This window comes from Acomys minous, assembly GCF_964271855.1.
Source record: "Acomys minous genome assembly, chromosome: 10".
Lineage (NCBI taxonomy): Eukaryota > Metazoa > Chordata > Mammalia > Rodentia > Muridae > Acomys > Acomys minous.
The window spans coordinates 120,253,581-120,541,938 of NC_140491.1; the positions used below are offsets into that span (position 1 = coordinate 120,253,581).

The following is a 288,358-nucleotide window of genomic DNA, read 5'->3' on the forward strand; positions in this document are numbered from 1 at the left end:
ATTATGTCCCGGCCCATGGGGCAAATCAAACCAGGGTTCACCTGAAAGAGGGGGTGTGGAATGAAGATGGGGACAGAGACGTGGGAAACAAAAAGTCAAGTCTGGAAATTTCTGATCAAGATTCTCTTTAATGCAGCTGGTTAAGACTTTAAACAGCAAGGTCAACATGATCTGTTCTAATCCCACTTCCCCAGCCCCCAGGCAAGAATACAATCACCTGAATGGCTCCCTGTAAGAACTCCATTAATCCTCTGGATAGTTCCCTATAAGAACTTCCTGGGTAACTCCTTGTAAGAACTTCCCTATTTCTCTGAGTAGGTATTCCAAAGATAGCTAAGAATCAAGATCTCCTTCAGCAAGAGTCAACAACTCGAAGGTCACAGTGGTCAACCTAAGCACTGGATTTCTAACATGGCTGAATTTAGCATGGCTCCCCACAGTATTTGAGCCATCTAATACATTACCGTGAAAAGCTGCCCTCAGCTCTAGAAATCATTTGATATTACCATACACTTCTCAGTGTCTCTTGCTCTTAAGTTTCATGTTTCATTTCATGGAAATAGGAAATCAATTTGTAGAAAGCCTGTAGATATTATGCATAAATACTATTTGATATACCTGAGATTAGGACTAGTGTCAATATGCTAGAATTAATATGAGTTGTTTTTTAGCTAGTAGTTTAAAGTTGAGCAAGTTATTTATTCTTTGTGTGGATAAGACTGATAAGTTAAAAAAAAAAAGCCCACTACATACAATTATTGAGATGCTGTAAGACCTGGGGTGCTAGGTCTTACTTCCCGGAGCCCATGAGACAGGAGAGTCCAGCAAAGGATGCTTTATTGATCCATCATGATGGGTCTATCAAGCTCTACTGAGCTGGAGACCCCAAATAAGCAAAGTTTGGGTCTGTTATACTCTTACAGAAACAGAACTTAGTACAAACATGATGGGTTATTTGACCTTTAAAATGATTGGTTACTAGTTATTTTATCCTTGAGAGGGCAAGGGATCAGCTTGGGACATCATGTGCTGTCAGGTACTCCAGACAGGTATGAGGGTGAGGTTTTAGAACAGCCCTGAGGCAATCTTGGAAGGTACCGAGTAGCCAGGGTTGAAAAACAACTTTTCTATCTTTTCATTCCCCCATCTCTTATGTTAGTCTTTTAATCTTAAAGGCTGAGTCCATCACAGTTCATGTTCTTGGTGGGCTGCTCCATCACTGAGCCTTGAGGATTGTTGTCTAAGCATCATGACCTGGATCGTGTTTATACGTTCCCTAAGAAAGGATAACAAACGGTTGAGAATGCAGGGGCCAGGTACTATGGCCTCATGATTATTAGCTGGATGGCACCCAACCTTTGTTTGGTATAAGGTAGGACACAAAGCATGGCTAGTTTAAACAGAACAAAGAGTCTAATTTTTGTACCCATTTGTCCCTCATGCCAGAGTTGTCCTTGACTTAGCATTTCAGCCTATAAAGTGGGAAAATGGATGGAATCACTCTTTTCTTATGTATCTTCTTCCTGCTGACATTAGGGGAGCTGTTATTAGTGACCCCAAAGAGGCTGAAAAGCTAGTCAAAGGCTAGGCAATGGGGCACTCATCAAAAGCATCTGTTTAGCTGATCCAGTTGAAGAAACAGGGAGTAGTCATATCTGCAGGACTGGTTTACATCAGCAGGTCCAGATTTTAGCAGCTCTGGATGGAGTCTGTTAGCCAGGTAAAAATCTGCTGAGTCAACTATAGGCTGGGGACAGAAGTTAAAATTGTGTTTATAAGACAGCTAGAGTGGGCTTATGCCTTTGAAACCCAGTAAACACATGAACATTTTTTCCCAGTCCAGAAAACTTGATATACAGATAAGAAAGACTCATTTTTAGCATGATGAGAAGCAACCCTAAGTCTATAGTCAGAATACAACCAAAGGGAAATCAAATCTTGAGGTTGGGACTGATTAATAAGCCACCTGTACTCTGCCAGCTTATTGATCTCATTTTAAATCTATAACTTGTACTTATGTACCTTAAAACCTTTTTAAGATCCTTTAACTTTTATAACTTGTGCTTACCAACATACATTTAAACACTTTCTTAGACTCTCAAATAATGAACACTTTCTCAGGCTCTCAAACCCTTGTATTTCAACTTGAAATACTTTCTTGTTAACATTCTTATCTTGTACGTATCTACCTTTAAATGCTTTTTCAAACCCTCAAATGCTTTTCTTGTCCAACTTAAACTTTCAGATCCTCAGACCTTACATAAACCACACCTTTTTCTATCTAGTTACTCATTAAGAGACATAGGCAGTTGAGATACACTAAAAACTATTTTCCATTTAACATGAAGCCTGTGAGTAAGACAAGCCTGTTTGTCTTTTTAAATGAGAGTGGAGACGTAGTACGTAGGTGGTTTTGACTAGCTAATGAATTGACTATTGTACTAACAGTGGATCTAATTGTCCTCTAGTTGTCAATCTACCATTAGCTTAGCCATCAGTGTAATCAGATACCTGAGAAGGATAAGCTGTAACCTAGACAATATTATGTGCCAATCAAAAATGACAGAGGTGACTAGCTATATCCTGGTATCTAAAAGCTGTCCTAGTCATCTCCTGTAGTAACATGGCACCACCACGGGCAGAGACAGTCTGGCCATCACGCACAGAGGCACAGAAGATGAGAGGCTGTTTCTGTGGAAGGAGAACACAGAAGACATTGGCCTCACCTCATATTCAGCAATGTGAGACAATGATGCTCCATGTGTCTAGTTTGTCCAAAGTACATGCTGGGCCTAGCAGCAGGTGAAGCATTGGGGCAAGTTTTCCCAGTGGTTCAAAACCACAATCCAGAGATGGAGTCATCTGCCATGCCTAAACTTCTCAACAACCTTGAAGATACTGCTAGCAAGTAGGATTCTCTGTCATAATTAGTTTAAATATGTTCAATGCCACATTCAGCAGATCTCTGATAAGCTTGAGGACCAGCATATCTGTGCTCAATCCTTGTCTGTCTTTACCTGTCTGCTTTAAACTACATCTTACAAACATAAAAGAGAATTGTGGCACCCGCACCACCGAGGTACCGAGTCAAGGGCGAGGGACTGCGGATTTAACTCACACACCATACACACACAATAACAAAGCCGGTCCTTTGCTGAGAGCAGCAGCAGCAGTGGCAGCAGCAGAAGTGGCAGCAGCAGCAGCAGCAGCAGCAGCAGCAGCGGTTTTTTTCAGTGTTCAAAGAGCCTTCTTATAGGCAGCAAAACAGGAATGCCACCCACAGGTGAAATCTCTCAAGAGGTGATTGTGCACATGAAGAAAAGGCTTGAGAAGGGGAGGAATGCATTCTCCAAGCAGTAAACATGACTAGCTAACCAGCATAAACACAGACACAGAAGCTGCTAGAAATAGGACATGAAACAGCAAGACAGGCACGCAGCCCAGTCAGGCCTGGTTCCCACAAGAATGTTATCTATAATCTGCAGATAAAGCTAGTGGACCATCTGCATAATTTTAGTATATCTGAATTCCTTGTTTTTAGCTATATATTGGCTTATTATTCTATAAAATACCTGTTATTAAATGAACTAATACCTAACAAAACCATAAGCTTTAATTACCTTAAACTGCTTGCGATAGTAGCTTTTCTAAAAGGAATGAAACTACACACAGCATTCTGAGAATTACATCGGCACAATACCTTAAAAGAGTTGATATGTAGAATGCTGTAATTAAAATACAACCCTAATTTTGTATCAATATACAAAGATTTGAACACCCAAAACCATCTACCCCACCTAGGGAATGAGGCATCAATCTTTTGGAATTGTTTCATTAACTATCAGGCAACTGATTCACTGATATAGCTGACCATAAATTGTATCAGTTATTAGTACAACTTTAAATATTTTTCTGAAGTAATATCAAAGCAAACTCTTAATCATAGATACAGTTCATTGATGGTCAGGCGATCTTGTTGATTCTGTCACATTTTGTCATTAAGACAGAATAGCAAAAGCTAGCTTAAAGGACAGAAGTTGCTCTTGGTGCTGAGCAAGGTAACTGAATGCTGTTGGTAGCCTAATTAGAGAGGCTTGAGTCTCCACAATCAAACTGGCTGTCGGCCCTGTGAGACTACCCTTAGCCAAGATGGCAGAGAGGCTACAGCAAGGCAGATCCCAGCCATGTGACTACCCTTAGCCATATACAGAAAATAAAGCCAAACATATCCCTTTTTGAGAGTGAAGGTAGAACAATACCATAAATTTAGAAGACAAAACCCAAATTTTAACAGTGTAAACAATTCAGTTGAATATCTCTAAAATTAGTTTTTTTTTTAACTTAAAAGTATCTTCTAGAATTACCCATTTCCAAAGTCTGCAATACAATAAATAGTCTGTTAACCTGAAAAGACCTTCATAAAAAGCAGGGAGCTCATTAGGACCAAGAGGCTCTAAAATTATTGCCGTATACCATGTGGCTATCTCAAGATAGTGGAATCACAGGGAAGGCTACAGAATCACATGGTTGTTATTTAAAAACATTGTGTTACAAACACATACACACACATATGTTCTAAACAAGCATTTGAACTTAAATTTTAAACATCACACCGAATAAGCAAATTACAAATCTTTGGATAAGAGTTCACAGTATATAGCCTGGATATGCAGCTTTAATATCTTATTAAAGGAACATTGTTTTAAATCTTACCTTTTATAAGTCTTTCTAAATCCAGGAATACAGGAAAATAATTATATAAGAACCTTAATTTAAAAGTACCTCTAGAGATCTGTTGGCTTATGCCATTTGCTGCTTAGGATGGCTCATAACATAATAAATATATATATATTTAAAATCAAATATATAGTGGCCACATACATTAATACATTTTAAGTTAGGCAGACCAACCACATCCAGTCTTTTCTCTATAAATATGACCAATAATAACTTATAACTAACTGCCATTGAAAATAACCACATATAGCCTAAGAAAGCAACCAAAATGGGGCATCATTCTCTTAAGGTTTCTTCCTGCTGACAAATAATACCTTTGTAAGGACCCAAATAAAATTGGAGAAATAGTTAAACAAGCTAGGACTAGCATTTGTAGTCCAGTTTCTAAATGTTGAGAAATTACAAGCTTAATTAGAGTCTTGTGTGGAACAGTTTAAAATTCTGGACCAATTGGAATTGGAAGCTTCCTTAAAGGGGTCCTGGGAACTGTCTTGTACAAGATTTACTATCAATATTTTGAGAGTACTATTGCAGGATGTTTAGAATAAATAAGTCATACAAGTTGTTCAAATCATGGTCATATCAATTACTAGTCTATTTTTATCACAAGCATATACATCTTAGCTGCAACAGAAAGACATGATATGTAGAAAGATAAGGTAAAATAGATAAGGTCTTCAAAAACCTCAGAAACATACAGAATGTAGCTTTTAAAGTTTTGTTTTAATTATTTTAAAGATTCACTGACAATGACACAGGTTAACCTGTGGCAATACCCAGCCTACATCAAAGAGGATGATGAGCATCACAGAACCTCGTTATGGAGATGGCTTCAAATGTGGCAAACAAAACACTGGGTGAAATGTCCTCATTTCTAACACAGAGTTCTGTCTAAAATGGGCAATCTTTGATGCAGGCAGAGGCAACAGCCAAATTCTGCTAGACAGGGTAAGCAAGTCCTCAATAGTTCCTACTTCACACATATGTCTATCAGATATATTGGGCCAGAAGGCTGAAGCTGCTGCTGCAATGTTATAGACAGTTTTGGGTGACTATTCAGGCAGCAAACTGTCTCTGTCATTTTCTCATTTAGAAAGCTGCTTACCTGCATTCCTGGTATACTGAGGTAATCAATTTTATTCCTTAAGTCTCTGATGGGGTTGAAAACCAGGTAGTTTAGTTTTATAATGAGGCTTAGTAGTTTAGAGGTTAACATGTTTTTAAGACTAAAAAAATGTTTTAAGTTAATAATGATGAGATAGGGTAGACATTGATTTAAAGTCAGAATTTTAGAGGCACTAAGATAGGAAAGATGTTTTCTTTAAGGCTGTCAATACAAATAGTCAAAACACTATGAATGTAACATTTATATAATTACTGATTATGTCATGGTTCTTCTTGTTATAGGTAGTTTATTGTATATATGTGTGATAATATAAATGTATATGTAAAATATTTAATAAAAATGTCAAAAAAAGAAAATTAAATAAATCTACTATTACACATGGGGACTACCCTCATGGAATATGATAGATCCACTCAGTGACATTCCACTCAAGGAAATTGACCTTTTGTCTCTCAGCATGGCATTATTTTACAGTTGTTTTGTTTGTTTTGAAAGAAACCAAGAACATCAAGCTGAGTGTGTAAAAAAAGAAACACCCTGGAATATTTTGGAGGAAAAAGAATATAAGAATCTATATGTAGGTGTATGTGTATATATATATATATATATATATATATGTACATATATGTATATGTATATGTATATATAAGTACATGTATATATCTATGTGTATGTATATGTATACATATATGTGAGCATGCATATAGTACCATATATGTGATATTATTTAGAGCATAGTTAAGTAGGAAACAAAATATACTATATTTTACATATGCATTTATATTATTATACATATATAAAATAAACTAAAAAGAGCAAGAAGAACCGTGAAACAATCAGGAATTATATTAATGTTACATTCATAGTGTTTTGGCTATTTGTATTTGGCAACCTTGAAGAAAACATCTTTCCTATTTTGGTGAGTCTAAAATTCTGAATGTAAATCAATATCTATCCTATCACATCTTTATCAATTTAAAACATCTATCTAGACCTAAAAACATCTTAACCCATAAATAACTAAGCTTAATTGTGAAACTAAACTATTTTGTCTCAATCACATCAGAGACTTGAGAAGGAATAAAATTAATGACCTGAGTAAACAGGAAGTACAGGTTAGCAGCTTCCAAGTTTAAAAAAAAATGTGGTTTTTTTTTTGTGTGTGTGTGTGTGCCTCATCCATATTTTGAGACAGGGTATTTTTATGTAGCCTACTCTTGCCAGATACCCAACATGTAGCCCCAAATACTCCTAATGTGTGCTAATTGTCCTGTCAGCCTCCTTCAGGATAGCGTTATAGGTATGCACCGTCATACCCAAACAGTTAAAAAATTATTATGAAACAAAGATTTCTGCTTTTGTGTTTCACATATATTCTATAGCATTTTGAACTGATATCATGAACTAAAGTACTACATTTTGAAATAATTCAAGCAACAGCCTATTTGAAATATATATAATATATGCATATAAATATGTAATAACATATGCATACAATTTCATTATTTTGTCCATCACTCTATACAAATGAGGTCTTGTCATATGACTTTCTTAGAAAACCTATAATGAAGGGTTTCTGTAATTTTAGATACATTTGGTACATGAATATAATATATCAGTAAAATAATAACATTTATAGAACTATACAGATACATTTAATGAATAAAGGTGTAATTATATAATAATATTCCAAAACAGGAGTTTGCCATACATTTTAGAGACAATAAGGTAGTGTCACTTTAAAAAAAATTTAGTACTTTCTCAATTTAGATCTCACTTTATCAGAATTTATTGCCCTTCATTTATAACTCAAGAAAATAATGGAAATAAACCCTAGAAACAGATATAGATAAAAGCAAGATAAAAACTCATGGTAAAAAGGAGTAGAAAAGAGAATAAAACATAATAAATAATAATTAACCCTAAGTCATTAACTAATTAAATAAAGCTGAAATGCATTAAGGCATATTACTTATATATAGTATATTTTATATATGCCACAAAACATATGGTACAGTAATATATATGTGCATATATGTGTGCATGTATAATAATATATGTGTTTAAGATAAAACAGGATATCAGAGAACTATAAACACTTATTATGCTCATATTCTAACTAAAACACAAACAAATTGGAATACCAATAGTTGCAGATTACAGACAATTCCAGTAGCAGAGCCAAAATCAATTGCAATAACTTTCTCTAATATTTATATAAGACATCTCCAGTAGGTTATAAAAATGGGGGAATACAATAGAGATATTAAAGATTTTGGTAATAGAGTTGGCAATTTTGAATTTTAATTATCTACTAAAAATTTAGTTTGCATTTGTTATTATGAATTCAGGAAGTTTAAGAAAATAACTGAATACTGTTTTTAGAATATGGTTTATATATTTCAACAAAGAAATAATTTTTGAAACATCTGATCATTTAAAATAGTATCATTACTAATTGTTACAGAAATTTAGCAACACAACTTAGCTAAAGACACCACAGAGGAAATCATAGATTTGTACCATTTCTTTGGAATACTTTCTGGCCTGAATCAGGTGGTAAAATGCCATTTCTGAAGTCAGTTTGCATTTTAAATGCAGAATAAAGACAAATCAAGATAAATCTTTGACAGCAGCTTATGCCTTGCTGCTGGTTAGTGTACACGGAATTTGAAGGAACTGTTCAGGCTGCTGGGGATAGAAATTTCTTCAGTGATCTCACCCAATTGTAGACCTGTATTTTGTAATACCCAACTGTCAGGAAAGATATATCTGCTGTTAGCATAGCAGCATGCATATTTAGGAAGGCTTATCTTTCAAGAAAGCCAACTTTCTCAACTCAGAACAAGAAGAGTGCCTCCCTTCTGCTCGTGGCACACTACAAAGACATTGGGCCTCCAAAATGTATAAATTGACTTAAGACAGTTTACTGCCTGACCAGGGTTCACTCAGGAATTTAAGTTTTATTCTTTCTCAAGTCTCTGAGGGGCATTGAAGACAAGATAGTATAGTTTTACAACCATGCTTAGTTGGTAGGGGACAAGATCGTTTTAGATCAAGATAAAGAAGTTAAGCTATTAGAGTTAAGATAGGATGAATATTGAATCTCATTAGAAAATTTAGACCCAACAAGACAGGAAAGATGTTTACTTCAAACAAGACGAATGCAGATGGCCAAGTCACTATTAATGTAACATGTATAGAACTCATTACTGTCATATGGTTCTCCCTGCTGTATGTAGTTTGTCTTATACATGTGTAATAAAATAAAGTGAGAGAGAGAGAGAGAGAGAGAGAGAGAGAGAGAGAGAGAGAGAGAGAGAGAGAGACACAGAGAGAGAGAGACAGAGACAGAGAGAGACAGAGAGACAGAGAGAGACAGAGAGAGAGAGAGAAAACCACAGACATTGGGCCAAAAGATGTCAAAAAGCTGGCACCTTTCATAGAACATTTCAAAAGTACCCTGAATCCATCCTTAGGAACTTCCTTAGACTTTTCAACTTTGCCCGGAGTGTGTGCCTGGTGTCTCTAAAGTCCCATTTCTCCATGAGTATGATCAGTTAATGACTGCCAGGATCAGGTTGTCAGTTTGTTTTCACTGACGTAGCCATTTCTGTCTTATTTATGCTCCAGAAAATTATCTTTTACTTATGTTCACATAGTCATCCTAACGAATCCAACCAGTGCAAAGAAAAAATATAGAATATCACACTAGTTTGGATAAAGGGATAAGTGAATTAAATTGGGTAATGGAGTCGAATAATACATCATATATATGCAGGACTTGTTAAAAAAAAAAAAGAACAAGTTTGAAAACAAATTATTCAATTGTAAAGTGGACTATATGTTTAAAATAGAAGGAAGACAATTCAAGCTGCAAGTACAGAACATGGTCACAAAAATACTTAAAATTTTATTGTAATCAACTCTGAGATGCACAAAACACCTGTGTATCTATTACTTGCTTTTAAATATTTCTTTTGTAAAATGTAAACCTAAAAAGCATTTCATTTTTTATTAAGATTTAATTTTACACTATTTAAAAATGCTAAACAAACAAATTAAAATACAGTGAAGTAGTGTACCAAAGGTGTTTGAAACGTCTCAGAATTAAATGACTTCCAAAATTACTGTGTGTTTTGCAAAAAAAAAAAAAAAAGATACACATACAATATCTCAGTGCAGGAACAATGATTTTTTCCTCATACACTTAGAAGACTTTGATCTCAGAGACTGTAACGGGCACATAATGATTTTAAATGAAGGAAGAATGTATAAAGAGAATGACATGAATCTTGTTTTGTGTCTTACAGACGTGTGTTTACCGTCATTGATTTAGAGCAGCTTGTACATGGTCGTCTGTAATTGTTACAGTGCTTCTACTGCATAAAAACTTTAAGTGCTTTCCAAATTGTCACAAAACTAGCGCATATAGAGTGTTGTTAATTTAATGCCCTTTAAAGGTTTCATCTAGATTTGTGCTGCATATTGCAGAGAATGTTCTATGATAGACATATTTTTCATTTGGAATGAGTGAATTTAATTAGTATATAGCAAGTCTCAGTAAAACAACAAATAGCAGGATAGGTAGACATATTATTTATAGATAACGATGATAATGATAGTTACATAAATTTACATTGATAGATAGATAGATGATTGATAGATAAATCAGATAGATGATAGATAAGGAGAACACATATTTACTCTCAAAATAGCCAGCCAGAAGGACTTAGACTAATATTTGTATGGAAGGTATATGAAGGCACCAATAGGCATAAAAAGTGTCCCATTAGTGAGGCTTCCAATAAAAACTAGAGATATCAACAGATGAAGCTAATATCCTCAGCTTGTGTTCTCATACCACAAATTAGAAAGTGGGGATGTCATCTGCCGTGCCCAATAGAGCTTTCTCTCCATTGATGACATTTCTGCTTCTTTTTCCAGTGACACTCAGTCTTATTTAACAGTATACACAGCAGTAATGACTGTTGGAAATTGTCAACCTTCTAGTGGTCCCCAAAGGCACAATGTGACTATTTACTATGCTCTTTTATTTCTGTCACCATGTTCAGAAAACAAGGTTACAGTTTGAGGCCTCGATGGATACTGAGACAAACATCCTAGTTCTTTAAGGAGCCAGGGTAATACCACATAAAAAGTCAAATTCAGCCGGGCATGGTGGCGCACGCCTTTAATCCCCACACTCGGGAGGCAGAGGCAGGCGGATCGCTGTGAGTTCGAGGCCAGCCTGGTCTACAAAGAGAGTCCAGGACAGCCAAGGCTACACAGAGAAACCCTGTCTCACAAAACCAAAAAAAAAAAAAAAAAAAAAGTCAAATTCAGTGAACAGAAAGGACACATAACAATTTGCTAATATAATGTACATTACAAAATAAGAAAATTATTGATTGTTTTCCTGAACTAACAAAATGGATGTGTATTTGCAACACACAGCATCATGAATATAAATTATTTCAATATTTTTGTTTTTTGAGCCAGGATATATCTGTGTAGCCCTGGCTGCCTGGACTCACTTTGTTGATCTGGCTGTCCTTGAATTCACAGAGATGCCCCTCCCTCTGCTCCCTGAGTGCTGGGATTACAAGCATGCACCACTCTACAAATTAAATATTAACAATAATATAATTGTGTTTACTATGCTTATATTTGAACATATTTCATTTATTGATTCATCACCTTCACCTAGAGTTACTATTTATATTCTGAAACTGGAAAATGAGGTTTAAATATTTATTAATCATTTCATAACTAACTCATCAATTCATATATTATAAAAATGATTCTGAAAATATTGATACTGTGTCAAAGTTACCTTTCCTTTGGTATAAATAATCAAATTTAATATGTTGAGTTTCTGTTTAAGATAGGCTTAAAATTACATATTTAATTTATTATTTTTTACAATAGAAGTTTTCAAATCATATATTTACTTAAACCGTGACTAATATGTTTCCTGAATTCCAAATATAATAAATCTTAGAAACCACATTCTATAATGGCAAAAAAAAAAAAAAGCATTAGTGTAAGGAAAGGCATACACACATTGAAATCAGACTGCCAAGTGCATTTAGAGAGACAAAACAAAGGAGATTTCCACATTAAAAGTAAGAAATGAATAGTTCAATCAGCGCCACTGTGAACTTAACTTTCTTAAGCTGTCCCGTTTCTTGATAACTCTACTGACAGCATTTTTCACTTCTTTGTTTCTGAGACTATAAATGAGTGGGTTCAGCATGGGGATCACAATAGTATAAAAAACAGAAGCCACTTGATCTTTTCCCAAGGAGTAAGACTTGCTTGGTTTCAAATAAGTAAAGATCAAAGCTCCATAGAAGACAGTGACTCCCAGGAGATGAGAGGCACAAGTGGAGAAGGCTTTTTGCTTTCCTGAACTGGAATTGATCTTAAGAATAGTAGAAAGAATAGACATATAGGACACAGATATTGTAAGAAGAGAAACCATTAGGGTGGAACCAGCAAAGAGGAACATAATGATTTCAATGTCATGTGTGTCAGTGCAGGACAGGGCTAAAATTGGGGACGTATCACAAAAAAAGTGATGTATTACCTTGGATCTGCAGAAATGTAAGGTGTTCATGCAAATCATATTAACAGTGGAGTCCACAGTTCCAATCATGTAGGAACCTGTGAGAAGGGCACTGCAGACCTTTGTGGACATGATAACAGGGTAATGGAGAGGGTTGCAGATAGCTACATATCTATCATAGGCCATTGAAGCAAGAAGGAAACATTCCGCAGCAGCCAAGAGGACAAAAACATACATCTGAGTGAGACATCCAGTAAAGGAAATAATCTTGTTGGAAGCCAGCAGGTTCTCTAAGGTTTTAGGTGTGATGACAGTTGAGTAACTGAGGTCAAGGAATGACAGGTGCATTAGGAAGAAATACATCGGAGTATGAAGCTGAGTATCTAGGCGGATGATCAGCACCATTCCTGTGTTCCCCAGCACAGTGATCAGGTATATCAGGAGAAACAGCAGAGCAAGGACCAGCTGCATCTCTTTGGAATCTGTCAGCCCCATGAGGATGAAGAAGTCAGGCTCATTTGTATAATTCCAAGTGCTCATAGTGAACGGCCCTAAAGCTGATGAGAATTCAAAGGTGATGCTCAGCTGGAATAACATTTAAAAGAGTTTTTTGTTTTTGTTTTTTAATGTACACGTTGTTGTGTTCCTAGTTTTGATTGGCTCGACATTTATATTTCTTTTAGAGCATAAGGACAAACAAATACTGAGGGCAGACAAAGATAAAAGCTCATATTTGTCTAGGACACTATAAAAACTGGCCTACTTCAGGTTTTTAATTATCACAATAGTGTTCTAAATTATTTCCTTTAAAGCACAGGTATAGATTGTTTGTCTGTAGCTACTACTGACATCCATTAATCTTAAATGACACACCTAGAAAGGTCAAATAATGTGTCAGAGCTGAGTTCAAATGAATGCTGCCTTTGGTGTTTTCTCTGTAGTTGAGCACAAAGGAGCATGACTACCATACTGTATCCTTTATATGGTTACTCATCTCTCCAGAATTAATTACTTATTGCATATAATCAGAAGAGAAAACAACTTTAAAGATAATCCATTGTTCAATCATTTTTTATGTCAATGAAAATTAACAACAAATAGAGATTACTGTTTATAGAGTTTAGTAGGCTACTTGAAACCATATAAACATTAATGAAGATTGTATGCTTTCTCTTCCTGTCATTGCAATGTCAAGTATGTTCTAAAATTGCCCTCTCCATCCACGGACTCTGATTCCATCCATTCTGCATGCCTGTTTGCACAGATCTTGATATTTACTTAGATAAGGCAGGAATGCTAAGTACTTATTTATTTCCTAAGTAAATCCCTTGTTTCATCCTAACAGATCTAAGCTTTCTGAATTTTAACAATACTTACCATAATCCAAAGTTAATGAATATAAAACAACACCAATAAAATTAAATGAATAAACCTTTAAATGTCATCTGTCTAAAATGATGCTAATTCCCAATTTTTCTCATAAATAAAATATGAAATCCAATTACTGGCATAAACATTTCTCTACTGCAGCACATGTTTTCCATGTGATCAAAACTTTTGCATACTTTTTCATTCATTGTTTTTTTTTTTTAATTTCGGAGTTAAATTAAGTCACCCTAGATATTATTCTTGGATCTCAATGAAATGAAAACTCTCTTAGGCAGATATGATTCAAAAGCATGTCAGGGAGTGACTGTGAACATAAGCTGAGCAGTACAGAACTTTTATCTCTACCAGGGCCTCAGGGTGATGAACACCACCAACATGTGGTTTTCCTCAGGGACAAGTTTTCCAGCAAGATTATTTGGCATGCTTTCAAAAACCAAACTTCAATAAGTAATTCAGCAAAGGTTTGGGTTTCTCCCAAGGAGCCTGATAAAAACAGTGGCTAACTATGAAAGAGAAAAATATTAATCACTATATATATATATATATATATATATATATATATATATATATATATATATATATCTTTATTAGTGACAGTATCAAAGATAAAGTGAGAAACTTTTCCATAAGAGATAGCTTAAACTGAAAAGCATGACTCTTTCCTGTATAAAATGTATTAAATAAAAGCAGTAGATTATAAAAAATTTGACAGGAGTCAATGAAGGCAAACCCCAGTTCTTGTTAACAAATTTTTTAAAATAAAAAATTCAACTTTTCTTAAACATTTTCTTTTGTGTACAGTTACAGGTTTTGCACATTTTCATATTTATTATGATATATATTAAGTATTTTATGATATTTGTCCATAAGCAATTTAGGTACTATGGCCTGTCTTGTGCTAATATTTTCCAATGACTTCAGTTTTGTGTATTTTTTCTTGGGTGGGTGTCAGTCCTCCAAAGCTGATAATCACATACTAGCTTCACAAGGATGGATGATGCTCTATTTTGATGTGGAATTTTATCTTCCTCAGCAACTTATAAAACTTCCACAATTTGCTTCATTTTCTCAGAGAATTTTAACTTTATTTTTATTTTTAAAAATATGAAAATGTAGACAAAGTCTGTTCTGAATCTAATTATAATTCTACAATTAATTAAGAGAACTAAAGGTCATTTCATATATTCATAATAGATCCAAATGGGCTCTTTCTTAAGAATAAAATGGTGTAAATATAATTTTAAAGTAGCTAAATACTTTATTTAAATTTTTTCTGGAAAAGAAATCATTACAGGGATAACCAGTGTGAAAGATTCTCATGAGTTTTTCCTTAAATCACATTGAATTAATATTCCTGAACAAGTTGAGATGACTCCTTCCTGGCTTGGATCACAAGGAATGGTGGCATGTACAAGTTGTCTGATGTCAAAATAAAATCGAACCTAAGGCTAAATGGTGAGTGGGATCCAGGCTTTGGGGAATTTTCTAAAGATAGAAGGAGGCTCCATCTTAGAAGGAGCTGTAACTTCCAGCCAGCCGCATGTGGTGGTTAGACCTGTCCTTGTATGGCTCTGTATTTGTGTGTTTGTGTGTGCATGCATGCGTGTGTGTGTGTGTGTGTGTGTGTGTGTGTGTGTGTGTGATTTTCAAACAAACATTTGTAAATATCACTATTTTGTGAGCATAATTTAAGAAATGTATCTTATTTATTGTTATAAAATGGGTCTCACCATGTAGAACAAACAGGCCTCATACTAAGCATTCTCTTGACTCAGCCTCCTAAAGGATGAGATGCAAGCATGTGCCACTGTCTACTGAGCAATGTTTCTCATGTCAGTGCAAAGGATAATGAAATAAATGTGAACAAATACATCTTCCAAAATTAGCATAGTGATAACAAAACTCAAAGATTTGAGCACTTAATCTGAGGTGTCAGAATCTTTATCTACACTTAGCCTATTCAAATTCATAGATTGGAAGAAGCAGGAGATACTTTTCCACTGAAATTGAATAACATTGATTAGGAAAAATATATGATTGGGTTCTTATCTATTTTCCCATTATGTTCATGATATTTGATTAGTATTGTAGGACATATTTATGATGCTTAATATGGACTATAACAATGTGTTTTATACAACTTAGTTATATGTTTTCAGATTATACATTTTAAAATTTTGAATAAATGTGTGTATTTCTGTGTGCACATGCATGCATGCAAATTATACTCATATATTAATATTTGCACAATCACTCTGGTTTACCTCAAAATGTGACTATATTCAGAATCATATTATTTAAAAAACAATGAGATAAAATGATAATGTCTAGGTAAGACTTTAATCATTTTCTTTGTATCTATATAAGGTGAGATTAGGATATAGCCATTTATAGAGAAAAGAATATGAGGAAATCATGGAAATAATTTGGTATTTCAAATCACAGAGAAAATCCTCAACTCACAACCACATACTTTGGCATATCTAGCATGCATAAGACTAGAAAAATATTTCTATTGTTTAAGTCATTGGTTATATTGTATTAGTTTATTTTAAGCCAAATAAATATATACAATTACTATCACTATGCACAGAAATATTTGTATATGGACGTATGTGAGGCCATGAACTGAATAAGACAAAAGCAGTGGATGATCTTTTTTCCATTTGTAAAAAGACTAAGTAGGTAGATTGATAATTATGGTCTTTACTTATTTTTTATTGAAAATAGATTTTTTTTCTCCTATACAAGACACCCCAATCACTCCTTCCAGTCCATTTGAGCCCTGGTTAGTAGATTCAGTGGGCCATGTTCTCCTGCAGTCCTTTATTCCCCCGTCTCCTGCAATCTTCTTTGCTCCTATTCCATGGAGTTCTCCAATCTCCAAGGAGAGGGACCCAATGGAGATATCCAATTTAGACTCTCTTCACATAGTGCCTGGCTGTGGGCTTCTCTGCCCAAAGCCACCTGCTGTGGAGGAAGTCTCTTTAATTATGAGCAGTAAGACCTCACTTTTTGAGTACAGCAGAATATCATTGAATTTTTTCATCATTGGTTATTCTATTTTTTTCTTTCGAGTCATGGTACTACTCTAGGTCTCTGGGCTATATGGTCTCCTGTTCCTGGACATCCAGGAAGGGCTAGGCTTGGGCTTTCTCCTAGGCCTCCACCATTGGCCCAGCACATCTTCTAGACAGAACAGATTCTAGGTTGAGAGTTATGTAGTAGGATTTGTGGCCAGGCTTCTCTTTCTATACATTCAGAGTACCAAAGAGACTGGAAAGTGTGGGTGAATGCTTTATACAGGCTGCAGTTTTACCTCTAGAGAGTGCGTAAGCTGTATCGATGTTGTACTAGGCGATGAGACCAAGCTGTCAGGTTTTGGAGAGTGACTCCGTGTCTCAAAGATTTTCAGATATCTCAGATTTGACCCCCATTGGCCAACCACCTAGTTAAATGCAACCCAGTCTTACCACTGGAAGCTTTGCCTTGCTATAAAAGATGCCCAGTTAAGAGTTCTTATCCTTCATTACTAGGAGATCTTACATAGATTCCAGGTTCCAGTAACCTCTCTTGTAAGAATATATATATATATTAGAGAGAGAGAGAGAGAGAGAGAGTAAGAGAGAGAGAGAGAATTACTATATTTCCTTCATTCACTTATTGGTTGATAGAGATGTAAGTTTTTTCCATCTTCTGGCTATCATAAATAAATCTGTAATCAAAACAGATGGTCAAGTGTCCTTGTGGCTGTATGGGGATAACCAAATGATTTTTTGGGTATGTTCTCCTGAGTGGTATAACTGAGTCATGACGTAAAGAGATTCCCAATTTTCTGAGGAACATAGAGATTTTTATAATGGCTTTACAAGTTTGCATCCCACAAGCAATGAAGAAATGTTTCTCCTTGCTCCACAATCTCGCCAACATGAGCTGCCACTTTGGTTACTGATCATGCTTCATAAAATGGCGTCTCAAAGTAGTTTTGGTTTGAATGTTCCTGATGGCCAAGGACATTGAACATTTCTTTAAGTGTTTCTCAGCCATTTGAGTTTCCTCTAGTGAAAATTCTCTGTTCAGACATGTACCCATTTTAATTGGCTTATTTGGTTTCTTGATATATACTTTCTTGAGGTCTTCAAACATTTTAGATATTAGTCCTCTATTAAATGTGGGTTTAGTCAGATTTCTATTTGGGAGGATGCTGCTTTGTCCAATTCATGGTGACCTTTGCCTTACAGAGATTTTTTGTTTCATGCTGTCCCATTTATTGTTGGTTTTAATACCTGCATTATTGATGTTTGTTTCAGAATTTTGTCTCCTGTGTCAATGGGCTCATCAATGTTCCCCGCTTTCTCTTCTATCAGGTTTAGTGTATCTGGTTTTATGTTGAGGTCTTTCGTTCACTTAGACTTGAGTTTTGATCTTTACTTTAAAATGTTACTGAGAATAAAAAACACAATAGAAATTCAATAAGAAATGTCTAACAGAATTGGTCATAAGAAGACACCAAAAATAAATCTTCGTTTTATTCACGGTTTAAAGTAAAAGAGAAATCATTTCATGGCCATACACATTTTTCCTAAAATCCTTCCCATTGCCTCTTTTACATCTTTGTTCCTGAGACTGTAGATGATGGGATTCAACATGGGAATCACAATAGCATAAAATGTAGACACTATCATGTCATGCTCCAATGCATAGCTGGTACTTGGCCTCATATACATGAAGAAGATTGTCCCATAATATATAGACACTCCAGTAAGGTGAGATCCACATGTAGAGAACACTTTTTGTCTCCCCTCAGCAGAATGCATCTTCAGAATGGCAAACAGGATGAAAGTGTATGAGATGATGATAATAGAGATAGTGACTACCTCAATGGAGCTCACAAAGATGAAGAGTAGAAGCTCGTTCACTTTGGTGTCTGAGCAAGAGATAGCCAGCAGAGGAGGAATGTCACAGAAAAAATGCTTAATTTCCTTGGAGCCACAAAAAGATAGGCTGGCAGTGGCCGCTGTATGGATAGATGCATGGATAATCCCACCAGCAACTGATGCAGTAATGAGTGACATGTAGACTCTCGGTGACATGCTAACTGCATATAGAAGTGGGTTGTAGATAGCTACATAGCGGTCATAAGCCATTGCAGCCAAAAGGAAACACTCTGTGGTCCCACAACTGATGGCAAGAAACATCTGTGCAGCACATCCAAGGAATGAAATGACTTTCCTTTTTGACATAAAATCTATTAACATTTTGGGAGTGACAATGGTTGAAAAGCAAGCATCTATGAATGATAAAACAGCCAGAAAATAGTACATTGGGTTGTGGAGCTGGGAATTCCCAATGACCACTGCGATCAGCCCTGTATTTCCCATTAGTGTGAAAAGATAAATGACTAGAAATAGGAAAAAAAGAATGATCTGAAGGTCAGCGTTGTCTGTGAGACCCCTCAGGATAAAGAGAGACAAGTCAGTGACATTCTCCATGCTGAAATCTCAGACAGCCATCTTGAAGTCATCCAGAAGATAACCATTCATAGTACTAAGATAGTCAAGAGTCTTACAGGATATGCAGCCTTTCATTCATCAGCTGGTGGTGTTAAATGCCAAAGCTTGGACTCATGTTGTGCTTAAAATCATCAGCTAGGCATTTAACACCTGTATTCAATTATTAATTTTCATTTCAAATTCCATTTAAATCTTAAGTTGAGAACCAAGAGAGCGGTAGCACAGGCTTCAGAGATGGAGGTATGTAGACTGTTGGAAACTGAAAGTTATCTTCACCAAGTCAAAACAAACAAGGAAACAAATTGAGGAAGTAAATTGAATGACATGGTCCACCACTCAGATATTTTTTTTTTTTTGAACCTCCAGATAAGAGGATTTTGTAGCCCTTTGTGAGCATGTGTTTCAGACTGAGGTTGATTGAGGTGACAGTCAGGTTCTTTATTTCAGCTCTCACACCTGTAAACATGTGTCCCTTTTGCAGTTTATTAAAGATCACAGGTTTTTGAAAAAAAAATTTTTCTCTGACATTACAATCAAACTTCCTATTAGAATCAGCACACAGAATGCCAGTGTAGATTTCTAGATCTTTCAGCAGCTGCGAAAAATGACTTGCTATAATCCTCTCTTCTGTAGAAGAATGTGAACTTGGTTTCAGAACATTAAGTATGACCATTGAGGGGGAAACATGTTAAGAGCACTGTTCAACCAAGCTGTTCTTGTTATACTACCTGCTAAAATAAGTCAACACTACAGAGTAAAAGAACATACATCATAATATCTTACACGATATTTTGAAAGAATCTTATCTTTCTTTGATATATTTAATGTGCTAATAAAATTGGTGGCTGGTAAGATGGCTTACAGAGTAAAGTTCTTACTGCCAAACTCACAGCTTTAGTGTAATTCCTGAAAACTCACATGGTGGTAGGAGAGAAAACCGCTTCAAGTTTTCCCCTGATCGCCACATGCGTGCTCTGTCACATTCATGACGAAGCCCTCTAAAGGCAACAAAATATCTGTATTTCATATAAGTTAATGGATTAATAAATTTGTAAGTAATCAAAGAAGAAAAAGGGGCATGATGACTACATGGCAATATATTAGATCTTTTAAATTTTTTGTGTATTTTCTTTTACCAATGATAATCAATAAATTAGATCTACCAAAGGCAAATTAGAATTACAAAGTCCAGAAAAGTCTTTGGACTTCAACTAGTGAAAACAGAAGAATGAAGACACATATCAATAAGCCGTGGGATAGAGTTCCAGGTTGTACAAAAGAACTGTTAGTATTATGGAAAACGTTGTGGTAGCATTTTTAGAAATAATGATGCCAAGGTAACTACGAATTCTACTTATGTCTTTTCCCTCTCTCCCTCCTTTACACCTCTTCCCCTCTGTCTCTCCTTCCTTTCATCTCTTGCTCCTTTTCTTCCCTTTTCCTCCAAGTTGTCCTTCCCTTAGTCACTCCTTTTAACTTTCTTTTTATTATCTCTTACCACAATGTATCCCAACTTCAGTACTTCAGTGTGGGTGGCTGTTTGTTAAGAGTTCCTTTCGGTATTCACACAGTTTATTTTTTCAAGTCATAAGCTGTTATGGGGCTTGAAAATGTCAATTGTGAGTACTCATGCTTCCAAATTAAAAGTGTGGGGGTTATTGCTTATTAAACAAAAAATCACAGACATCAATAAAATAAATGAATTGGCATCATAAAAATATGTTTGAAATCCACAGAGGAAAAGTGAAATAATGAGCCAGGGTCTAGAAAAAATAGATGCTGGATACCTTGAGAAAATAACAAACTAAAACTCTGCATGAATATACCAAATATATAAGTACTGAGAACTACCAATAAAAGAAGCTTTTTATAACTGGTACATATACATTACATATTACTTTAGTAGTGATATGAAAAAGATAAAATAAATATTATGTAAAATTATAATTAATGTCCAAAAAGTAATGAAATATAAAAAGACAACTCATTTATTATGACTAAAGGAAGCAAACATTCCTACAATGGTGTTGAGCTGTATAAATGAATGGACCCTGAGAAAAAGTGTCTTAAGACTTAATAATCTTAATTGTAAAACTAAAGTTACAATTAAGCTTAGTTGTTTAGAGGTTAAGATGTTTTTAAGTCTAGATAAATGTTTTAAGTTTATAATGATGAGATATGATAGATGTTGATTTACATTCAGAATTTTAAACACCCCAAAATAGGAAAGATGTTCAAGGCAGCCAAATAAAAAATTGCCAAAACACTAAGAATGTAACATTTATACAATTCCTGATTGTTTCATGGTTCTTCTTACTGTAGGTAGTTTATTGTATACATGTGTAATAATACAAATGTATATGTAAAAAAATAAAAAAACTAAAAATTATACCAATTCAAAAAACTTAACAATCTACAGATACATAGAATGAAATATAACACAATGAATTATCATATATGAGTCCAAAAACCAACTAAGTAAAAAATACGTGGTAGTAATTAATTTAAAACAGTTGAATAATTATAATTTACTTGGTACATATATGTGTAATTAAATGACAATTTTCATATAAGTAGCAAAATGAAGACAGGATAACATCTTAAAAATAGAAATTGACTTAGTCATGACTTCGTTTAATAAGAGCAACAAGGCTTGTACATGTTTCAATTTCATAAAATATGAATTTCTGTGGCAAACATAAATTAAATGTGAAACAATGCAAAGAGGGAAAATCAATTATATTTTATGTAATATATGTGTAAAAACAAAATTAAAAGAAAGAAATCATTATTGAATAAGATGAAGCAGACTCAATTTTAAAGTGGTTATTATTTATATAGAGATCATAGAATAAAAATAAATCATGCCTCAGAAACAGGGCATGGAATTTCAAGTTCTAGATATGAAACTGATTTTTGTGTCTGAGACTTTCTGAGCATCACACAATTTTTTCCATTAAAAATCCTGTTTCCTGTTAGGATTTTTGCCCAAAGATTTTCCTCATTAGAATAAGACTTCATCTGATGAATGAGAAGCATCATTACGAATGTGTCCATGTAGAATGATCAAATGTTCAAAGAAAAATACATAATATATTTTATTTTAACATGTAACTTTGTGATTGCTAGTTAATCAAAATTATTTTCATAAAAATATGAAAATATTGGGCCACAAATTTGTATAATGTCAAAACAATTAGAAGAATATATGACCCTAATTTTTTTTAACACATGTACTTTTGCAATTTTTACTTTTATCACAGTGCATACCTTTGCACATACTAGGTAAGTGCTTTGCAATTTAGTTGCTATTCTAGCCAAATTTTCTTTTCATCTTTATCCACATGGAAAATACTTGTATTGTAGTAGATTAAAAATTTTTCATAATTTAATTCAGCAGGTTATGTAGTAACTTGATTGTATTTATTTTAATTACATCTATTTATTTTGTGTATGTGTGTTTGTAATGAGTCAAAAATGACAATAATCAACAAAGAAAATATTAATGTAGAATAAAATTTTAAATAAATATAAAATTCCATGCAATCATAATTTTGTGTAAGACTGAAGTGTGAAAATATTTTCATCACAATGACTTCGGTTTGTGTTGTTAGAGCATGTTAGAGCAGATCCCTCCAGAAAGACTATGTTTGATGTTAACTCACTAAGTTTGCTAAACAGTGGAGAAATTATAGCAATCTTTAAGCACTTTGGACAAGAATGGGCTTTTGTATTGACTTTGCATATAGCACAGAGCCTGAGGCTAGGTTCAATCTCACGTACCACTACATTACATTACATTTTGACAATTATGCATTACCTGACCTGAGCCCATACTTTTCCTTCTGTATGGAACGCTTCCAACACCATCTGTCCGGGGAAAGAAAAAACATGAAATCAGTATCACTACGAGTGAATTAAAAATTGTTTAAAGTTTTTGCATTATATCAAATATAGTCTCCCCAAAACATTTTAAGGTGATTCCGTTCTCTCTTCCCTTGGCAAGTTCCTCACTCCTTATGCTTCAAAGTGGCCATGTTGCTCCATCATAAAAATGAAGTACACATTCTATTTACCATTGCAAGAATAAAGTATACATTTAATACATTCTCTCTTGGTTTCTCACATGTGCTCATGTTGACTTAGGCAGAGCTCTGCCCAAACAAGATTTCAGAAAACATAGGTAGATCACATTTTCTAAAGCTGTTAATTAACATTTATCCTCTGTGCTTAATAATGACATTTTAGTACAAAATTACATATTTTATATTGAATTTTAGTTCTGCTAAAAATGTTCTAAGTCCAGGCCTAAAAATGTATCTTACCTGTGAAAGTTGAAATACAAGCTTAATTACATGACAAATATGGCTCACTGAGATTGTTTATATCTTCTGACATCACCATGAAGCGCGAAGGAAATTCTCCTGGGTAGGGATGGTTCTAATTATCTCCTGTTTCAGGAAGCAATGCAATAACGTCAATAGAAAAAGTAAATGGGTGGGGAAAAAAAATGAAATACGTGCAGGCAAGATAAAGATGGTAAAAGGAAAAAAGTTTTATCATAATGATGAATTAGGAAAATAAATATTTTAATATGAAATAAGTAATCTTAAAATACCAGGGGGAAAAAACCGTATAGGTTTGATACTGAATTACAATTTACTTTTCAAGGAGCATGGCCATGGTCTAATATGTTTATCCTGCAATAAGTGAGTGATTATGATGAGCCACAGTAACATGTAGCCTCAACATGCCTTGCAAAGGCCAGCAGAGATGAATAGTCTTTCAGATCCATTACCTTCTACCCAATTTAAATTCTTACTTTGACATGAACAAAAAATAAAATTTGAAACTATCATACACTTATTATTTACATGTTAAAGGTAAATAAAAATGCTAATTACTCAGCGGTAATGACACATGCCTTTAATCCTAGCACTTAGAATTCAGAGGGAGGCATATCTTGATGCATTCAAGACCAGCCTGGTTTACAGAGCAAGTTCCAGGAAAGCCAAAGCGACACAGAGAAACCCTGTCTTGAAAAACAAACAAACGAACACAAATGTTAGAAATATTGAGGAGACAAAAGAAATCTGATACTCATTAAGACATTGTAAAGTTTGTTGTGTTGTGGACCATGATCTTAAACTATAGATTACTCTATGGGAAGTATTATTCATAATTGCAGACATATATACATATGTGTATATGTATATACATATATATATGCTTCTTCATACACACATATGTGTGTTCCCATGAATAAACACACAGACATACAATGGGAATATCCTGCTGCTGGAGCTGTGATAGAAGAATTTGACACTGGTAAATTAGGAAGACACATGCATTTTTTCCAAAGCTAGGCACGGTGGTACACATCTACAATCTTAGCACTTCTGAGGTAGAAGCAGGCAGGTCATATCTACATGTGTGTTTCACATGGTTGCATATACAGGAGGATAAACACAGCTGTCTTCCTCAGTGGTCATTGTGGGTTTTTAATGTTTTGTTACCAATAAATCAAAAGCATAGGTAATATATATAGCCATCAGACTATATATCTATCAGGTCAACAAGGGCATGGAGAAAAACAAAACACAAGGACGGGTGCATAGACAATGGCCAGAAATCTAAAACTCATATCTACATAAAAAACATATACTTGACTTGTAAACAGAATGACATTTTCACCTAAGTATTTCAAATACGTGTTTGTAATTTATTTGAAAGTGGATGTAATGGAAAACAAGTTCCATTACAGCTCTGGGCTGTTTCTGTATTATCTAGAGGTATACAAGACCTAGTACTGCCTTAGGAATAAATGTCCTTTGTGTATACCCAAGAGACCTTATACTCAGACAGCTAAAAGGTATTGAATCCTCAAGAGGTTGTCTCTCCATGGGTTTTCATACATAAAATATTTTCTCAAAGAAGTATCTATATAGTTAATTATGTCATAATAAGTGAACTGAGAATGTATCTAGCAGCTCTCTTTAAAACTACAGTAATGTGGCCAGAGAGAAGGCTTAGCAGTTAACAGCACTTGCTCTTGCTAAAGACCCACATTTAGCTCCTAGCACCCACATGGTGTCTCACAAACACCTGTAATAGACTTTAGCAAAGTGGAAGTAACTGATCATGTCTATGGGGACAACACCTCTCCTGGCCTCCTCAGGTCCCAAGCACACCTGTGGACCACACACATACATGCCAACAAACACCCATATAACAAAATAAAAACAAATATTTAAAATGATATCATGCTGTCTGGAGACAGAGCCCAGGGACAGCAGCTTTGCCTAGTATGCAGAAGGTGCTGGATCAAAGCTCCAGTGCTGAAGAAGGAAAAAGAACTAACTTTCAGTTGTAGATAGCTAAAAGCTGTGAGTCTAACCCTCTACAAAGCCCTTCTGACTTACGTACATTATGCCTCTAAAAAGTGTCAGAGATCTATAGTGTTTAGTCTTCAAGAGACATTGGCTTCCAGTGAGTTCTTTGAGCTTTTGGAATCCAGCCTGCTTACAGTCCTTTGCTCTTTAAACTTGTTTAACTGGCATAATTCAAAGTTACTGTTCCAAGATACTTTTTTAGAGTATAAATTTTATGTATGTTACCTTGAACAGAAATGTTAAGATCAAATATGGCATTATTGTCATCGTGGAATAAAGTTTTAGAAAAATATGTATATTATCTTTTAAATTAAGAAAACCTGGATATAATATTGTAGCCATTAAAAAAATCTCTAGATAGGCTGGCTGCCAAGAAGCCTCCAGGATTTGCCAGAGTCCACTTCACCAATGCTAGAATTAAAAGCACAGGCCACCATTGCGCCCTTTTTCATAGAGGTTCTTGGAATCTGTCAGGTCATCAAGCTTACTCAGCAGGTGTTTATTCACTTAGCCATGTTCCCATCCCAGCTTTTAGTAAATGCAAATAAAGATACTATCGTACCCGTGCCCATGACTTACATGGATATAAATTGTATGGGCTAGTTTTGTGCATGCTATAGTCGACTGAGAGGAGGGCTTCTCAATTTAGAATTTGCTTCCATAAGATTGGGTTGTAATGTGTCTGTAAGGCATTTTCTTAATTAGACATTGAAGGGGAGGGCTTGGCCCTTGGTGAGTGCCGCCATGGCTAGGCCTTTGGTTCTATAAGAAAGCAATCTGAGCTGGTCATGAGGAACAAACAATTAAGCAGCACTTCACCTTGGCCTCTGTGTCAGTTCCTCCCACCATGTTCCTGATCACTCTCAGCATATGTAAACCAAGTAAAGCCTTTCCATCAAGTTGCTTTTGGTCATGGTGTTTTATCACAACAATAGAAACAACTGGTATATAAACTTCTGTTGGGGAAAAAGCGAATCAGGGTTCACCTGAAAGAGGGAGTGGGGATTGAAAGTAGGATACAGAGATGCAAGAAATAACGAAGCAATTCAGGAAATTTCTGATCAAGATTCACTTTATTGCCGACTAGCAGGAACATATAAAGGGCAAGGTCAATAGGATCTATTCTTATCTCACTCACCCTAGCCCCCGGGCAAGAATGCAATAGCCTAAATCACTCCCTGTAGAACTTCCTAGTTCTCTGAGTAGTTCCTTGTAAGAACTTCCTAGATCCTCTGGGTGGTTCCAAGTTGAGACTTCTCTGCTTCTTTCAAAGGTAAATAGTCCAAGGATAGCCTAGAACACAAGACCTCATGGTGAGGTAAAGGTCAGCAACTTGAAGGTCACAGCATACAGCCTAAGAACAGGATTTCTGACATGACAGAATTTGGCACAGGTCCCCACAAACTTCTCAGTCATTTATGTAAACGTTAAGCACTATTATTACCTAACCACAGGGAAAATTGTAGTCATCTTGGTAAGACACTAACTTTTTCCAAATCTTTTCACAATTTTCCGTTCTCATGAGCTATATATGGATGTTCCTACAGTTTTACAAGATCAACAGCAGCACAGTGCAGGTAGCGTAAACTTGCTCATTCAATTATTTTACAGTGGTGTCTGTTACTTTAATTTGCATTTCTATGATATCTGAAGACCATTTTCGTATATGTCTCCTTGTTTATGTGCTGTTTTGCTTGTTTGTAACAGGGTCTCTCTATGAGGAAGGCCCATCATATCTCTGAACTCTGAGTTCTCCTTTTTAATTTCTCAAGTGCTGTAGTCATAGCTGCAGGTCACATGTCTGGCCTCATGTGTCTTTGGTTCTTCTACACATGTACTCTTTTAACATCTTCGTGGTTAGGTATTTTCATTCGTATTTCACTTATGAAGTTTGTTTTGCTACTGGGGAGTTTCAAATGTTCATTCTATGTTTGGAAATCTATCGTTTAACTAATATGTCTTTTGCTAGTATTAATTTTACCCTGTCTGTAGTTTGGTAGTTTTAGGTGGTTCATTTAGAACTTATTTTTAGTGCAGTAGGTTTGGATGCCATTCACAATGGCTATGAGCTGTACATTGAGACAATCTTAAAAAATGTTATTTTCTCCTGGTCAAAGAATAAAATCCACCTGTAGTCCTGGGTGGAGACATATTTTGAACTGGTTCCAAGATTAGCATATTATCTACTATTTTTCCCTACCAAGCACCTGTCCAAGAGCTATCATCAGAATGGCTGACTTAGCCAAAACCGTGCTAGGACACAGGAGGTAGAATATCCTATTAAGGGATAATGTGCTTCTTTCTCTAGCAACATTTTCCTCTGTGCAGTTGCTTATAGAGCCACCATCATGTAATTGCTAAGCGTGGCTACGTCTTGGGTTATTCACAAAAGCCTAACTTCACCTATTTTATTATGTTTTTCTTTTTATCTCCCTCTTTTTTTTTTTAACCTTCACGTTCTTTTTCCTGTTACTCTTGGCTTGTTTACCTTTTTTTCTGAATCTATCCTTTAAGCACATACCATACCAGTGCTGACAAATGATGTGGCTTTCTCTCTTTATTGTCACCTCCCTCCAGATAGCTGCCAAAATTTATAACTTTCCTGTTCTATTCAGTCTCTCTGAATCTTTATTAACATTGCCTTTGAGCTTCCTTACTGATCTGTTCTTTTATTCACGGAGTTACCCCAAAGGAATTAGCCTCAATTTCTGCAGCAATATCTTTAAAAGTCCTTGTCATACATTATTGTGCACAAATGGAAAGATTAGCATTCGGAAAACTGAAAATGTATATAGGTTCCCCAAACCTTAAAATGTTGACATTGGACTGCAAATGCTCTAATATTATATTGTCCCATTCGCAGAATTTTATAGTTATTTATATATTTACATTGTACTCCTTTTAATATTTCTTTTTCACATAAAAGCTTTAGTATGTATATTATATAACCCATTACATGTTATACAAGTGTAAATCTATCTCTCATATGAATTAGAAGTATGACATTTTAAAATTTATAAATCTAGTTAGTAATCTTTATTGAAAGGTAATACATTCTCTCATATTCTGTGCTTACATAATATCTTTGTAGGTTTTGACAGGATAATGAGATATAAATATTATACTTCAAGAGAGGAAGCTGGAATTTTAAATATTTCTTAGGTCTGTGACACAGAATCAGAGCTAGAATTATGATTTAAATCATTGAATTTGTTTTTTAGTCCCCAGCATATGCTTTTTGTATTGAGAGTTAATTGTTATCAAGATCTAATTTCCACTCTTAAAATCATTTGTATTATTTTATTATGAAATTTCATCTTTGAAAGGTATTTACTTGCTTATTGTGGTGAAAACAATGGCACCTGAGTACTGTTCTGTCCCTAATGAGTACGTTCTTCCTTGGGGAGTCCCTGAGGACTTCAGAGGTGCTTAAGGGCCTGGTATAAGAAGGAATGTGTAATGTTTACACATTGCCTACCTTCACTTAGAAATTGTTCTCTAAAGGTAAGAAGGAAAGGTCCCTATTACATACAATATATTTAGAAGACATGACCTTTCATTTAAACATTGTTTGTTTGCTACTTTAAAACATAGACAGATAGACAGACAGACAGAAACATAGCAAAGCAAAGAGGCAGAATGTCTGATGTACACTGCTAGCAGAGATCTGAGTTAAGAGTTTCCTTTAACACACTTGAGAAAATATAGCACATATGAGGAATGCATTCAAGGATATATGTATAATTTAGAAAAACTACAAATCAGTGTTTGGTTACTTGTTATTTAGGTATAACTATTATTTTTCTTTTGAGGATTTAAATCGTTTGGAATTATTGTCCAGTTAGAAAGTTAATACAAATAAAAGACTAATTTGTAAATTAATGTGAATTTGTGGAAAACTGATTTTATGTTGTTTCTAGAAAAATAATATTCCTTTGTTATGGTATGTCTTAGTGTGCTCACAGAAAAAAGTGCACATGGAACTTGACTTTGGTATGAAATATGTGACCACCTCATGTTCTGTGACTAGACTAATCAAGCTTTTTCCATAATTAAAGAATATTCAATCATTTTAGCATATTTTACAGAAATATAAAGTAAATATAAGAAATGTACATTCCACACTGTGTCCATAGTAACAGCTAATTATTCAGTAGTTGCTGTCATAACTTTTCCCCTCTTGTATAAAAATGCTGTTCTTACTTATGTACAGTGTTTTGTGTTTTCTAAGTAATTAATTTTTTAAAAAAATCTCTAAAATCTTCATCATCCTATGACATGTCACCTATGTTAAATATGCACACACGCACGCACACACATACACACACACACACACACACACACACACACACACAGAATTGGTTCTGGTTCTACCTTTCTAAATTATTTGGTGAAAATATTTGTGTTTGTCTTTGGAGGTCCTAGTCTTTGGAGAAAGTATTTGATCCCAATTATTTTCAGTCATGCCTTCCTCCAGTGTCTCACAGTGAATTACATAATTGCCACAATGAGACCCTTTACACAATAGTGATTGTTCTAGAAGGTAAAGAAATTAAAAGTATTTCTCTGTATATCAATCAACATGTCCAAGAGTATTTTATAAAGATTTCCACCCAGTTAGACACCTGTCGACTGAAGGACAATTTTAAAAAATGCCTCAGAGCTCGCTAAACGCCGCTTGAGCACTGTCACTCCTTTGGAAATCTTGTTAGAAATAATACAACATCTAATATTTTCTATTTTTCTTCCTTTCCACTTAATTTATTTTTTAGATATTTTTCTTTTTTACATATTCATTTATGTTATTACACATACCTACAGCAAGAAGAACCAAGAAACAATTAAGAATTATATAAATGTTACATTCATAGTGTTTTGGCTTTTTGTATTTGGCAACCTTGAGGAATACATCTTTCCTATCTTGGTACATTTAATATTATGAATGTAAGCCAGTATCTATAGTTCATTTCAACAACTGAAGTACTCTTCCAGAGGATGAACAGTGTGCTTGGATCAAGTGTGTACCATATATTGTGTTTTTCTTACTTCAGCTACACATTACTAAATAAATCTCCTTTTTTTTTCTGAAAATCCATGAGAACCATATAATCTTTGTGATGTAGCTGTGAATTAATTTTTACACAAATTATTCCAAGGAATTTTAATTAATAATTAGCTTATACACTAATAAATTGGACACTACTATTAACTTGAAATCTAGAAAAATACAAGAAAACAGAAAGTCAACAGTGCCCATAAGTTAAAAATTGGTGATAGTTACATTAAGAATTAAAAAGTGATAAACCATAGCAAAAAATCATAGCAATTAAAAACTTTTTTCTCTTTTAATTTTCAAAGAATGTTCAATGTCTCCAGAAATATCTCTCTATACATCACTGAGAATTGCATGCTTGTGGGAAGGGATGTCTGAAAAAACAGGACTGCATCTTTTTTAGTGAGAAAGCATGACTCAAGCTACTTATGGAAATATGAACATGTTTTACCTCACTCTTATTTAACTGAGAACAGTTAGTCAATACTTCTCATTTGTTTTTTTCGGCTTAACTAAACTCATTGTTATGATATTAATGTAATTACCTTTCAACAACTTAGAATATTAAGGAAATTCTCTGTGTTTGCCATATATGATTTTTCTCAGGCTCTCTGAATGCTAATATAAATAAAATGAAATGTAATGAAAGTGTTTGAGTGGTGGAGGGAACTAGACTTAACATAACTGCATTCACTATTTTTTAACCTGATAAATTATTGAACAATTGAAAAATAATCTTTCTTTAATTTACTTAAACAAGGTAATGGATCTACTCAGACTCATTTTACTGGCAAGCTCATCAATGACAATAACTTTTCAAAATATGACCATGAACGTATGAATATGTTGGTTTTAAATCTACAGGCTGTTGCTTTTAGAACTTGTAAGCAAAACAAGAAATGTCAAGGACTCCATCAGGTATGAAAGCAGAAAACCCCCAGGTGAACAATCTGACGGGAATCACTGTGTTTATACTGCTGGGATTCACAGATGATTTTGAAATGAACATATTCTTATTTATATTATTCCTTGCAATATATGTTGTAACTCTGATCGGAAATCTGGGATTGGTTATATTGGTCATTGAGGACTCACGGCTCCACAACCCCATGTACTATTTTCTTACCGTTTTATCACTGTTGGATGCTTGCTTTTCTACAGTACTGACTCCAAATATGTTGGCCAATTTTCTTTCAAAAAATAAATCCATTTCACTTGTTGGATGTGCCACCCAGATGCTTCTCTTTGTCACGTTTGGAACCACAGAATGCTTCCTTTTGGCGGCAATGGCTTATGACCGTTATTTGGCAATCTACCACCCACTTCTGTATGCAGTAAGGATGTCACCCAGGATCTATGTGCCACTCATTCTTGCTTCATATACTGGTGGAATTTTACATGCTACTATACACACAGTGGCTACGTTCAGCCTCTCTTTCTGTGGATCCAATGAAATTAAGCATGTTTTTTGTGATATTCCCCCATTGCTTGCACTCTCTTGTTCTGACACTCACTTAAATCAACTTCTTCTCTTCTACTGTGCAGGCTCGATTGAGCTGGTCACCATCATCATCGTCCTGGTCTCATATGGTTTTATCTTGTTGGCCATCCTGAAGATTAATTCAGCTGAAGGGAGGAGGAAAATATTTTCTACATGTGGAGCTCACTTGACAGGAGTGTCCATTTTTCATGGGACTATCCTCTTCATGTATGTGAGACCAAGTTCTAACTATACCCTCGAGCGTGACATGGTAGTGTCAACATTTTACACCATTGTGATTCCTATGTTGAACCCTATCATCTACAGTTTGAGAAACAAAGATGTAAAAGAGGCAATGAGAAAGTTACTCAAGAGAAAATTACTTCATGAATAAAAAACATTTTTAAAAATGAGTAAACCTAAACCTCACATTAGCTTATAAATACATCACATATGAATAGCATGTACCTTATATGCCTAACATTTTTCCAGAAAAAAATCTATTAATTAGTTTTGAATATAAGAATGCTAGTATATTATTAACATATCTATATCATGTTTAAATTGAAATATACCAAATAATTATTGATGTACATATTCTCCAATTAATAGTGTTCAAATAATTCCATCTTTGCTGGATATGTCAGAAATTATTTACATTAGGGACACTTGGCTTGCAATTTCTCATATGGATTATGTTTTGAAAACACAATATGAACTTAATTACTCCTTGTTTTCTTGTCAAATTTTGCTGCAATTGCACAGTTTTCTTACATATAAATATTAAACTCGTTACTGGTACCTTATTTGGAGCTGTTGACTTTAAATTGTAGGTTTGTTTCTTTTAAAGTCTTTCCTTTCAACACTTGGAGATTGAATAGAAATGCAAAAACACAAGGTGACACATTTTGTGATATAAGAGGGAAGATTTTTACATATTGGCCATGCCTTTGAAAGTATAGACTAAAGGAGTAATCTTTTTTGTTTGTTGGTTTTGTTTTGTTTTTTGATGGTTTTTTTAGACAGGGATTCTCTTTGTAACCTTGGCTGTCTTGATCTCATTTTACAGACTAGCCTGGCCTTAAACTGCCTCTAAATCCCGAATGCTGCAGTTAAAGGCATGCAACACCACCCCCAACTCCATAAAGCTATTTTAATCTGTAAAGATGGCCTGATATAATGAAATAATATTGCCTCTTATGGTTAAAGTCCTTGCTTGGTTCTCAAATCTATCTTCTGCTATATGTATAAGAAATAATCTTGCTTTGTTATAATTCCACAAAACACAGTAATATCTTCCCCAAAAATGGAGAAAACATTTTCTTAAACAAAAGAATACACCAGTAATATTCATTTTGCTGTATTTATTTGTCTTTCAAAATTTGTTTACATAATGAAGTATAAAGAATGAAATCTATTTTTATTTAGAAGAAATTAAGTTTGTTTCTAAAGAGATTCATACATGAAAATTACATAAATTTTAACAAAACATTGTTTTGAATCTGTTGAAAAAGTACACATGCCACATATGAAAACTGTTGATGTGATAAAGATTAATAGTAGCATACAAAATCAGCAGCAGTAAAAACATAATTCAGTATTGGTACTGCTTTTTTTTTTTTTTTTTTTTTTTTTTTTTTTTTTGAGACAGGGTTTCTCTGTAACAGCCCTGGCTGTCCTGAAACTCACCCTTAGTCAATGATCCCCCTGCCTCTGGCTCCCCAGTGCTGGGATAAAAGGCATGTGCCACCATGCCTGGCTTGGTATTGTATTTTAATGACAAATTTGCTCAAGATTAAATAAAGAAAACTACCACTTTAACATTTTTAACATGACGAGGACTACCAAGCTGATCATAGAATGAAAATGATAGTGTTTTAATAGCTACAGACAATGGTGGAACTCTAGACTCAGAGGGTAGTATACTCTTGAGCATTAAAAAGCGCTGTTTCTATAACTAATGTGGTAACCTGGAATGAGGAGTTTAATTTCTTTTTTAAGACTTATTTATTTATTTATTTATTTATTTATTTATTTATTTAATCCCTTTATATCCTGGTCATAGGCTCAACCTTCCTCACATTGCAGTCCCTGCCTCTCCCTCTCCCCTCTCTCCTATGCCTCAGAAAAAGGGAGCCTACCTTCCCATCCAGCCAGCTCATCACGTCATATCAGGATTTAATATGTCCTCTTCCCCTGTGGCTTGTCACCAGAGGGAAGTAATCGAAATGCTGGAAAGAGATTCTATGCCAGACACAGCCACCACTATCCTTACTAGAGGACCCACATGGGCCCTGAGCTGTCCATTGGCTACGTCTTTGTAGATGGCCTAGGTCCAGTCCATGCAAGGTCCTTGGTTGGTGCTTCAGTCTCAGAAGGCTCCTCCGCTCCCTGATTAATTGACTAATTGGTCTTCTTGTGAAGCTCCGGTCACCTCCAAGCCCTTTTCTCTGTCTCCCTGCTTTTCCACAGGACTCCCTGTATATGACCCAATGTTTGGCTGTGAGTCTCAGTGTCTTTAATCTCTATGGCCCTGCTACTAGGATTCTCTGTCAGAGTCCCTCTCATGTCCTCCAAAGAGCCTCCCCTGACTTATGTTCTCAGCTTGTCACAGATGTCTCTAACAACAGTTTCTCCCTTGTCTACAGGCCTTCTGTCTCCCTGTCCCCCTGTTCTCCACAGGTCTTACCACCACCCTCATTTCCTTCTGCACTCTCTTTCCATCCTTGTTCCCACTCTTCTACCACTGTATCTGTCTGTTCTATCTCCATTTCTGAGTGATATCTAAGCATCCTTCTTGGGTCCTCCTTGTTGCTTGTCCTTTTTGGGTCTGTGCATTGTTGAATGTACTATGTTATGTGGCTAAAATCCACTTTATAAGTAAGTACAGATCATGTGATATGTCTGGGATACCTGACTCTGGATCTTTTCTAGAGCTACCAATTTAGCTGTAAATTTCATGATTTCCTTCTTTTTAATAGTTGAGTGGTTTCCATTGTGTAAATGTACAAAGGTTTTTTTATTCATTATTGATTGAGGGAATATAGGTTGTTGCCAGATTCTGGCAATTAAGAGTAAAGCTGCTATGAATGCAGTTTAGCAAGTGGTCTTGTTGAGTAGTGGAGTATCTTTTGGTTATAAACCCAGGATTTATATACCTGGGTTTTGAGGTAGAGCTATTCACAAATTTCTGAGAAACTGCCAGATTGATTTCTAAAGTGGTTGTACAAGTTTCCACTCCCATAAGCAATGGAGGAGTGTTCCTCTTTCTCCACATCCTAGTTAACCTATGCTGTCACTTGAGTTTTAAATGTTAGCTGTTTTAACAGGTGTAAGATGGAATCCCAAAGTCATTTTTATTTTCATTTCACTGATGACCAAGGACACTGAGGATATTTTTCTGTGCTTCTAGACTGTTCAATATTCCTCTATTGAGAATTTTCTTTAGCTCTCTGCCTCACTTTATTAATTGGCTATTTTATTTGTTGATGTTTGAAAGTGCAATATATATATTCCAAAGTTGTTGAAGCCTGCTGTGAAACAATGTTTCAAGAGATGCAGTTATAAAAATGGTTCAGAATTAAACTTTTAATTGATTAAAAAATAGTGGAAGACTTCAACACCTCACTCTCCTGAATGGACAGGTCATTGAAACAGAGACTAAACAGAGAAATATTTAGACTAATGGATATCATGAACGAAATAGACCCAGCAGATATCCATACATTTCACCCAAACACAAAAGAATATACCTTCTTCTCAGTACCTCTGGAAACCTTCTCCAAAATTGACTATATATTCAGTCACAAAGCAAGCCTCAACAGGTATAAGAAAATTGACATTGCATTGTATCTTATCTGCCACCATGGATTAAAACTGGAACTGAACAACAGAAACAATCGAAAATCTACAAAATCTGGAAACTGATCAACTCCTAACTCAATGACCAGGGTTTTTCTTTCAGTTTTCTTTATGCTCCAAGTTCACCACTCATAACTGTTAGTCTCCAAGAATATTAATTGCTAGTATAAATCTAGTGGTCATAGAGTAACACTATCAACATATTGACAAAATGTAGAGAATTTGAGAGAATAATAAATTCCATAGAATAAAAATTAAGTAGAAGGATGAGGCGGGGGAATACAATTCTAACTAGAATAGTGAGGAAGAACCTTATTAAAAATGAGCAAACAAAAATATATATCACAAAATTGCAGTAGTCTTCAAGGAAAAAAATCAAAATTGAGAAAAAATAGAAATATTCATAACAGCTAGGCAATGATGTTGGAACATTTAATCCCTGCACTTGAGAGGCAGAAGGTACTTTGTGAGTTTGGAGACAACGTGGTCTACAGCAAGAGTTCCAGGACAGCCAAGGCTACACAGATAAACAAAACAAAACAAAAGAATATTCGTACCAATACATGGACAGTGTTCATGGGAAAGAGTAATGGGTTAGCATTTGAAAGGACTAGAGTCAATGTCATTTTCTACCATGAAATACTTCGAAAGTTTTTTCCTTTTATTATTTATGTAATAAAAGTTTTAATGAGTCCAGTGGCTTCTGCCAAGACAGGATAAGTCCTCAATAGTTCCTGCTTCACAAATATGTCTGTCAGATGTATTGGGCCAGAAGGCTGAAGAAGATGCTCCAACATAATAGAGAGTTTTGTGTGACTGTTCAGGTAGCAAACTGTCTCTGTCATCTTCTCATTCTACTAAGCTGCACTCCCGGTATACTGAGGTAATCAATTTTATTCCTTCTGAAGTCTCTCGTGGGGTTGAAGACCAGATAGTTTAGTTTTACAATTAAGCTTGGCTGTTTAGGGGTTAAAATGTTTTTAGGTCTAGATAGATGTCTTAAGTTGATAATGAGGAAATATGATAGATATTGTTTTACATTCAGAATTTTAGATGCATCAAGATAGGAAAGATGCTTTCTTCCAGAATGTCAAATGCAAATAAGCAAAACACTAAGAATGTAACATTTATGTAATTCCTGATTTCTTCTTGCTATAGGTAGTTTATTGTATATATGTGTAATATTATAAATATATATGTAAAAATGAAAAATGTTTAATTATAAAAACGTCTTAATGAGTCTGTGAGAGAAAGTAAAATGTAGAACTTAACAGTATGAGTTTGCTAAATAGTAGAAATCTGGAGTAATTCTGTCTAGGATAAATCCACTAGCACTGCCATTTGAGGAGACACCTTTGGACCTTACAGACAAGTCCCAATAAACCCAGCCTGGTGTGAAACATGTGTGGTCATGGATGACTGAAATGTCGATACGTACACATATAACTTCTTAGTGCTAAGAGTCAAAGCATTAATGAAGACTGTGTTAAATATGTTTTAAAGTTTTTACTCTTTTTAAATATTGACAAAGTAAATAAACACCAAAAACTCTAGACAACAGTTATCAAGAAAACAAAATTTATTCATAGTATTTACATATATCATTTATATAAAACAAAGAATCAAATTAGATTATGAAGTAGAAGTGTACAAAATATTTTAAAAACTCAAAATATTTTACTATAACTGTAGAAAACACTTAACTTCATCATTCAATGACAGAGAAAATTTAAACTATATTTTTAATCTGTAAGTTTATACAAATAATAAGCTGAAATAATTTTACAGCATTCTTTCAGGTCAACATTGCTCAGATTCATAAAATATAATCACTTGCACTTTTTTGTTGTTTTGTTTCGCTTTGCATCATATTTTTCCTCTAGTAAACCATTTGAGTCAAGCATTTCCATCAATAATCATATTTGAATAAAACTGAAAATCTAAAATAAACAGATGAATGAGAGTAGGGCAGGGCAGTTTGGCATGGCTTTTTATAAGTCACAGGAAAACACATTTTAAAAAATGATTCCACAGAACACTTACTGGAGTTGTCTTGTATGAAGGTTTTACTTTGTATATGTCTGCCCATGGTTTTGTGTGTGTGTGTGTGTGTGTGTGATGTGTATGTGTGCATGTGTGTGCATGAACAAAACATATGCATGGCCATGTGGAGGCCTGAAATCCACTAAATCATCTTCTCAACACTTTATGAAAAATGTTTATAATAACATTTCAACATTTTATATCAAAGGAGTTATAATTAAGAATTTTGATTCTTACCCAAGTATTAATAACTCAGAGACATCAGCTTTCAATGACAAAGTAAATCTCAAATGTTAAACTTTTCTATGAAGAAAGAATGCTGTACAACAGCTTAGGGCAAATGAAAGAAGTTTGTTCCTAAATGTCATATATAGACATATAATTATAAGTGACATAGTGGAACATACAAAAATTGCCAAAGTTATAAAACAATTTCTCTTTTCTTTAATAATTTTAATATTTTCCACATTTGTCCCAAAATTAAGATACACAATTTTATACAATTTAATTGTACTTGGCCATTTAATTTAAATTCAAAATATAAACTGAAAGTATGTTTTTTTATTTTTGATTATTTAAGAATTTTTCTATTAAAATATTTGAAATAAATTTGTAAGACCTAAAAGTTATTCCTTAACAAATGCAATGAACATTGAAAATATTGCAGAATTGTAACTCTGTGATCACAACATGATGCTTCATGATTTTTATCTTGAATACCTTCAGCTATCACCCTAAACAGATGAACTTAAAATTACTCTTTGTCCTGCATAACAGAGAAAATAGCCCTTTTAAAATTTAATTCATTCTGAAGTGTGTGTGTGTGTGTGTGTGTGTGTGTGTGTGTGTGTGTCTGTCTGTCTGTCTGTCTGTCTGTCTGTCAGTCTGTCACTGTATAGCTTAATACATGCGAGGTCAGGAGCCCATGAGAGGGCATTGGCTCCATGGAGCTGGAGTTACAGGAAGTTAAATTGTAAGTCACCTGATATGGGTGACAGAAACTGATTTCGGGTCCTTTACAACGTCAGTATGTCTTCCTAACTGCTGAACCTCTTGACCCAGAGGAAATAGCCTTAAACTGTTGTATCCTAATAACCAAAAGCTAAAGCATATTGAATCTAGAGTCCAAAAGTCATGATCGGATTAAAGACCTCAACATAAAACCAGAGACACTAAATCACTTAGAAGAAAAAGTGGGGAAGAGCCTGGAACATATTGGCACAGGAGACAACTTCCTGAACAGAACACCAACAGCCCAGGCATTAATGTCAACAATTAATAAATGGGACCTCATGAGGCTGAGAAGCTTCTGTAAGGCAGGTGACACGGTAAAGAGAACAAAGCTACAGCCTACAGACTGGGAAAAGATCTTCACCAACCCCACATCTGACAAAGGTCTAATATCCAAAATATATAAAGAACTCAAGAAATTAAATACCACCAAACCAAATAACCCAATCGCGAAATGGGGCATGGAACTAAACAGAGAATTCTCAACAGAGGAATATCAAATGGCTGAGAAACACTTAAAGAAATGCTCAACCTCCTTAATCATCAGGGAAATGCAAATCAAAACAACGCTGAGATTCCATCTTACACCCATCAGGATGGCTAAGATCAAAAATTCAAGCGACACCACATGCTGGCGAGGATGTGGGGAGAGAGGAACACTCCTTCATTGCTGGTGGGAATGCAAACTAGTACAACCACTTTGGAAATCTATCTGGTGCTATCTCAGAAAAATGGGAATAGGGCTTCCTCAAGACCCAGCTATTCCACTCCTTGGAATATACCCAGAAGATGCTCCAGCACACAGCAAAAAAATTTGCTCAGCCATGTTCATAGCAGCCTTATTCATAATAGCCAGAACATGGAAACAGCCTAAGTGTCCCTCAATAGAAGAATGGATAAAGAAACTGTGGTACATATACACTATGGAATACTATTCAGCTATTAAAAACAAGGAATTCCTGAAATTTGTGGATAAATGGATTGAGCTAGAAATGATCATAATGAGTGAGTTAACCCAGAAGCAGAAAGACTCAAATGGTATATACTCACTTATATCTACATATTAGCCCAAGGGGCATGTCCCACGAAAGCCTTCACTTACCAGGAAACTGAGACAGAGAAGAGGACATTCTAGTGGGACTCTAGATGAGAGAATCATGGGAGAAAGGCAAAGTAGAAGGACCCAGAGGGTCCTAGAAGCCTACAAGTAGAACATTATGATAGGCAGATTTGGGCACAGGGGTCCCGCTCAAACTAAGGCACCAGCCAAGGACAATACAGGCGGTAAACCTTAAGCCCCTACCCAGATCTAGCCAATGGACAGAACACTCCCCACAGTAGAGTGGAGAGTGGGATATGACTTTCTCACATACTCTGGTGCCTCACCTTTGACCATGTCCCCTGGAGGAGGAGACCTGGTGGCACTCAGAGGAAGGACAGCAGGTTACCAAGAAGAGACTTGATACCCTATGAGCATATACAGGGGGAGGTAATCCCCCTCAGGAGCAGTCATAGGGGAGGGGAATAAGGGGAAATTGGGAGGGAGGGAAGAATGGGAGGATACAAGGGATGGGATAACCATTGAGATGTAACAAGAATAAATTAATAAAGGAGGAAAAAAAAAAGTCATGATCACTAAAAAACAACCATTCTGTGGATTCCTTCTGGAGATTAAAAACTAAATTTTCTTGTTTTCATTACATAAGAGTTAATGCTTCATAATTACCTAAAGTTACCGGATAGATAGATTATCACACAATATACTTTTAATAATGAAAAAAAGTTTCTAATTTTCCAAACAATTTTTTATAACAAACATATTTAGACCACAGTTTTAATATACATTACTATTTCAAATTAATATATATTTATAAAATGATTTCTTAGTAATATCTGAGATTACTATGTACTATGCAAAGATAAGCTCCACACAACCTTATATAAAGCATACAATAGGTTTTTGATGGAGGCCAAGGAAAGAGCTAGCTGAAAAAATAGAGAGAGAGAAATTCTGAGCACCACCATTATTTTAACTGCTTGGAGTCCGCCCTTTTCTTTATAACTCTGCTGATGGCGCTTTTCACTTCTTTGTTTCTGAGACTATAAATGAGTGGGTTCAGCATGGGAATGACAATGGTGTAGAAAACAGAAGCCACTTGGTCCTTTCCCAAAGAGTAGGACTTCTTTGGTTTTAAATAAGTGAAGATCATAGTGCTATAAAATATAGTAACTGCAAGGACGTGAGAGGCACAAGTGGAGAAGGCCTTTCGCTTTCCGGAAGTAGAATTGATTTTCAAGATGGCAGACAGAATGGATGCATAAGACATTGATATGGTGAGAAGGGACACCATTAGAGTTGAGCCAGAGACTACAATTATTATCATTTCAATGACATATGTGTCACTGCAGGACAGGGCTAAAATTGCAGGTGTGTCACAGAAAAAGTGATTGATTACATGAGAGCTGCAGAAATTTATCCTGCTTAGACAAAGCATATTGACAGAGGAGTCTATGGCTCCCATCATGTAAGAGCCAGTGAGGAGGGCATGGCATCGTCTTGTGGACATAACAACTGGGTAGTGTAGAGGGTTGCATATAGCTACGTAGCGGTCATAGGCCATAGAGGAGAGAAGAAAACATTCAGCTCCACCAAACAGGACAAAAAAGTACAGCTGCGTGAAGCAGCCCAGGAAGGAAATGTTCTTGGTGGATGTCAGAAGGTTCTCTAATGTTTTAGGTGTGATGACCGTTGAGTAACTGAGGTCAAGTAATGACAAGTGGGTGATGAAGAAGTACATTGGGCTTTGAAGCTGAACATCTAGACGGATGACCAACATCATGCCCATGTTCCCCAGCACAGTGACCAGGTATATTAGGAGGAACAGCACAGAGAGGACCAGCTGGATCTCCTCGGAATCTGTCAGTCCCATGAGGATGAAGTCTGGTTTATTTGTATGATTCCAGGTGTTCATAGTGAATGGCCTCAAACTAATAAGAAATCAAAAGTGGTTTTAGTAATAGTTGTATTTGGATCAAGAATGCCAAATGACTATATATTATATTTAGATTTGTATTGTCAAAATTTAATAATTTATAAAAATAAAGGATAAATTGTCATATATTGTTGCAGATGTAAATTATTTTTTGGGAATGCTAGGAAAATATCCAGGGTCACAAAGAAAGAGAGTTTATTGCAAATGAAGTTTCTGAACACAGTAGACCTTTACTCTTAATCAAAATGCTGTGCTTGAAAACACAAAACACCCCAAGGCGTAATGTGCCCTTGTTTAAGGTAAGTGATATCTTCTCTTTTCCTCATTGCCATAGGTCTAGCCTCAGAGTCTTTCAAGACTCTCTAGCTTTAAAAGAAACTATTCCAAGAAAATGAAGGAAAACAAGGAAAGATTGACTACTTAAAATTTCTAGACTATACTGGGTTCTTTGTGTACACAAAGGTTTCACAGTGTGCATACTGAGATTAGCGTGGAATATTTGCATTATAGTCTTACAACTTTCAAAATGAGGAGGGTAAAAAGATTTTTATTCCTTACCAAAAGCACAAATTATATTTTATAACATTTGATAGAAAACCCCAATATATAATATTCATTTCAGGCATATTATAAAAGATGATATTTCACTTTTTCATTCCTATTCTAGTCTCTTTCAATAAATATTAGAATTTAAGTTGGAATAAATCTTAAAGTGTTACAACATATAACTGTCTACCTAGTGAATTTATAACTCATATAACCTGTTATTTATTGTTATTACTATTATTATTATTATTAATTTCTTTTTCATGACTATGAGAAGAAAGTTTATTTTTCAATTATAAAGCCGAGAAAGATGATGTTACAGGCGGTAAACCTTAAACCCCTACCCAGATCTAGACAATGGACAGAACACTCTCCACAGTAGAGTGGAGAGTGAGATATTACTTTCTCACATACTCTGGTGCCTCACCTTTGACCATGTCCCCTGGAGGGGGAGACCTGGTGGCACTCAGAGGAAGGACAGCAGGTTACCAAGAAGAGACTTGATACCCTATGAACATATACAGGGGGAGGTAATCCCCCTCAGGAACAGTCATAGGGGAGGGGAATAAGGGAAAAATGGGAGGGAGGGAAGAATGGGAGGATACAAGGGATGGGATAACCATTAAGATGTAACAAGAATAAATTAATAAAGGAGAAAAAAAAGAAAATCTATCCTAAAAGGACTCTATCAATCTGTAAACATTTATCATAAGCCACATTCTTCTTTGTCAATGTGGCAAATGAATTAAACCCTTTGTTGTTGCTTTAGGTTTATGAGTGTTTTGCTTGCTTATATATGTTTGTGTACCATGTGTTTGAAGTGTGTGTGTAAAACAGAAATGAGAGTCAGATCTACAGGAACTGTGATTATAGTCAATTGTGAGCTGCAAGCTGGGTGCTCAGAATTGAATACAGATAATCTAGAAGAACAGCCATTACTCTTAACCACTTAGCCATAAGTAAAATCTTATTATGTACTTGTATGGAGCTAAAGCTATAAGTTGGAATTAAGCATTTTGGAATGAAAATAAGATCTAGCTCAAGATTAAATGAAGAAAGTGGTTTTGGCTATACTGTTTTCCCCCCTGAACACCTTTAATATATATGAATATGTATGACTGCAAGCATGTAGGGATGCAGTTGCTTACATGTTTAATTTTAAAAAATAAAAGGAGCCATGGGAAGCTAAGGAAAGCTGTTTGCAGAGAGAACAATTAAAGCACTGTGATTCATCCCAGATTCTTGATTCCAGAATTTATACCATTATAAATAAATGAAAGCAAGCTTATATAGTTAATCAACAATAGTTGGAAACATTTACTACATATTGTTAATTGCTTTTTAATCTCAAAATCATTTAACACATTATTTCTATTTTAAGTGACGTTATGTGGTATATTTATATTATAGATACAATAATACTTGATCAATCTAAGCCTAATGCAAACATACTTCAGTAGACTTACATTGAATGTAGACCCTGACGTTTTCAATACTTCATATGTGTTCCTGCAAATACTGGTCATGTTAAGATCCAAACAAAATGGCCTAAAACCATCAAGAAATAACTTGAAGATACTTACTGTGAGGTAAGTGTTATGAGGACACTTCTTCTAGGACTATAGCCTATAAATATTTTAACACTAAATTTTTCTGGTGTATAAAGTATGAAAGCTTTTACATTGCTTGTACATTGCTATAGCATAATGTTTGCTTTCCTTGAGTCTAAGTTAAATGAAAATTTAAATAAGAAATTCTGTCTCCAAAGTATGTCAAACACCTAAAACTCCTCAAAGTAGTATAGTACGTTGCCTCTCATCCTGATGAGGCAGGATGCCTCATATAACCAACACTGAAGATCATGCCACATGAAACTGTCCCTAGGGAACAATTTCCAGGAGAGTGTGCTTGGCACATTTTCAAGGTTGAAAGTTCAAGGGTAAATTTATCTACTTATAGAGTTTTTCTATTGCATAGTGATTGTATCCAGTCATTTCCAACGGAAAACTTAAATGTTCAGAGAAATAGTTATTTTTAGCTTGATATCATTAAGACTAAAAAATAATTTCTTTATTGTCAGCATTTGAAAGCAGTTTTTCCTCATATGGGTAGACATATTAATAAAAAATTTTAAAGTGAGACAGATTTTAAAAAGTAAATAAAAATTCAAACTCATTCTTGACATTTTGCTAACATAATTTTAATTTTTCTCAATTATCTTTTCTTTGTAGTTTCAGAACACTTGAGAACATTTATATAGTTGCCTAATTTTACTTAATACAATCAATATTATATCCTCAGTTACATTTAAATTTTAAAAAGGAATTAATAAATATAATGTTTTTGTGTAGTACAGAGTATCTGTGGATATAGATGATATCTAGGGAGACATTATTTTATATTAGGGAGCAATCAACTAAGGCAACTAGAATAACCTTATAATTTTACCATTTCAATGTGGTTTCAAATTACATTAAAAATTTAAATATAGTTAAGTTTTTGGATAGAAATGTAAAGTACAAGGTTGAATCCAAATATATGTAATGAGGATTTTTTCACTCACTTTTTCCTTTTCATTGACACATTTGTTTCCTTTGCAATGCCTGAAATATTTTCTTGAATTAAAGTAAATTTAAAAGCTATTACCTTGTATTTTATATAAAATATATTTTAAAAATGGTGAAAAAGAATGCAAACTCCAAGAATACCTTTAACTAAGAGGAACATTATTACAATTTATTCAACATCTAGCACACTGAGTGTAAAAAGCGGCATTATTTTAAAAGTTGATTAAACCCACTTTACATTGAGTCGCTTTTTTCACTTTTCTGACCTCCTCCTGCTGCAGCACACAGGATAACAATTCTGGCCTTAGTCATCTACTATGGAAAAACTAAGAGAGCTGAAATGGTGAAGCAAAACAATGGAAAAATAGAAACAGACACACTTGTGAGTGTTCACCACTACTGGGTATGGAGGTAAAAGAAGAAGAAGAAAAAAAAAAGACAGATGGGAATAAGATGTCAAAATAAGGTAAATATCTTAAAATAGCACATGTGGATATGTAAATATAATTTTGCAAATAAAACATATTATTCTCAGAAAAAGGAATAAAAGCACTATTGCTTTCACTTCTAGGTACGGACAGGTGATGTATCAATCACAGGAAGCTGGATAATTAGCCATAAAATTTTATTAATATTAATTAACATTGCTTGAAATTATTGGTGGAACAATGCATGAATACACATGTGAATGCCAGAATCTATTTTTATAAGAATGAAGATGGCTTATCCTTATAAGATGCTAATTTAAAATGAAACCATGTGACAACTCCAAACTAGCTGATTGTAATTAGGTAAGGTCGTAAACAAAATATATAATTCTTAAGAACTCATTTGTCATATTAAACATTCACAAAGAAAAAACAATAAAATAAGTAATATATTTACATATAGTTATGCCAAATTTAATGTATCAATAAAATATTTCAAGAATAGTATATAAATGCAATTTTGACGTACAAAAACAATGTTATAGAACTCTATAATCATGACTTTTCTAACACCAAATAAATATAAAAAATAAATATAGGTAGAATTTTAGTGAATGTTTATCACTGTAGACTGTAAAGATGGTAAAAATGTTGTAAGTGAACTGAACATAAGTTTGTGAACCTAGGATACAAATCATGTATTACAGGTGAAAGGGAAAAACTGTTACGGTGAAATGGCTCAATTTCCTGCTCCTGAAAGACCCAGGTTTGTTCCTAGCACTCAAAAGAAAGCCAACAACCATCTGTAACACCAGTGCATGGAGATGGGATGTCCTCTTCTGACCTCTAGGTACACTAGGTGCAATTGTGATGTTCATATACACATATAGGAAAAACATTCACATATAAAAAAATCTATAAAAATTAAAATACTTATACATTAGTGCTAAGATGTGTTTATTGCAATGTATGCACATGTATTGTAATAGCTTTATATATTTTTATTACAACAATAATTTATGAACTGAAATGACCTCCTAATGGATTCAGTATACCCCATAGATAAATAAGTAAAATAAAAACTCATACCTCAAATTCTAAAATGCTATGTTTTCAAAAGATTTTTGTTATATAAATTTTGAAATTACTCTAGTGTTTCCTAACCATTGAAGTACCTACGTGAAATTACCCAGGTCTTTTTAAGTTGTAATTGGCATGGTTTGTCACAGAAAAAATTTTCTGTGTATGACTCTCAGAAGAGCATGTTTTACGTCTTTGTTCCTCAAGCTGTAGATCAGTGGGTTCAACATGGGGATGACAATGGTGTAGAACACAGATGCTACCTGGGCTTCTGTGAGGGATGACGTGTTATCAGGTTGCAAATAGGTGAAAATCAAGGAACCGTAGAAGACAGTGACTCCTGTGAGGTGAGAGGCACAGGTAGAAAAAGCCTTCCACCTGCCAGCTGCCGACTGGATCTTCAGGATTGCTGAGATGATGGTCAGATAAGTGACAGTGATGATCAGGAGAGAACTGAGAAGTGTGAACCCAGCTAGAATAAAGATGACCAGTTCTGTGCTGAAGGCATCTACACAGGACAGGGCTAAAAGAGCAGTGGTGTCACAAAAGAAATGATTGACAGAGCAATCACAGAAGGTCAAACTGCTTATCACACAGATGGATATCAGAGAATTTGTGAATCCAATCACGTATGGTATTACTCCCAGCCAGGTGCACACCTTCTGGGACATAATAACAGAGTACAGCAAAGGATTGCAGATTGCTACGTAGCGGTCATAAGCCATGGATCCCAGAAGGAAACACTCACTGCACACCAAACCAACAAAGAAGTACATTTGAACAAAACAGCCTACAAAGGATATTGATTTCTGTGTGGACTGGAAATTAGCTAGTGCCTTGGGTGTTACAGAGGAGGAATAAAATATGTCAATGAATGCTAAATTGCTTAGGAAAAAGTACATAGGTGTGTGAAGCTGAGAGTCAATTCTGATTAATATAATTAGCCCAAAGTTTCCCAACACAGTGAATAGATAGATGAAAAGGAAGAGTAAGAACAGACTGACATGTAATTCTGGGTGATCGGAAAACCCACTGAGTATGAAGAGTGTCACTTCTGTGAAATTATTCTTTGCCATTTTTCATAACTCAATCATTGTCTTAATCTTGAATAAACAGTGAGAAAAGGTAAAGAAACAATTTAGACAAAAGTCACAACAATCAGTATCTGTTTGGCTTCCAGCCTTGACAAAAAAATGAATCGGTAATATATGTTGAAAGACAATGTGGTTATTAGTATTTTCACTTAATTTATTTTTATTTGTGAGTGTATGTGTGTATATCTGAATGTGGGTCTCTGTAGAGGACAGAAAACGCATTTGACAATCTGGGAGATGAAATTATCTACTGTGAAGAGCTTTCTAGTGTGGGTGATATTCATCAAACTCCAGTATGCTGAAGGAACAGGCAGTGCCCTTGACTTCTGGGCCACATCTCCAACTGTGACAGGTGGCAATGGATTTCCAAATGGTTAAGTGAAATGTTTAATGCTTTAAGACATCATGTCTGTAAGAGTTACAACACACTTATTCTGAGTTACACTATCTTTTGCTCAACTTTATCCTTGGGGAAAAATTTTACCTCTACTATTTTATTTAATGGAGTAAACTATATTGTAGTCTTAGGAAATATAAAGGCTCTAGAAAAAAAATTAAAAGAAACTAAAAGTCATACATTAAATTATAATATCATATTGTAATCTTAAATTTTTAACATCGAACTTGTAAGTTGTGGACAAGATGAAAATATCTAATATTGCCTCAGACTCAGTAAATTTTGGTTAGTTTTTATGTTAGAAAACTTTGAACATCTAACTCAAGTTTTATTTACATAAATAATTCTTCATGTTTCTCTATTTTCCATCAATTGTCCATTTTTCCACTGATGATTTCAGACTTGCTGCAGATTTAGTTTATAACAAAGTTCCAATTCTTTTACCTGTGAATGTACAGAACATGACTCTATCCAATTTAAGCACGCATGACATCAGGAAGTAAAATCCTCATTCAGTAGTTCTAAAGCAATGATGAAAAGGCTGAAAACATATTTAAACCAAAGAGTTATAAGGTGATCTTATGAAATTGGGAGAAGTTACTTTTTAAATGCACTAATAAATACATAAGAAAAAGTGAAAGTAGCAAGCACAGTAAAAGTAAATTTATTTTTAGCACATCATATGAAAGAGATTTTGCTTACATAATCACTTAATGTGCCTCATGTGCACAAGTGTTCCTACGTATTTATTTATTGAATATAAATATGTTCAATGACAGCATATTCATTTGTCTGTAATTAATCTAACTTTCCTAAGAACCTACTGGAACGTACATAGTTGTAAAAGGAAAAAGTAATCTAGTATGAAAACCATAGAAATAATTATTTAGCCAGATCCACAGACATACTTGCCATAGATTATGATGCGTAAATAGACTTGCATAGAAAGTCGATTTCTCTTTCTGCCACCATCAGTATATATACATATATATATATACACATATACTTTACCTCCTTTGAAGATCTGAGTTCCATGTCTCACTGACACAGTGCTTTGGATCCATTATTAGCAGTTTTGCTGTTGATGGTGTTATTTAGCACAGAGTTATTTTCCTCTATATTAAGCCCATAGATAGATAGATGATAGATAGATAGATAGATAGATAGATAGAAAGATAGATAGACAGACAGACAGATAGATATTGATAACTGTTAGTGCCTTCGATAATATGATAGTTCTTGGTGTGATGTTTATTTGTCTATCCCTGATAAACTAGAAACAAAAGGGAAATTAAAACAAGTATTTTATGTCTTCCTGCAAATTCAAACTCCGTAATTTCCTTCAAGTCTGTGTTAATTCATTTTTAAAATTATTCATTGGCAGCATATTTCTAAAAAGGCAGCACAACAAAGTGTTATCTACAGCAATCTGTGCTATGCAGGGTTTTATATGTGAACCTCTCCAAACTCTTAAACTCACCTCATAAAGGAGCTTGCTAGTTGCACATCTGATCTCTTGAGGTTTGTGTTTTAATTGTGCTCTAAGGTCTCTACCTAAATTGCAAGAAAATATCTCCAATGGAGACACTATTACTGCAAGAGATTTTGATATCACTGGTCTGCCTGTGACAGTTAAAGCCAGGACTGAGCAACATTATAATATCACCAATGTAGGGTTTTGTATTTTATCTTTAGAATATGTTCTGATGTTCACAAATAAACAATTTTTGTTAATTTAAATATTTTATATGAAAAGTAGGCTGTTATGGGTAATGTAAATATTTATAAAACATGTTGGGCCTTAATGTCTATGACTGTCCAGTAGCTATACAGACACTTGCTCTGTATTTTTGAAAATTGTATTTGATGATGAGGCATCTAGCACAATGTTAAATACAGATATTCAATGACTTTACAGTTCTAGTCTTTATCTAAATGGTTTACAAATGTTTTATATCTATGCGTATTTATTATACTGCCCCAATATGGGACAGTATATTATATCCCAATGTGGTATTTACATTAATCATGAAAAAAATCACAGTTTCAGTCAATTATAAAATGAAGCAGTGCAAAAGTTTAAAAATGATTTACTTCTTAGATAAATGAGCAAAAGCTGTATTCGAAGACCTCATGCTATGACTTTCTACTGAATATCACTATGAGTGTGGAAGTTTTTACACTTAACAGCATTGTCCCAAGTAGTTTCCATAAAACTATGATTTCATTTACCACTTTTATAATAACCAGACCCACATTTCACAGAGCTCAGAACTTTAACTCTTCTTTTTCTTACTGTGCCTAAAAATACTTCTTTATGTGTGTGTAATATTGATATCCCTATATGGAAATACTATTTTCAATATTCTTTTCATAAAATTGCTGCTTTTACATTTTAAATTTAGTTTTCTCTCATACAATACAACCCAACTGCAGCTTCCCCTCCCTTCACTCTCTCCCTGGTCCACCTCACCTCATCCTATCTCAGCCCTGTACTCTCCCCCAAGAAAAGACAACAACATGATGTAATAAAATCAGCCACAAATCTTCCTTCAAGGCTGGGAGATGGAACCCAGAAGGAGAGAAGAGGCCCCAAGAGCATGCAAAACAGTCAGATACCCCCATTCCCACTTTTAAGAGTCCTCCCAAAACACCAAGCCAACAACCATAGCATACCCACAGAGGACCTTGTGAAAACCCTATGCAGGCTCCCTTGGTTGCTGCTTAAGTGTCTATGAGTTCTATCTGCCTGCCTAGTTGAATCCTGAGGCCATACAATTCCAGTGTCCTAGACCCTCTGACTCTCAGAATCCTTCTCTTCCTCTTCTATGGGGTTGACTAAGATTCCAGGTAATTCTCTGATGGAGACACCGCCAAGCTGGGCTCTGCCCAGTGTTTGTATGTGGAGGGTGGGTCTCTGTATCCTCTCCCCTCAGCTACAGAGGGAAGCTTCTCTGATGAAGACTCATCTAGGTCCAGGTCTATGAGTAAATAATTTGGAAATGTAAGAGGACAACATCATTATGGATCATTTAATTGAATTTTTGTCCATTGTGTTTGGTTCAATAGATTGAAAAATAAATACTTTTGAAATTATATTTTCTTTCTAATCTTTAATACACTAGTGTCTAGACTGCAAATAAAATTTGTATAAAATGTATATCTTTATGAGTTCATGGACATATTTCTGTAATGTATTTAGAAATTAATCTAGTTTAATTCGTAAAGTAACTAATATAGGTTCTTCCCCAAGGTCAATGATTTCACTATCACTAGGTATTTAGCTAGGCTTCCATTCCCAGTCATGGTTTGTCTCTTGTTGAGAGGGTCTTACATCATGTTAGAGAGAGCTGTTAGTATCTGCCAAGGTATGTGTGCCACTCACTGCTATACCCGTCTTATCTTGCCATGCTGGTCATTGGTGTGGGTAATAGTCATTGTAACTGAGTAGGACTTCTGTCCTTTGGAAACTTGCATGACGCTCTCTGATCCATGGAAGATAATCCTCAAGGAAGAGCCATTCAAATCACTTTCAGCTCAGAGCCCCTAGGCCCTGAATCTGAAGAACATAGTGCCTTCAGCAAACAAACACACATGCCTTTCATTATTGCAGGGCAATCAAGAATAATAACAATACTCTGGAGTAATTTGGGAATCCATATTCATGTAATTAGGAACACATACACACACATAACAATAAGTAAAACCAATGAATTTGAAAAAGAGCAAGTGTTGTATATTGGAGAGTTTCAAGGGAGAAAAAGAAGGAGGAAGTGATGAAATTATATTATATTTATAAATAAAAATTATTAAAAAAGAAGAAGAACTATTCTATATTACTAACTTATTCAATAAAGAAGTACTAAATACATCTTCTATGATATGAAATTTTATATGCGGGAACAATAGAATTGAACAAGGTACAGTAACTTACTCACAATAATAAGTATCTAAAGCTGAAAATAAAGGTGCAAACAAAGTTTTGAACCTACTCCAAGGTTGAAGGAACATCACAGGAGCTGGAATGGAAAGACTATAGGAGAAAGAAGATGAAGAAGAGTATTATAAACTGCTGTCTTCTGCATATTACATGGTACCATAGTCATGAACACACAACAACAGTGACCATCTGCTAAAAAAAAAACTGCATAAAATAATAAGACAGGAAATTTGCTACTAGTTGAGAAGAGATGTGGGATTTGCTGAGCATAGAATTAGTAGTAACAGGAAGGGGAGTATAGAAGGTAATTAGGGAATGAGTAACATTACAATAAACTGTATAGTTGCATGAAATTGTTAAAATTAAAATGTAAATTTATATGATTGAAAAATCCTAGAAGGAATAATTTCAGGAACATTAACAAAAATAGTACTAGAGAAATAAAAATCTTTGAAGTTTGACATTGAGAATAATTTCTATAGAGGAGAGAAAAAGTATCAAGTCATCAAATACATTGGAATCTACAATAATCAGTTATAGACTAGTGACAATAGCAGCAGATAGAAATCTTAAGAGTAAACATAAGCAATTGAGGAATTATATCAAAGTAGAGGCAAGTTTCAGCATCTCTCCTAGGAATTTGGCTCTGATATAAAACTTTGGGGTCAAGATGAGAATTGGGCCACTGAAAGAACAAAGATTGTTTCAGTGGTTTGGGTTTCAAATCAGAAAAATATCAAGAGAAAACAGGGAAATAAATCATGAAGAAGAAGCCCATGTAAAGAGTACTTGAGAGAGAGAGAGAAAGAGAAAGAGAGAGAGAGAGAGAGAGAGAGAGAGAGAGAGAGAGAGAGAGAGAGAGAGAGAGAGAGAGAGAGAGAGAGAGAGACTTACTAAGACATCGTCCAGTGTGTATTCTGAGATAGAGGTGAACATAGGCTGATTTTGTTCATGGCTCAGTTTTTATGTAACTGTTTAATGATATATGCATAATAATAGGAAATAGGTATGAAAACTGTTAGGATTTTGGTTTGTTTGTTTGTTTGTTTACTTGTCTGTTTTGAGACATGGTTCTCTGTGTAACAGCTCTAGCTGCCCTGGGACACACTTTGTAAACTAGCCTGGCCATGGACTCTCAGAGATGTGTCTGCCTCTGCCTCCCAAGTACTAGGAATAAGGGTGTGTGCCACCAGTGCATGGCAGGGTTGGAGATTTATGCAGGCACAGAGAAAAACTACTTTGGCATTGTAGAGGAAGGAGATGCCAAGGGTCCAGTGAAAATGTGAATGTGTTCTACTCAGACATTCTTGGATGTCTTAGTTATACTGAGGAACAAAATATTGTTGGACAAAATGTTTAACAATAGTCTAACATCTGGAATTTCTAATGGCTAATGAAGCTTAATGAAAATATGAGCATTTTCTCTGATACATCGACTATTTATAGGTGATGGTTGCCAGCCAGCATACACTGTGATTCTAAAGTGTATGATTTTTGGTACTTCACATAAAGTGGTACTGTATCTGTCTGTATATCACATGTGTAGTATATGCTCCCCCAGATTCAATAATGTCACCCTTAATGTTTCATACAATTTATAAAACCTAAGTGTATGTCAATAGTTGTTATCCTGTATTTTGATTTTTATATTTGGTAATATTTTTAGTTCATTTTTCCTCATGATTTCAATCTCTGGTTGTTTGATGTGGAGTAGGTATATGAAGAACTGGCCGTTCTGACCTTTCCTTGCATGGATAGCTGTTATAAAATTTAATTACTATATTTTACTTTTCAGACAGAATAAAATATCCTTGTCAAAACATTTCACTCTGTTTTCCTGTTCACTATGAGTATTTTAATCCCTAGAAAACAGAATATTGGGTAAAAAAGTAGACTAGTAATTTAGCTTGGGTTACTATTGTAGTGATAAATTCCATGACTCATGCAATGTGGGGGAAGAATGGGCTTATTTGGCTTACATTCCCAAATGATTATTCATCATCAAATAAAGACAGGACAGGAACTCAAACAAATCAGGAACCTGGAGACAGGAGTTGATACAGAGGCCAACAAGTTGGGTTGCTTACTGGGTTGCTCACTATGAATGGCTCAGCCTGCGTTCTTATAGAAACTACAACCAGCAGCCGAGGGATGGTCCCATCCATAACAAGCTGGGACCTTTTCCATAAATCACTACACCCCTACCTTATAGAGGTATTTTATATATTAAAGCCCTTCTCTGATGACTCTAGCTTGTACCAAGCTGACAGAAAACTAACCAGGAAAATTATATAGTCATGTACAAACTTATTATCATGTAAATATCATTATAAAGTTTAGAATAACTATATACTCAATATTTTTAAAGGTATGAGGGAACAGACTTTAGACGTGTGGCAATAAGCTGTCATTCAAAATGCTCTTTGTCTAATCTGAGAACCATTTTTTGCAAATTTGTTTATTACAATGCTTACTTATAAACATGCAGTTTGGTGAGATGTGTTGCAGATATTTTCCATGGAATTATTCTGAAGTTCACTATGGTATATTCAGCAACCTTAAAATAAAATATCATTACATAAGAATCTATACTTGACATTATATTTAAAATGAAAATTCTTAAGCATATTTACATTTTTATTTTTATTTATCTGTATAGCCTTATGCTAGAGATATTTATTATTCTATAAACATGAACACAACTTCTACAAACTTACAATAATATTAATAATATTACAAATATTTTAGAAAGCATGGTTATTTTGTGCTTCCTTGTCAACACTAGACATAACAGCAATGAAGAACAGATTTTTATAATGGACTCCCTAACTAAAAACAATGGCATATGAATATAAGCAACACATGGTTCTGATTATCATTTTATTTTTAAAATAAAATGGCACTTAGGAAGACTGTTATTTTGAGGAAGTTTTTAAATTTTGAATTTCGGTGTGTCTCAGTATACTCTTGAGATAAGATTGTATTTGCACTGATGTTGCAATAATTCTCTTCCACAGAAGGTATAAAGTTTCCATGAAGGGGAAAAAAGAAAATCTCCTAGTGTTGACTTAATACTCCAATTTCCACAGTTTTCAATAAATGATGGTATAAGAAATAAAACAAATAAGAACTATTTATCATTGTGACATAGAATAAGGCTTATCAATATGCATAAAATAGGTGTCTTTGATGTCTACCCCTCAGACTTTGGTCATGTCTGACCTGTGGTCCACTCTCAGACCCTTTGATCTGAGTCATATTATCTATAACATTGTTTAGCCCTGGGAGGTTGTAAGGAAAAATGTAGATACAATTTGCTTCTGCAATCAGTTCTTTTTGTTTTTATGAATATTTATATGATTTTCCTTTCCTTTTCTTATTTGTACTTGAAGAAAACTGACAATCTTATGTTAAAATATCAAATGATAGAAAATGAAGTCAATCTACTATAGAGAATATTAGATTTTTTTCAGAATCATCATTTCAAAATCATAGAAATTAAAAGTAAATATCAGTGACATGAAGTTGTTTAAGAAAATACTTGAGATACTGCAAGGTGAAGAAATTCTGAGTATTGTTATTGGTAATATGGAAGAAGTTTGTTTTTAAAAAAAGATGATGATAATCCATTCTTTGCAGCTTCTTCACACCAGGAAGGAGAGGAAATGCCATCGGTCTCTTCCATGTGGGGCTTTATTATTGTTAGAGAACCAGACAGAAAATATCACTTACAGTAGCCTGAAACAAACACATGAATGTTTTCAATCTGCTTTTAGTGTTGCACTGCCATTTAGTTTTTCATATGTTTCCTTACCCTATTTTCCTTTTCACCATTAAACTGGGTATACAGGTCTGTGTATGTAGTTACTGTGAAAGTGGATCTTTTATGTCTTTCCAGTGAATATGAACATTCTTTATTTTCTAGCCCATCATTTTTTTTTTACAGAAACAAGTCCTCCCCTATGTCCAAACAGTAACCTTAATGAAATTCTTGAAGCTACTTGTATCCTCCCCCAAAAGAACTTGCCAGCAGAAGGGGTTTACCTAGGAGAACAGTGGGGCTTGGGGTACTGGGGTAGTGTAATTTTATGATATTATATACAATATAGTAATTTATATAATATTTACATATTATAGCATATGTGCATTATATAGGGGATAACAAAAAGCACAATGAGTAAATAATTAATGCTAATAAAAGAAGTAAAAATTAAATGCCTACTATGTGTGTGCATTTGAACATAAACTTGCTCCTATTTGAAACACTGTATGTAAATCGTTAAGCACATCTTAGTCTATAGAATCAATAAATGGGCCTTACACGTTCTCGTCTTGGAAATTCATGCTTACTGAGCAAATACTTTTCTCTTAATCATTCTTTTCATGGCTTCCTTGGCCTCTTTGTTTCTCACACTGTATATCAGAAGATTCAGTGCTGGCAGCAAGAGCGTATAAAACACAGATACAATTTTTTCTGTATCCTGCGGAAAGCTTGAGCTGGTTCCCAGGTAAGTGGATATCACTGTTCCGTAGAAGAGCGTTACCACGGTCAGGTGGGACGCACATGTAGATAAAGCCTTATAACTTCCTCTGGCGGAATGCATTTTCAGAACAGTGATAAGAATCCCTAGATAGGAGCTAACTACTATCAGAAATGTAGTTATGGATGTAGCTCCTGAGAGAACGATGAATAAAGCCTCGCTGTGGTAGGTATCGGAGCAGGAGAGCTTAAAGAGCAATGGGATGTCACAGAAATAGTGGTCAACTACGTTGGACCCACAGAAGGTCAGTTTGAGAAGGCTCCTCAGGTGTGTAAGTGAGTTGGCACACCCCAGCAGGTAAGAGGCAGACACCAGAGAGATGCAAAATGTGGGGGTCATGAGACATCTGTAGTGAAGTGGACTGCAGACGGCAAGATACCGATCATAGGCCATTGCAGCCAACAGGAAGCATTCTGCAGTCAGGAACAGGTTGACAAAGGAATACTGTAGGAGGCAGCCGTGATACGAGATGCCTTTTTGTCCTACCAAGTAGTTTATCAACATTTTGGGAAGAAAGACTGATGAATAACAGAAATCCAAGAAAGCCAAGTGACTAAGAAAAAAGTATTTAGGGGAATGGAGCTGGACAGTAGATAAAACCATTACAATAATCCACAAATTGCCTGCTACTGTTAAGATGTATATTAAGAGGAACAGCACAAAGAGTACAGCATTCAGCACAGGGTCATCAGTTAGTCCCAGGAGGATAAACTCAGTTATCGCACTCAAGTTTCTGTCAGCCATTGATGTGATTCCCTCATAGGAGATCTGCAAAGAACCAGGAGATGCAGGGTAGGGGTAATGTACCAAGAGATTACAGTTGCAGTAATGAAATCACTCTTTTAGCATTTGTTAAGAATTACAAAGTTTTCATCAACCATAATAATCCAAATTAAATTCCAATTAGCAGGGTGTGAAAAGTTAGTTTTTATAAATGTTTTCTTTGACCCTCATCAAGGAATTAAAATTAGCATTCTGTATCATATGAAGGAAGAGACTTGAAAAAAAAGTGCAATACTCTTCTAAAGACAGTGTAAGAATCAAGTACCATATTTTTTTTTCTGGTAGAGAGTTCTTCCTAGGATCCACAGACATATGAATAATGACATGGAGGCTGTTTAATGTTTTAAAGCTTAGGCCTTTCAGCTTGTAGAGTCTGCCAGGTACTCTAAGCTTGGCCTGTGACATGGCCGGCTCTGTACCTTTCTCTGCTCTGCTGCTGTCTGTCCTGTTGCCTCCCTGCCTGTTCTCCAGTCTCCTTCTCCAAACATCCCTCTGTCTTCCCAGAAGCTCTGCTCCATTTCCTGCCCAGCTATTGGTCATGAGTTACAGCCCATAAGCAAGTGAGAAACAATAAATATTTTAAAAATATAAGCCAGATGATGGGCCACAAAAATAAAAATAACAAGATCAGGCTAATATTTAGCTCTCTGCTGGTTTAGCAATTAACAATTTAATATGCAGAGGCACACCTTCACACAGTGTACCCACAACAGTTATGGATAACAGAATATTCTAAATTTCCAGAAAGAAAGAGAAGACCTTTGCCTTCCAGAGGTGAACACCTACAATGAAAGAATAAAACAAACAAGCAAACAAAAGTTCTTTCAGCATTTAACACTTTGGGACAAGTGGAAGGGAGGGAAACTGTGATATCGGTGCAATGTATGTGTGTGTGTGTGTGTGTGTGTGTGTGTGTGTGTGTATGTGTGTGTGTATGTGTGTGTATGTGTGCATGTGTGTGTGTATGTGTGTATGTGTGTGTGTGTATGTGTGTGTGTACGTGTGTGTATGTGTGTGTGTGTGTATGTGTGCATGTGTGTGTATGTGTGTATGTGTGTGTGTACGTGTGTGTATGTGTGTGTGTGTGTATGTGTGCATGTGTGTGTGTATGTGTGTGTGTGTATGTGTGTGTGTACGTGTGTGTATGTGTGTGTGTGTATGTGTGCATGTGTGTGTGTATGTGTGTGTGTGTATGTGTATGTGTATACATATCTTGGTCAGGCATCTCCTCATAGCAATACAAAAGTAACTAAGCTACTATTATTTTCTGGTACTGTATTTCTGTGTTTTTTAATTTACATAATTAAAAAGAATATTAAATGCATAAAGGTATCTAAAATGTTCTGTATCATATTTAGGTAAGTTTAACAGAAAAACACAATATAAATATGTTAATAATATGTACTTGTATGATTTTGTATATATAAACAGTCACATAGAAAACGTCTAATTACTTTATAGCATACAATAAAAGAAAATGAGACTTCAAGCATCTGTACTATGAAATGAAAACAAATTTAAGTAATATTTTCTTCTTTAAATTACCTTGTTCCACACCTTGACAAGAAGTAAATAACATTTACCATAAATTCTCAGCTTTACTGTAGCATTTACTCTTAAGTGTGTATTAGCCAACATCAAACATTTTCACATTATTTGATTTTTTTTCCTTTCATCCTTTAATCCCTGAAGTCATTGGGCATACATTCAATTCAAGCAAGAATGTAGATTCTTATGACCAACGTTATGACTTATCTTCAATTCACAATAGTTGGATTATTAGGTTAATTTAGTTTGAAGATGAAATCTCAAATAAATAATGTTATCTGTTGATTTCTAACATATATAGAAAGTATGTGAGAAAATAATGCTTACAGGAAATAATGAAGAAATTTTTGGTATATATAATAAGATGGGGTAGAAGAGTTTTCAGTAAGACAAATTCAGAGAACATTTCACATATGTTTGACAGAAAATTTCATACTCTGTTGGTATGCTATGAGATTCTACAATCAAGCTACACAAATCGCCTGAGAAAGATATTTCCCTGACTTCTATAATAAAAGACGATAAAGTAAGGCCTCAGATTTCTCTATCATTAAATAAAAAGTCAAATATTGCAAATCAGCATTGCCTTTCTGTACTTTACTGAAACCACAAGTAAAATAGTCAACTGGCTTTTCCAGAGCACTCTGAGACTTTTAAAAGCAAGTAGTTCTGTGTACAAATGTATTTCAAGGTAAAGTTGTGGATATCACCAGGAAACATGCTGAAAAACTGTCACACCTAACATAGGGTGCCCAGCGATTCCTAGCTGATAAAAGGCTAAAGAACACATAAAATGAAGACAAAATAAGTTTGTGTTGAATAACTTCACAATAACATTTTGGGTAAATTTATTTAAAAAATATCTTTGGTTCAATAATGTTTAGCATTTGCCCTTATTGGGTTGGTTTTATTTTAAGAAAAATGAATTTATGCCATTTTCTGTTTTATTAAATTTCAGTAATTATATAACTGATATTTTAATTTCCCTAATTGCAATTTTGTCTTCACTACGTTATCTGTTCTCTTTTGCTTAATATAAGTTATAGTTCAACAAATTAATATTTGAGTCTAGTTTAGCTCTGATACTGAACTAAAATTTGGTTATTGCTCTTTCTCTCAAATTAACAAACATCAACAGTTTATAGGAATCCCAGATTTGAAAGTATATCTTCAACTAGATACTCTTTTCAACTTACAAATAATAAAAATATATGCCACTAAATGTAGCAATCTGAGGAAATGTAGAATACGCTTACAGTGTATCTCAGAAGCAACCACTAACTGTGGCATTTGGCCAAATCTGTGTTCTGCACAGAATGGTTACAATTATGTGACTTTGCATCACTTCTTATTGCTGTATGGCAGGAGAGTATTGCTTATTTGGAAAACCTGTGAAGGCATTTGTAAATGCTGTGTTGCAATACACAAGCAGAATACCTACCTTGTATGAAGAAGCAGAGTTACTCCATTTCTACATTTCCTTTCTGTTGAGTTTATATTTGGCTTTTTGCCTTTGGAGGAAGGAATCCCCAGGGTACTGTAAACACTGGGATTCATTAAAAAAACCTACAGGTAGCCCTAAGGAAGTTAAGGACCTTGCTGTCTTTCCAAAATGTAGCACTACAAAGGAATGATAACAGGAAAAACTATTGCCTACTTTAACTTTATAATTTACTTACATATTTTCTATGTGCATATCACATGTAATACATTACACACATTGTTATAATATTCATCCTTTAATGTCAAATCAACTTATAACTATATTGTTAATGATAATAATTAGGGATATATGTACATATATAAATCCACATATAAACACAAAGAACCTGGATAGGAATTATTTGAAATACATATGCATATGTGGATATGTGAAATGTATATGTTCTTCTGTATATTTTTGGACACTAGATACTGTATGTTATTGGGAATACAGCCAATTAGGACACATATAAATTTATTAATCAACATCTTTGTCTCATTGGGCTATGGAGATGCTTAGTAGGCAGAGTAATTGAATAAGGGATTAAAAATATAAAAGAATGTTCGATGACTTAAGTGGATTGTAAATGTTTTTAATTGAAGAATAATATGTATAATTAAGTCACTAATATAAGTCATTAGAAACAAAAATAGACAAATGCAAACATACAAAGGTGGCAATTAACTAGAATAATAACTTCAATATGTACAATTATTTAAACATATTAATACAAACTGACGAGTAAATACAATCATTTTTGTTAAAATGATTGTTTGTCCCAGGGAACAAATATCAAACAGTATTCTTCTTGAAACAGTTTTTATTTGCTAAATTCTTACTTATTATGTTCTGCTCACTCATGGAAGGGCTTTAATCAAGATATCATTTCATTTCCATACATTTTTGCTGTTATAGGCAAATTACATTTTTCCCTTTCATCTCTTCAAAAATTTAACATATGCCACTCCCTGCTTTCCTTCCCATCCATGGCCTCTTTATCCATCAGTTGTTATTGTATGCATGTATTTTTGTATATATACACATATTCCCAAATACAAACTGTTGAGTCCATGTAATGTTATTATATGTATGTTTTCAGGGCTCACTATTTTGCACTGAACACTGGTTGATGTACTCTTCCAAAGGAAAGATGCATCTCCCTCTCCCAATATTTCACAGTTGGTTATACTTCTTTGTCTAGTTTTGATGTCTCAAGGACATTTCTCCAACTAGTTTTTCATGTCCCTTGATATTGTCCTTGTTATTTTAATGTTTAAGCAATAAGTCATGTTGGTGAGATTTTTATGGGTGTAGCTTCTGACATCCCTAAGAAACATAATTTCCATAAAATGTTCTGATACTCTAGGTCTTAACTATTTTTCTATCCTCACTTGCACAATGTTTCTTAAGGCTGAGGTCTGAGAGTGTTTTGTAGATGTATGTAATTGGGCTTGACTCCACCTCAGTGCAAACTGATTGGTTGTGTTTTTCTGTAGCAGTCTCCCTTTGTTGCAAAAGGAGGTTTCCTTGTTGAGAGCTAAAGATGATGCTTATCTTTTATATAAGCTGTTGTTAGGTATTATGTTTGTTTAGTAAAGTAGTGGTTGTATATTCACTTTAAATAACTATGATTTTAACACCAATGAGTAATTAGTTAGGTGTCCAGTACAAGGCATGTCATTGCTCTTACTGAACAGATATTATGTCCAATTACAGAGATGGTAGCTACCTCCAAGTTATGTTTGCCATTATTGTACTGCTATATAACCATATGTTCACCATACCATGCTAGCTGTTGATGTGGTCCATAAGCATCATAGTTGAGTAAGACAGTTAGTGCCTTCATCCTGTGGATGCACATATAATGCCTTTGCTTCCATGAAGCTATTACTCAGGGAGGAGGCAGTCAAGTCAGTTGCGTCTCACAGCTCTCTGGGATCTCTTCTGAAGTGTATGGTGTCTTCAGCTATGTGTAGTTACCTCTCACTTCTGGTGCATGACACAGGGCAACAGCAGTAGACTGTATGTTTTTGGTATCTTTCTGAAAGCTCTGTCCAACAACTCTAGACTTCTCATGTCTGATATGGGGAGTTTTTTGTCAGGTGACCTTTAGGTCTCAGTAAGAGTATAATCAGCTCAAAAAAGCTCACCAAAAACTATATGTGTATATTTATGCACTTAATTATATGTATTGTAGTTTTTATTATTGTTATTTTAGTAGCAGGAGTATAATTATTAATTTTGGCTATTTCCATACAGGGTCTCTTTGTATAGACTTGGCTGTCCTGAACTTACTTTGTAGATCAGGCTAGGCTCAAACTCACAACAATCCACCTGCCCCTGCCTCCTTGAATGGTGGGATCAAGGACATGTGCCACCAGGCTCGCCTGTTTATTTTTTACTTTTTGTGACTAGTTAATAGTATGATTCTAGATGCCCTTTCCGTCATCCTTACTGTTAATTTTCTACACTCCCCCTTCATCAGTCCTTACTTCACTTCCCCTTCCCTTAGAGGACACTGCTCTGCCATTTTCCCCTATTAGATCAGTTACATCTTACTATTCCCCTTCTCCCTGCTCAAATAAATAATTCACTTTATATAATTTACATAATAGTTAACCCTGAATTATCAGAGAATTTGCCCAAATTTAATATAGAAAATATTATTTATTGAATTTAAAAACATATAATCATGGAGTTCATTTGATGTGTATAAGCACTCCTAGACATGGGGGTTGTTCTGGAGAATGGGAGAGATTCTCAGTGACACTTCATCAGAGAAAAATGATTTTCCCTGTGCCACCAGGTATTAGTAGCAAGAAGTAACCTGGATGGAAGTGAAATCTTCAAAGTATTTTTAAGACTGCACATTTACTTTAAAGTATTGGACTATAAATAAGTAAATAAAAAATTTAAACATATATGGCTACATTCTATATAAAGCAAATACAAACACTATTATATTCGAAAACTATATTTCTCAAAAAGCAAATAAGCTAAAAGGAATTTTAAAAGTTGCAAACATTTCCTATTTTTATAATTCATTTTATGGTGTCCTTACTGATTTGTCTTAATATTTATATTTACATATGTTTATTTATATCAGAAATACACATATATATGAATTTCACTTCATATAAGGAAATTAAATTATTACTGTTTATCTCAGATAACCTTCATAGGTCAGAGTATAGGGTTTAGTTTATATAACAAAATACCACCCATGCGTTTATGGTATAATATTATTGAATGTATTCTTGGCACACAGGATTAAACTTGAAGGAACACTATAATAGTAGTCATTATTACCTTTATTGAACTTTTATAAACATTATAACTTAATTCAGTATTTTGTGTCTCATTGTCTTCGATCAACAAGAGAAATGTTTTATCTCCAAAAGCCTCTTCACAGCATCCTTTACTTCCTTGTTCCTCAAGCTATAAATCAATGGATTCAACATGGGAATCACCAGGGTGTAAAATATAGACACCACCTTCTCTTGTTCTAAGGAGTACTGAGAGCTTGGCTGAATGTAACTGAAGCTGATGGAACCATAGAACAGAGTAACAGCTGTCAGGTGGGAGGCACAGGTGGAGAAGGCTTTGTGTCTGCCTGCGGCTGAACGGATCCTCAATATAGCAGCAACAATGAAGATGTAGGAGACCATCACCGTCAAGAACGTAATCATTGCGATGACGGTGGTGAAGATCAAAAGCAGCAGTTCATTCATGGAGGTGTCAGAACAGGACAGCTTCAACAGTGGAGGAAGGTCACAGAAGAAGTGACTGATGATATTTGGCCCACAAAAGGACAGCTTCATCAAGCCAATTGTGTGGGTGACTGAATTGATTAAACCTCCTATACATGAACCCAACACCAGCCCAACACAAACCATTTTAGTCATAGCCACGGTATATAGCAATGGGTTTACAATGGCTACATATCGGTCATAAGCCATTGCAGCCAGCAAAAATCCCTCTGTGGTAAGCAGTGATACAAACAAAAAATATTGTAGGATGCATGCTGAGAATGAGATGGTCTCTCTTTCAACAAAGAAGTTCAGTAGCATTTTTGGTGCAAATACCGAAGAATACCAAGCATCGACAAATGATAAACAGCTAAGGAAGTGGTACATAGGTGTGTGGAGTTTAGGAGTTACGTATATCAGAAAGAACATTCCTACATTCCCCAACAATGAGATGACATAGATAAACAGGAACAATATGAAGAGAAACACTTTGAGTTCATCTCGATCTGTCAGTCCCAAGAGGATGAACTCAGTAACAAATGTGAAGTTGACATCAGCCATGTACTTGTGTGTCTTGGTGTCTGTTAATAACAGGTAATTCATATAAATTGGCACCAACAGTAGAATATTCATGTCATAGGAATTCTAGACTACCCACATTATCCATAATAAAAAATTCTCTCCCCTGGTACTCCAGCTTATATAAACATAGAATCATTTTAATAAAAAGTTTATATATTTTGATATACCGTTCTATTATTTTTTATAGTAATGATCATGATGAGATAAAGCAAACAGAGGATTCTTAACTAAATATACATTAAAATACAACCCTTAATCTAGACAAAAAGAAAAACCAAAGTTTTTCTAAGGACAGTTAAAGGCTCATTTATTAAACATAAGAACCGATGCTTGAAATTTAATCTCTATCTCCATTTTCATATTTACCTTTTATAATTTTAATAGACATAAAGAGCAGGAATGCAAATATATATCAACACACTATATGCTAAAAAGCTAAGAGATTTTAGTAAGATTTAACATCAGTGACACAACATATGCTTACCATGGTCAGGAACCCATACACACTGGTATACTGTTTATAACCATCTCCACTTTATGTCTTTAAGATTAATTCCTATTTTTGGTGTGTGCATGTGTGTATGTCTGTGTGTTTGTCTGTGTGTTTTAGAATATTGAAGACAAGGCCTTGTGTGGGATTGTTAAGTCTTCTACAAAGTCCTTAGTACTTATTTGTTTTCTTTTTAATTGTGTCTAAAACAGACAATTAGCATTCAACATCTCTAGAATAACCCTGACTCTGAAACTCTGGGATATATTGTTTAGTAGTTCCCATTTCTCATGCCAAAGTAAATGCTTAAAAAGTAAAGCATTTACTAAAAATGTTAACACGATACTTTGCAAACTGATTTGTTTTTATGATGCAACTGAGTTTTTAGAGTAGGCAAAGCATTATTCATTTTTTTACAAATTCATTTCTAGCTATTAGTACAGCATTTCACTAAAACCTAATTTTTCTTCACATATACATCACAAATAAAGAGAAACAACATACACATTAGGTGTTTTTTTTATAAGTAATGGAAAAATAGGGAAAAATAATAGTTTTTCATCATATTTTGTTTATTTTGTTTATATTTTTACTGTCAACATCCAGATTTTTGCCTAGAGTACCATGTACAATTTGGAGATTCAGATGAACAGCCAGTATGACTTATGCTAAATTTCATTCCAACCTATTGATTCCCACATAAAGGGTATATAACTGACTTTCCTAAACATCTGAAAATCAACTTGAGCATCCCCCATTAATTGTTAGCAGAATTCAAACCACAATTGGCTTTTTTATTACACTTTGTGCCTCTTACTTTAACATACACTGACAGTTCAACTTATTATTATCTTCCTTATCTTTCTTATTTAGAAACAACAAAAACTACAAAAAAATTGAAGGAACCAAGTATATTATAATCATAGCTGAAGATGAACCCTGCTGTTCACATCAATTCCTTCGGGTGTAGATGGTATATTTCATAAATGAATCAGTAACCTTATGAACACTTAACAACTAATAATATTGTATAAAGTGCAATTTATTGTGAACATTAACATTATCATGTGTTCATGTGGGTTTCCTACTACTTACACTGTTATTAAAGCTAAAAAAACACAAATTAAGAATATTAAATAATAAAGAGTAGAAAATCATATTACATCTACATCACAATCTATTTGAATTATAGCTGTAAATGTTTATTTTTAAAAAGTAATTTTTACTTAATGATGTGAAATGACGTTTAACATGTATTTAACTTAGCTTAACACACTGGTTTGTTTGTTTGTTTTTATGTATATGTGTGGATGTGTGTGTTTAGGATATGTAAGAAATTGATATTCATGTAGGAAAAGAGAGAGAAATATACTTAAAACAAAGAAGTAGATACTTTACAACTGTCTTTCCTCTATAATTTGGCAAGTTAACCTGATTAAAATCTCAACATATAATCTTAATCCTTAAGACAGTAGCTAAATTTGTAAAATTGTATATATATTTTCAAATAAGTACACTTAGTTAACAAATACAAAAAATTACATTCCATTTTAAGTATCTAGTGACTATCTATACCATGGCTTCTCTATCAGTATCTCAAACAAAAGTTAAAACAGAACACTAAAATTTCTTACTTTTAAAATGTGCAAATTCAGCCAATAACCAAAGTTTCAAATAGCAGTGGTGAAACTGAAATCTATCCTTACATACAGGAGGATCAGTGGCACACAGACCTTGATGTGAAAACATGAGTAAGATCAGTACAATCATGTCAAAAGGCATGTTGAGATAAGTTATTCCGATATATATTTGGTTCAGATGGAACCTTCCCTGGAGTAAACCTCATATTCAAAGAATGTAATGCACTCATTACTGAAAGTTTTTCTTTCTCCAGGGATTTAAGAAACTTTCAAGAACTTAATGGCTCCCCAAAGGCATTCCATTTCCTGATTTTTGTAATGAATAGTCAAGTGAATCAGAACTTATAATATCTGAAAAAACTACTTACAGCACCAAAACAAAATTTCGCTTAGTATTTTACCATACTTCTTAGAACACATGCTTAAGTCACAAACAGAAAACAAGTAAGTGAACAGAAGTACTGGTGCACATCACGTTATGATGAGCAGAATGAGACATAACAAAATCCACTGCTATCTTAACTCAATTGGATGACAGAAATAACATCAAGCAAAAGTAATTCCACATATTTACTGTTTTATTTTCTTCACCGAGTTTGCTTCTGTGTACTGTAGAATTTTCTGGTCACTGACTTCACATTCAATGACCTCTGAAGGGAAATTTATAGTAATTTCTCAACTCTTCACTCACTCATATATTTAGAAAAGCATTAGCTTTACTTTCAAACCTACAGCTTATTTCCTCTAAGTGCATGGCTTAATTTTCTAAAGTAAAAACTAGCCATGGGTAGTTTCTCATGCCTGTAATCCAGAAAGCAGGCAGTAGGAAAGCTGAGACAGGACACTCTCTATGGGTCTTAGAATACTTTGAACTACTATTTAGTAGGCCAAGGTTACCTGGCCTATAGAGTAACACTTTGAAAATAAACAAAGAAAACAAATTGCTTATAAAACAAAATTAGGATAGGGAATTATACTTTATACTGTAAGTTATAGAAAATTCTTAATATTCAAGGGACATTGTGTCTTATGAAATATAATTTCCCCCAAGGGTATTCAATGAATGAATGATGTTTATCAAGCCACTGTTAGGCCTTCTCTTAAGAGAAAGCATGTTAAAGAGAAATTTTCAAAGGCTTTAAAAATATCTTCATTTCAGACTTTCAATTAACATCAAAAGAATTACATGAAAGGCACTCAAAGAACACTTTCTACATTTTATTAGTGTTTTGAAATTATTTGTGTAAATGGATATACTAATGCTGGAAGGGGGCTTAGCCAGTTTTTGGTTACTCTAATAGATTTAAAACAATAATCTATTCCTGGTTCTTCTAGAACACAAATGGCCAACCAGCAGAGGTGAGTCAGGCTCAGGCCACAACCCACACTTTCCTCCATCCCAAGGAGGCTTTTAGGATATCCTAGCAGTTTCAGCCTGGATCTCTCTCTGCTCACTCCTCACCTTCCTGATCCATCTGCGACACAGTCAGCAAACCCAGCAGAGTTGAGCTGGGCTTAGCTCCAACCTCCATTTTCTGCCACCCTGAAGAACCCCATGGGAAGCATTAGCAAACAGCATTGGATGTGGAGTACTCTTTCCCTGCCTCTGACCAGCCTGGCCCACCTGGATCACAGACAGTAACCCCATCTGAGGGACCACCATGCCTGAATACCAGAGACAACCAGATGGTTAGAGGCCAGCATAAGAACAAATGCAAAAAACTCAGAGCCTTATGACACCACTGCAAACCAGAAGACCTACCACAGAAAGCCCCAGAGGTACTAGCACCTCCAAGTGAAAGAAGACTATTTTATATCAGAGGTGATGAAAATAATAGACCTTTGACCATGTCCCCTGGAGGGGGAGACCTGGTGGCACTCAGAGGAAGGACAGCAGGTTACCAAGAAGAGACTTGATACCCTATGAACATATACAGGGGGAGGTAATCCCCCTCAGGAACAGTCATAGGGGAGGGGAATAAGGGGAAAATGGGAGAGAGGGAAGAATGGGAGGATACAAGGGATGGGATTACCATTGAGATGTAACAAGAATGAATTAATAAAGGAGAAGAAAAAAAAAGAAAATAATAGAAGCCTTGAATGAGGAAAATAAAACTCTCAAAGATATACAAGAAAATACATTCAAACAGTTGAAGGAATTGAATAAATTCTTTAAAGAATTAAAGAGAAACAATTCAATGGGAGAGAGAAATGAATAAAACTATTCAAAACCTAAAAACAGAATTAGAAGCAACAAGGAAAACACAGTCTGTGGCAATTCTGGATTTGGAAAACTCAGGGAAGAGAAGAGGAACTGAAGACATAAGAAACATCAACAGAATACAAGCAATGGAAGAGAGAATCTCAAGCATATAAGATACTCTTAAAGTAATCAATACATCAGTCAAAGAAAACATTAAAACTAAAAACTTTCTGGCACAAAATATCCAGGATATATGGGACATTATAAAACAAAAACAAACAAACAAAAAACAAAGGTAAAAAATAATAGGAATAGAAGAAGGAGAAGACTCCAAGCTTCACAGCCCAGAAAATATTTTCAAAACTCAGAGAAGTAAAATTTGCCAAACTAAAGAAAGAGATGCCTAAAAATATACAAGAATCCTACAGAAATTCCAAATAGATTTGACCAGAAAAGAAAATTGTTGTAGACTCAGTTTTCTTAACCAAAATATTTTATTAACAACTTAATGACCGAGCCTACATCAATTATAACCCGATTAACCAAAACAGTAGGAAATGAAGATTAATTGACACAACAACAAAATCTTAAGGATATCAGTCCCGAGGAATGATTCTCCAGTTGGGAGCCGCAGGATTTCTTCCACTAGCACCGGAGATAACCAGACCCCAGAGCCTCAGCAGGAGCCGGAGCTCTGAAGCCTTCCCTCAAGTAGTTTTCTCTAGGAGCGTCTTGAAGGGCTGCGATGAACAGCCAAATCTATCCCAAGTCTCCAATCCTCCTGCCTGCTGCCAGTTCTGGGCTCATTGATGTTTCTCCGCCCAGTCTGTTCACGGGATCTTTTCAGATGGCAGCAATTAAGCTCCTGTATGAGGTGGTTGCTCTTCTAGTGAATTAACATCACCTGTTCTCTCACTAGACCATTCCGATCCCATTCTTGGGATCCTAAAGAACAGGATTCTTTTCTTCAGAAAATCCTCCCACAAAATAAAAATGAAAAAACTAAATGTACAGAACAAAGACATAATATTAAAAGTTGACTTTTACGTGAACTCTGCTGCCCCATACTTGACCATGTCCCCTTGATGGGGAGGCCTGGCGGCACTCAGAGGAAGGATAGCAGGCTATCAAGGAGAGACTTGATACCCTATGATCATATAGAAGGGGAGGAGGTCACAGACAAAGAGGAGGAGAATAGGTTGAAAGCATGAGGGAAGGAGGAATGGGAGGATACAAGGGATGAAATAACAATTGAGATGTAATATGAATAAATTACTTTTAAAAAAAAGAAGAAAAAAATTGCAAAATAAAAAAGCCAAGTTGCATATAAAGGCAAACCTACCAGAATTACATGTGATTTCACAAGAGAAACTATGAAATCCAGTGGGTCCTGATTTATGTCATGAAGACATCAATAGACTACAGATGCCAACCCAGACTACCATACCTAGCAAAACATTAAATCACCATATATGGAGAAAACAAGTAATTCCATGGCAAAACTAAGTTTAAGTAGTACCTAGCAACAAATCCAGCCCTACAGAAGATACTAGAAGGAAAACTCCAACCCAAGGAGGCTATTTACTCCCAGGAAAACACAGGAAATAAACAATCCCTCATCTATAAAACCAAAAGAAAGGAAAAATACACACACTGTACCACCACCCAAATCAAAATAACAGGAACTAACAACCAGTGTTCATTAATATCTCTCAACATCAATGGCCTTAACTACCTAATAAAGGACATAAGGTAACAGAATGGATGTGAAAACAGGGCTCATAATTCTGTTTCATACAAGAAACACATCTCATCAATAAAGACAGACATTACCTCAAAGTTAAGGGCTGGAAAAAAGTATTCCAAGCAATCAGTCCTGAGGAGGAAGCAGAAGTAGCCATTCTAGCACCTAATAAAATAGATTTTCTGCCAAAACTAATCAAAAGAGATGGGGAAAGACATTTCACACTCATAAAGGAAAATTATACATAGATGACATCTCAATTCTGATCATTATGCCAAATGCAAGAGAACTTACAGTCATAAAAGAAACATTACTAAAGCATAATTCACACATTAAATTCCTTATATTAATAGTAGGAGACTTCACAATTACACTCTCCCCAATAGACAGATAATTGAGACATAAACTAAATGGAGAAATAGAAAAAAAAATTAGATGCCATGAATCTAATGGACCTAACAGATGTCTACAGAACATTTCACACAAATACAAAAGAGTATACCTAATTTTCAGCACCTCATGGAACCTTCTTCAAAATTGACACAGCCAATGTCTACAGATACAAGAAGACCAAAATAACCCCTTGCATCTTATCAGACCATTATGGACAAAAGCTGGAACTCAACAACAACAGAAAGCCTACAAACTCATGCAAACTGAACAATTCCCTACTCAAAGATCTCTGGGTCAGGCACAAAGTTAAAAGGGAAATTAAAAACTTCCTAGAACTCAATGAAAATGAAGGTACAACATACTCAAACTCAAGGGACACAATGAAAGAACAGATAAGAGGAAAGTTTCTAGCATGAAGCATCTTTATAAAGAAATTGGATAGATCCCATACTAGCAACTAAACAGCACATCTGAAAGCTCTAAAAAAAAGAAGAAACCACACCAAAGAGATTATCAACAGGAAATCATCAAACTCAGGTGTTGAAATCAATAAGTTAGAATTAGAAACCCAAGTCAAACAATCAATGAAAGCAAAAGCTTGTTTTTTGAGAAAAATCAACAAGGTAGATAAACCATTAGCCAAACTAACTAAAAGCAGAGAAAAAGTATTCTAATCAACAAAATCAAAGATGAAAAGGGAGACGACAACAACAGACACTGAGGAAACCCAAGGAATCATTAGGTCTTACTTCAAAAGCCTATATGCCACAAAATTTGAAAATCTAATTGAAATGTACAACTTTCTTGAAAGATACAACTTATCAAAATTCTCTTCAAACTAGTCCACAAAATAGGAACAGAAGGAACACTTCAAAATCATGCTATGCTAAGCCATAAAAAGACCCAAGAAAGAGAAGTTCAGAACAATTTCCCTTATGAATATTGAGGCAAAAATACTCAATAAAATACTCACAAACTGAATTCAAGAACACACACAAAAAAGTATCATCCACCATGACTCAGTAGCCTTCATCCCAGACATGCAAGGGTAGTTCAATATAAGGAGCTCTATCAATGTAATCCATCATATAAACAAACTGATAGAAAAAAATCATATGATCATCTCCTTAGATGCTGAAAAAGCATTTGAAAATCCAACATTCATTTATGTTAAAAAGTCTTGGAGAGATGAGGGATACAAGACACATACCTAAACATAGTAAAGACAATATACAGTAACTGGATTGCCAACATTAAATTAAATGGAGAGAAAGGTAGAGCAATTCCACAGAAATCAGGGACAAGACAAGGCTATCCACTCTCTCCATATCTCTTTAATATAGCACTTGAAGTCCTAGCTACAGCAATAAGACAACTAAGGACACTAAGGGAAACAAATTGAAGAGGAAGAAGTCAATATATCACTATTCAATATGATTTTATAGTATACATATATGACCACCAAAATTCTACAAAGAAACACTGCCAGCAAAGTGTCTAGACACAAAATGAACTAAAAATCGGCAAAAATTCAGTATCTTTCCTATACACAAAAGACAAACAGGCTGAGAAGGAAATTAGGGAAAGAACACCTTCACAATAGCCACAAAAACAAAACAAAACAAAAAGCCACAAAGTATCTTAGTGTAATTCTAAGCAAGAAAATAAAAGACCTTCAAGTCTCTGAGAAAGAAACTGAAGAAGATATCAGAAGATGGAAAGATCTTCTGTGCTCATCAATCAGTAGGATAAAACATAGTAAAAATGGCCATCTTACCAAAAACAATCCTCAGATTCAATGGAGTTACCATCAAAATGACAGCACAATTCTTTACAAACATTGATAGAACAGTTCTCAAATTCATATGGAAAAACGAAAAACATTAATACATGTACAATAAAAGATCATCTGGAGGTTTCTCCATACCTGATATCAAGCTATACTATATAGCAACAGTAATAAAATTATGCATGGTAGTGGCATAAAAACAGATAGATGGATCAAATAATTGATTGTAAGTCCCAGGAATGAATATACTTATGGATACATGATTTTTGACTGAGAATCAAAAACCATACAATGGAATAAATACAATATTTTCAACAAAGAGTAGTGGTTTAACTGGAGATCTACGTGTAGAAAAATGCAAATAGATCCATACTTATCACCCTGTCCTGGGCATATACCTGAAAGATGCTCCACCATACAAGGGCTTTTGCTCAACTTTGTTCATTAGTGGCTTTATTCGTAATAGCCAGAGTCTGGAAACAACCTAGATGCCCCTCAACCAAAGAATGGATAATGAATCTGTGTCACTTTTGTACAGTGGGATACTACTTAGCTATTAAAAAAATATTGAAATTTGCAGCCAACTGGATGGAAACGGAAATGATCATCCTGAGTGAGGTAATCCAGACCCAGAAAGACATGCATGGTATATATTCATTTATAAGCAGGTATTAGTCACATAATACAGGATAATCACATTACAATACAAAGACTTAAAAAACCAAATAGCAAGGAAGACCTTAGAGAGGTTGCTTAATTCTCATTCTGAAGGAGCCGAAGAGAAGAAACAGTAAGGGAGCCTACCATATGGGTCCTCTGAAAGACTCCATCCAGAGGGGACCAAGTAGATGGAGACTCACAGCCAAACTTTGGGTGGAACACAAGGAGTCTTATGGAGGATTTGGGGAGTAGATGGACCTGGAGGTGATAACAGCTCCATTGGACACCATTGGAAGCCAAAAAACTGGGGTCAGGGGGCCTGCAGAGACTGCTGCACCGAGCAAGGACCATGCATGGTGAGGACCTAGACCCCCTGTTCTGATGTAATCAATAGGCAGCACAGTCTCCTTGTGAATCCCATAATATGGAGGGTAGCGGCTACTTCTGTCATGGACTCCTAGTTGATTAATTCCCCCTGACAGGGCAGCCTAGCCAGGCCACAGAGGGAAAGGATGCAGGTAGTCTAGATGAGAACTGATAGGCTGGGGTCAGACGCTGGGAGGAGAGGAGGAAGGAGTGAATGGGCATGGGACCAGGAAGAGATCAGGGAAGGAGCTACAGTCAGGAGGTAAACTGAATAAATTGAAAAGAAATGATCAAGGGTTAAGGTAAATTTACATTTAGTAGTAGTGACATGTAGAACACAGTGGACTTCATATGAATCTTAAATGGAGCAATTATATTACAAGAGTTCAACTTTGCCTTTTTTAAATTTTAAAATAATATTTTTAATGTACAAACTTGTTGAAGTCCTTATTTGAATGTTTATTACCATTTTGTAATGACTATATACTTATAAAATAAAGGGAAAACACACTAATATATGATTTCATGCTTTCTTCAGATATTTAGAAAACTACTACATAATACCTAGTGTTTAAATGATTTAAATAATGTCATTTATAATCCTTGCCAGTTATGTCCCTATTCTGCTTACAGGGAAAATAAAACTATATACTTCAGTTTAATACAACATGCAAACAATGATAAATTATAACTATTGGCAATAAGGCAGTTTTAAAAGGAAGGAGGAGGAAGCTTATATAAAAATGGTGGAGGACTGGAGAGGTGGCTCAGTGGTTAAGAGTGTTTGTTGCTCTAGCAGAGGACCTGAGTTCAACACAGGACAACAACACATTTTGTCATCTTCAATTTTGCATTTTAAAATAGTGTTGAAGGCTTGCATTAATAAATAGAAAAAAAGCTTACTATATAAGAAAAGAACCAATATTTTTTAGACCCAGGAGCTATATTATATGTATATAATCTCAGAAACAAAAAGCCTCCCTCAAAAAAGAACAACATAGGCTTAAGAACAGACTGGGCCTCGTCATCAAATTCAGTCTCAAAAACAATGTGATCAATATGCTCCAATTAATTTCTAAAGATTTTATCTGTCTACTTTTTATAAATATTGGCAAAATCTATTTACTTGTAAAATCATTGCCACTTTGAAAACACAGGTCATTTCTGTAGGTCCTCAAATATATTTGGTTCCATTAAAGAATTTTCTACTCCCAGTATTAAACCTCAAATAATTTCTGTTCACCTTCACATTCCTTAATATGAGTTTGGCTTTTCTAGAATTTATTTGTATTACACATCCTTAAGTATCTGAGCACTAGCTCCCTGACTTTCCATGGAAAAGGGAATCAAAAGATGATTCTCTTCCTTATACAAAGCAGAGAACACAACTCACACATATCTTTTTATTTTCATTGATTAATTCTGGATTCCTAATAATGCCTAATGCAGAGTGAGTACATAGATGCAGCTGCAGTGGTAAAGAAATAACGGCAGTGAGAACTCTCTGTATGTGAGCAGTGCTTAATGAGATGTTTAATTGTAAATTTTCTTGATCTAAATTTGACTAAATCTACAAATGCCCAAATCAAAGTCTATATCAAATGTGTCTGCTTCTCACATATACATAACCTCAACCCATTAATGTGTTGAGAATAATCCATTATTAATACTTCTGTGAGTCCTTATTTCTGCTATTTTCTTATTATTTAGTGCTTGAACATGTAGATCTTGCGGTCTTTATATAGGTCTAAGGAAATGGAGTAAAACCATTATAACTATAGGAGCATAAGATTGTATGGATTTGATTCTTTAATTATTTTATAGACATGATGAAGAATGAAAATTTCCAATCCACTGACAGTGAAATTTTCTGCTTTAGGTTAAAGCAATTGAACTTGCTCTTAGCAATCAAACACAATTACCATTTCTCCCAGTAAATTCTTCAATACAGCCATTGAAGTCCTATTTATTCATAATATATGATACACCTCAAAATCTTACTAAATGAGATGTTTAATTGTTCTTTAGCATGGTTAATTATTAATATATAAAAACATAACTTATTTTTATGTATTGTATTACAATAGCCTATAGAATTTTTTACATATTGAATAATGTCCCACATGGGCCTGGAATGAAGTTCAGTGGTGTAATTAGCCTACTTCTGAGACAATGTTTCCATCAACCGAGTTAGATAGTTAGATTATGTTGATACATGATGGATAAATAGATAAATAGATAGAAAGCTAGATGATAGGTAGATAGACAAATGATAGATTGATAATAGATGACAGATAGATAACAAATAGATTTTTTATATATCCTGAGAATATTGAGAGCTGCACTATTTTTCACCAATGGATTGTTTTAATTTCTTCCATTTTCATTTATATTATTTTAAATTTCATTTTCTTTGATCCTGTTTCATATTTATGAGTATTGAAAGTTGGAATTTTGTTTTTGTGTGTTGTCATAAAATCGGAAACAGTAACTTATTTTACAGACCAATTTTAGCATGTGTTGCAAGATATATCATTATTTCTGATATATTTTTATGTTTTCCTCACTATTTCTACAAAAATATGTAGTAAGTATTTACTCATAGGTTTTGTAAGGTAATTCCCGTTCTGAGGTAGCCAATGGCGTTTTCTGGCCTCTGTGGATACACAATTGTTTTCACCACATCTACATCCAAGCCCATAAACTCATTAGATTCTAAAACCATGATTTGTGTGTTAGAGATATCAAAATCATATAGCTGTGCAAAAGTGCTTGACTAAAGGCATCTAACCTGGAGCAATATAACAAAGCTTTGTAGAATTTTTTTCTGATTCAGTGCAGAAATGTCTGAAAATGGGTCTAAAGTAAATCTATTCTATCAGATGGCTTCACCGCAGGAAGAAAACATATGCTTGTCCATTTGATGAATATGCAGGTTACAGATATTTTTGTTTTGGAAAATAGTTTACACATTTATGATAAAAAGAAGGACCAATCTAAGAGGTGCTTTCATTTTGTGAATTGTATGTGACCTTATTGGTGTCTAAGAATGTGTAAGTCTCTCTACATGCATATGTAACCATGAGTTTTCCACACATGCCTCAATTACCAAAATAACTCTGAGAATTATTACTTATAAATAAGTGCTTAGGCTAAGCTTTGGCTCACTGACCGAATAGCTCACAGTTTTTATTAGGTGAATATTCTATCCTATGTGTGCCACATAGCCGGTTAACATTCCTCAGTTTTATTTTTTTATTTTTATTTTTTTCTTCATTCCATGTTTATTTTTTCCTTTCTTTTTTTTCTCCTTTATTAATTTATTCTTGTTACATCTCAATGGTTATCCCATCCCTTGTATCCTCCCATTCTTCCCTCCCTCCCATTTTCCCCTTATTCCCCTCCCCTATGACTGTTCCTTAAACCCCTACCCAGATCTAGACAATGGACAGAACACTCTCCACAGTAGAGTGGAGAGTGGGATATGACTTTCTCACATACTCTGGTGCCTCACCTTTGACCATGTCCCCTGGAGGGGGAGACCTGGTGGCAATCAGAGGAAGGACAGCAGGTTACCAAGAAGAGACTTGATTCCTCAGTTTTATTTTCATTTGTCTGTCCTCCTTAGACCACCTCTCACATAAGGTAATAAAAATGTTATAAATTGTTTCAATAATTTCCTTAGGTCTTGGTCTAGAATTTAGGTGGAAAATATCCTACTGTGTTGGTAATTATGATTTGCTCTTTGATTATTCTTAAAAATCACTATAAATCCCAGTACTCAAACTAAACAAACAGCACGGTCCCAGTAGGTTGAAATTTTATTTGATTATCAAAAGCATTATTATATGAATCGGTGTCTCATGTCCTTTTCTCAGAAACATATGGTCTTAATTTAATGCAGGGAATGTTTTGTTTCTATAACCCTTTTCACAGCATCCTTTACTTCCTTGTTCCTTAAACTATAAATCAGTGGATTCAGCATGGGAATCACCAGGGTGTAAAACACAGACACCACCTTCTCTTGTTCTAAGGAGTACTGAGAGCTTGGCTGAATATAACTGAAACTGATAGAGCCATAAAATAAAGTAACAGCTGTCAGGTGGGAGGCGCAGGTGGAGAAGGCTTTGCGTCTGCCTGCTGCGGAGCGGATCCTCAGGATAGCAGCAACAATGAAGATGTAAGAAAGCACCACAGTCAAAAGTGTAGTCATGGCTATGACTCCAGAGAAGATCAAAAGCAGCAGTTCATTCATGGAGGTGTCAGAACAGGACAGCTTCAACAACGGAGGAAGGTCACAGAAGAAGTGACTGATGACGTTAGGCCCACAGAAGGACAGCTTCATTAAGCCAATTGTGTGTGTCAGTGAAGTGACAGTACCTCCTAAGCATGAACCCAACACTAGCAGAACACAGAGCAATTTTGTCATAGCCACTGTGTATGTTAGAGGGTTTACGATGGCCACATAGCGGTCAAAAGCCATTGCAGCCAGGAGAAAGCCCTCTGTGGTCAGCAGTGCTGCGAACAAAAAATACTGCAGGATGCATGCTGAGAATGAGATGGTCTCTCTTTCAACAAAGAAGTTCAGCAGCAATGTGGGTGCAAACACTGATGAGTAACAGGCATCAACAAATGACAGAGAGCGCAGGAAGTGGTACATAGGTGTGTGGAGTTTGGGAGTTATGTGGATCAGAACGAACATTCCCAGATTCCCCACCAAGGAAATGACATAAATCAAAAGGAACAATATGAAGAGAGACACTTTGAGGTCATCACGATCTGTCAGTCCCAAGAGGATGAACTCAGTAACAAATGTGACGTTGACATTTGCCATGTAATTATATGTGCTGGTATCTGTTAATAAGAGGAAAATCAGATAAATTTACAGCAATAGTAGGATATCAGTTACTAGAAAATTATAAATTTCCCCATCATGATTCTCCTGCTTATAAACATACAAATTAAAGTCTATATTTTTTGAAAATCACTTTTTCTTTTATTTTTATATTAAGTTCAATGAGTAAAATATGCTAAAATGTTAGCTAAATATTATTACTTAAGTATAATATTTATGTTACACAAATCTAAACTGAATTTCATTCTCATAAACAAAAGAAAATTCCAGTTTATAAAATCATAAGAATCAATGGTGGAAACTTTTCTATGTCTCTCACTGAAGCACTCCTTTATACATTTTGGTCAAGTTAAAGCACCCTGTGTGAAACATATGAAGACACACAATTCATAAAATATGATTGCCCTCAAGAAGTATTACATCATGATGCACATTAGTGGATTAGCATATGAATTACGTGCCCAATACCTTGTACACACATACACACATACACACACACACACACACACATACACATGCACATGGCATATATGCATGCATATGTATGCAGACATGTATGTAATACTGTACTTTGACTACATACTGTTTAGGATATCAAAGTCAGTTCCTATTCTACCTATGGATATAAGTGTGAGTTCATTATTTGGTTTTTTGGTGATTGAACCAAGTGTTTTGTGCATTGTATTTAAGGCTTGTACTTCTGAGCCACCTAAATGCTGTCCTTGAGTGTTTGAATGTGTATATGGGTATGGCATGCACGCATGTGTGTATGGTTTTTTGTTTTGTTTTGTTTTGTTTTCTCCTTTATTAATTTATTCTTGTTACATCTCAATGGTTATCCCATCCCTTGTATCCTCCCATTCTTCCCTCCCTCCCATTTTCCCCTTATTCCCCTCCCCTATGACTGTTCCTGAGGGGGATTACCTCCCCCTGTATATGTTCATAGGGTATCAAGTCTCTTCTTGGTGTCCCTCAATAGAAGAATGGATAAAGAAACTGTGGTACATATACACTATGGAATACTATTCAGCTATTAAAAACAAGGAATTCCCGAAATTTGTGGATAAATGGATTGAGCTAGAAATGATCATAATGAGTGAGTTAACCCAGAAGCAGAAAGACTCAAATGGTATATACTCACTTATATCTGCATATTAGCCCAAGGGGCATGTCCCACGAAAGCCTTCACTTACAGGAAACTGAGACAGAGGGGAGGACATTCTAGTGGGACTCTAGATGAGAGAAGCATGGGAGAATGGCAAAGTAGAAGGATCCAGAGGATCCTAGAAGCCTATAAGTAGAACATTATAATAGGCAGATTTGGGCCCAGGGGTCCCGATCAAACTAAGGCACCAGCCAAGGACAATACAGGCGGTAAACCTTAAACCCCTACCCAGATTTAGCCAATGGACAGAACGCTCTCCACAGTAGAGTGGAGAGTGGGATATTACTTTCTCACATACTCTGGTGCCTCAACTTTGACCATGTCCCCTGGAGGGGGAGACCTGGTGGCACTCAGAGGAAGGACAGCAGGTTACCAAGAAGAGACATGTGTGTATGTTTAACAGTTACAAAATTCCAGTAGTTGGGATCAAACACTTCTGTAATAATTTTTAGACAGTTTGAGATTTCTAATTTCAGGGCATGCTGTTAAAAGCCATTTGGTGTGAAATGTAAAGTTTGTGAAACTACTCAAAACTCCTATTTGTATTCAATAGAAATAATTAACTTATACTTGCTATCATGTGTCAATTAGCTCCAGTTTTAGCCCTTAAAGTAGCACAAGCTGATATATCCCCATCATTTTTCACAAACTGTCTTTGCTACACTGGCCAATCCAGTTTTCAGAGAAGAAAAAGATTTGACCACAGAACAAATGCATATCCGTCTGCACACACAATGCTTCCTCTGAAACCTTTAACTTTCCCTTACATTTGTATTAAAAATCCAAAGAAACAAAATACGCATTAGCTGTGTGTTATAAGGAACTGTCTGCACTCTCTTAGCTGGACTGATTCAGATTCTTTAAGTATCACATAGAATTTGAGGATGAAATGACCTTGCCGTTCTGACTCATTCTAAATAATCTTCCACATGCTTGTCCACAGTGATATACAGGGTGACTTCCTTAAGCTGTCTTAATATTAAGTCAAATATTTTGACATTTTAATTGATTTGATATTGATTTTATCTTGCTGATTTAAAAACATCCTCATAACAGCACAAAGTGCACATGGTACTTGTTCCTTAAGCAAGGTAAACATAACATATTTTGTAACAATATCATGGAAATCAGCCACGAAGCTCTCATTAATCCTTCCCAGAATGAAGGGACACACTGGGCTTAACTGCTTCTTGCTCCCTCTGGCTTCATCATTGTAACTGGTAGACCATATAAAACTCATAAAATGAATCTATTTGTAGAGCAGTTTAAAAAAAAAAAGAAATGAATCACATCTAGTCTGTAGTGATATTTGAGTGACAGTTTTAAAGGTAAATAATTTAGATTGAAATCATTTATAAAGAAGATTTTTTTGACTTAGCAGTGGAAGCTGTAGGACAAAAGTAATATTTAGGTAGAGAAAAAGACAGAAATCTATACAAAAGGATAAATGGGAATTTTTAAACTTATTTTCTCTCTATTTGTTGACAATTTTATCAGATTAAAATTTGAACAAATTTTCTTAATCACTAAGCCAAAAGTTAATCATAAAAACTACACATGTAATTATCAAATAAGGGATTTAGCTTATTAATAAAAGAAAAATACACACTTCACCTCATTTAGGAACTCTACAACCTCCAATTGTTTGGTTGCCTGCTCTATAATTCAATCTATATTGATCTATAAATAAAACACAATACGAATATTTCTTACATTTAAAATGATGCACAAAATCAGCAAATGACAGGAATAACAGGTAGCAAAGATAAAGCTGACATTTATCATTACATATAGAAGAATAAAAGGCAGACAGCCCTTGCAATGAAAATATGAGTGAGAATATTAACCTCATGTCAGAAGACATATTGAGATAATACATTTTGTTATTATATATTTGCCTTAATTAAAAACAAATCATCTCTGGAGTAAACTTCTGATCCAAAGATTGTAATGGGCTCATTACTAAGTTTCTCTGTGCTTCTCTGGGGATTTAAGAAATGCTCAAGCACTTAATGGCTCCCTTAAGTCATTCCAATTCCTGCGTTTTATAATGAATAAAAGTATGGTCAAAAGAAGAACATATAATTTCTGGGAAAAAATCTTATCAGGATACAAAACTACAAACAGAAAATAAGCAAATTAACAGAAATTCTAAAGGACTTATTAGTTTAAAGAAACTAAAGAAGGTATCTATGAGGTCCAGGATATATAGACTTGTGAGGATAAGGGTTAGGAAGAGTTAGGCATATGTCTTTAGCCCATTGGTTAAATTCCCTGGGGTCCTGTATCAGAAAATAGTCATTAGTTTCTGGCTTTTTAACAGGCAGAAAAGGAGTATTCCAACGTTAACAACATGGGACAGCATTCCATGTTCTCTCAATAGGTTCATGTGCCTTGCAATATCCTTTTGTGCCTCTGGGGTCATTGAATATTTCTTGACCCAAATGGGAAGAGCCATGGCCTCAAAGGAAACCAAAACTGGAGGCTGTTGGGTGGCCAGTCCAGGTGGGTTAGTTTCTGACCATATGCTTAGAATAGTCTCTTTTAATTTTGTGAACAGGGTAGAGTCCCCCAGGGCTGGTTTTAGAGGAAAGAGCCTATACTCATCTTCTAAATCCAGGTTCAGGACACAGACTTTGGCTCATGGGGTGACCATCATATCCTTCCCAGTGAAGTGGATTTGAGCTTTCATTTTGTTTAATAAGTCCCTTCCCAAAAGGGGGCCTACCTTTTGGGGATTACCATGAAGAAGTGAGACATCTTCTTGGTCTCTAAGTCTACACTCCATTTGGTGGTCCAAGGATACAAAGCCATTCAGGTAGCCCTCAGAATCCAGGTTTCCTTTTTTCATAAGAACTCTAACAAGTATTTGAGTACCGAGTACCATGTGGGTCCCAATATCCACCTAGAAATTAACTGATTGCCCCTTCACTTGTAGGGTATCCAAGGCTCAAGGAGGGTCTTTGAACACAGTCTCTGCCAGTCATCCAGGCCTCCTAATTCAAAGACGTTTTGATCTTTTTTAGGTTTCCCTTGTTTTTTCTTACTTTGAAGGCATTCCCTTTGTTATGGCTCATTTCTTTACATTATGCACATTAGTCATTTATGAAAAGGTGGCAATTTGGGCATTCATTATTTTCTCATTCATTGGCCAGTCATGTTAGTTGGAAGTTTCTGAATTCTGAAGACCCTTTATCTCCCTCTGTGGCTAGCAGCACTTTGGCAAACCTCAGGTTTGTTTATCCTCAAGTGCTTCATTGTTATTGTAAACCTTTGTGGCTATGGCCACTAATTCAGATAGGAATTTTTTTTTTTTTTAACCTTTAAATACATTGGGCCTTTGGAGTTTCTTTTTAATGTCTGGGGCTGCCTGGTTGACAAAAGCCATGTTGACTGCCATCTGATTTCTAGGTGCTTTGGAGTCCAATGGAGTGTAGGTGCAGTGAGCATCCATCAAGAAATGTACCTGATAACTCAGTCCTTTCCTGCACTACCAAACTTACCTAAAACCAATTTGTGGGCCATCTAGTGGCTGCCTGAAGATATCCCCCAATAAGAACTCGTTAATAGGTCTTTAGCTTCTTCTCCCCTTCAGTGGTGTTGTAGCTCCATCCACCATTTGGAAGGTCGAGAAGGCTTCATTGATGACGTGGAGACCATCTCATCCCAGGACCAGTTTCCATCATTCCCTCTGGATCCTGCCATTCTCCTCAGCAGTGAAAAGAATCTGAAGGAGCTGTTGACAATTATATCAAGTAGACCAATGGGTAAACAGAATAGTGGCAAGAAGATCAATGAGAGCTTGGGGGCTTCTCAGTGAAGGAGGGAGTTTGGAGCTTCCAAATATATAGGTCGGTGGTAGTGAAGGGAAATTAAGCAAGAGGGGGGTTACCATCCAAGTCAGGAGGACCATGGCACAGAAAGGAAGGAAAGGAAGGGGAATAGAAGACACAGGCTGGGGCTTCCACGATTGCGTACGAAGCAGTCTAGGCCGATAAGGACAACAGCAAGAAGAGAAGGGGAAATAAGAATGTCTCTGTGACAGAGTGGAAGGGTTGGGGGAGGGGAAAGAGTGGAGGGTTCTGCTGAGTCAGAAGGGGCGGCAGATCTCAGCTGCTTGCAAGACTGGGGCTGGTAGAGATAGGGAAGATGCTCTATTTCAGGATCTGATGGTGGAGATAACACCACTGGTGTGGTTTATCAGCTAGATTTCCTTCTTGGTTCCTTTGGTTAAACAGAAAGAACTGTAGTCCTGTTTACTGGAGGGAGAATAAGAGTCTTTAACGAGGAAAAGGAGTCAACCAGAAGGTAATGCCAGGCCACAATACAGGGGATATAGTCCAGGTGACCAGGATGGCTGAAGACAACATCTTGAACCTTAAGAATGAGTCTAAGTTCAAAGGACTCCTCAGTCCTTGTCCAGAGGAAGGGTCCAGGGGTCCCTTTGGCCCTTCTGGCTCTGAGAACAATAGTGTTTCCATCAAGTCCCTGTTTGTCCAAAACCTAGAAAACAAAACCAGAAAAACATACTGATCTGTCAGGACCAAAAAACAAAGTTGTCAGAGCCTTGGGTGTGTGTGGGGGTGGGAGAGCGATGTCTCTTCTCCACAGATTGCACAATCCCGGGGGAGGTCACAAAATATCGGGTCTGTGGTCACGCAAAAAATGAGTACAGGACCACTGATGTGAAAAGTAACCAGTAAGCAACTTTATTCACTCCAGGAAAGCACTTCTGGCACAGTCTGACTAGGGAGCTGAAACAGCAACCCTGGAGGTGACAGCAGGCTTCTTTTAAAGCTAATAATAATAATAATAATAATAATAATAATAATAATAATAATAATAATAATAATAATAATAATAATGAGCAGGTATCAAGATATGGTTAGGAAAGAGTTTAGCGGCTCTTTAAATTGACGGGTCTGTCCTTGAGTAAGGCCTGTTCAGGCCGTGGTTGCTTTCCGTAGCAGGGCGGAGTGTGAGACCAAGGCTAGTTCACCAAAGCAGCTGTTTTATCTCCACTTTATGAGCTGATGCAGATATGGCATTTACTTTTGTTATGTTTTTCTGTAACTGAGGAAAGTCTAGGGTAAAAGGTGGTGGGCAGGAAGGGGGTAGCATGGAGATGCTCTGGGCCCTTCACTTGACAAAGTACATTACATGACAAAAATTACATAAAGTAAAAGCACAGCCACTTATTTAGTTGCTTTAATGTATCTAGCATGTGTCTGCTTATGCAGAATTTTGTGGCCATTTCCACAGTTTTTTTCAAGACATGGTTTCTCTCTGTAACACCAGCTTTTCTAGATTCAATTTGTAGACCAGTATGGCCTCAAATCACAGAGATCCTCCTGCCTCCCTGTGTGCTGGAATTAAAGGCATGTGCCACCTCCTGACTTCAAGTCTGTATCTTAAATCACCTTAAGAAGAAAATTTTGAGAGGAAATTGGAAGTGTGTTTCACTTTATACATGTATGTGTGTGCTCATACCTATATATATAGAGAGAGTAGAAACTCTTAATCACACACATATAAATGAATATATATACATATATATGTATATATATATATATATTTTTTTTTTTTACAAAGTAACATCTAATGTAAACTATACTGAAATCTAGCAAAGGGTAGTGTCTTAACCCTGTAGCCTCAGCTATGGGTAAGAAGAAGCATGAGTCAGGGGGATGACTGTGTATTCTAGGAAACTTAGCATGTAAAATGAGACCTTGCCTCAGAAACAAACAAACAAACAAACACTATTAGAGATTTTTAAGCAATGAATATTGGTGACATTCTAAGCTAGGAAAGAATATTATTCAATTTGGAGAAACCTCTTAGTAAATGCAGAAACCTACTAGTAAATAAGGCATTGTGTAATATAATGTAATCCTAATAGAAATATTATAAATGTAAGTAATGCTTATCTTTTATATTATGTGTTCTTTAGTAGGTAATATATTAAATATAAAATATTTCTTAAAATCTTTAAAATTGTCTTAATGTCTGACTTGTGCATAAAAAACATCAAAATAGTCCTGAGGGTAGTGGTGCACACCTTTAATCCCAGCACTTGGGAGGCAGAGGAAAGCACATTTTTGTGATTTTTGAGGCCTGCCTGTTCTCCAGAGCTAGGTCAATTTTCAGGACAGCCAAAACTGCTAAACTAATAATCCCAGTCTCAAAGACCCAAAAGAACAAAACAAAACACATCACACTAACTCAATACATACAAGTCATGTCTTTTACCTTATTTTTGAGCTTTGATAGTATATTCTTAAATAGATATATTAAGCCTGGAAGAAGCTCTTTGTGATTCTTCAAATACACAAATAGGTTTCAAAACAAAAATGTATTCTTTTATCAGCAGTAAAAGAAAAAAAAAGAAAGAGAGCTGATTTGATTTTTACATCCTATGCACTGGCATGTGTGAGGGCTTGTGGACCTTGCCTCCAGGGGAACCGGCATGGGATTAGTGAGACTGGAGCAAGTTCAAAGCCTGGAAATCTCAAACTTGAGATTTTAATGTAATCCTGAGAATGGAAGGCATGGAACAAAGCTTTCTCCCTGCCTACCTCAGGAGCACGTGACATAGCTTGTCTCCTGTTATCCTTCCTCATGCAAATACAGCACTGCCAGGATCCTAGTGCCAGCCAATGGCACATATTCATCCTCAAAGCCCCTCCCATTGCCAATATTTCACATTAAATAAACATGCCAGAATTGTCTATTTCATCTGTGGTCATCTGAGACTTGTAAATTATCCTAGGGAAAGAAAGATTTCTCTTCACCCATTGTCGGATCCCTGGGCTTGACTGCCTGTCAGGCAGCCACATGCTGCCGGCCACTGCAGGCTTCTGCCATGTGCTGGCATGTCAGCATGGACCACAGGCCACTGTTTTCCTGCAGCTCTTCCCACTACAGTGACTGCCTATCTGCAGGGGCAAGTGGCCATCTATTTTTGAAGCAGCCATTCTGTCTGCCTGAACCACACAGGGCTCTTGCCAACGCCTCTCAGTTTTGGAGCTCCAACCCTCCATTACCAACTGTTCGCAAAGATGCCACCTACTTGCCAAAGTCAGGCCAGGCACTCATTGCCACCTCGCTTTGGGTTTTGCAGACCTGAGTTCCTCGCTGCTTCCTAGCCTGGTGCTGGCAGCCCAACTGAAAGAGCAGCATCACTTATTGTGGAGAAATCTTTTATATTGTGCTTCCTGCCCCTGTTCCTCTTGTCTGCTTGTCCTGCACCCAGCAGGACTCCATTACAGGAGCAGTAGGATTGCTGAGGCAACTCCTGGTTTTTCCCACTCCATCTACCTCTGACACATTAGAGAGGAGAGGGCGTGACCTGCTTCTTTTTCCTGACTTGCAGACCTGCACTCAAGGTCCCCACCAAGAAAATGGAGGAAACACTGGGTTAACCCACTGACTTCCTCCCTGCTGCTCAAAGTAGGGGGAGGGGTGGGCCAATTAATTCCCAGGTTAACTCTGCCACTTCTACTTCAGACTCCTCCAGGAGTCTGGAATTCCAGGTTCTTCCAATTAATATCCACCCTGCCAGGAATGGATCCCTCCAAAGGCATGTTGCCACTTTAAACAGGTTTATATTGGGGCTTTTTGTTGTTGTTGTTGTTGGTGGTGGTGGTGGTGGTGGTGGTGATGGTGGTTTGTTTTTCCCACAGGAGCACAGTGAATTGTTCAGCCAACAAGGAAACACAACCAGGTACACCTGCTTTGGTTTGAGCCTGAGATGGTTGGCCTGCCCTCTGCCTTACAGGACCCCACCTTCAGTCCCACAGGCTCCTCTCCCTTTCTCAGTCTATTTTCCAGAGTTAAAAAAAAAAATAGAGAATTACACTTCTTCTGCTAAAGTGGCTGCCATGTGCTAGGCTGTGCTGGCACACTGTCAAAAGGCACATGTTTGTGGAGAGAAGACGGGGTCTCCCTAGCAAGCGTAGGTTCCTAGGTCTCTTTAGGTCACACTGCCATGACTTGGGCACTCTGACAAATAAAACAAAAGGAAAAGGCAACAGCTGAATCGAGGAGCTAAAGACAATGTAGGCTATTTTCCTGACCAGGAGTGGGTAGCACTGGAGAAGAAACAATTCATCATGCCCACCAGTACAAATCCCCTAATACGACTGCTAATATCTGCTGCTTGTCAGTTTTTCAGCAAAAGGCCAGTCAACACAGAGCAGCAAAACATGACTTCCAAAACTGATGAGTGAAGTTTTGCCACTATAGCTAGTATAATGTTGTAAGCTGCTTAACCTGCTTAAACTCTAAAACCTCTCCTCTGAGACTTACTTCAGTTCCTAGCATTACCTTGGCTCCTCCCCGTGTTAGCACCAGCTCTTAGCATATAAAAAGCCATTTTGACTCTAAGTCTCCATTTGATAATAAGGCTAAATTAAGTTCACGTTCTCAGGCCCTATATGCCTGAAGGGAGGAAGGTTCGATGTTTGCTGCTTAGAATAAGACAATAGGTGATAATTGCATGTTCTGCTTGGGTTAAAGATAAATGGTGTTCTACTAGAGTTAATGCTGCAACATCATTCTCGCTTCTTACTCCCAGAGAGCTGTAAAGCCCCCAAGAGCTCCCTAGTCCTGAATCCCAGCCAACCAGCTTAAAAATCTTTGTCTAGCCACCTGGCTACATTGGCTCAGAACAAAATCAATTCTTCTTGTGTTTAGCTAACCAAAATGATGCAATATTTCCCTCCCTCTTGCTTCCCACCTGGTCTCCTGGCTTCCTGGTTACCTTCTTACAGTTTTTAAAAGCCTGCCATAGAAGCAGACCAGGGTCACAGTCTGATTTACAGACTGGTCAGTTCTTTTTCAATTTTCAAATAAACTTCCATCAGTCTGAGTCTGGTGTTCCAGTGGTCAGTGTATGGCTATTCCTGAACCCTAACATGTAGCTGGCCCTAAACTTAATTTTCTTTGTTTAAATTTTGTTAAAATGGTTGTGCTTTTTCTGTTTTGTTTTGTTTGTTGTTGTTTTTATTTATTTGTTTTTGTTCTACCTAATAGCAGAATGAGGTGAAAGTTTCTGGTTCCTTTAAAATTTCAGTTGTGTCGTATGATGGTTTTCTGGAAGCTATCTTTTGAGATGGCACATGGTGTTTTGCTGAAAACAGACAAGTTAAAGAGTACATGATATTTAGAAAGAATACAAATAGAACCCCACAAGCAGTGAGATGACACTTTTGCATTTCTACACTGTGCAAAGCTTCATTGGCCTTCGGTTGTCTTCACTGGCCTTTGCTGGTCTTCACTGCATAGAGAAAAACGTGCCAGAGAAGTTTTGTAGGTATTCCTGCTGATTCCGGCCACTTCTTCTGACTTGTGGTGTTCAGTGGGTCCTTGCCCTTTCTTTTGGATCATGCTGACAATACTGGTTCATGTTACTTTTTGGTGTTTGCTATTGGACTGGACTGCTGATATTCTGACAGTGAAGAGTGGAATCATTCCAAGGAACTGCTTTTAAACAGGCCCACCATCCCCTTTCCCTACCAGCCTTCTTTCTTCCCTACATCTGGTCAGTTAGAAGGGAGGTTAATTGTTTAAGAACCCTAAAGAGAGTAGGTTTTGAAAAATCTGAGCCTACACCGAAATAACCACACAAAAGTTCAGTAATTTCTCTTAAACCTTACAAAGTAATTCAGGCTTAAGTAGTCCAATAAAATTATCATCTGAGGCTAGCATCCAATTGGTTCAAATGTAAAAGAAATTACAGGAGACGGAGATGGATCACTTAGATCCAGAACTCGATTGTATTCTGGTTGTTTTGCCTTTTAAAACTATGACTATGCTCTATGTCTTTACTCTTTAAAAGGGTAATTTTTTTTAACATTACAAAACCACAGTTGGGCTATATGTTTTGTACTTTTTTTATTATTAAGTCTTCAGTTGATGTAACAGAAGTAAGACAATTTATTTGAGCCAGTTTATTTTACACAGGTGACATAGGTTAGCATGGAATTTCCTTTCTTAGCCACTCTAAGCATGTAGGAAAATGATGCTTTATTAATCTGAAAAAAAATTTTAATTTCAACAGAACAGGTAACACAGCTACTAAAAACACTAGATTTAAGAAAGGACTGCTGATTTAAGTAAGCTTATATTCCATATAAATTTGTATGTTATATGTTTCAAAGCAAGAAGACCATAAAGGCAGAAGAGGCACCACCACCAATAGAAATGATGTTCATGACCTGGTGGCCACTGTGCCCTCCACAGGCTTTGCTGGCCTCTATTCTTATGGCTGTATTTTTTGTTTGTTTGTTTATTTTTCTGCTAGCACCTTGTTTTTTCCTAACACCCCAACACCTACCACTGGTGATTCTTTGATAGGGAGCACTACCAAAGACACAACAAAATCATAGGCACCCAGGACTGCCAACTTGAATGATGCCAGACCAGGATTGAGATTCCTCAACACTCTGATTCCATCTCCCTTATTCCTAGCACTTTCTTTTGCTTTCCTTCCCAAACACAGGTGACTGATTCTAGGAGGTCTCTGTATATGGAAGTTGCAGACATTGGGGATGCCAAATTAGATCCAATGGTCATGATGTCATTATGCTTGCCAACCTTAAAGTTAAGTTTCAGATTTCCCTCAGTGATTCCAGGGTTGAATGACGGCAAATGAGATTCGTGGGTAAACTCTACCCTCATGGCTTTTCTACATACCCCATAGCTGATCTACAGGTTCCATGTCAACGTGTCCCTACCTCCAAATCAACTTTACTCATGTTAACATTCCTCAAGAGGAGAAGTGAACAAGGAAGGAGTTCCAAGCCACACTTTCCTAGCTACAATACATTCAACATATAGCTGGCCTCCTTTCCCTAACCACTCACCCCAACTCCTCTCAACATTTCTTCTGTACTTCCCCCTCCTGGATGCTATTGGCAGCTGTTCCCATAACATCACTGTCAGGAAAGCAATATATGCCCCATGCTTTTCTTTGGGGCAATGACACTACTGGTTCCTGTATTAACCCTGATTCTCAAATTCTGCACCCCCATAATGATTGTTCCTCGAGTTTATCTCTGTGAGCGTAAATATCTTGCTTTACATCTATGAGGAGGCCAAAAGAGAACAGAGACCTTCATCCCTCTCCTCATTGGCCTGGGTCTCACTGTATTGCTGGGTGCAAAGGCAGCAACTGGAACAGCCCTCACCCAAGCACACCATCTGAGCAGCAACTTCCAAGAAAATCTTGACCAGGCAGTGCATTCCGCTATAGACAGTCTCCTTGAGTCTCTTCAAAGACCCCCTAGGAGGGGTTGTGCTCCAAAACTAGAGAGCCCTGACTTTACCAACTGCTGAACATAGAGAGGCTTGCATTGTGTTGTGGGAGGAAGGTAGCTCTATGTCAACAAATCTGGGCTGGTGGAACAAGACATGCAAATGCTCAAAGATCTCCAGTGAGGCCTTTGGGCATGCTATGCTCCCATCACCACTACCCCATGGTATTCAAATCCTCTAGTGCTTGATTCCTTCCCATCCTTGGCTCCATACTGGTCATCGGAGCCCTGCTTCTCCTAGTATCCTGCCTCATCCAGTTTCTAAAGTAGCAGATATGTAGCATTATAAAAATCACTTCCAATTGGGTTCTTGTTCAGTACCACATGCTTCCCAACATAGGGGCTGATGATTACAATGCCACTATACTACTCCTTTATAAAACAGAAAGGAGGAGATGTGGGCCATGTGAACCATGACACTGGGGGAACCAACCTGGAGCAATAGTGAAGCCTAAATGTGTTGCAGTTATTTTTATAAAACTGTGTGTGTTTCTCTTAGCTTATTTTTGACCCAGCTATCACACAAATAATTGAGATTTTAAAAATTGCTTAAAATTAAGCTTCACAACACAATCTGAGCAGTTTACATATGTTCTTTTCCATCTATGTTATTTTGTCTTATTACCAGCAAACATCCCGGCTATACTTGCACTTTGTAGCTTTCCTTGGCAACAGATCCTTGCTCCTGATCTTCCTTAGACACACGGCTAGCTCCTCTGCATCCTCCCTAACTCCTCCATCCCTGGCAGGCAGGAGGTCCACCCCTATTCTCTCCCCTGCTCATCAGTTCACTGTAAACTGCATTATTTCCATAACACGGGGACAGGTGGGTATTAGAATTTATACAACATTTACACAGGAAATCAAAATTAAACTACACCATAACCTTATGCTTATATTTCCCCCTTTTAGTCTAATAAAAGACCCATTTTCTTACAATCACAAACCATGTGTAATGTAACAATTATGAAAATTATTAGGTAAGATTTACATTTTACTATCTATCTATCCATTTATATCATCCTAAGCAAATTAAGTTTAACTGTGAGATTATAAGTATCTAGTTTTCAACCCTACCGGAGACTTAAAAAGGAATAAATAATACCTAATATGTAGGAAGTTCAGGCAAGCAGATTCCAAAAGTACAGAAATGACAGAGATATTTAGCTGCTTGGACAGTCCTTCAAGTTTTTTCTATAGCATGAGAGCATAATCTTCAGCCTTCTGGCCCAGAATATTTTAGACTTTTCTGTGAGGCAGGAATTATAAAAGACTTGCCTACCTTATCCTTGTAAAGTTCTGCAGTCAACTTTCCTGCATACAGTTTGTATTCTTTGGGCAGTATTCTTTCTGTAATTGACACAAGGACATTTTTCTCACCTGGTGGCTTACTAGCCACATATGAAGAAGCTTTTGATGCTCTTTAAAGTAGAATGAGATGCTGCCAGGAGCAGACTGTATTATTCTCCAAAAAGCATTAAATCTTTAATTGCCATATTCTGTAGGTCTCTTAGGTGTTTTAAGACCATCTAACGATCTATCTTACCTGAATTGTTTGTTTTTAGCTATTTTCCATCAGTCAATCTAGGAAATATATATTTATAATTAATTAAACTAGTATCTAATATGACTATGGGTTTGATTGTCTGACTAATATACATTTCTTATTTATTCTAAATAGTTTGTAGTAGTAGCTGTCAAAATGCCTAGAACTTAACATTGCAGTTTTAAGAATTACATAGGTACAATATTTTAGAACATTGTAGCAAAATACAATACAAAGAGTAAAAGTAGATTTAATAATCTACCCTTTTACTTATTATTCCCATAATCAACCCCTTTAAAACAATAACTAACATCTATTACCCATTGAATAACTAAAACTCTTCCACTACCACCCCCATGGCAATGGAGCATATTTAGTTTTTTTGAAGCCAAATGAAATTAGGATATTATTCAGTCTTAAGAAAGCTAGTTGAAACTTTTGTTGTCCAGTCTTTGAATGCTGAGAAAGCTCAGAGTTTAACTGAAATCATGACTGGAACAGTCTGTGATGCTGGCCGATCTATATAGACAATTTGAAGTTGGCCCAGATGAAGATTTTTAAAGAAACATTGTCATTGAGACCATCTGTGAGATAGGATCATGTGCGCTACTTGTCTTGTCTTTTTTGATGTCTGGTCATCTTGCTCTGCAAAATATATAAACATGCAAAGATAGTATACATTTTTGTATTACTATACTTATGTCCTTGCACTGAGCACAGTTCAGTTAAAGATGATACTTTGTAAAACAAAATTTTAACTATACTATTTAAAAGAAAGGCATGATGATTTTTTAGCCAAAGATTTATTGGCCATGCACAGCTAAAGTGCTGGCTGGAGACATTTTCATATTTCAGCCAGTCCTAGAACTGTCCCATGTAGAGGAATAAAATTTATGTTACTTGTTTCTTCTGCAGTTGGAAGTCATATAAGTATAGACTGATAAGAATATACCAGTCTCCTTTTTACCTCGGTTTGTTTTATTTTGACCTCTCTCAAAGGGGATGTATATTACTATTTTCATGTTGAAATCCAAGAAGTTTGTATATGTCTAAATATCCTCTTTTGGGCTTTCAGGCACCTGTTGTATTAGGCCAAGCCACTACCTCACATTTAAAGTGACAAGCCCTTTGCCATGAGCAGGAGAAAAGGCATATGTTTTAAATAAACCTTGAATAAACTCATTTTTAATTTTATAATTTAAGTATACCCTAGGCATCTTGTACCTGGGATTTGTTGTGGCTATTTTTGTCCCACCCCTTTTCCCCATATGGGATGTACTGGACAGTTCCACCTTACAGTTTACAATCCATCTAAACATATGAATTGTAGCCTTTGACTTTTTGAGACATACCTTGGCTGGCATGTTACTTTTCCACCTGAATAGTCCTCTGTGACTCTCTGCATCAGGCGTGACTGCCACTTGTCCCCCCATGAAAATGTCTCATGTTTAAAGGGATAACTTGGCTGCCAGAGCAGTGCAGCACCACAACTAAGTCAGTATTCAAAATCTTTGTCTCCCTGCCTGACCTTGTGTCCTTACATTGACCAACAGAACATATCTTTCAGGCCAAACTGCCCTTAGGCAGCAGTTCTCCCATGGGAGCCCCACATTCTAAAGAGACTGGTTGTCCCTTTTAGAGCAGTGTGACATCATTTCTCCTTACATAAACCTAAGATTGATGTGTACCCATATTTTAGATCAGTAAGGACATATCATCCATTATTAAGAAAAATTAACTTTCATAGCAACTTTATGGAAAAATTTGTCATTTTGAATCATAGACTGTCTTTTAAGGCTTATCAGCAGGATGTTCCTGAAGAGTCTGACAAAGCTAGCTAACTCCATGAAAGGCTTCAGTTTTTCACTAACACAAGTTTTTACTAACACAGCAAAAGCCTGAATTCCTGTTTTTCCCAAGAAAAGGAATTTCAGTTTCAAAGAAAACCACAGGATGGCTTAATCAGCTATTCTCTTTTAACTACCTTTAGCAACAGCCTATCAGAGAATGTCAGGAAGGGACAGAAGGCCAGATCGCTGAAAGTCCAGAGACCATGTATACTTTTGATGACATCGTGACTGGTTGTGGCTAAGGCAACATTTAGAGGCCAATCAGAAAGAGACAAGACCTCCATTAAATAAGTCTTACCTAAACCCTAGCCAATAATTAACAATGATTAACTCTCCCTTGTGGAGTTTCCCCGGCCTGCTGTAACAGCAATAAAACCCTGCACACACAAAGACTGGGGCTCTCATTCCTTAGTCTCCTCACCTGTGACAGATGAATAAAAACCCTCATGCGTTTGCATTGGAAGGTTACTCTTTGGTTGTCATTGGGGTTCTAAAGACCTGGGCATGACATTCCCACCTAGACTTTACTGTGTAAATCAGGCTGATCCAGAGCTCAGAGATCTGTGGCTCAATTCCATTTCATTGTAACTCAAAGCCTTCAGACAAAAATCAAGCGGAGAAACAACAACAACAAAATCTAAGATTTGGGTCAGTGGTACCAATTTTGGCTTCACAAGTGAAGTCCTGTTCATCATTTTTTAAGTATTTATTTATTTAATTTTTTTATTTTTTACAGATATATTTATATTATTACACACATATACAATGAACTACCTATAGCAAGAAGAACCATGACACAATCAGGAATTATATAAATGTTACATTCTTAGTGTTCTGGCTATTTGTATTTGACAACCTTGAAGAAAATATCTTTTCTAATTTGAAGATGATGCTCCAACGTTGTTGAGAGAGTTTTGGGTGACTATTCAGGTAGTAAGAAATTCATCATTTTTTGGATTTAGTTGTTGTTAAAATATATAGGCAGACTCTTTCCAGAAACAACTGACAAGCATCTTGTAGTCAGAGAAGGTTGAGTTCCATCTGCTATCAACTTTACCTTCTCTACTGGGAAGATTTTTGTTTGGTTTTCTTAATTTCTCTCTTCCTTCTTCTAGTCTGACTTATTCTGATTTCTCTTAAAGAGAATATACAAAACCAAAATCATCACTGAAAAAGTTATTCATATGCTAAGATAAAGAAGCTCACATGGAATACAGAAGAAATGTGTTACTATGTCTTCCACCATTTTCAACATAGAAAATAATCTTTAATCTCAAAATCTCTTCCTAAAGACTTTGCTTTCCTTAGATGCAGCTTTCCTTTTAGATCTTAGTAGTTCATAGGCTTGAAGCTTTTCTGTTTGTCTTTGGATCCTCATCCAGGAAGAAGCTTTTTTTTTTTTTCTGCTTCCCTCAAAGGATCCTGACCCCTCCCCCACCCTGGGGAGTTACTGGGTCCACAGATGTTTGCTGTTCTGACCTGCTGGGGTCAGGCCAGCAAGAGCCCCTTCTCAAAAGGATTTAGTTTCCTGCCTTGCCTAAGAAAGTCTGACTTTGAGAAGCTCCCATCTTTTAAAGAGCTTTTTTTTTTTTTTTTTTAAATTTCACTTTGCCTCTCTGGGGTATGTATGTATTAGTTGTTTTATTCTGCAGATGGTTGGAGACCTTGCTGCTCAGGAGAGGTCTGTCTAATCAGGACACTGTGAGCTCCTGCCTTAGAAACTGTGGTTCCTATCTGTTTGAACAGAACAAAGAAACTGCCCTGTAGTTTTATTTACTACATAAATTCTTGCTAGATTACTGTAAATTCTGCCTTTCTTTGGATGCCATTTATTGATGTTATTTTTGTAAAACTGTGTTTGTTAATCTTAGCTTATTTCTTAACCTAGGTATCACACAAATAATTGAGACCCTTATAAAATACAGTGCTTCACAACATAATCTGAGCAGTTTAAGTCTGCTCTTTTGGGGAGGGGTGGTTGCTTATTTATTTTTATTTTTTATTGGTTTTCTTTTTTACCTCTATATTTATATTATTACACACACACACACACACACACACACACACACACACACACACACACACACACTAAACTACCTACCGCACAAAACAATCAGGAATTATATAAATGTTATATTCATAGTGTTTTGGCTATTTATATATGACAACCTTGAAGAAAACATTGTTGCTTTCTTGGTGTGTCTAAAATTCTGAAAGTAAATCAATATCATAACTCATCCTTATCATCTTAAAACATCTATCTAGACCTAAAAACATTTTAACCCCTAAACAACTAAGTTTAATGTTAAAACCTAACAAATAAGTCCGATATATTGGGCCAGAAGGCCGAAGATGACGCTCCAATGTTACAGAGAGTTTTGGGTGACTGTGCAGGCAGCAGACTGTCTCTGTCATTTTCTTATTTTGGAAGCTGCAAACCTGCACTCCCTGTCTACTCAGATAATTAATTTTATTCCTTCTCAAGTCTCTGATGGGGTTAAAAACAAGATAGTTTAGTTTTACATCTGTTCTTAACCCTCTATGCTATCCTATGTTACTGACAGCAAATATCCCAGCTACTCATGCACTTTGCAGCTTTCCTTGGCAACAGGTCCTTCCTCCTGATCTTCCTTGGACCTCTACCTCTGGCTGAATCATCTGCTTCCTCCCATGACTGGCAGGAAGTCTAGCCCTGTTCTCTTCCCTGCTCATTGATTGGCTGTAAGCTGCTTTCTTGACATAACAAGGGGCTAATTGGGGAGCAGAGTTTATTATGCAGCATTTAGACAGGAGTTCAGAATTTAAACTACACAATAACCTTATGTCTGCAGAAATTTGTCCAAAAACCTCTGAAAACCTCATATTGAGACTGGCCTGGTTAAGGATCGCTCCCACCCTGTTGTAGGTGTGCATGTCCCAGTGTATGGTAGTCTTGTGATCCCCGCTTTCATTATCCTTGAGGTAGTCCTGTTCTATGATGTCAGCGTATCAGGTTTCCTCATAAGAACTTTTCCAGGTAGCACCTAGAATCCCTCTCCATGCAAATGAAGCATTCCCATCACTTCAGCCTCAGCCAATGGTGTACACTTACAATTAAAACCCCTACCCACTTCCCTGGGGTGTATATAGCACTACTCCCCCCCGGCCCCCCACCCCATCCCCTGTAAAGAAGAACTGTATCACTGGAAGAGCAGTACTGGGGAAAGTTTCCCCGCCAGCACCCAGGGCACTCACTGCAATATCAAGATCTCACTAACGCAACCTCCTGGCTAAGCTCCATTCCTTATAGTCCAGGATCTGTATGTATCCGTGTCTGGATGTCCCAAAGGGAAGAAGCAGGACCTGGGCTCCAGAACAACAGTAAGTAGGCCCTTAGAGACATGTGAATAATAACACATGCCAGCACCTGGGACAGTGGATCGAAGCCATAATGGACTTCATGATAAGACCCAATCTCAAAAGCAATATCATTAACAAATGTGAGTTGGTTAAACAGCAATCATATTTTCAGTATAATTTTTATAAATATTAACAAAAATCTGTTCTCCAAGAAATTCATTGTCACTATTTCCATAGACTCTCTAAATCCATTTTTTTCTATCTAAGACACCACTACTTCTTATGTTCAACCTCCTGAATCATTTTGAAGTCCTTATGTCACAGCTGCTATTGTAGAGAGTTTTGTTGCTGTTCTGTTATGTGTTTGTTTCTTACAATATGTTGTATTAAATATTTTTGGAGAATTGGTTTCCTAGTTTCCTACAGGAAAGAAAAATCCAGATTCTTAGTCCTTTATAAAAAAAAAAAAGTCAAAATAATTTAGGCACATCTTTGCTTTGTGTTAATAATTTCTAGATTAGTAATAATGTCTAATATATGGTAAGTACACATATATAGTAGCATTAAATAATGGCAGGAATTGTACATCATGTGTTAAATAACATGATTTGTTTTTAAGCTTTCTCACTCTTTATTTGATCAAACAAATGCACAAAAAGCTGTTCCTTTGCATATGAACACCTTGAAGCCCATGGTTATATTGAGATTTAAGTTATCCTTTATTAATAGGTGCATCAATAATTATTTTAATTTTTTTGTAACTAATATTGTATTTTGTTTTTGTTGGGTAAACAACTCATTTAGTTTGAATATTTGTCTCAGTTACAACAGAGACTTGGTTGGCAATGACATTAATACAGCACAGTAATTAACTTTCAGAGAAATTTGTGCACCACTTTGCTTTGTGTGGATTGTATACAATTTACATAATCCAGCTAAACTTCATGTACTTCCTTCTGATTTCACAATTAGCCATTACATTCACACTACAATGGCAGATGAGTTGAAGAATGGCTCAACCCTTGCTTTTATTTCCTTTCCAAGTCTCATAATGAGTAAATGCATTCCCCTGACCTATTATTACTATTAAGTAATTTTATACATGTGCATAATGTGTTTTGAAATAATGCCTCTCTTCCACTTTCCCTCTCTAATTATTCCTTTTCCCATCCCTCACTTTTCTCTTTCAACCTAATGGGTATTTCCTTTTAGCACTATCTGTGTTTCATTAGTATGAATTCATCTTCTATATCATGGGGGACCTCTCAGGACCCATATTCCTGAATAAAACTGACTTGGACTACCACAGCAAGCCCATTTAAAATTCATTAAATTAGGAACTAGACAAGTATGTTTACCATTTTTACTTCTTTTTAATATAATGCTTGAAGAACTATCTAGACCCATATGTCAAAAAATGGATAGTAAAATAATGCAAATAGGAAGTTAAGTAAAATTATCTTTATTTGTTCACAAATAAGACATCCCAAAAATTCCACTGGAAAACATCCAAAAATGGTCAGCATTTCCAGAAAATTGGTAAGACTCAAAACCAGCCTACACAATTGGTAGCCTTTCTATGAAAATATATCTTTTATTTCCTCTGGTGAAGGGATGAGATGAGAATCATACCCAAGATGTGTGGATATAAGACTTGGGATGAGCTCAGGGCATGTCTTTCTCTGTTCTCTCTATCCGTAGGCCTGGGCCGGGAAGCCTTTATCTTCTGTGCGATCTTCCAAGCTAACTGATTCAAACAGGCTTCTCTTGGCTTCTGACTCCATTGGTGTGCTTAGTAAAACTGATTATAACTACACAAACCAAACTTCTCCAAACTGAAGTTCTCTAAACTGAACTCAACTCAACTGTATCCATCTGCCTCGCAGCAAACTGAACTGGATTCTCTCTTCCTGCCTTGCTCCTAAGTATCCTCTCTTTTCTGTCCTCAAGAGAGTTGGGCAAATCCTATCTCTGCTTCACTCCGTCAAATCTCTCTGATTCATCACTTTGTCTACCCCTTAATTAAACATTTTCATTTTAGATTAATGAGTGTACTAAGGGCATGTCTGCATTCTAGCCAAAGGGATTGAAGTGTGTCATTCCAGCTGGATTACACAGATCTAGAAAGCCTTTGGATGTGATCCCTTGCCTGAGCAGCCATATCGCTAAACTTAAAGTCTTCTACTTCTGTAAATAATAAAAACTGAGGTTAGCGACTTAGTGCAGTGGTAGAACACCTGCCTAGCAAGCAATATCAAGGCCCAATATTGGATCTTCTACTCTAAATCAAAGAATAAGCAAACAGAAAACAGATAAAGACAGTAGAAACACTCCCATTCAAAGAATGAGAGAAAATGACCTAATTTTACTTGAGTTCATTTGCTATCTAGTTTGACCAAAGTCTTTGTTGGAGTGGAATCTGTTTTCCTATGTGGATTTTTGGATTTCTGTCAAAAACCAAATGCCTGTAGTGGTATTGGTTTATATGTGAGAATCCCATTCTATTTACTGAATAACATATCATTTTAAAATCTCAATATCATATTTATATTTTATCTCCATAGCTCTGTTGTATTACTTGAAAATAGTACTAGTGATACTCTAGCAGTGCCTATTATTTTTAAAGATTAATTTGTGGTATACTGAGTCTTTAGTATTTTTGAATTAAAATTTAATACATTTTTGAATTCTGTGAATGAATTTTGATGAACACTAAGTAATATAATCTACAAGTAAGGATAACATTTTAAAGTTCACATATATATATATGAAAAAGTATATCTCTCTATATAGATATATAATTATATATATAGATATAGGTATATAATTATTATCTCCCCTCATTTTTCTGTCTAATACCTCAAGTACTATGTTGAAGAGGAGGGATGAAAACAGGTAGCTGTTTTGTTTCTGATTTTGCTCAATTTCTTTTTATTCATTTTCAAGACAAGCGTTTTTCTGTGTAGCCCTACATGTCATGGAATTTAATTTGTAGACCAGGAAACTCAGAGATATAGCTACCTCTACCTTCTAGTACTAGTATTAAAGGTATGTATTACCATACTTTGATTTTATTCTCTAATTTTACTCTCTAACATGGTTGGTATGGTTGTATGCTGATTTTACTGTATTGAGATATATCCTCCCATATCTGAAAAATACAAAGTTTTTAATAAAAAATAGATTTTTGTTGTTTTTAAAATGTCTTTTCTGAATATAAGGAGATAAGATTTCTATTCTTATGATTTCTATTCTTATTTCTATATGTGTTAGGTTACTTTTATTGGTTTATATAAATTGAACCATCCCTGCATCTCTAGAATGAAACAGGCTTGGTCATGATAGAAAATCTTTTGTGTGTGTGTGCATTCTTGAATTTAGTTTTCAAGTAGTTTATTGAGAATAGTTTTGTCTATGTTAATCAGTTAGATTGTTCTATAATCTTCTAGCTAAGTAAAAAGAATTCTGACGAGTTCTATCCTTTTCTACTTCATAGACTAACTTATGGAATATTTGAGTTATTTCTTTAATTCCAATATTTCAGAGTCAGAAGGAAATCTATCTCTCTGAATTCAAGTCCATCATGGTCAACATAGTTACTTTAAGGACAATTAGAAATACATAGAGAGACCATACCTGTAGCAAAACAAAACAAAAAACAAAAATAAAACAACGAAAACCCACACATTTCCTCACACTCACTAAACTGCCAATAATTCTTCAGCTAACTGGGGACCTAATGAGCCCTGTCTCCATAAATGCGGGAATTTTAATTTTCTTGGGCTAATACACATCTTTCAAAATTAATCATGAGTACTGTGAAATAATGTGTGTGCCAGGCCACTCATGTCCGGATGATAGTATTTTACAATTCTCCTTGCTCTCTTATATTTTTATATAAGAATGATGCTAAGGCTTTTATATTCTTTCTGAGCCTAATTAATGACATTCTTTTAGTCCTGTGGTTTGAGCAACAAGTTGATGTAGATGTCCCATGTATGACTTAACTGTTGCTTATTTTGAGACTTTTGACCAATTATTTGACTCTGTATTCACTAGAGCTTATTACAATATACACATCTTTGATCAAGTATGAGATCAGCAGATATCTGTTGATGAAATCACAAGTATATACAAAGCTTTGACAATATTATCACTTAGGGCCACAAAACAGTATATTCTTTATAGGCCATGTCCCAAAATTTTTTATTTTCTTCCATCTTTATAGTATATGCCTCCTATGGATCAGGCAGCTTTAAATATAAGCAGAAAGAAGTTATTTATTTGCTACTTTTGTACCAGGGGCCACATTTGTCCCATTGGTTAGATATGTAGTGCACAGGGTAAGCTCATCATAAATAATTGATAACATTCTACCCCACAAGGGTGACTAGAACATTCTAGCACTATAAAAGCAGGCAGCAGAGAGATATGTTCCTGATCAGAGTGAATTTGATATAATATATAACTGTATATTATTATATTTATAAATATAAATAAATTATATTATATTGTATATTATAAATTTTACATATAATATAATATATAATTTTATATTTTATAATATAAATTTTATGTTATAAAATTCATAAGTATAAATAGAAATATATTTTTGTTAGTATATATTTCCTCCAAAATTTGTAACTTTTCCAGGGTAGCAGATGATTTTTCACAAAGAAGCCAGGCAACTCAATTGCCTCTTGGTCCTTAAAAACCAACTAAAATGTGAATAACTATTTTAAACATATGAATGGTAGATTAACTAGTAAATTATAAGTTAACTAATGATTACCTTGCTAAATTGATCATCCTTTAGTTCTATGATTCCTCCATTCATACAGTCGGTTAAATACAGAAAATAATCACATTGTAAGAGGTTTGCTTCAGTAACAAGATAACTTTACCACCTCTCAGTTAAATATAATAATAATTGAATCATAGATATAAACACTGATTATTCAGAATATATATGTATATACACATATAGTATATTATATATGCATATAGTTAAGACATAATAAAATGAAAAATGACATGGCATAAAATAATGAGATGAAGAACCTCCAAAGATGCAATAGATTTTGTTTTCTGTTGGACATCGATGGCTAGGCATGTGGTATATCATTAGGAGTAGCTAATTTCAACTCCCTTGGAGAAATTTTTCTTGGCAAATGGTTATCAATAGGAGATATATTCTGGGTTAAGGATGGGAGCATGTGTTTTTTTGTTTTGTTTTGTTTTGTTTTTTCTTGCTGTAGGACCACATCAAGTGGAGACATATGTAGGCTCTATGCATGTAGCGCAGACTCTGAGTTCACATCATAAGTTAATTTACAGGGATTTGTTGTATGTTGTTTTGTTTTTGTTTTTAAGATTTATTATATATATATATATATATATATATATATATATATATATATATATATATATATATATATATAATGTTCTGCCTGCATGAATGACTGCCCGCCAGAAGAGGGCACCGGGCACCAGATCTCATTATAGATGGTTGTGAGCCACCAGGTGGTTACTGGAACTTGAACTCAGGACCTCTGGAAGAACAGACAGTACTCTTAACCTCTGAGCAAGCTCTTGGGCCTTGTTTTTTGATGTCTTCCATCCCCTCTGGCTCTTATGTTTTTTCCACTTCCTCTTCATCAGGGTTCTCTGAGCCTTGATGGAGGGTTTTGATGGAGACATCCTATTTCAGGATGAGTATTTAAATGTTCCTCACTCTCTGCATATTATCTTACTACTGGCCTTTTTATTTGTTCCCATCTGCTATAGCAGGAAGCTTTTTTAATGATGGCTGAGCAAGGAACTAATCTATAACGGCAGCAGAATGTCATTAGCTTTTCTTTTTTACATTCTTTTATTGGATCATTCATATTTGGTTTTGCATTAGGCGCATGAGTTATCTAGTCTTAGGTTCTTGGCCAACTAGGCAGTGTCTGGCATTATTCATTTTTACATAAAAGCCTCATGTAAGATAAAAAATTTTATACTTTATTATACTGAAGAGCTCTCTTCCTTCCTTATTTATCTAATAGTTTATTTCCAATCCTTAGTCACATTTCTATGTCACAGCAGTTGTAATAAAATTGGTACTTCGTGAAAGTTAGTTTATTTAAGAATTTAAGTCATCAACTACATTTTTGTTCAGCAATTTACCATACTATTAAGCATTATATATATATATATATATATATATATATATATATGTATATATATATATATATATATGATAATCATGTCTACTTTTATGGAAACTTTGTAGAGCCATGTAAAAGAATTCATGAAAGTCATGCCATTAGGAACATTTTAAGCTTCCTCTAAGACAATATAATACCTGATAAACAAAAATTATTAAAATATTACTGGTCTACAATTGTATCTGATGCTTATAAGTGATTAATATATTTTAATAATGTCAGTTTGAAGACTCTCATGAACTTTTCAATGCCAGAGAAAGGACAGGGTCAAGAGGTGTTCCTCTCCCTATAAATTGACTTCTTGGCTGCTTCCTTCACATCCTTGTTCCTCAGGCTGTAAATCAAAGGGTTCAACATGGGGATGACCAAGGTGTAAAAAACAGCAGAGACCTTTTCCTGTTCCATGGAATACTGAGAGCTTGGCTGTATATAGCTAAAAGTCACAGAACCATAAAATAATATCACAGCTGTCAGGTGTGAGGCACAAGTGGAGAAGGCTTTGCGCCTCCCCTCTGCTGAGCGGATTTTCATGATGGCAATGATAATGTGTATATAAGACACCATGACTATGGTGAACGTAAAGATAGCAATCACTCCAGAGAAGACCAAAAGCAGCATCTCATTGATGTGTGCATCAGAGCATGAAAGCTTCAGAAGAGGAGGGATGTCACAGAAGAAGTGATTCACAATGTTTGGACCACAGAAGTCAAGTCTGAGTAGACCTATTGTGTGAGTCAGAGAATTAATGAGGCCACCCAAGTAACATGCAAGAACCATCTGAGTGCAGAGGCTGTGGGTCATAATAACTGTATACATTAAGGGGTTTGCAATAGCCACATAGCGATCATAAGCCATCATAGACAGGAGGATACCTTCAGTCGTTATATAAACGGCAAAAAAGAAACTCTGAAGAACACAGGCAAAGAATGTGCTAGACTTGCGTTCTGACAGGAAATTGACCAGCATCTTAGGGGCTATTACAGTAGAGTAGCAGATATCACAGAAAGAGAGGTTGCTAAGGAAGAAATACATTGGGGTATGAAGCTGGGTGTTCACCCATATCAGGATGATCATCCTCCAATTTCCCACAAGAATTATGAAATAAATTAAGCTGAAAAGCAAGAAGAGAGGTACCTGCCAATTATGATTCTCACTTAAGCCTACCAGAAAAAATTCCTTCAAACCTGTATGATTCCAAAAAGCCATAATTCAGTAGTATACAGGTTCTTGCAACAAAATAATATCGTGATAAATTAAAAATAAATAAATAAAAGCATTTCCTTCAGGATCTGATGGTCATCATGGTTTGAGACATTGAGAAGTTATCCTGTGGTAGATGAGGAAAAAAAATAGAAACTTCAGAAGTAGCCCATTAGTGTGATACAATATCTATACAATTAGACTCAACTGATTGCATATTTATTTATTTCATGTTTTCAATTCCTTTAGATTAGGAAAGAATAACTAAACTCTCTTATGTCATAAAGCTCTCATTTGGTGGAACTAAGATTTTAATTTAAGGTGAGGTACAGAAACTCTGTCTCACTATTATCTATCAGCCTTTTGATAGTGTGGAATATAAGGTTATTACCATCTTGTGACAAGGGAACTTTCAACATCCTGGGGATAAACATTTCAAAGTATTTCTCGTCTGGTTAACCTAAACACACTGACCTCATTACCGTCCCCACACCTCCCTTTCCAAATATGTCACCTCACAATTCTCCTCACCTTTTTCCTTGATCTCTGACACATTTGATCATTCCCATCCTATAGAGAGGACCTGAGCCACGACAAATAAATATATATAGAAGAATGTTTATACTTTTTCCTTGTTTTAAGAATGATTAATGATTATTAGTGTCATTTTATATGACAGTTCTTGCCTTCAGATTTTTGATCAATTTTCATTTTGCGGTCTGTTAATATTGTTCTTAGTATTAAACATAGTAAAACAATTTAGAACATACATTGTAAAGAGAAAATAAATAGTGAAATACCAGAGACATAAACTGTGGGTCAATCTTCTTTTTAAAAAGATAAGTTGCAACTTCACACAATTTCTATTGAAAAGATTCATTCATTTTCAATTCAATATTAGTTAAGGTAAACATTAGAGAATCAGGCACACAGAATTTATAACACCATAAATACTTGCCCAGTGCTTACTAATGTGAGCCTGTATGATTCTTTTGAAAATGGAACACTCACATCAGCATCAGCATGACTTTTAAGGAGTTGATATATTGTTAGAAATATAAACATGTGTTGACAAACCACAGAGTAACTAGCATGTTACAATTAAATAGGACAGGGACTAGAAGGAAATGGTGCATGCTATAATATAAAAGGCATTAATTTACTGCTTAGTGAAGTTACTATAGCAGTTTACTAAAAACTTGGTGGCTTAAGGTTACAAAGATTCATTTGCTTCTAGTTTGGAAGTCAGAACCATGACATTATCTGATTTCTTAGGTGGAGTCTACTTAAGTATGAGGTTTCACTCCTACTTGAGAGCTTTAGAAATGAAATATTTTGTCATCAAGTAGCTTCTTTGAGCCACTAAAAAACTACTCTCTATAGCACCTGACCCTTTTCTTTGAAACAGAAATATAATGTATTTGTCTTCCATTACTGTCCCTTCCTTTCTCAGCTGGAAGAAAGAACATTTGATTATGTGTAGGTCTAACTCTCATGGTCCAAGGTCAGTGTGTCTATCACAGTGTTCCTCTGACTTACGTGTTAACAACTTGTTTTCCCATATGGAGTAGAATGTATGGATGCTACAAATTAAGATTTAAACAAAACTGTAAATTATTATTCTGTCTGTTACTTGTAAGATGCCCAACAAACAACACTATATAAGATCCACTATGAGTATAAAATAGCCTAATAATTAAATCAGATATCTGGTGTATTAAAAAAGTGTACTTTGAGAAGAGAACACAGCAAATTCAAAACCTAAAGTAGAGTTTTGTAGTACAGAAAGGCTTCTAAATATTCCTAAGTGAAAAGAATAGTAAGAGAGGATGATGAGGATTAAAAGATATTGTTTCTAAAGCCATTGAAATGTGGTTGAAAATTCTCACTGACATGGGGAAGACATTTGTACAGTATACCACAATATATGAATTCAATATTTCATGCTTACCAAATTATTTATCTATTTTTAGTAATATTATTTTAGCATTTTACATTTGAACTGCTTGGACAAATGTATTTTGTGAAAATTAATCTTGTTCATTATTATTACTGATCTAATTAACTCCTGTATTGAATTTTATGGAATGTAAATTTGTTTGGTTTTCATAGGGCATGTGCGATTCTCATTAAGCATATTTACAATCTGTTTTCACATTCTAAAATTTTTGTGTGTGTATTTAGGAAAGCCTGTGAAGCACTTGAGACTTTAAGAAAATAATTTTATACCTTATATAAACCAGTTAGAATATAGGTAAGCTTGGCATACTGTCCCATATTGATGGATATTGCTACACCCACATTGATCAATCTATAAGCACATGCTTATCAACTTAAACCTAGGGAAGTGCCTTTGTCCCATCTATGTTACAGATTAGTGGCCTTTGGAAGGACAGTGAATCTGATTTCACTATATCCTAGGGACAGGAATTGGTGCATTTGAAAACATTAATGATTTTTTAATTTATTTCTTTTATTTTTGAGATTGTACTGTAATTTGATCATTTCCCTCCTCACTTTCCTCCTTGCAAATCTTCTTGTATCTTTGCCCTTCCTCACTTTCAGAACTATGAATTATCTCTTGATAGAAATAAAAGGCTGACTTACAACACCAACTGAGTATTATGTCCTTAAAACTTTTTACCCCCAAAGACATATTCAAGTTTGATTTTTGCAGTCCCTGTATAGTAAGTTTGATGTGTCATCACATATCATCCTGATTAAATGAATATAAAATTAGTTCACAATCATTTTCTGGTTCCAGGGCAGCAATGCAAATTCTTGTTCACCAATGAACAGGAATACAGTGAGGGTAGTTACAACCCTCAAATATTTTGTCACTAAAGTTATAAAAGGTCCCAGGAAAATCTCATTAAATAAACTAATAACTATCAAAATTTTGCGACCTTATACTGAGGGACAGAGTTCTTCGTACAAGTTGATACATCACCTCAAAATACATGATTATTATAGCAAGTATTTATTAAAAACTTTTGTAAAGTATTGAGTGTATATGTAGATATAGATAATTAATGCATCCTTCACATTTTATACATAAATAAACAAGGTGTTATATTGTACATATGATTTTACATAAATTATGTTTACCAGTACACTTATACTTAAAAATCAACAAATTCACTAGTTTATAATTAAATATCAAAAGACAAATATGATAAAAAATCACACAACATTTTTGCAAATATGAAATTTGACATTGATGATAAATCCACATTTAATCCTACAATCAACAACAGTAGCACGAAGTACATGAGAGAAACCTACAAGTTATATATTATACCTTAAAGCCAACATAGCAGAGTGAAGAAGTGGGCTGCTGTGGAAAATAATTTGAGCTTTCTTAAAATCAGAAATATGAATATTTCTTAGGAAGGAAAACAAATGGAAGAAAAATAGAAAATAATTCTTAAAAATATTATATTGAAATCCTTAAAGAAACATAGTTTTAAATTGTTTAAAAGTACTATTATTTTATTAAATAAATAGGAAGTCATTTGTATGGTATAAAATTTCAATTCTTAAATTGTTTATTTTTTAAATTTGCATATGTGCAAATATCTTTAACATACTATATGAATGTAATATTAAATAATGGAAACATACTTATTCTTATAATTTGTAAGAGCAGTTAATATAATCATAATGCAAATTTGTAAGCCTTATATAAATAGTGCTCTTTTCTATGAAATATGGAGGGTAGAAAGACACATAACCTATAAATAAATTAGAACATAATGTTCTAAATTGTTTCTGTGTTTCTGCACTTTGACATTTGGTAGTAAGCTCCCATTAGTGTTCGGGAAACAACAGAAACATTTCAAAATCTTTAAATGGAACCTTAACACTTCCTTACTTACAACTTATCAATGCTTGCATGAACAACACATCTGGTGTAAAAGACCTGGCTTTCACAAATCTTTAAGGACTTATTATTTGGAACAAGGTTGCTGATGGTAGTTTCTGTTCTACTGGGGACAGAATCGTTAGCCCCTTGTGTGTGTGTAAGTCTCAGTTGTCCACAGTTGAGTCATTAGCACCCTTCTTGTCTCTCAAGTGTGAAACTAATCAGAGAGTGTAAGGCCTTCTGGTGTCTGTTCAATGGATACCTCTTCTTTCTCAAAAGAAAAGGTGAAATGGTATCCTTCATAAATAATGTTTTAAAAGGAGCCGAGATTTTCTCTAAATTGTGCATTTCCTATAATGTTCAATAAATACAAGGAATGTAGAAGCTGGAGTTGAGAAAAGGATTCTGAAGATATATGTAAGCAAATTGGAAGACTAAAATGTTCTGCTAATAAAAAATTAAATTTATTATTATTTCTACAAAATTGTAGGCTATGCACAATTTTCATTCTTATTTGACATCAAATAAGACATTTTGTCTCAACATTCTAAGATTGTTAATGCTAACTCTTTTCAGAAACATTGTGCTATATAAAATCATAAGAATTTCAGGGGTTTACGTTTGCATTGTAACTTAATTATCATATGTTAACATTGTGGAAGTTCAAAATCATGCTGTAGATATTAAGCCGCTGTTTACCATATTACCTGCAATTTCCCACTGTGTTTTAAATTCACTTGTAATTGACACTTAAAGAAGGATAATGGTTTAAATTGCAAAAAGAGTTAGAAACAGCTTACAAGTTTCAATTAACAATAAAATTAAAATCACATATTGGAACTTTTCATAAAAATTAAAAATAATTAATACTACATTCAAAAGTATGTTACCGTTTTTTCCTAATACAAATATTTTAGTTTTGGAAATGTCTAAAGCATGGGGCCTGGAGTGACGGCTTCTCTTAAAAGTTCTGACTTCTTTTCCTGAGATCCTGAGTTCAATTCCCAACAAGCACTTGGCGTCTCACAACCATGTATAATGGACCCAATGCCCTCCTCTGGCTTTCAGGCATTCCTGCAGATAGAGCTCTCATATATGTAAAATGAATGAATGAATGAATGAACGAATAAAAAAATAAATAACAGATAAAATGTCTAAAGAATAGTTCACTGGTTGGCTAATTTGGGAAAATGTTTTCCTGTGAATATGAGGAACTGAGTTCTCAAACCATGGAACGTATGTTTTGTTTTTGTTTTTGTTTTGTGTTTTTTCATTTTTATTTTTTTTCCTTTTTTTATTAATTTATTCTTGTTACATCTCAATGGTTATCCCATCCCTTGTATCCTCCCATTCTTCCCTCCCTCCCATTTTCCCCTTATTCCCCTCCCCTATGACTGTTCCTGAGGGGGATTACCTACCCTTGTATATATGCAGAGGAAGGACAGCAGGTTACCAAGAAGAGACTTGATACCCTAGGAACGTATGTTTTTTTAAAACATTGCCGGGAAAGGTGGGACGCATTTAAATCCCACCCCTGTGGAGTCAGACACTATGGGTTGGGAGGGTCATTGACCTCAGCTATGTTGAACACTCAGGGTCCCCTGTGGTAGGGTAGCTTGGTTCTAGTGGAGACATATCCCATGACATTATTGTGATTTTGTGCTGGCCTCCTGTTTGCGGATGAGTATAGGTGCAGGTGCTGATTTCTGGATTTATGTTCATTGGGTAGCTTTTCTGTTCTATGGTTTCTGTTTCTCTCCGGATTTTCAGAAGGTGTGACGCCTATGTGCTGCTTGTTTTCCTGGCCTGCTCAGTCAGTGTGCCCACAGGGAAAGCCTGATGGGGCTACAGGCTGGGAGGCTGGAATGAGGTGGGGAAGGAATGTGGAGAGAGATGGGCTGTGATCCCTTGGGGACGGAGTCAGATGAGAGCGTGAGAACACCTCACCAGGTTTCCTGATGCAGAGCTGGGCATGAGACTGTGTGGTTTAGATCTCAGGCACAGTAGGAGAGGCATGATTTCTCCTTATCCTACTTGCTGCACCGGAAGAAATACTCCTTGAATTAGCAAATAATGCCAGCTGATGCTGGGGCCTGTGGCAAAGCCAGGAATTATGAGAAGGTGGAGAAAGGGCGAAAATCTGTTGGCTCCACATTCCACAGGAGCAGAGTGGTAGGGAAGCTGCACTGCAGAGCTTGGGAGGAGCCTGGGGGGTTGGATCTAGGGGAACACCGGGAGAACTTAGAGTCTTGCCAGAAACCTGCCTGCTTTTCTGGCTAGTATAGGGCGGCTGCTGGAGTTCGGGCGTGGATAAAGCAAAGAGGGAGGAGGGAGTAGAGATTGGAAGGGGATGGTCTATGGGATGCACGTGATGTGGCTGGGGGCAGAGAGAGCTGCAGCTAGAGTTGTACTTCAGAGACAGAGGCCAGACTGAGGGATTATATTTAAAGGGGAAGAAGATATGATGATGGAAACCTTCAGTTAGCTGTTTCCCTGTTCTCAGCTGCCGTGTTTCCAGTGAATGCTTGCTGGTATTGAAGGCCAGGATAGTGGGATGAGTTCATGGTAGGGAGCTCTGCAGAGATCTTTGTGATCTGTTGGGTATGGTCTCAGAGAAGAAAGAGAGACTACAGCAAGTTTCCTGCTACAGAACTATATTAAGAACTAGGGGATTTATTATAAACGGAATGGCATGTGTCTGCCTTCAGTATATTAGTTGCCCCTGGAATGAGAAATATTAACCTTAAAACTGTTTTGATAAAAGTCCACAATTAAAGGATTTTGGACTTCTAAACTATTAAAATTTAAATATGGGTAGATTATTAAAGTTAACTGTGTTTTGTATTGTAATTTTAACAAGGAATCAAGGGATGAAGGAAAGATTATATTTCAACAGTAGTTGTTTTTATGTCAAGTTGACAAGGAATAAGTATGTTATAAGTAATCTTCAATGTCAGCTTGAAAAAGATAAGAAGTACTGCCCCTGTCTGATTGCTCTATAGAGATGTCTATAGGGCAGTTCCTTGGTTATTAACAAATATAAGATTATCCATCTCACATGGGGCTTTCTTATCTCTAGGCAGATGTAAGAAAATTAGCTGGACACAAGAGTTGTGGCAGCCTATTAATATTTACTACTAACACATGTGATAACAAGCTACCTTGTTATCCCCCATGTTATTTGCTTTAATCTTTTCTATCTGGTCTACTTCCCATCCCACACTCCCATACATATTTGCACATGTTATCCATGCTGGCTGCTTATCCCCATCAAGCCAAAGCTCAGAGCAATCTCCCCCTGGCCACATGCTGCTGGTTCACGCTGATCTGTGGCAACTCTGCTTTCCTCTTCCTCTTCTCTTCCGCCATGCCTTTTCCTCTCTTTCCTGGATCCGCCTATACTCTGAGCCCACAAACCTTAGCTCCACCTACCTTTCTTCTGCCCACCCTAAGTAGAGACATCTTATTGGCCAATAAGGGGTAATTTTGAAGGCAGGGTTACACAGCAACCCTTGGTATATGCGAGCATTTGCTCATAGAAAGATCTCCATAGACAAGCAATTATTAAATACAAAACACCAGACAGACCATGCCATACTACACAAGCCTGAGAGCAAGCCAGTCAGCAGTGTGCAACAGTGGTTTATCCTTCAAGTCCTTCTTTGTGTTCTTGCTCTGACTTTACTGTAAATTAAAAAAAAAAAAACAACTTTTCAAGCTTCATATTCTTTTATCATTGTGATTATCAAGCAAAATAATGCAAACAACAAAACTGCACCAAAATCATAAGTGTCTCATGTTATTTTGTACATTACAAAATGATTAATAATGTTTTCAAAGACAAAAGCAATGGTTCTGTCAGCAAAGTGTTTGGCAATCAAATAGGACCAATTAAATCTGACCCCAGCATCCCAAGAAAAGATTGGAATGATTATTTTGCATCTGTAATCACAGACCTGAAGAGGTAGAGACAAGAGAATCCTTGAAGATGGTAGGTGATCCTGTAGTTGAATTTCATAAGAAACACATTAGCAGCAAAGGTTTGAAGAATGATTTTTCTATCTTTTGGAAACAAGCCAAGGAAAGTTAAAGGCAATATCTTACTTATTCTTTGTATAGACAAACTCCATTACCTTCAGGAACTAACTCAAAACATACCTCTGAAAAAGAAAATTTGGCAAATGGATGTGTTTCATTTTTCAGGGTTTAGAAAATCAAATTAAACCTTATCATAGAAAGAGACTCAAGATTTTAATAGGAAATTGTTCAAAGTTCTGAAAAGTCTGATTCTGAAATTATAAATTTACTAGAAGTTATGGCTACTATGGGGATGCCTATACAAATTAAGACTAGCAATGACCATTTCTCTAGTAAAATGAAAGTTTTCTGCATATTATAAGATAAAGCGTATTACAGGTATAACATACAATCCTAATGTACAAGTAGTTATAGAAAGATATAATCACATGTTTAAAGATATGCTTAATAAACAGAAATGGACAAAATGAAAACCTAGAGATAGATCACATAGTGCTTTAGTAGCCTTAAATTTTTTCATGTTAATGAGAAAGGAACAAGCGCTGTGGAGAGACGTTGGGTGGTGGGAGAACCTGCTGAACGTAATTATCCTGTGTATTTTAAAGATGCATTGACCTTAGAATAGAGCCAGGTTACGTATTACAATAAGACAAGAGGTTTTGCCTTTGTTTCCATGGGAGAATAAGCGCGTGGATAGCATTAATTTGATAAATCTATTTAAACAAAAGTTGTGAAATTCCAGGCTTAGTAGGAGTCCCGTGTGGGATAGTCTGAACTACCGGCCCAATTGGGATCAGAAGCTTTCTGCAGCACATTCCTGTTCCGTTGGGTAACAGCAACTGAGGCGCCTGGGGCTAGAACATGGATGGTACAGGATGTCAGCATCCAGCTTGCGGAGCGGAATGAATCCTGTCAGGTCTGATCCAGTGTCGGCGTCCAGTTCTTTGTTCTGAAAACATAATTTCTCACAAGCGTTATACAGTTCTAACATTGTAATGGTATAAAGTGTGCAGGATGTACGGAGCAATTAAGGCTGGTTCTCTGCTCATTGTACGAGCAGAAGTAAGACATCTGCAAATCTTCCTTCATGCCATATTAAGAATGGCCTCTAACTACAAGTCACAGAGAATCTGTGACCAACATGAAGCCTTGTCTATGCATAAACATTCGTATCTCAACCAGTGTCAGGGCTATTGCCATGTAGTAGGATTAGCAATGTTAGTTACCTGCTTGTTCTGCAGTTTGAATCCCTTCTCAAGTCTCTCATGGGTTTGAAGACCAGATAGTTTAGTCTTTCAATTAAGCTTAGTAGGTTAGGGGTTAAGATGTTTTTAGATCAAGATAGATGTTTTAAGTTAATAGAGATGAGATATGATAGATATTAATCTCCATTCAGAAATTTTGACCCAACAAGATAGGAAAGATGTTTACTTCAAGTTTGCCAAATACATGTAGCCAAATCACTATGAATGTAATATTTATATAACTCCTGATTGTCTCATGGTTCTTCCTGCTGTATGTAGTTTATTTTACTTATGTGCAATAACATAAATGTATATGTTAAATAAGATACATAATAAAATATTAAATATATATGTATATATTTAAACAAGAGATTTCCTGAATAAGCAGAGGCAATAGTTCATCAGAAAGCTTAGTAATTCAGCACGAACTAATATAAAAACTAAGAAATTCCATTCATTTGATCAGGCATAAAAATTATAAGTTTATTAAATGATAATTTATCAAAATCACACTTACCTTATGGCATTTCTACTTTCATAGAAAATTTGTGCACCCATGGAAAAGGTCCATGAAAGTCAAGTAATCAGGGACATTCTAGGTTTTGTCTGAGATAGTATAGTATTTGATAAGTAAAATATCACTAAAATGTTTTTGTTCTAAAATTCTGACTCTTATAAAGATTAATAATTTCCAATAATGTCAGTTTGAAGTTTCACATCAAATTTTCAAAGCCAGAGAGAATGAACAGAGTCAAGACACAGTGCTCTTCCTACAAATCAATATCTTGGCTGCTTCTTTCACATCCTTGTTTCTCAGGCTGTAAATCAAAGGGTTCAACATGGGGATGACCAAGGTGTAAAACACAGCAGAGACCTTTTCCTGTTCCATGGAATACTGAGAGCTTGGCTGTATATAGCTAAAAGTCAAAGACCCATAAAATAACGTCACAGCTGTCAGGTGTGAGGCACAAGTGGAGAAGGCTTTGCGCCTCCCCTCCGCTGAGCGGATTTTCAGGATTGCAATGATAATGTGGACATAGGACACCATAATGATGATGAAAGTGCAAATAGCAATCACTCCAGAGAAGACCAAAAGCAGCATTTCATTGATGTGTGCATCAGAGCATGATATCTTCAAAAGAGGAGGGACGTCACAGAAGAAGTGATTCACAATGTTTGGACCACAGAAGTCAAGTCTGAGTAGACCTATTGTGTGAGTCAGAGAATTAATGAGGCCACCCAAGTAACATGCAAGAACCATCTGAGTGCAGAGGCTGTGGGTCATAATAACTGTATACATTAAGGGGTTTGCAATAGCCACATAGCGATCGTAAGCCATCATAGACAGGAGGATGACTTCTGTAGTTATATATACCGCAAAAAAGAAACTCTGCAGAATACAGGCAGAGAATGTGCTAGACTTGTGTTCTGACAGGAAATTGACCAGCATCTTGGGAGCAATGACAGTAGAGTAGCAGATATCACAGAAAGAGAGGTTACTAAGGAAGAAATACATTGGGGTATGAAGCTGGGTGTTCAACCATATCAGGATGATCATCCCCCAATTACCCACAAGAGTATTGAAATAAATTAAGCTGAAAAGCAAAAAGAGTGGAACCTGCCAATTAGGATTTTCAGTTAAGCCTTTGAATATGAAGTCCTTCTCACTTGTATGATTCCGAATTGTCATGCTTTCACGACTTGTTCCTTAGTTGCAAAAATAATCATGACCCTTAAATCAGTTGTGAAAAAAAGTTTCTCCAAGATTTGATATTCATCATGGTGCCTGAGAGTTACCCTGTGGTAAATAAAATTAGAGAGAAACCTTATCATTAGCCAATTTGTCTTCTAAAAAATCTATACAGAGTCACAAATGATTGCAAATTATATCAGCTTATTTCCTGTTACCAATTACCTCAGAATATTAAGGGATAAGAAAACCTCTCTTATTTCACAGAGCTCTCAGTTGGTAGACTTGTGATTTGAATTTACAGTGTGACACTCAACCTCTGTCTTATTGTCTCATATCTATCAGCCCTCTGCCTAAGTGTAATATAAACCTTGTAACTAAAGAACTTCCAACAGCCCTTTGATAAAATGCCAAGTACGTCACATTCAGTTAGCATAAGCACACTGCAGTCACTATCATGCCATCTCCCCTTTTCCAAACACCTCGCTTCACATATGTCCTCACCTTCTAACTGGATCTTTGCCTCCTCTGATTATCACCACCCTATAGAGAGGGCTTGAGCTAAGACAAGGAAAACATAGATCTACATTTTTATATGTTCTTTGTCTTAAGAATGATTCACATTCACAGGTGTCATTATATATAACAATTCTTGCCTTCATATATTGAGACAATTTTCTTCTTTCATTCTATTCCTGTTGTTATCAGTATTAACAATAATAAACCAATTCAGAAAATACATGGTGTGAAGCACTAAAATCTGCAATTGTTTATATATTTTCAGAAAGATAAGATAGAAGTTCACATAATTTCTTTTGAAATGATGCATTTTCAACTCAATAATTGTCAAGGTATATATCAGATAAATAAGTTATTCTGATATTTCCTCACAGACTGATGAATATGCATTCCTTAATACTGTGAGCCACTGTGTTCTTCCTTTCCTTTTCATTCTTGTTCTCTTTTTTCTTTTTCATTTTCTAACGATATTTATTTGATTTTTCATTTCTTTTTGTCATCTATTTTTTAAAATATATTTTATTAATTTATTCATATTACATCTCAATTGTTATCCCATCCCTTGTATCCTCCCATTCCTCCCTCCCTCCCATTTTCCCCTTACTCCCCTCCCCTATGACTGTGAATGAGGAGGACCTCCTCCCCCTGTATATGCTCATAGGGTATCAAGTCTCTTCTTGGTAACCTGCTATCCTTCCTCTGAGTGCCACCAGGCCTCCCCATCCAGGGGACATTATGATGGGCAGATCTGGGCCCAGGGGTCCTGCTCAAACTGTGGCACCAAGCAAGGACAATATGAGCAGTAAACTTCGAACCCCTACCCAGATCTAGCCAATGGGCAGGACATTCTCCACAGTTGAGTGGGGTCTGACTTTCACACGAACTCTGGTGCCTCATATTTGATTTTTCATTTCTTAAAAGTTTTCTTTATTTCACTCTCATCTAATATCTCCCAACCATAGTCTCCTCTCCCTTCCATCCTCCCAGTCCCTCATCCTACCTTCTCTCTTCCCTAGATCCACTGCTCATCAGTTTTCTTTTGGAAAAGAGCACCCCAATGATATCAACCTAATAGGACACAAAAAGATGATGTCATATTAGGCATAAACCATCATATGCCAGCTGGACCAAGGCAATCCAGTAGGACAAAACACATTCCATTAGCAGGCAAGAGTCAAAAGACTCCTACCCTCACTGTTAGGGCCATACAACCATAGCATGTCTGAAGAGGTCCTAGTGCAACCCATGCAGCCTCTGTGATTCCTGTTTTAGTCTCTGTGAGCCACCATGAGCCCTGATTCTTTCATTGTGTGAGCAAGAGTTCTGTCAACCTGTGTGGCCGCTGGTCCAGCAGGGAGTCACCATCCAAGATGGGCCTTATCCCAGTGGAGCTCCCCACTCTCTGGGTTCCCTCAGAAAAACATCAGTACCTCCTCCCAAGCTGAACCACGTCTGCTATGAACCTCTGCCATGCTTGCCACGAGGCCAGACACCCACTTACAAACAACAGGCTCTTCTTGCCAGAAGACTAGGTAAGCCACTACCTCATGGACCCCCTGAACTATATCAGTTCCATTGGGCATACAACCTCTGGTATCTTATGCCTGGTAGAAGACAGGTCATCCCCACCCACCTCACCTTATCCCATGTACCTTTCCCTTTATCATTACACTATCCCATCCCTCAAGATGAGAAGACACTCCATCCTGGACCAGACACCACACCAACCACCTGAACGGAAGCTTCCAACTCAAAGGAGAATCCTTGATGGATCAGAGGCCACACTGGCTACCAGAAATGCTGCTTTCAGCTCATGTGAATACTCCATACTCAAGCACAGGCCACACAAAACACACCAAAAAGAACACACAAACCAAGGAACAAAATACTCATCCATCAAAGACAAACCCATATTGCTACCCAGACCTATAACCACTACAAACCTAGATGCATAAATGCAGCTTAAGAACACAACAATGCCCACAAAATATGTCACCACCTTATGTTTCTTTTTAAAACATGGAACACTGAAATAAGCAACATAATGCCATTAAGTAGATGATGTCCTTCTGGAAAAATAAACATGTGTTGATATAACAAACTAAAATATCTATCACAACTCTGAGATTCCATATTATACCAATCAGAACGGCTAAGATAAAAAACTCAAGTAACATCATATGCTGGTGAGGATGTGGAGAAAGGGGAACATTCCTTCATTGCTTGTGGGAGTGCAAGTTTATACAATCACTTTGGAAATCAATCTGGCACTTTCTCAGAAAGCTGGGAGTAGAGCTACCTCAACCCAGCTATTCAACTCCTTGGACTATACCCAATAGATGCTCCACCTCACAACAAGGAAATATGCTCAATCATGTTCAAAAAGCAGCCTTATTTGTAATAGTCAGAACCTGAAAACAACCTAGATATTCCTCAGTCTAAGAATGGATAATGAAACTGTAGTACATTTACACTATGGAATACTACTCAGCTATTAAAAACAAGGAAACTTTGAAAATTTCAGGCAAATGGATGGAACTAGAAATGATCATCCTGAGTTAATCCAGACCCAGAAAGATACACATGGCAAATGCTCACTTATAATTGAACACTACCCAACAGAGATGTCCCCTTGAAGTCTCCACTGCAGATTGGGATAGACACTGGACTTCCTATTGGGGCTCTAGGTGAGAGAGATAAGGAAGAATGGGGAAACAGAAGGACCCAGGTGGTCCTAGAAACCTACAAGAAGATCATTAAGGCTGGCAGATCTGGACCCAGGCGGGTCAGCTCAAACTAGTGTACCAACCAAAGTCAATGCATGCAGTAAACCTAGAACCCTATAGAGATCTAGCCAATGGACACCACATTCTCCACAACTGTGTGGAGAGCAGAGACTCACTCAGAAATGAACTCTGGTGACCCCTAATTAGCCACTTTCCCTTGGTGGGGAGGCCTGGTGACACTCAGAGGAAGAGGAAACAGGCTACCAGAAGAGACTTGATAAGCTGTGATCTTATAGTCGGGGACAAGGTCCCCTTCTGTTACAGACCTAGGAGAGGGGACTAGGATGAAAGAGGGACGAATGGGAAACAGGAAGATACAAGTGAGAGCATAACAAATGAGATGTAATCTGAATAAAAATTAACAAAATAAAATAAAATAAAGTATGACAGGTTAGAAAGAAATGGTAAATGCTTTGTTATAAGTAGAATCAATTTTCTATTTTTATTACAGTTACTACAGAAATTTCCTGAAAAAAAAAAAAAACAGTGACTTAAAGTAACAAAGATTCATTCACTTACAATTTGGAAGTCAGAAACAGGAAACTATCTGCTTTTCTAAATGGAATCTACATAGCTACAAGGCCACATTCCTACTAGAGGCCCTAAGAGAGGAAGCATCTTCCCACTCAGTGCCCCCCTTGGAGACTCTAAAGCTTCTATTCATTGCACCTGACCCTTTCTTCTAAGACAACAGTAAAACGCTTTTGTTTTCATCACTGCTGTCTTTTCTCAGTTCAAAATAACAACTGAATTATGTATAAATCATATTTGCATAATCCAAGGTACTCTTTGTTTCTTATGCTCTCCCTCAAATTCACATGTCAACAATCTGTTTTTCCTATTGATGTATTATGTATGGATCCAAGAGATTAAGATTTGAACAACACTATAAATTACCATTCAGTCCATCACAAATAAGACTTCCAATGAAGGACTCTATATGCTAAATATAAGTCTTATATTTTATTGTAATCCTTAAGGAAATATAGATCTAAATTGTCTTAAAAGTACTATTATTTTGTTAAATTGAAAATAAATATGAATTACATATAAATTACATATATTAGTCTAATTCTTAAATTTGCATTAAGTATTCAAGTATCTTTAAAGTAATGCATAAATATAGTATTAAATAATAAAAACATAGTTTACTTACCATATGCAATAAGTTTTAATATAATCATAATACAAATTTGTAAGCATTATGTAAACACTGCTCTTGTCTGTAGTTATGGAGAGTTGTAATATGAATAGCCTACAAATTAGAACATAATGTTCTAAATTGTTGACTGTGGTGCTGAAGTTGGACGATTGGCAATGAGTTTCATTACTGTTCAGGAAATAACAGAAAATGTCAAAATCTTTAAATGGAACCTTAGCATTTCCTTACTTACAACTGATCAAAGCCAGAATGAACAACTCATCTGCTGTATAAGACCTGACTGTCACAAAACTTTAAGGACTTATTATGTGGAACAGGGCTGCTGATGGTGGTTTCTACTCTACTGGGGCCAGAGTCTGTAGCCCCTTGTGTGTGTGCAAGTCTCAGCTGTCCACAGTCGAGTCATTAGCACCCTCTTGTCTCTCAAGTGTAAAACTAATCAGAGAGCTGATTCTGGTGTCTGTTCAAAGGCTACCTCTTCTTTCACAAAAGAAGAAGTCAAAATGTATCTTTCACAAGCAATGTTTAAGAAGCAGATGGAGTTTTCTCTAAATTCAGGCGTCTTGCTATAATGTTCAATAAAGACATGGAATAGAGCAGCAGGAGTTGAGGAAAAAAGTGATTTTTTGGTCATGTGTAAGCCACTTGGAATACTGTTAAGGAACTCTGTTAATAAAGCAACTTAAGTTCATTATTATTTCTTCAAAATTGCTATAGCTATACACACCCTTCATATGATTTTCATTATTTTGACATTGAATAAGACTTTCAATCAACATATTCTAAAATAATTAATGCTAACTCTTTTAAGATAAATTACCCTATATAAAGTCACAAATTTTCAAAGGTTTGCAAACATATTGTTCTTTAATTTCCATAAGCTAACTGTGTGGAAGATCAAAAACATACAGTAAATTTTATGTTCCTGGTTACCATATAACATTTAACTTTCCAGTGTCTTTACCATTTATTTGTATATTTGCTAACTATCACTTTAAAGCATGATAATAGCTCAAATTGCTAGAAAAATTCAAAACAGCTAAAAAATTATAATCCATACTAAAAATTAAAATTACACATATTGGAAATTTTCAACATAATGAAAAATAGGTAAGATGATACTCAAAAGCATATTTTTGTCTTCATCTCTTTTGAGAATTTATTTAAAATACTATATTTTATATTTTTAAATGTTTAATAAAGAGGTCAGTATTTCTCTCTGTTGGTAAAATGTTTACCATGCAAAAGGGAGGAGTGGAGTTCAATTCCCAGAACCTACAGTAAAACATAGCCATGCAAAGAATATTGGATTGATGAGGGCGGGAGGTGCAGGACATGGGGAAGGGACATGACTATCCATCAACTATAATATACTCCATAAGTTCCATGTCACTGAGAGATCTGGTCTCAACAAATATGGTGGATTATGCTTCAGAAATGTTATCTGGCACTTACATGTGTCCACATACATGTAAACAAAACACTCCCCAACTACACATATGACCAGAGAAATATCATGAACATATATACATTAGACATGATTATGGGATATTTTGTACTTTGTGCAGACCTTACTGTACTGGTCTAGAATGATTGTCTTGATGTTCTATATAGTCATATATATATAAACATATATATGTATATATAGTCCCATAGATATAATAAAACACACACATATATACCATAGCCTACACATCATTGTAATAAATCCCATAAACACATATGAATAGATAAATACCTAGATGATTGAAAGAAATAGATGATAGACAGATAGATGATAGATAGATAAATTGTGATACAGATATGTAGATTAGATAGATATATGACAGATACATATATAGATACATAGATGAAACATAGATGATAGATATATATAGATGATAGATCAATATCAATAGGTGATAAATAGAAATAGATGACAGATAGATGGATAGATAGATAAATAGATGATAAATGATAGATAGATAGAAGATATTTATTCTATACATTCTGTTACTCTAGAGGACACTGACTCATTCAAATTATAGATTGTGGTATCAGGTGTGGTTCTTGAGAAACAGAAGTATAAGGATGAATCATTTAAGTATATAGAAATACGCTCTCCAATTTGCCAACACTTACAGGTGCCAAAGTCTCTCAGGTTACTGCAGCTTCTCCTGGGAGTTTAGAATGTAATCAAAGCTAATGGTGTGAACTATACAAACTAAGGAGACTCTATATTAAAACTTTTTTGACAGTGTGTGAAAATAAAGAAAATGATAATGCTGGTACGTTGTCCTTAGCATCTTGATAAATTGACAAATGATAGGAATAAGCTCCAAGCAAAAAATAACCATCTTCTAGAACCTCTTAACATGCTGAAGGACACAATGAACATAGCGATAAAATTGACGGGATCCAGATACACATCAACTGTCCAACGATGTGTGCTCTGGGAGAGAATCTCCTCCTCAGCATCCATAGAGCTCATTTGCACAAAGTAGCATTACACAGATGTTACAGACAATGACGTCATGAAATTTGCAAGCAAATGAATGGAACTAGAAAAAGTCATCCTGAGTGAGGTCACTTAGACCTAGAAAGGCAAACGTGATATTCACTCACTTATAAGTGGATGTTATCTGTAAAGTAAAGGATAATCACGCTATAATCTATAGACCCAGAGAGGCTAACCAACAAGCATGGCCATATGGGAATACCAGAACCACCTGGGAAAGGGGAAATGGAATGGATTTTGCAGGTGCCTGGGGGGCAGGTGATTTTGGGAGAAGGAGGGATCAGATGGGGTAGGGAGAGAGGGAGGGAGAAAGTGGATGGGGGAGCATTTCTGGGGTGAGGTGAAAACCTAGTGCAATGAAAATTCTATGCAGCAACTCGGGCAATGACTTAGTAATAGGGTACATGCAGCCTGAACTGGCCATCTTCTATTACCAGGAAAAGCCTCAGTGGAGTGATTGGGATATCTACCCAGCCACAAAACCTTTGATCTATAGACTGCCCTGCCTGCAGAGTGTGCTGGGCCGGGAGCCTAGCAGGATAATCATCAAAGGGACCTAATCAGCAGGGAGTAGTCTAAAGAGGTCTAAGGCTCCTTTCCTCTATAATTTTCTTTCTCTCCTACCTATTGTTGAAGGATTGGAAGGGAATGAGTTGGAGATGGGTCATAGATATAAAACCAAAATAAAATAGATTAAAACATCCATGCTAATAAAGGGGGTCACTGCTTGTGGTGTGGTCTGTGGAAAAGCCAGGAGTTCAAGGAAGGAAGACAGAACGAAGAGAGGGAGTGGAACGGTCTGTCGGCAACCTATCTGCACTTCTGGAAGGCATGGCCTATGGGAGTGGAACGGTCTGTCGGCAACCTACCTGCACTTCTGGAAGGCATGGCCTACGGTTAGCAAAGAGAGCCTGCTGAAGTTTGGGCCTGAGATGAAGCAAATAGTGACAGAATCAAGACTAGGAGGGCACTGTTTGTTGGATGCACAGGAGATATGGGCAGCGGGATTGAGGGAAGAAAGTTGTAACTAATGTTTTGCTTCATATTTAGGGACCATACTCGGGGACTGAATTTTGAGGGGGGAAAAGGAATAGCGAAGGTCATTAGTTAGCTTACCTTCTCCGCTGTTCTGTTTAGCTGGGGTGTTCCCAGGGAATGCCTGCTGGGGTTGGAGGCTTGGATAAGGGAGTGTTTATGGGAAAGGCTAGGGAAGAAGATCTCTGAGGATGGTGCTCAGAGTCCAAAGGTTTCATGCTACTACAGAACTAGGTTAAGAATGGGGGGATTGGGTATTAGGAGCAGGGGAAACATACTCATTGTCCTTGTAATAATAAATATTTAACTTAAAACATTTTTAAAAAAAGAGTCCACAAATTACGAGATATTGGACCTCTAAAGTGTTGCAATATAAAGACAATGAGATTATTAAAATTAACTGTGTTTTGTATTGCAATATTAACATGAAATCAGGGCATGATGGAAATATTATGATTTAACAATGGTGGGTTTTATGCCAAGTTGATAAGGGGTAGGCTTATTATAATCATCTTTAATGTCAATTTAAAAACCCAAGGAAAGGAAATCCATTGAGGTATTGTCTCTATCTGACTGCCTTGTAGTCATGTTTGCAAGGCATTTCTTTGGTTACTAATGAATGTATGATTGTATATCTCATATGGGATTTTCTCATCTCTAACAAGGTGTGACATTGTTGTGTAAGAAAATAAGGCGAACACAAGGCTGAGTGTAAGCCAATAAGCAACATATATCAGTGATTTATTCTTCAAGTTTCTTCTTTGAGTTCTTGTGTTACTTTTACTGCAAATGAAATAAAACCTTCCTGCCTCATATTTCTTTTGATCACTGCACCAATATCGTACTTATCTCATGTTTTATTTGTACACTGCCATGTGGTATAAACCCAGATGATTACAATGAGTCACTATCTACACAGATTTCAATATAAAACAACAACAACAAAAAAGTAGCAGAATGCCTTGGGAAGGATTCAGGATTGTTCTACACAACTGAACTTCATAGTCACAATTACTAGAAAGATTTACATTGTTATTATTTATTAATTTTGCTACCTAGCTTCTCCTCTATGGACCATACATTAATTTGTCTAGTTAGTATTTTACATAAGTAGTTAATTTACCTCTCTCTGTCATTCCCCATGTTCATCTAAGTAATTTATGTCTTTCTAAGTTTGGAGTTTATAGTTTGCTGCTAAGTAATTTTGCAAAGATGAGAATGAGTAGTATACTGTCATATTCAGTATGGTTTATAATCTGGTTGTGGAATTGCTGATATGAACTATGAAGACTCATCAAGGTATTTGAATATTACCACTTTAATATGGTATATGTGATATTGAATCCTCTAAATTAATAATGTTTTAAAGACTAGAGCAAGGGTTGTCAGCAAAGCGTTTACTACTCTAACAGAATAAGTTAAATCTGACCCCCAGCATCCTCAGAAAAGATTGGCATGGTGACTTTGCATCTGTAATCATAAACCTAAAGAGGTAGAGTCAGGAGAATCTTTGGGAACTCTATACCACTGTATCTAGAATTAAACTTATTTTGCATATGTACGAAATTCTATACCAGTGAATTAAAAACAACTTTGTGACAACTGATGCATTAGTTTGAGTAGATTTGCTACTCTGCTTTTTGTTCTATCTTCCCTATATATATCTATATTTCCCATTCTTTCTTTTCAACCCCTATCTCCAAACCTAAGAATGTAAGATAAGGGAAAAGAGAGACATCCCTGGGTCTAGCCTTGCTTTCTTTCTAAAAAAGACCAATAATAACTTGTAACCAACTTCCATTGATAATAACACTCTATAGACCTGGAAAGCAATGAAAAACCTACCCAACCCCCTTTAATGGAAATGGGGCGTTGTTCTCTTAATGTTTCTTCTGGCTTATTTGGGATGTATAATACCTAATAGGGACCCAAATAAAATTGGTAAAATGATTAAACAAGCTAAGAATCACATTTATGGTCCAGTTTCTAAATGTTGAGAAATTCCAGGCTTAATTAGAGTCCTTTGTGGGACAATTTGAAATGCTGGACCAAATGGAACAGGAAACTTTCTTTGAAAGTGTCCTGTGAGCTGTCTTGTTCTAATGAGAAACAGCAATTGAAACCCTTGGCGCTGGAGCATGAAGGATACAGGATGCCAGTGTCCAGCTTGCTGAGTGATATGCATCCTGTCAGGTCTGATCCAGAGTTAGTGTCTGGGTTTTTTTTGTTCTGAAAGCATGTAATTTCTCACAAGCATTATAGAGTCCTAAAATTATAAGTGTATTAGGTGTACATGATGCAAAGAACAATCAAGACTGGTTTTCTGCTCTTTGTATGAGCAAAAAAGACATCTGTAAAATTTACTCATGCCATATGAAGAAAGGAATCTAATAGTAATTCATAGGGCTTATGGAGCCAACAAGAAGCATTGTCTATGCATAGACATTCATGTCTCAGCCAGTCTCAGAGCTGTTCCCATATGGTGGGATTAGCAATATAAGTTACCCGTTTGCTTTGCAGTTTAAGTTCTTCACATCCTGATTGTAGCCCCTTCCCTCATTCCCTCCTGATCCCCCCTTCCTCCCTCATTCCTTCTCCCTCCCTCCTTTAGCACTCAGAAAGGGGAGCCTTCCTTCCATAACATCTGACCTCAGCTTATCAAGTCTCATCTGTACTACCTGTAAAGATTCACTGGCAATGAGACAGTTTAATTCCTGGCAACACCCAGCCTACCTCAAAGAGGATGATGAGCATCACACCACCCCCTTATGGAGATAGTCTCAAATGTGGCAAACAAGCCACTAGGCAAAATGTCCTTCTTTCTACCACAGATGAAATTCTTCCTTAAAAAAGGACAAGCTTGGATGCAGGCAGAATTGACAGCCAAAGTCGGCCAAGACAGGGTAAGCAAGTCCTCAGTAGGTCCTGCCACACAAATGTCGGCCAGGTATATTGGACCAGAAGGCTGAAGATGATGCTCCTATGTTATAGAGAGTTTTGAGTGACTATTTAGGTAGCAAACTGTCTCTGTCATCTTCTCATTTGGAAAGTTACTAACCTGCACTCCTGACATTCACAGGTAATCAATTTTATTCTCTTTCAAGTCTCTGATGGGGTTGAAGATCAGATAGTTTAGTTTTACAATTAAGCTTAGGTGTTTTTAGGTCTAGATAGATGTCTTAAGTTGATAATGAGGAAATATGATAGATATTGATTTACATTCAGAAATTTAGGCACACTAAGAGAGGAACAATGTTTTCTTCAAGGCTGTCAAATACAAATAGCCAAAACACTAAGAATATAACATTTACATAATTTCTGACTGTGTCATGGTTTTTCTTGCTATAGGTAGTTTATTGTTTATATGTGTAATAATATAAATGTATATGTAAAAATATTTAATAAAAAAGTAACAAAACAGTAATGTTTAAAAATCAAGTCAAAAGAAACATAAAATATGCATTAGCTCTATATTATAATAAATTGTTTTTATCCTTTTAGCTGATATGATTCAGATTATTTTTTTGGGTGACTTATACAGCTTGAGGAGGAAATGAACACATCATTCTGACTTCCATTAAATTGAGTTCCACATATTTATCCCCCATGATAAGCAAGATGAACAACTAAATTTCTTGAATTTTCTTAAAATGAACTTATGCTATTCCTTTAATTCTTTGACATGATTCAGAATGCAGGTACGTTTATTTGCCAAACATCTTTCAAATACCTAAAAATATTGTATTGTATTAATGTATTTATCACTGTCCTTGTTTTTCTTAGTTTAAAAACAGAGCCATTTCAGAGGCAGCCCCCACTCTCCCCACAATCTTGGAGAATGAGCTGTTTGTTCATTGGCTACATCTGAGCACGGGTCTAGGTTTACTGCATTGTCCTTGGTGGGTACAGCTGTTTGTGTGGCTTACCCCTCCTCAGTTCAGATCCACTAGCCTTGCTGGTCTTCTTGTGGGGCTCCTGGACCCTCTGGGTCCTTCTGTTCCCCCATTCTTCCATACCACTGCACTCTCACTTGGAATCCAACAGCTAGTCCAGGCATCTGTCCCGATCCCTAGCTGAGTGGAGACTCTCAGAGGACATCTATGTTGGGCTAGCATCCACTTATTGGTGAGTATATACTATGCATGTCTGGGTCTGGTGAGGAGGTCCAGTGGCACTCAGAGGAAGGGGAAGCAGGGGACCAGGAGGAGACATAATAGGCTGTGATGCTGTAGTGAAGAAGGAATTCCCATCCCATCAGAGGTCTAGGGGAGGGGAATAGGGCAAAGAGGGAGGAAAGGGGGACTGAGCTGATATAAGTGAGGGGATAACAATCAGGATGTAATCTGAATGAACTATAAAAAATAACAATAAAAACAGAGCCATGACAATGTAAATATGAAAGGCTCCCATCACTTAAGTGAAGCAGACACCACAGGTTGTACCTGTGTCTTGGAATATTTAAGGAATAACTAATTTTACTTCCATAAAAATCAAGGGAAGACGTGAAACACAATAAAAATATCAACGTTGTTAGGTCCTATGAAAAAGAAAATGTGTTCTTTTTTGTTTAATTGAAAATACATTTTTATTTTTATCATGTGCTCATTAATTAACTTTTTCTCTTCCCACATTCCTCTCCGTTTTTCCCCATCTTCAATCACATCCCGATCCACTGTTTCTGTCTCTTGTTAGAATAAAACAACAAGCTTCTAAGTAGTATAATATTATATAAAACAATATGGTATAATAATACAATACAACATGAGAACACAAGGCCTAACACACTGTAATTTGACAAAACATAAAAACACTAAACTGGGTACTACAATGATATGGTACACAATATTGATCCTGTGCTTGCTGGTATGTCTCTGCTTTTATTTAATTAATCTTTAATCATGTTAGTTTACAGAGCCTTGTTTCACTAGTATTGTACATCACCCCTGTCTCTTGTATTTTTTTTCTGCCTCTTCTTCCGCAAGGTTCTCCTGTGCCAAGAAAAGGGATCTGATAGAGGCATCTCATATAGTGTGAAGCATTCCAAGGTTCCTCTCATTGTTCTAAACCTTCTAATTTGTTCTCTGCATATTTTCTGTCAGTTGGTCTCTATATTTGTCCCCATCTGCTGCAAGGAAAGTTTTTCTGATAGTATCTGAGCAAAACACTTTTCTATTAGTAAGCAAGATATTATTAGTAGTATTTTAATTGCTACAATTTTTAGTATAACAGCAGCATTTGGTTTTACCTTTGGTCCCTTGGCTAACTAGCTGAGTATCTTGTCACCTAGGCAGTATCAGGCATTGGTTATCTCTTTACTTAAAAGTCCAATACAACAGCCGACCATATTTTGTGATGCAGAACAATCTCTCTTCTTTCCTTCTTTACCACCTCTTGAATCCGTATATTACAACAATTGTCACAATACACTTATATCATAGAAGTTAGTTTATTTTAAAACTTTAAGTCATGAAATTTATCTTTGTGAAGCCAGTTAACATACTGTTTAAATTATATGCTAAATGGGAGATAGTCATTCCACTTTCATGAGGCCATTTGTAGAACCGAGTTAAAAGGTTTATAAAAGCCATGATATTGGAGGATTATAAGTTTTCTCTGCAACACTATAGTTATTGATTAATAAAGAATATTAAAATGTCTTTTGATCTAATATTCTGTCTGACTTTTTAAAAAGGACAATAATGTCCTTAAGACTTAACATTGAAATATATTTGGAATAATGGTATTTTAATGCTATTTATTAATGAAGGTTGTTTTTAGTTTTGGTGTCAAACAAGATTTTTGTCCCAAGTCGCATAAGAATGAATGAATATATAGTTTATGTTGGGTGTGTCATTGACATAATTGTAAATAAAGAGGGCTTGAAGATTCATGTCATTTTAAAAGCCAGAAAAAGGACAGATTCAAGAGGCAGTGCTCTCCCTACAAATCGACCTCTTAGCTGCTTCCTTCACATCCTTGTTTCTCAGGCTGTAAATCAATGGGTTCAGCATGGGGATCACCAAGGTATAAAACATAGCAGAGAGCTTTTCCTGTTCCATGGAGTACTGAGAGCTCGGCTGGATATAGTTAAAAGTCAAAGACCCATAAAATAACGTCACAGCTGTCAGGTGTGAGGCACAAGTGGAGAAGGCTTTGCGCCTCCCCTCTGCTGAGCGGATTTTCAGGATTGCAATGATAATGTGGATATAGGATACCATAATGATGATGAAAGTGCAAATCGCAATCACTCCAGAGAAGACCAAAAGCAGCATTTCGTTGATGTGTGCATCAGAGCATGAAAGCTTCAAAAGAGGGGGGACGTCACAGAAGAAGTGATTCACAATGTTTGGACCACAGAAGTCTAATTTGAGTAAGCCTATTGTGTGAACCAGGGAATTAAGGAGGCCACCCAAGTAACATGCAAGAACCATCTGAGTACAGAGGCTGTGGGTCATAATAACTGTATACATTAAGGGGTTTGCAATAGCCACATAGCGATCGTAAGCCATCATAGACAGGAGGATGACTTCTGTGGTTACATAAACAGCAAAAAAGAAACTCTGCAAAACACAGGCAAAGAATGCGCTAGACTTGTGTTCTGACAGGAAATTGACCAGCATCTTAGGGGCTATTATAGTAGAGTAGCAGATATCACAGAAAGAGAGGTTGCTAAGGAAGAAATACATTGGGGTATGAAGCTGGGTGTTCAACCATATCAGGATGATCATCCCCCAATTACCCACAAGAATTATGAAATAAACTATGCTGAAAATCACAAAGAGTGGAACCTGCCAATCAGGATTTTCAGTTAAGCCTACCAGAATGAATTCTTTGACACCTGTATGATTCCAAACAGCCATCGGTCCAGTAGTCTATACTTTCTTAGTTCCAAAAATTATCATGACACTTAAATCAGTCATAAAAGAATTTTTTCCATGATCTGGTCTTCATCACGGTGACTGGGAGTTACTCTATAGTAGACAAATAAAATAGAGAAAGTTCAGCTGTAGCCTGTTTATGTTCTACAAAAAATTTATGCACTGATACACAAATATTGAAAGTCACATTAGATAATTTTCTGCAATCAACTACCACAGAAATAGAAAAAGGTGAGAAACTGTCCCTTATGTTACAAAGCTGGCAGCAGGTAGAAATGACATTTGAATCCAGAGTGTGATACACCAGGTCTGTCGTACTCATTAACATGTCTTCCTCATAGAAGTGGCGTAATGAATCTATCAATATTTTTGTGAAATGGAACTTCCAATATACCTTGGGCAATCATTCCTGTGTATTTTATTTTCTGCTATCCTGATCACACTGACTTCAGGTCCATGCCAACTCCTGTTTCTAAATGCCTCGCCTCAAATTTGTCCTCACCTTCCACCTGGATCTTTGACTTGCATCATCAATGCCATAATATTCAGGAGAGCTGAACCAGAACCATGAATAGAGACAGCTGTTTTCATTTGTTCTTTGTTTAAGAATGAATAAATATTAGAAATATTATTTTATATGAGAATTCTTGCTTTTAAATTTATGACCAATTTTGGTTTTGCATATTGTTTTTGTTGTTCTCAACATGAAATATAATAGAACAATCCATAATATACATTGTAAAGAGGCAGTAAATTGTGTGAAACACTAAAACCTGTAATTGCTGAATATGTTTTCTTTTAAAAAACATCATTTCTTTTGAAATGATGCATCTCCAATTCATAGTGGAGTTAAATATAAGAGAATTAAATTATACATAGATTTTCTCACTTACTATTATGAGCCTATATGATTCTTTTGAAAAGTTGGAGGACTTAAATCAGCAACATCATTTCTTCAAGTAGCTGATGCCCTGTTAAAAATAGAAACATGTGTTGATATATGCAATGGGATAACTAATGTGTAAAAATGAAAGAGTGATGGAGAATGGAAAGAAATGGTATTATATTATAAATATCACTAATATCCTGTTCTTATTACAGCTACTATAACAGTTTTTGAAAAAAAGTAGTGGTTTAAAATAACAACTGTTTGTTCACTTACAGTTTGGAAGTGACAAGCATGACACTATCTGATTTCCTGGGTGGAATCTACATAGCTATGTGGCCACACTCCTACTGGAGGCTCTAGGAGAAATAACAATTTTTTACCAAATACTTCCTTTTGAGAATCTAAAGATACTCTCTATAGTACCAGACCTTTTCATCTAAGACAAAAATATAATGCTTTTGGTTTTCATCTTTCTGCCTTCTTCCATTCTCAGATTGTAAAAGCAATTGAAAGAGTCAGAGTTCCTACCCTCATAATTTGTCTATTCTGGCCTTCCTATGACTTACATGTGAAAATCTGTTTTTCAATATGAGATTGTGTGTATGAATCCTAGAGATTAAGATTTAAATAACACCAGGAATTATCAATCAGTCGAATGCATGTAAGATATGCAATGAAGGAACCTATTTAACATCCACTTTGAGTATAAAGTGATGAAAGTGATTTAATTATATCTATGAAGACATATAAACAAAGATTGTTTCTGGAAGAGAACATAGTAATTTCATACCATAAAGTAGAATTTTGTGTAACAAAGGGCATAATTCTCAAATAATTTGTAGCTTAAATCTGAACAAACCCCGCAAATACTAGGATTAATTCAAAGGATTAGAATATATTGTTTCTGAGGCCATTGAAAAATTGAAAACTCTCAGTGAGATAGGCAGAAGGTTCACCAAGACATCACAGTGCATGAATTCCATGTTTCAGGATTATTCTAGTACTTATCTTTTTGCTACAAACCCTCATTTTTGTATTTTGTCATTTGTACTGCTTTTACAAAAGTAATTTTGCAAAAATGAATATAATTTTTTCTTTAATATGATTACTCCAGTCAACTCTTGTACTGAATTTTATGGACATATACATTTGTCCGGTTTTTAAGGGACATGTGTTTGTATCACGAAGCAGAGTATTTTATAATCTAGTTACCATTAAAAGAACCTGTCCTCTATGCACCAAAACATGTAAGTCACTGGAGAACTCAAGAAAATAATTTGGTGCCTATCATTTACCAGTGAGGCTATAAGTAAGCTGGGCATATATTGTTTAAATCCACCCCTTTAATAACTGGGAATATAACCAAGGCTCTGCCTATATTCCAGATCAGTGGCCTTTGGAAGAACAGTAAATCTAATTTTTCTCTATCTAAAGGAGAAAGAGTAGGTGCCTTTGAAAATGGCACTGATTTTTTAAAAATATTTCTTTCATTTCTTTAGATTGTTATATGATTAAATCATTTTCCTTTAAAGTTTCCTAATTCTAAACCCTTCCTTTTGTACTCATTCTCACTATCTTTAAAATTCATGGCTTCTTTTTTTTTTCATTATTTGTCTTTATATATGTATTTATAAATGCATAAATACATGTATAAATATGTAAATAAAACTTGCTCAGTCTTTATAGCTTTACAGCTTTTTCTTTTAAATAGCTGTATACTTTGCTTGAAATAGCATCCCACAAGAAGAGTTTGCATATTTCCAATTACACCAAGAGATATAGACCAAAGTAGTGGCCAGTTGCAGTGCTTCTGAGTTTTGAAAATTGTGAGTAAAACGTTCAATTGACTGATGATCCCCATAGGTAAGAAGAAAAAATGTGGGAAAAATATGATTGCAAATATGGTTCAGTTACAGTTATGGCATTACTCACTGAGGTCACAGTAAAAAAAAATGATAAATAAAGAAATGTATCACCTGTCAAAATATGGTTAGCCTCTAAACAGAATTATACCCAGGACACATGTGCATCTCAAGTCTAAGTGCAGGGCTTTTCTGCACTCACCATTGCCCTGTTGATAAAAGTCAGAGGATGAGTTACAATGCTAATGTCTGTGAATATTCTGTCCTTATAATATTTATTCCTAAAGACATTTTCAAAGCTGATTGTGTAGTATTTGTATAGTCAGTTATAGCCACAAATTACCCGCTTAAATGAATATGAAATTCTTGCATAGTCATTGATTGATTCTAGGACAGCAATAAGAATACATGGTCATCAATGGACAAGAATGCACGAGAGTATTCAAAACGTTTAGATGTTTTTCTAATACAGTTTTTAAAAAACGTAGCATGAGCTTATCAAATGAATTAATGATTACAGAGGTGCTGCAATATTCATACACAAGGACAGAGCTGTTCATGCCAGCAGAGATCTCACCCTAAAGAATATGATTAACAAGTTTTAGAAGGTATTGAATATAAATGTATTTACATATTATTACTGCATCATCATGTTTTATAAGCAAACTTTTAATTGATTGAAAATTTTATAATTTAATTTTTTAATTACATAAATTTATGTTTATATATGTATTTGTACTTTTGAAAAACTCACACTGACTATTTTACAATATAAATTGGAAAACAAATGAAGTTAAATATCAGACAATATCAATAGAAACATAAAATTAGACATTGAGGGTAAGTCAATATTTAAACTCTACCACCACCAACAATAGCACAAAGTAAAAGAGACAAAACTGAAAATTAGATATTCCTACTTAAAATCTATATCACGATGAACACCAGAGCTGCTCTGACAAAGAGTGGGATTTGTCATAACAAAGTGAAGTCTGAGTTCCCCTAAAATCAGAACTCTGAACACTGAACCTGTGCCAGGATGGAAAACAAATGGAGGATAAAGAAGATATAATTTTTTAAAACTTTATTGAAATTTGTAAAGAAATTAGGCCTAAATGATTTAAAAGTACAGTCTCATTTAATTAGAATGGAATAATACATACTATATACAAATTAACATTCTCATATATTGAATGTTTAAAATTTACATAGATGTGCAAATATCTCTAAGGTACTATATAAATATAATATTAAATAATAAAAATCATACTCTCACTTACCATATGTGATGTAAGAGTTAAAAATATTTAAGGTAAATGTATAAGCATTATGTATATAATTATTTTGTCTATAAGATCCAGAGGATTGAAGATATATAACCCACAGATTAGAACATAATATTCTAAGCTGTTTGAGTATAACGCAAGACTTGGATAACTAACAATGAGTTTCAGTAAGTGTTCTGGAAATATCAGAAAATGTCAAAATCTCAAAATGGACCCTTAGTTAGCACTTCCGTACTTACGGCTTAACAAAACTGGAAAGAACAACACATCATCTGCTGCAGAAGACTTGGATTCCACAAATCTTTAAGGACTTGTTATTTGGAACAGGTTTGCTGATGGTAGGCTCTGCTCTGCTGAGGAGAGAGTCTGTAGGTACTTGTATGGCTGTCTCAGTTATCCACAGTTCAGTCATTAGCATCTTCTCCTCTCAGGAGACTGAAACTAATCAATGAATTGCCAGGCCTCCTGATATCTTTTCAGTGGATACCTCTCTGTTCACCAATTAAGATATTAAAGAGTGTCCTTCACAAGTAATACTCATTAAAAATAACTGCGTGTTCTCTAAATTCAACTGTCCTGTTATAATGATGAATAAAGGCCATGAATGAAGCAGCAGGAGTTGAGTAAAAAAAAAAACAAAAAACAAAACAAAACAAAACCAACCAAACAAACAAAAAAACCGTCATGTGGAAAATGGTTAAAATGTTCTGCAAACAAAACAACTTAAATTCAAGACGTTCATGAAAAATGGCTGCAGCTTTAAAAATTTTCCCTACATAAGTTTCATTCTGAATTGGACATTGAATAAAGCCATTTCATCTACATAATCTAAAATCTTAAATATTACCTCTTTTGAGAAATGTGATATGATATAAAATAATATTTTAGTGATATTCAATGCATTATAGTTAGGTTACCATAATATTGTGCAATATCAAAAACATGCAATATCAAAAACATTTTGTGTCCCTGGTCACCAAATCAAATGTACCTTTCCATTCTGTTTCACATTTACTATTATAATTGGTAAATGACAAGAAAACATGTTTTAAATTGTAAGAATTCATGAAGTAGCTCATAAATTAAAATGTATACAAAAATATAGTCACACATTTGGAAAAATTGTAGGAAACAAAAAAAACTAATTCATTAACCAAATATATTTTAATCTTTACTGCTTTGGAAAATATTTTTTAATTCAAATATTTTAGCTTTTAAAATATCTAAAGAAGAGTATTTGACTCAGTTGGTAAAATGTTTGCCATGCAACGAAGAAGATTCTAGTCCAATTCCCAGAACCTATGTTAGAAAAATAGCCAGTCAAGGTGGCACACATTTTTAATCCCAAAGGCAAAGACTAATAGATTGTGTGGGCTGTAGGGACACTGGCCATGGAGTCTAGCATACTCTGTAAGTTCCATGGTGCTGAGAGATACTTGTATTTAGATTTGCCTATGGAGCAGTACCTGAGGTTTCCACCTGGCCTTTACATGCCTGCACATACATGTAAAGAAAACACACCCCCAACATACATATGTTTACAGAAATGTAAAGGTATAACAATGTCAGACATTATTATAAATATTTTTCTGCCTTTCCAGACTTGACTGAACTCTGTTAACTCTCTGTTTACTGTGTTATTCTGGAATGTGTGTTTTTTAATCCTATGTAATCAGTTATATTGGTGATGGACAATTTATCCTTGTTTTTTTTTTTTTAAATGTATCAATTAATTGATGTTCCTGTAAGTCTAAGTCAAAAGAATCACAGACAATACACTTTCTGAATGCGATAAAGAAGGTAAAAGTTGAAACCATATCCAAACTTTAGTTCCAGATAATCAAGTTGTTGAAGTACCTGAAATAGAGATCCTGAAAACCCAGACCTAAAGGTCTTTTTTCTCCGTGACTCCAGGACACAGTAGAAGAACACTGGATATGAACTGTGTTTAGACTCCAGAATACAGCCAATCAGTATCATGTACCCTTCCTGTGACACCAGTAACTGTGTCCTTATGACTTTATTAACAACAATTAAAAGAACAACTTTGAAGTGAGTAGATGTATGTTACATCTGTTGGAGAATGAGGCTAGTAAAGAAATTTTTTCAGGACAGGGTTTCTCTGTGTAGCCTTGGCTGTCCTGGACTCACTTTGTAGACCAGGCTGGCCTCAAACTCACCTGCCCCTGCCTCCCAAGTGCTGGGATTAAAGGCATGTACCACCACCCCTGACTAGTAAAATTTCTTTTAAAAAATCTTTTTGAGGTGATTGTAAGGATAAATATTATACAACTGTGAGTGCTTCTTGATTAATATTTATTTAATTTTGTTGTGTATTTATGTGTCAAATGGTTCTAGAAATGTGAAATCAGTCCTTCAAATCCTTCATATTAATTCACAATTCTTAGTGTTTTAGTTGGCCCAATGATTGTATAAGCCATTTTTCTTTGTTGGGAATTGTATGTGTTAATTTATCTCCAAAGTACATCTATTTTGTGAACAAAGAATGGGTGTGAGATATAGGAAAGCACTCCAAGGCTGCGGTAATCTCCCTCTAGTATGTATGTCACAAAATTAGAGCTGATGTCAGAAGTAGGGATAAAGAAGCCACTCAGGTGCTTCTGAAGCTAGAAAAATGGAATTATTAAATTACCTCATATGGTTACTCCTCTTATCATACATAGGAATTCTGCAAACTACAATGAGCAAATAGTTTACACATTATAAATATAATTTAGGTGGCTGATCATGATGAGTATAGTAGTATACATTAAGGAAAATTATTTGTTGATTGGCCATTAATTTTTGAGACCAGATCTCACCATATAGAGCTAAGGGGCTTGGAATGCAGATATCTGCCTCTGCCTTCTGAGCACTAGGATAGAGTCACAAACCTCTCTGCCCAGCTTACCTCAAAAGTTTCCATCGTCCTTCAGCTCTCCTTTTGATGCATAGGATAGTAATAATAGTCATGTATATATATATATATATATATATATATATATATATATATATATATATATATATATGTTGAATTTTCAATATTCTACCAGGTTGCCAGTCTCCTGCAGCCTGTCTATGGCCAGACTGGAAAGCTATCTCTGGCAAAAGCTCCACTTCACAGGGAGTGCTTCTCTGGTGACCTCATATGGCTGTAGCCATAGCCAATGATGAGGTGCTGAATGATATCCATAATGATTAGTAATAATAATTGAATGAGCATCAGAAATAAAACATCTCAGAACCTGATGGCTTTACTGTAGAATTCAAACAATAATCTAAACTGTATACACATACACACACACACACACACACACACACACACACACACATATATATATATATATATATATATATATATATAAGAAATGAGACAACTATTCTTAATTATTATTAACTTATTATATAGGTTCTTCCCTGCTTGATGTCAAAACTGGAGAGCAATGCAACAATTACAAAAAATGCCCTACAGTTTGTTACCCATGATAAACATAGATGAAGTGACATAATATCTAAACATATTAGCAGATTAAATTTAACAAAACATTAGAAAGATCGTTCACCATGATAACACAACACATATTTTAAAGTTACATTATGGAAATCAGTAAATGAGTATATACTGATTAAGAGCCAGTGATCATTGCAATAGATCTTTAAAAGAAAAAAAAAGGCAGTTTAAAATTTTCAAAACCTCCCATCTTCTTCTCCTCCATTTCTCTTCAGAAAAGGGGTGTGTGTGGAGGAGTAGGTCTAGCAGGAAAGGAGTGAGGACAGACTGGGTTCAGGAAGAAAAAAGAAAAAGGAAATATATTTATATATAAATTACTATACAGAATAAGACCTTCAAAACAAAAAAATTCAACATTCTTTCAAAATAAAACTTTTCAATACATGAGACATGCAACAGTTTTAAATCAGCTGCTGGTTGATGCAGAAGCTGATATGCATCTTGAGAAGAACCCTGGGTCTGTGAATTACCAGGATTTCTGATAGAGTGGGGTATGAAAGAAGGCTGACTTAGAGGCAATGCTGGATACCTGTATCAGGCTGAGATATTCTGAGGCAAAGACAATGTTTCTTCTACCTGGATAATGAGGATGTTGAACATGCACCAAGACAATGAGGACCAGACCAAAAACAAACAAACAAACAAATAAAAACAAACAGAAAAAGAAAATTGATAACAAAGCAAAAAGCCAAACCAAACCAAACCAAAAATCAAACAAACAAAACCCACCAAGTCTATCCTGGATTAATACTGAATTTAGTGACCCTAGAGTAGTGCAGGGTTCTCTACCAGGCAGTGAAATTCATTGTGAAGTGACATTGAAAGTTTTGAAAGAAGAAATGTTCTTTTTAGCATTTCCTTACACTACACAGTGATCCTATATTACATTTGTATTTATTTACCCATCTGTCTGTACCCATAAACTATCACTTACGGAAACTACTCTTGGTTATTACCTTGTCATATATGGAATAAGGAAAACTGAATTGAAAATTTATCTTCATCAAATAGGCTTGTGGGCCTGGCTGTGTGGGTATTTTCATGATTTCTAATTCAGGTACATAAGAAAGGTGCCTGAACACAATCTAGGGAGCAAGATGTAAGCAGTTGTTTCATATTGGTTTTGGTTACTGTTTTATCAGAGCAACAGAAAACAAGAACAGAAATTAGTTTAGACAAGCGAGATGTTGCTGTGATAGACAGGAACATGCGGTTTGAAAGGACTGTGAAAACTTTTGGTACATTGGGCAAGAAATGCCATCGAGTACTTAGAGCTTAGTGAACTGTTGTGGTAACCAGGAAGATAATGCTGAGAAAAGATTATACATGAGAGGTTTGTGCTGTGTGATCTTTCAAATGGAAGCAAGGATGCTATCACAGATGTTCCCATGTTATTTTTGGACTAATAATTGATGGAACTAAAACCTCTACTTAACTGAGATAATGTATTACGGGTAGCATTTCTTTATGGTTAGCACAAACAGTCTGTCGTCAGGGGCTAAGGAGGGAATTCATGGCTGCATATTTAGCATGTTGCTGAATTCAGTAAACTTTAATAGTCTCTTACATGGTACTGGATTAGGCAGCATGAAAACTATTGGATTTAAGGGGAAATTAAGATAATCTAAGGCTTGGAATTATGTGTTAGGATTGGAGTATCTAAAGGAAAGTCAGAAGAGGTGATTCAGCCTCAGTTGCAATGAAGGTCACAAGATACAGGAGATACCAGGAACATAAGCTATCTGCCAATGTAAACAGTAGGTGTGAATCTACTACAATGAATCTGCTACACAACATTTCTGGAAAAGTGGGTTTGCCCATGCCTTTTGCAGCCCAGAAAGCCTGGAAGGAGTCAAAAATGTCAGACATTGAGTCACAAGATTTGGAGTTACGCTGGTGGACTTTGGTTTGCTAAAGTATGATTATTTTTATATGCTTGTTCTCTTTAGAAACAGAAAACATGTAATTTAAAGCATATTTTGTAAGAGTCCACAGAGAAGAGACAGTGAATTTCTTACATGCTGAAACATTTGGTGACTGTGACACTTTGAAGATTATGATTTATACTGGGATATTAATGGAGCAATTATGGTTAAACAGTAATTATACTTGTGTCAAGTTGTCAAGGGGTAGATTTGTTATGACTTATCTTTATTATCAACTTGACAAGAACACAGAAAGGGAATCAACATCTGACTATCCTTTTGACATTTTTCTGGTGTATTTCATTGGTTACTCAGGAATGTAAGATGGCCCATCCTACTATATAAAGCCTATGTCTAGGCAGGTGTAACTATGCAGCATTAGAAAGTTAGCTGAATTCAAGACTGGGAAAAGATAATAAGCTGTGTCCTTCAGTGGTTTCTGCTTCAAGCTCCTTCTTGGAGATTTTTACCCTGACTTTCCCAATAAAGGAATTTATGCTGTAAAATGAAATAAACCTTTGCAGTCTTATGTTGCTTTGGTTGTGGCATTTTTCAAAGTAACAGAATCCAATTTAGAACAATACTCTAAGATCACTGTCTCATTTTATTTTTTCTTGTAACGTGATACAAACTAAGATGACCACTGGGTATGGGGGCTGTATAGATTAATAAAACTGAAATAAATAAGTAGAACAGAAAATTTTAGAAATGGATTTAGAATTATGCAATGTGATGTTGCCTCATTGTCACAACTTCTTTTATAGAACTGCACATTACATTATTGTTTAAATTAAAGTTTTCTTACTTCTTCTTGTTAACGCCTGTCTTCCTCTGAGAACATTTGTTTTTCTAAATTTAGAATTTAGAGTTTGATACCAAGTAATGGTTTAATGATCAGAATCATTAGTGTACTGTCACATTCAGTAAAGTTTATAACTTTTCCAGGTTCTGAAATTTCTGGTGTCATTTATGAAGTTGCATCAGGGAATTGAATATTATCACTTTAACATGCTGTACATAATATTGTCAGCCATAGTAGAAGTAGAGCAATAATTTAGTCAGCAAAGTATTTACCGTACAAACATGAGAAACTTAATGTTCTCACAGAAAATATGAGCATGATGGCTTGAACCTGTAATCATAGAATTAAAATGATGGAGAAATGAGCGTCCTTGGGGATTGCTGGTCACCCTGTGTCATTGACTTTGGAGACCTCAACTTCCCAGTGAGATAAAATTAAGGTCAGGTCTAACTGAAAGGGACAAACAATGTCAGTCCTTGGTCTGTATATACGTATGCACACATGTCAATAGGCACCTGTATAAACACACACATACACACACACACACACACACACACACACACACACACACTCAAACTCACATAAAATTGAAGTTTGTAGGTAACAAATATGTAAATGCAGTCTATCATATTTAATTTACAACTACGATTTATATCTCACCAATTTTCTCTTCATTTTGTACACTTGACAGCTGAAACACGGTCAAAACATAATAATAGTGAAAACACACACCTCACTGCTCCAGTGTGTAAGGTTTTAAAGTGAGTGTCAATGTTGACCAATGATGTAAGATATTAAATATTCAAATTAATTATTGAAAATTTCATCCATTTACCATTTATCTTTTCAGGTAAATTACACAAATGGTAAATTCAGTGCTATTGGATTTTTTTTTTTAAAGAAAAACCTTTTAAAAAAAAAGCTGAGTTTACCAAACCAACAGCAGATATTTTCTGGAGTGGACACTTGTGTTTGCCATTACTATGTAATAGACTAGTAGAATCTGTAGTCAGATAATTTTACAGAGTAGGAAAAAGTACCTTCTATTCTTAATAGATGAAAAACTATTATTTCGTCGAACTATTGTTATTTCGTCTACTTAAAATTACATGACTCTAGATGAGAGAAGCATGGGAGAATAGCAAAATAGAAGGATCCTGAGGGCCCTAGAAGCCTACAAGTAGAACATTATGATAAGCAGATTTGGGCCCAGGGGTCCCGCTCAAACTAAGGCACCAGCCAAGAACAATGCAGGCGGTAAGTTTTAAACCCGTACCCAGATCTAGCCAATGGACAGAACATTCTCCACAGTTGAGTGGAGAGTGGGGTCTGACTTTCACACGTACTCTGGTGCCTCATATTTGACCACGTCCCTTGGAGGAAGAGACCTGGTGGCACTCAGAGGAAGGACAGCAGGTTACCAAGAAGAGACTTGATACCCTATGATCATATACAGGAGGAGGTAATCCCCCTCAGGAACAGTCATAGGGGAGGGGAAAATGGGAGGGAGGGAAGAATGGGAGGATACAAGGGATGGGATAACCACTGAGATGTAACAAGAATAAATTAATAAAAATAAGAAAAAATATAATTACATGACTTCGTGCACAGAAAATTCTAAAGACTATGACAAAGATTGTTGTAATAAGTCCAGTAGAGTTTCAAGACACATAGTCAGTATTAAAACTAAGCAGTATTTATAGATTTGGTAAAAGAAGTGAAGAAAAATGTCTTAGTATATATAGCTAAGTAATTATGTCAGATAGAGCCAATATTTATTGAAGTCATAAAATGTTGATGAAAGTAATTGATGCTATACATAAATGGAGATGCATCTTATTAAATTGATAAATATTTATTAATGCCTGTGTACCTGATGTACATAAAATGGTAAATTTATAATATAAAATTAAAGTAATTATGGACTTTTCAAAATAATGGAAGATATATCTTTAAAGCCAGCCAGGAATTGGCACTTATAAATAACTTGAATTCTCATTTATTTGAAGATCCGCTTTCTTTCAGATATTTTCTTGAGTGCATTTTTCACATCCTTGTTTCTGAAGCTGTAAATAATTGGATTCAGCATTGGAAAGACAACAGTGTAAAACAGAGCGACTATCTTATCGGTGTTGGGGGAGTAGCTGGTGGTAGGGCGCAAGTACATAAACAGGAGCGTTCCGTAAAACAACACCACAGCCATGAGATGGGATGCACACGTGGAGAAGGTTTTGCTCCTGCCTCCGGAGGACTTGATGCTCAAAACCGTTATAAGGATGCAGAAGTAAGAAACAAGTATGACCAGAAAGGTGCTGGTCTGAATTGTGCCACATAAGGCGAAGAGCAGAAGCTCATTAATATGAGTATCTGCACATGATAAAGCAAGCAGAGGTGGGATATCACAAAAAAAGTGGTTGACAACATTGGAGCCACAGTACGGAAGAGTAAATGTGAGGGACACATGCACCAGCGAGGTCAAACTTCCGCTAAAATACGCCAACACAACGAGGCTGAAGCAGACCCTTCGAGACACCAGTGTAGAGTAAAGCAGCGGGTTACAAATTGCTGCATAGCGGTCATAAGCCATTGCAGCCAGGATAAGGCACTCCGTGTCGGCAAAGCATGCAAAGAAGAACATCTGTATAGCACATCCATAGAAAGAAATGCTCTTCTTGGAGACTAAGAAGTCTACCAGCATTTTTGGAGCAATGGCTGTAGAATAGCTGAGATCTAAGAAAGAGAGATTGCTAAGAAAGTGGTACATGGGAGTTTGAAGGCTTAAATCAATACTAACTAGGATAATTAAGCCCATATTTCCCACCACGGTTAATGTATACACCACAAGAAACAACAAGAACAGCATGAATCTTAATGGCGGATAATCTGTGAATCCGATAAATATAAACTCTGCTGGCCTCGTATAGTTTGCATGCTGCATCTTCTTGAGCTTCTTGATTTTCTCATTTATAGTTGATGCTGTCCAATAATAAGACGATACCTGGGTGAAACAAGGTCTTTGTTTTCTCTTCTAAGGAAACAAGTAGACATCTTAAATAGGGTAGATAAAATGTTTAAATATATATCATTATACATCATTATTTCCTCTTTAATAATAATGTTACCTACTCCATTTTTTAAAGTTACAATCATAGCTAAAGAGATCAAGTATGTTGTATAACTATAAAAAGTATTTAAAACCTATAAGTTTGCCTAGAGCATGCTGCTATAATTTCATAAATCAAGCAACATTTATCAGAAAATATTTATTGATTTCTATTGGAAAAAACAAAACAAGTAAATAGGCAAGAAAAAATTAATAACTGCACTAATGTCACTAAGTACAAATAAAGTATAATAATTTTACTATAAATATTATAACAATAAACAACAGTACATGGAGTAAATTTCATTCTTTGATTCATGATCATTCTTATTTCTAGGAAATAGACCTGGGGTACAGTTTCATACAATACCTGTTTACCCGTTGTACCTGACAGTGATGATGTTATTGGTGGTCAGAAGCAATAGATAACTAGTATAGATTATGAAGTATGGAGAGTAAACAGCATATTCACATGCCTCATTTTATTTAGATTTCTTGATTATTATATTACATGTTAATTTTTTTACAGATGGGACTGATACAAAAAACAGAATTAATTTATATGAGTTAATATATTGAATGTTTCTTGTCTTTTTATTCAAAATACTGCAATGCCTCTGATCTTGAAAATATTTTAAGCTGATGATTATTTTTTGTTGTTATTTTTTCAGTTATAAATCCTTTTTATTATTTTTTATTTTTCATATATATATATATATATACTATTGCACATATATACAATAAACTACATACAGCAAGAAGAACTGTGAAACAATCAGGAATTATATAAATGTTACATTCATAGTGTTTTGGCTATTTGTATTTGGCAACCTTGAAGAAAACATCTTTCCTAACTTGGTGAGTCTAAAATTCTGAATGTGAATCAATATCTATCATATCTCATCTCTGTCAATTTAATACATCTGTCTAGACCTAAAAAAAAATCTTAACACATAAACAACTAACTTAATTGTAAAACTAAACTATCTGGTCTTCAATGCCATCAGAGGATTGAAAAGGAGTAAAATTAATTATCTGAGTAGACAGGATGTGCAGGCTAGATAATTTAGGTTAGGTTTTAAATTTAAAGAATATCAGTTACAGTCAAAGAAGCTTAGAAACAGCCTAAACTATATCTTCACTTCTTTAGATTAACTATCTGAATCCTTGAAAACAATCATCTAAAAAGTAACATGTTCACTAATAGTTTCAAGTGTTGTCACCCTGTCTCTTCCTTCAAAAACATGCTGTAGGAGAACAGATGTATATTCATTCTTCATTATATGATTTTATTACTCTCACTTCCATAATAACCATTAAGTCAGATAGTGAAATGCCAAGCCCTCCTACCTGATATTTATAACCAGTACAAAACAATTGACCACACAAGAGTAGATGGACACAGAAAAATCTCAATAAGGAGCTTCTTATAATATTTGTCAACAATTTAACAAAAGGTTCAAGAGTATATCAAATAATTAATAAATTCTTGTTCCATAAAAAACAATGAAGGAGATTTCTCTACTATTAGTTCTAAAGTTATAAAACATCAAAGTCAGTTTCCTTCTCTTGGCAGTAAGTATATAACAGATGGTGCAGTGTTTTTGTGTAACTGGCATAGTGGCCCTCATGTTCCCTTAGCCAACATGAAGGCTGACATTCATACGGAGTCAATAGATAGGCATGTTATTTAAAGACCAAACATTAGATTTATAACATTTACCTTAGATCTTTTGATGCTATGTCAGGGGTTAAAACACTTACCTCAGCACCATCTAAGAGTCTCAACAGTGGAAACTATTTTGTTTTGGAGACAACATTCCTCCCCAGGTTTTGAATCTAAGCCCTGTCATAGACCACTATTTATCGTGTAGTCTATGACAAGAGGGACATTATCCCAGAGAAATAATTGCGAGCCCCTGTGGACAGCTGTGTAGGCAATTATTCTTTGCAGAGGGGTAACTTAGATGAGTTCTTTTCAATGAAATAAAATGAACGGAGCTAACATTGTTGATTGTTGTGTAAGAATTACCATTACATTTGTTTTCATCTCAAGGAGATATTTTATTACAAACTCTAACAGCAGAACAACTTGGGTTTTTTTCTTATGCTTCTATAGTTTCTGTGAATACTCACTGTGAATTCAGTTACTGCAAGAAACTTTGAAGAATGCAGTTGTAGGTGGAAAATAAAAAGTACAGGCTCAATGATATTTAGAAAGTTGTTGTCTAGGGGACTTCATGCTTTTCTCTGTTAGTTGTAAATTTCAATTAGAAAAAAAGTTTTGAGTACAGCAAGCAGCAGCAGAGAAAAAGCTCAGACACAACAGACAGAATCAACTTATAAAATTACTCTTAGGTTAGTTCAATTTTTTTCAGTTTTTAGGCTCTGATTTTAAAGTGCTTGTGTTTTCAACAGGAGGGACTTAACTTTCCACTTCAGAGGGTAATCAAGGGCAGAAGCAATAGATTGGATGTTTGGAAGTCTCCTGGACAATCCTGGATCACATCTCAACAGAGGGTTGCTAAAGCATTTTATTGGTGCTTTTATTAGGTAGTCTTTGGACCTTGGAGGGAGTACCATCTGTCCAGAAAAAAAAAGTTCACCTGAACAGACCCTCTCTGTGAAGGTAAGGAGGGGCACAGCCAACAGCTCTACTCATCTGTGACACCTATAAGCCACATAACTGACCAGCATGGCGTAAACACCTTAAGTGTGCAGTAGTGGCATACACACCTTGGTGGTAACCAACCTCTCTAATTGGACTAAGTGCTTGTTCAACAAGAGGGATACTAGACCTGTTACTAATCAACTACACAGTGATAGTGAAGTCATGGTCATTGGAAGAGAATTTACAACCTCTAATCTCTTAAACCAGCATACTCCCTCATAGCAATCTACAAATATTTATCCTTATCCCCAAAGAAAGCACAGACTGGTGTGGCCCAGCATCAAAGAATATATATATACAAAACATTCTGTCACCTCAGGCCCTGGGAGCATCACAGAAGTAAGGATAGAAGGAGTGTGAAAAACATACGGTTGGAAAGTTTGCTCACAGAATGTTTCACTAGCATGTGATTTCAAATATGAACTGAACAAGAATGACTCCCAGACAAACACAACAAACTGGTCAAAGAAAGCGTCAAGCCTACAGAAAGGACTGAGTAAAGGCAGCTGTGTCCACAGATAGGAGTAAAGGGGGTGTATGGGGAGGTTGCTGGGAGGAAAGGAAAGGAGGAAATTATATAATTTTATTATAATCTCAAAAAATAAAGATAAAAAGGTTTGGTGGGCTGGAGTGGGTGTCTTCTTTTTTCTTTCCCTAATATGAGATTAGTCAGTTTAGGGGGAAAAAGCAGACCTGACAGGCCCAGGATTTGGGATAAGTGTATAGTGGTCTGGGTTTAAGATTGCCCATCATACTTGACTGGTGTGGTAGCAAGCCCGCCTACCATTGTCAGGGAGTAATGGGAAAAACCCTGTCCAGCCCTTTACTCAAGCCACAAGGTTCGGGAAGAAGGGGAGGAGGCCATTTTGTTACATACCTGCACCTTGTCCCCCATATGTACACCTGTTAGGGATTTGTGTAAACACTAATCTTTCAGGACTATTGCCTAGAACTGTAGCTTTGGTATGTTTCTCAATTATCTTGATGACCAGAAAGCTATTACTTCAAAATTTAGATACTGGAGTAACTAATGATAAAAACACTTGTAAATGTTATTTTATTATTTTGTAAAAGGAGAATTTGAGCTCTTTGTTTCATCTAACTTACAAAACTTTAAAATCTGAGCAATAATTGCCTACTTCACCTTGTCCACATGAGTAAGTAAAATCTTCAGTGAATGGTGTTGATTTATAATTGTTTGCTTTGTTTAACAATTATAACAGTCTTTTCCCATATTTTAAATGGCAAGAGTAATTTTTAAATCCCTTAAATGTTGTAGGTAGTTTATTTTATATATGTGGAACAATATAAATATATATGTAAAAATATTTAATAAAAATATGTATTTAAATATGTATTTTAAAAATCCCAAAACATGATCTGATGTCTATCTGTAAGAAGGGCTTCTTTTTCTTTTCTTTCCTTTTTTTCTTTTTTCTTTTGTTTCGTTTTTTTGTTTGTTTGTTTGTTTTGTTTTGTTTTTGGTTGGTTAATTTTTTGTTTTGGTTTGTTTTGGTTTGTTTTCTCTGTATAGCAATGTCTGTCCTAGACTCACTTTGTAGACCAGGATGGCCTCAGACTCACAGAGATCCTTCTGCCTCTGCCTCCCTGAGTACAGAGAAGACTTCTCCATTAATACACAATGATCTATGTATGTATATAAAAGACCAGGAATCTGAAGTTAGGGAACAGTGAGTGTGAAAAATTAAGAGGCAAAAAAGTGCCAAAGAGATTTCACAAAAGAAAGTGTCCAGGAACTGCCATGTCCTGCCACATGAAGAGCCCTAGGGCACACGGAGCTAAACATCCCTCCCTGGTGTTAGCTTTAACTACACAGTTTCAACATAAAATGTGATTCTAATGTAAGTATAACTCTTCTTCATTTTCACCAGAAGTGAAAATTGATACATATAAAATATCTGATTTATTCTCTTCCTGATTTTGAGCCGATTTGTATGTCTGCTTATAACAACTTCATCAGCAGAGGCCAGAAAATTAGGCCAGGCCTGTTTCTCAAGAGATAAAATGCTTGTGATGGAATGTGATGGCATGTTTATTATTTCAGACTTTGTAGAAACAGCTAAATATGTAGTACATATCTATAATCCCAGTACTCCTATGTCAAAATAGGGAGTAGGAAAAAGAAAATTCCAGGAAGTCAAAGGGCCAGCTATACTGTAATATGCTATGCAGTGGGACAATACAAAAAAAATCAAATGAAAAGATCCTGTGTATACAAAGTAGAATGTAAGAAAAGATGAGAATTTTTGAAATTGTCCTCTGACATCCTCTTACAAACCATGGTATGTATGCTGCATGTACACACACACACACACACACACACACACACACACACACACACACACACAGGGACACACACACAGGGACACACACACACACACACACAGGGACACACACACATATAAATGCATATTATAAGACAATATCTGGTGGTGCAGGTAGCTTATAATCTGCACAGTTTTGTTTGTTAGTTTTGATATATTGTTGTGGTGGTTTTTATTGCCTTATTGACTCACTTTAAAAAAACTTGGATGGAGAAGCAAAAATATTCAGTATTTGTTTTCACATTTGTTCATGTGAGATTTTTTTCTTTTCTTAAAAAATGTTACTATAATTTGTTCACACACTGCATCCTGATTTTTATCCCCTTGCTCTTATGTTCCCATTCCTATCTCTCCCTCTTCTGTCCTATTCCTCTACCCTAGACCTCTGGAGGAAGGGCAGTGGCTTCTGCCCCACTGTTGGGCTGCAGCCTATCAGGTCTCATCAGGATAGCCTGCAGTCTCTCCCTCTGTTCAGATGTAGTGAATTGACAGCTGATTCTTCAAGTAGGGGGAGGGGAGGGAACTGCTGCAGAACCTCCGACATGCACCCTAGTGCCCATGTTTGATCATGTGAGACTTTTAGGAAAAACAGTAACAACATAATAACATTGATAGGGAGGCCCGGTGTCGGTGGCACTCAGAGAAAGGATAACAGGCTACCAAGAACAGACTTGATACCCTATGATCATATAGAGGGGGAGGAGGTCCCCCTCAGTCCCAGACATAGGAGAGGGAATAGGGTGAAAGCAGGAGGGAGGGAGAATGGGCAGATAGATACAAGGGATGGGATAACAATTGAGATGTAATATGAATAAATTAATTTTAAAAAGTAAAAAGAAAGAAAAGAATAACATAATAAAATAATTTCTCTATTACTATCCATTGAACACAACTTTCCATAAGATTAAAGACAGCACATTTAATGACAACTGTAAATATTTGCAGTCTATATACCATATCTGTATGTGTCAGTCTAGTCATCCTGGAGTGGATGCCTAGGATATTCTAACAGAAAATTTTAGTTATCATTTCCACATGTGATGCCCCAAAGGGCTTGTGTTATTGAATGACTGGTCTCCAGTTACTTTGAAAAGTCTAGAAACTTTAGTGGGTGGGCAATGGTACTAAGTCCTTTTTCTTAAGGCGTGCCTTTATAGCTTATATCTGGTCTACTGAATCTGCATTTATCACTGCATCTTGTTTTTCAACAGGTTATCAGCCTGCTTTACTGTAATACTCCTACTACTATGATGTTCCCCACAGGATCAGAAATACAAGAACAAAACTATGATCTGACGCCATAGAGATCATGAGCCAAATAAATAAATAAATAAATAAACAACCCACCCCGACATGGCTGGGTAAAATGTCCTCCTTTCGACCACAGACAGTCAAGCTCTGCCAAGACAGGGTAAGCAAGTCCTTGAAAGTTCCTGCCTCACAAATATGTCAGTCAGATATATTGGGTCAGAAGGCTGAAGATGATGCTCCAATGTTATACAGAGTTTGGGATGACTGTTCAGGCAGCAAATTGTCTTGTCATTTTCTCATTTTGGAAGCTGCTGACCTGCACTTCTTATCTACTCAGGTATTTAATTTTGTTCCTTCTCAAGTCTCTGATGAGGCTAAAGACCAGATAGTTTACTTTTACAATTAAGCTTTGTTGTTTATTGGTTAAGATGTTTAAGTCTAGATTGAGGTTTTTAAGTCGATAAAGTTGACATGTGATAGATATTGATTTCCATTCCAAATTTTAGATTCTCCAAAATAAGAAGGATATTTTCTTCAATGTTGCCAAACAAATATAGCCATAATACTATGAACGTAATATATATAATTCCTGATTGTTTCATTGTTCTTTTTGCTGTATGTAGTTTATTGTATATATGTGCAATAGTATAAATGTATATGTAAAAAAGATTAATAAAAAACAAAAAAGATAAAAATATTACAACTAACACACACATATACACATGCACATGCACACACAAAATAACTCACACCTCTAATTGATTTCTATCAGCTATTTGACCACAGCAACTAAAAATTAAACATGATAAATATTTTTTGAATCTTGTTGCTGCAAAATAAAAGTAAAACTCATTTATTATGTACTTTCAGTTTTTGACATTAGATAATTTTATATACAACTGAAGGAATTTCTGATCTCAGTTAATCCTCTTATAAGTTAACAACTTTGTGTTCTATTCTAGGAAGAATGGACTCTAGAAGTTACACTAAAAAGTGTTGTATACCTCAGTCCTTTTCAAATTTAAAGAGGAATGACATGCAAATAAATGCTTATCATTTAGACAGAGAGAAAGAGGTGTATATATATACATACATATATTCATTTGTATACACACATATACAGTGAGTTCTGTATATCCACCTGCCTCAAAGCAAAAAAAATTTTTAAATGCTGTAAATTCTCTTTAATTCTTAGTTGTACATGTGCATGAATTTCTGAGTGTAATTTATTTAGCCTTCTCTGAACCATTAGGTAGGGAATAAATGACACATTTAAAAAATAAAATCCTTTTGTCATAAATATTTAGGGAAAAAAGAGTTCAAGTGACTGAGTGATGACCTCTGAGCATTAAAACACACAAGCCAATAAGGTCTTCAAAAGCCTCAGAGACCCACAGAATACAGCATTTAAAGATGTTTTTATTACTCTAATGATTCTTTGACAATAAGACAAGTTAACTCCTGACAACACCCAGCCGACCTCAAAGAAGGTGATAAGCATCAAAGGACCTCCTTATGGAGTTGGCTTCAAATATGGCAAACAAGCCACTGGGCAAAATGTCCTCATTTTTGGCACAGACAGAATTCTGTCTGTAAAGGGCAAGCTCGAGGCAGGCAGAGTCGGTGGCTGAACTCTCTGAAGACAGGGTAAGAAAGTACTCAACAGATCCTGCCCCGTGAATAAAACTGGCAGAAGATGAGGCTTCAGCATTATAGAGAGTGTTGGGTGACTGTTCTGGCAGAAAACCGTCTCAGTCATTTTTCATTTTGGAAGCTGCCAACCTGCACTACCAGTTCACTCAGGCATTTAAGTTTTATTTCTTCTCAAGTTTCTGAGGGGGGTTGAATACCAGATAGTTAGTTATACAATCAAGTTTAATTGGTTAGGGGATAAGTTCTTTTTAGATCAAGATAAAGGATGTAAGTTAATAGAGATGAGATATAATAGTTACTGAATTTCATTCAGAAATTTAGATCCAATGAGACAGGAAAGATGTTTATTTCACGTATGACAAATGCAAATAGAAAAATCCCTAAGAATGTAACATTTATATAACTCATGATTGTTTCATGGTTCTCTCTCCTGTATGTACTTTGTTTTAGTCATGTGTAATAAAATAAATGTATATGCTAAAAAATACAAAAATTCACACAAACCACATTAAATATAACTCCTCTATTTGTGAAACCATTGGTATTTCTCTTTTTCTGTCTCCATGTTTTTGATGTTAATGCCTACATCTTTTGATTATTTAAATAAAGTAACTAAGTAGCTACCCAAAGGGTCTCATCAATCGCAATCTTTTGGTACAGTTTTTAAGATGAATTCAAAACTTATAAAAGCAACAATTACATATGAGGTAAGTATTATAAGTGATGACTACCCTGTGGGGAAATAATGACTGAAGCAATTCAGATATTTTCTTACTTTAAGTTAATGAAGCCCATTGAGAATTGTATAATCACCTCACCTTGAGGGTGGTAATGCAGACAGCATTAGAATGTTTCTTCACAATGCTCTTCTCTATTGAATCCCAGGAGAAATCAGAAGCCATCACAGATACATAATAAATCTGTGTGTTTTCATTCTTTTACATATAAAAAACTCAAACAGATATTTTATTCACAAAAATGACTGCAAGAAATACATCATTTCCTTACATTTTTAGTTCCATGCATTTTTTATTGACACAAAGGAACTTACGACAGTGAAATATAGAGATAGTGTACTGTAAAAGAATTTTTAAAAACTCAGATCTGTTCACTCATTTTGAAACTGTAAATATTTATTCAATACCTATTATTTATTTATGAGTAAAATTCAATTGACTATCAATAACCATAAAATCATATGTAATTAAACAGCATTCTAGAAAATTAAAATTAATAAAGCAGTAAAGAAAATATGAAATATATTTTATTAATATGTTCTGTGACTATAATTAATATTTTTAAGTAAGGGCCTAAATGTTTTGATAGTAAGGATTTGTCTATTTTTTTAAAATTATAACCATATAGACAATAAACACTGATACCAAAATGACATCTTTCTCTGGGTTGACTAGCCTGTGACCTGGTGGCAGATTAATTACATTAGACTACTTCCTCCTTGGGAAGGACAACATTTGACTTTACTGGAGTAGGTACTTATTCTGGTTATGGATTTACCTTTCCTGCATGGTTTCCACCAGTCTGAAACAGCTGACTTGATTAAAAGATGGAATAGCCTTTTGAACACTTACAGAGCCATTTCTATGGCAGCAATTTGGAGATCTGGACAGGATTTTCAAGAAGGCAGTATATGCATCTAAAATTCTGAATGTAAATCAATATCTATCATATCTTGTCATATTAACTTAAAACATCTATTAGACCTAAAAACATTTTAATCCCGAAACAACTAAACTTAATCCTAAAACTAAGCTATCTCATCTTCACCCTCATCAGAGACTTGAGGAGGAATAAAATTAATTACCTGGTTCTTCTTGCTGTAGGTAGTTTATTGCATATATATGTAATAGTATAAATGTATATGCAAAACAATTTAATAGAATAGTTTTAAACAGTTCATTTAAACAAAAAATAAATTATTAACCACCTTTGTTTTTTCTTTGGTTGGTGGTAAGGAAGTATTCTAATAATTTATGATAAGCGTTGAAATGTAATTACAGAAATATTTTGAAAGAGTAGTTTTATATACAATTTGCAGCAATATAACTTAGTCCAGCTACTATAGAAACTAGTATGGAAGTTCCTCAGAAATGCTAAAAAATTAAAATAAACTTTCCCTATGGCCCAGTTAAACCACTGCTGGGCATTTACCCAAAGGGCACAAAGTCATCATATCCCAGAAAAAATTGCCTAAAAATATTTACTCACCTATTCTGAATAACCGAATTAGGACCCTACCTAGGTGCCTATAAAACAGAGAAACAGATGAAGACTTCATGCATTTATACAACAGATTTTTGTCAGACATAAACTGAATTAAGTTTGTCATTTTTCAAGAAAATGTTATATTTTGGTATTTTCATAATAATTGAATAAAGTCAATCTCAGATGGACAAAAAATTATAACCATAAATGGAATACTTCATTTAGTAAAATCCAGGTATGTGGAAATCTGTGTCAAGAAAACTGGGCATGTATCATTATAAATAACTCAGTCAGTAACAAAGATACAGAACATTACATAGTGCTCTAAGTGATCTATAAAATTATTTCAACATATGCATTATTTTATTTATCTTTTTCTCCCTTTCTTTCTTTCTTTTTTTCTCATTCTTTTCTAAATATACTTGTTGAAGCACAAATCTTTCTTTCTTTTTTCTTTTTGTAGTGGAAGACCTATGTGGTGATATCCAAAATAGATTTATGAATTATTCACAACATTAACATCTCAGAGTTCTATGATTTTATATTTTGTATTATTTGCAGACAGGATTCACCTTTCTGTTGCATCCAATAAAATAATCATTAAGTTAAGGGTGCACATCACTTCTGGGTGAAAGGATGAAAATAGATATTTGGACCCAAGTATCAAGCAGATACATCCATTTTAGTATTCATATAAACACACCTTTGGGATTTGAGAGACAGCTGTTTGTTTGGTATCAGGCCTTAGTGGAAACTGAACATTTGACAGTAGGGCCACCAAGTAACCGTGTGATCTGACCTGGCCGTCATGAGTTGGGTGTTACTTAACCCATTCTGTCATTGAGTGGGACATACTCCTCACCAACCTATTATCAAATGGAGATGATATAGATGTGATCTAGTCTAAGAAGGTTCTGAAGGCAAAAGCAAGGTGCATAAAAATGTTTTCTAAGTATCTGTGGGTTCTTGTCCTGTTATAATACCATCTGCTGCTGAGCATGCATTTTTAGCCTCATTTGGTATGCTCTAATGATTGATAGGGCCTGATTTATTGATAGTAAACACATTATTCAGGCAGCAATCAAAAGTACACAGCTATACCATTACAACTCCATTCTGAGACAACCTTGAAAGACACTGTCAGGAAAAAATCTGTACAGTGGATAGACCTTTGTGTAGTACACGTGGTCATATATTATGTTTGGAAGGAGAAATGTCTAAATGTGTGATTGTTTGCTGATGTATGGGCTGTAGCCAATGGATTGGGTAGATGGTCAGGGACTTGAAAGAAAAATTCGTGAGAAAGGCATCTGGAGGAGACACATGTGGATATATCTCTCCAAATGGACAAACGGGAGGTTGATACTTGTGTTCCATCAAAGGTGATTTCAGTTAAAGAAGAGATCAATAATCAAGGACATAATATGAACTATTCTGTTGTCAGTTACCATCTTTCCCCAACAATCCTTGTCATTGCCCAATAGACCCATGAGCAAAGTGGCATGGTAGCAGAGACAGAGGCTATACATGCGCTGGACAACATGAACTAGCATTCACCAATCATGACCTGCCTATAGCTGCTGCTTATTGCCATATATTCCAACACAGAGACCAACACTAAGCCCAAAATTATATTTCTCTAGGATGAACAGCCTCTGATGTGGTGGTCGATTAAATACATTAGACTTCTTCCTTTTTGGGAAGGATAATATTTGACTTTACTGGAATAGATACTTATTCTGGTTATGGATTTACAATTCCTGCATGTTTTCCACCATTCTGAAACAGGTGGATTGAATAGCCTTTTGAACACCAAGTTACAGAACCATTTCTATGGCAGCAATTTGAAGATCTGGACAGGGTTTTCAAGAAGGTAGTATATGCATCTAAAATTCTGACTGTAAATCAATATCTATCATATCTCATCATTATCAACTTAAAACATTTATCTAGACTTAAAAATATCTTAATCCTTAAAAGCTAAGCTTTACTGTAAAGTTAAACTACCTGATCTTCAACCCCATCAGAGACTTGAGAAGGAGTAAAATTTATTACCTGAGTACACAGGAATTGCAGGTGAACAGCTTCCCAAATGAGAAGATGACAGAGACAATTTGCTGCCTGAACAGTCACCAAAAAATCTCTATAATGTTGGGGCATCATCTTCAGCCTTCTGACCCAATATATCTTACAGACCTATGTGTGAGGCAGTAACTACTGAGGACTTGCTTACCCTGTCTTGGCAGAGTTTGCCTGTTGGCTCTGCCTGCATGCAAGCTTCCCCATTTTTAGGCAGAATTCTATCTGTAGTAGAAAGGAGGACATTTTTTCAGTGGAATCTGATTTGTATTTGAAGCATTATTAAAATAATGTCCTTGTTGCTTTCACAGTACACAGAAAAAGAAGGCAATATATGCTTTGAATAAATAGCGAATCTATTATAGCTTTTCTCCTATAGCCAGGTTCCACACATCCAGGAATCAAGGGTTTAAAATGAAATACTTTCACTCATTATCACCACTTGTTACCCACTAGGAAAACTGTGCTTTGTGTTCCCACCTCATAAATCCTGCGGCTAGTAGATCACGTCCAGAGGACTAACTGCCTCTGCCCGGAGCCGCTGCAAACACTGCATTAAACTGGAATCTCACAGACTTCTTTCTGTCCACTTTGGATAGTTGATCCCCTTAAGCCAAGAGAATAAGAAGGAAATAACTGTTAGGAGTTGTGATGGATTCAGATTATCATGGCAAATTGGGTTGCAAGAGATCCTTTAGGGCATCTCTTTGTGCTACCATTTCCTGTGAGTCAATGGGAAATTCCAATAGCTTAATCCAGGCCGAATGACAAAGGGAAAAGATACTTCAGGAAAGAAGGACTAGGTCACTCCTTTACAAAAGAGCAAACAGTTCCTGAGCATCTTGCTGAGGGTGGAGGAAATACAAAGTAGAGGAAGGTAGTTATAAATGAAAGTTAAAGCCACATATCCAGTTGCAGAATCAAGCATTATATCAGTGGTTATCAAATTTAAGTTTGAGATATTAAAATAATGTCCTTCAAAAAAAAACTGGCATCTATTCTAAATTCTAAATTCATGGTTTTACAAGGAATAATTGTTAGGCATAATTATGATGACCTGGTTAAAATTATAATGCATTTGTACATAGGATAGTTATGCTAGGCAAAGTTTTAACATGGTTAATATTTCATTTGGAAATTGACAAAGAGGGGTGAATTTGTGAAGGTTTTCCATTTAACTACATCTAGAATTACTAAGGTCCAAATGAGTGCATATACCTTTAGAGTATTTTTTCTGTTTACTTTTATCTTTCTTCTTATTTAATTATAACACACAATACATTCTAGAAAGACATAAAATTATGTTCCCTCTTTTAAATGATGTCCTCTCTTTTAAATTGAAAACATTTTCAATTATAAGTAAAAACATGCAAATAAAGAAAATCTTCACAGTACCAAATTTAACTGCATACAAAAATCCATACAATTTAATGAACTCTATACAATTAGAATTGATATTTGAAATAGAATCTTTAAAGTTTCACATTAAATATTATGCTTTTAGTATTAAATGTATTTCATGCACCTATGTATCACCAAAACCAGCCAACCAACCAACCAAATTCATGACAGAATTAGCACTAGAAAAACAACTAGCTTTATATCTATTTTCATAATTTGTGGCCATAACATGCATTCAGTACTTCCTCTTCCCCTTATATTTAGCCTCTCTTGTTCTTTTTCCTTCTTGTTGTATTTTATACCTACAAGGACATTTGTTTGCACATATGTACATGCACACACACACACACACACACACACACACACACACACACACACACACATTCCAAATATGAGATTCCAAATATGATGGTGATATAAGGCTTCTTTTCATAATTTTTGTAGCCTTGTTTAATATTATGCATTTTAAAACAATCCATGTTCCTTCATTTTCTTTAGATCCATGTAGTATCCATTTTCTATATATAATAAACTATTATCCATTCATATATTGATATAAAATGAGGTTGATTCCAATTCTTTGCTCTAGCAATAAAGCATTAATAAACATGAGGATATGAGTATCTCTATGGTAGGACATGGAGTTCTCTGGGCATATCCCAAGATATAAAATGGCAAGGTCTTTGGTCATTGCATATTGTTTTTTGAAAAATCTTTAAACTGATTTCCTCAATATCTATATTAGTTTCCCCTCCATCATCAGTGAATAGTGGTTCCTTTCTTCCAATCCCCTCCAGCACCTATTGACAGATATGTTGAAAGAGAATTTTTAATTAGCATTAAAGCAACCAGAACAGCAGAGCTCTCTAACTCATAAGCCCAAATAGCTGAGAAGCAGGTCAGCAGGTTTGCTAGCCCGAAGCCCCAGATGATAAGTCACAAAGAACGCAGAGCTAGGAAACAAAGACCTATTGAGTGTTCCAGGGACCAGCTGGTCGTAAAAGATAGGGAGAATACACAAGGACAAATTCCTGAGAGAAACAGGTACCGGACCTGGTCCAGTGAGTAATGAGCCAAGACCCCTCATCCGATCTTATCTTATGGTGTTTGCTTAATCCCCCCTTGAGGCCCGCACACAGTGTTCCAGGTTTGAGTTTAACCAGATGTGTCTTTAGCTCAGATAAACGTCTACCCTCAGGTTCCGAGAAAAACAGGAACCAAGGACTGTCCCCGTGTGATTAAGTCTGACCTTACCCCACATCTGCCTACGCAACTTGCTGATGTTCAAATGTTTGAAACAACCAATTGTGTGTGGCCACACCAAAACTTCCTGCTCTCCCCGACCCTTGCCCATATAAACCCTAAGCTCCTAGGCTTCTGGGTCGACCCCTCTGTCTCCTGCGTGACATACGTGTTGACCCGGAGCTCCGCCAATAAACTGCCTCATGTGTTTACAGCAAGAGGGTCGTTTGTGTGTCTTTGGATGCGCACCATCCCAAGGCTTGAGTGAGAGTCGGCCTTCGGGCGTCTTTCAATGTTAATGATTACTATTCTGATTGAACTTAAGTATCTCAAATTGGTTTCAATTTGTATTTCTCAGAGGATTAAGGATATTGAACACTTTTGCCCATTTGTATATGGTCAATTTTCCTGAATACTATTTATTTTTTCTAAAAGAGTTTCTAAAAGAACTCTTTTCTAATATAATATAATCTGAAAACCTTTTCTCCCTCTGTCTACTCTTTGCAGTTCCTCTCCACCTTGTCTCTCATGCAGATCTATTCCCTTTCTGCTCCTCTTAATAGATGAACAAAGGAGCTTCTAGGAAATAAGAACAAAACATAACAAAACAAACAATGAGCTAAAATAAAATCATCATCTTGAAGTTGGATGAGCCAAAACCAGCAGGAGAGAGAGAGAGAGAGAGAGAGAGAGAGAGAGAGAGAGAGAGAGAGAGAGAAGGTACAAGAATCAGACTCACTCATTTACATATTCCAGAGTGCCATAAAAGTATTAATCCTAAAGCTATTGTGTACACGCATAGGACCTGGCACAGACCTGTGTAGGCCCTGTGGATGCTCCTTCTGTCTCTGTGAGTTCAGGTACACTTTGTTCAGATATTTTATAAAGCCCTGGTCTCCTCATATCCTTGATCCTTTCTGTCTTCCACTCCATCCCTTAGGTGAGTTTACCTGAGCTCTGAGAGTAGGGGTTTGCTGGCAACATGTATGTGCTCCAAGGTCTCTCCTCTCTCTGTCTTTCTGCTCTCTGTCTTCTCTCTCTCTCTCTCTCTCTCTCTCTCTCTCTCTCTCTCTCTCTCTCTCTCTCTCTCTCTCTCTTCTGTCTGTCTCCCTCTCAGCTTGACCCTTTCTGTATCTGTCTTTATCTGTGTCTGTCTGTCTGTCTGTCTCTCCCTCTCCCCCCCCCCCCTCTCTCTCTCTGTGTGTTTCTGTATAATACCTTTTAGGGGTTTCTGTACTTCTTTTTTGCTACAAGAAGACACCTCCCTGATGATATCCTGTTGAGTATAACATATCACTAAAAGACATTTTTGCATAATTTTAGACCAGTAGCTCTCTTGGCTATATAGACACTGATTTTTGGTCACCAAAGCAGTGTCAGGTATGGATTCCATCTTTGGAGTGGGCCATTAGTAGAATCAGACATTGATTAGCTACTCCCACAAAGTTTGTGCCACTATTGCCCTAACATATTTTTTAGGTAGGGCAGATTGTAGATCGAAGGTTTTGTGCTTGGGTTGGTAGCCTGCAGAGTATGTTTCCTTGCCATAGGCACTAGAACTTGGTAGTCAAGGTTCTACGTAAGCAACATCTCATCCTCTCCATGGTCAATGAGTTGTGTGGGGGGTCATCTTCAGCAATCAGGTTTTCCTTTCAGTACATGAAGTGCAACCTAGTGTCCTGGCAACAACTTCAGCTGTTTGCATTTTTCCATGGGACCCTATCAGCCAACCACCTAATTGGATAAAACCTAGTCCAGGCACTGGAAGCTTAGTTTGCTGACAAGAGATGCCCAGTAGATGCTGAGTCTCGTTCCTGATATGGAGATCTTATTAGGACCACATTCATATGTTATAGGAATTTCCCACTACATGCGGTGTTTATATTACCACTCCAGTGTTCTTCAATTCTGTCACAATTTCACTGCCTCCCCCAATCCTATCTTGCAGCCCGCATCCTACTTGATATTTCTGTTCTAGACCTACTGCCTCAGTTCTAATTCACTCATGACATCTAGTGTATTCTCCCTCCTATGGAGAGTCATGTGTACCCATTAATCCCTTCCTCTATGCCTAGCCGCTCTGAGTCTACATATTATAACTTGATTATCATTTATATAACTAATAATATCCAGATATAAAGGAATACATACCATATTCATCTTTGGGCTTTTTTTTTTCTTAATTAAATAATTTGAAGTTGGAAGACCTGCTTCTAATCTGAATCATTGGGATGGAAAGATACACCTTTAATCTAGATCTCTTGAGGTGGGAATGTTCACATTTAATCTGGGCCACATCTTCTGTTGACAGTCTATATGAAACATGAAAGAAGACTGCTTTCTTTTCCTGCTTGTTGTACCTCTTATTAGCAAGGCCATTCCTTCCCTGTCAGTAGAGTATATTTCTTTGGGATTACAGAGTATACTAAAGAGCATCTGAGACATCCAGTCTTGGATGTCTCATCCTTAGAAAACCCCAAAGAGATTTGTGGATTTTTTCCCAAGCATTGGTTAGTATTCTGTATGAAACCCTTCCTATTGATGTCTTCTTGAGTTTGGCAAATTCTTTCTGCATATAGAGTGGTGAGACACAGAACATAAACCAACATAGAGCAAAGTATCAGAGTAAACCACAAAAAGACTGGCTTCTTGGTCATCAATATTCAAAAACAACCAGAAATTTTACTTATTCAGAATTAAATAACTACTAGAGTCTCAGACTATCCTTTGGTAGGCATCATTTTTGGACTAGCTATACCACAGTTTTTAAGTCACTTTAATAAATTAAATACCTATCTATATTATCTATATTTATAATCTATACCTACATATATAATCTATCTATGCATTTTTGTAAGGTCTCTTCCCCTTGATAACCCTGAATAATAATTCTATACATTTGTGCATTTTGAATGTTTTGTTGGAAGATTTATAAATATGATAGATCCATATTCCACCATTGGAAACAGAGTTTTTCTCTAGTCTATTTAAGTAGGTTTACTGTTTTGTTGAGGATGATGATGACACAGACACCAAATTAGTGCTGCTCTGAACAATTGTAAACTTCCCTATGTAAGTGTTATGTTTATTGAGGCATAATATTTACATATATTTGTAGTTTACTCTATAACAATTAACTAGTTGGGTATAACTAGTTGAATTAATAAGCCTACCCATTTCTTTAAATATCCATCACATTATGTGTAGGTAATATGAACCAAAACATGATTTTGGTTAGAGGCACAAAAGAAAACAAAGTGTTTTAAAGAAGCTCATTCTCGTTTCACTGTTGCAGCAATTGTCCAGTGACACATAATTGCATTTATTTACTGAATAAAAAGTAGCAGGGCTCCAAATACCTTTGAAAATCCCAGACATCTGTGGATTTTGACCCAAGGTTGGTTATTCCTCTGAATGGTATCTTCATACTGATCCCTTCTTGATTTTGTTATATTCTTATTCTTACTATTTATTTTTTTACTCATCCATTTATTTACATCCCTTTCAGAACTCCCTCCATCCTCTCCTCCCATTCTCACCCTCCTATCCTCTTCTTTTCTCCATCTCCTCCCTCTCTCTCTCCTCAGAAAATGAGAGCCCCTGCCCTATACCTACATACCCTGGCACATTAAGTCTCATCAGGACTAAGTTCATCCTCTTCCACTGAGGCCAGACAAGGCAACCCACCTATGGGAAAGTGATACAAAAGCAGGCAACAGAGTCCATGTCAAAGTAAGTCCCAACTCTAATTGCTAGGGGACTCTTATGAAGACCAAGCTACCCATCAGTTGCATATATGTAAGGGGCCTAGTTCTAGGCTATGCTTGCTCTTTAGTTGGTAGTTCAGTCTCTTTGAGGCCCCATGGTTCTACATTAGTTGACTCTGTTAGTCTTCTTGTGGAGTTCTTGTCCACCTCAGGTCTCTCTATCCTCCCTTCCACAAAATTCCCCAAGTTCTGCCTAATGTGGGACTGTATGCCTCAGCATCTGTTCTGATCAGCTGCTGGATTGAGCCTCTCAGAGGACAGGTGTTCTAGACTTCTGACTACAAGCATAACAAAGTATCATAATAGTGTCAGGTGTTGGTTCTCTCCCATTAACCGGGTCTCAATTTGGGCCAGTCATTGTTTGGAAATTTCCCCAATCTCTGATCTACTACTTTTCCTGTAATCTTACAGGCAGGATAAATTTTGGGTCAGAGGTTTTATGGTTGGGTTGGTGTCCCCCTCTCTACTGGAAGTTATGCTAGGCTATAGGTGGTGGCCACTCCATATTCCCATTGCTAGGAGTATTAGATAGAGTCTCCTGCATATCCTCTCAAGAGTCTTCCCTGTAGTAGGTCTCCCGCTTGTCCCCAAGATGCCCTTCATCAGTTTCCCTTCTCTCTCCCAGGCTTCTCATCTCCCACCCTGATTCTTCCACACCTGCTCCTCACCTTCCTTCCCCTCCCTAACACCTCCCCTAACCCAGTTCTCTCTATCCACTTCTGTTGTCTGTTTTATTTCTCCTTCTAAGTGAGATTCAAGCACCACCACCACCACCACGACCACCACCACCACCACTCTCCCCTCCTCCCCCATCTAGGGCTCTCCTTGTTACTTAGCTTAGTTGGGTCTGTGGATTATAGTATGGTTATCTTGTATCATATGGTTAATAATCACTTATTAGTTAGTACATATGGACACAGAGCATAAGCCAGCATAGAACAAATTATCAAAGCAAGCCACAAAGAAGGCTGGCTTTTGGTCATCAATATTAAAAACAACAAGAAGTTTCATAAACAATGGATTTGAGCATGAAATCATTTGTATATTTCTAAATCAGGTTTCCATTTATCTCTAGTTCAGTAGTTTTAGGGAAAAATCATCAGAGATTCTCTCATATTTACAAATAATATCAGTATTTAATTGTATGTTCATTGCTATATGGGTAGATGGAGGTAAGATTGCAATATCTAGACTTTTGGCAAAAAAAATCACTTTTACCCGTCAAACATGTTGGGCAGACACTTTGAATAATGCCATGTCTCCTAGTATACAAAGAAGTCACAATTTGTGAGCTCAAGATCCAGTTAAGAGAACTACCAGAAGCTAGCACTCGCATGTAACATGGGACATTGTCTCCTTATATTCTAATATAAGCCTGCTTCATTCTGTTGGATGTCCGGATTCTTCCTCTACTGAAAGTGTTGTCTAGAAAGCCACACACTCAAACTACCAAATATAAGCTATATGTATACCTACCAAGTAAGAATAAATTCCTATAGATTTTTCTTAATGCAATTTCAGAAAATGCTTAAGTTGGAAGAATACTACTGTTATTTCTGCTTGGACTATGAATTCTACTGTACTCATGCTGCATCATGTGTTTTGTGGAACTGAAAGGATTAATGAAGGTTTAAAAAGACCCATAAACCTAAGAAAAGCTATCTATACATGTTAGGAGAAATTAATCTGGAGAATAGCAATCTTTCACAAAGCGAGACACAAGAGACCTAAAAAGAGTAATGTCTGTAGCAGTGGAGTGGAGCCAGCCAGAGGCTAGAAAACAGCTTTGTGTGCTACAGTGGGCAGAGCTGGAGAAGCGATCCAAGCCCTATGAAGGAACCCAGAAGATGGTGTGTGGATCCCAGACAAGGACAGAGCTATTTAAACTGTTGGAGTTTGGTTTTGCTTGGTTCAGACTGGGGCTGTGCCCTGGTTATTCCCTCTTGAAGAGGGTATTTAATTTAATTTTGATTTTTGCAGGAGCCTACAGCCGAAAGACCTTGAATGTTTAAGAGATACTGGACTTTTAGACATTGGATATATTAAAAGGGACTTAAGTTTTAATGTGTTTGAATTTGTAAAGACTGCGGGACTTTTAAAGTTATTTATGTTATTAATGTGATATTTGGGGAAAGAATAAGAAAAGAATGGTTGGCTTAATAGTCATGTGTTTGTGTGTCAAATTGACAAGGGGTCAGTTGTACTGGCTGGTTTTGTGTGTCAAGTTGACACAAGTTGTAGAGTCATCAAGGAGAAAAGAGGCTCAGTTGAGGAAACTCCTCCCATGAGATCCAGCTGTAGGGCATTTTCTTAATTAATATTAAAAGAGGCAGAGCCCGTGTCATTGTGGGTGGTGCCGTCCCTGGGCTGGTAGTCTTGGGTTCTATAAGAGGGCAGTAAACAGCACCATCCATGGCCTCTGCATCAGCTCCTACTTCCAGGTTCCTGCCCTGCTTGAGTTCCTGTGTTGACTTTGTTTGGTGATGACCAACAATGTGGAAGTATAAATTGAATAAACTCTTTCCTCTCCAACTTGAAAAAAAAAAAGAGTAATGTCTGTTGAGGTTTTTATCTTAGCCATTCTCATAGGTGTAAGTTGGAATTTCAGAGTAATTTTGAAGATTTCCTTCTTTTTTATTACACATGCATAAGACAAACATACATACAGCAGGGAGAACCACGTGACAATCATGAGTTATGTAAATGTTACATCCATTTGAATTTGTCACACTTGAAGTGAACATCTTTCCTGTCTTGTGTGGTCTAAATTTTTGAATGAAATTCAATATCTATCATATCTCATCTCTAACAACTCCTTTATCTTGATCTAAAAAGATCTTCTTCCATAACCAACTAAGCTTGATTGTAAAACTAAATTATCTGGTCTTCAACCTCCCTCAGAGACTTGAGAAGGAATAAGACTTAAATGCTGGATTGAGCCGCTAATGCAGGTTAGCAGCCTCCAAAATGAACAAAATGATTGAGACAGTTTACTGCCTGAACAGTCACCCAACACTCTCTAAAACTTTGGAGCCTCATTCTTAGAATTTTAGCCCAATATCTCTGCCAGATTTGTTTCTTTAAGTGTTTTTCAGCCATTGTGGATTCTGTTTAGCTCTGTATCCCATTTTTAATTGGATTATTTGGTTTGGTGTTATTTAATTTCTTAAATTCTTTATATATTTTGGGTATTGGTCAAATGTAGTGTTGATGAAGATCTTTTCCTACCTGTAGGCTGTTGCTGTGTTCTGTTGACAGTGTTCTTTTCCTTACAGAAGTTTTCCATTACATGAGCTACTATTTATTCATTGTTGATCTTAGAACCTAAGCTATAGGTGGTCTGTTCAAGAAATTATCTCCTGGGCCAATACGTGCAAGGATCATCTCTGAATTTTCTTCTAACAGATTTAGTGTGTCTGGATTTACATTGAGTTCTTTAACCCAAGTGACAGCACATGCCGGTGAGGATGTTGAGAAAGGGGAACACTCCTCCATTGCTGGTGGGAGTGCAGACTTATACAATCAGTTTGGAAATCAATAGGATGCTTTCTCAGAAAATTATGAATAGTCCTACCTCAATTCGCAGCTATACCTCTCCTGGGCATATATTCAAAAGATCTCCACCATACAACAAGGACATTTGCTCAGCTATGTTCATAGCAGCTTTATTCATAATAGCCAGAATGTAGAATCAACCTAGATGTCCCCCAACTGAAGAACGGATAAAGAAACCATGGTATATTTTACACAGTGGAATACTATTCAGCTCTTGAAAACAAGGAAATCTTGAAATTTGCAGGCAAATGGGTCAAACTAGAAATGAACATCCCTAGTGAGGTAACCCAGACCTGGAAAGGCAGACATGGTCTATGCTCACTTATGAGTGGGTATTGGCCCAAAATATATCTTCTCTGAGAGACTCCACCCAGTGGGGAATTGGGACAGATGCTGGGATCCAAAGCTGGATCTGGGTGGAACAATTAGAGTTTAAGGGAAAACTGGGAGGATGAAAGTTCCAGGAGGGAGCAGGGGTTCCACTTGGGGACCATCAAGCCCTGCAGAAATGGACACAAGGGCCTGCATAAACTGACGCACCAACCCAGGACAATGGATGCAGAGAATCAAGACCCCGTTCAGATGTATTGGAGGGGTGTTCTGCTGAGCTAACGTGAACTCTGCTACCCACTATTTGGTCACTGCCCCTTGGCAAGGTGGCCTCTCTGTCACACAGAGGAAGGGGATACAGGCTATCCTGATGAGATGTGCTGTGGCCAGACAATGGGGTAGGAGCCCTTCCATCAGAAGTCTAGAGGAGATGAGTAAGTCAGAAGAGAAGGGGAGGGAGCCAGGGTGGGAACAGGAATACTAAGAGTGAGGGGATAACAATCAGGATGTAATGTGATTAAAATATAATAAATAAAATATGCATGAGAGAGAGAGAGAGAGAGAGAGAGAGAGAGAGAGAGAGAGAGGGAGAGATCCTATGTGTTATGCATTCTGAGGTTTCCCATTTGACATTTTACCTAAACATCCAAAGTTAGCCTCATTTTGTAGCTTATACTGGCAACTTTTATAATGTCATGACTAACACTTTAGGGTTAGGTGAAGAAAGTAGAGTGGGTTGTGGAATTTTAAGAGGTTTCTCTAAAGCCAGAGTAGGGCATAACTTCCATATTGCTTTATGATCTAGTTGTCACAAAGAAAGTTGTGTGTCCCTTAAACACAATGAGTAAAATCATTGCCAATAATCAAAAAATAATATGCCAGAAGAAAATTAGATGAATCCTTATCAGTTGCTAGTATGCTATTATAATTTTGAGTTCCAGTGTTGGTCTGAAAAGTATTTAAGAAGAAAAACCATTCAATTTATATCAATAAATAATTACCTTTAAAATAATATAAGATTAATGAGCATAGGATAGTATTGAAAACAAAAATAATCTTTGACAAATGTATAGTTTTTTAAACTTTAAGTTATTTATTTATTGTTTGACATAGGGTATTTCCTATATGGGACATGAGGGACATGTGGAGGTCAAAAGATAACTTCCTGGTGTAAGTTCTTTTTCCAACATGCCACTTTCAAGAGTCAAAGTTGGGTCTTCACACCTGATAGCAGTTTACCTGCTGACCTGCCTCCCTTATTTATCACTTCAGTATTAAAAGAAGTATTGCAAGGATATATATTAAAGAAGTTTGTGTGAGGTAGAGGAATGGATAAAATTAATTGATTTTTAACATAGATTTGAATATTTGGGTAAAAGACAGTTTACAGAAGTGATTACACCTTAGAATAGTGACAAAGACTCATTGTTTCAGTCCTTCATAAGAATGGATGAGGTCAATTATGAGTTTGAAGTCAGACTGGGCTGTGTAACAAATTACAGAGAGGCTTAGATTATATAGTGAGCTGTCTTTCATCTCCAGAAAGAATGGCGTGTACAATCATTATGCTGATTTTTCCAAGTCATTGGTTTTATTTAGGATACAACTGAGAATGAAAATATCATTTGGACATAATATATGTATATTTTTTATCCATTTCACAGTATGAACATTATATTCAGTCTTTATTTTGGCCATTCTTTTTACAGGTAGATCACTACAGAAATGACCTCCCTGGTGTCTTTTCTACTCTTGTTCATAAGAAAGTATATTATGTTCACAATTCAAATGTCCTATATCTGACAAATACCAATATCTGACCATTAATAATAGAGTATATATATCACATATTATAAATGACTTGAAGTAATTAAATGACAGTGGATAAATTTAGGGAAATAAATTAGAGTTCTCTATGTGTAGATCAGTTTTGGAACTTGGCAATCACTATTACACAAGAAAAAGGGCTAACATTCATGATGTGCATGAGGAAAAACTATCAAATGTTACCCGAGGAAACAATGAGCCAGTTTAAACTGAAGATCAGCAATTGAGGCTTAAAAAGACATGGAGATTTACAGGTACGAAATTTTCTTGGGACTATGAATTGTACAGCATAATAGTACCTGAAAGCATGTGCTACTAAATTTTATAACAAATAAGTGACTAAAATGGATTTAATGTACTACATAACAACATATAAAATTCATTGCATATTCTCTTACCTAGTACTTTCATAAATACCTTTATATCATCTTTCCAACATTGTCTATAGGAAAGTGATACTCTGTATTATATCTTTACTATGACAGTTTTTAAATAGCTTATTTATTTCCTAGTAAAAAATTATTTTCATGACTTGATATATGGTTTAGAGAACTAAGTTTTTATATATAATGGATTTTTATATGTGATAAAATTATGAAACCCATGATTTCAATGTTTCATTTTTAAGGTTAAAAAATGATGTTTTGCAATAGAGATTAATTAGAAAATAGTACCAGACTTAGAGGTATTTTTTAAAGGAATACCAAATTCAAGAAAATAGGAGGAATAAATTCACGGACTCTATTGAACAACATGACAAATATAATTAATGTTAAAGGTCTGTGTCCTTTAAAATTGGTGATTGGAAATGTTAAATAATCTATCTATAAAATATGATAAGTATCTGATGTAATGAACATGTCAATTAGCTCTATTTAGATATTGTACCATGTTTACAGATTGCCAAGCATCATATTTTACAAAATATGTATCTATCTAAATTTTTGAAATAAATAATTTTCAAAGGTTCATTTAATTACAAAAAGTTTAATTACCTCCACTTTCATACATAATACTAAACACATTAGTGAATATTATTATGTTATACAACTTTTCCTAATTGGGATGTGCTATAGTCTCCAAAGACAGAAAATAAGAGGGGGATGAAGGCTAGAAGGAATGGCCAATAGGCTACTGCTTTTGGACATATTCCTAAGAGACCAAAAATATTACAATGAGCCAATGACAGAGGCAAAAAGCTTTCATCATTGGCCAAAATATCCCTTTGTGAACAGATTTCTGGAGTTAAAAGCACTGTGTATCTCAGAGAGAAAGATATATGTTAATGAATAAAGGAGGTATTTCCTTCCTAAAATTCACTAAAGTTGAATTAAAGTTAAAGAATGTCCTTTAAGAACAGAGAAAAATGGTTGGGTTCATTACTTAAATAATTCAAATGAAAACATAATATATTATCTGAGATGATTCCTCTTAAATTTGGGTTAAAGTTATTTGTCCTGCACATGTGAACGGTAAGCAGTATTTTCGTTTTCTCCCCTCAGGATCAAAACAAAAGGAAAGCTTCTCCAAAGCAAATGGTTTCACTAGATCAGTTTTCTTAATGCTGAATACAACAGTCATACTAATAAAGTAAATATCTCTAAGTCTAATAATGGGATTGAGATTTGATATGACTTTTTATTATTAAAACTAGGGTTTGGAATTCCATGGAGTTTAATGCTATTACTAAAATAATAGAGGCCAAAATAATATTTTCTGTTGTGTTTCCTACGACTTTTATAGAGCTTTCTATCTGTGGTTTTTGAACTTGCAAGGATTAGTCAGAGCTCAGTTGCGTTTTTGATGGTATGTAGGATATGTAACCTCATCATTCCTCAGCTACACATGAAAAACAGCGTATGACAATATTTTATTTGGAACACTTTGAATAAGATGTGCAAGCTAGGCAATATCATAGTATTTAGAACAAAAGAAATGTACAGAAACTGTCATTGTGACGGCAAAATGTCAATGACCAGATCCTTCTTCATTTACCTAAATTTATAACTAGTCCCAGTAACAGAGTAAAACATAAATAACCAGGGAACGGTGATCCACACTGATGCAGGAAACAGATTTTCAGGAAAGACACTGTAGGAATCATGGTTCCCAACTTGACCCTCACTGATTGTTCGCTGAGAGAGCACACGTCCAATAATAAGAATGATCAACATAGATTATTTTGAGGATGCTATATTTCACATTGTTATTTGACTATATACTTGATATTTTCTGTGTTTTTGTAACAAACTCTACCCAGAATATAAGATGAAAACACAATTACAAAGACTGGCCTACTTTTTTTTTTCTTTAGAGAGTTTTCTCTTTTCTTTTCCTGGAGTTGTTTGTTTGTCTGCTTTGGTTTTTGAGACAGGGTCTCTCTGTATAGCTGGCTGTCTTGAACTTGTTTGCAGACCACGCTGGCCTCCACCTCTCAGAGACCCCCTGTGTCTGCCTCTCTGAGTGCTGGGATTACAGGTGTGTGTCACTGCACCTAGCCCAGAGTTTTTGTTTGTTTGTTTTTGTTTTGTTTTTTGTTTGTTTGTTTTAGTTTTGTTTTGCTGTGGTTACTGATTACATCCCTCAGTTTAGGATGAGACTCTAATTCTTAGCTCAGTATTTCTACTGAGATACAACACCTTTTTTTTAACTCTCCTAACCTGAGGATGAGGGTATTGATTAGTGAAGTGTGATACCATGGGCTGAATGACAGTGATGAACGCAGTACTCTAAGGACAGATACAGAATGAACAGCTAACGGGACGACAGCTGTTATTTTCCAGGTCATGTGGATCAGAGGCTCTGCTCTTCCTGGAACAAAACACCCACTTGAACTAGATATCAATCACTGCAGAAATAAAAGGCAAGTGCCGACTATTTCACTCAGGATATGGAAGCGGGGGGGGGGGGGCTGCTTGTAATGTGAATACATTATAATAATAAAAAATTAAAAATAATTTAATTTAAAAAGATACCTACTTTCCATCGTAATTCATTCAATGTTAATTCATCTTATCAGACTGTTAACGAAGCCAGTGAATAAAAGTTCCTGCAATTCTTTCCTAGTATACACCAAACACTCACCTGTGTGCACAGCTGACTAGTTATTATTAACTGGGTTTTTCTTCTAGAAAGTATTTTTTCATCTTTTTGAAAATGTAAAATTAACAAAACAATTCACTGATATTTTATGGTCTGAAAATATTTCACATTTACTGCTAAGTTTCAAATTATTCACTCTCTGTTTCTTCAGTATCTTGAGTAACTAGTTATGATTTCTTCCTACAGATCTTTTTATATCTAATATAAGATCTGTTTGGTTGTATCACTATTCCCTAAGCTCAGGAAGAACAGACACCAAGCTTGTCTGTGGAATTTTATATATACTATTCATGCAATTTCATGATCCTTTATATAATCTATTCATTGAACCATCAGGAATGAGCAAACTTCAACTTTCTATGTTGAGGTTGTTTTTTCAAATCTATGTTGTTTGAATATTGTACATATGTATAGAAATATGTGTGGAAAGTCATGTAAACATTGAAAGCTTTTGAGTCACTATAGAATAAAAACTAATTATGAAGTTATAAAACAAGAAGAAAATACACAGATTATCAGATGTCAGAAAAACAAAATAGAGTTTGGAAGTAAACATTTTAGAAATTACAATTGGAATCATGTTGCATAAAATAACATTTACTCACAAATTTTCAGGGTTTTGGTGTTTCTTCTTGTGAATTAAGAAGATGTGGGAAGGTTCACAATTATGTGAAAATAAATCCAGGGACAAAGGTTCACTGAACTAAGGAATTTTGGGTTAGTAAAAGGTAAACACGGAGTCAAAATTACAAATTGTTATAACATTTGGAGATGTGAGATGGACACAGAAACTTTAAATCTTAGTAGCAGAGAGAAAATTCTGTTTCCTGTCAAAAAGGAAATGTATCTACTACCTATTATATGAAAAAAGGGAACAGTATTAAATTGAAGACACTGTGAATCATGCAGAATACACTTGTGAAATAAGTCATAGTCAGCATATTGGAAGGAAACAAACACTAGAAAAAATTTAACGAAAAACAAAAATGATAACTAGGGTCTAGTACATGGGAGTAAATATTGAACATATTTGATTGATAAAAGGTAATTAGTTGAGGGGTTACTAACTAAGGCATTTACTTATATACTCTATATGCTAGTCAGAAGTAGAGTACAAGCATATATTTCACATAATAGAGAGATATAGGTGTAGTTTCTCACTGTAGAATAATACTGAATTCATAAGTTTCTTATGTACACATATAATTTTTATTATATAAATATTACATATATTAAATGGTCCAGTTAGTTGAGTTGAAAGAGGGACTGCAAAAAGGTGTACATACTGAAGTTGAGTTTGATACTTGTAACCAAACTCAACTTCTTCTATATGTTTTGCTTTCCTTTTATGTTGTAAATTTGTAAATATCTCAACTTTGGTAAATATTCCTTCAAGGTCTCAAAACTCAGATATAGGAATTTTAATATGTATGGGGACCAGGACAGTACTAAGTATATGTTATAAGAAAACTTTAGTTTTTTCACAATCACAGTTTTTAAGAAACATATGATTTTTTTTATGTTGTATTATCTCTGGTATGTTTCTACAGATACCACATCGGATATAATGCTGCAAAACAGGCTCACTTTTGTCCTCACTATCTGAATGTCTTCTCACATAGCAACTGGTCCAGGTTCCTTGAAGCCAGGATAGCTTTACCAGAGCAGTACATTATTACTGAATGACGACTCAACTCCTCCCCTGAGATGCAACGCAATGAAAACGCTTTTAGTACAGTGGGAAAGTTTATCAAATTCAAAAATGTTATTAAACTATTTCTGTGACAAAAAAACCAAACAATTAAAGGCAATCATAGAGCCTACTGACCAGTAGACAATGCCTTTTTCATTACTTAATGCTACACATTGGTGGAAGCTGCTCTTAGTCAACAGATAAACGGCATGAACCATGGAGATCTTGTGTACTTGTGCTGTGTTTTCTGTTTTCACTTGTGATGAACTAGCATACTTTATTATAAAGAGGAAATACACATTTTTAACTGTGCTCTTTTTTAATCCCATGAAAATATAGGAAGTGGGACTAAGTAGGTTTGTAAATAACTCAAGGAAATCAATACAACTGGACATCTCTCCTGTGTCTGTGGAGTTGACACTTTTGGTATGTCATGGTTTAAAAAAATATATCTGAACTCCATGGAATAAGTTGACTTTAGAACCTTGAAATCAGTCATCCATGGATGGATCCACACTGCAGAATTCCCAACAAAGGAACCATTCCACATTGGTGGAATTCATCTTACTTGGCTTTTCTGATGTTCCCAATTTGCAAGAATTTCTTTTTGGCATGTTTCTTATAATCTATATAATTATTCTAATGGGAAACACCCTCATTATCATAATTATTAGGGCTGACCCTTCCCTTCACACTCCCATGTACTTTTTTATTGGAAATTTTTCTTTTTTAGAAATATGCTACGTGTCAGTCACTCTTCCCAGGTTATTAACAGATCTCTACAAACAAGACAGAATAATTTCCTTCATGGCTTGTGCTACTCAAATGTATTTCTTTCTGGTCTTAGGGGCCACTGAGTGCTTTATTCTGACTGCTATGGCTTATGACAGATACGTTGCCATTTGCAACCCATTGCTCTACCCTCTCATCATGAACAGCAGCCTCTGTATACAACTGGCAGCTGGCTGTTGGATAAGTGGAGTTCCTGTTCATATCGGGTTCACATACTGGATCTTCTCTCTGTCATTTTGTGGATCGAATGAAATGAATCACTTTTTCTGTGATATACCCCCAGTCCTGGCCCTAGCGTGTGGAGACACTTTTATGATAGAGATGCTGATATATGTAATTGCCCTCTTAGTGGTCACTATTCCATTTATGTTGATTCTTGGGTCTTACGTGAAAATAATCTCAACCATTCTGAAGCTTCCCTCTGCTACCGGGAGGGCCAAGGCCTTCTCTACATGTTCTTCTCACCTTCTAGTTGTAGCGTTATTTTTTGGATCTGGTCTCATTACATACTTGAGGCCAAAGTCCAGCCATTCCGCGGGAAGAGACAAACTCCTTTCTCTTTTCTATACTATTGTGACTCCAATGTTTAACCCCATGATATACTGTTTGAGAAACAAAGATGTTATGATTGCACTGAAAAAGTTCCTTCTAAGATGGATTGTGTTATGACTTAAGAAACATGCTTTGTTTATTTGTATGACATTTATTCTTTTTAAAATCATAATAAAATTACAGCATCCCTTTCCTTTCTTTTCTCATTCCTACCCCTGCAATGCACCTTTCCTTTTCATTCTTGGTGAAATTCACGGCCAAGAACAATTTTTATTGTTGTGACATACACACCTATGTACATAAAATATAATAAAACATGGATTTCCTCGGGGTTTGTCATTATGTCTCCCATTTCATATGTGATTTTGTTGATTTTAATACATTTCCTCTGCCTTTTAGTTAGTTTGGCTATGGGTTTGTCTATCTTATTGATTTTATGTAACAACCAGCTCTTTCTTTAATTAATTTTTGGAATTGTTCTCTGTGTCCTAATTTATTGATTTCAGAGCTGAGGTTGATTATTTCCAGCCATCTACTCCTCTTGGATATGTTTATTTCTTTTTGTTCTAGACTTTCCAGGTGTTCTGTTAGGTTCCTTGTATGGTATCTCTTCAATTTCTGTATGAAGGCACTTAGTGCTATGAACACTCCTCTGCGCCCTGCTTTCACTGTGTCCCACAAGTTTTGGTATATTGTGTCTTCATTTTCTCTGAATTCTAAGAAGTTTTTAATTTCTTTTTTTTTTTTTATTTCACCCCTTTCACAGAGGCCATTGAGTAAGGACATTATAAGTTTCCATGAGTTTGTAGGCTCTCTGTTGTTTTTGTTGTTATTGAGTTCCCGCCTTAATCCATGGTGGTCTGATAAGATGCAAGAGATTATTTCCATAGTCTTGTATCTATTGAGGATTGCTTTGTGATGACTGTATGATCAATTTTGGAGAAGGCTCTGTGAAGTCCTTAGAAGAAGAAATATTCTTTTGTGTTTGCTGTCTAGGATGTGGAAAAAAGGGAACACTCCTCTATTGCTGGTGGAAGTGCACATTTGTACAATCACTTTTGAAACCAATTTGGTGTTTTCTTAGAAAATTGCGAATAATGATACCTCAAGCTCCAGTTATACCATTCCTGACCTTATATCCGAAAGATGCTCCACCACACAATACATTTGCCCAACTATGTTCATAGCAGGCTTGTTTGTAATAGCCCGTATGTGTAAACAACCTAAATGCTCCTCAACTGAAGAATGGATATAAACTGTGGTACATTTATACAATGGAATACTATTCAGCTATCAAAAACAAGGAAATATTAAAAATTTCAGGCAAATGGATAGAACTAGAAATGATCATCCTGAGTGAAGTAACACAGCCCCAGAACACAGGCATGGTATATATTTACACTTAAGGGGATATTAGCACAACATAGGTGTTCTCTGAGAGAGTCTACCCAGTGGGCTACAGGGAACAGATACAGGGACTTGCAGCTGGACTAAGCACTGGGAGTTGTATGGAAGAGATGGAGAATGGAAGGACATGGTGAGGGGGTGTCTTCAGCTTCACAAGAAGACCATTAATGTTGGGCAGTCTGGACCTAGGGGGACTGCACAAACTGATGCACCTACCAAGAACATTGAAAGTAAATTTGCTCAACCATGTTCATAGCAGCCTTATTCATAATAGCCAGAACATGGAAACAGCCTAAGTGTCCCTCAATAGAAGAATGGATAAAGAAACTGTGGTACATATACACTATGGAATACTATTCAGCTATTAAAAACAAGGAATTCCCAAAATTTGTGGATAAATGGATTGAGCTAGAAATGATCATAATGAATGAGTTAACCCAGAAGCAGAAAGACTCAAATGGTATATACTCACTTATATCTGCATATTAGCCCAAGGGGCATGTCCCACGAAAGCCTTCACTTACCAGGAAACTGAGACAGAGGGGAGGACATTCTAGTGAGACTCTGGATGAGAGAAGCATGGGAGAATAGCAAAGTAGAAGGATCCAAAGGGTCCTAGAAGCCTACAAGTAGAACATTATGATAGGCAGATTTGGGCACAGGGGTCCCGCTCAGACTAAGGCACCAACCAAGGACAATACAGGCGGTAAACCTTAAACCCCTACCCAGATCTAGCCAATGGACAGAACACTCTCCACAGTAGAGTGGAGAGTGGGATATGACTTTCTCACATACTCTGGTGCCTCACCTTTGACCATGTCCCCTGGAGGGGGAGACCTGGTGGCACTCAGAGGAAGGACAGCAGGTTACCAAGAAGAGACTTGATACCCTATGAGCATATACAGGGGGAGGTAATCCCCCTCAGGAGCAGTCATAGGGGAGGGGAATAAGGGGAAAATGGGAGGGAGGGAAGAATGGGAGGATACAAGGGATAGGATAACCATTGAGATGTAACAAGAATAAATTAATAAAGGAGAAAAAATGCAAAAAAAAAAAAAAAAGAAAAGAAAGAAAGTAGACTCCCTCCCGTTCAGATGTAGCCAATAGACATCTCATTCTCTGCATGGGGAATGGCTGGGGAGACAACAGGGAGTGCCTCTGAGAGGAGCTCTGGTGCCTGAGATTTGATCACTTCCCCTTGGCAGCAGAGGCCTTCAGGTAAAACAGAGGAAGGGGATGCAGGCTACACAGATGAGACCTGATAGGCTGGGGTCAGAGCCTGGGGTCAGAGGGTAGGGAAGGGGGACCCACCTGTCAGAGGTCTAGGGGAGGGGAATAGGATAGAAGAGGGAGGGAGGGTGGGAAATGAGAGAGAAGAGCAGTGGAGAACAATTGTGATGTGATGTGAATAAATTATAATAAACAGAACTGTATTTGCATGATTTCTATCTCTACCTTACTTTAAGTTTCTTTTGTGTCTCCCGTACTCCTTCTCAATTCCATGACCTTTTCTTTAATTATTACTACGTATGTATATATAAAATCAACCTCCTATATATAAATACAATGCGACATATACATTTACATTTAGTGTAGTTCATATGTATTTATGTTCAGGGATCACCACTTGGAATTGGATAACCAACCAAGGATTAACCCTCTCCCAGCACCCATCTGTTTCCTGTAGCTTCTTCATGTAAGGGTGGGATCTTGTGAGATTTCACCCATCCACCCTGACATGTCAACTTATGTTATCATTCAGATATTTTTTAATCAAAAAATTTTTTTTATTTCATGGGTGTAACTTTTTGCCATAGATAGAAGATCCTATCTCTTCTGTGATATTTCCTGAGCTTTAGTTGTAGAGTTATATTGCAGCTGTATCATCTAGGGATAAGCATTTCATAATTAGCTATTCTCTGTATTTTGACCAGTTATAGATTTCTGTAGTGATCTCTGTATCCTGCCAAAGAGAGAAAGTGTGTGTGTGTGGGGGGGGGGGGGGCTTGGATTGAAAAAAAGTCTCACTACATAACCCTGGGTAGCTGGAACTCACTATGTAGACAAGTGTGGCCTCCAACTCACTGAGATCTGCCTGCTTCTACTTTCCAAGGGTTGGGACTAAAAGCATGGACCACCCCACACCTGACTGGGCTTTTTGAAAATATCTTTTAAAATAATGGTGAAGGGGAAGGAGGAAACAAGAAAATAAAAACACAGGACCTAGGAGAAACCCGTTGGTTTCAAGTATTTCACACATCCTACTATCTTTTTTCATTTGTTCTTAGAAGTAGATCAGCCCCGCAGGGCATCACCAAACATGTCATACCCCAAGGTAGGTGAGTAAGGAGAATTTTCAGATTCAGGCAAGATACAGAAGAATAAGTCCTGTCCTGGTTCAACAAACTCCTGGGGTGACTTTCATATGCTCTGACCTCTGTGACTTCTTTTTTCTACACCCTCTAGTTTCACAGATCGGGAATTAGACAAGGGAGAATCTGATCAGGATGGTAGTGTTCATCTTGGTCCTTGCGTTTCTTGGCATTCTGATGTCTGAAGCTCAGTACAACCAAAGATGAATCCAATATGTATCCAGGGGAGAATATAGTGTTTCTTCCTTGATGGCAAAGACCTAGGAATTAGTCTAAGGATTTCAGATGTCTCTGGAAGAAAATCTGGGGTTTACAGTGGGGAACCATTTTCAGAGAATATCCAGGGGGCAAATGTGACTTGAGTCTAGGGAAACATCTGGGTAATATGGTTGAAAGGTCTTCTACATCAAATCATATGTAATCTCTTCAACTAGATGTGTACTTTAGTGAATTATCTCCTCTCTTCCCGTACCTCCAATGTCTGGAGGAGGGATAATGGTGTCCAATCAATCAGGTTTGGGTCCAAATCTCAGGCATCTTCTATTCTCCATCCCAACATGCAACATTTTCTGTTGTCATATGCTATCACATTCCACACCTGCATCGTGAGTCTTCATCTTCTCCACTGAATACAAAGAAGCTAGCTGAAATCGCATAAATAATGCTCAAAATTCAGATTCCAAAATGCAAAACAAGATTGTAATGCAAATTATAACAAGTCAGTGTCTCTTGAACTCTCACCTTCCAAACATATTCTTTGAGTAGTTTTCTTGAAATATGAAGGCTTGCAATCAACACACTTGCATTTGAAGAAACTCTTGAGCTCAGTACTGCTGACATCACTTTGTAAATAACATTTTCTTATAGTAATTAAGGAAGAGGTCATGAATTTGAAAAGGAGCATGAGAAGACATTAGAGGAACTGGAGAAAAAAACAAGTGGTACAAATGATGTAAATATGGTATTCGTATAATAAATTTGGAAAAAACTTAATATCCTCTCCCATACATTATGGTGTTCATGGCATTCCCTAATTATAATATATAATCACATCATGGGCAACTTCCTAACACCAGTGGAATGTCATTTATGTGGGGTGTAGAACTGATGTATAAAATAGAAATATTTTTAAATGTCAAATTCCAGTGTTTACTGTTAGCATTTATAAAACTACGTAAATGAACCAATCTTGAATATGTTTGCTATAAATTTTGATTAGTTCCAGGCATTCATTTTTGAAAAATAATTACTTTATGTGTTATCTGCAATGACATTTTTAATTCTTCCTAAATATCTGAGACTTTCATTTACTTACTGACATTATTACAATATTTAGTACAACACTGCACAATCAGTAGAAAGGAGGGATATTGCTGCCTACCTCCTGATTTAAAATGAGATTTCTAAGTTTTCATTGTTAAATATAATGTTAATTTCAGTCCTAGTATATTATCTACACCCATCAGAATGGCCAAGATCAAAAGCTCAAGTGACAGCATATGCTGGCAAGGACATGGAGATAGGAGAACATGCCTTCATTGCTGGTAGGAGTGCAAATTTCTACAACCACTTTGGAAATCAATTTGGCACTTTCTCAGACAACTCGGTTTAGGGCTACCTCAAGACCCAGCTCTTCCACTCCTTGGCATATACTCAAAAGATGCCCCACCACACAATAAGGACATTTGCTCATAGCCTATTTTCACAGCAGCCTTATTCGTAACAGCCAGAACCTGGAAACAACTTAGATGTCCCTCAATCTAAGAATGGATAATGAAACTGTGATACCTTTACACTATGGAATACTTCTCAGCTATTAAAAACCAGGAAATTCTAAAATTTGAAGGCAAATGGATGGAACTAGAAAAGATCAGCCTGAGTGAGGTAACCCAAACCCAGAAACACCCACATGGTTTATACGCACTTACAACTGGACACTAGCTCAATAGCAATGTCCCCTAAAAGTCTTCACTTAGTTTGAGTTTGGGTGGCTCGGCAGGACAGTCCAGTTAGAAAAGGAGTTTCTAGGCAGGCAACAGGATCAGATAGAGCGTCTGCCCTTGCTCTTAGGAGTCCTGCATGAAGACCAAGCTGCACCATTCTGACATATGCCTAGAAGTCCTAGGTTCCTCCAAAGTATGCTTTCTGTTTAGTGATTGGTGTCTGTGGGCCACTATGGGCCCAGGTTAGTTGATTTTGTAGGTTTTCTTGCAGTGTCCTTGAACACTTGGGTTTCTTCAATTCTCTGTCCTCTTTTTCCATAGACTTCACCAACATCTGCCTAATGTTTCACTGTGGGTTTTTATGCCTGCTTCTAGCAGTTGCTGGGTGAATCCTCTCAGGTGACTGTTATGCTAGGCACTGGTATGAAAGTATAACAGAATATCATTACCAGTGTCATGGGTAGGCTCTCTCTCTCTCTCTCATGGCATGGGTCTCAAGCTGGGCCAGTAATTAGTTGGCCATTCCTTCAATTTCTGCTGCATATTCACTTCTGCATGCCTTCTTGGCAGAAGAAATTGTGGGCCTAAGTTTTTGTGGCTGAGTTTGTGTGCCAGTCCTTCATTGGAAGTCTTTTCTGGTTGCAGGAGTGGCCATTTCAGGCTACACATCCCTCATTGCTAGGAGTCTTAGCTATGGCCAGCCTCTCTAAAAATAGTTTTACTTCCTCAGATGAAGGGATGAGAAAAAACATACACAAACTGTGGGAAACTGGGCTGAGCACAGAGTGTTCCTTCTGCTTTCTAACTATCCTATCTAGGTTTAGATTTTTCAAAAGCCTACTTTTTTTTAGGGTTCTTAAATGGTTTTACCTCCCTTCCAACCCAAGGAGCAGAGGTAGGAGCTAACAAAGATTAATAAGGGAGGGGGATGTGGATCTTTGCAGACATAGCTCCTTGAGCCAGTTCTACTCTGCATTGTCAGGATCTCAGTAGTCCTGCCCAATAGCAGACACCAAGCAGCAACATGAATCAGTCGGGGTGGCTCACTCCAGTGGACACAGCAAGCCTCTGCTGAATTGGCAAAAGTCAACAGAAGCTGCCAGACTCAGTCAGAGTACGAGGAGAAATTCTTTCAAAAACATTTCTTGCTAGCGAAGACCATTGTTGCATAGAATAGTAATGCAAAAGCATTGTCTCACTGTCTGTGTGCTTCTATTTATATTCTTTCTAAATGTCATATACCCTTTCATGTGTCTGTCTCAGGCAAAACATCACATACCCTCCCATGGTCTCTTTTCTGCTAAAAAAGGTCAAGTGACTGTCTTCATTCATGGAAAAAACTCCCACACCCCATACTTGGGACCAAAACTTAAATTAAATTTAATTTAAATTAAATAAATAAAGGGCCTGGACCCAAAAACTTCTAGGGTATGTACAACCTAATCTCAGCCTAGAATGTTTTTGGCCTCTGAGACTTACTGCTTAATAAGCCTAACCTTGAAATCATGATTCCAGATGATTGTGCTTTCTGGGATCATTTTTTCTTATTATTTAACTTTTAAAAATTTATCATAATTTGTTAAGATTACATCCTGATTGTTATCCCCTCACTTCTATCTTCTTGTTCCCATCCTCCTTCTCTCATCCACCCTATTCCCCTCCCATGTACCTCTGACAGAAGGGGCCCTCCTCCTCCACCATATGACCCTAGCCTGTCAGTTATCATCTGGATAGCCTGCTTCCCCTTCTATGTGCTATGGAGCCTTCCCACCAAGAAGAATGATCAAACTGGAAGCACCAGAGTTCATGTCAGAGGCAGTCCCTGATCTTCCCACAACTATTGAGAATGAGCTGTCCATTGGCTAGATCTGGACTGGGGAGTCTAGGTTTACTGCATGCTTTGTCCTTGGTTGGTACAACAGTTTTTGCAGGCCACTCTTGGTTTATATCTCACACACTGGTGGTCTCCTTATGGGGCTCCCGAGCCCTCTGGGTTCTTCCAGCCCCCCACCCCCCGTTCTTCCATACAACTCTCAACTGGAATCCATCAGAGTCTAAGCATCTGTACAAATCCCCTACTGGGTTGAGTCTCTCAGAAGATCTATGTTGGGCTAATATCTGCTTATGAGTGAGTATATACCATGCATATCTTTCTGGGACTAGGTTACATAACTCAGCATGAATTTTTTCTAGTTCCATCTAGCTGCCTGCAAATTTCAACATTTCCTTGTATTTAATAGTTGAGTAGTATTCCATTGTGTAAATGTACCACAGTTTCTTTTTCCATTCTTCGATTGAGGCATATGTAGTTTGTTTTCAGATTCTAACTATTATGAATAAAGCTTCTGTGAATACAGCTGAGCAAATGTCCTTGTTTTATGGAGGAGCATCTTTTAGGTATATGCCCAGAAGAAGTATAGCTGGGTCTTGAGGAAACACTATTCCCAATTTTCTGAGAAAGTGCCAGATTGATTTCCAAAGTGTTTGTACAAGGTTTCACTCCCACCAGCAAGAAAGGAGTGTTTTTTCTGTACATCCTAGCCAATGTGTGCTGTCACTTGAGGTTTTGATCTCAGCCATTTAGAAGGGTGTAAGATAGAATCTCAGATTGGTTTTGATTTGGATTTCCCTATGACTAAGGATGTTGAGCATTTCTTTAAGTGTTTCCCAGCCATTCAACATTCCTGTGTTGAGAATTCTCTATTTATTCTGTACACCATTTTTAAATTGGATTATTTGGTTTGGTGTTGTTTTATTTCTTGAGTTCTTTATATATATATAAGCCCTTCAATGTGGTGTCCACGCCACTGCAGTACTGAGTCAAAGGCGAGGGACTGCGGATTAAATACACAAACACACACACAAAATAAAACAGCGGGTCCTTCATGCTAAGAAAGCAGCAGCAGTGGTAGCAGCTGTTTTTATTCAGTGTCCGAAACACCTTTTTATAGGCAGCAAAACAGGAATGCCACTCGCAGGTGAAAGCCCTCAAGAGGTGATTGCACACAGGACGCAAAGTCTCGAGAAGGGGAGGGGTGCGATCTCAGAGCAGTAAACATGACTAGCTAACCAACATAAGTACAGACACGAAAGCTGCTAGAAACAGAACATGAAACAGCAAGACAGGCAGGCAGCCCAGTCGGGACTGGTTCCTACAGGACCCCCTTTATAAAAAATACAAATGAGCTCCTGCCTTAGGTGACCAGGACATTGGTTTCCTATCTTACCTGGTATTAGAAAGGCTTTATGCTTCAAAACCCTCCTGTCTTAGGTGGATAGGTACCTCCATGGTCTTACCCGTCATTGGATATTCATTTATCAAGGCTCAGCCAAGTCTGGGCAGTAGGATTATCCCCTGCCAAAGGCATGAGGACTTGTTTGGTATGGAACTGTTGAATGCCTGTTGCTTTCTCATGCGGCAGAGGCTCCAGAACAGAAAAAACTCCTAAGCCACATAGCAGGATGCCTAGCCCGATAGGGGTCGCTTCAGCTTTTTAGCAAGCTTCCCAACATCTGTAAGCCCTTTATGAAGGCATTCCCCCGCCACCCCCCATAGTGGGTGAAACTCTAGTCTCCTGTAATAAGGCTGTTCACTGATTAAGATTTTAGATAACCAATTGAGTTTATCCATCATGTGCGCAGTAGTAACAGACTGAGAAATGGCAATGCCCGCAATGGTGACAATAACAGCGGCAGTAATTCCGAAATCTCTCCTTTCACGATAGATAACCAGGCCTTGTCAGCTGTCATGTGCCAGAGGAAAGGGAACCACTCCAGGTGCCCGTGCCACTATAGCAGTCTTCTCACCATTCCAGCAACTTCTTAAAGGGCTTGATACCCTATAAGAATATAAAGGAAGAGGAAGCCCCCTCAGTCAAAGTCATAGGGGAGGGGAGTAAGGAGAAAATGGGAGGGAGGGAGGAATGGGGGCATACAAGGGATGGGACAACCGTTGAGATGTAATATGAATAAATTAATAAATAAAAAAAGGACAAACCGGCAGGAAACAATTTAAAGTCTCCCCCTCAAGGGAGTCATTAGCAACAACAAAAAGGAAAGGTGCTACAGCACAGATAGCTGAACTTACGATGATATTTTAAATGAAATGTCCCTGTAATGTCACTCCTTTCCAGATCCTCAAGCATAGCAGCGCTGCCCAGGTGGTGATTAGTCAAATATGGCCATACTGGTCTGCTCAGACCTACTAGCATCAGGATGGGGGGTTCTTCACCAGAGCCCAAACGGTCTCCTGTAGGCTGGGCTGACTCTTATGGAACAATAGGATGCACATACCCCCCAGGAACCCAGATCGGTACTTCATTGTCCTGTGAAAAGACACAAGCAGACCCTCGGGCCCACACTAGTATGGGGTCCGGACCTTTCCACTGACCAGTGGAAAGATCTTTCCATTTAACCAGTCCTTTATATGACTTGGGAGTTCTCCAATGTCTATGTACAGCAGATAAACCTGAATCATCCACAGTTAAAAAATTGAGAATGCACAAAATATAAGCTAATTGAGAATGTGGGGAGGAGTTTTCTCCATACTCCCCTTCTTAATTTTAGCAAGATAAGCCTTAATGCTGCGAGGCGCACATTCTACCAATGCTTGTTCGTGGGCATTATATGGGATCCCGGTTTCATGAGTGATCTCATAGTCATCTAGAAATTTGGCAAGACCAGCACTAGTATATGCAGGGCCATTATCAGTTTTTATTTGCTTGGGAGTGCCCATATAGGCGAAAGCCAAGAGCAGATGTGCCTTAACATTTCATATCTTTTCCCCTGAGTAAGCTGAAGCTAAAAAGTAAGCCCGAGTATGTATCTATAGATACATGAACATATTGTAATCTACCAAAGCTGGGAAAGTGAGTTACATCCATCTGCCAAATATGATTTAGCAGGAGCCCTTCAGGATTGATCCCAGTTTGCAGAATTGGAAGGAACTCTGCACAAGATGGACAGTCTGTAACGATTTGGGTGGCTTGATCTTTGATAACGCCAGTACGATAACATAAAGACCTGGTGTTAAGGTGGAATTTATGGTGTAATTGCTGAGCTTTATCTACCCCTGTGATTGCTGTCAGAGCTATGGGCTCCTGAGTAAGGGCATCCGCCGTCCTGTTTCCCTCACTCAAGGGTCGAGCAGGGATGTGTGTGCTGTTAAGTGTCCAATAAAAAGAGGAGCCTGTCTCAGCCAAATTAATTCCTGAATCTGTAAGAGAAGACCATGTACCAAAGAAACGAGCTACAAAGGCAGATATTTCCAGAGGAGGGAGAATTTGAGTTACATATTTACTATCAGAATAAATGTTTACAGCTGTATTAGGAAATAACTGTTGAGCCAAACGAACAGCCTGCAATTCTGCCACCTGAGCAGAAAGGGTCGCAACTGTAATTCGTTTGACTACCCCCGGGAAAAGACCGCTGCAATACCTTTAGAAGTTCTGTCAGTAAAGACCACCTTAGCACGAGGAATAGGCTGCTTCTGTATAATTTTAGAAAAAACAACAGGGTGAATTTTAAAAAATTCAACTAACTTATTTGTAGGATAATGATTGTTAAATTTGATGAGGATAGAAGACATAAAAATTGTCCAATCATCATAATTATTTTGAAGCCAAGTTACTTGGGCCGAAGAAAAATGGGAGATTACTAGCTCAGGCTCCTTTCCAAAAATATGCAGCCTAGATTTCTGGACACTAAATAAAAGAGTTATTGTAGCTTGAGGATAAGAAGTTACCACTTTAGCAGGAGAAGCCTGGGAGTGCACCTACAAGATAGGCCTGGTCTGCCAAAAAACTCCACTAGGAGCATAGGCTGTGCAGACTGTCAATAGCACTAATGATTGGTTATAATCTATGTAATTAACATGGACCTGAGATAGGGCTTTTTGCAGAAGCTCTATGCATGTACGACCCTCGGGCAGAAGTAGGATCAGGATCTCCTTGCAAAATATAAAACAAAGGTTTTAACTGTCCAGAAGTAATTCCTAAACTGGGACAAATTCTATTAATATCTCCCAGAAGCTTCCGAAAATCATTGAGTGAAAAGGGAATCCAATCTTTTTTTATCAATTTATTCATATTACATCTCAATGGTTATCCCATCCCTTGTATCCTCCCATTCCTCCTTACCTCCCATTTTCCCCTTACTCCCCTCCCCTATGACTATGACTGAGGGGGATTACCTCCCCCTGTACATGCTCATAGGGTATCAAGTCTCTTCTTGGTAGCCTGCTATCCTTCCTCTGAGTGCCACCAGGCCTCCCCATCCAGGGGATGTGGTCAAATATGAGGCACCAGAGTTCATGTGAAATTCAGACCCCACTCTCCACTCAATTGTGGAGAATGTCCTGTCCATGGGCTAGATCAAATTTGCTCAACCATGTTTATAGCAGCCTTATTCATAAGAGCCAGATCATGGAAACAGCCTAAGTGTCCCTCTGCAGAAGAATGGATAAAGAAACTGTGGTACATTTACACTATGGAATACTACTCAGCTATTAAAAACAAGGAATTCCCAAATTTTGTGGACACATGGGAATCTAATCTTAAAGTAACCTTTTGAGGTTTAACACCATTCTGCAACAACTGATGACCTAAATATTGATAAGGAAATTGCTTTTGAATTTTTTTCAGGTGAGATCTGTAAATTACCCTGTTTCAGCATCTCCTGCAAGTCAGCTAAGGCAGAGAATACCTCCTCCTCCACTGTCTGGGAAGCCAGCAAAATATCATCCACATAATGAATAATATATATAGCAGGGAAACTCATCCTGACAGGCTCTATGGCAGACGCCACATAATTCTGACAAATGGTGGGGCTATTAGCTATACCCTGAGGCAGTACTACCCATTGATATATTTTATAAGGTTTTGCAAATTAATAGAGGGAACACCAAAGGCAAACCGTTGTGAATCATTGGGATGCAGGGGAATAGTAAAAAAAACAAAAAACAAAAAACAATCTTTCAAGTCAATTACAATCATATGCTAGTGCTTAGGAATGGCTACTGGAACAGGAAGGCCAGGCTGAGTGGCCCCCATAACTACCATCGTAGCTAAGGTCCTGTAACAATCTCCATTTTCCTGATTTCTTTTTGATAACAAAAATAGGTGTGTTCCAAGGGGATGTAGAAGGTATAGTATGACCTATAGTGAGCTGCTCTTGTACAAGCATATTGGCAGCCTCCAATTTCTCTTTAGACAGGGGCCATTGTTCAACCCAAATTGGGTTACCATTTTTCCAATTAATAGGAATAGTGGGAATTGGAGGCTGTTCAACAATGGCCCCTATGGAAAATGCCCTAACCCCTGTTTATCAGAAGGGTTGTAGAGAGTTAACTTTTGGTCTGAAACAGGGCAGTTACGGCCCTGCAGGTTTTTGCCTAAACCTTGTCCTGGACAAAATCCTTGTTGATTTAATATTCTTTGTACTGGCTGTGTGGTCAACGCAGCCCCCATTCCTTCCAGTATATCCCTTCCCCATAAATTAATAGAAATATGAGGGAGGACATATGGCTGAAATATTCCCTGATATCCCTCCGCATCCTTCCAAATTAACTTCTTAGTACTGTGAAAAGGAGTGTTGGCTGTTCCCACTCCTTGCAATTGGGTATCTGTTTGTTGCAATGGCCAGGCCATAGGCCAATAGAAAAGGAAAAGCACAGAGGTGTCCACTCCTGCGTCCAGTAAGCCTTTAAAGTCTCTGCTATCAATTTTCAGCATAAGCCTAGTGTGGTCATTAAGGGTTGAAATCCAATAAGCCACTGGCCCAGTAAAGCCGAGCCCTCCCTCACATCTCTTTTCTTTTGAAAATGAGTTGGTTGGTTGGAGTTGAGGTACTAGGATTATTTGAGCTATATGGGCTCCTTGGGTAATCACCAGCATACCCTTAGTAGCTTCCACCATTATTTTTATTTCTCCCTTTGTATCAGGATCAATGACTCCAGGAATAACTTTAAGACCTCTCATAAGGGCACTACTTCAACCCAGCAATAGTCCCAATGAGCCATCAGGTAACGGACCAAAAACTCCTGTCCCAATGGCTTGGGGGCCCATCTGAGGTGTTAATATGACTCTGGTGGTGGTACAGAGGTCCAATCTTGTGCTGCCTGCTGTCCCCAGGGTGAGATCTCGGATAAAAATGGGTTTCTTTGGGGGATAAAATTCAGAGGTTGAATCACTTGAAGGGCAGGTGTCTGTAAGACTCTGCACACCTGTCTTGAAGGGGCCTGGAGCTGATCCCAGGCCCGCTTCCCTGCAATGGCCTCCCTTGCCTATCTGTCTTAGAGCGGCGCTCATTTCCCCAATGATACCCTCATTGGCAACAAGGATATAAACCTGGCTTGGTATGATCAACTCTATCTCGAGCTTTTCCAGTCTCCCTTTGAGTACACTCTTTCTTAAGATGTCCTGTCTGGCCACATCTGAAACATGTTTTTGGCCAGACTCCCCCGGAAGGTGACCGTCCCCGAACAGCAGAAGCTATTACTTTCCCCATCATGTGAGTAGTATCTATACGTCAGCAAAATTTCAGATAGTCATTCACACTTTTATATTTATAAGGCCGAAGGGCTTCCTGACAATACTTATTAGCATTTTCAAAGGCCAATTGTTTAATAATAGGCATGACTCCTTCCACATCTCCAAAAATCCTTCCTGCCAATTGCATAAGGCGATCAACAAATTCCTGGAAGGGCTGCGAGGGTCCCTGGACCACTTTAGACAGCTGTTCTCCTGCCCCCTTATTAGGCAAGGACTTCCAATCCCTCATGGTGCAAGTTGCAATCTGCGCATACACAGCTGGGCCATATTGTATCTGGGCACTAAGCTCAGTACACAAACCCATGCCTGCTAGCATATCCACGCTCCTCTGTGGAACTCCAGCCGCTGCATTATGGGCGGCAGTCTGAATACACTGTTTTTGATAGTCACTGTGCCAGAGCAAATAATCACCCCCACTGAGGACTGCTTTACACATTTGTTGCCAATCACTGGGTGTTAAAAATTGTCCTGTGAAGGATTAAAAAATGGCAATCATAAAACAAGCATGTGGACCATAAGCCATAGCTGCCTCCTTAAGCTGTTTTATATCTTTAAAATGGAGGGCTTCATGCTGTCTCTGCGGTTGCCCTGGGTTAGTTGGGAGAGGCACTTCGACTACTGGAAAGACTACTTCCCGAGGGGGAGCAGAAGGCTCTGCCAAAGATAATTGACTTTGATAATCTGGTTTATACGCCAGGTTCGCTCTCCTCTAGTTTCTTTTTCTTTGATCTTACACTCCCTCAACTTCTTCTTTAGGGCCCATATTTCAGAGGTTAAGGTTGCCTCTTCCTCCTCAGAGTTAGAAGAAGATATATCAGGGGCAATCTCAGACGGGACCAAAGATTTTACAGATTGCTCCTTCTGTACTTCATTCAGGGCAAGTTCCATACTTCCTAGCTGCTCTCTTATTTTCTCATCTTCATTCCTAAGTACATGTCTAATGAGACTCCATAATGAAAAGGTAGTGATAGGAACACTGTTGGACCCTTCATTTTGTGAAATCCTCTGGAGATCAGACTTCACCTGATCCCAATTTTGGATATTTAGCTCTCATGATACCATAAACCAAGGACTACTCAATTCTATTGTTTTTATAAAATCTTTAACACTCTCATGCTTAATCCCAGTGCCTTAATCCTCTAACACTAGTCCACTAGAACCGTGGACGAACCCGCGGCACCCATTTCCAATACGCCTTTTCCTACCTCCCTCAGGGGCTGGCCAGCTTCCCCAGGCCATCCATCAGCTTCCTCCCTTCTTTCTCCGATCTCGGTGAGACCTCCACTTGTGGTGCCTGCACCACCGTGGTACTGAGTCAAGGGTGAAGGACTGTGGATTTAATACACAAATACACATACAATAAAACAGCGTGTCCTTCGTGCTAAAAGAGCAGCAGCAGTGGCAGCAGCAGCTTTTATTCAGTGTCCAAAAAACCTTTTTATAGACAGCAAAACCGGAATGCCACTCGCAGGTGAAATCCCTCAAGAGGTGATTGCACACTGGAGGCAAAGTCTCGAGGAGGGGAGGGGTGCATTCTCAGAGCAGTAAACATGACTAGCTAACCAACATAAGCACAGACACAGAAGCTGCTAGAAAGAGGACATGAAATAAGACAGGCAGGCAGCCCAGTTGGGCCTGGTTCCTACACTTTAACAGATGTAGGGTTGGTGAAGATCTTCTCCTATGCTGTAGCTGTTGTTTTGCTCTGTACTGGTTATGCAGGTTGTAGAAAACACTTTCCTAGGACATGAAATCAGTGTAAGAAAGATTTCTGAGCCTTTAGCATTGAAGGCACTTGCCTTTACCATTAACAGCACAACTACAAGTGAAACAGTGGTGGTGGCCAGATGTGGCACATACACAGCAAAAGGAGCTCAGGAACGTTGGGTTTTCAGCCACCTCATCTAAGAACAGAATTCTCTAGGGCCTACACAGATAACACAGCTATGTGCAAGTATTCCTTTTTAAAATATTTTATTAATTTATTCATATTACATCTCAATTGTATCTTTCCATTCCTCCCTCCCTCCTGCTTTGTCCCTCCCCTATGTCTGTGACAGTAGGGGACCTCCTTTCCCTGTATATGCTCATAGAGTATTAAGTCTCTTCTTGGTAACATGCTATCCTTCCTCTGAGTGCCACCAGGCTTCCCCATCAAAGAGACATGGTCAAAAATGGGGCACCAGAGTTCGCATAAAAGTCACACCCCACTCTCTACTTAATGGTGGAGAATATCCTGTCCATCAGCTAGTTCTGGGTATGGGTTCAAAGTGTATTGCCTATATTGTCCTTGGTTAATGCCATAGTTTGAGCAGGACCCCTGGACCCAGATCTGCGCATCATAATGTTCTTGTTGAAGGTTTCTAAGAACCTCTGGATCCTCCTATTTCCCCATTCTCTGATGCTTATCTCACCTAAAGTCTCAATAGGATGTCCTACCCTCTGATCCTCTTTCCTGGTATGTGAAGACTTTCATTGGACCAAGTCCCTTGGGCTAGTGTCTCAATATAAGTGAGTATATACCATTTGACTCTTTTTGCTTGTGGGTGAACTCAGGGTTATTCCTTGTTTTTAATAGCTGAATAGTATTCCCTAGTGTAAATGTACCACAGTTTCTTTATCCAATCTTCTACGGAGGGACACTTAGACTGTTTCCATGTTCTGGCTATTATGAATAACACAGCTATGTGCAGGTATTCTTGAGGACACTTCCAGAGCATAACTGATCTCACAGCTCACATAAACACACGAGAAGGAGAAGATCTTTTTAAGACACAAACTTGCAAATAGTCATTCTATAGAAATGTCTACAGCATTATAATATTCTGAATATGGAAGACTGGTAAAATCATGGGTAATTTCTTTAGGGAAAACAAAACCAAAAGACTTGCCCAGACAATAATTACATGACAACTAGTACAAAAAAAAATGTACTTCTTGAAATTTACATAAGACAATTGTTTTGCATTGATAAGGCATTAACGTTGTTCTTATGGCTAAGTTAAGCTCTTTGTAGTCAATGGACTGTTAATGCCACAGTGATGGGTGCTATTCCTGTGTCTGCAGTGGTTCACAATGTCTACCATGTAGTTACTGTTAAGACTCATTCAGATAATCTTGCTAAGAGCTATTTTGCATGCCCTAAGTGGGTTTTAGTATAACAGAGTTCTGTGAAGTATAAATTATTTTTCCCCATCAGTGGAAACATGTCTAAAGCCCTAGTGATTTCCTTTCATTTTATTTTAGCGATGTGAATGAATTAATGGGATGCCATTCCATGGATGCCACACCAACATATACTAAGTACACTATCTACTTGGAACCCCCTATAACATATGTAATTAATACTTAATCCTCTAATTTTTCTAAACTCTTTTGATGAGTCCTGGATATTTCTGAGTCTAGTATCTCCAGGAGCATTCCCAAGCCATTTTGATTATTCTAAAGTGAGTTTAAAAAATTATAGGTTTTGATGCCTCTTACATAGACTACTTAACATAAATAATAGGACAGTCTTCAGGAGAATGTTATAGACATGTGCAGTAGTTAGATCCTCTTATAAAATGTGACTCTTGTAGTTTAAAAAGAAAAAAAAAAACCCTAAAGATTAGGTAAAGTTCAAAGACATAAATACATTATAATAATAGCACCTAATATGTCAATAATATAGCAAGAATTCATGTAGTCCACCACTATATTACAGCTGTAAAAATATGACTTGTAATATGTTAAAGACCTTTCTTAGTTCTGGGTGCTGTAGCACACACCTGTAATCCCACGACTTGGAGAGGCAGAGACAAGAGGATCTCTGTGAGTTCAAACCAGCCAGTTCCACAAACTTAGTCCAGGACTACACAGAGCACAAAGAAGCCCTGTCTCAAAAACTCAAAAGCAACAACAACAAAAAGACCTTTCTTAGTAAAAACCTACACTTTACTTTTTATTCGATTTTCTAATATAATCCATTAGGAAAAAATTATATATTGATTAATTAGATTTTAAAATAGCTTATGAGTAGTTTGTATCTATGTTTGTCAAGTATATTGATCTATAATTTTTACTAGATTATCTAAGCACAGCAATGATTTGGTACCATGGTAACACTGACTTTCTAGACTAAATTTTGAAGTGACTGTGACATTTAATTTTATGGAATAGTTTGGATAATAACAATATTAGTATTAGCTTGTTAAAAGTCTTGTTAAATCCGTAGTGAACCTGCTGAGTCCCTGCTTTTGGTTGCTGTTAGGAGTTTTGACAAGTACCTTGCTTTTCTGCTCATTATTGGACTATTTTAAATATCCTCCTGGATTGATTTTTTGGTAGTTCCAAATTTTTGGAATACTTTAAAAATATGTATCTTTCAACTTACTAAACATAACTTTGCAGAATATTTCCTAGTAATCCTGTGAATGTCAGTCATGTACTATAATATATATTTTTCATCATTAATTTTGTTAATTTTCCCCTCTGTTTAGGTGGGATTGGAATCTTATTTAATTGCCTATAATTTTTATCACCAAGTATTCTAATTAGTACACATTAGAAGAAATATTCATGACAGAGATGCACAGTGAGTTAGCTCTTTATTTCTAGTGCCTATATCTGGTCTATCTCCGGTATTTACTGATAGAATCCGAGGAGAAATGTTACTGATAATGGCCCCCTAGGTTCAGGTTACGGGTATTTTTCAAGTTCTAAATGCTACTACATGGGAGTATTAAACTTGTTTTCAGTTAAAATCCAATAATAAGAGGAAAAAGAATATAAGATATATGCACTTAGTAAGTATTCCAGAAAGCATTCATAGTATATTAAGTGCAAATAAACATTTGTCATTTAATAAAACTTGTTATTTTTAAGCACTTGTTCTTTTACCAGGCCAAGATTGTTTGATATGATCAGCAAGATATTAAAGCAGGCTGGAATGGAAGGGTTACAGAAAAACTGAGGCTGTGGTAATCATTATTATGAGTTTTTTATACACTTATCAGAAGCAGAATATACTGACAACTGCCAGTATCAACACACTTAGAGTTGCCAGCATACAATTTTGTATGAAAGCTATGCAGAGTATAAATATCTAAAGTTAATTGTCCTGTTGAGCTTCCAAGCTTCTAAGTGAAAGTGCAGAGAAACAGAAAGTGGCCTGAATGCTTTCCTGCCTGACAGAATGCTTTGGTTTCACAGGAACTGAAAAGGCAGATAGTGCCAGAAGCTACAGGGTGCAACCTGAAAGCCCTATGATGCATGCCTCTCCAAGGAGCTAGGTCAGGGCAACTTCACGATTCCTTAACGTTTCCCATCTGATGCACTGTGTGGATGTAACACACATGAGACAAATCTAATGCAACATATAATGTCTCTTTACTTAGTATTTAGTTTCAAAATTAAAAGATTATATTTGTTTATGCTAGTATTAAAATTACAAAACTGAACTGTATTAGGTTTTTAAAATGAAAAACATGTAAAAGAAAAGAAAAGAAAAATGCCCTAACCAATAAAGACATTTACATTAATACAATTGGGAAGCACTCAGAACGGAGTAGAAATTGGTTCAGAGTAAATGTCACATTAAGTTTTTTTAAAAAATGAGGGTGAGAAGCAGAATGCTTTGCTTTTCTTCTTTCACAATTATAGCTCTCATCTGTTGGTCATAACAGTATATTGTAGTTTCAGGAGGATCTGTTTGTGATCCATCACCCACTGCCAGGGTCCACAGTATGTATGTTAAATGTGTCCATCTTCTTTCCCATGGTTAGTATGAAATTTCACCATGAGGATAAGAGCATACTAAATGACCCAGCTAAGAAATCAAACAAATATACAATATGTTCTCGGGTGTATAATCATAAGCTTTTAATATTTATTCTTCTGGGGCTAGTGAGTTATTTGGATGTGTCTGGGGGCAGGGCAGCATTCTATGGAGACGTTAGAAAAATGTGTAGTCTCTTATGTAGAGATTATTTGTAACAAAGTTACCAAAATAACTGCTAACTAACACCTAAGTATAACAAGGTGTGACAAGGGAGAGTGGGTATCCCCACTGGAAAGAAGTATTTTCTCTATAAATGGAGCTAGCTGCTTAGAAACAAATCAGGTTCTGATGTAAATATGATATAAACCACTTATTTACATATACTCAAAACAATAAAACTGCAATGAGAACAAAGCAACTTAATCAGAACTGAAAAAAAGGTAAATTAGTAATGTGTTCATATTTCTCTCAGCAGTATGAATGTTTCGATCATGATTCAATAATTTGTATCAAACATCTGAAATCTTTAATTTTAGTGTATAGAACTTAAGGTTTTATTGTTTGATTAGTCCTGGATTATTCTTATAATATAATTTAAATGATAAAATAATATATGAAATAAGGCCCTAAATATTTAATTCTTAATATTTTTTCCTCTGTCATTATGATAAAAATATAAAAAGTGATAATGAAAGGCTATTTTTTTGATTATAGCAAAAGTACATTTTGCTGTGTTGATAATAAATAAAGCACTATTATTATAAGTAATGGCACTCATAGAAGTATTGTCCCTGTATTAAAGACTCTCGTGGTAGAAAGGAAAACTTAAGGAATTGTTTCATCCATGTTACAAGTGTCATCATTGGTAAAGAGTAGCTGATTTGATTTGATGATTTGTGCCTAATATTGGGTATAAGACTTCTAATTAAATCATAGCAAAATTTGTTGACAGTAGGTATCTGCTTGTGCTTATCAGGGTAAAAGTTGTCTTATTTTTCCATGTGGATAATTCATATGCAAGGAAAAGTTAAAAAAATAATATATTAGTCTAATAATAAAGAATAAAAAACATATGCCTATTATTTATGCAACACCAAATATATTAATATAATCTTCAAGAGTTAGTAATATATTTTGATATAAAAATTGAATTTTATGTTTTCATAATTCATTGAATTAATACTGTAGATTCACATGAAGCAGCCAATACTAATGAAAAGTTCTATTATTTCTTTAATTTGAATTCACACAACAGATAACATAATAGAGCAGAGCCTTGTCTGTATCAGTAATATAATGGATCATCTTACATAATATGGAGTGCTGAAAAGACACAAACACATAAACAGCAGCTCTAGGGATGTTCAATAGTGTACACTGCTAAGCTTTATGCACCAGCTTGGCAATGGGCTATACAGACAAGTAGTTTTTCAGAAGCCAGATAGGATGATTAATAAGGTGACTTCACAGCAATGAGCAAATATGTACTTTGTATTTATTTGTCTGTACTTATCTCTGTGTGTTTTCCTACCATAAAAGACACATTGTAATCTATGCATACTTTTTTTTTTTTTTTGCTTTCTTGGGTGAGAAAACAACATATATCAATTACTATATCATTGGCCTCATTTTCCAAGCTTTCTTTTTTCCTATATCTGCTTAAGTGGATACCTTATTTAACAAGTAGAAGCTCAATAAAATAAACAATAAAAAGAACAAAAACATTTTTAGAAAAGAAAAAAATCTGAAAATACTACAGAAAGAAAAATTGCTCAGATTTTAAAATTTAAAAAGGGGGATTACCTCCCCCTGTATATGTTCCTAGGGTATCAAGTCTCTTCTTGGTAACCTGCTTCCTTCCTCTGAGTGCCACCAGGTCTCCCTCTCCAGGGGACATGGTCAAAGGTGAGGTACCAGAGTATGTGAGAAAGTCATATCCCACTCTCCACTCTACTGTGGAGAGTGGGATGTTTAAGCAAACAAGAACTTTAGTTAGGAGAATGTGTATTTTATTTGGCAATTTTCACCCTTAGAAAGAGGGTTGCCTTAAATTCACACCAATACTCTTTCTTCAACCTTTTAAGGGCATGGATTATAGAACTGCACTACAACACCTTGTTATATGCAATCTTTTTTATTCTATTCCTTCCTGTGCAATGAGTAGAGGGGGGCATAGCAACTTATTTTTACTATATAAAATGCTGAAATTTAATTAATAAATACTTAACACATCTCTATTAATGCCACAATAACAATCTTCCTCCTAAAAAACAACATGGCTGCACAGACACTGAATCCTATACATTTAGTAGTAATCATCATGTGAAAAAACAAACAAACAAATAGGGTGGAAGAGGGAGGAGGGAGGAAAGGGGAAGACACAAGTGATGGCATGGCAATCGAGGTGTAGTCTGAATAAATTATTTAAATAAAAAACAAACAAACAAACAAAATAGCAGGCTTTAAGCTTGACATTCACTGAATTATAAACCACAACTCCACATTAAAAACAACAGATCTATGGCGAGAATAACTAAAAGTAGGTGCTTATGTAAAGAATTTTGAGGGGTGGGGTCTGGGTAAGCGACTCAGCAATAGTGTAAGCTGCTGCTCTGCTTGACGACTTGAGATCAATCCCTGGATTCCACAAGGTACAAGAAGTTATCCTATGACCTTCACATACAGGCTGTAGAATTTACATAAACCCCCCCAGAACTGTCATACTCACGCACGCACACACACACACACACACACACACACACAGAGACACACAAACAGAGAGAGAGAGAGAGAGAGAGAGAGAGAGAGAGAGAGAGAGAGAGAGAGAGAGAGAGAGGAAGAAGGAGGAGGAGGTGGAGAAGGAGGAGAAGAAAGAAGAGGATATGAGAAGTCAGAAAGAACTTTTATTTCAGATTTAAAATAATAATTTTTAATGTGTTGTTTGTCTTTCAGGATCTGGGTGTCTTATGCAATTTTCTAATTCTATTCATGTACTTGCAAACTTCATGATTCCATTTTTCATTACAGCTGAATCATAGTGTACACATGCCATGTTTTCTTTATCCATTTATCAGTGCAGAGATATTTAGCTTTCTTGTCAGTCTCCTGGGTATTGTGAATAAAGTGACAATGAACATATCTGAGGAAGTATTTGTGAAATAGAATGTCACATCCTTTGGATTTTATGCCATAGATATATCATATGAGAGATTATTTTTATTTATTGATTGGTTGGTTGAAATTATAATGTAGTTACAATATGTGTCATTTTTTACTCTCCAACACCTCTTTTTATCCCATCCATTGAAATTATATTATGATTGCTGAAAGTAGATATAAACTGATGAAAACATAAATATTAATATTTTTGTTTAATACATTTTAATTGTTAACTAAAATGGGTACTGAGGTTATAGATTTACAACAGCAGATATTTATTACCAAAAAAGGGGAAAGGAAGCTTTGTGAAAGAATGCTAGCCTTAATGATTTACATATTTAAAGAGAAGAATTAATCCCAAACACAGAAACAACAATAGAAACTCTTATCCAGTCATTGGCAGATGAAATAAAACCGTAAGTACCATTTATCTTAGACTGCATGTGAGATTGAAAGTTGATAAGTAAGTTAAAATAAGAAGAATTAAGCCTTTAAAACATCAAGGTTATTTTTGAAATTCAAAGATAAATAATTTTGAATAATAATAAATATTTTGAAAGCTTCAATGTTTTTTAAAGGCAAGAACTAACTGCCTATAAAGGAAAACAAGCTATGAAAAGGGAAAAAGCCAGGTAAGCTACCGAAGTGACATAACAGTGGAACATCAGGACCAAATCCATGTGTATTTATCCTTCTGCTAAGGTCAAATGAATAAAAAAAATTTACAGTTCTAGGAACTTTGTTGATACATTAGAATATATATTTAACACGGTCATTTTATTTGGAAGACGTTATTGGCAAAACTGGTTCTATTTTATTCATGAGAATTCACTACTTCCAATTTCAGAGTACATCACCCAGATGAACAAACTGCAAGATACAGAAAGAAGCTTAAAACTCATAAAGACTAAAGCACACATCCCAGTCAGAATCGAGAAGAGGAAAATGCAGTCCAGACATGTGAACCCACAAAGACCAAACAAGCTTAAAATCATACACACAAATCTTACCCTACCTACAGAATTTATTCTCTTGGGATTTTCTGATATTCCCAGATTGCACTGGTTTCTCTTTGGTATCTTCCTGTTCATCTACATGATTATCCTGCTGGGGAATGGCATCATCATTCTCATCACGAGGGTTGAGCCCGCTCTGCAAACCCCCATGTATTTTTTCATCAGCAATTTTTCCTTGCTAGAAATCTGCTATGTTTCTGCCACTCTTCCTAGAATGCTTATGGATCTTTTCACATTGAAAGGAAATATCCCCTTTTTTGCCTGTGCTATACAAATGTGCCTATTTCTTATACTGGGGGCCACTGAATGCTTCCTCTTGGCTGTCATGGCCTATGACCGTTATGTGGCCATCTGCAACCCTCTGCACTATCCTGTAGTCATGAGTCACAAGGTGTGCACCCAGCTAGTGGTGGCTTCCTGGGTCATTGGAATTCCCTTTCAGGTGGGACAGACATATCAGATTTTGTCTCTGCCCTTTTGTGACTCTAACCAGATCAATCACTTCTTCTGTGACATACCTCCACTGCTCAAATTAGCATGTGGAGACATCTTTGTGAATGAGCTTGTGGTCTTTATATTTGCTGTGCTGATTGTCACTGTTCCGTTCATGTTGATCCTTGCATCTTACAGCAGAATCATCTCAACCATCCTGAAACTGCCATCAAACACAGGAAGGGCTAAAGCCTTTTCTACCTGCTCTTCCCACCTTATAGTTGTGTTTTTATTCTATGGATCAGCTAGCATCACCTATTTAAAACCTAAGTCTAATAAGCATGAGGGCATAGACAAACTACTTTCTCTGTTTTACACCATTTTGACTCCAATGTTCAATCCCTTGATATATAGTTTGAGGAACAAAGATGTCACAGGGGCACTGAGAAAACTATTTACCAGGTTGTTAGCATTGTGAGAAAATTAAAGTCAGATAAATTATTTTTATACATTTTGTACATTTAATTAAAACAAAATTTCATTTTGAAAATGATTAATTGATAAATGAAAATTGATAATATGATTACCTCTTAATGGACTCTATTTTTTATAATTATCTGCAAAATCCTTAACAACATTCTGCTTTTAAACATGTGTTTCTCCTTGCTTTATATTGGCAAATAGAGGCTCCAATATCAGCAAGAAATGATTGTGTTTTGGCTATGACAAAATGTCCTTACAAAACCTCTGTTCTTGGGTTCATTAAATTATTTTTCTTTTACTCTTTTACCTGTTCTTGGGACGCTTTACTCCTAGTGGTTGCCTCCTCCACCTGGATGTGAGGGTTTGTGCGTAGTCTTATTGCAACTTGTTATGCAGTATTTGGTTAATATCCCTGGAAGAACTGTTCTTTTCTGAAGGGAAACAGAAGAGGAGTGGACCTGAGGCAGAGAAGAAGTGGAGTGGAGGGAGTGGGAAGGGTGGACAGAGGGGAAACTGAGGTCAGGATATAAACCATGTGAGGAGAAGAAATTTTAAAAATATTCCTTCATCTCCCATATAGACTGCTACTGTCAATGCAAGGTTATCTTTAACATTATGACATTTTTTCAAATAATGGAAACCTTTCTGTAAGGGAATATCCCTACCCTAGGCTTTTCCAGACAATGTAAAATTACATAGAAAGAGATGTTGCCGCCATAAGCATTGGTATAAAATATGATGTAATCAAGTTTATAACATATTATCTAAAGTTATTTAAATGATTTGCCACATTGTATATTGGGTCTGTGATGTATATACTATTAGCATTTGAATTTTGTTTATGCTTTCTAATACCACAATATAATTTATATTTTTAAAAGATGCTTAAAATAGTTATATTCCTAGTTCTTTACATATTTGAGAATTTATTTTACCAAATAAAACACTCCAATTTGAAATAAATATATCACTATCATCAATAATGTAGTCTTAACTTGAAAAATAAACATCTATGATAATATATTCTTATATCTTGACAGTATGAACAAAACACATGGGCTACCTAATTTTAATTCAGTATTCCAAGCAATAATATATGTATGGATTAAAGAAAATCACTTAGTGATAAAAATCATAATTTTATTATCAATAGTTTTATAAAACATAAGACGGGATACATTGTTTTTCTATAGAAGAGTAAATTCAATTTTGATTTCAGTATTTGGAATTTGAAGGGAAGAAGCATAAGAAAATTTTTGGTGAAATGGACATTCTGTATCTAGATTACATAAATAATGGGACACACACACCATTTATCCTTAGAGGCAGGTTACATAAGCCATAACCACTGGGAACTTATCATCAGCCTACTTCATACACACAGGCTTACATTTCAGATATTATAAAATATTACCACCTAATGAAAGCTAACCATGCATTATACAAAACATTTGGAAGGACTTCATTTCCAAACTTAGCATTCTTTCCCAATCTTCATGGACATTTCATAACAAAATCCATCTAATTATTGTTTAAAAATCTTTCCTTCATTAATTAATTTATTTACTTTACATCCTGATCACAGCTTCCCCTCCCTCCTCTCTTCCAGGTCTTACCCTCTCACCTGTCTTTTCCCACTCTCCCTTCATAAAGTAAGGGGAGGCCTCACGTGTATATCAACAGGCCATATCAGGATGCCATAGGACTAGGCACTTCTTCTCCTATTGATGCTGGACAGGCCAGTCCAGCTAGGGAAAAAGGATCCAGAGACAGGCAATGGAGTCAGAAGCAGCCCCTGCTCCTGCTGTAAGAGGTCCTATGTGAAGACCGAGCTGCACAACTGTTACATATATGCAGAGGGCCTAGGTTTGTCCCATGAATACTCTCTGTTTGGAGGTTCATTCTCTATGAGCCTATATATATTTTTGTGTAGGGACCCGTGACAAATTCTGCCATGTCAGAAATCCTATGCTTATGCGGTGACCTTCGAGTTGCTGACCTTTACCTCACCACAAGGTCTTGTGTTCTAGGCTTTCCTTGCACTATTTATCTTTGAAAGAAGCAGAGAAGTCTCAACTTGGAACCACCCAGAGGATCTAGGAAGTTCTTACAAGGAACTACTCAGAGAACTAGGAAGTTCTACAGGGAGCGATTTAGGCTATTGCAATCTTGCCCAGGGGCTAGGGTGAGTGAGATAAGAATAGATCCTATTGACCTTGCCCTATATATGTTCCTGCTAGTCGGCAATAAAGTGAATCTTGATCAGAAATGTCCTGACTTGATTCGTCATTTCTCGCGTCTCTGTATCCTACTTTCAATCCCCACTCCCTCTTTCAGGTGAACCCTGATTCAATTTTTCCTGTGGGCTGGGACCCGACATTTGGCGCCTGAGCAGTGGACTGAAAACAAGGGGCTAGATGAGGGACATTGCGAGGAAAGAAGCGTGAAACACAAGTGGATCTTTGCTCCGAAGCCATCAGCTTCGCAGAGAAAAGGCAAGGTAAGCAACACAATTATGGGACAGAGCAGTAGTAAAGATTTATTCAGAGAGACATTGGAAAAGAAGCTTAAAACGTGAGGAATAAGGATAAATAAAGGATGGATGAATAGATTTTGTCAGTGAAGTATGACCATGGTTTCTTGAAGAAGTGGTTAACTTAAACACTTGGGATACAGTTGGTAAAAGATTGCAGGGTCACTATGTTACTGATGGATCTGAAGAGACACCTGCCATGTTTGTTCCCTTTGGGTTTTGATCAGGTATGTTCTTGATCCCAGACATGAGAGGGACAAGATGAGAGATTTATTATCACAAGCTGAAGATGTCTTGGAAGGAGATAAAAGAGAATCCAGGAATAGTGATAAGGAAGATATAGAAAGGGAAGCTGCTTGCTCTAAAGAGCATGACTGGCATCCCCCCACCCCTCTACAGCACCCCCAGAGCAGCAAGATCCCATTGAAAAACTTCAGGGACTGGTTCAAGCCCTAGAGGAAGAAGTTAACTTAGCTAAGAGATGAAAACAGAGAGAGAGTTAGAAAGAACAAGGATTGATGATGATGTTGAGAAAAGTCATTGCGGACAGAGAGAGAAGGCTTCCAGTCTAAAAAATAGCCCTCAGAGTATGTCCCCATTAGAGACTGGAATGCCAAGAGTTGGAAACACAGGACAAGAGACGAGGAATGAGCTCACTTCTCCAGTTGCAGGAGTGCTAGATTTTCAGGGCAGTCAAACCAAACAATATGTCCCTTTAGAATGGAAACAAATCAAAGACTTAAAGACTGCTTGTGCTCAGTATGGACTCACTGCTCCATTTACCATAGCACTGGTTGTTGCATTAGTGAATGCCAACCTGCCCCTGCTGACTGGGATACATTAAGCAAAGTGTGTTTAGATGGAGAAAATTATTTGTTATGGAAAGTAATATTCATGGATGCTGTAAAAAAGACTGCGGAGCTTAATGCTCAAGCAGGGAATCCACAATGGAATGTTAATTTGTTAGCTGAAGAAGGACAGGCATATGTTATTTCTACTACTGCTAAGTCTGCTCAAATCGCTGAACTACAGGCAGTGGCTACTGTTTTCCAATGCTATGCTTTCTGTTCATTTAATCTATATTCAGATAGTGGCTATGTGGCAGAGGCAGTTCCTCGCCTAAAAACTGCAGGACAAACCCAATACCAATCACAGGCTAGCGGATTATTTTCTCAAATCCAGACAGCTATTCAAAAGAGAAGACATCCTTTTTTTTAAAAGGACATTTAAGAGCTCACACTGATCTACCTGGACTTTTAACTGCAGGTAATGCCTTAACAGATGCAGCTACCAAAAATGTGGTATGCCTTACAAATGTAGAAAAGGCTCAAAGGCTCATGATTTACATCATATTAATAGCCGGAGTCTAAGACTTCAATATAGGATTACTAAAGAGCAAGCTCAAGCCATTGTGAAGGCATGCTCCACATGTCCTCAGTTGCTTTCTGTACCACATCTGGGAGTTAATCTCTGTGTAGCCTTGGATGTCCTGGACTCACTTTGTAGACCAGGCTGGCCTCAAACTCACAGCGATCTGTCTGCCTCTGCCTCCTGAGTGCTGGGATTAAAGGCGTGCGCCACCACATTCGGCTATTTTTAATTTTTTACTGCTTGATGCCAAAGGAAATTCTGCAGCAGATCAATTCTGGCCCAAAAGTACTCAATCATCCTTCTCTAGAGTGAAATGGAAGGATCCCTTAATTGGACAATGGAATAGACCTGACCCTGTATTTATACGGGGTCGAGGCTCTGTTTGTGTTTTTTCACAGGAACACACTGGCTACCTGAGAGGCTTGTGCGTCAAGTGGATGCTGACATGGATGAGTTTGCTGATGGTTCTGAGGTCGGAGGTGAAGCTTCACTGGACACTGATTCCTCCTTATCCTTCTCTTCTCCAACCTGCTTCTTGGGATAACACTCACTACCTGATTTCCCTGTGTTTGAGTAGGAAAGGAGGACTCAAGTATTCTGGTACCTATGAGGCAATCCTCTTTATGGACCTGACTAAACTTTGGGGTCGGTGCTTTGCAGGGACTTCTCTGGAATATTTTCCTTCTGGAAACCCAGATTTTAAGCTTTATAAGTACTTTTCCACCATAATTGTTAGGGTCAGTCTCATTTGCAGGACTACGGAGATCTGAAAAGGGATTTATGGTGTGCTCTTGGATGTTAAAATCTCTGTTATAATTCTGTTATTATTCTCATATCTACTATTGTTTTTGCCATTGCTTTACTAATATTGTTTATGCCTTAACTAAGCAGTTAGAGATGACTGAGCAAGTTACAACGTCATGCTAGACTTCCCTAGACTCCCTGTGAGTAGAATGCAGCTGGATTCATTCAGTATAGTCTCCTTAGAATTAACAGAAATCTACGGCATGGATTAGCCTTGGCGGGATGTCAGGGCTCAGGATTATAGCCTGTGCCTTCCGTCTTTTCTAACACAGCTCATGTCTCAGCAATCACAGCTGATACTAGCACAAGCTCATGGCATAGAGGTCAAAGACACTGCCCTTCTTCATGTGTTGATAGGGAAGAAAGCCAGAGATGGGCAACAGTGAGTCTGAGCCTTATCGATCCTAAGACAGGCTATGAATGATGGAATTCATATGCCAATGACGGGCAACCATAACTGCCTACTCACTGTCCTAAGACAGGCTCTCCATAATTCTATTTTTAGAAGGGGCATATGTGGGGACCCGGGCAAAATATATGGGGACCCGTGCCAAATCCTGCCATGTCAGAAATCCTATGCTTAGGCTGTATGCTGTGACCTTCGAGTTGCTGACCTTTACCTCACCACAAGGTCTTCTGTTCTAGGCTATCCTTGGACTATTTACCTTTGAAAGAAGTAGAGAAGTCTCAATTTGGAACCACCCAGAGGATCTAGGAAGTTCTTACAAGGAACTACTCAGAGAACTAGGAAGTTCTACAGGGAGCGATTTAGGCTATTGCATTCTTGCCCGGGGGCTAGGGTAAGTGGGATAAGAATAGATCCTATTGACCTTGCCCTATATATGTTCCTGCTAGTCGGCAATAAAGTGAATCTCAGTCAGAAATGTCCTGACTTGATTCGTCATTTCTCGCGTCTCTGTATCCTACTTTCAATCCCCACTCCCTCTTTCAGGTGAACCCTGATTCAATTTTTCCTGTGGGCTGGCACCCAACATTTTTGTATATTTTTTTTCTATAATTTTTTTTGTGTTGTCTTTGGATGCTTCAGTCTTTCATTCCCCCATTTCCTATTAGTGGCTGTGGGTTCTTCAGTAACTAGGTGAAGGCTCTTAGCTTAGATCTTGTCATGTGTGTCTTTCTGGGTCTGTGGTACATCACTCAGAATGATATTTCCTATACTTAAGAACTTAACCATTCGATATACCTTTGTTGAGAATTCTCTGTTGAGCTCTGACCCCATTTCTTAATTGGTTTGTAGTGCTTGATTTCTTGAGTTCTCTATATATTTCATATATTAGCCCTTTGTCAGATGTATGGTTGATGAAGATCTTTTCCTAGTCTTTAGGCTGTTGTTCTGTTGACAGTGTCTTCTGCCTTACAGAAGCTTCTCGGTCTCATTAGGTCTCATTTATTAATTGTTGACCTTAGAGCCTGGTATTCTGTTGGTATTCTGTTCAGGAAATTGTCTAGTGTGGCAATGAATTCAAGGCCTTTCCCCACTTTTTATTCTAACGAATTTAGTGTCTGGTTTTATGTTGAGGTCTTTAATCCACTAGTACTTGAATTTTGTGCATGGTAATAAATATGGATCTATTTGCATTTTTCTGCATGCAGACCTCCAGTTAGACAAGCACCATTTGTTGAAGATGCTATTCATTTTCCATTGCATAGATTTTGGCTTCTTGTCAAAAATCAAGTATCCATAAGTGTGTGGATTTATTTCTGGGCCTTTGATTTGGTTCCATTGATCAACAAGCCTATTTTTATGCCAGTTCCATACTGTTTTAATACTGTTGCTCCACATTACAGCTTGAGATCAGGGAGGGAGCTAACAGAGAATTCTCAACAGAGGAGTATGAAAAGGCTGAGAATGGCTGAGAGACACTTAAAGAAATGCTCAACATCCTTAGTCATCAGAGAAATGCAAATTAAAATGACTCTGAGATTCCATCTTACACCCATCAGAATGGCTAAGATCAAAAACTCAAGTGACAGCACATGCTGGTAAGGATGTAGAGAAAAGGGAACACTCCTTCATTACTGGTCAGAGTGCAAACTTGTACAACCACTTTGGAAATCTGGCACTTTTTCAGAAAATTGGGAATAGAGCTACCTGAAGACCCAGCTATTCCACTCCTTGGAATATATCCAAATGATGTTTCACCTACAACAAGGACATCTGCTCAACTAATCTGGAAACAACCTAGATGTCACTCAATCGAGGAGTGGATAAAAAAAACCGTGGTACATTTACACTATGGGATACTACTTAGCTAATGAAAACAAGGGAATCTTAAAATTTGCAGGCAACTGAACGGAACTAGAAATGATCATCCTGAGTGAGTTAAACCAGACCCAGAAAGATACACATGGTATATACTCACTTATAATTGGACGCTAGCCCAACAGAGATACCCTCTGAGAGTCTTCACTTGGCGAGTGATTGGGACAGATGCTGAGTCTTCCTATTGAAAAGGACACAGAGTGTCCTGGAACTCTTCAAGAAGACCATCAAGGATGATGGAACTGAACCCAGGGGGGCCTACACAAACTGCTGCACAAACCAAAGACAATGCTTGCAGTACCCTAGACCCCCTATTCAGATCTAGCCAATGAACAGTGTATTCTGCACAGTTGTGTGGAGAGCAGGGACTGATTCTGACATGAACTCTGGTGCCCCCTATTTGACCACTTCTCCTTGTTGAAGATGCTTGGTGGCACACAGAGGAAGGAGAAGCAGGCTATCAGAATGAGACCTGATAGGTTGTGATTATGTGATTGTGGAGTCCCCGTTTGTCACAGGTCTAGGGGAGGGGACTAGGGTGAAAGAGGGAGGGAGGGAAGAGAGAACAGGAAGATACAAGCAAAGGGATAGTAATCGGGGTGTAATCTGAATAGATTGTTTTAAAAAATTATTTCCTTAAAAAATCTCAATAAATTAGACACCAACCACCCAAATAATCAAATTAAAAATGGGGTACAGAAAAAAACAGAATTCTCAACAGATAAATCTCTAATGACTGAGAAGCACTTAAGGAAATTGTTAAACTTTTAACAGTTCAAAAAATTTAAAAATTGCATTGTCAAAGTACATTCTGTGACCCAGGATAAATTCTTAGGCATATTTTATGACATGTCTTTTCTTGGGGAGCAAAAACAGAACTTCTATTCATTTCAGATAGAGAATCCGCAATAGACCAAAATATGCACATGATGAAAGTCTAACTCACTAAACCAGTAAATATTATTGGGTCTATTTAGAGGAGAATGGGTGAGGAATTATTTACAGGTGCAGAAATGACTAAACACAGATGTATTTCCAAGTCCACAACAGAATGGGTGACAGTTCACAAACTGGGAACCTGTAGCACACTGCCGCGCTTGCGAAGAGCTGAATAATCCTTTCAAGTTCTCGGCTGTTCTAAGCCTCTTGCAGCAGGGTGGTCAGCTTCTGCTTTTGCCAGACTCTAGTCTTTTTTTTTAAATATATTTTATTAATTTATTCATATTACATCTCAATTGTTATCCCATCCCTTGTATCCTCCCATTCCTTCCTCCCTCCCATTTTCCCCCTACTCGCCTCCCTATGACTGTGACTGAGGGGGACCTCCTCCCCCTGTATATGCTCATAGGGTATCAAGTCTCTTCTTGGTAACCTGCTATCCTTCTTCTGAGTTGCCACCAGGCCTCCCCATCCAGCGGATGTGGTCAGAAAAGGGGCACCAGAGTTCGTGTGAAAGTCAGGCTTAGTGAATTTGGTCCATTTCAGGTACTTTTAAAAGCAATTTTGAGTTGTGTACTTTACGGCTTGTGGAAGTTATATGCAGGATGCAGTGTTTTACTCTGGAAAGAAATTGCTACACAAAAGTCTGGGTCATGAGCAATTAAGTATCTGTCACACAATGATAATATGCAACAAACGAGGCATAAAACATTATCCAAATATAATATTGGAGATGGAGAAAGGGAGAAAAGACCCAACACCAGGCCAGAACACAGTGAGGCAAACATTAAATAGTGGAGCTCTATGTAGAACAGGAGGTGTGTCGAACGAAATCTGAAGTTCTTGAAAAGCCTTGTGTCCTTTTACTTTGTAGTATATAACTTCATTGCACTTCTGGCTCCTGATCTTCCCTGAGAATAGTCTTACCAAATTCCAAGAAGCCTGGTTTCCCTGTCATCCTAAAGGTCCCCCACGTAGCTTAGGTTTCATTTTATATTCTCATGGACTTGTCCTTCGAAACTGTGATCTTTCCTTATGTCCTTGGCTTGCCAGGACTTTCTATGATATGTAAGTGGAACTTTTTTAATACTGTAAGAGTTGAATTCTAGATACTTGCAAAATTAACATCAGTAGAGGCTCACAAGTTCTGTCATTTGGAGATAAATGTGTAACTTTTCAACTATATTTGCTGCAATCTCTGTCTCTGACTAAATTCAGGAAAATATTTCTGTAAATTGTAGGGTAACAGGTCAATGGAAAACAGCCCACTCTGGACTGTTCCACAGCTGAAATTTGGAAATCCCTGCTCCTATGACTTAGTGTCAACAGCCAAGAGATACTTCTCACTACAATACACTTTTCCATTAGCTCACTGAACATATTCCGCTAGCTCACTGCTTGTGTTTCAAAACCCTAGAAAAGCCCACTCCTCTTCCGAACCTTTTACTTTCCCTGTTCCTGCTCAGAGGCAACAGAAATTCTGTGTTTCTCCCCAATAAATCTCTTGTGTGAGGTTTGTTGTCTAGTATGATTTTACGGTATTCTTTATCTCCCTATTGCAAGATACGCTTGTATCATAAAAACCCTTTCCTTATGACTATAAGTAAGGCTCAGAAAATTTTTATCTCAATGGAAATACTTCCAAATAATATATAATTTTGTACTTTAAGGTTAACATGTGAGTCTGGACAGTTCTTTAGATGCTGTCAAGATATCATTTTATTGCCCTATTTTAAGATTTTGGTGTGTTTTTACTGCCAAATTCTCTTAAGATGGCTCAGCTATTGGTTTGCCATTCCCTCAATCTTTGCTCCATCTTTACCCTTACACTTTTGTATGCAAGCCATGCTTTGAGTTGAAGGATTTATGTGTGAATTGGGGTCCCCTCTGTCCTTTGGAGTGCCACCTGGCTATGGGAGGTGTATACTTCAAGCTCCTTAATCCTCAGTGATAGTAGTCTCAGCTAGGGTCACTACCATAGACTACCTAGAGCCTCCCTGTCACAGAAATGCCAGCCCCCCACAATTTCCATCCTTTCTCCTGGACCTCACTCATGTCTCCCCACATCTGATCCACATGCTTGTTACTCTCCCCAACCTCTGCCCCATCAAGTTCCCTCCCTCCATCGACATCAGATGTATAAATTATTTCCTGTTCTAAGTAAGATTCAACCTTCTTACTTTGGGTATTCTTTGGCTTCTTTGCAACTGAGGATTACAGCATGGTTATCCTGTACTTTATAGCTAATATCCACTTATAATTGAGTGCATACAATGAGTGTCTTACTGTGTCTGGGTTACCTCACTCAGGATGATCTTTTCTAGTTCTATTTGCTTGCAAATTTCAAGATTCTCTTGGTTTTAATACTTGAGTAGTGTTCCACTGTGTAAATATACTTCATTTTATTTATCCGTTCTTCACTTGAGGAACCTCTAGATTGTTCCTAGTTTCTCCCTATTGTGAATAAAGCTGCTATGAATATTGTTGAACAAATATCCTTGTGGTATGGTGGAAAAAATTTTGAGTATATGACCAGGAGGAGTAGTACAGCTGGGTCTTCAAGTAGAATTATTCCCAATTTTCTGAGAAAGTGTCAGATTGATTTCCAAAGTGGTTGTAGAAGTTTGTGCTTACACCAGCAATGGGGCAGTGTACCTCTTGATCTGAATCCTTGCCAGCATGTGATGTCACTTGAATTTTGGATATTAGCCATTCTGTTAGGCGTAAGATGGAGTCTCAGAGTTGTTTTGATTGTTTTTCCCTGATGAATGAGAATGCTGAACATTTCTTTAAGTTCTTCTCTGCCATTAGAGATTCCACAGTTGATAATTCTTGGTTTTACCCTGAACCCATTTTAAGTGGGCTATTTCATTTGTGTTTCTTAATTTCATGAGTTCTTATGTGTTTTGGATGTTAGCCCTCTGTCAAATATAGGGTTGGTAAAGATCTTTTCCCAACCTTTGGGCTGCCATTTTGTCCTTTTGACAGTGTGTTTTGCCTTGCAAAAGATTTTCAGTTTCATGAGCTCCCATTGACTAATTATTGATCTTAGTGGCTGAGCTATTGGTGTCATGATCAGTAAGTCATCTTCTGTACCAATGAGTTCAAAGATATTCCCCAGTTTTTCTTATATTACATTTAGTGTATCCAATTTTTATGTTCAGCTCTTTAATCCACATGGAGTTGAGTTCTGTGCAGGATGATAAATAAGGGTCTATTTACATTCTTCTATGTGGAGACATCCAGTTAGACTAAGACCATTTGTAAAGATGATTTCTTTTGTCCACTGTTTGGCTTTTATTTCTTTGTCATGTATCAAGTCTCTCTATGTGTGTGGCTTTATTTCTGGGTCTTCAATTCAATCTCATTGATCAACATGCCCAAATTTGTGCCAATAAGATGCAGTTTTTAATACTATTGCTCTGTACTACAACTTGAAAGCAGGGATGGTGATATCTCCAGAAGCTCTTTTATTATACAGGATTGTTTTGCTATCCTGGGTTTTTCATTTTTCCACATGAAAGTGAGACTTGCTCTTTCTAGGTCTGTAAAAAATTGTGTTTGAAAAAGATGGAAATTTCATTAAATCTTTTACTTCTACAGATCTATGAGAATGGGAGATCTTTCTATATTCTGATATCTTCTTCATTACCTTTCTTCAGAGACTTGATGTTGTCATATAGTTTTTTCATTAGTTTGATACGAGTTACACTGAGACATTCATATTATCTGTGACAATTGTAAACGGTGTTGTTTTCCTAATTTCTCTCTCAGCCCATGGATCTTTTATATAGAGGAAGGCTGCTGATTATTTTTAGTCAATTTTGTATCCAGGCATTCTGTTGAATGTTTTTATTATCTCTAGAAGTTCCTGATCATAGCCTCCTTTTTCCTCTCCTCCCAGTCTCACCCTCTATCCCCTTGTCCTCAGAAAAGGGGAGCCCATAACCTTCCAACCCCAGATCATCGCAACATCAGGGTTGAGTTCATCACCTTCCTCTGTGGCCTACCAAGGCAGTTACCTCAGGGGGAAGTGACGGAAAACTAGGCAATAGAGTGTAAGTCAGAGATAGGCCCTGCTACCCTTAATAGTGGACCATAATGAAACCTCAGCTGTCTGTTGGCTACATATACGTAGTGAACCTAGGTTCTAACCCAAGGTACATAACTGTCTTAAAGCAGCAGTACACATCTCTATCATAGTCAATGATATGATACAGCTAGACCTACTAATAATATTTTTTAAAGTTACAGACAAGTTGCACAAATCACAATTGACCCCTTTATGTTTGGCCCACACAATTAGTAAAATGACATATATGTTATTGGTTAAGGCTCAAAAGAAAACTTGAAGGGCTTGAGTATAGTTTAACATTGTAAATGCTTGCTTTGAAAGCATAATGACGACTTTGACCCACAGGCTTTTAAAATAGCCTGAATCAGTGGTTGTGTGCATTTGTATTCATATCATTTATACATTGAGGTTGGGGCAGAAACAGGAGTTGGAATCGCAAGGATGAAGTAGCCTAAAGTAATCACTGCAGCTCGAGAGGAAAAGGAGAGATCTTTTTTCAAGAAGAGGAAGGAGAGAACTGATTCCTTGAAGTTGTACCCATGTGCCTCTTGCCCACACACACAGACACACAAACACACAGAGTGAGTGAGAGAGGGAGAGAGAGAGAGAGAGACATACACACACAGATACACAGACACACACACTTATATAAGTACCCATGCACCCAAGCACAGTGGATGATTTTCTTATGAAATCTTTATTTATAACTCTTTTTATGAAATCCAGTTGTCTATGTGACTATGATGGTTATTTATGGAACGGTAGAAGCAGAATTCCTATTTACTGACCACACAACTGTACTACATTGTATGTGTAAGATACTTTATTCTTTTGACATTCATTGGCTAGGTAAGACAATATCTCTTAGTTTCTCAGATATTTTCTGGTTATTGTGATATTTAAATTAATACAAAATATTTAATTAGCTTTTTAGTAAGAGATTACAGGACAGACCAGAACGCATACCATTGAAGGAATGTATACAGAGGTACAATTCATGATAGTCATTTTATTGTAAAAATAAGCAGGATTCAGAACACAGAGAAAATGAGATTTAAGAAAAAGGATCTCAAACAGACTGTGCAAGCAGGATGAACAAATATAACCCCACTCATGAGTCAATAGCAGAGTGATTATGTCATGTTTAAGCTGTGATTCATAAACACTGAGAAATGTCTAAACTGTTAAACTGTTAAAAGTCATGGTGATGGTTATACTTATATTTTCTTAAAAGTTAATTTAGGAGTACAAATTTCACTTCTGAAAAGGGCTTATACTACTCTAAATATGAAAGACAGAGAGCTCAGTGCAGGTGGGGTGGCAGAAAACAAGGCTCATTGTCTTTTTTGGACAAGTTAGCCCGACTTTATGAGTCAGGAGAAATGTAACAGGAAGCAAAGCCATGTACAGGAAGCAATGTAAGATCCTCAACTGCAACAGATGGAGATAATTCACCTATTTCAATTAAGTAAAACTAAGCAATTAATTAGTATTTCCCTTTGAGAAGAACTCTCTAAGAAAGGAGAGTTCTCTACTCCAGCAACAGATGATGACAGAGATGAGTCCAGTCAGAAAGCATGGCTCCGAAATAGAGCCAAAACAATATCATTTGAGTGTCTACCAGAAATTAAATTCACACATGAGATAAGTTGGTCCCTAGTGGTAGTATATTTATACTTTAAGAGTGCTGGGTGTCCAAAGCCAGGTATCGCTTCGGCTGGGTGAGTGAGATCCTGAGGAGGGTTTGAAAAATCACAGGCTAACAGGTACTTTTATTTCATAAGTATTTGATGAAGTTCTATAAAGGTAATATTTAATTGTGTTTCTATAGTTTATTAATTATGATATTTCTTAACTGGAAAATCAAAGTCAATAAAGCAAAAAACATGAAATTATGAGAACATCGTACTAACATAAGTTAGTTACTTAGTATGGCTACTATATTTATTCAGTTTCTTAATTGTGAAGTGAAGCAATTATTTCAAAAAATATTAGTAATACTAAGAATGATATTAATATATTTGACATTGTCTTAAAACTAGTACTAATAAATGCAAGGAAATACAAACATATTTTTTGAAACTTATTTAATGGTATATTAGTTCAAAGTAAAAATTAACCAACTCAATTATATGTAGGTGAAATAGACTTTAGAAGAAAGGAAAATATACATTACATTCTCAGAATTTTAGAGAAAAATCATAGATAACAAATTCACATGGAGAAGGGCAATACAAAAATATACTCAAAGTAGCAGCTTCTATTAATTAACATAAAGTTAATTATGTAACAAATATCATGTTTGGTTTTTTTTACAATGTCAATTGACCTTAAGTATCTTTGAACAGGAAAGTTCTATAACTCTGCCCTGCTTCATGCCCTGCCTGAATTAATGATTTTCACCAACTGGATAAGAGCTGCTAATGGATAAGTTTGCTGAACAGAGTGCAGAGGCTAATTTTTTCATGCCTGGCATATTTGAGAGGAGAAGGATGAAAATTAGGGTCGTGATTTACTGTCTTTTCTCAGAAAATAATATTCTAAGAACATTGATTCATAAAATTATTAAAAGGAAGAGTTACAACCTCATTTTAAATGAGCAAATTCTTTCATGGAAAAAATCTTTGTAGGAAAAAGGATGGAATAGAGAGAAAAATATTATAAACTCAGACAAAATAGTTAAAAATAATGTAATACAATTATATCTCAGTGGCAAAATAATGTTTGTCCATAATATACATCATAATATATATGCCAATGAGATATATTATACTTATGTATTGAATTGATTACAACAATATAGTCATTAATTTTTGAAATATCAACCATAAGAGGAATCAGAGTACAGTGAATGGGGAATTAATGTCTGACATGGAATATCTCTATATGGTTCAGTTATTTTAAACTTGAATGTGTTTCAAATTACAATTGCATTGATTACTTCAAATTTAGCATGTGGGCTGATGAAGATCAATTTAAAACAGAAATATTGAATGCCTCTACACTGATGGAATTTATTCTTCTTGGGTTTTCTGGTTTTCCTCATCTGCAATGGGTATTGTTTATGATATTTTTGTTCATGTATATGACTATTCTGATGTGCAACAGCATAATAATTCTGTTAGTAAAAACTGACCCTGCTCTCCAGACCCCTATGTATTTTTTTCTTAGCAACTTTTCCTTCTTGGAAATCTGTTATGTAACAGCTACTATCCCAAGAATCCTTTTGGATCTATACACCCTAAAAGGAAACATTTCTGTGTTTGCTTGTGCAACACAAATGTATTTTGTCCTTATGTTGGGAGGCACAGAGTGCCTCTTACTGGCAGCAATGGCCTATGACCGCTATGTGGCCATCTGCAAACCTCTACAATACTATCTACTCATGAAGGACAAGGTGTGTTTGCAGCTAGTAGCTGCCTCCTGGATCAGTGGGATTCCAGTAGAAATTGGGCAGACCTACCAGATATTCTCTTTGCACTTTTGTGCTTCTAACAAAATTGACCACTTCTTCTGTGATATACCCCCACTGCTCAAGCTTGCCTGCGGCGACACTTTTGTGAACACGGTAGCAGTCTACGTTGTTGCAGTAGTGTTTGTCATGATTCCATTTCTGGTGATCATTGTCTCCTATGTCAAGATTATCTGCAACATTATGAAACTGTCCTCAGCCAAAGGGATGGCCAAGGCCTTTTCCACCTGCTCGTCTCACCTGATAGTTGTAGTCCTGTTCTATGGAACAGCTAGCATCACTTACTTACAACCCAAACCCAGGAAGTCAGAAGGAATGGGGAAGCTACTGTCTTTGTTCTACACCATTTTGATTCCAGCTTTGAATCCCATCATATATACTCTGAGGAACAAAGACATCACGATGGCCCTGAGAAAGTTGCAAAATAAGTTACTGACATGGTGAAAAGAACTTTAGAAAAGAAAACTACAGCTGCATACAAACGAAAATTCAAGCCAACCATCATAATGAAAGTAGTTTTAAAAACATTATCTAATTCCATTGTTTTAAGAGTTAATTGTTTCATAGAGTTTACTGTACCAAATGCATTCAGTATAAAAATTAACTAACTCCTTGTGAAAATGTTATTTTAAGGATCTGTCTGTGTCCACATTGATAACTATTGTATTTCCAGGCTACTTGTGCAGCTCAATGAAAGAGTTAATTGCATCATATCCACAAGGTTTGGGGTCATTTGCTAACATGATCTATTTCTAACCTTCTTAGTTCTGCTTAGTTCTGGTATTTTGGTCCTTTGTTTTAATGTTTGGATTTATCACAGCTGTTCCTTCCTCCAATATTTATTGTTCTTGCCTTCTTTCATATGTGGCTAAGTGTATCTCACCACTAATTCACCTTCGCATGATATTCTCTGGGGATCTGTGCTTGTTCTCTAAACTTTGCCTTGGTGTTTTGTGAATATTTGGTTTTATTGCATTTCCATTATAAGCCATAATGATCATATTTCAAAAATCTTTTTCTACAAGAAACTAGTTAGTTAAAATAGATAACATTTTTTGCTTGGCCTTTTATCTGCTTTTTACCCATTTCTCTGTATTTGCATTGTCCACAGTATTTCAAAAGTCTATATCTGCTCATGCTCTTATCTGGATATGTATATCTAAGAACTTCTTAGAACCTTCAAATATGTGTTTTGCTTTAGTGCCTTGTTTTAGCAATCTGTTTAGAAGTGTAAGTAAAGATTTCACATGAAAGTATCTAAATGTAATACATTATTTGAATGCTATATTTCAGGTATTTTAGAGAAACATATGTACATGAACACATATGTATGCACATACACATGCACACACACACAGAGAGAGAGAGAGAGAGAGAGAGAGACAGAGAGAGACAGAGAGACAGAGAGAGAGAGACAGAGACTGAGACAGAGACAGAGACAGAGAGACAGAGATTGAGACAAAGACAGACAGACAGACAATGACAGAGAGAACTTTTGTTTTCATATTCAGTCATAAGACAACTCAGAAATATCTGCCTTGTCTCATTACATGAGAGATATCTGTGCTTATTTATATTCACAATTGAATTTTTTTTAACTTTTCTATATCCTTATTTTCCTGAGCTTTTACTCTGTTGTGTGGATACTTAGAAATAAAGATGTCATAAAGGCCTTAAAGTTGTTGCTCAAAAATTTTATGTATTAACTACAGATATATATATATATCCAATTGTGCATATATATAGTTGTTTTAGTTTCATATAACAATGTATATTACTTATATTTCCTTATTAATGATAATTTTATATAACAAAGGAGAAAATAATAAATATGCCAACTGTAATAAGTCAAAGTTGCACTTCTTCCAAAGATATCATTGAAAGTGAAATTTTGAACTGAAAAAAAATTAAATATCATACAAGAAATTCTCCAAATAAAAACCATAGAACAGTCAAACTAACTTCAACAAGAATATCATATGATTGATTGAGATACAATCAATGGAGGGGATGGAGGACATGAAGAAAACAGGGCTCTCTAAATAAACATGATGAAAGCTTCTGTGAATTCACAGAGATTGAGGCAGCATGCACAGGGCCTGCATCCATCCACACCAGGTCCTCTTGTGTATATTATGGCTCCTAGTTTAAGTGGTTTTACATGATCCCTGATTGGGTGAATGAAGGGGTCTCTGATTCTTAAGTTGGGCTCTGTTATTTCCATTTGTTTTTCTTGGCCAATTCTGATGTGTTAGTTTTTTGCTCTATCTTATTATATATTTTATAATTATTATCATTTAGAATTCTGTTTGGTTTTGACTAAGAAACACGTGTGGAATATACCTAGATAGGATGGGAGGTGAGGAGAAAAAAAAACGGGAAGAGTAGAGAGGGAGAGAAATATTGTCAGATATACTTTGTTAGAAAAAACTATTTTCAATAAAATGGAAAAACAAACAATAAGATAAAGCATGACTGAAGATGGCACTCAGAGTTGACTTTTGGCATCTACATGTGCACACACAAACACCTACATTAGTACATACACACACACACACACACAAACAAACACATACACACACATTACATGCACAAGAATATAGGAATAGGAAGACAATATGTTATAAGCATGTGTATGGCATGCTTTTATGTCAATATTTTACAAATAAGATAAAAGATTTCAAGTATATGGTAATAGTCTTATAGTAGGAATTAATTTATGTTATACGATAATTTGTTTGAGAGTTAAATCACCAAATAAATTACTTTTTACTGAAAACAACTTCATAATGACTCTTTCATTAAAAATAAGCAAGATTGAAAGTGAATCAAAATGAGATATGCACATAGCCATCAGAGTGATAAAATAACAAATTAAAAACAAAAGACAGTTTTACCTTTATGCATAAAGGTAGAAATATCAACCAATGCTGGCAAAATAATAGTTATCATACTTTATCCAACAGGCTGTCCCTATGTAGGTATTTACCCACTGATGAGAATATATAGGCATTTCCGTCAGTGTTTATTATTAGGGAGGTTCATTTTAGATATTAATGTATTTATTAAGAATTTATAAAATGTATGATGATTTTACAATAATAACAACACAGAGTTATCAAATGAGAAATTGTTAAAAAAACAAAATGAAAAAAGCATTGTTAGTGAAAGAAGCTATAACTAGATTATATAAACAGTCATATGATTCAGTTACATTTATAAGGTTAAAAATGTGTGGTAATGCATAGGTTCTTTTTTTTAATGCATAGGTTCTTTAAGATGCATTGTAGACATATAAATTTTATAGATACTAGTATCATACTCATGGTGAAAAGATAAATTAAAAATGGAGTTACTTTTATGCATTATTGCTTTTCTTCATAGGCCCAGTACAGACATGAGTTGATTTGCTTCCCCCAAAGTAACAATAATTAACAATCACACAAATTATCTCCAATGGCTTTTCATATTTCTACTAACACATATAGAAGAAAACTCATATAATCTTTTTTTATGGATTTTGAGACAGGCCTTCCCTGTGTAGCCCTGGCTGCCTTGGACTCACTTTGTAGACCACACTGGTCTTGAATTCACAGCAATCTACCCACATCTGCCTCGCAAGTTCTGATATTAAGGGCATTGCCACATGCCATACTCACTATAATCTTAACTACTTTTTAAAATTAAATTATTTCTGACTCCAGTAAAAGTACTATACCAAAGAAAGCAAGAATTCCTGTGACAAGTAAAAGAAAACATTGTATTTGGAAAGAATAATGTCAAAGTGCAGTTATTCTCAAAAAAAATAGAGGTAGATAGTATCTGGGAAGATTAAGGAGAGAAAAAATATCAAAATATATTATAAGAAAAATATTTTTAAAGGATTATGATAAATAGACAAATAAGAAATATATTCAGAACTAATGATATAATGAGGGAGATTTTAAGAGGCAAGTTCATATCACTATGTACCTACTAAAAATAAATAAATCTATTAACAAAAAATAAAATAAATAAGTCAAAAATTGGTAAATCTCATAATAATAATTTAATGGCATAACTGAAAGATATAGAATAAAAAGAAGTAATAACTCCTCAAAAAATGGACTCCTGGAAATTATCAACTCAGGGCTGAAATAAAAAACTATAGAAATACACATGCACAAATTTTTCATGTGTGTGGGTGTGTGTTTGTGTGTGTGTTTGTGTGTGTGTATGTAAAATTATATATATATTTAAAAGAGAAGTTGAAGCCCAGCAATGCTGCTGTACACCTTTAATCCCAGTACTGATGAGACACAGGCAAGTGCTTCTCTGTGAATTTGAGGCCAGCCTGTTCCACAGAGAAAGTTACAGGACAGCCAGGACTACACAGAGCTACTCTGCCTTGAAAAATTAAAACAATATAGTTGGTTCTTTAAAAAATGTTAAGACTGATAAATCATTAGCCAAATTAACTAAAGGTTGCTGAGGGAGGAGATGAATAAAAATAGAGAAAAATGGGGCACATTACAATTGATATTGAGGCAATCAGATAAACACAAGGACATACTTCTAAAATGAGTGATCTATCCAACTGGAAGCCTTTAAAATATACAAACATTGTGACATATATTAACAACCAATGGTATGTCAATATCAAATTATTAATTTGAGCAAATTTATAACTCCTAGTAACATTGAAGCACCACCATCCCCACTACCACTTCCCACCCACCTGGCAGAGAATACTGTCTTTTTTCCAGGGTGCACTTCTGAGTTCTTTGTAAAAAATCATGTGTCCATAATTGTGTAGAATTATTTCTAGGACATTTCTTTCTTTCTTTCTTTCTTTCTTTCTTTCTTTCTTTCTTTCTTTCTTTCTTTCCATAGTGATGTTAGCTTTCTGCCTTCTCCTGGCCATACCCTCTTTCCCTCTTCCCCTTGCCTCCTCTCCACTCCTCTGGAAAATGGGATCCCCACCACCACCAACCCACCCCAGCACATCAATAGAATCAGAACTGAGCGCATCCTCTTCTCCTGTGGCCTGGCCATTCAGCCATGCCGAAGGCAAGTGATCAAAAAGCAAGAGAGTCTCTGTCAGAAACAGTCTCTGCTCCAATTACTAGGGGACACACATGAAGACCAAGCTACCCATGGCTATATTTTTGCAGGAGGCCTTTGTACAGTCCAGTCATGGTCCTTGGTTGGTGTTTCAGTCTCCACAAAGTCCCCTGGGCTCTGGTTAGCTCTCTCTGTTGATCTTCTTATGCAGCTCCTTTTCCTTCTGGGTTCTTCTATTCTTCCTCCCAATTCTTGTGCTTTGCCCAATGCTTGGCTGTGATTCTCAGCCTCTGTTTCAATAAGCTGCTGGGCTGAGCCTCTCAGAGGACAGCTATGCTAAATTCTAGTCTTCAAGCATAACAAAGTATAGTGTCATGGGTTAGCTGTCTCCCATGGGTGGGTCCCAGGTTGGTCCAGGCATTGAATGGGCATTCCCTTAATCTCTGCTCCATCTTTATCCCTGCACATCTTGTTGGAAGGTTACATTTTAAGGGCAAAGGATGTGTGTGTGTGTGTGTGTGTGTGTGTGTGTGTGTGTGTGTGTGTGTGTGTGTGTTGATGCTCCCCTCCCTTCCCTAGGAATCCTGTCTAGTTAGAGCATAGATTCTCTAGTCTCCATGACCCCTGATACTAGGATTTCTTAAGAAAGAATAGAAGTGAATATTTCTAAAAATATGCTGCAAAACAGAAACATAAGAATCATTGCCTAATTCTTTGTATAAAGCCACAATTCTGATACCTACACCACACAAAGATCCAATAAAAAGAGAAGTATAGCCTAATTTTATTTATGATTATATGCATAATTATCAATAAGATACTTACAAACCGAATCCAAGAACATATCAAGTAGATTATTCACCATTATAGTAAAAGCATCATTCTCAAGATGGAGGGATAATTGAACCTATGTAATCATTAAATGTGATCCACAAAATAAACAGCATGAAAGCCAGACAACACATGATCATCTCATTAGGTGTAGAAAAGGTATTTGGCTAAATATAATACCACTTCAAGATAAAAGTCCTGTATAGACAAAGATGCAAGGAATATACCTCAACATAATAAGGCAGTTTACAGCAAGCCCATAGTCAACATCAACTTAAATGCAAGGAATTTGCTTAAAATCGAGAATAAGAAAGACTATTCACTCTCTACATACTGAATCAATATAAAACATCACCTTTTGAATAACCTCAAATACATAAAATATCCATGTGGTAACTCTTGCCAAGCAAGTGAAAAACTTGTATGATTAAAACACTAAGTTATTGATGAAGGAAATTGAAGAAATATCAGAAGATAGAAATATTTTCGATGCTTATGCATCGGTGGGATTAATACAGTGAAAATGACCACACTACCCAAAGCAATTTATAGTTTTGATGAAATTCCCATTAAATTTCCAACAAAATATTTACAGAAGTAAAAAGGACAATTTCCAGCTTCATTTGGAAACTCAATGACCGATAATAGCCAAACAAAAATTCTAAATGCTAAAAGAACAACCGGAGACATCACCACACCCATCTAAAGCTTTATTACAGAGCTGTACTAAAAAAATAAACATGGCTTGGACCAAAAATCAACACATGGATCAGTAGAATTAAATTAAAGTCCCAGGAATAAGTCCAAAGTCTATACAGATTATCAGCAACTGATATTTTTTTTAACAAAGAAGCAAAAAATAAATACTAGAAAGAAGACAGCATTTTCAACAATTGGCATAACAACCATAAAGTATCTTGGTGTAACTCTAACCAAGAAAGTGAAAGACTTGTATCAAACAAACAAACAACACTGCAAGTCTCTGAAGAAAGAAGTCAAAGAAGATATCAGAAGATGGAAAGATCTGTTGTGCTAGTGGATTGGGAGGCTCAATATAGTAAACATGACCATCTTACCAAAAGCAATCTACAGAATCAATGCAAACCCTATCAATACACCTACATAATTCTTTACATATCTAGTCTCAACTTCATTTGGAAAATCAAAACACCCAGAATAGCTAAAATAATCATGTACAATGAAAGATCTTGTGGAAGAATCTCCACCCCTAATCTCAAGTTGTACAATAGAGCAAGTTGTACGATAAATAAAGGGCATAGTACTGGCATAGAAACAGACAACTGTATAAATGGAACTGAATCAAAGACACAGAAATAAACCCATACACCTATGGACATTTGATTTATGACAAAGAAGCTAAGTCCATACAATGGAAAAAGATAACATCCTCAACAAATGGTGCCAGTCCACTTGGATGTCTCCATGTAGAAAAATGCAATCAGATCCTCATTTATAACCCTGCAGAAAATGAAAGTCCAGATGGATTAAAGACCTCAACATAAAACCAGACACATTAAATCAAGGGGAAAAAGTGAGGAAGAGATTTGAACTCATTGGCACAGGAGATAACGTTCAGAACAAAAGACAACAGCTCAGCCTCAAAGACCAACAATTAATAATTAAGAATTCATGAAACTGAAAAGCTTCTGTAAGGAAAAAGACACTGTCAACAGAACAAAAGGACAGCTTACAGACTGGGAGAAGATCTTTACTACCTTACATCAGACAAAGGGCTTATATCAAAAATATATAAACAACACAGGAAGTTAAACACCACCAAACCAAATAATCCAATTAAAAAGTGAGATACATAGCTAAACACAGAATTCTCAACAGAGGAACATCGAATGGCCAAGAAACACCTAAAGAACATTTAACAACATCCATAGTTATCAAGGATATGTAAATTAAAAGGACTCTGAGATTCCTTGCACCCATCAGAATGGCTAAGATAAAAAATTCAAGAGACAGCACATGCTGGTGAGGGCATAGAGAAAGGAGAACACTCCTCCACTGCTGCTGGATGTAAGGCGCGGCCACACCCGATAATGGCGGTGACCTGAGATGGCAACTGTTACAGTTGCTACAGCTCCCGCACATGCGCAGACATAAGCCCCTCAATGCACCCCTCCTGACAGGGGTATGCAAATGAAGTACTCCAACACAGCCTCTCATCTGCAGGCATGCTAATGTGGGCATGCTAATGGGACATGCTAATGAGACATGCTAATGAGGCATCCAAATGTAACCAATGAGACATTGACACGCCACATCCAGACAGTATTTAAGCGGCAATCCAAGCAGATGCTGAGACTCACAGCCATTTTTCAGGGTTGAGTGAAGAGAGTCTTATGCAAGAGTTGGGGCATAAAGAAACCTGGAGGGAACAAGAACTCCATGAGAAAAAACAATGGAGCCAACAAATCCGGGCAGAGGAGGGAGGTGCTGCAGAGAATAATGCATCAACCAAGAACCATGCATTGTGAGGACATAGAGTCTTTGCTCAGATGTAGTAGATAGGCAGTACAGTTTCCTTGTGCATCCCATAATATGGGGAGTAGTGATTACTTCTGACATGGACTCTGGTATCCTCTCATTAGTAACTTCCCCTTCATGGAGTGACCTTGCCAGGCCACTGAGGAAGAGGATACAAGTAGTTCAGATGAGACTTGAAAAGTTGATGTCAGATGATAGGGGAGGAGGGCTTGCCCTTCCTGAGGACTAGGAGAAGGGGAGGGGGCATGAAGCAGGGAGGGTGGGACTGGCGGTGATGAGGGAAGTGCCTAAAATTAAGAATGTAAAGTGAACAAATTAAGAAAAATATGTCAGATGCGGTATATAGATGGTAGGGGCTTCAAATCTTTTGTTTTCTCACCTAACAATTCAGTTCAAGTTTAAGACCTGTTTAGTGACAATGTCAAACAGTGGGGGGCAGGGGGCAATACCTGTAATGGAATAAACAAAATCTATATTATGCACTCTACACATTCATTCATTTCATCATTGTTTATCCATTCAACACACCTGTACAACTCTCTTGGTATCATGGTACAAGATGATGTAATGGTTAACCATCACTGTCAAGTTGATGAGATTTGGAGTCACCTAGGAGACACACCTCTAAGTGTGTCTGTAAAGGTGTCTCTAGAGAAACTTATCTGAGCAGAGAAGACCTGCATATGGGCAGGGCCACTTAGAGGGTACACTTCTCTGTTTCTTCAGGCTGAGTAAAATGGAAAAAAAGATAAAGGAGAGGGAAAAGCCTGAAATACATAACACTGACTCATAGTAAGGATATTTTTCATCCCTTGTGGCAACACATTCCATTGTCATTTCTGATCAAAGCTTTCCTTATTCCCTATTCCCTTGGTGTGTGTAATAGAGTTAAAATGGTCCTTTATATCCAAGACTATAATATATCTACCAAGTGTTGCAGTGCCTTGTGCCATGCTCTAATGTCCCATCTTGTTCATCTGTAGCTAAAAGTTCTTAAATAATGTAATAATTTCTCTTGCTCTTTAGCTTTTTTTTTTCCTGAATGACACAATTGGAGAATTCCAGGGACCGAGGCCAAGTTTTTTTGTCCTTCTACTAATCTATGAACAGATGGCCATTTCTCTTTACGTGAAGGCCATGGTGCCACCCATTCCAGCTCATCTGTTTTCTATGGACTCTTATGGGCTCAGGAAGGGAAACCGTGGATCCTCGTACTGAAAATCAGGCTAGTTCCTCTCTCATAAGCCCTGAGCTATCGTAAAAGGCTTTACCATTAGTGGTAAGCATGGCTCCAGCCATTTCTTGTAATTGTCCTTTGCAGAAATGATTAGATAAACCATCAAGAATCAAGGGCTTAGTTTTTCAATGGACCTATTGAAGCCATCTATTTAGGAAAGATCAAGAATATTTAAAAATGGACCTGACCACCACCACACCTTCCATGGCAGGAAGATGTTAGAACCAGAGAGTACCTCCCTGATAACGGAGACCTCTGTACCTGTGTCTCTAATTTCCTTAAATCTGTTTCCTTCCCCTTATATAATTATTTGGGTATTTACTGACTCAGTAGTTCCAGTCTAGTAAAATTATTTGTGACATATACATACCCATTTGATTTTAGATTAATATTTGGGAAATAGTTTCTTGTGTGCAAAGCTGAAGGTTATTCTGTGAGGAGTTCAAATGTGAACATAGCATCATAGTTAGATTTACCATGTTTTATGCAATGTTTGCCTTTGCAGCATCTGAGACACTTAGTAGGTGGGTCTTTGGAAGTAACTTTTTTCAACACTGGATGGTTATTTATTATTATTATTGTTGTTGTTGCTGTTAATTCACTTTACAACCCTGTCACAACCTCCTCCCTCCTTTCCTCCTTGTCTTGCCCTCCCACAACGTTTCCATCACCCCTTCTCCTCAGAAAAAGGGTCCTTCTCCCCCATCCTGCTCCATCACAATAAGCCTCATCAGGACTAAGTGCATTCTCTTCCACTGAGGCCAACATGGTAGGCCAGCTTGGGGAAAGTGTTCATAAAAAAGCAGGCAACAGGTACATTTCAGAGACAGCCCCCACTCTAATTGCTAGGAGACTCAAATGAAGACAAAGCTACCCATCTGCTGTCAGGGACCTAGGTCCAGTCAACACATGCTCTCTTTTGGTGGTTCAATCTCTGTAAAGCTCATGGTTCTCAGTTAGCTGACTCTGTTGGCCTCCTTGTGGAGTTCTTGTTCCCTCTGGGTGCCTCTATTTTCTCCACATATATTCTGCAAGACTCCCTGAGCTTCTTTGAACTGTAACTGATGAATATAATTTTTCATATGTCTATAATAAAATAATAAAAATTGCTTATTTTATATCTCTGCCTATTTCAGTTTTTAAACAATAGCATTTCAAAATTGAACCTTATGTGTAGTGCTGAAACTAATTTGTGTAGGTATTTTTATGGGAATTGTATTTTATCTGTAGATTACATCTGGTAAGATGGTCATTTTTGCTATGTAGATTCTCCCAATCCATGGGAGATCTGTCCATCATCTGAAATCTTCAAATTATTTTTTCAGAGATTTGAAGGTTTTTTTTTCATACAAGTATTTTATTTACTTGGTGAGAGTTACACAAAAATTCTTTATACTATTTTGACTATTGTGAATGGTTTTCCTAAGTTCTTTCTCAGCCAATTTATCATTTGTGTTCAGGAGGGCTACTGATTTTTTTGAGTTTATTTTGTATCCATCCACTTTGCTGAAGGTGTTCATCAGCTTTAGGAATTCCTTGATAGAATTTTTATGATTACTTATGTATACTATCATATCACCCACTAATTGAGATAGTTTGATTTCTTTCTTTCTAATTTGCATCCATTTAGTCTCCTTTAGTTGTCTTATTGATCTAGCTAGGACTTCAAATGCTATAATGAAGAGACACAGAGAGAGTGGACAACCTTGTCCTGTCGCTGATTTCAGAGGAATTTATTTAAGTTTCTCTCCATTTAGCTTGATGTTGGCTACAGGCTTGTGTATATTGCCTTTACTATGCTTATATATGTGCCTTGTTACTCTGATCACTCCTAGTCTTTTAACATGAATGGTTATTGGATTTTATCAAATACTTTTTCAGCACCTAAGGGGATGATCATGTGGTTATTTTCTTTCAGTGTGTTTGTATGATGGATTTCCATATGTTGAACCACCCCTGTATGCCTGGAATGAGGGCTACTTGATCATGGTGAATAATACTTTTGATGTGCTCTTGGATTCAGATTGAAAGTATTTTGTTGAGTATTTTTGCATCAATGTTCATAAGAGAAATTGGTCTGAAATTCTTTCTTTGTTGAGTCTTTCTGTGGTTTATGTATCAAGGTTATTGTGTCTTCATAGAAGGAGTTGTTCCTTCTGATTCTATTTTGAAGAATAGTTTGAAGAGAATTGGTATTAACTCTTCACTAAAGGACAGGTAGAATTCTGCATTGGAATCCATCTGGCACTGGCTTTTTTTTAAATGGGAAACTTTTGATGACTGCCTCTATTTTCTTAGGAGATATAGCAATATTCAGTTTGTTTATCTGATCTTTATTTAATTTTGTTAATTGGTAGCTATCAAGAATATTGACCATTTCATTTAGATTTTCAGATTTTGTGGCATATAATCCTTTGAAGTGAGACCTAACAATTCTTCAGATTTCCTCTATATCTGTTGTTATGTCCTTCTTCCTGAGGGACATGCAAATCAAAATGACTTTCAGATTCCATATTACTACCTACTAGAAGGGTTAAGATAAAAAATTCAAATGACAGCACAAGCTGGAGATGATGTGGAGAAAAAGAAACACTCCTCCACAGCTGCTCAGATGGCAAACTTCTACAACAACTTTGGAAATCAATCTGGTGCTTTCTCAGAAAACTTGGAATAGCACTGCCTCAAGACCCAGCTATTCCATTCCTAGCTGAAAGATACTCCACTCTACAAAAAGGAAATTTGCTCAATTATGTTCATAGAAGCTTTATTCATAATAGCCAGAATCTGGAAACAACCTAGATGTCCTTCAACTGAGGAATGGATAAAGAAACTCTTGTACATTTACACAATGGGGTATTACTCAACAATCAAAAACAAGGCAATCTTGCAAGGCAAATGGATGGAACTAGAAACAGAAGACACATCCGGTATATATTCACTTATAAGTGGATATTAGACCAACATAGATGTCCTCCGAGATACTCCACCCAGCAGAGGATGGGGACAGATGTTGTGACTTGCAGCTGTGCTTACGGGGAAGAGCTGCGAGTTCTATGAGAGAGATAATGGATGTAAGGATGGGAGGCGCTGTCAGGATCTCCACAAGAAGAGTATCAAGGCTGATGGGTCTGGACCCAGGGCTCCTGCACATACTGATACGCCCACCAAGGACAGTGCAAACAGAAGGCCTGGACCCCCTCTCCAGGTGTAGCCAATAGACAGCTCATTCTCCACATGGGAAAGAGAGGGCATGGGCTGCCCTGGATTTCATCAATCCCTCTTGGTAGAGAGGCCCCGTGGGAACACAGAGGAGGGGTATACAGAATGTGTGGATGAGACCTGGTGGGCTGTGGTCAGACCCCATCTGTCAGAGGTCTAGGGGAAGGGAATAGGTAGGAGGGGTGGGGAGGGGTGGAAACAGGAGGACAGGATGGAGGGGAATACAATCTGGATGTGATGTGAATTAACAACAACAACAGCAGCAACAACAATAAGAACAACAACAGCAACAACAACAACAATAATAATCACAAAAACAAACTCATTTGTTCTTAGGTTTATGAATGAAATGTTTATCACAAATTCCAATTCATTCTATGTTAAATTCCATTAAATTCTGTTTAATATTAATTTTTAACAAAGAACTTTGGGCATGGTTGACATAATTAGTTATATTAGAGGGCTATTATTTGTTACATACATATTGGAAACAACAATTCAGTTTCATGAATTAGTGACACTTTTTAAAAACTGACAAGCATAATAGCAATGATCATTAAATGAATAATAAAAATTCATTTCTACATGCAATGAGTTTGATTTATATATGACTACCTAAATAAATCATCTATCATAAAACATCCTAGGAAGTCCTATTCCCATTTTTCTGAGATAGCACCAGATAGATTTCCAAAGTGGTTGTACTAGTTTGCATTCCCACCAGCAATGAAGGAGTGTTCCTCTTTCTCCACATCCTCGCCAGCATGTGGTGTCGCTTGAATTTTTGATCTTAGCCATTCTGATGGGTGTAAGATGGAATCTCAGAGTTGTTTTGATTTGCATTTCCCTGATGATTAAGGAGGTTGAGCATTTCTTTAAGTGTTTCTCAGCCATTTGATATTCCTCTGTTGAGAATTCTCTGTTTAGTTTCAAGCCCCATTTCTCAATTGGGTTATTTGGTTTGGTGGTGTTTAATTTCTTGAGTTCTTTATATATTTTGGATATTAGACCTTAGTCAGATGTAGGGTTGGTGAAGATCTTTTCCCAGTCTGTAGGCTGTCGCTTTGTTCTCTTGACAGTGTCTCCTGCCTTACAGACCTAGTGGCACTCAGAGGAAGGACAGCAGGTTACCAAGAAGAGACTTGATACCCTATGATCATATACAGGGGGAGGTAATCCCCCTCAGGAACAGTCATAGGGGAGGGGAATAAGGGGAAAATGGGAGGGAAGGAAGAATGGGAGGATACAAGGGGTGGGATAACCATTGAGATGTAACAAGAATAAATTAATAAAGGAGAAAAAAAGTAAAAAAAAATAAGTTTTGTCTCTGCAAAAAAAAAAAAATCCTAGGGTTTGTCTTTTGTTTTCTTTCTGGGGCTACAAACCTTAAGAATGACATATCACATGCTGGATTTACTCATTACATAACCATATCAAGTCCCTAAATGTACTCAGTTTGGTGCATAAAATTGTATAACTGTTATTATATTAAGAGTAGTTGACAAGATTCATGTTTTACATACACATACAAATAATAATTATTGTGATAAATAATGATTTAGTTAAACAAATACTACTGAAATATACCCAGAAGTTATAAAAAAAAAAAAAACCAACAGACTCATTCTGGGAACACATACAAATGCTTTGACAGTAGATAATGACAAATTATATTTCAGTTTTCATATATTTCATGAGAATATATAAAATATAGTAAAATTAGAAAGAGGCCATGGCATTTTATTTTTATTTTTTTAATATTTATTCAATGTTTTTATGTGTTTGCCTGCATGAGTATGTGTATGTGTGTATGTGTGAGTATCTGTGTGTGTGTGTGTGTCTGTGTGTCTATGTGTGTGTGGTGTGTTCACCTGAGTGAATATATGATTCTAAGGAACTAAAGAATTGAGAAATTAGACAACTGGGAGAATTCTTTCTTTTCTTTCTTTATTTCTTTCTTTTTTTAATGAGGGGTAAGGCTACATAATTAATGTTCTTTCCAGCCTCGAAAGTTTTCACTCTATGGAAGTTGCCAATTACTATGTTCTTAAATACATTTTTAAAAATGATTTATTTATTATGTATACAGTATTCTGCATGTACACCTGCACACCGGAGGAGGGTACCAGATCTCACTACAGATTCTTTCTTAACATGTAAGTGTCCTTGGGCTCTATGTCCAGTACTTCAAACATAGAACGCAAACCCTATTTAATGTAGTTGCCACTTATTGCATGTCTGCTTTTGGAACTTACATTTCTCAATAATCACACACAAAACGAACATACTAAGCATATATAATATGATAATGACAGCCCAATGGATTTTTTCATTTATTCATTATTATTACTATTTTAAACTCCTTTAGTGGCGAAAAATTTGTTCCATCTAATTACAAATTAACATGGGAAAGAAATTTATCCCCAGAGTAGCACACATCACCCACTTAAGTCTCAGTGTGTCTTCTGCCAATAGAATATATTAGAAGATGGCCAGTGTCTGACAAAAAAAGAAAATTCTTAAGAACAGTTAAGCTAATTTTTAATAACTTTCTGAAATTTATCAATTAATAAAGGTAAAAATGCTAAATTTTAAGGTCCAACTGATAATCGTTAGCTACTTTTGGCAAATATCAAACTTACTTTTACTTGTACTATTATTTTTTAATATTACTATTAAAATGGAATCACACAAAATATTGAAAGAAGCCATGAATTTCTGCCTTTTTCAACTGCAAGTATCAGGCTGACTTCCTATTGTTCTTATATTAGACATATTAGATCAAATGAAAACAAAATTTAAACTTTTAAAATAAAGGGAGAATGGGTTAAGTTATTGTGATGAATATAATTAACTTATGTGCTAATATGTACCAAGTCATTTTAGTTATGGACTAGGAATATATTTAAATGTATTTGTATTAAGTATGAAGTTCCAACTATATAACAGATGATCAAATGTTGATGAACATGATTGAAATGAGTTGAAAACCAAAGTGTTCCTGATTGTTAATTCATTATTACGTGATGTGGAAGCATTTCATTGTTTAATTTCGGCTTTAAAGACATGAAACATCTTATTCACCATCTTTAATTTATTCTTACACTTGATCAGAGAAACAAAAAAAAAGGAGTTTACTCTGATGTTCCACTTAATATCACAGTGAAAGCTACAGTAATAGAAATTAATATTTCATAAAGAATGCAAATTAAATAAAGGTAAAGTAAGTGAATCCAGTATACCTAGATTTACCTGAAATATTACTGGTTTTCTTTTTCTTACTATAATCACACAGTTCTAAAGGTTTCCAAAAACTTTTTCCAATTGGTAGAGGCATCAATCAAACTGATGTGTTATAACATTTGAAGAAATGTTTGGAGAAATTATACTGAGGGAACAGGCTATTGGTAAAGTTGTTTATCATTAAGCCCTGCATTATAGCAGAACCACAAATAAACGAGAAGAATGCAAGAACATCTTGATCATACAATTGCAGTATCTCTCTCTTTCCATGTAGTTTTAAATGAAGAAATTTATAAATGTAAGTAAAATTATTTGTTCTTTTAAGAATTAAAACTGTGGCTCCCTCACCTAAAACCAAACAGAAAATCAGCGAGATTTAATACATCAATTTTTAAGAAATTATAGAGATAGAGAAGAAATGAATCTGCTCGTGGTAATTTTTATCTTAACATGTTACAAACCTAGTTCAGTTCAATGTAGAGATGCGTTCTTCTTAAGCAGTGAGAAATGACAGACAAAGCTATAACAAGGAGTACACACAATGAGTAGAAAAACAAGACGGCATTTTCTCATTGTGTGATCTTGAAGGAGGCAGCTGTATGGGCAACTTGTGGCTGAGCAAACTCTGAACACATAATATTTTCTTCATTTCAATAAATAAGCACACAGTTTAACATTTTTTACATAATTAATTTATATTGAATTAAATGGGTGAGTAAATGCTTACATGAGTTGAAAAAGTAAAAACATTTGTGCTGTGCAATTCTGACTAAAATATCACACCTCCATATTGCCAACCCTTACCTACTAGTTTCTGCTCATTAAATATTCAGTTAATTTATTTTCACATTTTATTAATTATTTTATCTATCATTCATGTTTAATATTAAAATTTTCTGAAAGGAAAGAAATTATAAGTTCACATTCCTATCATCATAAAATTCTCAGTTTTTAAATATATTTAACATGAGCTCAACTTGTCCCTATTCTTTACAGCTAAACTCTGGGAACACCATCCACATGTAAGTGTTTAACTGTGACTGCTGTTCTTTCTCCTGTTTGCTGTGGATATCATCTTTCTCTTTGGCTTAATTTGTAATTCAATAAATATTGAAAGGAAATGAGGTTCTGAGCTATTTCTGTAAGAGTAGATGAAATTAAAGTAATTCCCACATACCCATCTACAATGGATATCTGCTGGGAAATGGGGAAGTCAGTATTCTCTAATGGAGTGTTACTGCGTGTGTAAACCACACACCATGCTCAGGATGCACAGGACACAAAATAGACTGCTTGTTTTGTTCGGTTTTGGTGGTCTATTGTTTTGATTTTTGTCTTATTCTTTTTTGGTTTGATTTGACTTTCAGGTTTTGGAGAGAGTGAGAAAGAACATAAAGTTGGATGGTAAGGGGATGAGGAGGATGTGGAAGAAGGTGGGCAAAAAGAAAAACGACAAAAATTTATTAAAAATAATAAAATAAATATTTATTAACCTTAAAAATTTATTAACATTAAATGTGATAATTATTACACATATACACATTAGGTAAGAAGAAAACATGTAAACTAAAAGAAAAGAACCATTCATTATATAAAGGAGTATTAATTTGGAGTGCTGTCTCTGAATAAGTGATGGTTGAAAAGTGACATGCCCTATTGCTATACTAGAGCATACATTAACATGTAATCAAAAAACAAAACAAAACAAAATTAATAAAGTTCTTTATGGCCCTATTTAGTTTCCATCTCCACAGATGGAACACACAGAGAAGAAGACAGAGGATAATGCTACCACGGTGACACAGTTTTTCTTCCTTGGGTTCTCTGAACTTCCCAGCCTACAAGGATTTCTGTTTGGCATGTTCTCCATAATGTATGTGATTATCTTAATAGGAAACGGCTTCATAATTGTGATAGTCAGAATTGACCCTGCACTACAGAAGCCCATGTATTTTTTCCTTGTCAATTTTTCACTTCTGGAAATCTGTTATGTATCAGTCACTCTCCCTCGGATTCTGTACAATCTTTGGACTCAAGATAGAAGAATTTGTCTTCTGGCCTGTGCTATTCAAATGTTTTTCTTCCTAATTCTGGCAGCAACTGAGTGTTTCCTCCTGGCCGTGATGTCCTATGACCGTTATGTGGCCATCTGCCATCCTCTGCACTATCCTGTGATCATGAACCCAGCAAGGTGCACTCAGCTGGCAGCAGGGTCCTGGCTTGGAGGCATCCCCGTCCAGATAGGACAAACCTGTCAGATATTCTCTCTGCATTTCTGCAATTCTAATAGAATAGAGCACTTCTTCTGTGACGTTCCCCCGATTCTCAAGCTGGCCTGCGGGGACACTTCAGTGCATGAGCTGTCTGTCTACTTAGTGGCTATGCTATTTGTTGCCTCTCCGTTTGTGATGATACTTGCGTCTTATACCAGAATCATCGCCACAGTTCTTAAGTTACCGACGGGCAGAGGTCGGGCCAAAGCCTTCTCCACGTGCTCGTCACATCTGCTGGTAGTAGTTTTGTTTTTTGGGTCAGCTACCATTAACTACTTGAGGCCAAAGTCCATTCACTCTGCAGGAACTGATGAACTGCTCTCTCTGTTCTACACCATTGTGACCCCCATGTTCAATCCTCTGATATACAGCCTCAGGAACAAGGAAGTGATCGCCGCACTGAAAAGACTTTTACTTAAAATATAGAGCCATAGATTTATGTATAAGTGAATGGTTTCTTCCACACTTATCAGAAATATTCTAAATGTAGATTCCAATTTACATGGTAACTTTTTCTATGTTATCATATGCACTTACCTTTTAAGTGTAGTATATTTTAAGTAAAATATATTTATATAATTTTCCCTGCCAATTTCATCTTTCTAAACTCTCCTATGCCCCTTAACATAATCTCTTCCAAGTTACATAGACGATCTCCCTCTCAAAGTTATAGCTTCTTTTTTTCTTTCATTATTATTTGCATGTGCATAGACATATAGATATTGATAGATGATAGGTAGATAGATAGATAGATGATAGATAGACATTTAAAATGTGCTGAATCTGTTGGTGTGTTTTTAATTTTAGGGCAAACATCTTCACCAAGTAATCTTTCCTTTATAAAAATTAAAGACAATTAAAAAACAGACCAAGTATAATGCAGAGAACAATAAATTTTGAGGAGTCAGCAACAACTAACATATCTTCAACTAAACTTCTGCACCTAAGGCTCAGGGAACACGGCAGAAAAGGGGAAGGAGTGTGTCTTAAATGGCCAGGGTGCCTGCTGGGAAACGAGAAATGGCTGCCAGAACAAGACATAAAGTGTGACAATATCAATAGAATTAAACTTGTCAATTTTATCGTTGCTGCTACATTTGAAGTAAACTTGTGTGATGTTCTGGTACTAAAACCAAAACAAACAAACAAACAAAACAACAATAGACATACCTTCCATTAACTTTTGAACTATCCAAAATTATGCTTTACAATTTAGTTGATCCTCATGCATAATTTTTGTTTTATTTAATTTGTGGTGTATATCACATTTTCCATAAATGTAAGGATGTAAAAGATTTGAGGAAGTTTTTAAAGCAAGATTTATCCTAATATGCCTTAAATTGCTCAGTGGTGTAGAGCTAGCTTACTATGTACAGCCATGTTATTTTTCTGTAGCCCTGGAAATTACCAAACAAACAAAAGAATGTACTGCCAAATATATTAACCATAGTATATTTTCTCCTATACTTTTCATAAATTGAAAAATATGTATCCACTCAGGGCACTTGTATTATGATGGAGTAAAGATGAGGTGTGTTACTACTTTGCTGTTTATTACAGAATATTTATATGGAAAATGAATGATTGATTTGATATTCTTACTACTATAATGGAATTCCTATGAAACCCAAGTTTATCACAACTGTGGATATTCCCAGTTTTCCTCAAAGTCTTAAGCTTGGAATTGAAAGCACAAACCATACATATCTTTTAATAATTGAATATGATTTCTTATTTCCATTGAATATGCCTGTATCTCTTTAAAGGTGCAATTCTTTGTGTGAAAATGAATGTAGGTGATATTTATTTGAAGACATATCTTTGACACGTTAACTTCAAATGATTTGGATGAATAGTAGTATAGCTGTGCCATATGATAGATTTAATTTAGTTTTGTTTTATATCTTTTATACTGTTGATACAACAACCAGCAGTGTCTCGGATCTCCCTCTTATTCCTATCAGCATTAGAAACTCATGCATCATTTGGGTTCTTTTAAAAATAACATAGAAATAGGATTATATCAATGTCTGTCCTCCCTTTTCTTCCTCTATCTTTTCCCAGTTACCCACCCTTGAGTCCCTTATACTCTTTTTCTCTTATTGTCTCATTTCCTTTAGCTATAATTGTTACACACACACACACACACACACACACTCACACACACACGCATGTGGATGTATTCACAACCATATGTAAATACAGCCTTCTGTATGCATTTTTGTTGTGGTTGTTCTTTTACATAGGTGGTATCAAGGTGGACCATGCCGCTCGGTACATCCAATAAGGTGGACAGTCACTAGGAGGTGGCAGCTGTCCTTCTCCCAGCGGTCATTATGTTCCTGTGGCTCATTGTCTCAGGTTAGAACCTCAGGAAATTTCTACATTAGAAACTAAGATGTCCATTGGGGTTGAATATTACCAGACAGAAAGTAAGACAGGAAAGAAAATGTTGGAAAAATAAATGAATATGCTAGATATTGAGGACAACACTTAACCAAACATGGGGTATCTAACAATTGATCTTGAATACAATGTTGAAAACAAAGCATATTTATATGTAATGAGTTATTGTTTTAATTACATAGATGAATGTGCATGTTTCGTTTACTTATATAAACAAGAGCAAAAATATTGACAGTGATATTTATATCACTGTAATAGAGCATGGCAGCCATGGCTTTAATGATTTCTGTTCCACTCAGCACTAATTCTAATGCTTTCAGACTTACCATCAAATTTAATTATATCACTTTTGTTGTTATGCAAGAAGAATGAAGTATTTTAGTTCCTTAGTATTGTTTTAACTTTTAAAAAGTAGTTTAACTATCATAGAGTAGATATGAAGACATAGGGAGTGAAGTGTGAAGATCATTATGTATTTGTGCATATTCCACTACATACATTCACAGATATGTGAACTCACAAATGCCTCTGAGAAGTAAACATACTTCTTTCCTCTCCTCCTCTCCTTCCTTCTTTCAGTTGTCAATATAAATTTATTTTTTGTTTTTAAGACTACAAAATAATTGCATTATTTCTCTTTCCTTCCTCCAACATTTCCATTATTTGTCAAATCCATCACTTCATTTTTCACTAATTGTTAATTCATGCATTACTATTTATTATAATCTTATTATGTGGTTGCATTCAGTAAGTTTTAAAAGTTATAAAACAAAATAATAAAATCATTTTAAAACATTTTTAGTCAACTTTAGATACTTATTCAAAATATACATTGTAAACATTCATGTCGGTATTCATCCACAGGACATATGCTAACAATGAAGAGTTAAATATCCATATCTCTAAATAAAAATTTTTAAGAAAGATGCCTTCTGAACATTTAACTCAATGTAACAAAAATAAAAAGAACTTCTGCAAATCTAAATTATTATATGGGAATGAACAAAGTAATATACAGCTAAATAGACATGTGAAAGATGGTTCACATCATTAGGTGGTAACCTAAAAGATGGAAAAACAAACTGACCTACAGATACAGATATGTTAATATCTAGGATGTAACCACTTTAACAATTAATGATTGAAATAGAATGCTCCCATCCTGGACTATGTAGGTTTGAATGGGAGAGCAATGTTGAAGATATCAAAGTGTTTTGGGATTTATGATGAAAGAAAGTTCATTTTACTCGGCTCTAAGACAGTGCACACTTTCAGTTATGTTATAATGTCTTACCACACATAAAATGCAGTTACACTTAGGGATATGTCAGGAGCAACTGACTTCAGCACTATGAATACATAAGCTGGTTGATCACGGCACATTTTTCATCCAGTGGTCTCTTACCTCAAAAAATAATAGCAATAAAAAATGACACATTGGCTGAGTGTTTCTTTCCATCCAGGAAGCCTTAGTTTCAATCTTTAATACTTCAAAAATTGTTGTCACCAATTTCTTATATTTTCAATTCTTATATTTCTTAATAATAAAAAAATAAAGCCTGACTATATGCATGTGTCAGTTTGTTTTGTTTCATTTAATTTCTGTTTCTTGGTATGTTAAATTTATGACTGACAGGAAAACAGGATTCTGTATAATTAGAAATTAACATGGGAAAGAAGTTGTCCCCAGGGCATAGAAGTTCCTTGTTAAGTAGAATAGTGTGCTATGCCAGGATAATATATGGACGATGCTTGATCTCCTCTTCAAATAAAAGGACACTCTTAAGCTTAGAAAATTAAACTTTTTTATTATTTTACTTTTGTAGGTCAATAAATCAAGGTAAGAATTATAATTCACTTAATTCCAAAACATCATAGGCTACATTTAATGGACAAGAAAATTGTGTACATCTATTTTTATATTTTAATATGAGCATTTAGACATAATTACACAAAATAATTAAAAGAAAATTTAAATTATTTATTTTTGTTGTTATAAACACTATTTTAGCTAAGCGTTTTACTAGTTTTCTGGCATTTGTAATTATATGATTCAGAGAAAACAGTATTTATAATACTTTTTAATATGACAGACTGATTTATTAAGAATTATGTTCATTAACATCAGCACAGTACGGGCTAAGGTGTATCAAGCCAAAATTTTCACTTAAGCATATATTAAAATGGTTCAATTATATGACATCTAGGGCTTATATATCACAAAAATATATCCATATACCACAAAGTATTAAATTTTTGAGTGAAGATCATTGACATGGGCCTACACCTACTATGATCAAAGCAACCCCAATTGATTGACTGTTACGATATTTTAAATGTGAACTATTAGCATATTTTTAATTTGGTTGTACAGAATTTTGCTATAGCCAAAGTCTTCTGAATTAATAAAATAGTGTATATAGACACATATTTTCAATATATTTCATTACCACATAAATAGATTTAAAGACACAGTCTTATTTGATTCAGAAAAGTTTATATCTACTTTTTATTTTCATATAAATTTCAATTTATAAAGCATATTAATAGAGCATAATAAAACACATAGCAAAGGTTTTAACTTATTATACAGTGTAATTATTTGAATAAAACTAAATGCATGTAATTACTTGAAATTACTACTGAATTTCATTATTAACACAAAAAATGAGAAACAAAAGGTTTTCAGCTGACAGACATGCATGAGAGAGAGAGAGAGAGAGAGAGAGAGAGAGAGAGAGAGAGAGAGAGAGAGAGATATGACTTGGAGAAGTTTGCTTTAGCAATGTATGTACATAAAATACCTACAAGAACTGAGGAAATAGCCTGGATGTAGTTGCTGGCCTAGCAGTTACAATGCTATAGTTTAGACAGTTGCAAATCAAACAAAACTGCAGAGTAAGTACTACATCTAAAAAGCTTTAATTACTATATGTTTTGATTTATATACAGTTTTAACCCAAGAATTCCAGGGATGTGAAAAATATTAATTTTAATTACTTAGATTTTTACATTTAACTCCTAAAAGTTTTAAGTCTAAATTAGCATTTCCTGAAATCTGGTGTTCAATCATAAAAATTGATTTGTGATAATAATAAGAAACAATTTTGGAAGAAAATTAAAGAGCCAACTGAAAATGGAATCACTGATTCAGCACTTGTCACTTTGCTTATTTAGATAATCAATTAAAGCAGCATGTGTCATTGTGCTGTTAACAAGAATATAAATTGCATTAGGTAGAGAGGGAAAAGAAAGACAGTGACACTCACCTTAGGGATATATAGTCAGTGACAGAAAATATACACCATGACATATGTATACATGTGTATATATTCTATTTAATATAATATTATATAATATGTAATTTTGTAAACATGCTGGAGAAAGGCACAACTATGATAGCATTACTTTCTGAATGATATAACATGGCTGAGGATAAGGAGTTATGTTTATGATTGAATCGTCCCCACAGATGAAACACACAGACATCAGGGAAGAGGACAATGCTTCCACAGTGACACAATTTCTTCTTCTTGGATTTTCAGACCTACCTAACCTCCAGGGCTTTCTGTTTGGGATGTTTTTCATAATGTACTGCATTATCCTAATTGGAAATAGCTTCATAATTGTGATAACCAGGCTTGATCCTGCATTACACAAACCCATGTATTTTTTCCTGGTCAACTTTTCATTTCTTGAAATCTGTTATGTATCAGTCACTCTCCCTAGGATTCTGTACAGCATTTGGACCCAGAACAGAAACATTTCTTTTCTGGCCTGTGCCACACAAATGTGTTTCTTTCTAATGCTGGCAGCCACTGAAAGTATTCTTTTGGCTGTGATGTCCTATGACCGCTATGTGGCCATCTGCAACCCTCTGCACTATCCTATGGTCATGAACCCAGCAAGGTGCACACAGCTGGCACTAGTATCCTGGTTTGGTGGAACGCCATTCCAGCTCGGGCAAACCTGTCAGATATTCTCTCTACATTTCTGTAATTCTAACCAAATAGACCACTTCTTCTGTGACATACCCCCTGTACTTAAGTTGGCCTGTGGAAACACTTCTGTTAATGAGCTGTATGTATATATAGTTGCTGTCTTGCTTGCTGCCGTTCCCTTTATGTTAGTACTATCATCTTACAGCAAAATCATTGCCACCATCCTGAGGTTGCCAACTGCTGAAGGACGAGCAAAAGCCTTCTCCACATGCTCTTCCCACCTGGTGGTGGTGGTTTTGTTTTTTGGCTCTGCATCTATTACTTACTTAATGCCAAAATCAACTCATTCTGCAGTAAGTGACAAACTGCTCTCTCTGTTCTACACCATTGTGACCCCCATGTTCAATCCCATGATATACAGCCTTAGGAACAAGGAAGTGATTGCAGCTATGAGAAGATTATTGCTTAGAACATAGTGCCATGGTCTTATAATCAGGTGACATAGTTGCAACCCCACTTCTCACATAGTTTCCACACATGTACTTTCTCTTTGAGCTGTTGAGAACTCCCTGCTAGGAGCTACCTTTCTTTTTATTTGAAAGCTAGTATAACATTGCTTTTCATAGAAATACACTACCCAAAGAGACATATTGTTGATGTGCATCTAATGAAACATTTTAATTTCATTCATTAAATTTGTTCTTTGCCATTTTTCTGCATGTGTGTAATGCAGTCCCTATTCAATCAAAAACCCAATTATTCCATTCAAATCCTTTCCTGCATGTAGGTCTTTTTGTTTAGTTTCATGACTCATGGAGCTTAACTGAGGCCCTCTCTGTGACAAGTTTGAATGTCTTATGGTTACTCTACTGAAGGCACTGACTCTTGCTCTCACTAAATGTTTAGTTGACAGTATTTCTGAAGACAGAATATGTTTTCTCCTCATATACAGAACTTTCTCTTAACAGGGCAAATTTTATACATTCCCCGTGAAATGAAAAGCAGCTGCAGTGAGGTCAAAATATTACTGGCTTGGTCACGCCCACGTGCTGGCAGACTGTAGCCATTCTCTCTGTCCTCTAACTCTTCCATTTCTTCTGGACTATTTTTATTTTTTATTTTTTTATTTTTATACATCTCTTTAACATATGCATTTATATTATTACTCATAAATAAAATAAACTACGTACAGCAGGAAGAACTGTGAAACAATTAGGAATTATATAAATGCTACATCCATAGTGATTAGGCTATTTGTATTTGTCAAACTTGAAGTAAACATCTTTCCTATCTTGTTGAATCTAAAAATCTGAATGAAAATCCATGTTTATCATGTCTCACCTCTGGGCTATAAATTTTAATATTCCTAGAACTTTATGTGGTAATATATATGTCTTGTATTAAACTGAGTATTAAATTCTCTCTTATTAGTAACTGTTTATGTGGCTGTGTGTTTGAATTCACCAGAAATAAAATGTAATATGTATGGTGTATTTAATATAATCCGAGTCAGCTGAATCAGTCTCTTTTCATAGGAATTATGTATAACTCTAAATTACTTACCTTAATAATGCCCCAAATTTCACATTGATATTTACTATTATTATGTAGTACTATATTAGACTTAATGAGGATAAAGGCATATAAAATATTTGTTGAAGCATAGAATAAGTTAATTGATAAAGTAATGAAACTTCTATGTTATGTCATATTTGTGGTTAAGAGAGACTATGAGCAATGAAATTTGAAAGCAACATTGAACCTACCATATGTCTTAATAATATTACTGCATTCACATAGCTATGTAAACTTTTATGGATTTATTTTCAAGTCCTAAGATGCCTGATAATATTTTCATTTAATTTACAACTATTCCATGAATTGTTGTAAATATTATAATATTTAATTTATAAGTGTTCTGACTATTTTTATTTGGAATATATTGTGTGTTTTCTTAAGCCTACACACACACACACACACACACACACACACACACACACACACACGGAACATATTACTTGTCCTTGGTACTAATTTATTAAGGATATTTTCATGCAAATACATAATATACTTTCAGCATACTTCCTCTTAAAGCCCTACCTCGCCTATCTTTCCTTTCTAGTCTCTCTCATTATATATTGAAACATATATCACTATCATAAAATATAGAATGCCTAAATGCCAAAAAAACCCCAAGTAACAAGTGTTCTTTCATAAATGAGAGAAAAAGAAGTGATATATTTCTGAGAAATAATTATTAATTTACTATGCTGTTTTTAGTTCTATACATTTTTCTCATAAGGAAATAATTCATTCTTTTTGCTGTTGCAAATTCATCCATTGAGAACATATGCCACTTTTTATTTATTTGTTTTTTTTCAAGTGTATTTAGTTAGATTTCAAAACACAGCTATGATGAATAGTGCTTCACTGAACATGGGTGTGGCAGTCCCTCTGTCATGTGCTAATACTGACACATTTAAACAGTGCTGAAGCACCATAGCTGCGTCATATGGCTGATTTCATATTAGTTTGGATAAATTTTAATGGTCACTTCCATAGAGGTTAGACTGTTTTCCTTTCTCAAGAAGTATTCAATGGTTATTTCTCTCTCTTTTTTGTTCTCATCAGTTTTGGGTGATTCTTTTATTTATTTTTATTTTCTCTTTGTGTACATTTGTATGTGCATGTGTTAGTTTATGTGCATCTCTTCAAGGAAGGTGCCACAGGAAGTCAGAAGAGGATGTTAGATACTTCAGAACTTTAATTTACTTAATTGCTAAGCTACCATTCCAGCCCTGTTATTTATTTTCTTAATGACTGAAGTTCACACTGTGGCAAAGTAAAACCTCAAGTAGTTTTGATTTCTATTCACGTTGAGCATATTACTTGGTATGTAGTGGACATTTATATTTACTTTTCATAAATTGTTAGTTTCATTATGCTTTTTTATTTTGAACTGATTTTGAGAATAATAATCCTTAGGAATTTAAGTTTTATTTCTTCTCAAGTCTCTGAGGGGCATTGAAGACAAGATAGAATAGTTTTACAACCAAGCTTAGGTGGTTAGGGGATAAGGTCATTTTAGATCAAGATAAGGAAGTTAAGCTATTAGAGTTGAGACAGGATAGATATTGAATCTCATTCAGAAATTTAGACCCAACAAGACAGGAAAGACACTTACTTTCAATGGGATGAATGCAGATGGTCAAGTCACTATAATGTAACATGTATAGAACTCATTATTCCCATTATTGTCACATGGTTTTCCCTGCTGTATGTAGTTTGTTTTATACATGTGTAATAAAGTAAATGTATTTAAAAAATAAAATACTAGTGTAATAACAAAAAAGATAAATAAGATAGATAATTTCCGTATATCAACAAATAAAAGACCAAAAATAATATTTTAAAGGAAATAAACACAAAACTCAATAGAAATGTGAAAAAAAAACCAACATAAACTGCCATGTAAATAAACAGAAAGTAAAATAAAACCTCAAGATTTTCTTATTAGGTGCTGCAAAAGCCTTTAACAAAACCACTACCTTTTCATTACAGAAGTTTTGGAAAGATCAGGGGTAAAAGGCCCATACCTAAACACAAAGAAATCTTACCATTGACACTTTCTGTAAAAATGGCTCATTTAAAAACTTTTGTGCTTTTGTATGTGTGTGTGTGCTTGGTATCTATATACATGTTGACATGCACATGAGCCCAGATGTCAGTGTATGTACCTGCATGTGTGTGCCTTTATGTGTGGAGGCCTATATTGGCATTCTAGGATTTTCCGCTGTCACTTACCACCTTTTTTGCTGAGACAAGATCTGTCCCTATACCCGGGTTAGCTGATTGAGCTTGCTTCCAGGATGTTCTTTCTCTAACTCCACAGCACATGGGTCACAGGCAGCCTTCACCATCCATTGGAGATTTTTGTCATGACTACTGGAGATAAGAATTCAGGTCTTCCTATTCATGGGAAAGGTTTTTTCTTTTGAACCCTGTTTCCATTATTTAGAATTCAACCTTAAACATTATTATATTAAAAGAAAGGTAGAGCATAAATATAAGTAATAAAGATATATATATATATTTAATATAGATAATAAAGAGAGATAAAGTTCATATATGGCTCATCTGTATAGAGTGGTAATTTTGATAAAAATTATGTATGTTTTTATAATATGTTATAGAAAATTTCACAAGGAGCATACTCTGACATAACACCTTTTACATTTGAAATCAAGAAATATTTATTATTACTAATTTTAATGACCATTTAACTAGAAATCCTATTTCCTACATGTTAAAACAATAAACATTAGAAAGTAATACTTTTAACTAATGTTAGGATTAGAAAAATATAGATAAGGTACAATTGAAATAAAATTACTATATTCAAAAGGATATTGAAAAAAATTACTATACTGTGTAGTTAGTTGTTTTCCTCTTGTGATAACATGATCGTCATTAGAAATCTTTGAGTTGTGAAAACTCCTAGCTGCCTTCCTACATATTGCTAGAAAAAAAAGGAGGGAAACAAATTTGACAGAAGGAGTACCATGATGTCATCCTGCATAGTTGTATATGATAAAGCTGTTTTTGCAACATTCATATTCCGATAAGTCATCCCTCACTTGTGCACAGTAAATAAAGAAAAAATGTCATTAATTTGCAAACTGGATTCTAGTCTAATATTTTAAAAAGTAGTTTGTCTGTGGGTCCTTACTTGGGAAAATATATAGATAAATAGATGAATATATATTCACATTTATAGCCAAATTGTCTCCAACAAAGCTTAAGTAGATCATACATTTTGGCCATGTAGCATTTATCACTATTATACAATATTTCTTTATTGTTAGAGACTAAATTCATTGTATCAACTAAAACAGAGTAAAGACCAATATAAACTCAACAGATAGAGATATAGGCAGTTCAGCACAGAGAGAGATAGTACTCAAGTAGTTTTGCTTTGTTTTTCCAATAGGGTTTCTCTGCATAACACTTCTGGCTGTCCTAGAACTTGCTTTGTAGACAAGGCTTTCCTCAAATTTACAAAGATGCACCTGTATTTGCCTCCCAAGTGCTGAGATTTAAAGGCATCTGCCCCCACTCTTGACTGCTGAAACAGGTTTTATAACTGAAACAAAAGATGATAAAGTTTGGGAAACTAGTAAAGTGTGTGTGTGTGTGTGTGTGTGTGTGTGTGTGTGTGTGTGTGTGTTCATATGTGTGTGTGCATGTGTGTGTGTGCATGTGTGTGTGTGTGTGTGTGTATACATGAAATATATAGTAATAATACATCAGAAGAAAGTCTTGTGTAATATGTGAAGACTATTTTTGATTTCTTGATCCAAAGAATGGAATTGTAAAAACCTATGGTAAATAACATAGAAGTATACAAATAATTTGATAATAGAAGAACAAAAATTGGATTAATGTGTGTTTCTGAGAAACTCATTATGTATAGAGTCTCCTGAAATTAAGTTGATGCACCAGAGAAATGCTTCCCAGGGGTTTTGCTATCCTTATTTAATAGCAATTCACATCTAAACCAAAATAATTAGATTGGAATCAGTGTCTGCCAGAGGAAAACAAGAGCACATAAAACACTAAAGATACAATTTCCATTTGGTTTCACAAACTATTTCAATGGATGTGTAAAGGTAAGTTGGGATCTTTCTCACATGAAGAATAGGTCTGAACTTCAGCAACAAGATGCTGAGAAAACACCAGAGATGTCTAAGATCAGACTCTAAAATGAGCTACCCTCTAAGTAGGTCTCTCTTCTCTTCTTCTTACTAAGTGAAGTTAGATATTTTTCAAATTGTGGTAATAATATTATTGGTTAGATAATTGGTTTCACATATGCTGAGCACAGAGAGAATTTGAAAACACAAGAGCAATGTGATCATATTTACTTCTCAATGTGCTATTTTAAGTTTTATTATGTTTTATGTATTTGCATTATTTTCCTGCATGTATGTCTGCATACCACATCCATGCCAGTGTCTGTCCAGGCCAGAAGAGGACATAATATCCCCTGGAATTAGCATTACAGGTGTTTTGAGACACCATGTGAGTGCTAAGAATGAAACACAGGTTCTCTGAAAAAGCAGACAGTGCTCTAAACTGCTGAATTATAAATCCAACCATCACTATATGGTAATTTAAAGACATCATTGGATAAGTCTAGAAGGCTAGAAAGTACACTTATACTAGTTTAGGAAATACATAAATACTTGTCATGTGTTATTAGAGAACAGGTGTTTAGGAAGTGCCATGATATTTGTCAAGCTAGTGTTGATATCTTACAATATATAAATCAACTAATCAAAGTGACAGTTTCATTTCATATTGTTAATTATTTTGCTCACATTCATGGCTCACATTGGCCAAGGCAGTCAGTGAATTGGGTATGCAAAAGGTCAATTTACCTTAAACCCTAAGAAAAGGTATATAGTTAACATACATATGTGCTACAAGTAAATAATATAACAGAGATATCTGACATGACGAAGGAAACATGAAAGTAGTGTTAAAGGAGAAACTCAGAGAACATTCTAGTATTCATGTTGCATATAATTACCAAAAGTAGTGGATTGTGCAGAGCAACACAATAATACATCTCTAATTTCTTATTAGGAATGATCTGCGTTAGGATATGCTAAATCTACTCATCTCTCATTTTTAATGTGTGTGTGTTGTATTTTATTTTAGTTGTTGTTGCTTCCTTTCATGTCTATGAGTGTGCACACTTGTAGAGGCCAAATTTTGACTTCTTGAGAAACTCCACATCACACTTCTACTTAACTTTTTGATGCAGAGTCTCAGCATCAAACCCATAGCTCAGAGAAATGGCTGTTAGATACCAGCTTCTGTAGATCCTGTCTCTGTCTTTGCCAGGTGGAATCACAGGACTTCAACCCTTACTTAGCATTTACTTGGGTATCTGGAGATGTTAATTTTGTTTTTCAAGGTGTCAATCTACAGACAGAAATCTGCAAGCATTTAACCATGGATCCATCTCTCTAAGTGCCCAGAATCACAGCCTGTGGATTTTGCAACAAAAGACTTAAAATAGCTTTTGAATAAGCATTAAAGAAAAGCTTCAAAAATCTGTGCTTTTAAAGATGTGTATTAATTAAAAATGAAGAAAAGGTATTATGAAAGCATACAAATTTTTTAAAGTTTATAATAAAAATCTCATTTTAACTGCAAAATACATGTATATTTATAATTTCCCTACAGTGTGCCCTAATTAGCAATGTATGTACCAAAAAAACTTGCTGAAATGTACCTGAATATAGTCAAATATATCTCATACAATGGGTTCATTGTAACCACAAACCAGTCCTTTTTTGATGGTGGAAATCACACATTGTAGTTAAAAAGAAAAAATTATGATAAATGACTGTTTAAAAGAACATATAAATATGACCACTCACCTCATGAAGCCAACATAAACAAATGGTGGAATTGAAGAAGTAAATTCACTAAGTACATGGAATTTGTTTTATCTACAGATGAAAAGAAAATTATAACAGAAAATTCAAATACTACAGTTACAGAATTTGTTCTCTTAGGATTTTCTGATGTCCCTCATCTCCAGTGGATGCTGTTTGGGATATTTCTGCTTATATATTTGTCTATTCTGATCTGCAACAGCATTATAATGCTAATAACAAGAACGGACCCTGCTCTGCAGACCCCTATGTACTTTTTCCTTAGCAACTTTTCTTTTGTGGAAATCTGCTATGTAACGGTCACCATCCCGAGGATGCTCATAGACCTTTACACTCAAAAAGGGACTATTCCCTTGTTGTCCTGTGCTGTACAACTCTGTTTTGTCATCATGCTTGGAGGCATGGAGTTCCTCCTCCTGACAGTCATGGCCTATGACCGTTATGTGGCAATTTGCAATCCTCTGCACTATCCCCTGGTCATGAACAGCAAGGTCTGTGTGCAGCTTGTGGCTGCTTGCTGGATTTGTATTATTCCAGTTGTGACTGGACAAACCTACCAAATTTTCTCTTTGCCGTACTGTGGATCTAACAAGATTAATCACTTTTTCTGTGACATTCCTCCACTACTCAAGCTTGCTTGTGGAGACACATTTGTGAATAACTTGGCAATCTACGTTGCTTCAGTGGTGTTTATCATAGTTCCATTTCTATTCATCATTGTCTCCTATGGCAAGATTATCAGCAGCATTCTAAAGCTGTCATCGGCTGGAGGAAGGTCTAAAGCCTTCTCCACCTGCTCATCTCATCTGATAGTTGTGGTTTTATTCTATGGAACAGCTACTATCACATATGCACAACCAAAATCACATCAATCAGGAACCTCGGGAAAACTGCTGTCTCTTTTCTACACCATTTTGATCCCACTGTTGAATCCTATTATATATACCCTGAGGAATAAGGACATCATGGTAGCACTGAGAAAACTGCAAGCTAAGTTATCAACATATGGGAACACTTAAAATTACACAAATATTTCTTTGTATGTTTTATATGTAGGCCCAGCACAATACAATTATAAATAAATTTTTGCAATATTCAATTATAATAATTACCATTATGTCTCATGTCAAGTAACCTTTGTTTGACTAAATTTATTTAAGTGACCCTATGGAAATAGAGAAAGAAATTTAAAATATCTTTACTTTCAGGAGTAAGCATCAGGGAGTAGGGTATAATGAGCCTCCACCCTTAACTGAGGAGCTATTTGCCATCGGAGAGAGGAAAAAAAAATTAATATTCTTAAGGACATAGTGGCCTAAGATGGTTCTATCCAACCTGAAGGTATTTAAAATTAAAGGTTACTAAATTGATGGCAGGTAATAAAATAAGGATATATCTTGGAAAAGTTAGGAGATGAGTTATGTGATGAATGTGATAAAATACATTACATAAAATTGTCAAATAATTACATAAAGTGTGTTTCATGCATGCATTTGTGCTGAGTTCAAATTTACTTCTTAACTCTTGTTGATTAATAGCTGAGTTGTATTCCATAGTGTAAATGTACAACAGTTTCTTTATCCATTCTTCTACTGAGGGACATTTAGACTGTTTCTAGGTTCTGGCTATTATGAATAAGGCTGCTATGAACATGGTTAAGCATATGTCCTTGTTGAGTGCTGGAGCATCTTCTGGGTATATTCCAAGGAGTGGAATAGCTGGGTATGAGGAAGCCTTATTCCCAGTTTTCTGACATAGTGTCACATAGATTTCCAAAGTGGCTGTACTAGTTTGCATTCCCACCAGCAATGAAGGAGTGTTCCTTTTTCTCCACATCCTCGCCAGCATGTAGTGTCACTTGAATTTTTGATCTTAGCCCCTCTGATGGGTGTAAGATGGAATCTCAGAGTTGTTTTGATTTGCATTTCCCTGATGACTAAGGAGGTTGAGCATTTCTTTAAGTGTTTCTCAGCTATTCGATATTCCTCTGTTGAGAATTCTGTTTAGTTCTGAGCCTCATTTCTCAATTGGGTTATTTGGTTTGGTTTGGTGGTGTTTAATTTCTTGAGTTCTTTATATATTTTGGATATTAGACCTTTGTCAGATGTAGGGTTGGTGAAGATCTTTTCCCAGTCTGTAGGCTGTCGCTTTGTTCTGTTGACAGTGTCTCCTGCCTTACAGAAGCTTCTCAGCCTCATGAGGTCCAATTTATTAATTGTTGACCTTAAGGCCTGGGCTGGTGGTATTCTGTTCAGGAAGTTGTCTCCTGTGTCAATGTGTTCTCAGCTATTAAAAACAAAGAATTCCCAAAAGTTGTGGACAAATGGATTGAACTAGAAATAGTCATAGTGAGTGAGTTAACCCAGAAGCAGAAAAAGTCAAATGGTATATATTCACTTATATCTAGACACTAGCCCAAAGGCCATGTCCATGAAAATCTTCACTTACCTGGAAAGTGGGACAGAGGAGAGGACATCCTATTGGGCCTCTAGGTGCGAAAAGCATGGGAGAATAGGGAAATAGAAGGATCCAGAGGGTCTTGGAACCCTACAAGAAAATTATGACTGGTGCATCTGGCCCCGGGGTCCTGCTCAAACTATGGCAACAGCCAAGGACAATACGTGCAGTAAACTTTGAACTGCTACACAGATCTAGCCAATGGACAGGACATTTTTCACAGTTGAGAGGAGAGTGGGGACTGACTTTCACACAAACTCTGGTGCCCCATATTTTACCACATCCTCTGGATGGGGAGACCTGGTGACACTCAGAGGAAGGATAGCAGGCTACCAAGAAGAGACTTGATACCCTATGAGCATACACAGGGGGAGGAGGTCCCCCTCAGTCATAGTCATAGGGGAGAGAAGTAGGTGAAAAGTGGGAGGGAGGGAGGGAGGAATGGGAGGATACAAGGGATGGGATAACAATTGAGATGTAATATAAATAAATTAGTAAAATATAAAAAAATAAAAACTCTTGTTGATTATAAAGATAGTCAACAACGGATAATGTACGATTAAAAAAATAAAACAGGGAAATTTATTATGTTAAAATGAAGAGTTTCAAATCATGAGGTAGAATTACAACCGGTGGAAACAACCATGTTAAATCACCCAACTTGGAATCATCCAGCTAATGGCACAATGGATAAATTGAAAAACACATTGGTTATTTAATAAAAGTTTCCTTTTGGGAGATAATTCATCCTTACATGAACAAATATATAGTAACATTGGATGTAACATGAGATATAAAAGATAATATCTAGTAGAAAGGTTTGTTAGCAAAACTATCATTCCATTTTCAAAGACGTTAAGGCAGCAGGATGAAGACATTAAGACTAAACCAGGCACTGTGGTACACACCTCTGATCCCAGCATTCAGGGAGGCAAAGGCGGGGATATCTCTATGAGTTCTAGGCCATTCTGGTCTTCAATGCAAGTCCAGGACATTCATGGTGAAACTCTGTCTTGAAAAACAAAAACAAAAACAAAAAAACCAAGACTAGGTTTGAAACTACATTTTGGATTGGTGGCCTGTCTATTATACAGGAGACATTGTTTCTAAGACAAAGTAAATAAAAAGTTGATAAACAAACAAATAAACTTTAAGCAGGAAAAAAGAATATGCGATAATATATCACTCCCTTTCATATAATTCCCTTCAATAAATCATAAGTTTGTAACTCACAAAATTAAGTGCATAGAATGCACATTTTCAAATATAATGCATGTAAATTTCATGAAATTAGTATGAAAAATATTTGTACTGAAATAGTTTGATAAATCCATTATAATTTGGCAACCTTCCTTAAAGCCAAACAATTTTTTATTTATACGTACTACTTATATACAACTTCTAAAGAACATGTAATTATAGAATAAAACTTATCTGAAAGCTTCTTATACTCTATGTTGATGTTTTCATTGAGTCTACTGGATATAATCATATATATTATGAAAATGTATACGTGTACTAGATAGAGTTCAAAAAAGATGCAGATGTTTATACTGAATATCTAGTAAGGAAATACTACTTATATTAAAGCAGCACAATTTGAAACAAATTTTCTTTGTTTATACCTATGATAGATCATGAAAGAGGGAAAAAAGTTAGGTAACATATATTTGAATCAGAAAATGTTTAAGACAAAAATGTATAGAACTACAACTTCAGGAAATCAGAAGAGCACTGCTCTTATTTCTGTCACAGATATCCTGGCCGTGTCCCTTACGCTCTGACTTCTGCCAGATGCCTCTGGGTGTTCTTTCTCTTCTAGAATAAGTCCCTAAAACCACCCAAAAGAAAACAAATACTTCATTCCAAACAACTTATGAGGTGTAGTCCCGGGCCAGGGTCTCATAGCAACCCATGCTATGAGGAGTCCCACCTTGGGCGTGAAATGCAGTTAGAATTTAGAAAGAAACAGAAGCTAGCTCCCAGCAAAGAGAGCTTTGAAACTGCAGTTTCTGCTGGCGGGAACATCGACCTTGGTCCAGGAGACTCCTCAACTAGGGCCTAGCAACCCTAACACAGAAGGCCCTGGATATTTCAACTATGCTAAAATACAGGAAAAATACCTTAAAACAACCTGATGAATGTCATAGAAGTCTTGAAAGAGGAAATGCATAAATCCTTTCAAGAAATCCAAGAAAATTCAAATAGTAGAAGGAAATGAATAAAACTGCTAAAGTCCTGAAAACTGAAATAGAATCAATAAATAAATATAAACTGAGGGAATTCTAGATGTGAAAATGTAGGAATGCTAACAATAAAGACAGAGGAAGACTTCTCCAAGAGACTACAAGAGATGAAAAAGAGAATCTCAAGTGTTACATATATGATAGAAGAAATCAATACATTAGTCAAAGAAAATGTTAATTCTAAACAAACAAACAAACAACAAAGAAACTCCTGACCCAAAACATTCAGAAAACCGGAGACGCTATAAAAAACCAAGCCTACAGAATGATAAAAATAGAAGAAGGATAAGAAATTCAGCTCAAAGTCTCAGAAAATATTATCAACAAAATAACATTTCAACATTTCTTGAACCTAAAGAAAGAGAAGCCTATAAAGGTACAAAATGCATGCAAACACCAAATAGACTAGACCGTAAAGATAGTTCCTTCAACAAATAACAATCAAAGCACCAAACACACAGAACAATAAAAAGAATATTATAACCTGCAAGAAAAATATCAAGTCACATATAAAGCATTATAATTACATGTGACTTTTCAAAGGAGACTGTAAAAGAAAGGTCTGTACAGCTATTCTAAGAGTCTAAGTGACCACAGATGCCACCCCAGACTACTATAGCCAGCAAAACATTAAATAACCATAAATGGAGAAAAAAGATATTCTACCATAAAACTGATTTTAAACAGTATTTATCTACAACTACAGTACTATAGAGGGTTTGAGAAGGAAAATTTCAGCCTAAAGAGGTGACTACACCCATGAAAACAGAGTAAATAAATAATCTTAGAACAGGAATATCAAAAGAAAGGAAGCAAACACCCATTAGCACCAACACCAATATGAAGAAGAAGAAGAAGAAGAAGAAGAAGAAGAAGAAGAAGAAGAAGAAGAAGAAGAAGAAGAAGAAGAAGATGACAGAAATCAATAATCAATATTCAATCCTATCTCTCAGCACCAGTGGTTCCAATTCTCCAATAAAAAGACATAAAATAACAGATTGGATGGGAAAACAACATCCATCCTCCTGATGCATTTGGAAACACACCTTAATAGCAAGAATAGAAATTATCCCTGGGTAAAACATTGCAAAATTATTCTAAGTAAATAGACCCAAGGGCAAGCTGGTATAGTCATTTTAATATATAACAAAAGAGAGTTAAACCAAATCTATATGTAAGGAAACTACATACACATCAAAGGAAAATTTCACCAATGTAACGTTTCAATTCTTAACATCTTTTCCTCAAACCAAGTACACTCAACTTTGGAAAACAAAACATAACAAAACATTACTTCAGCTTAAATCAAATACTGGCCTTCTTACACTGATAAATGGAGAACTAATAGCAAAGTAGAAGGATCCAGAGGGTCCTAGAAACCTAAAAGAAGAACATTATGATAGGCAGATTTGGGCACAGGGGTCCCACGCAAACTATGGCACCAGCCAAGGACAACAATGGCCAAACTCATACCAATGGACAGGTCATCTCTACAATAACTAACTAAATAAAATGTTGTTTATAACTGATATTATAAACCAAATGTGTCTAACATATTTATAGAACATTTCACACAAACACGTCTTCCCTGTATACCATGGAGAGTTGTCAAAATTAACACCATACTCAGACAAAAGAAAAATCTTAGTAGACATACAAAAATTGAAATAGATATCCTCAGCCTAAAAGACAACCATGTTTAAAGGTAGATATCAATAGCATAATGTTTACAAACTCACAAAAACAGAACAATTCAATACTGAATTAAAAAATTTTGAAAGGACAGAACTTAAGAAGGATATTAATGATGTCCTACTACTGAAGGAAGATGAACATAAAACATACCCAAACCTATGACATGCAGTGATTGCAGTTCCAACAGGCAAGTTCTGAGCATTAAGTACCTACAGAAAAATGGAGAGCCAACATACTAACAAAATATGAGCAACATGAAGGTTTTAGACTAAAATGAGAAAAAAATCAAACCCAAAAGAACTATAAAACAAGAAGTAACCAAACTTGGGGCTAAAATCAATTTTTTAAAAAAGAAAGAATAATAATGACACAAAGAGTTTGTTCTTTGAGATAGTCAACCAGATAGATAAATGTTTATCCAAATTAACTAAAAGGTAAAGAATTAATATCCAAATTAAGATAATCATGAATATATTGTAGACATAATAACAAACACCAAGGATATCCATAAAATTAAATGGACATTAAAATTTTTACTCCACCAAATTGGAAAATCTAAAAAAAACGGATACTTTTATCAACACTTAAAACTCACCAAATGTAAGTCAAGATCAGATAAGTAATTTAAGTAATAGGTTTATAACCTCTAAGAGTAGTAATTAAAATTATTCCAACAAAAAAGGATTAACAGACAGCCTTATCTTAGAATTTAACTAGACTTTCAAAAAAGAGCTTATGCCAATACTCCTCAAATTAAACCACCAAATAGAAATAGAAGAAACATTTCCAGATTGTATTCCCTGAAATACAAACAACTGATAGATTTGACAATGAAAAAAAATTGCAGACTAATTTCCTCATGAATATAAATGCAAATATAGTCAATAAAATACTTGCTAACCAAATCAAAGAATTCATCCAAAGATTATCCACCATGACCAGAGATGAAGGGATAATTCAGTATAAGAAAATGACTAAATGTTATCCACCCTATGGACTAAAAGGAAAAGAAGAAGAGAAAAACAACAACAACCAGGCTAACAAACACACAAATAAAACACATGAGCATCTCATTGGATGCTAAAATGGCCTTTGGGAAATCTTGTCATAATAAAAGTCTTGAAAAGATAGTGGATACGAGGGACACATTTTCTTTTTTCTTTTGGGTTTTTGAGACAGGGTTCTTCTGTGTAGCCTTGCTGTCCTGGACTCCCTTTGTAGACCAGGCTGGCCTTGAACTTGCAGTGATTGCCTGCCTCTGCCTCCCAAATGCTGGTATTAAATGCATGCACCACCACAACAAGGGGCATACTTAAACACAATAAAGGCAGTGTAAAGCAAGCCTACAAATATCAACTTAAGTTGAGAGAACTCAAATCTACCACATTAAAATAAGGAACAAGACAGGTTGTTTGCTTTTGCAATACCTATGTAATATTGTACTTCAAGTCTTACCTCATGCAATAAGGCAGCTTAAAAAGATAGAGGGGATAATAATTGGAAGGGACCTATCAAAGTCTCTTTATTTTCTTTTTTTTAATTTATTTTTAATTTATTTTTAAATTTTTTTCCTTTATTAATTTATTCTTGTTACAGCTAAATGGTTATCCCATCCCTTGTATCCTTCCATTCTTCCCTCCCTCCCATTTTCCCCTTATTCCCTTCCCCTATGACTGCTCCTGAGGGGGATTACCTCTCCCTGTATATGCTCATAGGGTATCAAGTCTCTTCTTGGTAACCTGCTGTCCTTCCTCTGAGTGCCACCAGGTCTCCCCCTCCAGGGGACATGGTCAAAGATGAGGCACCAGAGTATGTGAGAAAGTAATATCCCACTCTCCACTCTACTGTGGAGAATGTTCTGTCCATTGGCTAGATATGGGTAGGGGTTTAACTCAAATGGTATATACTCACTTATATCTGCATATTAGCCCAAGGGGCATGTCCCACGAAAGCCTTCACTTACCAGGAAACTGAGACAGAGGGGAGGACATTCTAGTGGGACTCTAGATGAGAGAAGCATGGAAGAATGGCAAAGTAGAAGGATCCAGAAGGTCCTAGAAACCTACAAGTGGAACATTATGATAGGCAGATTTGGGCCCAGGGGTCCCACTCAATCTTTATTTTCATATATGTTAAGTGACCCTAAAGGTTCCACTGTGGAACACCTCCTGTTTATAAACACTTGCAGCAAAGTATCTGGATACAAAATTAACTCACAGAAATCAGTAGCTCTTCTGTATACAAACAACAAATGGACAGAAAAATAAATCAGGAAACAACACCTTTCACAATAGCCTCACAAAAATTGGAGGGACTCTAACTAAGCAAGTGGAAGATTTGTATGATAAAACCTTCAGGTCTTTATATAAAGAAATTGAAAATGATATAAGAAGATGGAAGGACTTCTCGTGTTCATGGAGGAATAAGATTAACTTAGTAGAAATGGCCATCCTATCGAAAGCCATGCACAGGTTTTATGCACTCATCAATATTCCAAAACAAATTTCCATAGATATTAAGAGAATGACTCTTAGCTTAAAATGGAAACACACATATATGAAAACACACACACACACACACAAACACACACACACACATACACAGAACATTTTTTGGAATATGTATATCTTCCATTATTTTTGAATTATTCATGTAGAAACCTGAATAGTGAGTACCTTCACTAATTTTTTTGTTTTTGCCACACTATACTGAACATTATTGGATGCTTTTGAAGATTTCATCGTTTTTATTTTTCTGAAAAAAGTTATTTTGAGTTAAAAGGTCTTTACAGTTGTGAAGGGGAATAATACTTTTTAAAACATTTAACTATTTTCTGTATTATATTTTTATTCTGAACCCTTTATGTTTTTAATTAAAGACATTCAGTTGGTATTATTAATAACCTCAAGGGTTGGCTCTCTCCCATGGGGTAGGTCTCAAATTGGGCAAGTCATTGTATGGCCAGTCCTTCAATCTCTGCTCTGTCTGTATCTTTGCACCTCTTATTGGCAGGGCAAAGTTTTGGCCAAAGATTTTGTGAATGAGTTGATGCCCCCTTCATCTGCTGGAAGTCATGCCTAGCTATAGGCAGGCAGGCATTTCTGTCTCTGTATCCCCCACCACCAGGAGTCTCAACTGCAGTCACCCTTGTATCTTCACAGGAGCCTACCACATCTTAGGCCTCCAGCTTGTCCCACAATGTCTCCCCATTGGTTTCCTGTATATTTCCCAACCCTCACCTTCTACCTACTCTACCCACACCTTGTCCCCACCATCATTTCCCCTCCCCCATGCAATTGTCTGATGTCTAATTTATTTCCTCTTCTGACTGAGATCCATACATCCCCACCTTGGGCCCTCCTTGTAACTTAGCTTCATTGGATATGTAGATTCCAGTATGTTTAGCCTATATTATATGGCTAATATCCACTTACAATGGAGTACATGCCATTTATGTCTTTCTGGGTCTGGATTATCTTACATAGGGTGATTTTTTCTAGTTCTATCAACTGCCTGCAAAAATCATGATTTTCTTCTTTTTAATAGCTGAGTAGTATTCTGTTGGGAAAATGTACTACTTTTTAAACCATTCTTCAGGTGAGTGACAACTGGGTTGTTCCCAAACTCTGGCTATTATGAATAAAGCTTCTATAAGCACAGTTTAGCAAATGCCCTTGTGTTATGGTGTAGTGTTACTGGGACCCAAGCCCAGGACCCTTGAGGGTTGGGGTGAGCTGATGCAGAGTCAACAGCACAGACTCCTGGATTCAAGCAAGTGGCAGAAGCAGACTCTTATGGTGGAAATAAGGCATGCCTTTATAAGCCCCCTCCCAGTGTCCCATTGGCTCCCAAACTGTGAGCTCTCCTGTGGCTCCTCCTCCTTAGTTTCTACCATTATGTCATCAGTCTCTGGGCATGCCTGGGCATGTCTAGGCAGGTCTCAGTGCTACTCTACATAAAGGTATCCTTCTGTGCTTACCTAGTGCCAGGTGGGTCTTGTTCCTGCTCAAGGCAAGTCTTGTTCCTCCTACAATGTAGCATCTCTTGGGTACATGCCCAGAAGTGGTACATCTGGGTCTTCAGGAAGAACTATACCTAATTTTCTAAGAATGTGACAGATTGTTTTCAAAGTGGGTTTACAAGTTTGTACTCTCACTACCAAGGCAAGGGGGTTGGTTCCCTAGCTTTGCATCCTTGCCAATGTGTGCTGTCACTTGAGTTTTTGATCTAAGCCATTCTGAAGGGAGAAAGATGGATTCTCAGAGTATGGACACTTGATTTTTGAAAAAGAAGCCAAAACCATACAATGGAAAAAAGAAAGCATCTTCAACAAATGGTGTTGGTATACTGGATGTCAGCATGTGGAAATATGCAACTATATCCACATTTTTTACTCTGCACAAACTTAAGAATAAGACCTCACTACTAAATCAAATAGAGGAAAATGAGGGAATAGGCTATAACTCATTGGCACAGGATACAACTTCCTGGCTAGAACCATAACAGCTCATGCACTAAGATCAAAATTAAGCAATGGGACTTCATGAAACCAAATGGCCTGTGTAAGGCAAAAGGCACTGTTTATAGAATAAAACAGCAGCATACAGATTGGGACAAAAACTTCACCAAATCTGTATTTTACAGATGGCTAATATCCAAAATATATTTTAAAAACCCATGAAATTAAATACTAAGAAACCAAATAACCAAATAAAATAATATGCTTCAGAGTTAAACTGATAATTTTCAACAGAGGAATCACTGAATGTCTGAGAAGCATTTAAAGAAATGCTCAACAAACAAACAAACCAAAAGACTCTGAGATTCCATCTTATCAAAGAATTCTTTAAAGAAAATATTTTATGGACATTTACACAATGAAGAAAACTCATCTATACTTGAATGTATAAATGATAACACACAAGTCTACCAAATGATTATTAACTTTTCTGTTTATAATTTTGTATACACAAATATGTGAGTACATAGGTAGCACACACACCCTCTCTCTTTCTCTCATGGTATCTTTCTCTGTATCTCACACATACATGTGTGTTTACATGGGTCCATATAGGTGCTTTCTCTCTGTCTCTCTCTCTCTGTCTCTCTCTCTCTCTCTCTCTCTCTCTCTCTCTCTCACACACACACACACACACACATACACACACACACACACACACACACACACATACACACACACACACACATACACACACACACACACACACACACACACACTGTGAGTTAACTAGATTAATAATGAGTGTGGAAGAAATGGACTTGTCCTCAAAGAATGAAGTTTTGAAAATTAAGCCAGAAAGATAGCCAAACAGAAGGTTTATTGAAGGTAAATTGCTACGCAGGGGAAGCTAATCCCTCGGGCCAATAGTTATATTCTTATTTAAGAGGCATTGGTGTTCAAAGCCAGTAAAAATAAATCTTGTAGAATTGGTTTGCCTTCCTGAAAAAAAAGTTTAAGGGACCATAAATTATCAATCACTTATGCTTAATAAGGCTCTTCATGCAAATATACAAAGGTAAGATGTAACATTGTTATTGGTAGTTTAGTTAATGGCAGTTATAAATTAAGGAAACAGAAATATTAAAAATTATATGCACTTTATTAAAATGAATAACTTAATCATAAAACTTTTAGTTTTGTGAATTATAATTTAAATAATAGTAGATGTTTTAAGTAATGAAAATTAGCATTAGAAATAAAAATGAGATTAATTTGGGAACTAGTGCTAATAAAATATAAAATAAAAGAGAATGTTTTATCATAAATTCACCAGTATATTAAATAAAAGGCACTAGTATATTGTGGTCTGGGAGGTGTGAGCACTTGAAAATTATGATAAGAAAAAGAACAGTCTTGTTTTGAAAACTTAGGAAATACACCTAAAGAAAAATGGAAGCAGATCTTCAGACTCAGCTCAGTTCTTAGTGTTTGATGATGGCAATATGAAGCAGCATGAGAATTTCTGTTTGTTTTCTTCTGCTTTTAAGACTCCTTTTCATATCTGGTCACTTGAAGACCCACAGCAACCTACAACTGTTTTTAAAAAGCTCTATAATAAAAAAGATAATACAAAAAAGTGAAAATAGAGAAGAGAAAATATACTTGAAAGTGAGGAGAGAGTGTTAAATAAAATCCCCCAAAATAAAATGAAAGGAATGTGAAAAATACTATAAATGTAACGTATTTATTTATTAAGAAGAATAGCTTATTCTTCAGAATATACTCCAGAGGAGCAAAAAGGAAGGTTAACTTGACAAAATAATTAAATTTACAAAATAATAAAAAAAGACAACATGAAAGAAAATTAGCCTAGTTGCAGTCTTAATAATGAAACAATAAACATTGATACAGGAGTGAGAGATAAATAACACAAAGCTTTCTTTACAAATCTGTAATTTACGAGAGAGAGAGAGAGAGAGAGAGAGAGAGAGAGAGAGAGAGTGTCTTGGTTTATTATTTGTTCTCTTCTCTCTGTTCAAGCTCAGTCTCTATCTTTCCTTGGTCCATAGAGTTTTAGGTTTTTCCTTTTACTCCAAATGTGAATCTCTTAAGTCACTTGAGCTGACAACGCTCTCAACAAGAAGCATAAACTGGCAAGACATATTTGAAAAAAATAATCATCACTAAACAATTTCTTTGTGTCAGTATATGCTAATTTAATAAAACAGAACTGATATTATTACTTGAATTTAAAGGATCTTTACTATTTATCTGTTAGCTACAGCAGTTCCAACTCTCACCGAAACACTATAAGTTAATGATGATATTTCAGCTATGTATATCCATGTTATTCAATCAAGTACAGTAACAATGTACTTGTTAATGTAACAAGTCAATGTTAATGTCAGGTATGCATTAATTAACCATGTTTTATTTATCATCTGTAGATGATCAGAAAATCAGAACAGAAAATCGAATGCCTCTTTTCTGACAGAATTTGTCCTACTTGGGTTTTCTGATGTTCCTAGTCTCCAGTGGATTCTTTTTGGGGTATTTTTGCTCATGTACTTGACGATTCTGATGTGCAACAGTATTATAATGCTAATAACAAGAACAGACCCTGCTCTGCAGACCCCTATGTATTTTTTCCTTAGCAACTTTTCTTTTGTGGAAATCTGCTATGTAACGGTCACCATCCCAAGGATGCTTGTGGATCTGTGTACCCAAAAAGGAACTATCTCTATATTAGCCTGTGCCACACAAATGTGTTTCATTCTTATGCTTGGAGGCACAGAGTGCCTCCTCCTGACAGCCATGGCCTACGACCGTTATGTGGCCATTTGTAACCCTCTGCACTATTCTCTAGTCATGAACCAAAGGACCTGCACCCAGCTGGTTGCTGCCTGCTGGATCAGTGTCATACCAGTTGTGATTGGACAAACATGCCAGATTTTCTCATTGCATTTTTGTGGCTCTAATAGAATTAATCACTTCATCTGTGACATCCCGCCAGTACTAAAACTTGCTTGTGGCAACACATTTGCGAATGAGATAGCAGTCTACGTAGTTGCAATGGTGTTTGTCATGGTCCCGTTTGTGCTGATCATTTTTTCCTATTGCAAAATTATCTTCAGCATTCTGAAACTGTCGTCAGCCAAAGGAAGGGCTAAGGCTTTCTCCACCTGCTCCTCTCATCTGATCATTGTAGTCTTGTTCTACGGAACAGCTGGTATCACATACCTACAGCCCAAGCCAAATCAATCAGAAACAATTGGAAAACTCTTGTCTCTTTTTTATACAATTTTGATCCCAACTCTGAATCCCATTATATACACTCTGAGGAACAAGGATATCATGGTGGCTCTGAGGAAACTTTTCAGTAAGTTACTAGTGTGAGATAAAGGCTTGAAAGGTGCATATCTGTTTATCATTTAGACAAAAAGAAAAATATTTTTATTCTGATGTTCTTTAATGCTGATTAAATTTATTTTTACCACCCACATTATGCCAAGCTACATTCATTTAATGGTTTGACACACGGCTGACATATCTTCAGATTACAGATTAAATCTGCTGCCTGTGGCTGTTATAAAGACTTTCCTCTTCACTGTTAACTAAATACCCTACCAGGTCATTAGAGCAGATCCTTGCAAGCTAATTAATTTTTCCCTGTAACCAGAGGCTGTTGTCCTGTTCTGAAATGGACTTACTTTGCCTTTTATGTCCTTTCTTCTTTCACTCTGTGGTTAAGATTAGTCCACTGGAAGTTTGAGAACTCTAAAATGTAGTGGGTGTGTGAAGATCAAGCATGGGTAGAGGAGGAGCTCAAATGATACTATTTCTCATTAATTGTTCGTCATTGATAGATTTCAGGTGAGTGAGTCATTTCCTTTAGTCATTTATGCATCAATGACATGGCTAGCCCCCAGTCGATAATCTTCATCTATGGCCACACCGAGGGACTTGCTTGTACTCAGTTACAAAACAAAACTAGAGGTCATGAACTTTAAAAAGGAAGGGATAGTGAAGAGGCAGGATTAATAGGGGTCAGAGACAGATATGTGAAGGTGAGATGCAGAACTCACCACACATATATACTGTAAGTAAAACTCATGATGCACAAATAGTGTAACTCAAATTCATCATACCCATGGGTAAAATTGATGAACTACCTTGACAGTAAACAAATCATAATGCGTTAATTACATTTTGTATATAAATTGAAGCATTGTCTCAATTCATCCTTGATGGCACCATCAATGGAAGGCGCATCTGCTGAAGGACCAAAAATTTTGAAGCTATATTTATATTTTGTTTACTATATTTATGCTAAAACGTACAGAAATAAGCATAAAAAATAAAAACTATTTAAGCTATGAAAACTCTTGCTAAATAAGTACAGGTCAATATTCCCACTACTAAGAAATGAAACAATTTATCTTTTATGAAAGTATGGTTATTTCCTTAAATTAAGAAATTTAATGTACCTATAAACATATACAAAACTAACTTTATTGTCCTTAAGTAATTGTTGTCTTGGAGGCTTACTGCCTCTGTCTGATAACCTAGAAATATCTTGCCTCTTTACAATTTGATCTGTTTCTAAAATGTTTTCAGCCTCTGAGATGGAGTGCTGAAAAAGCATATGCTTTGTAGTACTTCTTGAACTCTGGCTAGCTGGCTCAACTCAACTTTTCTGGCTCAAACTCTTCTCCAAGCCAATTGATTCAATGTGATCAATCTCTCATCCTCTGACTAAATAGCACATTGGCCTCAAACTAATTTAGCAATCTACTCTAATCTTCTGGCTCCTTCTCATTCTAAGGCTTGCGTCTTGTTTGCTCTCTCTTCAATCTCTTTCTATAAAATTCTCCTGGTAAAACTGCCTCTTAACTCACTGACTCACTGGAACTGACTGAAAAGCACTGACCAGAACTCAAGGGATCTGCATGCCTCTTTCTCCTGAGTGGTGGGATTTAAAGGTACATAACACAGCACTTAGACTTAATCTTTTCTTTACTTGAAATGTTCTCTATACAAGCCTGGACTTAAACTCTGTCTCCTGGGATTAAAGACATGTCTGTGTTTCACTGGATCATCCTAACCTAGACAGTCTTTAGGTGTGATCTCTTTTCAGAGCAGCCAATTCCTCTAAACAAACCTATTTTAGGGTTTGGAGAGATGGTTCAGCAGTCAGGGGCACTTGCTGCTCTTGCAGAGGACACTTCATAACTATCTTTTACTCCGGTTAGAGGGTATCTGATGCCCTGTTATGGTTTCTGTGGGCATCAGTTAGGCACATGGTACACAAAAATACAAAAACATAGTTTTAAAATTAATACATTTTATTTTTGAATATGTAACTGAATACTAAAATATTTCATGCATATCAAAATATACATTAAATGATAATAATCAATATATATTATTATACATTTGAAGGAATAATATATTGTATACTTATAGTCCTATATAAACACATAAAATATATTCTTTGAAAACATAAAAACACATAGTGTCTTAAGAATTTCCACTTAGAATGACATATTCAATCACAAATAAATATACTGATAATTCTAGCAGAAAACCATAAGAATTTCAAATACCTTTAATGCATAATTTACATTATTATAGTTTAAAATGAAAATGTGTCTCCTAGTGATGTTTGAAGCTAACCCCATAAAATACAACAAACATGATTGTTTAAACACAAATTGAAGAAAGGATGACACTAATGACATGCCAAAGTGGATGAGAAAAAGCCTATGGGGCGTCATCACTACAGCAAGTCTAAAGAAAACTAAGGAATGCCTAAAGCAAGAGAAATGGGGAAGAGTACACCAACTGTTTATATAGTACCAAATGGTCAATTTTAATAAAATACATGCGAGTAACATTATGTAAACTGAGCTGGTTATATATAGGAAAGTCTAGCCATATGTATATGTGTATATAACAGCAGTTAGTGAACAAAAGGAAGCCATACATTTGAAAGAGTCCAGGAGAGGTTTAAGGAAGAGTTTGGAGGGAGGAAAGAGAAGGGAGAAATGTTGTAATAACATTACAACCTCATATATATATTTGCTTTTATCAAAACAAACCAAAAACAAGAATTATGGTAAATGCATAAAATGAGGGAGGTGTGTGAAATAACAATAACAATGTTTTAAAAAGCCACAAGGAATCATAATAAATATTTATCTAAAAGTAAAGCTAATAACCTTAATTCCCTATGTAAATATGCACATACAGTTTTTGTTTGATTGATTTTGTTTTGTTTTCTTGTTTGAGACGGATCCTCTCTATTCTGTAGTTCTGGCTGTCCTGGAACCCACTATATAGGACATACAGACTTAGTGAACTTTTCTCATCTGTGCTAACAGTGCTCCTTCTGATGCCAAAGATCACCTAATAAAAACACCAATACCAGACATGAGAAGCCCTCTTTTAAGTTACTACCAAAGACAATCAAAATGAGTCCCAAAACATATTGCTCTCCTTGTTTATTCTGAGGAGAGGAATGTGAGCCCCTACTGTTGAAAATATCATGGATTTCAGAAACACTCTGAAACTGTCCTCAATGCCCTCTTCCTGAACACTATCATTCATAGTAGCAGAAAGTACTATGTAAGCTCCCAAAGGACGGACAGCACATACTGGCGAAGATGTAGGGAAAGGGGAACATTACTCCATTGCTGGTGGGAGTGCAAACTTATACAATTACTTTGGAAATAAATCAGGTGCTTTCTCAGAAAATTAAGAATAATTCTACCTCAAGACCCAGCCATACCGTTCCTGGACATATACCTAAAAGATGTCCACCATACAACAAGTATATATTTGCTCAACTTTGTTCATACCAGCTTTGCCCATAACAATCAGACTCTGGAAACAACCTAGATGTCCCTCAACTGAAGAATAGATATAGAAACCGTGATACATTTATACAATGGAATACTACTTAGTTATCAAAAAGAAGGAAATCTTTAAATTACAGGCAACTGGATAGAATTATATATAAAAAAACCATCGTGAGTGATGTAACCCAGACCCAGAAATACATGCATGGTATATACTCACTCTTAAGTGTATATTAGCCACATAATACAGGATAACCATACTACAATCCAGAGACCCATGTACCAGCCAAGGACCATGTATAATATGGATCTAGACACTCTGCTCAGATGTAGTAGATAGGCACCGCAGTCTCCTTGTGAGTTCCACAGCATGGGGAGTAGGGAGTACTTCTGACATAAACTTAGCTCCCCCACATGGATCTCTACCCCCTGGCAGGGCAACTATGCCAGGCCACAGAGGAAGAGCATACAGGTAGTACAGATGAGACTTGATAGGCAGAGGTCAGATGTTATGGGAGGAAGGCTCCCATTTCTGAGTACTAGGGGAAGAGAGCAAGAAGGCATGAAGAAGGGAAGGTGTGATCAGGAGGTGAGAAGCGAGGGAGCCACAATCAGCATGTAAAGTGAACAAAATAAAAATTTAAAAATAAATAAACTCACTCCATGACATGGACTTCATCCCTGATATGAACTCATCCCTAGATAAGTAATGGGACTAAAGGAAAATTAAATGCTGTTCCTCTAAAAGAACACAGCAATAAAATGAGCCCTAATGACACTCTGCTATACCCATAGATCTGTGCCTTGATCACAGCCAATAAACGTCCTCTTGTAGTTTATGGGAATTATCACAGAAAGCCACAAGTGGGCAATGTGCAGATAAGAGACCTTGTAAAACTACATCCTAAATGGATGTCTTTATTCAGGGCTCACAGAGCTAAGCAGAGGATGAAGGGGAAATATGTAAGAGTTAAAGGGGATGCATCACTCTAAGGAAACTACACACTGTGGATAAAAAAAGATGGATGCACGTATGAACCTCACAGATTCTGTGGCATCATGCTCAGGGCCTAAGCAGGCTTATGTTAGATGGAGTCCTTGTGCTGAAGTAGAAAGTAGACATGAGCTCTCGTTCATAACAAAGAAGCTGTCTGCATTAATACCCACTTGCAAAGGGAAAAATAGCATTCAAAATAATGGAGTCTTGCTGGGAACATTAGCCATACATCAGGATACACCCCATGCCCATCAGCAAGATGGCCAACAAAAATCAAACTCTATGATAATCTTCTGGTTTCATCTGTTTTCATTAGGGCACTTCTTGTCTTATTGGTCCCTTTTACTTTACTACGGTTTCAGAGGTTGTCTTCTCTCTCTCTCTCTCTCTCTCTCTCTCTCTCTCTCTCTCTCTCTCTCTCTCTCTCTCTTTCTCTGTCTCTCTCTCCTTTTTCTCTCCTGCCTGAGTGCATGTGTGCAAGTGTGATTGTCTAAATTGTGTATCCCTATACTTATTTTTTTTAATAAAATTAAAATGCTTAATTGAATCTCTGGTTAATGGGTAACTTCAAAATTCTGATGGGGCACAGAGTGGTGTTTCACTGATGCTACCCACGTGCCGTGTGTATGTAGTAAGTACTGTGTTTCTCTTCTATTGCCCTCTACCTACACCTTGATAGGAAATACATTCTTAAGCTGGCTTAAATGAATGAAGCCTCCTAAGATTCCCACTAAATATAATTCATAAAGTTAATCCTTTTAACCATGCTATCTCAAATTTTTTGTCATTATTGTTAAATTTCTTGTAATTTTGAAGGGAAAATGAGGGAAATGTGTGAAAATTTAATAAAAATACACTGGGAAACCTTGAAGTAAATTAATAAAATGTATTTTAGTTCTCAAACCAGCCTAAAGAAAAATCTTTGGAATTTGTAATCATAAAACTATGATAAAAATCATTGAAGAAATAAATAAACAATAGTATTCCTGTTTGAAACAAACAATAATAAGGCATTGCCATGTACAATTTTATAATTTCCAGATTTTTATTCTTCTCAACTGAAACTAGGGTTTTTCACACAATATATTCTGATTATGGTTTTCCCTCACAGAAATCTTCCTACCCAAATATACACACTTTTCTTTCTCTCATTAAAATAGCCAAACATCTTGAAAATAATAATAAAATAAAATGATTAAAATAAACATACCAGAAAAAGACCAAATAGAAGAAAAAAAGCCAGAGAAAAGCATAATGGAACTCTAGGTGAGAGAAGCATGGGAGAATAGCAAAGTAGAAGGATCCAGAGGGTCCTAGAAACCTACAAGTAGAACATTATGATAGGCAGATTTGGGCACAGGGGTCCCGCTCAAACTAAGGCACCAGCCAAGGACAATACAGGCGGTAAACCTTAAACCCCTACCCAGATTAGCCAATGGACAGAACACTCTCCACAATAGAGTGGAGAGTGGGATATTACTTTCTCACATACTCTGGTGCCTCACTTTTGACCATGTCCCCTGGAGGGGGAGACCTGGTGGCACTCAGAGGAAGGACAGCAGGTTACCAAGAAGAGACTTGATACCCTATGAGCATATACAGGGGGAGGAAATCCCCCTCAGGAACAGTCATAGGGGAGGGGAATAAGGGGAAAATGGGAGGGAGGGAAGAATGGGAGGATACAAGGGATGGGATAACCATTGAGATGTAACAAGGATAAATTAATAAAAAAAAAACAAAAGGCAGCAATAAAGGCATGAATAAGCAGAAAAAACTCTATATTCATTGTGAATGAACATATCAGTAATAACCATTTTTAATATTTTTTATTTTGAAATAAAAATATCTTTCATATTTCCCTCTTAGCTTTCCTCTTTTCAACCATTCTTATATATGCCTATTATTCAAATTCATGCCATCTGTTTCCCTTACTGTTGTCATCCATATGTGCACACACATATCCTATGCACATACATCATATAAATATATGCATAATTTATTTATCTTATAAAAATTTGATTCTATGATTTCAAGCCTTTCCACTTGAAATTGGACAATGAAGTTGATATATGTCATTGGACAAGACTATTTATCATGCTCTCAGCATTTCTTAGCTGCCTCTAGCTCCTCATTTGTGTTTGAGGCTGGATGAGTTTGTCCCCTTGTATATTACCTTGTCTACTGGGATTGTCTTTGTTTAGACAGGCATTTTTCCTAAGTCCCCATAGGTATAGTATCCCTGATAGTTTTAGATGTCTTGTGATGTTTCCATCTTCAGATTTATACAATTAAACCTGATTGTTTAGTATTCTGTTCTTACCTAAGTGTACTTTGCATAAGGATGAAATAAATTCAGACACATGATGGCATATCATGGATATTATGTATCTAACATATTGTGAAATATGTACGTACCCACATAAATATCTGTCAGTCAGTGAAATCAGCCACTTCTAAGCACATTTATCTGTACATTCCCAAGTTAGGCTGGGGAACACTGCTCTTTGACTAGATAGACACAGCAGAAATAAGGGTGAATTGCCCAAATGACAAATTCTATCCAGGAGATTTCAAAATGAATAACAAATAAATCACCAACAATCTCAGAACAAACATTCACCAGACACTACTAAATTGTAGTAGAATGATTAACAGCAAGAGGCAAACAAAGCTAAGGAAAAATCTCATGGAAGACATCCAGAGGCCCCCTGCCACAGTGTGGGCAGGCAAACACAGCTAAGTGATGAGTATGTGCTGGAGAGATGGGAAAGACAAGCAGAGTGGCTTATGCACTATGAAGAGATTTGATGAGGAACAGTCTAACGGGATAATGGGAGCAGCTTGAGCTGTCATCTCAGGCCATGGTGCTATTCATCTTTGCTGCTACCTAAAGCTGTGGCTGGCTGCAGCAGGGATCTGTGTCATTGTCCATGGCCCATGTTACCACCGAAGTCCCCACTCCTCACCTGGGCAGCATGAGGTAATGGGCTCTGGTGGCTTAGAGATGGAAAAACTGGCAAGATGAGCAACTCAGCTATGTCCCTGACCCCCCAGGTCAAGATCCAGGGCTTTGAGCTGGCCCACCACAACATCCAGCCAATATCTGAACTGCTGGAATACATGTACGGACTGGTCCGGCATAACCAAAACTGTAGGATGTCCATGAAATAGGACCACAAAGTATTTGATATTTGAAACTAGTACTGGTGAAGATCCAGTATTGGTGATGTAGCAGAAACCAAAGGCCTCAAACCAGAAGAGTGATTGGTTTCAATGAAAATTTGCAAGTAAAGTTTTTTGGTCAGAAGAGTATGCCATGTAAAACACTGTGACTCTGACATAACTTCTCTTCCATGGCAAGATCTTTTTGGTTCTATCTTTTTCTTTTAAATTTTGAATTTTTGTTTATTTTCTTTGTAGGGGAGGTGTGAAAGGCAGAGGGAGGACGTGGAGGAACTGGGAGATGAATGGGATTGGAGGCATGTGAAATTCACACAAAAATAAAATAAATACATAAATAAAATAAAAGAAAGAAAAGAAAAAAGAAAAGAAAATTTAAAGAAATAAAACTCCAAAAAGTAAACAACTTCTCCAGCTACTTCAGGCAGAATAGAATGAAATTTTTAAAAATGAGATATAGCCTTATTCTCAATGTGTCTAAGTAAAATAATGGTTTTGGAAGAAGCAAGGTCTGTTTTAACAATAGTAAGTTTCAAATATGTATATGATGGAAAAGTCTAATGAACTCAGACAACAATAGAGACATGCTGAGCACCACGGGGAGTGATGCCAAGAGGAGGATTTGACTTTATCTGTTTCTTAAAGACCAGAGATTCATGAGAAGCCCTGATCGACCTGAGGGTGGTGTGTAGTGGATGGAAACATGTTTTTGTTTTGATCCCCGGTGTGGGGTGTGAAACTGCTTTTTGTGAGGGCACATGATGTTTGTCCACTAGAAAGGGAACTGCATCATGTGGAGGCATGGTCTTTGCCAATTAAAAAACGTTCTAATACGGACTCCGAGAGGAGATAAACAGAGCACAAAACCCAGAGGCTTTCCTTTGAATATTTTGCTTTACTTAGCATTTCTTGGCTATTCATCTCTACTCTTTAAGATGGTGGGTGTTTATCTCATGTACACACATAAGTTTGCTCACAACTACCTGTAACTTCAGCTCCAGAGGCTCAGATGTCCTCTTCTGGCCTCTGTGTCACCACATGCATGAACAAATATACACACAAGTACAAAAAGGAAAATTTTTATGGAAATGAAGATGTGTATCAGTATTATATAATGGATTGAATGCAAACTCTAATAATTATTATTTAGTGGCCAATGAAATTTTTTTGGTTCAAATCTCAGTTTTATTGCCTATAGAGAAAATTGTCTAACAGTTCAGTTTCTTCTTTTATCATATATATTTATTTTATTACACATGCATAAAACTAACTGCATACAGCAGGGAGAACCATGCGACAAATATGAGTTATGTAAATGTTACATTCATAGTGATTTGGCTATTTGTATCTGTCAAACTTGAAGTAAACATCTTCCCTATCCTGTTGGGTCTAAATTTCTGTTTGAAATTCAATATCTATCATACCTCATCTCTATTGACTTACAACTTTAATCTTGTCTAAAAAGATCTTATCCCCTAGTCAACTAAACTTGACTGTGAAACTAAACTATCTGGTCTCCAATCTCCTTCAGAGACTTGAAAAGAAATAAATCTTAAAGGCCTGATTGAACTGGTAGTGCAGGTTAGCAGCTTCCAAAATGAAAAAAAAAAAAAATGACTGACACAGTTTACTGCCTAAACAGTCACCCAACACTCTCTATAACAATGGAGGGTCATCTTTGGACTTCTAGTCCAGTATCTCTGCCAGACTTATTCATGAGACAGGAACTGTTGAGGACTTGTCTACCCTGTCTTAACAGAGTTCGGCAGTTGACTCTACCTGAATCTAAGCAGAATTCTTTCTGTGGCAGAAAAGAGGACATTTTACCCAGTGGCTAGTCTGCCACATTTGAAGCCAACTCTATAAGGAGGTTCTTTAATGTTCCTCATCTTTTTTAAGGTAGGATGGGTGTTGCCAGGAGATAACTGTCTTGCCATCAAGGAACTTTAGAATAATTAAAAACATCTTTAAATGCCATATTCTGTGGATCTCTGAGGCTTTTGAGAACCCGCTTTAACTATTTTATCTTATATTTCTATAAAATCATATGTATCTGTTAGACCTAGGATATATATTCTTGTGATAAAATCTGACTAATATTTGACATGACCATGATTTGCATCAATATACAAAATTCCATACCAATGACTTAGAAATAACACTCATTATGAGTAACAATTAAGGCTTTGAGTTGAGGAGTAGATTCAATAAGCTACCTTTTGTTCTATCTTCCCTTTATATTTCTATATCCCCCTTTCTTTTTTTCCAATCCTATCTCCTTACATACAAAAGAAAAATAAAGGAAAAGAGAGACATCCTTGAGTCCAACCTAGTTTTTTTTCCTGCATAACACCAATTATAACTTATTTCCAACTTCCAATGGAAATAAGCACCTGAAGACCAAGAGAGCAAACAGAAACTTACCCGACCCCTATTATAGGAAATGGGACATCGTTCTCTTAAGGTTTCTTCAGGATGATTTAGCGTGAGTAATACTTTTGAAGGGCCCCAAAATAATTGAGGAAAAATAGTTAAGCAAGCCAGGGATAGCATTTGTGGTTCAGTTTCTAAATTTTGAAAAAGTCCAGGCTTAATAGATGTCCTGTGTCGGACAGTCTGAAATGCTGGAACAATTGGGATCAGAAGTATTCTACAACACTGTCCTGGAAGATGTTCTGTTCTGATGGGTAACAAAAACTGAGGTGCTTGGGGCTGGAACATGGAGGATGCAGGATGTCAGCATCCAGCATGCTGAGAGGAATGAATCCTCTCAGATCTGATCGAGCATCAGTGTCCAATTCTTTTGTTCTCATAATTTACTTTTTAAGAAAGTATATAGTTTTTCTTTTCCTGAGGGAAAATGGAACATGAAAAACGTTCAATGTAAGACAAAACAGGAAGGCAGGAGTTATTAATTTAAATAAGTGAAAAATATGAGTTGATCATATGACAAATGTAAGTTCAGAAAAGGAACAGAGGAAACTATTGAAAGATACTCTTTTGTATAGTGTTATATCATTGTATAAAGGTATTTGTCACATTGTAAAAAAAAAAAGTATATAGTTTACTTTGTAGTGTACAACTACAACTATGTAGTATAGTTTACTCACTGGATCCACAGTTTAGTAACATTAGGTTATATTTGGGAATTTTTATTAATTTTATATATTTAATTAAGGTACATTAAAAATATAATATTAAATTATCATTGATGAGTCTATATTTTTCCTGAAAGTATTTTACATTTTTATTTAAGTAGTACATATTTTGCAAGGTATTTTAATATTAACATAAAATTCAAATACAAGAGTAATAATTTTTAACATTTGATCTTCATCAAATTCTCTCAAAGTGCAAGTTTAGGAAAGATTACTAGTTATTTCTATGTGGCATCAGTGTGGAAGGTTAACTAATGAACCCCATCAAGCACATTTCTTAAATCATGATTGGATGGCAGAATCCTCTTTGCTGCCAGCTTGTTCTTTTGTCTTTACATAAATAACAATGTGGCAGTTGGTCAATAAATATGGAAAATAATGTCATAAAAAATTTCAGTAACAGTTTAATGTTATAATTATTACACAGCCAATAGTGACTGTAGACCCACACAAATTGTGTAGAAATTCTTTCAAGATTCATTCTGAAACAATTCATAGCGGAATTTTGTAAAAATAAAGAAAATTTAATAGTTATAAATCTAGACATAAACATAGAATAATAAAAATAAAAAAGGAACACACCAATGTAATCAGGTCTGTTCCCTCATGAATGTACAGGAAAAAGTTGACTAGGCTGATAGAAATATTTAGGAAATGTTTACCATGAGCTGTGGTGAGGCTCATCACCACAGTATGCACTATAAAAAAAAATGTAAGATCTATTTAGAAAAGCTTAATTATTATAGGGGCTGATAAAACCACAACAAACTTCCGAGTTCCTAGATAAAAAGGATAATCCGACAGTGTTCTATCTTAAGTTTCTATCTAAATATGTGGACATGAAAATGTGAATAAATTTATGACTTCCAATTTCCAAAAAGTTACACTGAACTGAAAACTCAGAATAATAGTGAGTAGAATTCAATTTAATGTGGCAACCTGTTATTCATTAATTTCATAGGAAAATGACACATAATAAGAATAATATTTATAATTCACTTTTACATATTAAAATATTCTATTATTATTTTGGTCATGTGTTAAATGTAATCTTGAATTAAAGATCCTAAAATACCCATGTAAGGAGAAACATACAATATGAACTGATTAATTATTAAAATAAATATGAGCAGACATTATCTATTTGGCTTGAGAGAAAAAAATTACAATGGCATTGTATACCATCAACCCACAAAATACAAAATATTTTTGTATGTTGTTTAGGAAAAAAATCTTTACTTTAAAAAATGTAGAGCATGTACAAGAGCTGTACTTTTATTTCAAGGGCACTGAAAAACTTGAAAATGTCTTACCACTACTTTATAAATGATAAAAATAATTTACAGACAAGGAAATGCTCTTCACTTTTATTTGAATCATCCCTACAGATGAAATATGCAGAAATAATGGCAGAGGACAATGCTTCCACTGTGTCACAGTTTCTCCTTCTGGGATTTTCAGACCACCCTAACCTCCAAGGGGTTCTGTTTGGAATGTTCTTCATAGTTTACTTGATTATCTTGATTGGAAATACCTTCATAATTGTGATAACTAGAATTGATCCTGCACTACAGAAGCCAATGTACTATTTTCTGGCCAATTTTTCTCCTCTGGAAATCTGTTACATATCAGTCACTCTCCCCAGGATTCTGTTCAACATTGCTACTCAAGACAGAAGCGTTTCTGTGCTGAGCTGTGCCACACAAATGTGTTTTTTTCCTTTTTCTGCTCTTCCTATTTTCTATACATTTAGTGTTTGACTGGAAGGATTTTATAATCTGGTCTAATCTATTTAGTCTGCTGTACACTTTTTGTATGTTTATAGGCATCTCTTTCTTTAGCTTGGGGAAATTTTCTTCTATGATTTTGTTGAAAATATTTTCTGGTCATTGGAGCTGGAAATCATCTGCTCTATTCCTATTATCCTTAGTTTTCATCTTTCCATAGTGTCCCTTATTTTCTTGGATGTTTAGTGTCAGGAACATTTTAGATGTAACATTTTCTTTGACTGGTTTATTGATTTCTTCAGTTGTATCTTCTACACTTGAGATTTCCTCCTCTCTCTCTTGTATTCTGTTGGCGATGACACAATACATTTGACCAACATTTTTTTTCTTCATACAAGGCATATAGGGGTAAAGATGGAGCAGAAAATGAGGGAATTCTCCAACAATGACTGGTCCAGTTTGATGCTGATGGCATGAGAGGAAGCCTGCTCTTGACATTGTTAAGGAGACTGTAATATACTTGTGGACAGGCACCTGTTATAACCAGTATCAGTGAGGCTTCAACCCAGCAACTGTCAGAAACAGATTCAGATACCCCGGGCCAAACCTTTGGTTCATCTCAGGGTTTCATGTTTAAGAGAGGAGGAAGGATTGTAGTAGCCAGAGGCGTCAAAGACAACACAAGAATATCTTTAGGATCAAAGACTGGGCCCTTAGTAGATCACAGACTGAACCACCATCCAGGAAGTGTGCATAGTAATGATCTAAGTTCCTTGCATACATGTATCAGTTGTGTAGCTTGAATTTCATGTTTGATTACAAACAGCAGGACCAGAGGCTTTGTCTGACTTTGCTGCCTGACACAGGACATTTTACTTCTTACTGGGCTGCCTCTAGCAGACTCAATAGGAGAAGATCTTCCTATCTTTATGACGAGGCTGATTGATATCCATGGGAGCCCTCTGCTTTTCTGAAGGGAAAGAGAGGAGAAGTGGGTGGAGGGAATGGAGAGGGAAAAAAACTGGGAAAAGACAAAGAGGAAACTGTGTTCAGAGAGTAAAGTAAATGAATAAATAAATACATTTTTAAATATATGAGATAAGAACTAAAAAATGAAAACATTCATTTTACAATGAATATTGATGAGTTGTTTACTTAGAATATTTTTCCATGGAGATAGAAAATTGTTTGAAGTAGTGATTAAGACACAACTTTAAATGAAAGTATGTATTTATTTTTATAAAAGCAGACACATCACATGTGAATTTTACATGCCTAACAATGAAAATATGAAGAAGTATAAGATCATCAACATGTATTTTGTCTATATCAGTATAAATTTTCTTCTTATTCTTCCTTTATTTCATTGAGGTCATGGTTCAGAAATGAGGCTAAAATGAACAAATAAAAAAACACAACATATTGGGGCTGGAGAGATGGCTCACCAGTTAAGAGCACTGACTGCTATTCCAGAGGTCCTGAGTTTAATTCTCAGCAATCACATGGTGGCTCATAACAATCTGTGATGTGATCTGATGTGTACTGTATACATAATAAATAAATAATTAAAAAAACAGCACAACATAGACGAACACACATGCCCACACAAGCAGCTCCCCCTCTCCCCTCCTCCTTCCCTCCCTCCCTCTCTCTCTCTCTCTCTCTCTCTCTCTCTCTCTCTCTCTCTCTCTCACACACACACACACACACACACACACACACACACATACACACACACATTGTTGCCAATTTCCGATGTTTCTTTCAATGTTCATTTATCTTTTTTGTTTATTTTTTACTTTTACATATACATTTATATTATTACACATATATACAATAAACTACATACAGCAAAAAGGACCATGAAACAATTAGGAATTACATAGATTTTACTTAATATTCACAAAACTAAAAAAAGCATCATCTGCAAGAGGAGTAGTTTACTTCAGTTTCACTGTATTTTTCTCTTGTAATAAATATCCTTATGCTTAACAGCTTGCATGTAAGGAACAAGACTTGCCTTGAGTTAGAACATAGCAGGGGAAGGAACTTATCCCCAGAGTAGAGAACATTTCCTATTTAAACAGCACTTTGTGTTTGACAGTAGATTAAATGCTTGAAAGTGTTTTACATGTTACAGATAAGAGAAGCAGTTAAGCCTTAAAACCTAAACTTCATTATTATTTTCTCTTACAAATCAATAAAGGTAAGACTTATACTTAAATTCATCCTGAACTATATTTGACTTATACTAAATATATAAAGAGAGAACTTGTCTCTCCTTTTAAAGTATCAATGTAAGAGGGAAATGAGCAGAGCAATCGAAAAGAGTTTTGTAACTAATGATTTTTATTTCAAATATTTTATTTTTAACTCTTCTGATATTTTATGATATATAGCAGAGAATAACAAAATTATCAATATGTCTGTATATAAAAAGACAATATATTAAAGAAAAATATCAATATTGACAGCTTCTTATGTGTTAACTTGGATCAACATGTCAACATATTTTATTCATTTAAAAGGTATTCACTTTTATCAAACCTTCATTTCACTTACTCACCTATTTATCTACTTTATAGGAATATGTTGGAATCATAGCTCATAAAATAAATCTACATCATAAAATTTAAGAATGAGTGTCATTAAAACATATCTGCCACCTCCTACATTTAAAGATGTTCCCAGTTGCTAAGGATTAAATGTTGTAAGTGGAAATGAAAATATTATAAGATTATTAGCATATTTATATGTGTCATGGGTGATTTTGGCCAAGACAAAAAAAATTTTAAGCTCATGTAACCATACATGAGTTTTCAACCTTTGTCTCCTCATTTTATAAATTTGGTCAGAGAATTATAAGCCCTGCACACTCTTCCATGTTAAATGCATTAGTTAAGATTAGAGTAACTGTAGAAAAGGCAATTATTCTTTCACAGAAGATGACATATAAATAAGCACAAGGTACTTGAATAAAACAAAAGTTTCTACATTACAAAAAAATGTTAGTGGTTTTCTTTGTTAGTGTTTTCTAATAGTTTTCAACAACCATAAACAATAGCCATAAGGGCAAACATTGTAGAGGCAGCAAGTCTTTAGTCACAGGGTGCAAGAAATCGTTTGGTAACAGATTGTGTGCCTAGTGTGTGTCAGGCCTGGCCTACAACTGCAGTCACACACACACACACACACACACACACACACACACACACACTAAAAAAAGAAAAAAGGAAAGGAAAGGAAAGGAAAAAAGAAAAAAACTAGGGAAGTACAATCTGAATTGATCAATATGGTTCCAAGAGTTTTCCATATTTATATATAATTTTAAATGGTCAGTTCCAGGAATGTGAATAAAACTGTTTCACAACAATCAAAATTTTAGATGCCCCTGACCAAAACAATAAAACAGAACAAAAATAAATAAAAATATGTTTTACACATATACAGGAATAAAACTCTGGTTAATGCTGCTTTCTCTTTAGTAATTTGGAAGCATAATTAAGTCTTGATTTAGAAATTTATTACATCAAGTTTTTTATTTATATGCTTTAAATCTTCTGAGATGACAGATTTTGAAAAGAAAATTTATCCACCAAAATACAGCATGCATAATGCTTATGAATCAACTGTGAGATGAATTTTTAATTCTTTTTTTTTTTCTTTTTCGGTCACTGTCTTTATAATAAGTGCTAGATATAACTATGTGGAAAAAGTATAAATATTACACAATTTATTTTTTAAAAAGGAAATAAACTTGTTGCTTAGTTTTTCCCCCATGGAGCCTGGAGCCCTAGTTTATAAATAAAGATTTCATCTGGCAGTTTTTATTTACTCTATATATTTGATTGCAGTATTTTTACAATATAATATTAAATTATTATTGGGGTGTCTACATTTTCCTGAAAGTATCTTATATTTTTATTTTACTGAGTATGTTTTATACATTTGTGAATATTTAATATGAAAAACTGAAAATAGACATTTGACCATCATAAAATTCTCCAAAAGTGCAAGTTTGGAAAAGATTATTACTCATTTTTCATTTGGCGGCAATGTTTTGAATGTAAATTCTTGAACACAGCCATGGACATCTGATAAATCATGGATGAACTTCAGCTTCTTCTTTGTGACCAGTTTGTCCCTTTATCTTTAGGTAAATAATAATGTGACAATTGGTCAATAAATATTGAAAAGAATGACATTATGAAAAGTATCAGTAAAAGTTAAAAATTATAATTCTTATAATCCCAACAGAGCCACAAACATTATGTAGAGATATGTATATGCTTGCAAATGAAGTTAAATAAATTTATGTGAGTGGAGTGTAGAGAGATAGAAATTTGGGAAGACAAGGGAAATATTTTGCACAGTAAAATACTACTTTTCAAGTTGAAGTAGAGATTGCATTGGTAGCTTTTTAGGAAAAAAAAATTTAAGGACTATCCATTTTCAAGCAATTCATACTTAAATTGTGTAAAAATAAAATTTAGTAATTATAAATGTATAGGTCTAGTTAAATACTTAGAGATAAATAGAAAATAATGAAGATGAAATGAAACATACAAATGTAATATTTGTAACCATGCAAATGGATGCAATTCAATCAACTGAGATGATGGGAATGTTTAGAAATGCACAGGATGTGATGTGATAATGCTGCTGTCCAACAGTGGACATGTACCTTGACTGACCTCAGTAAAAAGGACAAACTGCCACCATTTATACCATCTTGAGTTTCTATATAAATATTATATGAACATGAAAATGTAATGAAAATTTATAGCTTTCAAATTAAAAAACTTACACTGAACTGAAAACTAACAATAATAATGAATAGCATCCTATACAATTTGGCAGCTTAGTACTCACTAATTTCATAGTGAAATGACCCACAGAATAAAAATTAGGAACAGCTTCTACCTATTAAAATTTCCTATCTGAAAATTACTTTAAATATATTTAAGAATATTTAGTCATGTAATAAATTGAATTTTTAATTAATTACCATAGAATCCTAACATGAGAACAACTATTCAATATGAAGAACAGATTATTTTTAAAAGTATAAACAGAGATTGCTTATTTGCCTTAAGGGAAGAAAATTATTATGGCATGGCTTACCATCAAAGCCCACAAAATACACAAAAAACACAATGTATTAGAAAAAATACAAGACTTTTTTGTATGCATTTTACCAAAATATAACCTTTATTTCTTTACACATTTGGACCATATACAAGACATATAATTTTTCTTCATGGGCACTGTAAATATGAAAGTGTGTTACTATTACTTTATAAATGATGAAAAGAATCCAAGGACAAGGAAATACTTTTCATTCATGCCTCACTCATCCCTACAGATGAACTACGTAGAAATCATGGCAGAGGACAATGCTTCCACTGTGTCACAGTTTCTCCTCCTGGGATTTTCAGACCTTCCTAACCTCCAAGGGTTTCTGTTTGGAATGTTCTTCATAGTTTATTTGATTATCTTGATTGGAAATACCTTCATAATCGTGATAACTAGAATTGATCCTGCACTACAGAAGCCCATGTATTTTTTCCTGGCAAATTTTTCTTCTCTGGAAATCTGTTATGTATCTGTCACTCTCCCCAGGATTCTGTTCAACATTGCTACTCAAGACAGAAGAATTTCTGTGCTGAGCTGTGCCACACAAATGTGTTTTTTCCTTGTGCTGGGAGCCACTGAGTGTTTCCTCCTGGCCGTGATGTCCTATGACCGCTATGTGGCCATCTGCCATCCTCTGCACTATCCTGTGATCATGAACCCAGCAAGGTGCACTCAGCTGGCAGCTGGGTCCTGGCTTGGTGGCATCCCCGTCCAGATAGGACAAACCTGTCAGATATTCTCTCTGCATTTCTGCATTTCTAATAGAATAGAACACTTCTTCTGTGACTTACCTCCCATTCTCAAGCTGGCCTGTGGGGACACTTCAGTGCATGAGCTCTCTGTCTACTTAGTGGCTATGCTATTTGTTGCTTTACCTTTTATCTTGATACTTGCCTCTTATACGAAAATCATTGCCACCATTCTGAAGTTGCCAACAGCCACAGGAAGGGCAAAAGCCTTCTCTACATGTTCATCTCATTTGCTTGTGGTGTTCCTGTTTTTTGGAACAGCTACTGTTACCTACTTGCGACCAAAGTCCACCTATTCTCCTGGAACTGACAAGCTGCTCTCTCTGTTCTACACCATTGTGACTCCCATGTTCAACCCCATGATATACAGCCTCAGGAACAAGGACGTGATTGCCGCAGTGAGAAAATTTTTGCTTATAAAATAGTGCTTGGAACTTTTAAAAACGGATTGGATTGTTTCTTACAAAATTACTGACGAACTAGGTCAACTCTTATTCATTTCTTTGAAATATAATCACTTTATGTTACTAAAATGCCTTTGTTATATTTAATAATAGCTTGAATTATATTCTGTTTTGAAATTATTTGCACATATTAATCTATCTTCATTTACTGAAATATAATGAAAGAACAGGCTAGTTTAAAATAAATAATATGAATATGAATCAGATTCTATTGAAATCTTTGAATATGATCCAAACTTTTGAAATGTGATATAAATTCACAGATTATTTATCTTAACAAGTAACCAATAAATATCACAATATTTGTGGAAATTATTACATTCACCATTCTGTAAATTTAACAGGACTATTTTAATGTCTATGTGTATTGAGTAAATTTCTAAATGATTTAATAAAATAGATATCTGGCAACTTCTATGTATGTCACAGCATAAAAAATACAAAAGAAATATTTCCATCTACTATTAGTCTGTATAGAATTCAGTCATAACACTTTGGCTGTGTAAAAGCTGCATTTGTCTTCCCAAGTCATTTGTATCAATGCATAAAGGTATTTATAATATATTTATTGCATTTAACTTCTTTCGGTTTTGTCCAACTTTTTGACATCTAAACAGATACTGTTTTCTACCAAGTTAATACTACAGAATCGTATAATCAAGCACATAAAAAAAATCAAAGTTTTAGTGGGTAGTTGGTAGTATTGTTAAAATCGTACTGTGCTATCATATAACCTGAGTTTTAATACCCGTTATTTATGTTAAATTATTGCCATGACCATCTATGTGCTTATATTGTCAGTACAGTAGGAATATAAGTAGGAGCATTGCTGGATTTTGTTTGGCATCAGTTTAGTTTCCATTAAATAAAGAATATTATCTTTAAAATATTGTGGAAATCTATACAGAAGTATACTTGAAATTCTCCTCTGGTCTGTGAAAGTATAGAAATGCAGTTACATATGCACACTTTTGTACACCACACATATGCATGCATATAGATGCACACTTACATGTACATACAAAAATCATTATACTTTAAGTTATGATTTTTTGTTAGACCATATTTCTAGTTGTCCTGAGGCACCTGTGTTGGTGCTCCTTGAATACACCTATTAATATAAGAACAATAGAATGCGAGTACTAAATGTACAATTCCATCTAACGTTTGTTGCCTTATGGGACCGTCAGTGAACAATTTATGTTATTTTGAAGCAGAGCAAATGATACACATTTGATTTGTTCATACTGCCTCTGTGAAACAGTTTATAAACACTTTCAAATTCCCTAAAGGACATCCAGAATTTTTCAAGGAATATGTGAGTAAGACAATTACTTGTCAAATGGGATACTTGCATATAAATAATAATCCAAACATCCTAATAAATTATTTTAACATTTAAACTAGGAAAAAGAAATGAATATGACTAAAATGCAATTACAAACAAGGAAACAAATGGAGGCATCAGGATTTAAGTTACCATTTTGATCATTCAAATTGATTATTCAATAATCTAAGAGGGTTAATGGGAATGGTACTGAACTAACATTCTCTGGGAAAAGAGTCAAGTCAGTCCTTCCTCTTAAGACAGCAGAATTTTTACAACATATCTTTGGATATAAATTTATCATGCATGACTGCCTCCAGGAGGCATTGCTTTCCTGTTCACATCTATATTTGAGATAAAGGAGACATTTACTTTCAACGTGACTCTCATTGAGGGTAGATGAAGCAATGCACATGTCAAACAGTTTTAACTTTACAGCTACAAAACTGTGAAACTCCACCATAAAGATATTTATAACACAGCAACTCAATACTAAGAAAACAAATAATCTAATAAAATTGTGATGAACTCATGAATAGATATTTTTCAAAGACATCAAGATGGCTAATAAATGCGTAAAAACTGATCAACACTTTAGTCATTAAAGACAAACATTAAAATATATTGTGGTGTTACTTTTTGCCTGTTTGAATGACTACCACCAAAAAGGCAATGGCAGAGCATGAGAAGATGGTGGTGTTGTGGAGAATCAATCTATTAGCTAAGAACATAAACTCTCTTCTAGAGATCTGAGTTCAAGTACCTCCACCAATGTGAGGTTGTACAGATGTTGATATTTCTGGCCTTTGTTTATGATGACAACCAAGCACACATAACTACACACAAACATACAGGAATATACAAATAATAACTAAAAATGACCAGAGGTGTTTGGAACTTGACTTAACAGGTAAAGATACTAACTGTGTATATTTTGTGGCCTAAGATCCTAGAATCCACAGAAAAGTAGAATCAAATCCATAAATGTGTAATAGGTGGAAGCATCCATCCCCTATGGAGAGAAAGGGTGAGATAAAAACACTCACAACAAAAATAAAAAGCCAGGTAGAAGATGTCTAGGGTATGCATAAACTCTAAAATAAAGTGGGAGTTTATATAAAGTTTATTTAAAACTTAATGCCTTTTCATTTGCTCAAGGCAACCAGCTTGTCTCTACGATGAGATACGTTCTCTTGGTAAATAGATAGCAGCCTGGCCTATACCTCAGGCACCAGAGAAGGACATTTAGAACTATACAATCTTGTTTTAATCCCCATATGATAATTAATGTATGTTCATTGTTAGTGGTGGTGGTATATTTCCTCTCTGAAAGAGGTCAAAATGAAACATACCTGGACAAAATAAAGACTACTAACTTAAATCAGTCTATGTTTACATGAATTCAAACTGCAGAATGAGCAGTTAACTTACATTGTTAATCCCACCAAAAGGGAATGAGACATGAATGTCTATACATAGACAAAGCTTCTTGTTGGTTACAGAATGCCCATGAATTATTATTAGATGTCATCCTTTATATAGCATGAATGAAGATTTACAGAAGTCTTTTTCTGCTCCTATGAAGAGCAGAGAACCAAACTTAATTGTTCTGTGCATCCAGAACACCTAATATATTCATAGTTTTAGGACTGTATAATGCTTGTGAGAAATTTTTGTTTTCAGAAAAAAAGGACTGGACACTGACACTGGATCAGACCTAAGAGGATTCATTCCTCCAGCATGCTGAGAAACTGACATCCTGTATCTTTCATGTTAGAGGCTCAAGTGCTCTGGTTGACGCTTCTCCTCAGAAAAGGACAGCTTCAAAGAAGGGTCCTGATCCCAGTTGGTCCAGTATTTCAGACTGTCCCACACAGGACTTCCATAAGCCTCAAATTTCTCAACATTTAGAGACTATACCACAAATACTATTCTTAGCTTGTTTAACCATTTTTTCTTAATGTTATTTAGGCCCCTACATAGGTATTATTTGCCCTAAATCAGATGGAAAAAACCTTAATAGAAATATGCCCCATTTCCCTGATGGGGTGTTGGGTAGGTGTTTGGTTACCTTCTTGGGCTAAAGATGTTTATTGTCATTGTGAGTTTGTTATAAATTATTATTGGTCTTATTCAGAGATGAAACAAGGTTAGACTCACACTTCTTTCTTTTTCTTTATCTTTCTTTCTTAGGTATAGAGATAGGGGTTGAAAAGAAAGGGGAATATAGAAAAATATAGGTATGATAGAACAAAAAGTAGATTATTGAATCTACTCCTCATCTTAAGGCCCTAAATGTTACTCACAAATAGGGTAGTTTTAATTCATTGATATAAAATTTTGTATATTGATGCAAAATATGTTTAATTTTGATACACAGATATAGAACTGAAATTTAATATTATTCTTTTCACATTATATTTCTACTCTAATATGAGGTATTGTATACATAAAATTCAATTAATACATGGTTTACTTCCAATGCTCTGATAGTGCTATTACAGGCTGTTTAGGATAATTAAGTAATAAAAGTCAATTGTTAGTTGACCAATGCATGATCATGTCAAATACTAGTATAATTTCATCAGAGGAATATACATCCTAGGATTAACACATTTGATTCTATAGATAGATAAGATAAAATAGTTAGATAGGGTCTTCAAAAACCTCAGAGACCTACAGAATATGGCATTTAAAATGTTTTTGTTTTTTATTATTTTTAGGATTCTTTGACAATAAGACACGATAACACCTGGCAACACCCAGCCTACTTCAAAGAAGATGATGAGCACTGAAGAACCTCCCTATGGAGATGGCTTCAAATGTGGTAAGCAAGACACTGGGAAAAAATGTCCTTTTATCTGCCACAGACAAAATTCTGCCTAAAATGGATAAGCTTGGAAGCAGGCAGAGTTGATGGCCAAACTCTGCCAAGATAGGGTAAGCAAGTACTCAGTAGTTCCTGTTTCACAAATATGTCTGCCAGACATACTGGGCTAGAAGGCTAAAGATGATGCTTCAACATTATAGAGAATTTTGAGTGACTGTTCAGGCAGCAAACTGTATCTGTCATTTTTTTTTTTTGAGGATGCTTATACAGGTATCTGTTTATACAGATAATTAAATTTATTCCTTCTCAAGGATTGATGGGGTTGAAGGCCAGATAGTCAGTTTTAAGTTTAAAAATAAACTTAGTTGTTAAGGAGTTAAGAAGGTCCAGATAAATATTTTAAGTTGATAGATATACATTTTAAGAGATATTTATTTTGGTTCAAAACTTTAGACTCATCAAAATAGAATAGATAGTATTTTATTAAAAGTTGCCAAATATCCTTTGATTAGACATTATGTATGTAAATCCCACCTCTAGGTTTTTATAATTTTTCATAATTGTTCTTACTGTACAAAAGAAATGGCATTTTTATTTAGACAGAAAAAGGGAGTTGTTGGAGGTTGATCTGTTGTATGTTGAAGCAAATTACTACTTGCTTTCTCTATCCCACCTGTACCTTGCCTAAGAACATAACCTATCTGATCAATAAAAAGCCATCACACCTGGTCAGGGCAAATGGGATAGGCATGGCAAAGGTTCCCGACTTGTAGAGAAAGAGAGAATCTTGGGATTGGAAGAGACTGGAGGAGAGTAGAGGGAGAAGGAAGGCTGCCATGGGTTAGGTGGAGGAGAAGCTCATCGCCAGCAATAATGGAGGAATTGGCCCAGATGAAGAACATTAACAAATATATGGGGTTGTGGATGGGAGGTGGCTTGACAGAAATTATTAGAACCAGATGGTATAGGATTGGGACAGATATTCCATACCTGCCCCACTAAGGGAAGTAGTTTAGGGGATTAATATCTACCCTGCCCAAGGTTAACTAATGCTATTTTAAAATATAACAGGTGTCTGTGTCTTGAATGATGGCTAGCAGGTTAGAAAATACTGCTGTAATAATAATTATAGGCCTAATAACAAATATTATTAAGCCTTACTGGTGAAATAACCACAACAAAAAGAGATGGGGGAAAACACTTCATACTCAGCAAACGAATAATACAACAAAACAATGTCTGAATTATGAACATTTATGCCACAAACACAAGGGCACACATATTCATAAAAGAAACATTACTAAAACTCAACTCACACATTGAAACTCACACATTAATAGTAGGAGACTTCAAAACCCCACTCTCCCCAAATGGGTAGATCATAAAGACAGAAACTAAATATAGAAGTAATGAAACCAATTGACATCATGAATCAATAGAGCTAACAGATATCTATAGAATATTTCACCCAAATATCTTCTCAGCACCTCACAGAACCTTCTCCAAAACTGACCGTATGCTTTGTCACAAAGCAACACCCAACAGATACAAGAGTATTAAAATACTCCTTTCAACTTATCAGAGCTCAAGGATTAAAGCTGGAACTCAATAACAGAAACAACAAAAAGCCTACAAACTCATGGAAACTGAGCAGCTCCCTACTCAACGACCACTCTGTCAGGGATGAAATAAAGAATGAAATTAAAAACTTTCTAGAATTCAATGAAAATAAAGGCACAATATACCCAAACATATGGGACACAATGAGCAAATGCCAAGAGGAAATTTCATAACACTAAGCACCTTCATAAAGAAACTGCAAAGACACAATACTAACAACTCACCAACGCTCCTTAAAAGCTCTAAAATGAAAATAAGCAAGCCGACTAAAGGGGAGTATATGACTGGAAATCAAATTCAGGGCTGAAATAAAAAAAATTAAATCAAAGAGAATAATACAAAAAATTAATGAAACCCAGACATGGTTCCCTGAGGAACAATAACATAGACAAATCCTTAGCCAAACTAACTGAAAGACAAAGGGAGGACATTCAAATTCACAAAATCAGAAAAGAAAAGAGAGACAGAACAACAGATGCTGAACATACAAAAAATTATTAGATCTTACCTCAAATGCTTATATTACACAAAATGGAAATTCAAAAGAAATAGATAATTTTGTTGATACATCTGTTGATACATTTCACTTACCAAAGTTAAATCAAGACCAGGGAAATAGTTTAAACAGTCTTATAAAGTTTCCTAATTTTATAGGAAACCCTATAAATCCCTATGAAATTAGAAGCAGTCATCAAAAGTCTCCCAGCCAAAAATAGAAATAAAAAAATAAAAAAATAAAAAGCCTAGGGCTAAATGGTTTTAGCACAAAATTCTATGAGACATCCAAAGAAAAGCTATTACCAATACTCCTCAAACTATTCTACACAATAGAAACAGAAGGGACGTTAATAGACTTATTATACGAAGCCACAGTTACCCTGATACCTAAAGCATAAAAAGTCTAAAGAAAAAAGGAGAATTTCAGACAAATTTCAGTCATGAACATTGATGCAAAAATAACTAATTAAATACTCACAAACAGAATCCAAGAATATATCAAATATATCTTCCACCATGATCATGTAGGCTTTATCCCAGTCATGCAGGGATGGGTCCACATAAAAAAAAATCAATGTAATCCACAATAGAAATAAGGTGAAAGAAAAAGATGATATAATCATCTAATTAGATGTAGAAAAAGCCTTTGACAAAATACCACTCTCCTTCATGATAAATGCCTTGGATAGATCAGGGACACATGGCTCATACCTAAATGTAATATAAAGGCTATATTCAGCAAACCTATAGACAACAAACAACATATTAAATAGAGAGAAACTCAAAGCAATTCTACTATAGTCAGGGAGAACACAAGGGTGACCACTCTCTCCAAATCTCTTCAGTATAGTACTTGAAGTTCTATCTAGAGCATTAAGACAAAGAAAGGCGATCAAGGGCATTCGAACCAAAAAAGGAAGAAGTTAA

The 288,358-nt window shown here is 35.9% G+C and overlaps 18 protein-coding genes and 1 long non-coding RNA gene across 19 annotated transcripts; 9 read left to right on the top strand and 10 right to left on the bottom strand.

Moving 5' to 3' along the window:
• Nucleotides 1–12,011: 12,011 nt before the first annotated feature.
• LOC311607368 (uncharacterized protein) lies at nt 12,012–19,315 on the bottom strand (the record flags this gene model as incomplete). The annotated part of the gene is made up of 2 exons (XM_084799020.1): nt 12,012–12,991; nt 18,397–19,315. The coding sequence occupies 2 exons, from the start codon at nt 19,313–19,315 to the stop codon at nt 12,012–12,014; spliced, it is 1,899 nt and encodes a 632-aa protein (XP_084655146.1).
• Nucleotides 19,316–26,782: 7,467 nt separating this feature from the next.
• LOC311606881 lies at nt 26,783–205,746 on the bottom strand. The gene is made up of 2 exons (XR_014782443.1): nt 205,676–205,746; nt 26,783–27,035 (listed from the first exon to the last, which is right to left on the bottom strand). It is a non-coding gene; the product is annotated as an uncharacterized lncRNA (long non-coding RNA).
• On the top strand, nt 31,783–32,655 carry LOC311606874 (olfactory receptor 5T17; the record flags this gene model as incomplete). The annotated part of the gene is made up of 1 exon (XM_084798278.1): nt 31,783–32,655. One exon carries the CDS (start codon nt 31,783–31,785, stop codon nt 32,653–32,655), a length of 873 nt encoding a protein of 290 aa, XP_084654404.1.
• LOC311606482 (uncharacterized protein) lies at nt 41,201–79,026 on the bottom strand (the record flags this gene model as incomplete). The annotated part of the gene is made up of 2 exons (XM_084797757.1): nt 41,201–42,164; nt 78,095–79,026. 2 exons carry the CDS (start codon nt 79,024–79,026, stop codon nt 41,201–41,203), a joined length of 1,896 nt encoding a protein of 631 aa, XP_084653883.1.
• OR8I2 (olfactory receptor family 8 subfamily I member 2) lies at nt 46,934–47,866 on the bottom strand (the record flags this gene model as incomplete). The annotated part of the gene is made up of 1 exon (XM_084798261.1): nt 46,934–47,866. The coding sequence occupies one exon, from the start codon at nt 47,864–47,866 to the stop codon at nt 46,934–46,936; it is 933 nt and encodes a 310-aa protein (XP_084654387.1).
• On the bottom strand, nt 56,568–57,506 carry LOC311606833 (olfactory receptor 5J3-like; the record flags this gene model as incomplete). The annotated part of the gene is made up of 1 exon (XM_084798242.1): nt 56,568–57,506. The coding sequence occupies one exon, from the start codon at nt 57,504–57,506 to the stop codon at nt 56,568–56,570; it is 939 nt and encodes a 312-aa protein (XP_084654368.1).
• On the bottom strand, nt 63,948–64,886 carry LOC311606823 (olfactory receptor 5J3-like; the record flags this gene model as incomplete). Its single annotated transcript, XM_084798232.1, has 1 exon — nt 63,948–64,886. One exon carries the CDS (start codon nt 64,884–64,886, stop codon nt 63,948–63,950), a length of 939 nt encoding a protein of 312 aa, XP_084654358.1.
• Nucleotides 104,742–105,680, bottom strand: LOC311606826 (olfactory receptor 5J3-like; the record flags this gene model as incomplete). Its single annotated transcript, XM_084798235.1, has 1 exon — nt 104,742–105,680. The coding sequence occupies one exon, from the start codon at nt 105,678–105,680 to the stop codon at nt 104,742–104,744; it is 939 nt and encodes a 312-aa protein (XP_084654361.1).
• On the bottom strand, nt 115,573–116,573 carry LOC311606828 (olfactory receptor 5J3-like; the record flags this gene model as incomplete). Its single annotated transcript, XM_084798237.1, has 1 exon — nt 115,573–116,573. The coding sequence occupies exon 1, from the start codon at nt 116,509–116,511 to the stop codon at nt 115,573–115,575; it is 939 nt and encodes a 312-aa protein (XP_084654363.1). The 5' UTR covers nt 116,512–116,573.
• Nucleotides 130,432–131,370, bottom strand: LOC311606825 (olfactory receptor 5J3-like; the record flags this gene model as incomplete). The annotated part of the gene is made up of 1 exon (XM_084798234.1): nt 130,432–131,370. One exon carries the CDS (start codon nt 131,368–131,370, stop codon nt 130,432–130,434), a length of 939 nt encoding a protein of 312 aa, XP_084654360.1.
• On the bottom strand, nt 143,663–144,601 carry LOC311606831 (olfactory receptor 5AS1-like; the record flags this gene model as incomplete). The annotated part of the gene is made up of 1 exon (XM_084798240.1): nt 143,663–144,601. The coding sequence occupies one exon, from the start codon at nt 144,599–144,601 to the stop codon at nt 143,663–143,665; it is 939 nt and encodes a 312-aa protein (XP_084654366.1).
• Nucleotides 174,407–175,366, top strand: LOC311606791 (olfactory receptor 10AG1-like; the record flags this gene model as incomplete). The annotated part of the gene is made up of 1 exon (XM_084798203.1): nt 174,407–175,366. The coding sequence occupies one exon, from the start codon at nt 174,407–174,409 to the stop codon at nt 175,364–175,366; it is 960 nt and encodes a 319-aa protein (XP_084654329.1).
• Nucleotides 199,383–200,363, top strand: LOC311606782 (olfactory receptor 10AG1-like; the record flags this gene model as incomplete). Its single annotated transcript, XM_084798195.1, has 1 exon — nt 199,383–200,363. The coding sequence occupies one exon, from the start codon at nt 199,383–199,385 to the stop codon at nt 200,361–200,363; it is 981 nt and encodes a 326-aa protein (XP_084654321.1).
• A 9,626-nt stretch (nt 205,747–215,372) lies between the features above and the next one.
• On the top strand, nt 215,373–216,290 carry LOC311607369 (olfactory receptor 10AG1-like; the record flags this gene model as incomplete). The annotated part of the gene is made up of 1 exon (XM_084799021.1): nt 215,373–216,290. The coding sequence occupies exon 1, from the start codon at nt 215,382–215,384 to the stop codon at nt 216,288–216,290; it is 909 nt and encodes a 302-aa protein (XP_084655147.1). The 5' UTR covers nt 215,373–215,381.
• A 17,400-nt stretch (nt 216,291–233,690) lies between these two features.
• LOC311606804 (olfactory receptor 10AG1-like) lies at nt 233,691–234,635 on the top strand (the record flags this gene model as incomplete). Its single annotated transcript, XM_084798215.1, has 1 exon — nt 233,691–234,635. The coding sequence occupies one exon, from the start codon at nt 233,691–233,693 to the stop codon at nt 234,633–234,635; it is 945 nt and encodes a 314-aa protein (XP_084654341.1).
• A 5,452-nt stretch (nt 234,636–240,087) lies between these two features.
• LOC311606807 (olfactory receptor 10AG1-like) lies at nt 240,088–241,032 on the top strand (the record flags this gene model as incomplete). Its single annotated transcript, XM_084798218.1, has 1 exon — nt 240,088–241,032. One exon carries the CDS (start codon nt 240,088–240,090, stop codon nt 241,030–241,032), a length of 945 nt encoding a protein of 314 aa, XP_084654344.1.
• Nucleotides 241,033–248,063: 7,031 nt separating this feature from the next.
• Nucleotides 248,064–249,044, top strand: LOC311606785 (olfactory receptor 10AG1-like; the record flags this gene model as incomplete). Its single annotated transcript, XM_084798198.1, has 1 exon — nt 248,064–249,044. One exon carries the CDS (start codon nt 248,064–248,066, stop codon nt 249,042–249,044), a length of 981 nt encoding a protein of 326 aa, XP_084654324.1.
• A 12,266-nt stretch (nt 249,045–261,310) lies between these two features.
• On the top strand, nt 261,311–262,281 carry LOC311606787 (olfactory receptor 10AG1-like; the record flags this gene model as incomplete). The annotated part of the gene is given in 2 exon segments (XM_084798200.1): nt 261,311–261,347; nt 261,350–262,281. Coding segments are annotated over 2 exon segments (969 nt in total).
• A 17,891-nt stretch (nt 262,282–280,172) lies between these two features.
• Nucleotides 280,173–281,117, top strand: LOC311606805 (olfactory receptor 10AG1-like; the record flags this gene model as incomplete). The annotated part of the gene is made up of 1 exon (XM_084798216.1): nt 280,173–281,117. One exon carries the CDS (start codon nt 280,173–280,175, stop codon nt 281,115–281,117), a length of 945 nt encoding a protein of 314 aa, XP_084654342.1.
• Nucleotides 281,118–288,358: the final 7,241 nt, after the last annotated feature.